Source organism: Lontra canadensis, unplaced genomic scaffold (genome assembly GCF_010015895.1).
Source record: "Lontra canadensis isolate GAN:19392208 unplaced genomic scaffold, GSC_riverotter_1.0 scaffold3, whole genome shotgun sequence".
Classification (NCBI taxonomy): Eukaryota; Metazoa; Chordata; class Mammalia; order Carnivora; family Mustelidae; genus Lontra; species Lontra canadensis.
The window spans coordinates 46,538,920-46,809,680 of NW_022630997.1; the positions used below are offsets into that span (position 1 = coordinate 46,538,920).

General features: G+C 39.7%; 6 protein-coding genes across 24 annotated transcripts; 5 read left to right on the top strand and 1 right to left on the bottom strand.

Annotated features, from left to right (window-relative positions):
- Positions 1–1,175: 1,175 nt before the first annotated feature.
- SLC25A16 (solute carrier family 25 member 16) lies at positions 1,176–50,401 on the top strand. Of its 3 annotated transcripts, XM_032841691.1 has the most exons (9): positions 1,179–1,435; positions 5,784–5,876; positions 15,488–15,621; positions 16,745–16,808; positions 39,771–39,892; positions 40,192–40,258; positions 44,596–44,758; positions 47,876–47,944; positions 49,156–50,401. In XM_032841691.1, the coding sequence occupies exons 1-9, from the start codon at positions 1,306–1,308 to the stop codon at positions 49,310–49,312; spliced, it is 999 nt and encodes a 332-aa protein (XP_032697582.1). In that variant the 5' UTR covers positions 1,179–1,305; the 3' UTR covers positions 49,313–50,401. The 3 variants fall into 3 exon arrangements, with proteins under 3 accessions (XP_032697586.1, XP_032697582.1, XP_032697595.1); XM_032841695.1 differs by lacking the exons at positions 39,771–39,892; positions 40,192–40,258 and having other exon boundaries at positions 1,176–1,435; XM_032841704.1 differs by lacking the exons at positions 1,179–1,435; positions 5,784–5,876; positions 15,488–15,621; positions 16,745–16,808 and adding an exon at positions 28,067–28,247.
- Positions 50,402–60,551: 10,150 nt separating this feature from the next.
- On the top strand, positions 60,552–110,593 carry DNA2 (DNA replication helicase/nuclease 2). 4 transcript variants are annotated; one of them, XM_032841718.1, is made up of 21 exons: positions 60,552–60,685; positions 62,275–62,457; positions 63,323–63,506; positions 66,397–66,542; positions 71,533–71,664; positions 79,123–79,342; positions 81,786–81,903; positions 83,041–83,206; positions 85,703–85,897; positions 87,903–88,133; positions 92,131–92,247; positions 92,332–92,441; positions 93,552–93,661; positions 94,856–95,080; positions 102,478–102,671; positions 102,764–102,853; positions 102,937–103,141; positions 105,684–105,773; positions 106,378–106,560; positions 109,036–109,182; positions 109,816–110,593. In XM_032841718.1, the coding sequence occupies exons 1-21, from the start codon at positions 60,615–60,617 to the stop codon at positions 109,882–109,884; spliced, it is 3,186 nt and encodes a 1,061-aa protein (XP_032697609.1). In that variant the 5' UTR covers positions 60,552–60,614; the 3' UTR covers positions 109,885–110,593. The 4 variants fall into 4 exon arrangements, with proteins under 4 accessions (XP_032697609.1, XP_032697618.1, XP_032697636.1 ...); XM_032841727.1 differs by having other exon boundaries at positions 106,378–106,527; XM_032841736.1 differs by lacking the exon at positions 60,552–60,685 and adding an exon at positions 61,338–61,491.
- A 7,680-nt stretch (positions 110,594–118,273) lies between these two features.
- On the top strand, positions 118,274–173,468 carry RUFY2 (RUN and FYVE domain containing 2). 7 transcript variants are annotated; one of them, XM_032841756.1, is made up of 18 exons: positions 118,287–118,557; positions 120,024–120,197; positions 124,465–124,582; positions 129,142–129,243; positions 131,253–131,376; positions 131,558–131,619; positions 132,552–132,617; positions 135,770–135,839; positions 138,634–138,735; positions 138,878–138,994; positions 141,688–141,855; positions 144,668–144,765; positions 147,182–147,301; positions 154,461–154,590; positions 155,555–155,649; positions 166,095–166,143; positions 171,900–171,977; positions 172,066–173,465. In XM_032841756.1, the coding sequence occupies exons 1-18, from the start codon at positions 118,353–118,355 to the stop codon at positions 172,207–172,209; spliced, it is 2,022 nt and encodes a 673-aa protein (XP_032697647.1). In that variant the 5' UTR covers positions 118,287–118,352; the 3' UTR covers positions 172,210–173,465. The 7 variants fall into 7 exon arrangements, with proteins under 7 accessions (XP_032697700.1, XP_032697683.1, XP_032697656.1 ...); XM_032841765.1 differs by lacking the exon at positions 141,688–141,855 and having other exon boundaries at positions 118,280–118,557; positions 172,066–173,468; XM_032841783.1 differs by lacking the exons at positions 155,555–155,649; positions 172,066–173,465 and having other exon boundaries at positions 118,284–118,557.
- A 1,215-nt stretch (positions 173,469–174,683) lies between these two features.
- On the bottom strand, positions 174,684–186,992 carry HNRNPH3 (heterogeneous nuclear ribonucleoprotein H3). Of its 8 annotated transcripts, none has more exons than XM_032841835.1 (10): positions 186,907–186,992; positions 181,369–181,503; positions 180,698–180,836; positions 179,993–180,177; positions 179,452–179,538; positions 179,017–179,132; positions 177,416–177,551; positions 176,226–176,321; positions 176,061–176,153; positions 174,684–175,922 (listed from the first exon to the last, which is right to left on the bottom strand). In XM_032841835.1, exons 2-10 carry the CDS (start codon positions 181,478–181,480, stop codon positions 175,846–175,848), a joined length of 1,041 nt encoding a protein of 346 aa, XP_032697726.1. In that variant the 5' UTR covers positions 181,481–181,503; positions 186,907–186,992; the 3' UTR covers positions 174,684–175,845. The 8 variants fall into 8 exon arrangements, with proteins under 8 accessions (XP_032697726.1, XP_032697740.1, XP_032697721.1 ...); XM_032841849.1 differs by lacking the exon at positions 186,907–186,992 and adding an exon at positions 186,497–186,693 and having other exon boundaries at positions 180,038–180,177; XM_032841830.1 differs by lacking the exon at positions 186,907–186,992 and adding an exon at positions 186,516–186,692.
- A 22,881-nt stretch (positions 186,993–209,873) lies between these two features.
- Positions 209,874–232,229, top strand: PBLD (phenazine biosynthesis like protein domain containing). Its single transcript, XM_032841884.1, has 9 exons — positions 209,874–210,017; positions 221,167–221,266; positions 221,645–221,743; positions 224,801–224,910; positions 224,996–225,025; positions 227,405–227,493; positions 227,763–227,941; positions 230,829–230,891; positions 231,959–232,229. The coding sequence occupies exons 1-9, from the start codon at positions 209,934–209,936 to the stop codon at positions 232,069–232,071; spliced, it is 867 nt and encodes a 288-aa protein (XP_032697775.1). The 5' UTR covers positions 209,874–209,933; the 3' UTR covers positions 232,072–232,229.
- Positions 232,230–267,519: 35,290 nt separating this feature from the next.
- Positions 267,520–268,460, top strand: ATOH7 (atonal bHLH transcription factor 7). Its single transcript, XM_032841897.1, has one exon. The coding sequence runs from the start codon at positions 267,520–267,522 to the stop codon at positions 267,976–267,978; it is 459 nt and encodes a 152-aa protein (XP_032697788.1). The 3' UTR covers positions 267,979–268,460.
- Positions 268,461–270,761: the final 2,301 nt, after the last annotated feature.

The window sequence follows — 270,761 nt, forward strand, 5'->3', positions numbered from 1 at the left end:
ATACTATTATACAGGTCTGTATTTTCCCGCAGATATCGGAAATTGGGAACATGGGGAAAAATAAAAAAAAAATTTTTAAAAAGATTTGATTTATTTATTTGACAGAGAGATAGAGAGCACAAGTAGGTAGAGCAGCAGGCAGAGAGAGGGAGAGAGAGAAGCAGGCTTTCCTCTGAGCAGAGAGCCAGATGCTGGGCTCAGTCCCAGGACCCAGGGATCATGACCTGAGCCAAGGGCAGCCATTCAACTGACTGAGCCACCCACGGGCCGTGAAAAATAAAATTTAAATCTGGACTCATCATTAGTGACTACATGTGGCTAGAAACACCTTGCAGAAGCATATCCACAGAAAGAGAAAGAGGAGACCAGTGCCAGTGATAAGAAGGGTTGGAGTAAGTATGGAGGAAAATCATAAAAGATAGCTTCTGAAAGAGAGGATATAAGTTCAGAACACCTTTGGTCATAAAGAATAGGGATGATTTCGCCCAGCCTGGAAGTGATGAGGGGCTCCCAGTAAGTGAATGCTGCTCCTAAGGAGTAGTTAAGTAGTTGAGTCTTGGAATACAGCGGAGAAGGGAGAAGGAACTGGGGAGTTTCTAAGAGTTTAGGGCTGAAAGGGGTGGGGAGTAAAGTTCAGTGAAATCTGAGCCAAGCACACAGCGCAGATTCAGAAAGGGCCGACAAGTATCTGTGTAATTTGTAGGGCCCCAAAGAAAGAACAACCTGCTTTAGCAATATTTCTTTGACAGAGGCGATGGGGTGGAGTGGAAACTTAATAGGTAGTTAAGAAGGGCTGAAACTGAGGTTCAGCGAGCAGCTCTGTGAAGGCAGAACTGATTTGGTGGGAGATGGTGCGATCTCAGAGATTCCTGGAAAGAGCGGAAAGGAACCCAAGATTGGTTCTAGAAAGGATTCATCTGAGGTAGTTCAGAAGGTAGCCCGACGGGCGGTTGGTTACAAGTCAGTGGACCGGGCAGAGCTTTCTGAGGTGGTGGGGTTTTGGTGGGTCCTTCCCCGGGGCCACGCTACTACTCCGTTAGAACAGAAGAGGCCTGGAAAGCGAGGCGGGGAGCAGGGTCGTGGGGTGACGCCGGCTGAGGGAGGAGGCGAGCGCGGGCGACTCCTACTTGGGACCCGGGCCCAGGCCCCGCCCCTGGCGTACGCCATCAGCCCGCGCCGCGCTGCGGGTGTTATTCCGTCCCGCCCGCGCGGCGGTCGGTGCTCCGTCACCGCCCGCTGTGGCCATGGCCCCAGCCCGTGGCTTATAAATTGGCGACCGGAGTCCCCGACGCGGCCCTGGTCCTGATGGCGGCGGCGGCGGCGACGGCGGCCCTGGCAGCGGCCGACCCCCCTCCCGCGATGCCGCAGGCGGCAGGAGCTGGAGGGCCCACCGCCCGTCGGGACTTCTACTGGCTGCGCTCCTTTCTGGCCGGAGGTGGGTGTCTAGCCGGGAGGACCCGGTGGTGGTGGGGTCTCAGGGCAGGATCCGGGGCAGATACGGTGCTTGCAGCCGCGGTGACATTCTTGGACTCTGGCTGCTTCAGTGCTCGGCTGGATATTTGCCCTGACCTGTGTACTCTAATAATCACTTGACTAGTGACAGCAGGATCCTGGGGAGGAAGGGCCTCGAGCTGTCAGGGAGCGGCTGGGGAGGTGGACTGGCCGAACCAAGGACCCATTCTTCAGGGTTGGATAGTAGGGAAAAGAGCCGGATCCTTTACAAAGACTCCAGGGTTTCAGTAAAACATTTCTGGGTACCTCTTTCTTTTATAAAGACCATAAATGACCCAGTATAGAATTGGATTTTGTCGTTTGCTTTAAAGAAAACAAATATTGGAGGACAGCTTTTTAAAGTTGAATAGGAAATTGTGCAAAATTGCCTACAACCAAAACTGGTTCCAGTTATTCTGGTAAACTGGTCTATTGCTACATGACAGGTAGCTGGTGCAGCCCTTCTATCCGTGTCACTGTGAGGCCAGAAAGTTCATAATTGTCTCTTAAAAACTTCCTCTGCCTTTCCATAAAGAAGTGTTTTCAGTCTCTACCCTCTCTTAATTGATTGGTTGTCAATACTTAATTACTTGTTAAGACTGGGAATTTTTAAAATTCTACGTTATACGAGCTTTTAGGAGGAGTATCTGTAGGGTGCAGTAGTGTTAAGAATTTATTTTGTTCTAGGGGCGCCTGGGTGGCTCAGTGGGTTAAAGCCTCTGCCTTCAGCTCAGGTGGTGATCCCAGGGATCAGATTCTGAGATCGAGGTCCTGGGATCGAGGCCCGCATCCAGCTCTCTGCTGAGCGGGGAGCCTGCTTCCTCCTCTCTCTCTGCCGGCCTCTCTGCCTACTTGTGATCTCTGTCTGTCAAATAAATAAATAAAATCTAAAAAAAAAAAAAGAATTTATTTTGTTCTGATAAAAACAGCATTATTCATGCATTTATACAAGGAATATGATGAGTGCCCGCTCTGTGCCTGCTATATGTTCAGTGTGTATCAGGGAACAAAACAAAGATCCTGGAGTTTACATTGATTGGAGAGTTGAGAGGAGAACGAGAATGAATAAAATGAGAAAGTAAGTTATATAGGTGATGAATGCAATGGGAAAAAGTAAAAAGGAGAATGGGGCAAGGAAATGCGGAGGCTGCGTGGGTACACTGTTAAATTGGTCATGGTAAGTCTCTTGGAGAGAATGACACTTGAGCAGACTTGAAGTAGTGAAGGAGTTGAGCAAGTTGATAATCTCAAGAGGAGCATTTCAGGCCTTAAGAAAAGCTGTGTAGCTATAACCAAGTGGTATTGATGGCAAAAGGAGGTTAGAGGCCATGGGAGGCTGAATGAAGGGCTTTCCAAACAATTGTAAAGATTCCAGCTTTTATTTGGAATGAAGTAGGAACTGCCCAACTCTTTTCTAAAGTGTCTGTTCCATTTTGTATCCCCACTATCTTGTCAACATTTGCTGTTATCAGAGTTTTTGTCCTCTGTGTTTGTGTAGTTGTGTGTGTTTCTCTTTAAACAGGTGTTTAGAGATATATGATTGTTTTTTAAAAAAGATTTTATTTATTTATTTGACAGAGAGAGAGGCAGGCAGAGAGAGAGGTGGAAGCAGGCTCCCTGCTGAGCAGAGAGCCAGATTCGGGGCTCAATCCCAGGACCCTGAGATCATGACCTGGGCCGAAGGCAGAGGCTTAACCCAATGAGCCACGCAGGTGCCCCTATAATTGTGGTTTTTAACTTGCATTTCCCTGATGACTGTTGGTGAATATCTTTTCATTTTCTTTTTGACCATTTGTGTCTCTTGGTAAAGTGTTGCTTCAGATTTTTAGCAAGTGTGAATACTTTTGAAGAAGTTTCTCGTCCAAGTGATATGAAAAAATACCTTTGGGGGGGCGCCTGGGTGGCTCAGTGGGTTAAAGCCTCTGCCTTTGGCTCAGGTCGTGATCCTGGGGTCCTGGGATCAAGCCCCAAATGGGGCTCTCTGCTCAGCAGGGAGCCTGCTTCCTCCTCTCTCTCTGCCTGCCTCTCTGCCTACTTGTGACCTCTGTCAAATAAATAAAATGTTAAAAAAAAAAGAAAAAGAAAAAGAAAAAATACCTTTGGGCAAGTTACCTTAGCCTCCTTCTGCCTCAGTTTTCATATCCTTTAAATGGGAAAAGATTTCCTACTTTAGAAGGTTGTAATGATTAAATGAGATAGTAGCTGGAAAAGCCTTGGCATAGTGTCCTGAGTTAAATCTCTTAGTCTAGGGGCTCCTGGGTGGCTCAGTCAGTTGGGCATCTGCCCTCAGCTCGGGTCATGATCCCAGGGTCCTGGGATCGAGCCCCACATGGGGCTCCCTGCTTCTTCTCTTCCTCTGCCTGAGAGTCCCTCTTCTTTTGCGTGCGCTCTCCCTCTCTGCGTCAAATAAATAAATAAAACCTTAAAAAAAAATCTCCTAGCCTGGTACATTGTACATGGTAAACACTCATAACTTGCTAACTATTATTGTTGATTAGCCTTGGGCACTCTTAATCTCATTTGCTCAAAAGGAAGATAAAAGTTGGATGACCTAACTCAATGGATTGTTGTAATGATCAATTGAGTTATGAAGTAATGTGACTAAATGAGTTAAGGTACTATCAGAGGAAACTACTTATTGAACACATTCTAAATAATTTCATTATATGGTTAGTTCATAATGACTGGGAAGATAAAGAACATAATATTGTGAAACCAAATATATCCGAATGCACATTATTTTAAGTTCATCCTCAATTTTGGGTAGCCATGACTATGATTTGCTTTAGTTCAGATAAAGGAAGCTTGATTTAGAAACTTACATGTGGATTTAATATTTGAATATGAATAAGCATTTTGTTTTTGGATATCTCAGAATATGGATTTTAATTAACATTAGTTACATGGTAGGCTATTAAATAAATGTGTGTGGACTTTGAGTGATTTTGTCCTACATTTTAAAAAGTTTGTAGGGGCTCCTAGGTCGGTCAATCAGTCAAGGTCTGAGGATTGAGCCCCACATCAGGCTCCCTGCTCAGTAGGGGAGTCTACTTATCCCTCTCCCTCTGCCCCCTGCTTGTGTGCTCTCTTTCTTTTGCTCACTCTCTCCCAAATAAATAAAATATTAAAAAAAAATAAAAAGTTTGTAAAGTAAAACTCTACATTCATTTTTTTTGTTATTGTACATTCATTTATTTTTTAAAGATTTTATTTATTTAATTGACAGAGAGAGAGATCACAAGTAGGCAGAGAGGCAGTCAGAGAGAGAGGAGGAAGCAGGCTCCCCGCTGAGCAGAGAGCCCAATGCGGACCTCGATCCCAGGACCCTGGGACCATGACCTGAGCCGAAGGCAGAGGCTTTAACCCACTGAGCCACCCAGGCGCCCTCTCTGGGCTTTTATATAGGGCATTAACCTTGTTGGTGAGGGCTCCACCCTGCTGACCTCATCAATTCCTAAAAGCCTCACTTCTAAATGCCATCACTTTGGGAATTAGTTTTCAACATATGAATTTGGGAGGACACAGTCTATAGGAAAGAGTCTTCATATATTATTGTCTTAGAAGCATGCCAAGCTAGTGGGGCTGCCCTGGATTCTGACTTGTACTAAAGAAAGCTCATGTACACACATTACTGTCATCCATATGTCTGTATAGTGGCATGTGATAGGGACCAAATACGTAATTGCTGAATAAAAATGGGTATGCTGTATTTTATGGGTAAAAGTTGTTGTTGTTTTTTTTTAAGATTTTATTTATTTATTTGACAGACAGAGATCACAAGTAGGCAGAGAGGCAGGCAGAGGTGGGGGGTAGGGTGGGGAGCAGGCTCCCTGCTGAGCAGACAGGCCGATGTGGGACTCAATCCCAGGACCCTGAGATCATGACCTGAGCCGAAGGCAGAGGCTTTAACCCACTGAACCACCAAGACGCCCCAAAAGTTGGTTGTTTCAATGAAAGAGTCATCCAGAAGAGGAGGTTACTTGAAACAGAGCCTCATGGCTGGGTAAATACCTTCAAGTGTCTGTCTCCATAACTACATTTAGCAAGATTCCTAGTGGTCATCAGGTATTGGGGGAAGATTTACACTCTTCAAATTTATTTTTAAGTCTGACATACTCAGTTATTAAGTTACAGGGAATGGGGGCCAATCATCTACATATCCCTGCAACTGGGCAGTTCTACCCATGGAGACCAAATGAGAAATCAGAAGGTGTGCTGGCTGAATAAATAACAATTTCCACATGGAAAGAAATGGTATGCAATTTCATGCTGACTGTTTAAAAATTTTGTAGGTATTGCTGGATGCTGTGCCAAAACAACGGTTGCTCCTTTGGATCGAGTAAAGGTTTTATTACAAGCTCACAATCACCATTATAAACATTTAGGTGAGTTAATGGATATTAAAGATAAAAGTGAATGAAAACATTATCCATCTGCTGGCTTTGTTTCCCGTTACGAATTAGAGTAGAAAGAGGATGCAAAAGAGAGTTTAAGTTTGTGAACAAATTTTGCAAGAGATTTATCTGTTATCTACGTTAACCTTTTCATTTGTAATAGTGATTAAATATATTATCATTTTAGGGTACTGATATTCTCTAAACCAAAATCTTAGAATCATTGAAGTAAGTACTGTTTATTGGAATTAGAGTCATGCTTTCCAGACACATAAGAGCTCAGCCTGATTTTTTTTTTTTTTAAGATTTTATTTATTTATTTGACAGAGAGAGAGAGATCACAAGTAGGCAGAGAGGCAGGCAGAGAGAGGGGGAAGCAGGCTCCCTGCTAAGCAGAAAGCCCCATGTGGGACTTGATCCCAGAACCCTGAGATAATGACCCGAGCCGAAGGCAGAGGCTTAACCCACTGAGCCACCCAGGTGCCCCTGATTTTTTTTTTTTTTTTTTTTAAGATTTTATTTATTTATTTGTCAGAGAGAAAGAGGGAACACAAGCAGGGGAAGCGGCAGGCAGAGCAGGCAGGCGGAGAAGCAGGCTCCCAGCTAAGCAGGGAGCTGGATGTGGGACTTCATTCCAGGACCCTGGGATCATTACCTGAGCAGAAGGCAGAAGCTTTAATCCACTGAGCCACCCAGGCGCCCCTCAGGCTGATTTTTAAAAAATATCTAATAAGTGATGGAGATAAGGTTTTTTCCTTTATTTATTGAAAGATTTATTTAGATTTCTGTATTTATTTGAGAGAGAGAGCACACCTGTGCGTTAGCAGGGAGAGGCAGAGGGAGAGAGAATCCTCTCCACTGATCGTGGAGCCTGACACAGAGCTTGATCCCATGACCCTGAGATCATGACCTGAGCTGAAATCAGGAGCAGGCTGCTTAACTGACTCAGCCACCCAGGGGCCCCTATTTTTAATTTTTAATGTAATCTTTACACCTTTACACCCAACGTGGGGCTCTTATTGACCCTGAGATCAAAAGTTGCAAGTGCTACTGACTGAGCCAGCCAGGCACCCTATTCCTTTAAACACCTAGTTGAACAAGCCTTCTAGAAATCTAAGTGTAACGAGAATTCTGTGCAATTTGCATATATATGGATGAACTTACATTGTTAATATCAAGCCCTTGTTTGTTCCTTGCAAACATAAATATCAGCCACTTAATTAACATGGATACTCTAATAATATGTCATTTGTAGGAGTAAGACATTTTTATAACCTTTTTGGAGGGGATTTTGGTAATATGCATCAAAAATGTTAAAAAGAGGGGCACCTGGGTGGTTCAGTCATGAAGCGTCTGCCTTTACCTCAGGTCATGATCCCAGAGTCTTGGGATCAAGCCCGCCTCACCGGGCTCCCTGCTCAGCTGGAGGGCTGCTTCTCCTTCTCCCACTCCCCCTGCTTGTGTTCCCTCTCTTGCTGTCTCTCTCTCTGCCAAATAAATAAAATCTTTAAAAAAAAATCTTAAAAAGGTACATATTCTTTGAGTGTGTAATTCTAGTTCTAGGAAGTTATTGTAAGGAGCTAATCAGAAGTGTGCTCAAAGATGTATATACAAGGATCAAATCATTATTTGTATTCGTAAAAAAACCAAAAAAACCAACCAAAACTGTTCAATAGTAGGGAATTGGCTATGTTAAATAATAAGTATAATTGAAATGAATAAATATATCCATAAATAATAAGTATAATTTAAATGAATAAATATATCCATATATATCCATATATCCTTTTTTCCAATCACACAGAAACTGAAAATAATACCGACTGGGGTGCCTGGCTGGCTTAGTTAGTAGAGAAGGCAACTCTCTCAAAAAAAATTTTTTTAAGGTAATCCCTATGCCCAACGTGGGGTAGAACTCACAACCCCAGAATTAAGAGTGGCATGCTGTACAGGCTGAGCCAGCCAGGTGCCATGAGCATGTGACTCCTGATTTTGGGTTAGTGAGTTCAATCTTCTCATTGGGCATAGAGCTTACTTTAAAAAAAAAAAAAAAGAGTATTATTGACTAGGAAAAATGTTCATGATGTATTAGATAACTGAAAACGTATACAATGGTTTAATTATACTGCATTTTATGTAAATAAATGTTCTTAGACAACAGGTTGGAAAGACAAATGTTAAGTGGTTAATTTTCAAAGGTGAAATTCAAGATAATTCTTCCCCCTCAGATAATATTAACACATGTTGAACATATATTACTTTTTCAATTAGAGGGGAAAAGTTTTTTGTTTTTTGTTAGATTTTATTTATTTATTTGTCAGAGACAGAGGGAGAGAGAGTGAGTGAGCACAGGCAGACAGAGAGGCAGGCAGAGGGAGAAGCAGGCTCCCTGCCGAGCAAGGAGCCCAATGTGGGACTCGATCCCAGGACGCTGGGATCATGACCCGAGCCGAAGGCAACTGCTTAACTAACTAAGCCACCCAGGCGTCCCAAGATTTTTTTTTTTTTTTTAAGATTTTATTTATTTATTTGACAGAGATCAAAAGTAGGCAGAGAGGCAGGCAGAGAGTGAGAGGGAAGCAGGCTCCCTGCTGAGCAGAGAGCCCGACTCTGGGCTCAATCCCAGAACCCTGAGATCATGACCTGAGCTGAAGGCAGAGGCTTTAACCCACTGAGCCACCCAGGCGCCCCCGGGGGGAAAAGATTTAAAAGAAAAAAAATTAATGTGGACAGAGGCCAAGAAAGAAATTATGTCAAGGCAACTAACTCATAGTACTCCATTGCTTTATTAGGTTCATGCTTCAAATGATGTGTGCTCTGCATGACCTATGCAACATCACTATGTAAGGAAGATGTTCTACAGAGTGAATAAGAGTCAGCTATTTTTCTATAATGTATAGAGTTGTCAAGTCACTATGTTGTACACCTAAACTAATGTGACATTGTGTCAGCTATCTTCAATTTAAAAAAAATCAATTATTTTTTCCAATGGTGTTTTTAAAATGTAACTTTTCTCAAAAAATGTAATGAATATTTGTTATATATTAACCTTAACTCATTTGCTTGTCTATATTTTTAATACTAAGTAAGTATACTTATAATGGAAAGGAAAAAAATTGCTGCCTTTTCTGTGTCCTGCAGTGAGCTCAGTGTGCTGCTCAGATGTAGAATCAGACCTTTGAACTGATTGAGACAGTGTATAAAAGTGGAAAGGAAGGAAATTGTTTTCTTTCATTGTCCAAATTAAGGATAAAAAGGAGATGAATTATATTAGTGTCTCAGGGTGTTTACCATAACCCAACATATGAATATCTGAGCAGAATTGTTTTATTCCTTTAATCTCCTCCCCATGCTGGTTTATGTTGTTTTGTTTCCTGATTTGTAGTCATTAGATTACATATTCACATTAGATTTCATGCTCTATAGGACTACATGCTATGGGTTACAGTGTTGCCCTACAAGGCATGCAAAATTTGAAATGGAATTCCTGGAGTGAAACAATGAACTGTTGGTATAGTATAATATGGAGTTTCATGTATCTTTAAAATATGTAAGCCAAAAAAAATTTATATATAGGTGTTTTAATTTTTTCTTTTTGAATATTTTTGGCGTTTTATTCTAGATGCCTTTTTATATGCATGCATAAGCATGCATAATTTGTAAAATTTTGCTTTTTTTTTTTTTAATTTATTTGACAGACAGAGATCACAAGCAGGCAGAGAAGCAGACAGAAGGAGAGGAGGAAGCAGGCTCTCCGCTGAGCAGAGAGCCCGAAGCGGGACTCGATCCCAGGACCCTGGGATCTTGACCCGAGCCGAAGGCAGAGGCTTTTAACCCACTGAGCCACCCAGGCGCCCCTGCTTTTTTATTTTTATTTTATTTTATTTTTTAAGATTTTATTTATTTGTTAGATAGAGAGCACAAGCAGGGGGAGCAGGAGGGGAGGAGCAGACTCCCCACTGAGCAAGGAGCCCAAAGTAGGACTTGATCCCAGGACCATGAGATCATGACTTTAGCCAAAGGCAGATGCTTAACCAACTGAGCCACGCAGGCATCCCAAATTTTGCTTTTTTAAACATGAATTTTCACAAAGATGATGAAAATGTGCTATTGAATAAAACTTCTACTTTAGCTTCTTTTAAAAAATGTGTAACTTTACTTCCAAAGCATCAAAACTGTTTTTTATATTGAAGGAAAATTATTCTGGCAAAATGAAAAGCAAGGAGTACAATTGAATTTTTCCATATCCCATTTTGCATAAATAATTTTTCTGTAGGGGTGCTTGGGTGGCTCAGATAGTTAAACATCTGCCTTGCTTGTGCTCTCTCGCTCTCTGTCAAATAAATAAATAAAATCTTTAAAAAAACGTTTTTTTCCACTGTAATATATTGAAAATCTTTGACCTCATTTATCTTTTTACAGTCAAATGTAATGTAAAATTAGGTGAATCATAATAGGATTCTTTAAAAATCATTAACTTTTTAAAAAGATTTTTTATTTATTTTACTTGAGAGAGAGTGGGGAGAGAGCACAAGCTGGGGCAGCAACAAAGGGAGAGGGAGAGCAGACTCCCCACTGAGCAGGGAGCTGATGTGGGACTCAGTCCCAGGACCTTGGGTTCATGACCTGAGTTGAAGGCAGACACTTACCCGACTGAACCACCCAGGCACCCCCGAATGTTATTTCCTTCTAATCCTATTTTGATAAAAGAGGTAAAGATACAGAGGAGGATTTAAATAACACAAAAGCTTAATATAACAGATGCACAGGCAGCTTGCCCACTACAGAGAATATATATTCTTTCCAAACATGCTTGTAACATTTGTAAGAATTGGTCTAGTGTTGGGGCACTTGGCTGGCTTGGTGGAGTATAGGGCTCTTGATCTCATGGTTGTGAGTTTAAGCCTCACACTGGGTGTGGAAACTACTTGAGGAAAAAAAAAAAAAAAGAATTGGTTCAATGTTATGCCACAAAGAACACCTTAATTCATTCATTTCCCACAGTAAAAATAGTAGACTATAGGTTGAAGAAGAAAAACAATAACCTATAATCATCTCAATGGATATTTAAAAGCCATTTGAAAACATTCAACATCCATTCTTGCTTTCTTTTTCTGTTATTCTGTTTTAGGTAAGAATTTTGTAAAAAGCATAGTATATAGTTAGGTATGGACTTCTAACAGAATTTGAGAATCTTTGGCTTTTTTTTTTAAAGATTTTATTTATTTATTTGACAGATCACAAGTAGGCAGAGAGGCAGACAGAGAGAGAGAGAAAGAGGAGGAAGCAGGCTCCCTGCTGAGCAGAGAGCCTGACTCGGGGCTCCATCCCAGGACCCTGGGATCATGACCTGAGCTGAAGGCAGAGGCTTTAACCCACTGATCCACCCAGTCACCCCAATCTTTGGCTTTTATTTTATTTTATTATTATTTTTTTATTTATTTGACAGAGAGAGGGAGATCACAAGTAGGCAGAGAGGCAGGCAGAGCAAGAGGGGGGAAACAGGCTCCCTGCTGAGCAGAGAGCCCGACTCGGGACTCGATCCCAGGACCCTGAGATCATGACCTGAGCCGAAGGCAGAGGCTTAACCCACTGAGCCACTCAGGCGCCCCTACGATTTTTATTTTTATTATTATTATTTTTTTATTTAATTCTTTGGCTTTTAATAGAGGAATTTTTGTCATTCTGATTTGTGTGTGTGTGTGTGTATGGTTATTGATTTTTTTCACTCACTATCATAATGCTTTTTGTTTATTGCGCTGTCTCAGTTCTGTTCTCTCCTGCAACCTCTCCCACTTTGTTTTCTGGATTTCCTTTTTTGAAAGTACTATACCTGTTTCACTTCTACTAGTAATTCCGTTAAAATCCTTCTTTACAAAATATTTGTGATAATTAAAGAGTTTTAAAGGACTAATGTAACATATGTGGGCCCACACAGAGATTCAGAAGTAAACATTACTGGTACAGTTGAAACCTCTACTTCTTTTTTTTTTTTTTTTTAAGATTTTATTTATTTATTTGACAGGCAGAGATTACAAGTAGGCAGAGAGGCAGGCAGAAGGAGAGAGAGGAGGAAGCAGGCTCCCTGCCAAGCAGAGAGCCCGATGCGGGGCTCAATCCCAGGACCCTGGCTGGGATCATGACCTGAGCCGAAGGCAGAGGCCTTAACCCACTGAGCCACCCAGGCGCCCCTCTTAATTCTTTTTTTTTTTTTTTTTAAGATTTTATTTATTTATTTGCTAGGCAGGAAACCTCTACTTCTCTCTGATCATCGGCCTTCCTGTCCCTACTAGGTAGCTATTGTTCTAAATTAGGTTATTCTTAAATTGTTACAGACACTTTTGAATCAAATTAAGCAGAGTTTAACCTTTGCCCCCTCTTTTGGCAATTTTTTTGGGTGTGGGGGAGTATATTTAGTTTCATTATTCATGTGTTTTAGGAGGATTTGTACATATTATATACATAGCTATGTACACATACAGATATTTGTACATATTTATATGTCTATATATAAAATAAAATTCTTTTTTTATTTTTAAAAAAATTTTATTAATTTTTTTGAGAAAGAGAACAGGAGCAGAGGGGAGAGGCAGAGGGAGAGAGAGAAGCAGAATTCCTACTGAGCCTGGAGCTGGAGGTGGGGTTTGGTCCCAGGACCCTGAGATCATGAACTGAGTGGAAGGCAAACACTTAACTGACTGAGCCAGCCAGGAACCCCTCTTTTTTTTTTTAAAGATTTATTTAGGGGCGCTTGGGTGGGCCAGTGGGTTGAAACCTCTGCCTTTGGCTCAGGTCATGATCCCAGGATCCTGGCGGGTCTCTGCTCAGCGGGGAGCCTGCTCCCCCCGCCCCCGCCTGCCTCTCTGCCTACTTGTGACCTCTATCTGTCAAATAAATGAATAAAATCTTTAAAAAAAAGATTTATTTAGTTATTTATTTGCCAAAGACATTGCAAGCGCAAGAGAGAGGACAAGCAGGGGAAGCTGCAGGTGGAGGGAGAAGCAGGCTCCCCACTGAGCTAGGTGTCCAATATGGGACTCCATCTCAGGACCTTGGGATCATGACTTGTGTTGAAGACAGATGCTTAACCAACTGAGCTGCCCAGACATACCCCACCCTTTTTTTTTTTAAGATTGAGGGTAACTGGGGTGCCTGGGTGGCTCAGTCATTAAGCGTCTGCCTTCGACTAGGATCATGATTCCAGGGTCCTGGGATTGAGTCTGGCATCTGTCTCCTTGCTCAGTAGAAAGTCTGCTTCTCCCTCTCCCACTCCCCTCATTTGTATTCTCCCTCTCGCTGTCTCTCTCCTGTCAAATAAATGAATAAAATCTTTAAAGAAAAGTTGAGGTTTTTTTTTTTTAATGTATTTATTTGACAGAGAGAGAGAGATCACAAGTAGGCAGAGGCGGGGGATGGGGTGAGGGGAGCAGGCTCCCTGCTGAACAGAGAGCCCAATGCGGGACTGGATCCCAGGATCCCGAGACCACTACCAAGCCGAAGGCAGAGGCCTAACCCGCTGAGCCCCCCAGGTGCACCAAGGGTGATTTTTTTTTTTTTTTAAAGGTTGGGAGTTATACAGGTGCTTGCTTTATTTATTTATTTACTTACTTATTTTAAGGGAACTGTAACATGAGACTCAAGACCTGGAGATCAAGAGTTGAATGCTCCATTGACTAACCCAGCCAGGTGCTCCAATAGAATTCTTTTTAATAGGCTATTAGTCTATTTAGATATCTGCTTATTAAAAAATGCTTTTAGGAGGAGTACCTGGGTGGTTCCGTCATTAAGCATTTACCTTCTGCCCAGGTCCTGATCCCTGGGTCCTAGGATCTAGACCCATATTCAGCTCCCTGCACTGCAGGAAGTCTGCTTCTCCCTGTTCCAGTTCCCCTGCTTGTGTTCCCTCTCTTGCTGGATCTCTCTCTGTCAAATAAATAAATAAAATCTTTTTTGATCTTTATTTTTTTAATTTTTAAAAAAAGATTTTATTTATTTATTTGACAGAGATCATAAGTATGCAGAAAGGCAGGCAGAGAGAGAGGGGGAAGCAGGCTCCCCTCTGAGCAGAGAGCCTGATGTGGGGCTCAATCCCAGGACCCTGAGATCATGACCTGAGCCGAATGCAGAGGCCTAACCCACTGAGCCACCCAGGCACCCCACTAAATAAAATCTTAAAAAAAGAAAGCTTTTAAGATATCTTGTTTTTGGTGTTAATAAGTACCTACAATTTTAATTTCTGGGAAGAGATCAAAAGGTTACTTCTAAAATTGTAAGTGAGGCTAGTGTTTTACTTTTATATTTGATCAAATTTTTATATGAAAAATTTGGAAATGAGCCCAAATTTGAATAATTTAATAATGGATGTAGTGATTTTTTTTTTAAGATTTTATTTATTTATTTGACAGACAGAGATCACAAGTAGGCCGAGAGGCAGGCAGAGAGAGTAAGAGGGGGAAGCAGGCTCCCTGCTGAGCAGGGAGCCCGATGTGGGACTCGGTCCCAGGACCCTGGGATCATGACCTGAGCCGAAGGCAGAGGCTTTAACCCACTGAGCCACCCAGGTGCCCCTGTTGTTTTTTTTTTTTTAAAGATTTATTTTATGCATTTGATAGACAGAGATCACAATTAGGCAGAGAGGCAGGCAGAGAGAGAGGGAGAAGCAGGCTCCCTACTGAGCAGAGAGCCCCATTTGGGGCTCGATCCCAAGACCCTGAGATCATGACCTGAGCCGAAGGCAGAGGCTTAACCCACTGAGCCACTCAGGCACCCTGTGATTTGTTTATGAGAAGTCTGTGCTGCAAATAAGAGTAGTGACTGACATTAGTAGAATAAATAATATATTAATATGTAAGATTAGAACCCAGGCCTTTATCATCTTCCTTATTAAAGTGTTCTAATGGAAAATTTCCCCCAAATTTAAATAGTTTTAATAATTTTTAAAATTTGTTTCTTTGGGGCAACTGGGTGGCTCAGTTAGTTGGGCATCTACCTTCAGCTCAGGTCATGATCCCAGGGTCTTGGGATCGAGCCCTGTGTCATGCTCCTGCTCAGTGGGGAGACTGCTTCTGCCACTCTCTCTGACCCCCACTCATGCCTACTCTGTCTCTAGTGTGTTTTCTCTCTCAAATAAATAAATACAATCTTTTTAAAAAATAAAAATTGTTTCTTTTATTTAGCAATTCCCTTATGTAAACAAACCACACATGTATCTAGGTCAGTCTGGGAAATCTTCCTTTATCCTTTCAGAGTTAATCACCTACAATGCAGTGTCTGGTCCTTGAATATATTTCTGTTAGTATTTTTTAGATTGCTGTAATTTGTGATAATTGTAATATAATTTACTATAATGTATGGCTGGGGGGTTTTATGTTTTTGCTAAAATATGTTTTATATTTTTACTTGAGATTTTTTTTTATAATTTGGACTTATGTATTTTAAGTAGGTTTAACTGCTAAACATATATTACTGTTCATGTAATTCCTCACACAAAATTATATCATGAATGATGGCATAGTAATCTTTTCTATGATTGTCATGAAAATTTGAATTTAGTTTTCTCTGTTTTAATAGTATTTTTCTTCTAAATGTTTTTCTAAAAATAGGAGTATTTTCTGCATTGCGTGCTGTTCCCCAGAAGGAGGGATACCTTGGATTATATAAAGGGAATGGTGCAATGATGATTCGAATATTTCCCTATGGTGCAATCCAGTTTATGGCATTTGAGCATTATAAAACGGTACTTGAACTTTTATCTTGTTTTCTTTTTGTGTCCTTGAATATCATACTTAGTTGACAAGGCATTTACTTTGGCCTTTAATGTTACTTTGAGTGAATGGGTAAAGTAATGCCTTTTTGAAGGATAAAGACTTATGGTAGTTTAAATTTTTAAATATAACTTGGTTTTGGAGTTATCTATTCTGGAATTGTTAGTCTTTTTTTTTTTTTTTTTTAAGATTTTACTTATTTATTTCTCAGAGTGAGCACAGGCAGACAGAGTGGCAGGCAGAGGCAGAGGGAGAAGCAGGCTCCCCGCTGAGCAAGGAGCCCAATGCGGGACTCGATCCTAGGATGCTGGGATCATGACCTGAGCCGAAGGCAGCCACTTAACCTGAGCCACTCAGGTGTCCCATTTTTGAGCAAATTGTTTATGTACACACTTATGAAGAAGAGCCAGAATATACCCTAAGTTATTAATAAATCCATTAAATATTAATAGCTTTCTAATGTGCCTTTTGTTTCTCGATTGTGGGAAAGGAACATTGTGGCTTTGGATTTTCTTACTAAATAAAATAGTGAAATCCTATGGTGAAAGTCTGTTTTTGAGTAATGCTTATCAGTTAGCATTTCCCATCCTACTCATTGACTTTCACTTCTCTGTTGGACTGAAAGTTTATCTTTTCAAACATCTTAACACAGAAAATGGTGGAGTATGTGAAATTTCATAGAGTATCTTCAAAAGAAATGTAAGCAATAGAATGGGAACAACATTCTAAAGCTCATCAGTCAGAACTGATGTCATCAGTATATCAAGACTTCATTGCCTGTAGTAGCATTTTATTTGTACTACTGCCACTCACTCTTTAAGTATATGTGGTCATCAATGTGCAACATAGTGTATTTGGCAATTGTAAGTTAGGATTTTAAATGTGCAGAACTAGAAGGAGGAAGGCTACGGAGGAAATATCTGACCTGCTCACCAGGTGCTGTAATTCTGCTCACCTTTATACACTTGCACTTGTTTCACTTATGTTTAAGACTAATTTTCTTCTTAGTGGATTTCATAATGGATTTCATTATGAAACAGCAAAATGAGAAGTACTTAAAAATATTCCATTTAATTTGATGTTTTTGATTTCTAGTTAATTACTACAAAGCTGGGAGTTTCCGGTCATGTGCACAGATTAATGGCTGGATCCATGGCAGGTAAGAGGAGGGATGTATTTTCTTTCTTTCTTCTTTTCTCTCTTTCTTTTTATTATTTTTTTAAATAGTTTTTTTATTTGAGAGAGAGAGAGCACAGCAGGGGTTGGGGAGAGTGAGAGGGAGAAGCAGAAGCAGACTTCCCGCTGAGCAGGGAGCCCATGCAGAACTTGATCCCAGGCCTCTGGGATCATGATCTGAGTTGAAGGCAGTTGCTTAACCAACTGAGCCACCCAAATGCCTGGGTGTATTTTATTTCTGACAAATTAATTTTCTACTAAAACGCTTAATTTGGTTTAGGTAATATTTGTGACATTGATTAAGTAGCACACATTTGTCATCTTCCTACACTCAATTATAAAAGAAAGAATTAATATCCAAACTAATAAAAAATTTTTTTACAGGACAAAAAGGAAAGGAGGGGCTGCTAGGTGGCTTGCTCAGTCATTGAGCGTCTGCCTTCAGCTGTAGTCATGATCCCGGGGTCATGGGATTGAGCTCCACATTGGGCTCCCTGCTCTGCGGGAAGGTTGCTTCCAACCCCCAACCCCCACTCCACCTGCTTGTGTTCTCGCTGTCTGTCAAATGAATAAAATTAAAAAAAATAGATAAAGGAAAAGGTAAGGAAATTTAAATGTACAACCACGTGAACAATGTACATTCCCTTTGAGAATTCTACTTCTGGAAATGTTTATTTTTTTTTTTTTCAAACATTGAAAAAAATAATGACTATAATAATAATAATAATAATAATACATGCTCCTATACAAAGAAAATAGTTCCACTTCCTAGAAGCAATCACTATTAGCAGTTTCTTATATATGCTTTTAAAAAAAATTATTTATTTATTTGAGAGAGAGAGAGACAGTGAGAGAGGGAATACATGCTGGGGAAGTGGGAGAAGGAGAAGCAGGCTTCTCACTGAGCAGGGAGCCAAATGTGGGCTTGATTCTAGGACCCTGGGATCATGACCTGAGCCAAAGGTAGATGCTTAATCAACTGAGCAACCCAGGTGTCCCGAACCTTTTTTTTAATAGTAATCTCAAGACTTTTCTATATCAATACGTAGATCTTATTTTTTTTTAAAGACCTGATGATATATTCTAATCTATGAATGTATCTTGATTTATTTAATCCAATCTCCTATTGACTGGCATTTGGAATATTTTCAGTTTTTTCTCACAAGTAATACTTGTGTTATTATTTTTATTAAAAGATTTTATTTATTTGTTTGACAGACAAGAGATCACAAGTAGTCAGAGAAGCAGGCAGAGAGAGAGGAGGAAGCAGGCTCCCTGCAGAGCAGAGAGCTCCATTTGGGGCTCGATCCCAGGACCCCAGGATCACGACCTGAGCCGAAGGCAGAGGCTTAACTCACTGAACCACCCAGGCGCCCCTACTTGTGTTATTTTATTTGTAGAATGTATTTTGGCAAGGGAAATTACTTTATCAAGGAATATGTGCATTTAAAATTTGATAGGCATTGTCAAGCTGATCTTCATAATGCTTTTAATGAAATTTTCCCTTACATACCATACCTATACTGGTCTTACCAAATTTTTAATATTTAGCAACTAATTATGAGTAAGGCTGATCAGCTTTCCAATGTGTATTGACCATATGTGTTTCTTTCATTTTCTGCCTGAGTTGTTTCTATTTTTAAATACTCATTTTTGCTTAAAAATATAAAAAATTATTTTTATGAATTTGGGAATTAGGACATTGCTTTTTTCCTGTCAAATATTACTAATAATTTATATATCAGTTTTAGATTTGTCTTTTAACCTTGTTATTTTTTTTTAGGGAACGTCATCCAAAATTCTCACACACATCCACACACCTGCATCCCTACACCAGTAGAAGTGGGTTATGCTGTGGCCTCAATATTTTGTATTATTATTATTTTTTAAAGATTTTTTAAAAATTTATTTATTTGACAGGCAGAGATCTCACGTAGGCAGAGAGGCAGGCAGAGAGAGAGAGGAGGAGGAGTGGAGAGCAGGATATAGGGCTTGATCCCAGGACCCTGGGACCATGACCTGAGCGGAAGGCAGAGGCTTTAACCCACTAAGCCACCCTGGCACCCCAGAATTTTGTATTATTATTTCTCTCTCTCTCTTTTTAAAGATTTTATTTATTTATTTGATAGAGAGAGATCACAAGTAGGCAGAGAGACAGGTGGCAAGGGGCGGGGGATGGTGGGAAGCAGGCTATCCGCCACACCGAGAGCCCGATGCAGGGCTTGATCCAAGGACCCTGCGATCATGACCCAAGCTGAAGGCAGAGGCTTAACCCACTGAGCCATCCAGGTGCCCTTTTGTATTATTTTTAGAAATGCCTTCTTCATTCTAAGATAAAAACATTTTACGTTTTCTTTCTTATTTTTTTTAAGATTTTATTTATTTATTTGACAGACAGAGATCACAAGTAGGCCGAGAGGCAGGCAGAGAGAGTAAGAGGGGGAAGCAGGCTCCCTGCTGAGCAGGGAGCCCGATGTGGGACTCGGTCCCAGGACCCTGGGGTCATGACCTGAGCCGAAGGCAGAGGCTTTAACCCACTGAGCCACCCAGGTGCCCCAAGTTTATTTATTCTTAGAACTTTTTTTATATTTCTTAGGCCCGATTTAATGTTAAAACCTGTTTAACTATTAGGGCCTGCTTAGCCAGAGCAACTCCATATTGCCTAGGTAGCCATATTGTTGTTTATATCCACGGACTTCATTCCAGGAATAAACGCCCCCGTTGTTCCTGGTATGGTTCCGGGTATGGATTCTGGGAGTAAACGCCTTAACAATAGAAGACATGTACCTTGGGTCTGCGGTTATGCCCTATAAAGCCAGCCTGTGAGATTGGGAGGGGGTCGCTCTCTTCAGAGGCGGCCCTGGCCAGTCAGTCTGACTTCTAATGCTTGGCATAGAATAAGGCTTTGCATAACTTTTACTTTGTCTCAGTTTCACTCCTTTGATAACAGACCCCAACAATATTGATGATTTTTTTTTTAAAGATTTTATTTATTTATTTGAGAGAGAGCATGAGCGAGGAGAAAGTCAGAGGAAGAAGCAGACTCCCCGTGGAGCTGGGAGCCCGATGTGGGACTCGATCCCAGGACTCCGGGATCATGACCTGAGCCGAAGGCAGTTGTCCAACCAACTGAGCCACCCAGGCGTCCCTACTGATGATTTTTTTTATGTTGATCTTTTTAATATTTATTTTTATATAAAGAATGAAGTAGGGATTGAATAAAATTTTTCTCCAAATGACTAGTCACTGATGCCAACAATACTTACTCAATAACTTACCTTTTTTTCTGACTTTAAGTACCACCTCTATCATATACTAAGTTCAGTAATTTTATTTTTATTTACTCTTAAATTTAATTTTAATTTATTTAAATTTAATTAGCATATAGTGAATTATTAGTTTCAGAGGTAGACTTCAGTCATTTACCAGTCATTACATACCCAGTGCTCATTACATCATGTGCCCTCCATAATGCCTATCACCCAGTTACCCCATATCCCCCCTCAGCAATTTTATTTAAGAGAGAAAGTGAAGATGTATACAATGATATTTAGCAACAAAGTTTTTAATTTCAGTTTTGTTTATTATACCAGAAGGTCATTTAAATATGTAGCTATAAAGGACTGGTAAAAAAATTCCATATATCAGAATATCTAAAACCCTTGAGATATGCATGTATGGTGTGGTTAGGGAGAGTAGTAGAGACAGATGTTTTGAGCATGTAGGCCCCAAAAGGAATAGATATTGGACACTGTGGCTATAGATAATCATCTACCTTCCTGGTTATTGGGATGACATTCTTGTTCTTGGATGACAGGTCTTAGAGACTTTCCAGATACAACTTCTGACTCTGAAACCAGTGACTCTTCAGCCTTATCTTTCTACCTATATAGTCCTCATTTATGGTTTTGCCTTATCCAGTGTTTATTTAGCTTTTATTTTTTTTTAAGATTTTATTTATTTATTTGACAGAGATCACAAGTAGGCAGAGAGGCAGGCAGAGAGAGAGAGAGAGGGAAGCAGGCTCCCTGCTGAGCCGAGAGCCCAGGACCTGGGATCATGATCTGAGCTGAAGGCAGAGGCTTAACCGACTGAGCCACCCAGGTGCCCCTTATTTAGCTTTTCTTGACTCCTTGATGGCTGATCCAAGTACAGTAAGTAGTAAAAATAACCAGGAATAATATTCAAAATATTTAGCAATACAACTATAGAGGTCCTAATAATTAGGACTGGTTCTGAAAGCCTACAATTAACTTGCTAGTGATTGATGCATGAGTAGTATGTGGTGGTAGTGGTGGTGGGAGTTTTGGTAGGCCTAGAGGGCTACCAGAGCCATGGTAGGGATATTAGAGTTGGAACAACAGCTGTTGGCCAACTGGTATAGAAATATTTCAGTATGTTATACTGGCATGATAGTGCTAGTGAGGAACATTAGTAACAAGTATTGATTACTTGCTATGAATCATATATAGACCTGAGCACTTGACATGTAATCTTAAGGCACTTGACATGTAGTCCACAGAAAAATACAGTGTGGAAAATGCTATGATTGTCTTCATTTTATGGAAGAGAAATTTTAATAAGATTCTACATTACAAAATTTTTTTAGAGAATTCTATTTAGTCGAGAGGGAGAGAGCACAAGCAAGGAGAGGGGGAAAGGGAGAGGGAGAGAGAGAAGCAGACTTCCCTCTGAACGGGGAGCCCGATGTGGAGCTCTGTACCAGGACCCTGAGATCAAGACCTGAGCTGAAGGCCGACGCTTAACCAACTGAGCCACTCTGGCGTCCCTAAATTACAACATATGATGTATAATATTATACATCACTTTTTAAATTTTCTGTCTTTTAAATTCACCTTTACAAGTGACTGATCAAAAGTTTTTCTTTGAAGCTTGAAAGAAAGATTAAGTTGGATTATGAATATGAGTTAAATCCTGAAGACTTTGTGTTGCTGTCTTTTCATAGCATTTGATTATTGAATAGCATTATTCATTCAAAGGGTATTTCTAGTTTCATTTTTCTGAAATGAAAGACATGTTAACATCACGTTTTCAGTACATATTAGAAAATAATAATAACCAAAAGGAACTTTGATTATAAATTTTAATTTTTAGAGAAAAAAGTTTTTAAAAAGTTTTTTAAAATGCTAGCAATTACACATAAGACTAGTGCTTCCAGGGGCGCCTGGGTGGCTCAGTGGGTTAAGCCGCTGCCTTCGGCTCAGGTCATGATCTCAGAGTCCTGGGATCGAGCCCCGCATCGGGCTCTCTGCTCAGCAGGGAGCCTGCTTCCTCCTCTCTCTCTGCCTGCCTCTCTGCCTGCTTGTGATCTCTCTCTGTCAAATAAATAAATAAAATCTTTAAAAAAAAAAAAAAAAAAGACTAGTGCTTCCATTTGTAATGATTATATTTTTATTACCATGTTTGAGTAATTACAGTTTACATTTTGTTCCTATGATTGTAAATAGTTGGAATGAATGTTCTAGTTTCTTTATATCAGGTATCTTTGCTCCTGTACCTTTGGTGGCCTTTGAATGTAAGTTTGGAAATTTTTATATTTGCCAAAATAAAAAGTGGTGTGTTTTTCACAATCATTTCAACTGAGCTTATTTTAAAGCTTTTTTGAACTTCAGCATGTCCCTCCTCTTACAATTAAAATCCAGTACATGAGGAACCTTAGTCAACCAGAAAAAGGAAAAACTAGGGACTGAGAATCAAGGTTTGTATTTAAGAAGAGTCTTCTTTCCTTCTGTATGTTTCAGTTGTTTGAAGTCAGTCTTGCTCTGCCAGTTCTTATTGAACTAAGAGTGATGGGATAGAGAAAAAAGAGGGACAAGTTAGAAACTAGAAGTGGTAAGCTGAGTTCTGTTCGCTGCCTTCTCTGGGCTATTCCAGTTTGGTGTTTTGGCTCAAGGTTAGGAGGTCAAATGTACAGAACACTTCCAGGATCTTGGCTGGCCTCTATTACATTATATTGACCATGGGCAGATCATTTAAACTTTCCGTAATTCACATTCCATTTGTTAATGTGGAGCTTGTGTTTGTCCAACTCTCTCTTTCTGAATTGTTCTGAAGGTCAAAGAATTGCTTTGAAAATATTCTGAAAGATCTTAGATCCTCCTGGGGCACCTGGATGTCTCAGTCACTTAATCAACTACCTTCGGCCCAGGTCATGATTTCCGGATCCTGGGATCAAATCCTGTATCTGGCTTCCCCGCTCAGGAGGGAGTCTGCTTCTGCTGCTTTCTCTGCCACTCCTCCTACTTGTGCTCTCTCACTCTTGCTCTCTCTCAAATAAATAAAATCTTAAAAAAAAAAAAAAAGATCAGAGGTCCTCCTTAAATATTAGAGGATGTTATTAAATCTCCTATGCCAGTGACTTGTTACATGGTCTTGAGCCAGCCACCTGAATTACTTGTTCCTTTTTCTGTCTCATTTGTAACACAGGGAAAATTTTAGTTTATTTTTTTATTTTTTATTTTTTTATTTATTCGACAGAGAGAGATCACAAGTAGGCAGATAGGCAGGCAGAGAGAGAGAGGAGGAAGCAGGCTCCCCACCAAGGAGAGAGCCCGATGCGGGGCTCGATCCCAGGACCCTGGGATCATGACCTGAGCCGAAGGCAGAGGCTTTAACCCTCTGAGCCACCCAGGCGCCCCTTTAGTTTAAATAAAGGTGATATTCAGAATATTTTTTTTTATATTCAAAATATTTAACAATCAGGATAGCATGTCTAGCAACCAATCAGGACAGAGGCTGGATGTCAGGAGTGAGAATGGATGTATGGTGCTGTTACTAGGTTTTTATTAGAACAGGTTATTATTATTATTAGGACAGATTGCACACTGTAGTTTTGAGAATCTCAAGGAGACTTGGAGGCACTTTCCCCAGACCTTAATATTTAAAAGGGAATGGTATTCCCCCTTGAGCCCTTATCCCAAGTCCAGAAGCAAGAAGCTTCCTATATTTTTGGAGAAATTACTCTTCTGAGCTGGTAGTACAACCCTTGATTTCAGAACTTACTTTCTTGGGGCACCTGGGTGGCTCAGTGAGTTGAAACCTCTGCCTTTGGTTCAGGTCATGATCCCGGGGTCCTGGGATCGAGCCCCACATCGGGCTCTCTGTTCAGCAGGGAGCCTGCTTCCCCCTCTCTCTCTGACTGCCTCTCTGCCTACTTACGCCATCTGTCAAATAAATAAATAAATAAATAGAACTTACTTTCTTTGGTTAATGTATTTGAGGCCTAATCTGTGTATGGGATGGGCATGATGTTCAGACCTCTGCTTTCTACCCCTTTGGCTCTTTGACTTAACATCATGCAGTTACTGAAACATCTGATTTCCACAGGAGACTATTGTACTAAAGGTATCTGCAGTCACACGTGGTTACTCCTTTTGGATAATAATGACCACAGATGTGGCTCCTGAATGTCATAGTTGAATTATTTCTCCCTAGAAGTCTGTCTAAGATTCAGAGTTTGCACATAATGATAGACAGGTTATTAGTTATTTACAATTGAACCTTAATCATCAGGCTTGAAGCAATGATGTAGTTCCAAAATATAGGATACAGTAGAATTAAACTTTCTTGGACATCTACTCTAGACCAATTTCTTTAGCTTCATGGCTTATCTTTTGTAAATATGATGCATAGAGCCCTTTCTTTGTCTACAGTATTCATTTCTAATCCATGCATTTTTTTCATTGAAATCTCTTTGTACATGTGTACATGAAATCTGGATGTTGCTCCTACTGTGGTAGCCTCAGATGGGAAGGAAGTTAGTGAGCTAGGGAGGGAAGCCATCTTTGAAAACTGAAATCTCCTTCCATATTCATTGAGAAGTTGGAGAGGAAGAAGATTAATTGATGAGGGTCTGTATATGCTCCTTTGCTTCAATCCTTTATTATCCAATTTCTAGTATCTTTTCCTCTCTTTGAACTGGGGCAGGGGTTCAAGAGCACCTGGTTCCATGGGTCCCAAACAGACCAGGTTTGGCCACGTGCCACTGATAAAATCCAAAGAACAGAGACTGGGTGGTGGTGAAACAGGAAAGAAATTTATTTCAGTGACCATCAGGAAAGAAATTTATTTCAGTAACCATCACCCAGAAGACAACGGACTAATGTCTCAAAGACCGCTCCAAAGTGGTGAAAATACTTGTAGGTTTATATAAGGAAAATGTGGAACAAAGGTCAGTAAGTACATGCAGGTGGGCAGTAAAGGTCAGGTCAGTAATTGTCTTGGCATCAGTCATGCTGGGTCATGCTGGTGTCAAGGCACTTGTCATTGCTTCAGGGGTGGTTTTCTACCCATCATGGGATGTTTGCTTGCAGTGTCTTTTGCCTGAGTTAAGAGATAAGCTGGAAAGGAGAACTTAAGCAATGAGAAAGCACAAACTGAGGTCAAAATGGAAGTAGCTGAAGTCTTTTCAAATCCCCAGCACCAAAACACCATTCCTTTTCTATGGAAGGAAAAAGGGATGACAGTCATTTCTTCTGTAGCTATTTCTTACTGATGGAGACAGTGTAGGGATTTTGGAATGACTCTGACAGTGTAGGAGAGCTTCTTCTTTTTTTTTTTTTTTAAGGTTTTATTTATTTATTTGACAGACAGAGGTCATAAGTAAGCAGAGAGGCAGGCAGAGAGAGAGGGGAAGCAGGCTCCCCACCGAGCAGAGAACCCGATGTGGGGCTCGATCCCAGGACCCTGGGATCATGACCTGAGCTGCAGGCAGAGGCCCCAACCCACTGAGCCACCCAGGCGCCCTGAGAGCTTCGTTTCTTAAGTCCCTCCTGAAATAGACAATAAGAGCATCTCTAAGCTTGTTCGAATGGCACAGGTTCCTGTTTGACAAATACAAAAAGTCAAATTTTAACAACTAAAAAGAAGAAGAACAAGAAATATAGCAATGCTTAGCAGGGTATATTTCCATTTGGGAGGAATCAAATTTAGCCAGTTGTTAAAAGGATCTAGAGCTAGGGCACCTATAGCAGTGATGTTTTGTTTACATCTTTCCTGGCTTTAGTTACATTATTTCTTTAAAAGGTTTTATTTATTTACTTGTCCGAGACAGAGGAATAGAGAGCCCAAGCAGAGGAGTGGCAGGCAGAGGGAGAAGCAGTCTCCCCGCTAAGCAAGGAGCCCGATGCTGTACTTAATCCCAGGATCTTGGGATCATGACCTGAGCCTAAGGCAGACACTTAACCAACTGAGCCACCTAGGCATCCCAAACTTTAGTTAAAATTTTAAAGTAATTTGGAATATAAACACTTTTTTTTTTAAGATTTTTATATTTATTGACAAATCACAAGTAGGCAGAGAGGCAGGCAGAGAGAGAGGAGGAGGCAGGCTCCCTGCTGAGCAGAGAGCCCGATGTGGGGCTCCATCCCAGGACCCTGGGATCATGACCTGAGCCAAAGGCAGAGGCTTTAACCCACTGAGCCACCCAGGCACCCCAAGGAATATAATCACTTTTAATGAAAGCACAGGTGCCTCCTTGGGCTGCAGTCAAGATATCAAGGGCCATTCAGGTTTTGAGGACTACTTTTTTTTTTTTAATAAGAATTTTTAAAAAAGATTTTATTAGAGAGAGAGCACACACATGCACACAAGTGACACAAGTGGTGGGGAAGGGGCAGAGAGAGAAGTATAAGCAGTCTTCCCACTGCGCAGGGAGCCTAACATGGGGCTTAATCCCAGGACCCTGAGATCACGACCTGAGTTGAAGGCAGACACTTAACTGACTGAGCCGCCCAGGTGCTCCTTGGAGGACCACGTTTTGAATCCATGTGGTTTCATCATTTTGGAAGTTGACTCCATTCCCGTTCTGTTTAAGAGTGGCTGCTATATCCCCAGCTAAAGCTTCTCTTTATAATTCTTCATCAGTAGAGATGACTCGTGGGACAAATATGGCTAAGGGATAAAATCACCAAGAACTCCTCTTTGCCTGATGTCGAGCTTTAACAATATCCTAATTAGGAAGAATTGCTGGCAAGTGGGAGATGACTCATCCCGGGAGATATGGGTGTCCCTCAGTGCACTGTCCAGTCCAGTTATAATGAAGGTGGGGCCATCCACTGTTTCCATAACTCCGTAGCTAACCCCATGGAGTGGGATATGCTCTGGCTTTTATTTTATATTTATTTTTTTTAAAGATTCATTTATATATTTTAGAAAGAGCATGAGTGGCAGAGGGAGAAGGAGAGAGAATCCCAAGCAGACTCCATGCAAAGCACAGAGCCTGATGTAGGGCTCGATCTCATGACTCTGAGATCATGACCTGAGCTGAAACCAGAGTTGGACGCTTAACCTATTGTGCCACCCAGGTGCTCCTGCTCTGGCTTTTAAGGATCAGTTTTGCTATCCCAGCCATACAGAATAGGTCGAGGTGATAGCTGAATTACAAAGTTGTTGGGGAGTTCATCCCATTGTCCAGCTGTTCAAATAAGTCTATGTCCATGGGGTCCTTTTATTACTCTCACAGAGTAATAGGCACGAAGATTGTCTATGCATGGGCTTTTGTGGCAGTTTCTCTGACATTTACCTCAAAATGTCTAGCTTAGGCAAATAATAGCATTCAAGGAAAGTTAATCAGAACTGGAGTCTAACATGCTCAAAGGTGTGTTATTGAAGCATAATTTTTCTCTTTAAAATCACCCTCATTTTCATCAAAGATAACCAAATGAAGACCAATTTGTTTGTAAAACAAGTCCAGTTTTAAACAACTTGGCCTAATTATTTATATAAGCACAGCAAGAACAGTGATTGTGACTATATTAGTCCTTTTAAATCTGCTCTGCTGGAACTTTGTATAAGGAATTTTATTTTACTTGTGTGTGTGTGTGTATGTATCTATATATATAATGTTTACTTATTTATGTGTGTGTGTGCATATATATATATATATATATATATATAATGTTGTTTACTTATTTATGTATTTATTTATGTAATCTCTACATCCAACTGGGAGCTCGAACTCATAACCCTGAGATGAAGAGTTGTATGCTATTCCAACTGAGCCAGCCAGGCACCCCTACAAGGAATTTTTTTTTTTTTAAGATTTTATTTATTTATTTGACAGACAGAGATCACAATTAGGCTGAGAGGCAGGCAGAGAGAGAGAGAGGTGGAAGCAGGCTCCCCGCTGAGCAGAGAGCCCGATGCGGGGCTCGATCCCAGGACCCTGGGATCATGACCTGAGCCGAAGGCAGAGGCCTTAACCCACTGAGCCACCCAGGCACCCCCCTACAAGGAATTTTAGACTGAACTTTTAGTAACCTTGCAAGGCCAGAAGCCAAGCCAAATTCTTGTGATCAGATTTGCCTATAGTACCTGTAAATTTAAGTGAATTCTTCTCAAGTTCCCCAAAATAGCCCGAGGTTCCTGCATCTGCCAGGGAGTGACCTTCTTTACTCACCAGGTAAGATTGCTGGGAACTTTGTTAGCAAGATCAGGTCAGCATTTCCATGGGGCTCCGTTGGCTCCATAAAGTCTACCTTAGTTCTTTAAAACTGTTTGGTCATATTGAGTCTATGCATGTCTTTCTCTAAATATGACCTTCCAGTCAAAGTCTTGACAAAGTAATCAATGTTTCCAATGGTGTCCTGTTACAAGGAGAACAGATTCTTCATTGCCTTAAAAGAAAGAATACTCAATGAAAGCTTATGAATTTTGGAGGGTTCAGGTAGGCAGTAAAGATAAATGTTTCAATTTGTTCACAAAGGAATATTTTATCGTATTTCTATAAGTCAGATATTTTGAGAGAAAATTTTTCCTTAAATCTGGAGAAGCAAACATTAGAAACAGCTATGTTTTGAAGAAGAGTTATAAAGACTATGATCATCTTTCTCAATTCATTTAGTCCCTGTTACTAATTCTTGTTCTGATTGAATGTAGCTTTTCCATTAGTGCTGGAAATTCTTACCCAGTTTAGTTTTATGATTTCAAAGATGTCAAAAACCTGTATTTGCCAGAAAGTCCTTTTCATGAATCTCCTTGAAAATGAAACATGTTTTCAAGAGCATCAGAACAATAATTATAAATAGCAAAAGACTAGGGGTGTCTGGGTAGCTCAATTGGTTCAGCGTCTGCCTTCAGCTCAGATCATGATCCCGGGGTCCTGGGATTGAGCCCCACATCGGGCTCCCTGCTCAAATGGGAGTCTGCTTCTCCCTCTCCCTGCCCCACCCTCTGCTTGTACTCTCTCTCTGTCTCTCTCCCTCAAATAAATAAATGAAATGTTTTATTTAAGACTAAAAGATGGACATGGTGAAATACTGGACGACAGTTCATTATAGTGCAGTTGACAAGGAAATGCAGTTACTTCTGTGACACAACATTTCAGTAACTAGAATGTCAAGTGAAGACCTTATACCAGGACATGTTAAAACTTTAGAGATTTCATATAACTTCTGGAACAGTTATAGCATTTACTCATACAATGTAACCTAAGAAGGCTATCACCATCTGTTTGACAGCGCTTCCCCTGTAACCCAACATGCCGAATAAATAAGCCCAATTAGTCAAAACACCTTCATTTAGAATTTGAATCTTGGGAAGTTTGTTAAAAACCTCAGAAGGTCGTTTGTTTGGGTTTTTAAAAAGTATTTATTTATTTATTTATTTGAGAGAGAGAGTGAGTGTGAGCATGAGTAGGAGGGGCAGAAAGAATGGGAGAGAATCCTAAGCAGACTTTGCTGAGTGCAAAGCCTGATGTGGGGCTCAGTGTCACAACCCTGAGATCATGATCTGAACGAAAACTAAAAGTTGGACGCTTACTGACTGTGTCACCCAGGCATCCCCCCCACCTTTTTTTGAATTTAAGTAATCTCTACATTCAATGTGCGGCTTGAACTCCCAATCCCAGGAACTCCCAATCCTGGGATTAAGTAATCTCTACATTCAGTGTGTGGCTTGAACTCCCAATCCTGCCTCCAACTGAACCAGCCAGACACCCCAAAACCAGAAGGTTTTAAAGTAGTTGCCTTAACAAGATTATAGGTTGTTATAAAACTAAAATTTTAATTATCTGTTTAACTAAGGTGGCAATAAAAGATTGTATAGAAGGTTGTATAGTTATTAGCAAAACTTAACTCCTTTAATATTGAGGAAGTTTTAACTTTGTTAAGTAATCAAAGACCTGATCATGACAAAATATAGAAACTGGTTTTTCTGGGCAGATAAAGGAAAGGAAAACACTTTTTTTTTTTTTTTTTACAATTTCTTATCAATTCCAGACCAACAATCTAAGAAAACTTTGTCTCTTTTTTTTTTTTTTTTTTGAAGATTTTATTTATTTATTTGACAGAGAGACTCTCAGAGAGAGCACAAGCAGGCAGAGCAGCAAGTAGAGGGAGAGGGAGAAGCAGGCTTTCTGCTGAGCAGGGAGCCTGACATGGGGCTCAATCCTAGGACCCTGGGATCATGACCTGAGCTGAAGGCATTTGCTTAACCTACTGAGCCACCCAGGCACCGCAGAACTTTGTGTTTTTAACAGAGAAAAAAGCCAAGTCTCAGTTTTACACCAGTGTATTTTTATTTTTTTAATGAGTACACTTTATTTTTATTTTTATTTATTTACTTTTGTAAAGGAAGCTCTATTCCCAACATGGGGCTTGAGCTCACAACCCTGAGATCAAGAGTCACAGAATTTACTCTCTGAGCCAGGCAGTCACCCCTACCAATATACTTTATTTTTTATTAATTTTTTAAAAGATTTTTATTTATTTATTTGACAGAGATCATTAGTAGGCAGAGAGGCAGGCAGAGAGAGAGGGGCGGAAGCAGGCTTCCCGACAAGCAGAGAGCCCGATGCGGGGCTCGATCCCAGGACCCTGAGATCATGACCTGAGTTGAAGGCAGAGGCTTTAAACCACTGAGCCACCCAGGTGCCACCCAATATACTTTTAAAACTCATTCATAGGGCGCCTTTGGGGTTCAGTTGGTTGAGCTTCCAACTCTTGATTTCAGCTCAGGTAATGATCTCACGGTTGTGAATTTAGCCCTGCATCCAGCTCTGTGTTGGGCGTGAAGCCAGTTTGAGATTCTCTTTCCTTCTCCTGTTGTCTCCTCCCCACCTCACCCTCCTATCCCCCCAACCAAAGAAACAAAGAAACTCATTCATTCCAATCTTAGTTCTGAACATGCTTAAAATTCTTTTCCAAGGATTCTACTTCACATACTTACAGCTTCCTTTATACATTCAGATTTAGTCATAAGCTTTCTTTCTCTAAATAAGAGAAATTTATTGTCTCTTGTAGGACAGTCTCATTGTAGGACAAAATTATGTTCTTTTCCCTCAACAAAAGTGTATTCTCATCCTTGTACCATTTTATTTATTCAGTCTACTTGTCCTTAACAATAACTTATGAAAATTTTGAGATAGACAATATTGATCTTCATTTTAAGTCATCTTTTTGCTGACAAATTGCAACAGAGATAACATGAATTTATTTGACATTTTAGAAAACCTTGATAGAATAAAAGTTTATATTTAATACTGATAACTCTAAAGACACGTTTATTTTAATTAAACCAACTATCTTGAGTTAGCTTTGATACTGAGTATGTTGCACGTCCTCTAAGAAATCAATTTTGTTCTCCACTGTCAGTTTTACCTGGGGCTCCAGTGAGGAAATCTGAACTAGGTGATTTAAGTCCAGGGGAACCTCTGGGCCTCTTCATGTTGGTTGGGGAGGTGCTTCAGTTTGAACCTCATGAGGAAGTAGCCGAACAGCTTGGGGTGCCTTTTGCTCCTTGATAGCAAGGGTAGGAGGAGCAGGAGCCCATGGTGTTGGAGGTGCTGAGGATGGTACAGGAGCTGGCTAGCCAGTGGTAGTGCAGGAGCTGGAGGAGAGGGAGGCCGAGGCAGAGGTGCAGGGGAGCCATTGGCAAGGCCAGAGACAGATTGAAAGTTTGGACTAACATTCCTTTATCTCTGTCTCCTGTCTTTACTTTTGCCAAGCCAGGCTTTTTTTCTCTGGCTGTTTTTCAGCCCTCTGCACCATTTGTTCAAAATATGTCCTAATGGACCTTCTTCAGGAGCAGAAGGCGTATTCCCTATCTTCCTAGGCAAAAGTTCAGAAAGAACACAGAAGAAACAAAATGAAACTAAACGAAACCAAGAGTACCTCCATTAGTATTCATTCTTCCCCAGAAGTCAGGGGTTTCACTGACTGAATGAACCAAATGGCTTCTTAGTTTTTGGTTCTCCCCAAAAGTTAGAGCTTCACCAGCTGAACCAGGTGGCTTCCTAGACAAAGCTAAGAAAACCAAACCAAAACCCCCTATTTGGAGGCAACCAAATGGGAGGAAGGAATTCAAGAGAGCCATTCAGTGGCCATCTTTCCTCTGAGCTTAATATATACATAGGCCAGGTGGTGTTACTAGAATATCATTTTCTTCTCAGTCATAGGTTTATAATTAAAAGTAGACCAGTCAGCCAATATTCTCTCTAGGCGGCTTTGAAAGGGTATAGAAATATTACTTCTCATCTGGTACATACACTCACATAGGTACAAATTCCAACAGAGATCCTGCCAAATATGTACCCTAGCTTCCTGTTTACTTCTCATTGTTCCTCTTTCCATCAGTACCCTCGCAAATTTCAGTGGTCTCTGCCACAACTCCAAGCTATGCAAGCCTGAACAAACAGGTTATGAAAACCTGACAGATGGTTCGAAAGTACCCAATAGTAGGGAACTAAGGAAGTACAGGATCCAATAGGCATTTATTGGGGGGAACTTACCAGGATCCAAATTTCTAGGGCCTGTTACTTCTAATTCATTTCTCTGTTTCACCAAATGCGCTTAAGACAGTTGGTGCCAGTTCTGGGCAACTGAGAAAGAAAGTCCTCAAAATGAAACAGGTTTCAGCAGCAAGTAGCCGCAGGTAGCTGACTCAGACCTATCACAGCCACTGGCTCAGGAAACACAGGGAGGTGAGAGGTACTGTCACAGCTAACTGCTCTCTACTGGGGAGTCCTGAGGGGGCTGGATAAATCCGAAGTATAGCTCCTGACTGGCTCACCAGAACTGTAGCTGGGGCTCAGGGGTACAAGAGCACCTGGCTCCAGGCTTCCCAAACAGACCAGGTTTGGCCACGTGCTGTGGATAAAATCCAGAGGTAGAGGAGGGGATGGCAGTAGAACAAGAAAGGCATTTATTTCTGTGACGCCATTACCCGGAATACAGTGGACTAACATCTCAAAGACTGTCTTGAAGGGTTGAAAATACTTCTAGGTTGATATAAGGAAATTGTGGACAAAGGTCGGTGAATACATGCAGGTGGGCAGTAAAGGTTAGGTCGATCATTGTTGTGATGTCAATCCCACGGGGTCTCGCTGGCTCAGGGCCATTGTTATTGCTTGAGAGATGCTCACAGGATTCTCTGCCCACTTGGTCTTTTGCCTGAGTTAAGAGATAAGCGGGAAAGAACTTAAGCAATTAGAAAGTGCAGACTGAGGTCACAATGGGGGTGGTTGAAGTCCTCTTTCATCTTCCCTCTACTGCCTCTGCCTTATAGTGTTAGTTCCTTTGTTAAGAATCTTTATGCTTCTTGCTGGAGCAGAACAAAAAATTTATATTTAAAAAAAATTCATATTTGTCATATATTCAGAATATAATCTCTGAAGTTTTAATGACCAAGAATTATCTTTCTTTAGTATCATGGTTACAAATAATTTGCAATCATAGGATTTTTGTGTTTTATACAGTGATAATGAGGTAGTGTTGAGCTCTTCAAAGCTTTGCAAATCAACAAAATCTAACTGCTGATTAAAGTATGTTTTTGGTTATCACAATTCCTGGATTCTATACTATGGAGACAATGAGAGGGTGAGAATCTAGGGGAAAAAGCAGTCACAGTCAGTCTAGATTCATCAGTAAGTCCTCAGTTTCTTTTTTTTTTTTTTTTAAGATTTTATTTATTTGACAGAGAGAGAGATCACAAGTAAAGAGAGAGAGAGGAGGAGGCAGGCTCCGAGCCCGATGTGGGACTTGATCCCAGAACCCTGAGATCAGGACCTGAGCTGAAGGCAGAGGCTTAACCCACTGAGCCACCCAGGCAGCCTCAAGTCCTCAGTTTCTTGACTAAGGGAGGGAAAGAGAAGTTTTGCACATACACAGAAATTGCAGGCACATCTCAACTTGATTGAGTCTTGTTGCTTCCTGGTAGGTGAAGATATACTGGTTTCTGTATTGGATTGTGGTTGTAAAATGGGGGAAGAAGAAAAATATCAACACCACTATCAGAGGTAGGTAGTTTCTGATTTCCCTTAATTGTACTTGGAGGACTTTTTTGGCCTCTCTGTAAAGCAGTGCTAGTTAGAATAGTAAGGAAGAGATATGTGAGTATAGAAAAAAGGCCAAAATGGGAGACACTATGTTTATGAATTGAAAAACCCCAGTCACCATGTGGATGACTGATATACATGTCAGTCTGATTACCAGCAGTCAAGCTGACTTCCCACTTTGTTACATATTCTTCTTCAGTAGTCCCTCATTGTTTTTTTTTTCCTTTTATATTATTAAAAAAATTTTTTTTATTTGAATTCTTGATTCAAAAGTGATTGAGAATGAAAGAATTCAGGTAAAAAGAGCAGACAAATGATTTGGTTCACAAAAGAAAGGATCGAAAAAATGAATAGCCTGGGTGGCTCAGTGGGTTAAAGCCTCTGCCTTCGGCTCAGGTCATGATCTCAGGGTCCTGGGATCGAGCCCAGCATCAGGCTCTCTGCTCAGCGGGGAGCCTGCTTCCCCCTCTCTCTCTGCCTGTCTCTCTGCCTACTTGTGATCTCTCTCTGTCAAATAAATAAATAAAATCTTTTAAAAAAATGAATAGCTTGAAAAAGACTGGGAGAATAATAACAGCTAACATTTAAATATAATATTTAGTTTATGTTGGGAATTATATTAAGCATTTATTTACATATATTAACTCATATATTAACTCACTTAAGCTTCATAAAAACCCTCATAGATTCTGAAGTTGACACCCAGGTTAAGTAGTTTGCTCAAGGTCACACAGCTAGTTAGAGGTAGAGTCTAATTTGAACTCAATCAGGCTCACTCTAGAGTCCATACTTATAAGTTCTTTTGATGATTTGATCAATTTTGATCATAAGTAAAAAATAAATAGTTTAAAAATAAAAAATAGATTAGTTGAAATGAGAAAAGTTCAAACCAAGAAAATAATGCTAGTGCTAGATTACTTGACAGGTAGACTATACCCCAGCGTAAGTCCCCAGCAAAGCAGGGAGTTTTGGTATTTTGAAAAAGCATTAATATAGTCATTGTGAGGAAAATCAGAACTTAGTTGGATATCCTCAAACTTATTTTACACTGTAATATTCTTTTTAGTTTGAACAATGTAAGACATCATAATCTTTTTCCATAGTTAGGATTTGTAGAAGTCTACATCTAGCCCTGTAGAGGGCTTCATAGTTTTATACTTAGAGTGAAGGGTAAAATATGATTATCAGAAGAATATTTCTTACCCCCCCTTCATTCCAAAAATAAGTAAACATTTAAAGTCACTAATTAGTTTTCAAGATTTCAGAGTGCAAAATTATTAAGAATTCTCTGCTTACATTCTAGGGCTTAAAATTACACTGAAATCATTAAGTTATTTTCAGGAATATTGAAAAACAATAACAAAACTTGGTGATTTTTATGTCCCTGTGTAACAAAATTCAACTGAGAAAATTTGAAGATCAGGTTGGCTTTTTCAACAACTCATCATTGGGCAGCATCCCATCTAGCAAGTAGAAATGAGGGCTGGAAGACTTTTATAACCAGAAGGGGGAAGAGATAAAGAAAGAGTGGGCACATTCCTGAAGAAGGTTGAAACTGCATTTAGGTTAAGTATTAAGACTTGGTGATACGAGCTTAGCTCAAGTGACTCCATTTTGGGCCTGTTGTTTCTTTTTTCTTTTTCTTTTTTTTTAAACCTGTTGTTTCTTTAAAAAAAAATTTTATTATTATTTGTTATTATTTTTAAATATTTTATTTATTTGACACAGAGAGAGAGCGCATAACCAGGGGGAACCACAGAGAGAGAGGGAGACACAGACTCCCTGCTGAGCAGGGAGCCCGATGCAGGGCTCAATCCCAGGACCCGGAGATAATGACCCGAGCTGAAGGCAGATGCTTAACCAGCTGAGCCACCCAGGCTCCCCAATTTTATTATCTATTTCAGAGATGGAGAGAGAAAAAGAAGCATGAGTGGGCAGAGGGAGAGAGGGAGAAGCAGACTCCTTTCTGAGCAGAGAACCCCATGTGGGGCTCCATCCCAGGATGCTGGGATAATGACCTAAGCTGAAGGCAGACACCTAACCTACTGAACCATCCAGGCACCCCTTGTTGTTGTTTTTTTTAAAGGGTTTTTCTTTTTTGTTTTTAATTTTATTTATTATTTGACAGAAAGTATAAGCAGGGGGAGCAGCAGGGAAAGGGAGAATCACACTCCTACTGAGCAGAGAGCCTGACAGGGGCCTCCAGCTGAGGGCCCTGGGATCATGACCTGAGCTGAAGGTAGACATTTAACTGCTTAATAACTGCTTAACTGGGGCGCCTAGGTGGCTCAGTGGGTTAAGGCCTCTGCCTTCAGCTCGGGTCATGATCCCAGGGTCCTGGGATCGAGCCCCACATCAGGCTCTCTGCTCAGTGGGGAGCCTGCTTCCTCCTCTCTCTCTGCCTGCCTCTCTGCCTCCTTGTGATTTCTGTCTGTCAAATAAATAGATAAATCTTAAAAAAAAAAAATAACTGCTTAACCAACTGAGCCATCCAGGTGCCGCCCCCCCCAATGCCCATTGATTTTTCTTAACAAATGTTAACAGGTTTTGTTTTTCTTTAGGAAGATTCGATTGATTTTTTTTTTAATTTAAAAGAAATATATGAAAACATGGCTAAAATAGGGGCTCCTGGGTCGCTCAGTGGGTTAAGCCTGTGCCTTTGGCTCAGATCATGATCTCAGGGTCCTGGGATTGAGTCCCGCATCGGGCTCTTTGGTCAGCAGGGAGCCTCCTTCCCCCTCTCTCTCTGCCTGTCTCTCTGCCTACTTGTGAACTCTCTCTCTTTGTGAAATAAATAAAAATCTTTAAAAAAAATGGCTAAAATATTGTGAAACTAGATCACAAGTTTAGCATTCCAGTAATCGTTGGCATTATTTTTTGCAATTCTCTGATATACAATTAGGTTATGCCCATTCCTCAGTCTGACTTATGGTCTTGCCAATTACATTCTGACTCATGGTTTTGCAACTTTTAAGCTAATGCCCTGTTTACCATTTCTGATTTCTGAATGCACTCATTTTCTACCAATTTGTCATTTGCCACTTTATGAATTCATTTATTTCATGTTAAGCCACCTGAAGCAAGTAAGAAGACAACTAGAATTTCTGAAATAAAAAATTAAGTTTAGAAATCACTAAGCAAATGTTGAATAATAAAACAAAATTACAAGAAAGCAACATATGTCATGGGATGAGCCAGAAAACTTTGTTTTGAATCCTACTCTTTGATACAGAAAACTATGAATTTGGTCAAGTTACTTAACTGATTTGAACCTCAATATTCTGAATTTGTAAAGCAGTAATAATAATATCCATCTTCGGGTGCCTGGGTGGCTCAGTGGTTTAAAGCATCTATCTTCAGCTCAGGTCATGATCCCAGGGTCCTGGGATCGAGCCGCAAATGGGGTTCTCTGCTCAGGAGGGAGCCTGCTTCCCCCCCGCCCCGCCTCTCTCTGCCTGCCTCTCTGCCTACTTGTGATCTCTGTCTGTCAAATAAATAAATAAAATCTTAAAAAAAAATAATATCCATCTTCTACCTTGTAGGATTGTTGGTGGTGTTTGGCATGTATTAGAGGTGGTATTTGTAAGGTACCTGATGTGGTGTGCTTGGCACATAGTCTTTATTGTTATGGGCAAACTAAAAATGTAAGGTTTAAAATGTCACAGCTATACCAGATACGCTAATCATAAATCAGCCTTTTCTTCCAGAGTCAAACCTGTTCTGACCATCATTAGGCTAATCTTGACCTAAAGTATTGCTCGTATTTAAAATTAAATACATTACTTCACATAAATTCGGGTGCCTGGGTGGCTCAATTGGTTGAGTATCTACCTTCCCCTAGGTCATGATCCCAGGGTCCTGGGATCCAGCCTTGCATGGGGCTCCCTGCTTGGTGGAGAGCCTGCTTCTTCTTCTTCCTCTGCTGCTCCCTCTGCTGTTCACCTTGCTCGTACTGTCTCTCACTCTCTCTCTCTCTCAAATAATAAATAAAATCTTTTAAAAAGTAAAAAAAAAAAAATAATTAAAAAGCTCTGTATAGTAAACTATCAAAAAACTGAAGACAACTTACCGAATGGGTGAAGACATTTGCAAATGATATATCCAATAAAACATTAGTATCCAAAATATATAAAGAACTGATACAACCCAACATAAAAATAACCCCAAATAATCCAATTAAAAAATGGACAAAAGACATGAACAGACATTTCTCCAAAGAAGATATGCAGATGGCCAGTGGACGCTTAAGATCCTCAACATCACTCATCATCAGGGAAATGCAAATCAAAACCACAATGAGATATCACCTCACACTTTGACCAGAATGGCTAAAATAACTCAAGAAACAGGTATTGGCAAGGCTATGGAGATACAGGAGCCCTCGTGCACTGTTGGTGGGAACACAAACTGGTTGAAGACAGTATAGAAGTTCCTCAAATAATTAGAAGTAGAATTACCATATGATCCAGTAATTCCACTACTGCATATTTACCCAAAGAATACAAAAATATTAATTCCAAAGGATGTACGCACTCTTATGATTATTGCAGCATTATTTACAAAAGCCAAATTATGGAAGCAGCCCAAGTATCCATCAATAGATGCATGGATAAAGATGTGAGACATACATACACACACTGGAATATTATTTTAGGCATTAAAAAAAAAAGAAATCTTGTCATTTGCAACAACATAGATAGAGCTAGAGAATAGTCTAGCTCCTAAGAATGTATAGAGTTGTTGAAACTATTATTGTATACCCGAAACTAACACTATGTTAACTGTACTGGAATTAAAATAAAATTTTAAAAAAGTAATACCTATTTTAAAAATACATGCTTTAATTTAAAAATAACCCAGCTGGATAGTTCATGCAATTTGAAAATTATATTTATTGATGAAAATTTAGAACTTAATACTAAATCTGCTTATTGGATTTTTATTCCTAAAACAAATTTTTCTAGGACTATGAGCATTTATATTTTTATTACGTTTCATCAACAACAAATTTACAAAAACACTAAGAAGAAAATAATGATCCTCCTTTGAAGTTTAAAAAAAATGCCTTTAAAATATTTTTATAAGAATTCCAAGGGGCACCTGGGTCGCTCAGTGGGTTAAGTGTCTGCCTTTGGCTCAGGTCATCATCCCAGTTTCCTGGGATTGAGCTATGCTCCCTGCTCAGTACGGAGTCTGCTTCTCCATTTCCCTTTCCCCCTGCCCCTGTGCGTGCGCTCATTCTCTCTCAAATAAATAAATAAAATCTTACAAAAAAATAATTCCTTTGATAAGTAAAACATCTCTTCATTTTAGGATCAGAGATAGTAAATTAAAAGTCAAATATCTTGCCTAGTGCTAGGAGATGGTTTTTTCTTTCTGGTATCTTACCTGGGAATAGACAAGAAATAGAATTTTAAAAAATACTCATAGTACTATTTTCGTGTTAATAATAAAACTTCACAGTGAGAAGAATTTGAAAAGACTTTACAGACTGACCCTTTGCTTACAACGTTGTTTTTCAGCTGATGATATTCTATCAGTAATATTTTTTATTGCATTGGGTTTTCAACATTGCTATAATTTGAGAGCACTCCTAATGCTAGGAAGATACATATATATGATTTTACATTTAAATTTCTACTTTTTTTTCAGGTATGACAGCAGTTATCTGTACTTACCCTCTTGACATGGTGAGAGTACGCCTAGCATTCCAGGTGAAAGGGGAACACACTTACACAGGAATTATTCATGCATTCAAAACGATTTATGCAAAGGTATTTCACATTTACTTTTCTCACCTATATTGTGCCCCCCTCTTTTTTATGTAAGCTCCATGTTCAACATGGGGCTTGAACTCTTGACCCCAAGATCAAGAGTCTCAAGCTCCACTGATAATTTGAATGTTATTTAAACTATTTTGTTTACAGTTATTGATATTAATAATAATTATGACACATCTATGTTTTGGGGGGGTTCCAAAATAATTTTTTCATTGGAATGTATGCTTTTGTTTTTTGGTATTTTCATACTAAGCACAATGTAATCTTACTTCTAATTTTTCTTCATTCAAAAGGAAGGAGGTTTCCTTGGATTTTACAGAGGCCTGATGCCCACTATATTAGGAATGGCTCCATATGCAGGTATTTTCAAATTTGGCAGAATCTTGATCTTTTATTCTTTTCTAAGAATGATTTTTAAATTTTAGCATTTTGTATTCAAGTCCTTATTCACTCTGGATTTATTTTTTTCTTCCTTGAGGATAATCATTTGATCGAGGACCATTTATTAAATTAGCCCCTCCTTTCCCCAGTGATCTGCAGTGGTACTTCTAAACATAATAGGTGCAGTTTTATGAATCTTTATATTTGGTAGGACAAGTCCCTTTACCTTTTTTTTTTTTTTTTAAAGATTTTATTTATTTATTTGACAGACAGAGATCACAAGTAGGCAGAGAGGCAGGCAGAGAGAGAGGAGGAAGCAGGCTCCCTGCTGAGCAGAGAGCCCGATGCGGGGCTCGATCCCAGCACCCTGGGATCATGACCTGAGCCGAAGGCAGAGGCTTTAACCCACTGAGCCACCCAGGCGCCCCACCTTTTTTTTTTTTTTTTTAAGATTTTATTTATTTATTTGACAGAGAGAGAGAGATCACAAGCAGGCAGAGAGGGAGGCAGAGAGAGAGAGGGAAGCAGGCCTCTCGCCCAGCAGAGAGCCTGATGAGGGGCTCGATCCCAGGACCCTGAGACCATGATCTGAGCCGAAAGCAGAGGCTTCAACCCACTGAGCCACCCAGGCACCCCTTTTTTTTCTCTCTCACTCTTTTTTTTTTAAAGATTTTATTTATTTATTTCACAGAGAGAGAGAGATCACAAGCAGGCAGAGAGGGAGGCAGAAAGAGAGAGGGAAACCTTTTTTTTTTTTTTAAGGAAAGTAAGAACTATAGATATTCTGTTATTCTATGCACTTTTAGAATCAGTTTTTGATATGGCACAAAAACCCTTGTTGGGATTTTGAATGAAATTTTATACAGATCTTGCACATTTTTGTTAGATATATTTATAGATACCATATAAGCTGTGTTGTGTCTTTTAGAAAATTGCATTTCCGTTTGTTGTTTGATTTAATTTTATCTGACCTTATAGCTAGCCATTATCCTACTTATTGATATTATAGCCAGCCACTATGTTACTTATAGATGCTTTGGGGTTTCTGTGTGGGAAATTCATATCCTGTACAAATAATACCATTTTTCTTATTTCCATTCTAATCCTTATTTCCTTATTTATTTATGTTTATCTTAACTTACTGTAACAGCTAAGGACTTACAGTACAGCAGTGAACAGAAGTGAAGTTACTGGGCATTTTAGCTCCTTAATGATTTTAAAGGGACTGTTTGTAATACTTCTTTACTTAGCATAATGTTCATATATGGCATAAAGGAAGTTTTGGTAAGAATTTATGTGAATTGATGTTGAATTTTATCAGACACCCTTTCCTACATTTATGGATGTGATCATATAGTTTTTTCCTTTAATCTGTTAATATGATGAATGGTCTTAATAGGTGTTCTAAGATCAACCCAAATTGATTATGACAAAATGACCTTTTTATGTCCTGTTGAATTAAGTTTGCTCATTGTTCTTAGAAGTTTTACATCTGTATTCCTAAATGAGATTAGCTTGTAATTTTCTTTTTGTAATATCCTTTTGTGGTTTGGGTATCAAAGTTATTTAGGTCTTACAAATGAGTTGAAGAGAATTTTCTCATTTTCCATCTTCAGGAATAATCTCTAATAAAATGATTAGAATTGTCTGTTTTTTTGAAAGTTTTCATTGTGGATGATTTTTATTTATTTATTTATTTATTTTAAAAGATTTATTTATTTATTTATTTGACAGGCAGAGATCACAAATAGGCAGAGAGAGAGAAGAAAGGAAGCAGGCTCCCTGCTGAGCAGAAAGCCTGATGTGGGGCTCGATCCCAGGACCCTAGGATCATGACCTGAGTTGAAGGCAGAGGCTTTAACCCACTGAGCCACCCAAGCACCCCTCATTGTAGATGATTTTTAAATACTGGTCTAATTTCTTAAATGGTTGTAGGACCATTCAGATTTTCTATCTTTTGTGGACCATTTTCGGTAATTCATACCTTTCTTTACCATTTTGAACCTGACCCTTTTGTATTAGTTTCCTTTTTTTTTTTTTTTTGACAAAAGATTTCCCTTATTTCATATTTTTTTACATCTGTTCTATTGTCCTTTTTTCATTTTTTTTGTTTAATCATTTATTAGATTTTTGCAAAGAATCAGTTTTGGTTTTTGTTTTCTTCTCTAGTCTACCTTTATTTTCCATTTCATTGATTCTTACTCATTTCTTAATTATCTCCTTCTTCCTCAGGTTTATTCTTCAGCTGGATGCTTACCTCATTCATTTTCATCCTTTGGGGTTTTTTTTTTTTTCCTAATAAAGGCTTTCCCCCCGCTAAATCCTACTTCAGCTGTATCCCATGAGTTTATTTTATTCATTGTTTTTACTTAAAATGTGGAAATTTTCAAACATGTTCAAAAGTAGATAATAGTATACTGAGCTACCATGCACCTAGCACCTACCTTCAACAATGATCAACTCACTACCAATCTTTTTTCACCTATGCCCCTAAATACTCCCTCCACTCTCATCCCAAATTGTTTTAAAGCAAATCCATTTTATTTCATCTACAGTATTTCAGTATTCAGCTCCTATCTATGCTTTTTCTTTTAAAGCATAACCATACACTTTTGGTTTTCAAACAAAATCATGAATATTTGCCTAGTGTATTTTTCAGTTTTTTATTTGCTACTTTTTCATGTCTTTGTGTTTTAGGTATTCCTTTTGCAATCATTATGTAACTGGGTATTTTTAAAAATTTGTACTTGTTTCTATACTTTGCTATTTGATTTCTACCTGTGGGCTTTTCTTTTTATGTTTTTAAAAATTTCTTTCTTGTTTGCTTATTTTCTGAACTCTTACCCACTGTTTTGTATAAATTTACTTGTCCCTTTCTATGGTCGTTGGTCTTTAATTATGATCTTAATCTCCCAAGTTTCAGACCCAGTGATTCCATCTTCTGCAGACCCAGTGGCAAGATCCATCTCAATAGCTTTCTGCTATTGGCTTCATTATTTAGAGTCACTTCATGTCTCTCATGGGCCCACAACTCCCAAGTGGGCTCCAGCTTATATTTTTGGAAGGCTGTGGTGCTGGGGTTCTTGAAGACCTTCTCAGCCTTTTTGGAAGTCCGGTAGCAATGACAGAGTCATTCAGAGTACCTAGATTGCTGTTATGTTGGAAGCAGAACTTCATAATTTTTTGCTCTATTTTCTTCTCTAAGTTTTTTGTTTTTAAAATATTTTTAGCCTAATTATATATATACATAATTTTGTTTCTTCATTTTTCCCCATTTCCCAAACATTTTTCATATGTTTGAATATTCTTTACAAATGTCATTTTTATTAGTTGTGTCATATTTCACTGAATACTATTCCACATCATTTAGATATTTCTAATTTTTTTAACTTACTTTTAACCTGCAATTAATTTCCTCATTATGAGCCTTTTCAGATTTTAGATTGTCTTTAAAATAGACTTCCCAAATATAAAAGTATATGAATATTCTAAAATTATATATCACCAATTCAAAATATTGTAATAAGAATTTTGTATAAAGAATAAATGTATATATTGAGGTATTCGCCTAGACTGAATTTTTGTTAGTGCTCATTTCTTGTTAAGCATCAGGAATATTTTAAATATCTTTTATAATTTAGTAGATATCAAGTTATCTTGAGTAATGTTTAGTTATTAGAATTGCTTGAATTCTATTCTTGATTTTGTTAATATAGACTTTAATGGGTCTATTATAAAATCATGTAAATGTTCAGCAAGCACCAAGTACATGTTATTGATAAATTAATATTTATTAGATTTCACATGTCTTGTGATACAATATGAACATTTCTTTCATGGTTACAACTCTGCCCTGAAGACAAAATTAGATGCTGAGTTAAAATAACAATTCTTTGTCACTCCTGAAGTTTTTTTTATCTTATCACCATCATTGTTAATGTGAATATAAGTTGTCATATTTACTTGTAATTATTAGTCATGAATTTTAACTTTTACCCATGTGAAACCTTGGAAACTATTTAATTCTATTAATATATAAAGTGGCATTTATAACCAACTACTGCCTTTATTCAATAAACTGAAGTATATATTAGTGTATGAAAACCATGGCTATACTTTTTATAGGTGGTTATTTTGTCATCTTTAGGTTACTTATAAATGTTAATTAAACCTTTTTCTTATAGAATAAGCCAAACATCAGAAATCAGGAAATGTATAGTTTGTTCCTTGAGTTAATTGTTTATTATGAAGAATAGTGTCTTTTTATGACTCATGTAATATTAAGCATCATGGTGAATCTATATTTTGTTTTTCAGGTGTTTCATTTTTTACTTTTGGTACCTTAAAGAGTGTTGGGCTTTCCCATGCTCCTACCCTTCTTGGCAGACCTTCATCAGACAATCCTAATGTCTTAGTTTTGAAAACCCACATAAATTTACTTTGTGGTGGTGTTGCTGGAGCAATAGCACAGACAATATCGTAAGTTTCTTCATCAACTTAATTCAATCTAATCGCAGTTTCAGTCTTGATTTTCAGCATTAGTTAATCATTTTATTTTTTCTAATAGATAATTTAAGCACAGGATCCCTTGCAAAATATAAGCTGTAATCTAATACATTTTTCCAGATGTAGCACTTTAAGCATGTTGTAAATAATTAGGTGCCAAATTGACCAAGTTAATTTGAACCCATCCAGATTCCCGTGCATTCATTTAAAAGAAAGAAAGAGGGGCACCTGGATGGTTCAGTCCACATAGCGTGTGATTCTTGATCTTGGACTTGTAAGCTCGAGTTCCACATTGGGTGTAGAGATTACTTAAAAATAAAATCCTTTAAAAAAATAAAATAAAATCCTTAAAATTTTTTTTTAATGAAAGAAAGATAAAAAAAGCAAGATAGAATTTTTAAGTATGGTCATCATACATATTTTCTTATGAATTTGCCTTTATGAGTTTCTGAAATCTGAGCTCTGTGTGTGTGTAAGGAGACACTTCTCTTGCACTAAATCTTGAAGGGTTCTTTTGTGCCAGGCAGTGTACTAGACTATAGGACTTTTGCTGAAGGCAAAACAAAGTTATTGCTTCAAAAAGCCTATATTCTTAAGACAGTGGCAATACAATAGAATTATATCTTAATAGAAGTTGTGGGAATATAGACAAAGGTATTACTATATTGTAATTGGGAAGGTGATTTCCAAGAATTTCCCAGCCCAAGAGAGATTGATCAAAGAGGCTGGCACACTAGGAAGCAGGAACTTTTCAGACACAAGAAGAAAAGCTTTCTGTGACTTGAGGAGTATCGTGAAAAATAGGAAGTAGTGTCACAAAGACAAAAAAGAGTATCCGGGCGCCTTGGTGGCTCAGTGGGTTAAGCCTCTGCCTTCTGCTTGGGCCATGACTCTGCTCAGTGGGGAGCCTGCTACCCCTTTTCTCTCTCTCTCTGCCTGCCTCTCTGCCTACTTGTGATTTCTCTCTCTCTGTCAAATAAATAAATAAAATCTTAAAAAAAAAAAAAGAGTATCCAATGGTAAGGAAAAGTCAAAGTAAAATAAGTACCAAAATGTAAGGTGTTTATTAGATTTTACAATGAAAAGATCACCTTTGCAAAAGCAGATTCAGTGTACCTTTGTGTGGAAGCCAATTGTACGAGGTTGAAGGTCAAGAAGAAAAGGTGTATGATTTATTTTTATAAACCTGACTGTGGAACCTTGCTCATTTTCAGAAACCCTCCAGCTCCCTGATTCTCTTCTTGTTTTTACTGCCTTTTTTCTTTACTACTCACTTCCAATTTAGATCCTTAAAATTTGTCCTTTCTTTCCCACTTCTTTGCTTAAACTGTATTCTGTACCTTTTGACTCTTAGCAAATCCGAAAGCTCCCTTTCAGTTCTTTTGCTTCCTTTCAGTTGTTCTAGTTCTGGGTTTTTGTAACAGTAACCTCTCTCGGTATTTTCTTTGTTCATATCCTCATCTTGCTACCTATTCATGTTGATTTGTCAAGGCCCAGCCTGACTTTAGTCCTCTGCTCTTCCCATGAATACCTAGAATAGCTCATCTATCTTTATGGTTTCAGTGGTCACTTCTGCACAGATAACAAATTCTATTTAAGTCTTTATTACTAACTCTCCATTACTTCTCTAGCAAGCTCTTGGATGTTTCTACTTGGACTTCTGCCATCAGTGCAAACTCCATAGTCCAGGTAGTACTTTCTTCTCTTCCTCTTGGTGACAATCTTCAGCTCCTAGCTTTCTTATTCATTACTGATAACTATTAATCTTCTAGCCCTGGTAATATCTTGAAATCAATTTTCACATTCCCAATTATCACTCTGTCTTATTTTTTACTGTAGAACATTGCCCAATGTGCTTTTTCTTTCTGTTATTTCCCTTGTTCTACTCCCTGTACCTGGTCTTCTTCCATTCCCTCCTTTCTACTAACCAATTCCTGGTACTCACATACGTCTTCCCCTGTTTGGAAACTGAATCCTTCAGGTTGAGGTTTTTGTCCCTTAATTCTCATAAAGTTTCTTCCTCTTACTATCCCCCTTAAAAAAATAATTCCTGGAGATGCTATTGAAATACATATGGAGCTTTAGTGACTGGTAATGTTACTTCTTAAACTGTTCGATTAAAAAACACGGTTTCTTTTCAATTATAACATTTCATTGAAAATAGAAATGTATATAAAAGTATATTATTATTTTTGTTATATATCATTTAGGTATATAGTATGTACCATGGAAATCTTTGAATAGGAAAGTAGAAAACAGCTTTGTCACACTGGAGCATGTCTCTAAGATTCAATTGACTAATGTTGGGATAATAGTACCTACTTCACGTAGTTGTGAAGATACAATGAGATAATTTACATAAATTGTTCAGCATAGGACCTAACACGAGTAGTCAATATTAGCAAAATAGAAGTAATTTTAAAAAACCACTTGTGGTCCCACTCCTATAAGAGATTACTTTTATAAATTTCATTTCAGGTAATTTTTTTTTTTACATAGCATTTTCTCTGTCTTCTAAATGCAATATGTGTATTGTTGGTTTTTGTCCTTAAGGGAAAATTTTTTTGGTCTACTATATACTGGGGGACTTGCTGAATACTCATAGAATAGTGGTTCTCATCTGGGGGTGATTTTGCCCCCAGTGGACATTTATTAATGACTGGAGACAATTTTGACTGTCACAGCTGGCATGTAGTCAGCAGAGGCCAGGGATGCACTTACAGCACAGGATAGACCCCGCACAATTAAGAATTACCCAGTCTAAAATGTCCATAGTGCCAAAGTTGCCAAGCCGTGTCTTAGCTTCCAACAATGAAAAATACTCAGTTTGAATCTTCAGAAAGTAGCATTTAATTTGGCCTTGAGGAACGAATAGAACACTGTGTTGTAATGCTGAGAGAGAAGAATCATCTAAACCAATGGAACCACATAAGCAAAAGCAAGACCTTATGGGCTTATATACGGGCTCCCAAAACAATAAAAACATAGGAACACATTCTTTTCTAAGGAAATAATATATAGGGCTTTGTATTCAATAATTGTTGAGTAGAACACTAAAAATCATTTTTAAGTCCTGCCTTTTTCTTCTAGCTACCCATTTGATGTAACTCGTCGGCGAATGCAATTAGGAACTGTTCTTCCAGAGTTTGAAAAGTGCCTGTAAGTTCTCGTTCTCTGTCATTGTTCATTTTCTTTAGGAAATGTAATGTTTAAAGTGAGTAGGGAAATAGGACTATGGTCTTACTAGTTGTCCAGATATTATTATGAAATAGTGTTGCCAGTAAATATTACAGACATAGTCCAAACAAAATAGATTGGACTAATGAGCCTGGCAGTTCTGTGTATAATGCTTGTACTTGTTTGGAATGAATTGCTGCTTTATTGTGAATTTTCAGGTTGGTGGGTTTTTTTGTTTTGTTTTGTTTTGTTTTTAATATTTTATTTATTTATTTGACAGAGAGAGATCACAAGTAGGCAGAGAGGAAGGTGGCGGGAGTGGGGAAGCAGGCTTCCTGCTGAGCAGAGAGCCTGATGCAGGGGCTCGATCCCAGGACCCTGGGATCATGACCTGAGCCAAAGGCAGAGGCTTTAACCCACTGAGCCACCCAGGTGCTCCTTAAAAAATTTTTATTATGGGACACCTGGGTGGCTCAGTGGGTTAAGCCACTGCCTTCGGCTCGGGTCATGATCTCGGGGTCCTGGGATCGAGTCCCACATCGGGCTCTCTGCTCAGTGGGGAGCCTGCTTCCCTCTCTCTCTCTCTCTGCCTGCCTCTCTGTCTGCTTGTGATCTGTCAAATAAATAAATAAAATCTTTAAAAAAAAATTTTATTATTATATTATTTTCAGCTTATTTTTACACTTATTTTCTAAAAGCTATTTAAGATGGCATTTTGGCTTCTTTTAAAAATGCTGTTATGGGGTACCTGGGTGACTAGGGGGTTAAGCCTCTGCCTTTGGATCAGATCATGATCTCAGGGTCCTGGGATCGAGGCTTGCATAGGGCTCTCTGCTCAGGAGGGAGCCTGCTTCCCCCTCTTTCTCTGCCTGCCTCTCTACCTGCTTGTGATCTCTCACTGTGTCAAATAAAAAAAAAAAATGCTGTTATGGGAGGGTTGGCGCCTGGGTGACTCAGTTGGATAGGTATCTGACTTTGCTCAGGTCATGATGTCAGGGTCCTGGAATTGGGCCCTGTATCCATCCAGGCATGGCGCTCAGCAGGGAGTCTACTTGTTCCTCTGACCCCACTCATGCTGTGTCTCTCTATCAAATAAATAAATAAAATCTTTTTAAAAAATGCTATTATGGATCCTGAAATTGTCTCTTCATGAGTGGGTATAATGGTTTTGTCATTTAATCATTATCTTTCAGTACCATGTGGGAGACTATGAAGTATGTCTATGGACACCATGGAATTCAAAAAGGATTATATCGTGGTTTATCTCTTAATTACATTCGCTGTGTTCCCTCTCAAGCAGTGGCTTTCACAACATATGAACTTATGAAGCAGTTTTTTCACCTCAACTAAAGAAAATCACGTTTTCTTTTTCTTAATAGAATTTCAGAGGGAGAAACAAAATGTTACTTTAATTTTGGAAGGAACATTACTTGAAGGGGGATATTTGCCTTGTCACAGGAACCACTGGTTTTTTAGTACTTGATTTTTTTTTTTATTCGTCACAAATCAGAAGTGCTTACTGTGCTTTTTGATGCCAAATGTTATACCTTAGAACATTGAAAAAAATTCCTAAGCTGATGCTGGCTAATCAGTTAGGTTATTTGAAACTATTTTAAAGTGTTACTTGGAAGTAGAACTAACTTAAAATGGGATTTAAGAGGTTGCCATTAGCTTTATCATGCTTTAATTCCAAGCTTTAATTATAATCATGATTTTCAAAGACTCTACGATTGGTTATTATAATTACAATAAATAGGCTTGGTTATATGCAGCAGAATGGTGAAAACTGAATTTTTAAGTTATGTAAAACATAGCTTGGGGGGTTGGTGCTTGGCTGGCCCATCCAGAAAAGCATGTGACTCTTAATCTCGGGATCATAAGTTTGAGCCCCACTCTGTGTGTAGAGATTACTAAAAATAAGAAAATTAAAAAAAAAACTTACAAACATGTAGTTTAGATGCCAGCATTGAAGATTATTCTTATTATCTCTTTTCTCATAATTCTGCTCCACTGCATAAAGGGACTGACACTTTTCTCTTTGTTTTTAAATAAAATAAATGTTGTATTTAAAAATTAGCCTTGTAGAAACTCAACAATAAATGAAGAATTTTCAGGTATTGCTCAAATATTATCACTAGGTACTAGGTACTATGACTGACTTAAATTTGTTTTTAAAAGTCAATGTATTTCCCAAAGGCAGTAATAATAAATACTGAATATCTTTGCTCTCAAAACAGATTAGCATTATAAATTTGTTTTTGTTAGGTGATTTGGTATACACTAGAAAATTTATTTAAGTGGACTGTGAAATATCCATTAATATAAGATGTGTATGTCAAAAGAATGTAAGGTATTTTGTCATGATATATCAACTAGTTCTTCCATGTAAAATAATTTTAGTGCAATATAACCTTAAGTAGAAATGTAAGACATGATTTAATTCTTTATGTTAAAATGGTTTAAAATATAAGAATTCCATTTACTGTGTTTTGATTACCTTTTATCTTTTATTGTAAGCATGACAGAAATGAGAAGGGAACAATTATGGTTCTGTCCTCAGAAGTAGTGATTTGTAGAATTGATGTGATTCTTTTTGATCAATGCAAACTATTTTAATTGTTCTAACTTTATAATTTTTCTATTGAGGTAAAATTGACATATAGCAATATATTAGTTTCAGGTGCACAATGTAATGATTCAATATTTGTATTTACTGCAAAATAATCACCACAGTAAGTCTAGTTACCATCTAGTTGATGTATTAGAAAACTAAGTTGAAAGTGTTATTTCTGCTTCAGTTTTAATTTTGTTTACATAAAAGATTTTTTGTCATAACTTAGTAAAAATTAGATGAGCTGGTTTCATTTTCAAAGTCTTTATTTTAAAATGAATATGTATCTTTGTATGATTTGTAAGTGTACCCACAAGTAGAAATACATGTGTTCTTAAAACTATTTTGTATATTTTCATTTCTGGGCTACATTGTAGCTAAATATTGTTATCAAATCTCAAGATAATTTAAATGTATGAAATAAGTATCTCAGTTGTGTTATCAATAAAAGAGGACTGCAAATATTTTTTTAAATAAAAATTTGCATTCTATGTCTATTATAGAATACATAGGATATTAAAAATAAATTTTATTTGTATTTTGGCCATTATTTCTCCTTTTTAACTGTTCACATTATTAAAAAAAACTGTTCATTGTTGTGAATAAACAATGAATGTTGGAACACTGAAAAAATAAAATTCAATTAAAAAAAACTATTCACATCATTGAAGCACAAATGCTAAACGTAAGTAGTTAGAATGTAAGAGTATTTAAAATAGTGACTGTATTTATTTGATTTATTTCAGATTGATGACCCAAAGTGTATCTTGCCAGGTTATCTTCCACTGAGGATTGACTGTTTCTGTTTTGATTTCCACTATTACTCTTCCTGCCTTTTGTGGGAATAGCCCTGTGATCTATAGAATGGGACAGACCACTGTCCCATAGGGATTGATAAGTGAGTTACCACTCCTAGCTCACAAGGGTATGGAGTTAGAAAAGTTAATAGGTATATATAATAATATCTTACCCTCTTTCCCCTCTGGGTATTCAACATCCATCTGTTCGGCACCCATTGTGTGTCAGGCATTATGGATAGCTTACCTTAGGAAGTCTGTTAGCTGTACTTTCAGTCCGATTTGGATGTCGAACAGCATCCAACATCAGGTATTTCTCTAATAGAGTATGTCCTACACTTCATGGTAACTGCTTGTTTACCTATGTCCCCCGAGATGGTTCTCTCAAGGATTGAGCTCTGCCTTCATCCCCTATAAGGAGGACAGGGTGAGGCACCATAATGGATGCTAAATGATGTTTATTGAAGAAGGATGGCTCAGTCCATGTTTTTGGAGACTTTATGTTCAGTGGGAAGAAATAAGGCACATGGGAAGAACAATTTGAAAAGACAACCCTGAAATCAAGACCTGAGCTGAAATTTAAAGAGTTCAGTACTGAAAGATACAGAGAGTGTCTTTCAAAAGTAAGGATGGAAAAATTCTTAACAACATAGCAAATCAGGCACCTGGCTACCTCAGCCGGTAGAGCATGCAACTCTTGGTTCTGGGGTCATGAGTTGGGTGTAGACATTACTTTAAAAAAAATTAAATAAATAAAGTAGGCAACATACTAGCAAATTAAACCCAGTGATACATAAAAAGTTTATTATAGTATAATCAAGTTGAATTTATCCTAGGATTACCAAATGGTTTAACAATCTAAAGTCAATAGTGTGATTTCCAGTAATAACAGCATAAAAGAGAAAATCCTTCAATGGATGCAGGAAAAGTACTTGGAAAACTCACTATTGATTCATTATATAAACCAGTAACATTAGAACAGAAGAGACCTTCCTCAATCTGATAGGGGGCATTTTGTCAGATTACATTTTGCAACAATACATTCCATCTCACCTGCTCTTCTCATGTGTCATTAACACTCATCCCATCAAGAGGTAAGGACTATGTGGGGTACCTGGGTGGCTCAGTTGTTAAGTGTCTGCCTTCTGCTCAGGTCATGATCCGGGAGTCCTAGGATCAAGTTCCACATGGGGCTCCCTGCTCAGCGGGAAGTCTGCGTTTCCCTCTCCCACTCCCCCTGCTTGTGTTCCCTCTCTCGCTGTCTCTCTCTCTGTCAAATAAATAAAATCTTTTAAAAAGAGAGAGAGAGAGGGCGCCTGGGTGGCTCAGTGGGTTAAGCCGCTGCCTTCGGCTCAGGTCATGATCCCAGGGTCCTGGGATCGAGTCCCGCATCGGGCTCTCTGCTCAGCAGGGAGCCTGCTTCCCTCCCTCTCTCTGCCTGCCTCTCTGTCTACTTGTGATCTCTCTCTGTCAAATAAATAAATAAAATCTTTAAAAAAAAAGAGAGAGAGAGAGAGAGACTATGTTCACCTCTTAAATTTGGCTTGGTGCACCTAAGACTACAGTGGGAGTAAGGCTATGTGACTTTTGAGGTTATGTCACAGTGCTGAGATGGCTTCTTTTGCAATTCTTGCTCCTGGAATCCAGCCACCATGCTATTAGGAAGCCAAGCAGCCTCTGCAGAGAAACTTACAGTCAGCCTCAACTTACCAGCCATTTGAGTAAGCCATCTTCAAATCGGGTTCTTCAGTCCCAGCTGATGGCTTTGTGGACAGAAACAAGCTTTCCCCACTGAGCTCTGTCCAAATTGAAATTTCACAAGCTAAAAAAAATTATTGTTGTTTTAAGACACTAAGTTTGGGAAGTTTATTTTGTTTTTATGTAGTATTAGATAACTGTAACAGTTACCCATGAAAACCCAACAGCTAGCATCATACTTCATGGTGAAATATTGAATGCTTTCCTCCTAAGAGCAGGTAGAAGGTAAGGATACCAAGTGTCACAACTTCTATTTAACCAATGAACATAGGTAAGAAAATGAAATAAAAAGCATAAAGAGCAGAAAGGAAGAAGTAAAACTCTCTCTATTTGTAGATGACATGATTATTTACATAGAAAGTCTTAATGGACCTATAGCACAATTTCGAGAAATTACAAGTGAATTTATATCTCAGGATATAAAATAAATGTAAAAATATACATTTTTTAAAAAGATTTTATTTTCATTTTTATTTGCAGCCCCTGCTTCCGTCTAAGATTTTATTTTTAAGTGCTCTCTACATCCAATGTGGGGCTTGAACTCACAACTACAAGACCCAAGAGTTGCATGGTCCACCGAGTGAGCCAGCCAGGTGCCCCTAAAAATATATATTTTATTCACTATCAGGAAGCAATTTAAAAGCAATGTTTTAAAAAGATTTATTTATTTGACAGAGAGAGACAATGAGAGAGGGAACATAAGTGGGGGGAGTGGGAGAGAGAAGCAGGCCTCCTGCAGAGCAGGGAGCCTGATGCAGGGCTTGATCCCAGGACCCTGGGATCATGACCTGAGCCGAAGGCAGACGCCCAATGACTGAGCCACCCAGTTGCTCCTGAAAAACAATTTAAAAGCAGTTTCATTTGGAGGTACTTGGCTGGTTCAGTCCGTAGAGCCTGCGACTCTTGATCCCATTGTGGTGAGTTCAAGTCCCACATTGAGCATAGAGCTTACTTAAAAAACAATTCAGGGGGCACCTGTATAGCTCAATGGGTTAAAGCCTCTGCTTTTGGCTCAGGTCATGATCCCAGGGTCCTGGGATCGAGCCCCGCATCGGGCTCTCTGCTTGGCAGGGAGCCTGCTTCCTCCTCTCTCTCTGTCTGCCTCTCTGCCTACTTGTGATCTCTGTCTGTCAAATAAATAAATAAAATATTTTTAAAAAATTCAGGAGTGCCTGGCTCCCTCAGTCAATTGGTGGAGCATTGAAGTCTTGTGTGGGTTGTGAATTTGAGCCCCACATTGGGTATAGACATTACTTAAAAAAAAAAAAATCTTTAGGGGCACCTGGGTGGCGCAGTCAGTTAGGCATCTGACTGTTGGTTTTGGCTCAGGTTGTGATCTCAGGGTCATGAGATCCAGCCCGGCATTGTGCTCCATGCTTAGCTTCGAGTCAGCTTAAGGATTCTCTCTCCCTCTCTCTGCCCCACAAACTCATGCGCTCGCTCTCTCTCTCTCTCTCTCTCTCTCGCAAATAAATAAATAAATCTTAAAATAACAAAACAAACCAAAAACCCTTTAACGTACCTGGGTAGCTCAATCAGTACAGCATGTGACTCTCGATCTTGGGGTTTTAAGTTCAAACCCCATTTGGGGTATAGAGATTACTTTAAAAAAAATCTTCAAAAAATAATAAAATCTGTAAGTTAAAAAAGGAACACAAGAAAAAAACTATTTTTTAAGAGATTTTATTTATTTATTTGACACAGAGATCACAAGTAGGCAGAGAGGCAGACAAAGAGAGAGGAGGAAGCAGGCTCCCTGCTGAGCAGAGAGCCTGATGCGGGGTTAGATCCCAGGACCTCTGGACCATGACCTGAGCAGAAGGCAGAGGCGCCCCAACAATTTAATTTATAATAGCATCAAAAGTATAAAACATTTCAACTTAGAAAAAGATGTGCAAGAGCTCTACACTGACAATTACAAAATGTTGCTAAGAGACATTAAGGATCTGTATAAATGGAGAGATAACCCATGTTTATGAATCAGAAGACTATAGTGTAAAGAAATTAATTTTTCCAAGTTGATATATAGATCAAATGCAATCTCAATCATAATTCTGTAGGCTCTTTCTATTATTATTATTATTTTTTTTTAAGATTTTGTGTATTTATTTGAGAGAGAGTGAGACAGAGATAGAGCATGAGCAGGGAGGAGAGGGAGAAGCAGGCTCTCTGGTGAGTAGGGAGCCCCAGGTGGGACTCAATCCCAGGACCCTAGGATCAAGACCTGAGTGGCAGATGTTTAACTGACTGAGCCACCCAGGTCCCAGTCCCCCAGCCCTCCGAAGGCTCTTTTCTAGAAACTTACAATCTGATTCTAAAATCTGTATAGAAACTCAAATATCTAGAATACCCAAAACAATCTTTTTTAAGATTTTTTAAGATTTAAGAACAAAGGCCTCACCACCTGACCATATGACTTACTATAAAACTGTAGTAATTATAACATTGAGGGACTGGCATAACGATCAACAAACATCAGAAGAACAGAGTAGAGAGCCCAGAAACAGACCTGTACTTAAAGGGTCATTTGACGTTTTAAGGGTGCCAAAGCAATCCAATGGGGAAGGAAAGCCTTTTCAACAAGTGCTGCTGGAAAAACTGGGTATGCGCACAGTGGGTGAGGGAGATTCAATCTCTACCTTGTACCACACACACAAATTAATTTGAGATGGATTATGGACCAAAATGAAAAATAGAGCAATCAAGTTTCAAGAAGAAAACAGGAGAATATCTTCATTGCTTAGGGGTTAGAAAAGACTCCTTAGGCCACAGGCAGCAAAAAGCATGGAAGAAATATGGACAAATTAGACTTCAGAAAGACTTAAACTTCTCTATAAAGATCTTGTTAAGAAGATGAATAAGTGGGGTGCTTGGCTGGCTCAGTCAGAATAGCATGTGACTCTTAATCTGGGGGTTGTAAGTTTGAGCCCCACATTGGGTGTAGAGATTACTTAAAAATAAAATCTTTAAAAAAAATTGATGAATAAGCATGGCACAGACTGGGAGAAAATCCTTGCAAACTTATCCAACATAAGTCTTGTATCTGGAATATAAAGAATCTCTGTAACTTAATAATAAAAGAACAATGCAATTTTATTTTAACTTTTTGAATTTTTAAAAAAGATTTTATTTATTTATTTATTTATGTATTTGACAGAGAAAGAGAGAGAGACTGTGAAAGAGGGAACACAAGCAAGGGGAGCTGGAAAGGGAGAAGCAGGCTTCCAGCTGAGCAGGGAACCCGGTGTGGGGCTGGATCCCAGCACCCTGGGATCATGACCTGGGCTGAAGGCAGAGGCTTAACGACTCAACCACCCAGGCACCCCTATTTTAACTTTTAAAAAAGATTTTATTTTCAAGTAATCTCTCTACCCAACATGAGACTTGAACTCACAACCATGAGATCAAGAGTCCCATGCTCTACTGAGTGAGCTAGCTAGGCACCCCAAGAACAATGCAATTAAAAAAAAAATAGGTAAAGAATTTGAACAGACATATTATATTGAAAGGTATAGAAATGACTAAATGTGCCAGATAGAAAATAGTGTGTATCATATGATTCCATTTATGTGGAGTTCTAGAGTAGACAGTTCTAATCTCTAGTGGAAAACAAAGAACAAAAACAGACTAGTGGTTACCTCTCTAGCAGGGATGGATGTAGGAATTGCTTGAAAAAGGGCATGAGAGAAGTTTCTAGAGTGATGATAACACATTCTTTGTTTAGTAGGGGTTTGAATTAAACTCATTTGTCAAAATTCATCAACTGGTACACCTAAGATCTGTGCATTTTTAAAATGTAAACTTTAAATCTTTACATATAAAACATTAAATTAAAAATTTTTTTTAAATATTGGGAAAAGGGACTGAATTGCAGAGAGACAAGTGTGGAAACACATTTAAGAGTGTGCTGAAATTTTTTAGGATAGAGATAATGATTGGGTAGTGACCTTGGAGACAGAAAGGCATGAAGAGATTTAAGAAAGTTTTAAAGGCTGAATCTATGGGTCTGCCTAGGGATTGAATGTGGGTGGTAACAGAAGGCAATCAGGAGAACTTCTGGGTTTCTGGCCTTATATTCTGGGTAGATAGTGCTATTACTGGGAAGAATAATAGGTCTGTCGAGAAAATTAAAAATTCGATTTTGGCCACGTTATAATGAAAGACTTCCCCTCCACCCCTAAATATTTCAAAGTGTAGCTATCAAGTATGTAGTTGGATTTTTGAATTCAGAGGAAAAGCCCAGTCGATACATATGAATTTGAGAATTGGCAGGATAGAGATGGTATTTAAAGCCATGAGCATAGATGAAATAACCTAGGGAGCTGGTCGATAGAGAAGTTTGTCCAGAACTGACCTCTGAGAATTTTCAGTGTTTAGAGATTGGGCAGAAAATGAAGAGATAGTAAAGGAGACTGAGGAGGGCCTGTGAGGCTGGAGGAAAACCAGCTGAATGTGGCATCACAGAGAGAAAATCTGTATCTATTTCAGGCGAGCTTTTTCCATTTTTTTCAAGAAGTTTCTCATAATTTTTGTATGAATTAACATAAATGTAAAAGACAACTTTTTGTTTATTTATTTATTTAAAAGATTTTATTTATTTATTTGACAGGGATCACAAGTAGGCAGAGAGGTAGGCAGAGAGGGAGGAGGAAGCAGGCTCTCTGCTGAGCAGAGAGCCCGATGCAGGGCTTGATCCTAGGACTCCGGGATCATGGCCTGAGATGAAGGCAGAGGCTTTAACCCACTGAGCCACGCAGGCGCCCCTGTTTACTTATTTTTTAAGAGATTTTTTTTTTTTTTTGTCAGAGAGAGAGACAGACAGAGTTCAACCAGGGGGAGCAGCAGACAGAGGGAGAAGCAAGCTACCAGATGAGCAAGGAGTCCAATTTGTTACTGAATTCCAGGACCCTGGGATCATGACCTGAGCTAAAGGTAGAGGCTTAAGGGCTGAGCCACCCAGGCATCCTTAAACAACTTTTTTTAAAAGTCTTTTTTTTTTTTTTTTTAAGATTTACTTGTTTTAGAGAGAGTGTGAGCACTTGCGCAAGCTGGGGAGGGGGAGAAGGAGAGAAGCAGACTCTTCTTCCCTGAGTGCTGGGTCCCAGGACCCTGAGATCATGATGTGAGCCAAAATCAAGAGTTGGTCACTCAACTGCCTGAGTCACCCAGGCGCCTGCTCCAAAAGATAACTTTTGATAAAGATTATTTTAAAATTGGATGATGGGGGATACCTGGGTGGCTCAGTTGGTTAAGCATCTGCCTTGTGCTTGGGACATAATCCCAGGGTCCTGGGATCAAGTCCCATATCAAGCTCCTTGCTCAGCGGGGAACCTGCTTCTCCCACTGTCTGCTGCTCCCCCTGCTTGTGCGCTCTCTCTCTCTCTGTCAATTAATAAAAATCTTTAAAAATAATAATAAATAAATAAAATTGGATGATGGGGGCACCTGTCTGGCTCAGTCAAACAAGCATGTGAATCTTGACATTGGAGTTATGAGTTTGAGACTCATGCTGGGTTTAGAGATTACTTTAAAAATAAAATCTTCTGGGAAGGGTGTTGGGAGGCATGGGGTGGCTGGGTAGTAGACATTGGAGGGTATGAGAAAAAAATAATTAAACAAAGTCTTCTAAAAATTATTATTACTTTTAGAAGATTTTATTTATTTACTCGAGAGAGAGCAAGAGCCAGAGAGAGAGCATGAGCGGGGTGAAGGGCAGAGGGAGAAGCAGAATCCCTGGTGGCAGGGAGCCCGTTTTAGGGCCTGATTCCGGGACTCCAGGATCATGACTTGAGCTGAAAGCAGACTCTTAACCGACTGAGCCACTGAGGTGCCCCAAAATCTTAAAAAACTGTGATAAAGTAAAATTGGATGATAGCTTTATGAGGTGATTATTTTATTATTTTTAACGCATTTAATTCAGAAATATTCCCTAGTATATTATTTTTTTGAAGATTTTTTTGGGGGGGAAAGCCTGGGTGGCTCAGTAGGTTAAGCCTCTGCAGGGAGAAGCAGGGAGCCAGCTTTTCCCTCTGTCTTCTGTTCCCCCTACTTACACTCTGACAAATAAATAAATAAAACCCTTTAAAAAATTTTTTAAAAAGGATTTTATTTATTTGAGAGAGAGTGAGAGAGAACAAGTAGGCAGAGAGGCAGGCAGAGGGAGAGGAGAAGCAGCTCTGCTGAGCAAGGAGCCCTGATCCAGGGCTCCATCCCAGGACCCCGGGACCATGACCCCAGCCTAAAGCAGAGGCTTAACGGACTGAGCCACCCAAATGCCCCTTAAAAACTTCAAAATTAAACTAATATCTAAACCCAATGATGTCATAGCTGAAGAAGCAATGCCCTTGAGAAGGAGTACAAGTAGGGTGGTTCATTGATCAGTATGGACTTTGTCTACTGTTGAAAAAAGTGGAAATAGGTTATAAGGCAAGTACAGATATTAGTACTTTTATAGATTTAGTTGTGGCTTGATGAGGAAGTTCTTATCTGACAGCTTCTATTTTCTCAATGAGTTTTCCACAAAAAAAAAAAAAAAAAAAAAAAAAAAAAGGAGGAGGGGCTCCTGGGTGGTCTTGAGATTCAGCCCCACCTGGGGTGCCCGTATCTCTTATTCTCTCTCGGCTCCTCCCCCTGCTCATGCTCCGGGTGCGCTCTTTCTCCTTTTAAAATAAATCAATCTTAAAACAAAACAGGGGCGCCTGGGTGGCCGAGTGGGTTAAGCCTCTGCCTTCAGCTCAGGTCATGATCTCAGGGTCCAGGAATGGAGTCCCGCATTGGGCTCTTTGCTAGGCAGGGAGCCTTCTACCCCCCCGCCCCGCCTGCCTCTCTGCCTACTTGTGATCTCTGTCAAATAAATAAATAAATAAATAAAATCTTTAAAAAACAAAACAAAACAAAAACAACAAAGGCAGGGGCACCTGGGTGGCCCACTCAGGTCAAGATCCCAGGCTCCTGAGATCCAGCTTGCCTGGGGCTCCCTACTCAGCCGGGAGTCGGCTTCTCCCTGCCCTCTTCCCCCACTCCCCATCCCCAACCCCCCGCCCCCGTGCTCGCTCTCTCTAAAAACAAAAAAAAAAAAAAAAAAGAGGGGAGGTTGTTTCCCCCCAAATTGGAAAATTTTGCAAGCTAACAAGGGAGGGCAGGGTTTGGGCAATTGATTTTAAGAGTGAGTTGTGCAAGGATTGGCGTGTCTAAGAGAAAGAGCGGGAGCACTTAGTCTGGGCCAGCTTAGGAGACTCCTTGTCTACGAAAGCCGAAAGCAAGGGAGTAAAGACTTTGTTCAGACTACCGCCACCGGGTGGTGGGCTCCGCGTGGAAACGCCAGGCCCGGAGGGGGGCTCTTTCGCGCAGGTCCCTTGGGGGGGGGGGCCCACAGCGGGAAGGCGCATGCGCACGGCGCCTCCCAAACTCGCGCTTCTTTTTGTCTTCGGAGCTGCTGGGTTTTTCTGATTTTACCTGGCGACAGTTTGCATTTTCCGCCCTTGCCATGGCGCAACTGGAAGAACTGGAGCTGCTGAAGAAGAGTCTCCGGGAAGAGGCTGAGCCGCCGGCGGAGCGGTGAGCGGAGCGGAGGGAGGGTCTGGGAGCCCGGCGGGAGATTTGAAAGGAAGGAGCGGGAGAGGCCGCAGCCGCGCCTCGGAGGAGCGGGGCTCGGGGTTAGGGGACCCCACTCGGGGCTCCCGACGAGTTTGCAAAGGTGGGATCCGCTTCGTAGTGTTCTCTTCGGGGCCACGCTCGGGCCAGAGCCCAGAGACGGCTCCCTTAACGGTTCATTTCTTTCTCTAGATATCACTTACCCGAATTCGGGGAGTGCCAGGCACCTTAAACGCCCTCATAAAGGGAAGTTGCAACTGTAGATGCTTTCCTCTATGTTTAAGTCGGGGAAACTTGCTCCAGGAGAGCTCTCTACCCTCAACTTGGACTAGTCAGGACAACTCACCCGTAATCATGGTGTGGAATTATTTTCAGTTAATAATGATACTAATTATTGTTGACGGATCTTTGCATTTTGGGTTTTGATCTGCATTATCCTTTCCGAAATCCTTAAGGCGTCCCAGCTGACCCCGGAAATTCATGGCTTGAGGCGTCTTGTAGGTGAATGAGGCGATTACAGAGTAAGAGAGCCGAGGGTTGGGTGTTATATAGAGGCAATGACGTTGGACTCAGTTGTGCTGTCACTGACAAAGACTGCAGTCAAACTGGAAAGACTAACGAGGGACTTAGTGTTTTCTATAACGATTAGAGAATTCTGCAGTTTTCAGGAGGCTTAAGGATTAATGGATAAAAGTGTTGTGAAGTTGACCTGCCCGTTATAAATAAGAAATGTGTGAGTTACTCCGTGAAGGAATGAGCTAACATGACAGGTATTAAGCTTGCTTTTCTCTGCGAGGTAGGGGCTAGTTGTTTCTCACTGAAATTTTATAGAAGGATTTTCTTCATGAAATAGTAGTTTGGAGTAGTGATTTCTAAGTAGGCCTAAAGGTTAATGGAATACTGTGGCTCACAGTAGGACATCAACAAACCACCCACACTATGCTTTTCCCTGACAAATATCCCTTTCATTTACAAAAAGGATAGTGTCCAAGTCATTTCCTTTTGCTAGTACTTTGGTAAGGTTTGCACCAGTGGTAGGAATTTGTTATTTAATATTTTTCCATTTATCCTTGATTTTCGTGATTATGGATGTCCCAGAGAGCTCCTCCTAAGAACTAAGAGTGTGTTTGGAAAAATCCATATCATAAGCATGTTTTAAGTGGCATTATGTCTGGGAAGTTTTTTAAAATTTTTTTTAAAGTTTTTTTATTTATTTAATGGAGAGAGAGATCACAAGTAGGCAGAGGCAGGCAGAGGTGGGGTGGGAAGCAGGCTCCCTGCTGAGCAGAGAGCCCAGGACCCTGAGATCCTGACCTGAGCTGAAGGCAGAGGCCCAACACTCTGAGCCACCCAGGCGCCCCATGTCTGGGAAGTTTTTTAATAGGAATTCTGCTATGCCCTTAGTCTCTTAATTTTTACCTATTTAGCTAATGATCATTGTGATAAGCTTTCTACAAGAAGCAAACCTAGAAAATTGAGAAGGTTGGTTTGTAGATAAAGGAAATTGGATGACTTATTTCATATTATAGTAGTTTTGTTTGTATATGTTTCAGATTTCAGAAGAAGGTGGAAGCTTCCATTTCTAAAATGGTTCTGAATGGAGGAATGGATAACCGGTACCTGGTGTTAGCAGTCAATATTGTACAGAATGAAGAAGGAACCCATGAAAAACACCTAATCATTACTGCTTCCCAGTCACTAGAAAATAAAGAACTGTGTATCCTTAGGAATGACTGGTAATTTTCGTGTTACTTTGAGCACTGATCTGGCTTAAGGGGACCATCTTAAAACTCATCACATTGGCTTGTGTGGATGTTGCTATAATTTAATCGTTAATAAAGGGAATAGATATGAACCTGAATTAATTTCTTGTAGAAATTGTGCTTGTTACCCCAGCATCTCAAACTCCTTATTCTGAAACTTGGTTTTTATTGTCATTTGAAAATTTATTACAAAGGTCCTTATTAAGCGACTACTTCTAAAATTTCCCAGTACTTTTTGTCTTAAGATTGCAGCTTTTCACTAAGAGCAAAATTAATTACAGTATTAGAACATTCTTAAACCCTAGATTTCTCTACTCAAGCAAAGTATGGTTTGTGAGGGGTGAAGGGGAGATGCAGAGAAAGTGGAGGTCTAATTTTGTCTATTTAGGCTTTTTGTCCAGATAAAAATGATAAATATTTTATGCTTAACACATTGGGTTTGGCTTCATGCCTTAAGACTTACAGAAACTAGTTACGCTAGAAGTTTTAGGAATGAGAGAATTATTATTGAAACAATCTAATCCATAATTGGAGCAATGTATTAACACTATTAAAGATTTGGTAGCTTTTGCGTTGGATGATGCTAACATTAAGCAGTTTTCCTTTTTGGTATTTCAGGAAGACCCCTGAGTATTCTCAGGTATATTTCAAAGGTAGAAAGGAGCAGAGTGACTAGGAGTTGATTCAAAAGACTACATCCTAGTGTTAGATTTTTTTGAAAGACCCAAAAGTTTACAGATACCGTTCCTTTAGATAAAATATTCGTTTACTTTTTGAGGCTTCTTTAATATGTTTAAATGTAGGAATCTAAACTATGTATACTATGCTTTATTTGTAGGTGCTCTGTACCATTGGAGCCAGGGGACATCATTCATTTGGAGGGAGACTGCTTATCTGATACTTGGATAATAGATGAAGATTTTGGATATTTGATTCTATATCCAGACATGCTGATTTCTGGCACAAGCATAGCCAGTAGTATTCGGTGTATGAGAAGAGCTGTCCTGAGTGAAACTTTTAGGGTGAATAATATTAACAGCGGGTGTTTCTATGGGTATTAGAGTTACAGAGCACTTTCACACTTTCAAAAAAAATTCTTTTTTAAATTTATTGACAGAGAGAAAGAGAACACACAAGCAGAGGGAGTGGCATGCAGAGGAAGAGGGAGAAACAGGTTCCCCACTGAGCAGGGAGCCTGATGGGCTCAGTCCCAGGACCCTGGGATCATGACCTAAACCAATGGCAGACGCTTAACTGACTGAGCCAGCCAGGCGCCTGATAACACTTTTTCTTTTTTTTTTAAGTAAACTCCCATGTGTCCATTTTGTTGTTCCCAAACATTCTGTTATTTTGCAAGTAAATGAAAGTTGAAGATCTTTAAAATATAAATATAATATCTTTATCATACATAATATAAAGAATCGTAATTCCTTAAATTAATGCTCAATTTTCTGTAATGTCTTTTTATTATTTTTTATTTTTATTATTATTGTTTAGAGAGAAAGGGAGTGCTTGTGCGGTTCGGGGGGTGGGGAGAAAGGGAGAGAGAATCTCAGGCAGGCTCTGTGCTCAGTGCCAAGCCAGACACACTCCATCTTACAACCCTGAGATCATCATTTGAGCTGAAGTCAAAAGTTGGATGCTTAACCGACTGAGCTACCCAGGCGCTCCTGTAATGTGTTTTATTGAAAATATCTTTTTAGGGGGACCTGGGTGGTTCAGTGGCTTAAGCGTCTGCCTTCAGTTCAGGTCATGATACTGAGGTCTGGGATCGAGCCCTGAATTGGGCTCTCTGCTTGGTGGGGAGTCAGCTTCTCTCTCTCCCTCTGCCCCTCCCCCTTGCTCATACTCTCTCTCTTGCTTGTGCTCTCTCTCTCTCTCAAATAATAAAAGCTTTAAAATTTTTGTCAGAGGGAGAGAGAGAACACAAGCAGGGGGAGTGGCAGGCAGAGGGAGAGGGAGAAGCAGGATCCCTGCTGAGCAGGGAGCCTGATGCAGACCTATCCCAGGAGCCTGGGAGCATGACCAGAGCTGAAGGCAGGTGCTTAACTGACTGAGTCACCCAAGCGCCCCAGGAAAATATCTTTTTATTCAGTTGTTTTCTTAGAATCAGTCAGAATCCAAATAAGATCTTTTTCTTTTTCTTCTTTTTTTTTAAAGATTTTATTTATTTTATTATTTTTTAAAGATTTAATTTATTTGAGAGAGAGAGAGAGCACATGGGAGGGAGAGACAATCTGAAGCAGACTCTGTACTGAGTGCAGAGGGCCCTTTGCAGGGCTTGATCACATGACTGTGAGAGCATGACCTGAGCAGATACCAAGGGTCAGATGCTTAACCCACTGAGCCACCCAGGCGCCCCAAGATTTTATTTTTTTTAAGTAGTCTCTAATCCCAACATGGAGCTTGAAACTACAAACCCAAGATCAAGATTTGCATGCTTCTCTGACTGAGCCAGCCAGGTTCTTCCAAAAAAAATTTTTTTGCATTATGTTTGGTTGGTACGTATCCTAAGTTTCTTTTAATCTATATTAGTTTTACCTTATACTTACCCTCTTTGCTTCAGTGCCATTTGTTAAAGAACCTGGGTTTTATTTGTTAAAGAATTTCTTTTCAGGGTATTTCTTAAATTATACAATTTATATGTATATAGAAATCCAAAAATACAGCTGAGCAAAAAGAAAAAAAAGAGAAGGAAGAATCCCTAAATAGACATTTTCTAATAGTCTTAGTTGTCAATTAATTATAGTTTTAAAAAATCAGCTTTGTATTTTCATTTGTGGGTAGGGGGAACTATCAACTTGTCTTTTAACTACATTTTATAAGTTAGCCCTGAATATTTTTTAATTCTTAAAAACTTTATTTTAAGTACTTTAAGACTCACAAAGAACTTGCATAAATAGTACAGGGAGTCCTCTGTAAATTAATTTTTAAGATTTCTGAAGCATGTCTTGGTGGCTTTATTATATCTTTAAGAGGAAGGTCTAGGCTAAGAATAGAGTTAATTGAGAAATATGCTGTCTTTTTTTAAAATACTGTTTCTTTTTGAGTGGAGGGAACATTTTTGACAAGTTCCCTTGTCAAAAATCTTTGTTGTAAGTTTGAAGTTTATGTTTGTTTGTTTTAAGATTTTATTTATTTGACAGAGAGAGACACAGAGAGAGAGGGAACACAAGCAGGGGGAGTGGGAGAGGGAGAAGCAGACTCCCTGCTGAGCAGAGAGCCTGATGCAGGGCTCAATCCCAGGACCTGGGAATCATGACCCAACCTGAAGGCAGACGCTTAAGGACTGAGACATCGAGGCGCCCTGAAGTTTATGTTTGATAATATCTTTTACTTACATGAATTTACGAGCTATGGCTGCATTGGGTTTTATTTGAGTAGATTATAAAGTAAAATTAGAAAATAAAATGTTAAGCATTTGAGAACACATTGAAATTTTTCATATAGCTTATTTTTAATATTTTCAAAATGGAAATCACTGATTAAAAAAGAACATGCTTGTAAACTCAAGTAATTCTGAATAGGAGAAAGTAAAAGTTGGGTGCCTGGGTGGCTCAGTCAGTTGAGTGTCTGCTTTTGGCTCAGGTCATGATCTCAGGGTCCTGGGATCCAGCCCTGCATTGGGCTCCCTGCTCATGGGGAGCCTGCTTCTCCCTCTCCCTCTCCCCCTGCTTGTGCACTCTCTTCTCTCTCAAATGAATAAATTAAAAAAAAAAACAAAACTTAAAAAAAAAAGAAGTGAAAGTCATCTATAATTTTACTCACTAGAAAAAAGTTATTTAATATTTTGACCTTTGTCTCACCTGTGCACTTTGGCTGTGGTGGTTTAATAGGATAGGTAATAAATATGGGATCGTGTCTGTTAATATGTTTTGAAATAAAATGTATGATTTTTTTTTTTTTAAATAGAGCTCTGATCCAGCCACGCGCCAAATGCTGATTGGTACGGTTCTTCATGAAGTATTTCAAAAAGCAATAAGCAATAGCTTTGCCCCAGAAAAGCTACAAGAATTTGCTTTTCAAACTGTTCAAGAAATAAGGCATCTCAAGGAAATGTAAGTAGTTACAACATGTGCTATAGGTACTATTTTATTATAGAGAATTCTCTCCTGGAATCCATAAGGTATTTCATTATTAGACTATTAAATATAAATCAGAATAATACTAGAATGCAAATTCAGGGTTGTAGTACCCCACTGCAGTTCTGTGAAGAGCTTCTGAAATTGCAGAATAGAAACTCTTGAGCTAAAAATATCTGTACACGTGCACAATAGACTCCAGCTGCTCTCCAAGGGTGTGAAAAACATTTTGCTTTATTTCTAGAAATGTGACATACTATAAATTGTATGGGTTTGGGAGTCAGATGGACCTAGTTTTAAATTTTAGCTTTGCCAGTTTTAGGTTTGAACAGGTTACCTAAAGATTTTGAAAAAGGCGGTAATACCTATTTTGCAAAATTTTTATGACAGTGGAGAGAATATACGTAAACCCACAAATGGCTAATCGTTGACATTTTATGAGTGACTACATGCAGAGAGGTTGGCGTATTCTGCTATTTCTTTGTGACTCTTATGGCAAACCGTGTTTTTTCACAGAATTATTTTTATTAGGGGTAATTTTGATTTCCAGACTAGTTGACGTAAACCTTTTCCCAGATGTAATTCTCTTTCCCAGTTTATTTATTTATTTAAAAAAAGATTTATTTATTTGTTTATTTATTTGACAGAGAAAGAGAGATCACAAGTAGGCAGAGAGGCAGACAGAGAGAGAGGGGGGAAGCAGGCTCCCCGCTGAACAGAGAGCCTGATGCGGGGCTCGATCCCAGGACTCTTGGATCATGACCTGAGCCGAAGGCAGAGGCTTTAACCCATTGAGCCACCCAGGCGTCCCTGGAACTGCGGTCCTTTGAAGGGAGGATCTGCTTTCAAGGTGATAACAGTCATGGCTGTTGTCATGAGGCTTCAGTTTCTTGCCATGTGAGTCTCCTACAGCACAGCAGCTGCTATTTCAGATTAAAGGGTCTAAGAAAGTGTGCAAGCAGGAAGCTGTAGTGACCCCCCTTTTTTAAAGTAAACTCTACCCCACGTGTGGGGTGAAAACTCACCACACCAAGATCAAGAGTTACATGCTCTACTGACTAAGCCAGTCAGCCGTCCCATCAAGAGAAAACTTTTTTTTTTTTTTAAGATTTTGTTTATTTAGGGGCGCCTGGGTGGCTCAGTGGGTTAAAGCCTCTGCCTTCGGCTCAGGTCATGATCCCGGGGTCCTGGGATCGAGCCCCGCGTCTGGCTCTCTGCTCAGCAGGGAGCCTGCCTCCCCCCCCCCCCCGCTGCCTGCCTCTCTGCCTACTTGTGATCTCTGTCTGTCAAATAAATAAATAAAATCTTTAAAAAAAAAAAAAGATTTTGTTTATTTATTTGACAGAGCGAGACGCAACGAGAGAGGGAACACAAGCAGGAGGAGTGGGAGAGGAAGAAGCAGGCTTTCCGCTGAGCAGGGAGCCAGATGCTGTCGGACCCCAGGACTCTGGGATCACAACCTGAGCCAAAGGCAGACATTTACTGACTGAGCCACCCAGGCACCCCAAGAGAAAATTTTTTTAAAATTCCCAGACCCTAAAACAACAGGTTGAAAGTTCTTTTCTACCCTCTCATAGGTCCTTCTACCTTATTATAGATCTTAGAACAGATTTTTAAAGATTTATTTATTTGTCAGAGAGAATGAGCACAAGTAGGGAAGCTACAGGCAGACGTAGAGGAAGAATCAGCTTCTCCGCTTAGCAAGGAGCCTGATGTGGGACTGTGTCCTAGGACCCTGGGATCATGACCTGAGTCAAAGACAGCTGCTTAACCGACTGAGACATTTAGACGTCACTTTTTTTTGTTTTTTTGTTTTTAAATACAGGTTTCAGTGTGGAGCCCAGCATGGGGCTTAAACTCACAGACCTGAGGTCAAGGACTGAGCTGGGATCAAGGGTTGGATGCTTTTTTCTTTTTTTTTTAAGATTTTATTTATCCATTTGATAGAAGGCACAGCGAGCGAGAGAGGGAACACAAGCAGGGGGAGTGGGAGAGGGAGAAGCAGGCTTCCTGCTGAGCAGGGAGCCCGATGCAGGGCTCTATCCCAAGACCTTGGGATCATGACCTGAGCCGAAGGCAGACGCTTAATGACTGAGCCACCCAGGCGCCCCAAGAGTTGGATGCTTAACCCACTTAGCCCTCCAGGTGCCCCCAGATTTTTATCTTCTGTGCTTTACCTTCTTGTTAATACCTATAAAAGTCTAGGCTTGGAGATCCTACCTTAAGTATCTTAATAATTTCAGGAAAGACCAGGCGGTTACATGTTGTTTTGCTGTGACTTGGCTAAAATTAAAAAGGGAGAATTTAAATGCAGAAGATGTTAAATAACCAGTATGGACTGGTTTGGAAATTTTAAAGGGTCTACTCTGTAAAAAATAAAACACTGGGAAGAATTTACCTAAGGACATCATGACAATGAAGAATGGTTCCAAAATGGTTGGAGAAAGTTATTTAGGAAAAGATTACCCAAATGTGTAGATGTTTTTTAAAATAATGAATTATTCCTAAAAAGGTTTTAAATTTGTATATACCCTATTATGGGAGTATAAGAGGCTCTCTGGTACAAAGTAAGTCCTTTTTCCCTGCATCCTCCTCGTCAGGTAGTTCCTCTTCCCAAAGGCAACTACTTTTTTTTTTTTTTTAAAGATTTTATTTATTTATTTGACAGAGATCACAAGCAGGCAGAGAGGCAGACAGAGAGAGAGGAGGAAGGCTCCCTGCTGAGCAGAGAGCCCGATGGGGGACTCGATCCCAGGACCCTGAGATCATGACCCGAGCTGAAGGCAGAGGCTTAACCCACTGAGCCACATAGGCGCCCCATGGTTTTGGTTTTTAAGATTTTGTTTATTTGACAGAGAGCAGAAGCAGGGGGAACAGCAGGCAGAGGGAGAAGCAGGCTCCCTGCTGAGCAGGGAGGCTGATGAGGGATCCAATCCCAGGACCCTGGGATTATGACGTGAGCTGAAGGCAGACACTTAACCGACAGAGCCATCCAGTTGCCCCAGAGGCAACCACTGTTACCAGTTTCTTGTATGTAATTTTACAGAGATTTCAAATGTTTATATGTGTGTCTGTATGTGTACATATATATTTTTTGTTAGGTAAATTGTAGAATACTATGTATATTATTGTGCACTTAAAGGTTAAGTGTGGTGATCATTCCTTGGTAGTACTTACTGAGGTTTTTTTTTTTTTTTTTTTTTTTGAGAGAGATCCTGGGTAGGGGGTGGTAGGGGCAGAGGAAGAGGGAGAGGGAAAAACTTAAACAGGCTCTACACCCAGCCCAGTGCCGAGCCAGCTGTCGGGCTTGTTCTCATGACCCCATGGTCATGACCTGAGCTGAAATCAAGAGTCTGACTCCCAACTGGCTGAGCCACTCAGGCACCCCTGAGCTGTCTCAATTTTAATTAATAATGGTGTAATATTTCATTGTATGGATGTACTATAATTTATTTAAGTATCCCCCTGGCATTTCAGTCTTTGCTTTTATTAGCAATAGTGTAAGAAACAACTTTAGGGGCCCCTCGGTGGCCCAGCTGGTTAAGCTTTCAACTCTTGATTTCGGCTTTAAGTCATGATCTCGGAGTTGTGGGATTGAGCCCTGCCTTGGGCTCCGTGCTTAGCGTGGAGTTTGCTTGAGGTTTTCTCTCCCTCTCCCTCTGCCCCTGTCCTCCCTCTCTCGCTCTCTGTCTCTCCAATAAATAAACAAATCTTTAAAAAAAATACCTTTATATATCCCTTATTTCATACCTTTGAGGCATACATCTGGGTTAAATACTTAGAATTGTGGGGCCAGAGAATATATGCCCTTAAAACATTTAAAAAATCTTTTTATTTGGAAATAATTTCAAATTTAGAGCAAAGTTGCAGGATTAGTGCAGACAGCATCCATATACTTTTTATTGGGATTCACCTATTAGATGTGTGTAGATTCTAAGATTAAATAGTATATGCCATGATACGATGGGCTGTATACCATGATGACAATACCTGTAGAACAGGCTGAGCAGGGCTCTGGACAGTCCAGCGTTCCCCATGGGCTCAGGAGGCCCCACTACATTGGGCAGCGCTGGTCTTGCTCACCTTGCCTTCAGGCCTCTCTTCTCCCCACACAGCCGGGTGACTGGAGCCTGGCAGGTGGTGACATTCGATGGCTGTGTCGGGGGTCTTTGTGCTTGGTGTGGCGTCCAGCAGTTAGCCAAGGACTTGGCCAGATTTTAAGCAGCCTTTTGCAAGGATAACCCTTGCCTCTGGTCGTCTGAATATGTGATCATTTGGAGCTTTCTGGTATCAGCAATTGCTCCCCTGAGGAATTTCAGCTTGTCTTGCAGCTTGAGGTTGCTACTGTGCTCAGGAGAAGCAATTTTGGCAGAACTAGGGTTGCTAATATTGTTTTCTCTGCTGAACCAGTTCTTTTGGATGACCGATAGGCCTCTGCTTTCTTCAGTTTTAAGGCTGAATAATATTCCATTGTATGTATACACCACATTTAAAAAAAAGATTTTATTTACTTAATTAATTTATTTGAAACAGAGAGAGAGAGATCACAAGTATGCAGAGAGGCAGGCATAGAGAGAGAGGAGAAAGCAGGCTCCCCGCTGAGCGGAGAGCCCGATGTGGGCCTCGATCCTAGGACCCTGAGATCATGACCTGAGCAGAAGGCAGAGGCTTAACCCTCTGAGCCACCCAGGTGCCCTATTTACTTAATTTTTAAGTAAACTCTTTTCCCCAATGTGGGGCATGAGCTCACACCCCTGAGATCAAGAGTCGCATGCTCTGTGCTCTACCAACTGAAACAGCCAGGTGGCCCATATATATCACATTATATATCCATTAATTAGTTGGTGGATAACTTGTTTATTTGGATGTTTTGGTTCTTACTTACTTTTTTCATGTTTATGCTTTCTTGCCTAATCTCTTACTTTTTTCATGTTTATGCTTTCTTGCCTAATCTCTTATTTTGCAGGTATCGCTTAAATCTGAATCAAGAAGAGATAAAACAAGAAGTAGAAGAGTATCTTCCTTCATTTTCTAAATGGGCCAGAGATTTCATGCTTAAATACACTTCAGCTGACTTGCCCCAGATGCAGCTCTCTCTGTAAGAAACTCATTTTGTTTATATGGTGTTCATATGTTCAGATCAGGATTTTACTCTGTGTGTTGAATTACAATTGTTTAAAGGTTGAGTTAGTCCAACTAGCTTTTTTGTTTGCTAATTTTATATGTTATGGTCCCGAGTGTCTTTCCAGGACAAAAAATAATCTAATGAATAGAAATTCTACTTTCATTATCATAAAATCTTCTGATTTTTGTATATCAGTTTGTTTTTTTAAGATTTTTTTTTTTTAAGTAATCTCTATACCCAATGTGGTACTTGAACTCATAACCCAAAGATCAAGAGTCGCATTCTCTACTGACTGAGCCAGCCAGGTGACCCTGTCAGTATGTTTTTTAAATAAAATAACCAATTTATAGATCTTCTCGGGATTGTAATTTGTATGTATTTCTATTACTATCCTATATGGACTGTGTCACATGCTGATTGTCCTGTGGATTTGTGCTCTAAGTTTAAATACTGTGTTGAAGCATTTAACTCATTTTGGCATTTGGCAGTTTGTTTTTTTTTCCTTAAAGAAGCATTCATGTAAGTTTAAATCATACATTTTTTTCTCTTTCATTGTTTACTCATTCAGCAAGTGTTTATCTAGTGCCTAATATGTGCCAGGTAATGTTCTAGGTGCTGGGATTATCATGGGTATTGGGGGGAAGCAGCTGACTTCATGATGTTTCTATAGTACTGAACAAATAAACAACAGACTGTGATAAATGCAGGGTAGAACAACATAAGAAGGAATGTGGAGTTGGTGGTAGTGGTGGTGGACATATTATTTCCAGTGAACGGTCGTGAAAGGCCTCTCCAATAAGATGACGTGGAGATGAAGCCTGAAGGAGATGAAGGAGGTAGCTGAACAGCTCTCTGCGGGAAGAGTGTTCCAGGCCGAGCCCCTCGAGTGATGACACCTGCCAGTGTGGTGGGGGCAGAGCAAGGAGGGAAGGAATAGAAATAGCTTTCCTGGGGCCTTGTAAGCCATGTCAGGACTCTGGCTGCTGTTCTGATTAGATAAGAGGCCACTGGAGAGCTCGCTTGCACAGAGGGTTTTGATATCATTTCCTGCCTCCCCCCCCCCCCCCCCCCGCCCCATCAACATTTTCTTTTTCTTTAAAGAGGCACAGCTTCCATTTATATAAATTTTCTTACCTTTTCTCAGTATTCTTACTATTTTATCACAGGACACTTTGTGATCTGAAAAACTTGTTTAAGATTTGTGCATCAGAAACTTAGGAACCGTTAGTTCTTTGGACCAGTTTGTTGTTTAAGGTTCTCTGTGGTTCAGAGAGACCTACACTGAACCTGGATGTGAATCCCAGTTTTGCCGCAATTTAGCTCTGTAACTTAACCTCTCTGTGCGCATTGATCAGATTTACTTTATTTTTTTTAAAAGATTTTATTTATTTATTTGAGAGAGAGAATAAGAGAACACAAGTGGGGAGTGGAGAAAGGGAGAAGCATGCTCCCTGCTGAGCAGGGAGCCTGATGTGGGACTCGATCCCAAGACCCTGAGATCATGACCTGAGCTGAAGGCAGACGCTTAACCAACTGAGCCACCCAGGTGCCCCCAGATTTACTTTATTTTTATGTTTTTTTATTTAAGTGACCTCTCCACCCAGCATGGAGCTTGAACTCATGACCCCGAGATCAAGAGTTGCTCTTCTTACTGAGCCAGCCAGGCGCCCCCATCAGATTTACTTTTTTTTTTTTTTAAGATTTTATTTATTTATTTGAGAGAGAGAGAGCGTGAGAGGAAAGAGGTCAGAGGGAGAAGCAGACTCCCTGCCAAGCCGGGAGCCCGACAGATTTACTTTTAAAAGGATCATTCTGGCTGCTCTTTTGAGACTGCGTTGTAGGATAAGGGCAGAGGTAGAGATACTAAGTTGGAGGCCCTTAAAAGAACCCAAATGAGGATGTTGGTGGCTGAGACAGTGCAAGTGTGGAAGTGATGAGAATCAGTTGGACTTCAGTCAGACTTTAGTGGTAGAACGGATAGTTTTGGATTGGATATGGAGTGTGAGGGAAGGAAAAGTCAGTAGTGATTCCAGGGCAGAAAATGTGATGAGAAGGACGTCAAGAGAGAATGGTAGAGGAGGATTTGGAGACAGGGAGTTAGGCACCTGTAGTGAGGGGCACATAGAAATGAAATGGTAGCCAGAGGCTTATGTGGGGGCTAAGAGAGCTTTGTTGTTTTGAAGATGGGAGCTATAATGTGCTCATGTGCTCATGGGGAGAATTCCACTGAGAGGGCAGAATTCATCATGAGAGATGGGAAAGGTCAGCTATGTGTTGAGCATGGCAGAAGGAATGAGAGTACACAAGTGGAAGGGTTGACCTATGGGACACTTATTTCTTGGTGTTAAAATCTCAAGTGGACTACTTCATCAAAGATATTTAGAAATTTTACAACTTTTTTTTTTTTTAAAGATTTTATTTATTTATTTGACAGAGAGATATCACAGTAGACAGAGGCAGGCATTGAGAGAGAGAGAGGGAAGCAGGCTCCCTGCTGCGCAGAGAGACCCATGCGGGACTCGATCCCAGAACCCTGAGATCATGACCCGAGCCGAAGGCAGCGGCTTAACCCACTGAGCCACCCAGGCGCCCGAAATTTTACAACCTTTTACATAGTGCTAGAGTTCTCTGAGAATTTTGTAATCATTTTAGACGGTTGTTAGCAATGTTTAAATGTCCTGTATCTGGATTTTATTTATTTTTATTTTTATTTTTAAAATTTTTAAAGATTTTATTTATTTATTTGACAGAAATCACAAGTAGGCAGAGAGGCAGGCAGAGAGAGAGAGAGAGAGAGAGAGAGGAGGAAGCAGGCTTCCTGCTTAGCAGAGAGCCTGATGCGGGACTCGATCCCAGGACCCTGAGATCATGACCTGAGCTGAAGGCAGAGGCTTTAACCCACTGAGCCACCCAGGCACCCCTTTTTAATTTTTTTTTTTAAAGATTTTACTTTTTTTTATTTGACAGAGTGAGAGAGATCACAAGTAGGCAGAGAAGCAGGCAGAGAGAAGGGGAAGCAGGCTCCCCGTTGAGCAGAGAGCCCGACGTGGGGCTCGATCTCAGGACCCTGAGATCGTGACCTGAGCCGAAGGCAGAGGCTTGACCCACTGAGCCACCCAGGCGCCCCCTGTATCTGGATTTTAATTGTTTTTATTTCTTTTATTATTATTTACAATTCAGGGACTTTCAGTATATTTGTAGAGTTGTGTAACCATCACCACAATTAGTTTGCCAGGATTTTGATATATATTTTAATAATGGTTATTTTTAAAAAATGAGGCTTATCATGCTGTTAGAATTGGGTTTATTTTTCATATTCCTTTTATCTGAAGTGGTCTTAAATATACCAGTAGCTCCGTTCCTTAAAAAAAAAAAACAAAAAAAAAAATGAAACAAAACTGTAATAAATGGGTTAAATTTATAAACGCTTCATTCTTTGTTATTTCTTTGAAGCAAATTGCCTATGTCTAGAATAGGGGGTGGGTCTCTGTGCATTAGCCTTCACTGTGATAAACAGAGAAGTGTTTATTAAGTAGTCATTCTTATCATAATTTGTTTCGTTGTTTTGTAGTATTTCTGTTATTCTAGTCTCTTGATTTTCTATCATAATTACAAACTTAATTTTTGTTTTCTGTTGTTCCTAATTATTTCTTTATCCTTATTTACCCTCTCTTACTACGCACCTCTCTTTTCCTTCCTTATTTATTTTGGAGTCATTTAAATTTGCTTGAGAATTAGAGTTGTGGTGGATATACCTTTTCTTTGTTGTTTCACATATTAGCTTTTATTTTACTGTTTAATTGTTTTAGCATTTTGTCTGCATGTTTTTTCTTTTGGTTGAAATGTATTCATTGTTTTTGCGGTGGTAAGCTGCCATTTTCTCACTGACCCATGGGCTTAGCTATTTAGCAAACACGTATTCCATGCAGTATCTGCTCAGCATTGTGCGAGGACCTGGTGTTCCAGGGAGACTAAACCCCTCCAGGAACTCTCTACTGGTGGTAGTTGAAAACATAGACCTTCAGGGCATTGCTTAGAGAGAACATGTAGGGCAACAAGAGCCATGGAAGAGTGTGCTATGTAAGGAAAGAGGGAGAGGGTAGTAGAATCCATCAAAGGAGGCTGGGGAGGCTTATGGTGGACCAGTAAGGAATCAGGTAGCCTGGAACAAGCCTTCCTGATAGGAAGCAAGGGAAGGTGTGGGATTCAGATCCCTAAAAGGGATTTTTGAGGTCAACTCCTAGTTTCACATAAGGAAACTGAGATCCAGTGAGTGGTATGACTTTTCCAGGTTTTATGAGAAAAAACAGTGGTGGAGCTGAGTCTACAGTAATAATTCTTGATTCCTAGCCCAGTGTCCTCCTCTCTGTATCTTGGTATAAAACTTTTTTTTGTTTCAGTTACTTCCAGTGGAATCTTCTATGTCTGTGAAGGAAGAGCTCCTCTATATTTTAGCTTATGTCATTTTTGCAGCAGTTTACAGCCACCTTAAAAAAAAAAAATCTTGGGGTGCCTGGGTGGCTCAGTCGTTAAGCTTCTGCCTTCAGCTCAGGTCATGATCTCAGGGTTCGGGGATTGAGTCCCGCATCGGGCTCCCTGCTCAGTGGAAAGCCTGCTTCTCCCTCTCCCACTCCCCCTGCTTGTGTTCCCTCTGTCGCTGTATCTCTCTCTGTTAAATAAATAAATAAAATCTTAAAAAAAAATCCTTTTTAGACTTTAGCACAGAGAATGAGACCTTTAAAGGTCATTTAAGGAGACATGCTTTCTCACCCATTAGGTAGTAAGAGTAAATCTTTACGGTATCATATTCTCCATCGGAGTTTTACAGCATTATTTGGTTAAAAATCATAGTAAAATTGAAATACTGTCATTTATTCCACAGACCTAGATCTAAAATCACATTACTAGGGCGCCTGGGTGGCTCAGTGGGTTAAGCCTCTGCCTTCGGCTCAGGCCTTGATCTCAGGTCCTGGAATCAGGCCCCGAGTTGTACTCTGTGCTCAGCAGGGAGCCTGCTTCTTCCTCTCCTCTGCCTGCCTCTCTGCCTACTTGTGATCTCTCTCTGTCAAATAACTAAATAAAATAAAACACAAAAATCAAAATCACATTACTTCCATTTTCTAGGGGAATGAATTTTAGTAGCAATGTTAAAAGTTTCATTACCTATCTTCTATTAAGTAATCATGTGATATTTTATGAATAATGAAGTTTGCTTTATTCATTGGAGCATATTTAAATATATAACACAATTAGATAACATTTGGTGAAAGAAAACAGAACAATATTTAAGAAATTACGGATAAGTTGTAGCTTCCTTGAATTCCTCTGTTGTCTTCCTCATAGACTGCAGAAGTATACATATATTCCTGGAGACTATATTTTTAACCTGAAACAGTAAAAAAAAATTACTGAAACATCATTTTTTCTCTAGAAAAAAATTTTTTTTCTTTGTTAAGGTGTAGTTGCTGATCTAAATAACATGAAATTAGCAAATCAAAGTCAACTAAATCATGTATTCTGATAGAATTCTTAAGCTTTTTAAATCTCTCTCTTTTTTTTTAAAGATTTTATTTATTTATTTGATAGAGAGACATCACAAGTAGACAGAGAGGCAGGCAGAGAGAGAGAGGGAAGCAGGCTCCCTGCTGAGCAGAGAGCCTGATGCGGGACTCGATCCCAGGACCCTGAGATCATGACCTGAGCTGAAGGCAGAGGCTTAAGCCACTGAGCCACCCAGGTGCCCCTAAATCTCAATTCTTATTTTATTTAATTAACATTTATTTTTAAAGGTTTTATTTATTTATTTGACAGAGAGAGGACACAAGTAGGCAGAGCCGCAGGCAGATCCAAGGACCCTGGGATCATGACCTGAGCTGAAGGCAGAGACTCAACTGACTAAACTACCCAGGCACCCCAAATCTCGATTTTTATGATCTAAAATATATTTTATTACCAGAAAAATTATCCTTTTCGTGTAAGATTTATTTTTTTTTAAATTTTTTAAATAATTTATTTATTTATTTGACAGAGATCACAAGTAGGCAGAGAAGCAGGCAGAGAGAGAGAGAAAGGAGGAATCAGGTTCTCCGCCAAGCAGAGAGCCCAGTGGGGGACTCGATCCCGGGACCCTGAGATCATGACCTGAGCCGAAGGCAGAGGCTTAACCCACTGAGCCACCCAGGCGCCCTTGTGTAAGATTTCTATTAGATTTAGTATCTTATCTGGCTTTGAGTCTAGAATAGGTTTAATAAAAGTTGGTGCTATCTGACTTTTCTCCTGCTGAATAATTTACTGTTCTGAAAATGAGTAAATCTTAGATAAGAGCCTTAGGTAGGAGGCTTTCAAAGTTATTTTCACTTCCTAATTCCTTTGAGGTTTATATATATATTTTTCTCCTTCCTGTGCTCTTGGTTATTTAAGTTAGCATAGTAGACTCAGAACTTCTTTTGTAATATAAAAAACAATGCCAAGGGTTGCTTGGGTGGCTCAGTGGGTTAAGCACCTGCCTTTGGCTCAGGTCATGATCTCAGGGTCTTGGGATCGAGCCCCACATCCGGCTCTTTGCTCAGCAGGGAGCCTGCTTCCCCTTCTCTCTCTGCCTCTCTGCCTACTTGTGATCTCTCTCTCTCTGTCAAATAAATAAATAAAAATCTTAAAAAAAAAACCAATGCTGAGTACTTAGTTTTAAATATTGGTAGTGACAGAAATGGATTCATTTAACATTTAAGTAAGGAAAACGAGGAATTGTAGGTGCGCATGATGTCTTTTGAAGATTGTTATGGGGAGTGCAGGAGCAAAGTGTTTGATAATCAGGCTTCATACCGCATGGATGATGGGAAAAGATAGCTCATTCTTACACAGTTTAATATGGTATCAGTGAAGGAACACAGCCTTTGTTACCTTGGGTGCAACCACATGCAAGCCATTTTATATTAACCTGTGTAATAATTGTATATCAGAATATTCGTACTGGTATTGTGGCTTCATTAGGTCCAAATAGTGATACTTGTAGTAATCTAGGCCTGAGGAGATAAGGGCCTGAGTTAGGAAGATTATAGTAGGAATGAACTCAAAAGTATAGATGGTAAGTATTAAGACTTAAATTATGTGAGTGAGAGGCATTGGACAACGGTTCTCAATCTTGAGCATGCATCAGAATCACTTGCAGAGTTTGTAAAACAAATTGCTGGGGTTTACCTGCAGACTTTCTGATGAGTAGGTCTGGAGTGGAGCCTGAGAATTTGCTTTTATTAGAAGTTCCTAGGTGATGTTGATGATGCTCGTCTAGGCACCACATTTTGAGAATCACTTCTATAAAAGTGTGTGGATGGTCTCCCATCCCCCAATCCTCTGTGTGTCATAGAGTCAGTGCCAGAACGTGAGAAAAGTGCAAAGTGTTCTAAGGATGTATTCTTGTGTTTCGTTTTTTAGGCCGAGTGATGGTAATAACAATAATTCAACATGTAATATTGAAGTCATAAACTCATTGGATATTGAAGAAAGCATTTGGTCCCCTAGGTTTGGATTGAAAGGCAAAATAGATGTCACAGTTGGTGTGAAAATACATCGAGGATGTAAAACGAAATATAAGATAATGCCACTGGAACTTAAAACTGGCAAAGAATTAAATTCTATTGAACACCGTAGTCAGGTAGGTATAAGTCTTAGTAAGAAAATTATCTGAATATTTAGTACACTGAAAAATGTAGATCTGCTTTATATATTTTGGTTCAATTTGGGTAATTTTTATTTAAGTTTCATATAGTACTTTTCAATTTGGGATGTATCCAGAGTACTCAAATTGTTTGTAAATGTATACGCAGCTAGCCGAAAGTTTTCTCTAGTGAAGAAATACAACAGCTGAATTTATAAGATAGTGTTGCCAGGTTTATGTTGCCAAACTACTAGTCTAAACAGATATTCCTAAAGAATTCTTTGGTGATAAAATTTGCTGAAACCAAATATATTTGGAAATTTAATGATGCACGGTAGCCTATTAAAGTTTCTGAGAAATCAAAGTAATACGGATTTGGTTTAGGTATGTTTAAACCTGTTGTTTTCTAAATTAATTTAACATGGGACTATTGTTTTCATGTAACATCTAACATAGGATACTCTTAGAAAACATTAGTCTAGGGTGCCTGGGTGGTTCAATCCTTAAGCACCTGCCTTTGGTTCAGGTCATGATCCCAGGGTCCTGGGATTGAGCCCCGCATCAGGCTCCCTGCTCAGAGGGTAGCCTGCTTTTCCTTCTCTCACTCTCCCTGCTTATGTTCCCTCTCTCGCTGTGTCTCTCTGTCAAATAAATAAATAAAATCTTAAAACACACACACACACACACACACAAATCAGACTAAATCCATTCTTTTATTTTGTCTCTTAATCTGATTTTAATGATTATTATCTAAAATGAAATACAGGGGTGCCTGGGTGGCTCAGTGGGTTAAAGCCTCTGCCTTCGGCTCAGGTCATGATCCCAGGGTCCTGGGATCAGGCTCTCTGCTCAGCTGGGAGCCTGCTTCCTCCTCTCTCTCTGCCTGCCTCTCTGCCTACTTGTGATCTTTGTCTGTAAATAAATAAATAAAATATTTTTAAAAATAAATAAATAAATAAAATGAAATATAGAACCATGTCTTATTACCATTATGTTAAATTCAAGTTCTTATTAATCTTTTCTTCTCTTTGGTAAACATAACAATCTTTTGTTGTCCTTCAAAATTATCTGAAATTTATATTATTTATAGTGATGTAAAGTAATTAACATAAATCTTTCTTTCCTCCTACCGAGGTATGTTAATTATAATGACTGGTCTTGGTGTTTTGGAATTTCATGATTTATGTATTATTTATTTGGGAGAGTGAGACAACATGAGCTGGGGCACTGGGGGAGGGGTGCATCAGGACACTAGGATCATGACCTGAGCTGAAGGCAGATGATTAACAGCTGAGCCACCCACCCTCCCAAGCTTCCAACTCTTGATCCCAGCTCAGGTCGTGATCTCATGGATGAGAGTTCTGGTTCCACACTGGGCTTCAGGCTGGGTGTGGAACCTACTAAAAAATAAACAAACACATAAATCATTCAACATTTTAATCTTGTCCTGGAAAACATACTAGCTTCTTTGCAGGTTGTGTATGACTAAATGACTTGCTATTGTTGCTAAGGTGGTTTCATGAATTGTAAACCAACTGTTTCTAACTTGCCTTAGATGGTTTCTTTGGAGAGTACCGCATAAATTTAAAGCAGCTAATAATGATTAATGCTGTGCAAAAAACAGTGAGCTTTGTAGAGTTAGTCTCGTTTAGTTGTCCTAGTAACTATGACATGAATAATATGCATTTTAGTGTTTAATTCACTTATTTTATTTTTTTATTTTTATTTTTATTTTTATTTTTTTAAGATTTTATTTATTTATATGACAGTCAGAAATCACAAGTAGGCAGACAGGCAGGCAGAGAGAGAAGGGGAAACAGGCTCCCTGCTGAGCAGACAGCCCAATGCGGGGCTTGATCCCAGGACCCTGGGATCATGACCTGAGCTGAAGGCAGAGGCTTTAACCCACTGAGCCACCCAGGCGCCCCTAATTCACTTATTTTAGTGAATTAATTTAGTGAATTAATTTAGTGAATTAATTTAGTGAATTTTAGTGTTTAATTCACTTATTTTTTTAGTTCATTTATTTTAAACAGGGAAAGTAGTGTCTAAAGACTGTTAACTTCAGAATGTAAAATATAATTTGGCTAATTTCCCTCTCTAATTTATTGGAAACCTTAATATTTACTGTCTAAGAAAAATTCCATTTTTTTTAAAGATTTTGTTTATTTATTTGACAGAGAGAGATCATAAGTAGCCAGAGAGGCAGAGAGTGAGAGAGGAGGAAGCAGGCTCCCCGCTAAGCAGAGAGCCTGAGGCAGGGCTCGATCCCAGGACCCTGGGATCATGACCTGAGCCAAAGGCAGCGGCTTAACCCACTGAGCCACCCAGGCGCCCCTGATCTTTTGATTTTAAAGTTACAGTATGTGTTGATTGCTAAACACGCATGGACATATGAAAGTTAAACTTTTATTTGACAAAATGTACAATGTTTTCATAGCTTGTTCTGTACACACTGCTGAGCCAAGAGAGGAGAGCTGATCCAGAGGCCGGCCTGCTCCTTTACCTCAAGACTGGCCACATGTACCCTGTGCCTGCCAACCATCTTGATAAAAGAGGTTGAGTTGTTCTCTCTCCAGTTACTTCTCTGGCTGTTGATTGTTTCTTTTTTTTCCTTTAACCTTTGGTCATCTGTATATATACTTGAAAAATCATTCACTGTACTTGCTAGGCCTAATACAGGTTATCATATATAGTTGTGGTTTTATTTATTTATTTGCTTGCTTCCTTATTTATTTTTAGTTGTAGTATTTTTTAAAAAGGAATTTTAACAATATATTGTATATTTGAAAACAACTTTAATATTTTTTGAAAGGTTTTATTTTTATTATATGAATTTTTATTATACAAAATTTATTTAAACTTCCTGTGTTATTGAGACACTCTAGATAGCTGTATTTATCCTTACCATTTAGCTAAAAAATCAACTTGACAATATTTACTAGTTATGAGATATATATATGACTGTTTAAGAGAACTTATGAAGTGACCCAAAGGGGCACGTGCACCCCGATGTTTCTAGCAGCAATGTCCACAATAGCCAAACTATGAAAAGAGCCTAGGTGTCCATCAACACATGAGTGGATAAAGAAGATGTGATCTGTATATATAATGGAATACTCTGCAGCCATCAAAAAATTTGCATCAACCTGGATGGAAGTAGAGGGTATTATGCTAAGTGAAATAAGTCAATTAGAAAGATATGATCTCATTCATATGCACAATTTAAGAAACAAGGCAGAGGATCATAGGTGAAGAGAGGAAAACATGAAATAAGATGAAACCAGAGAGGAACACAAACCATAAGAGACTTTTAACCTTAGGAAACAAAAAGGGTTGCTGGAGTGATGTGGGGGAGGGATAGGGTGACTGGGTTATGGACACTGGGGAGGGTATGTGTTGTGGTTAGCGCTGTGAATTGTGTAAGACTGATGAATCACATTTCTGTACCCCTGAAACAAATAATACATTATATGTTAATAATAAAAAAAAAGAAGTTACGAAGTGAACAAAAATTTAAGCAAATATATACCAAAAGGTTTTTTTTTTAATATACACCAAAATGTTAACAGTTATTCTAGTGTAATGGGAAATAAGAATGTTCATTTTATGTTTTTAAATCTGAAAGTTTTACAAGAGAAAGATATATAAATAAACTTAATTCTTAAACACACACCTACCTTTTTGTTCCATAGAATTATTAAGGCTAAGAAACCAGATGGCATTCTCTTTGTTTCACCGTATTAGTAAATCTGCTATTGAAAAGGAGAAGACAAAGCTTGCTCCTTTACCACAAATAATTGAGGACCAGCAAACTTGTAAATATTGTTCACAAATTGGCAACTGTGCTCTTTATAGCAGGTAAAAACATTTTCTTCCCAAAGTATTAATTCCAGTTAAGTATTTACTTAGCTCAAAATGATTTAACTTTGTTGTCTGATCTGTAACTGATGATTTCATTTTAGTGATTTTTCTTCATGGGTAGTATTTCTAAAATGAAGGGAATAGAAAAAAACAAACCACAGTTCATGTTTTGTAACCAGCCTATTTCCTTGGGGAATAATAGAATGCTTTTTAAACTTCTTTCAAAAGTGGTTATTTTAATCTTGCTGCAGATAGTTTCTGGGGAAATGAAATACTTTTAGGACTTAATGGAATCTGGTTAAGAAGGGGTAATCTTCTGTTAAGAAGGGGGATCTGGCAGGTTCATTTAGGGGAGCATGTGTTTTGATCCCAGGTTTTTAAGTTTGAACCCCATGTAGAGTGTAGAGATAATTTAAAAAAACTTAAGATTTTTTTTCCTTAATTTGTCAGAGAGAGGAGCACAAGCTGGGGGAGCAGCAGGCAGAGGGAATAGCAGACTCCCCGCTGAGCGTGGAGCCTGATGCGGGACTGATCCGAGGACACTCGGATCATGACCTGGGCGGAAGGCAGATGCTTAATTGACTGAGCCACCCAGGTGCCCCAGGAAATTTTAATGTTATATGACTTTTTTTGTTGTTGTTTTTAAAGATTTTATTTATTTGAGAAAGAGAGTGAGAGCATGAGAGGAGGGAGGGTTAGAGGGAGAAGCAGACTTCCCGCTAAGTAGGGAGCCAAATGTGGGGCTCAATTAGGGCCCCTGGGATCATGACCTGAGCTAAAGGCAGGTGCTTAATGACTGAGCCACCCAGGCGCCCCAGGAATTTTAGATATTATACAAATTTTTTCCCCATTATTTTACTTATTTATTTGACACAGGGTGGGGAGAACATGACCTGGGGAAGTGGCAGAGGGAGAAGGAGAAACAGACTCCTTGTTGAGTAGGGAGCCAACACTGGTCTCGATCCAGGAACCCTGTGATCATGACTTGAACTAAAGACAGATGCTTAACTGACTGAGCTGCCCAGGTGCCCCAATATTTTTTTTTTTTTAAGTGATCTCTACACCCAACATGGGGCTCTAACTTACAATCCCAAGATCAAGAGTTGAATGCTCCACAGACTGAGCCAGCCAGATGCCTATATGTCTATTTTTCTACATATGGGAAGTTTATTAGCTGTCTTAAGACCAGTCATTTGTATTTATACCTTCATCAGCCAGTGAAAGTTTTGAAAGACACAAAAAAGTAGTTAGATGTAAATACAGAGTAGGAAACAAGATCAAATCAAGATTAAAATTTCCAGTTCAGCCTAAAAATTCCCATAAAGGACTTTTCAAAATATTATATCAAATAAATGATTTCTTTAATGCAGAGGACAATGAGCTTTGGGAAGCTTGGGCCTGTAGCACAAGCACATTTTTTTTGAAAATCTTATTCTCTATGTTTTGTATGCTATCTTATAATTGTTTTTATATAAAAATTCAGAAGTTAATATTAAGCACAATTGGTACTCCATATAATTCTTCATTTTTTAAAGACTTTTATTTTTTTATTTTATTTATTTATTTATTTTTTAAGATTTTATTTATTTATTTGACAGAGAGAGATCACAAGCAGGCAGAGAGGCAGGAAGAGAGAGAGGAGGAAGCAGGCTCCCTGCTGAGCAGAGAGCCCGATGCGGGGCTCAATCCCAGGACCCCGAGATCATGATCTGAGCCGAAGGCAGCGGCTTAACCCACTGAGCCACCCAGGTGCCCCTAAAGACTTTTTTTAAAAAAGATTTTATTAATGTATTTGACAGAGATCACAAGTAGCAGAGAGGCAGGCAGAGAGAGAGAGGGAAACAGGCTCCCCGCTGAGCAGAGAGCCCGATGTGGGGCTTGATCCCAGGACCCTGGGATCATGACCTGAGCCGAAGACAGAGGCTTTAACCCACTGAGCCACCCAGGCGCCCCTCTCCATTTTTTTGAAAAAATATTTATCTGTTGGACAGAGAGAGAGAGAGTGAGAGAGGGAGAAGCAGACCTCCCGCTGAGCAGGGAGCCCGATGTAGGGCTCAATCCCAGGACCCTGGGATCCTGACCTGAGCTGAAGGCAGACGCCTAGTGACAGCCACCCAGGTGCCCCAGTTTTCCATGTTTTTCGTGTTGACTTTCTAATGTTATAGAGATGGATGTACACAAATTGTGATTTTGAGAAGTGCAGTTGTACAAAAAGCCGAGACTTGATACTATTATAGTAATGAAAATTAGAGTATACCAAACTTAAGTAGGTATTAGGTTGTAGTCCTTAAGGGCAAAATAATACTATACTGGGTTTCTTAAGCATTTTGCTTTGTAAAAAGCCATTTGGCTTATAAAATGTTGAAATGATTTTAAAGAAAATTAGGACCTGTGGTTATAAGTTATAGTGATCATCATATATGTTGCTTAATTTAGAAATAACCTTATTTTTATAGCCAGCCAGTAAAATGTTTTATGTACATCTCTCTTTAGAGCAGTGGAACAACAGATGGATGACAGTTCAATCCCAATTGGCATGCTGCCCCAAATAAAAGAAGAAACCCAACATTTAAAGCTTACACACTTAGAGTATTTCAGCCTTTGGTGTCTAATGTTAACCCTGGAGTCACAGTCAAAGGATAATAAAAAGAATCACCAACATATTTGGTTAATGCCTGCTTCAGAATTGTAAGTGGTCTATCTAATACAGTAAAACTTCAGTAATTTGGATTACCTAACGGGATGGTATTTGGAATTCATGAAAAATACAGGATACATGATATCATGTTAGAGCTGTGCAATTTCATATATTCATGCCAACTGTAGATGGTTGTCAAGGAATTGTTTCTAAGTAGAGCACTATTCTTATTTTCAGTAGGTTAAATATGTCTTGAGAAATCTTTTTTTTTTTTTAAAGATTTTATTTATTTATTTGATAGAGACACAGTGAGAGAGGCAACACAAACAGGAGTGGGAGAGGGAGAAGCAAGTTCCCCACTGAGCAGGGAACCCGATGCAGGGCTGGATCCCAGGACCCTGGGGTCATGACCTGAGCCGAAGGCAGATGCCTAATGACTGAGCCACCCAGGCACCCCTTGAGAAATCTTATTTTGAAAATTCTTAGTCCTTTTGGGGTGCCTGCGTGGTTCAGTGGGTTAAGCCTCTGCCTTCGGCTCAGGTCATGATCTTGGGGTCCTAGGATCGAGCCCCACCTTGGACTTTCTGCTCAGCAGAGCCTGCTTCCCCCTCTCTCTCTGCCTGCCTCTCTGCCTACTTGTGATCTCTCTCTCTCTCTCTCTCTGTCAAATAAATAAATAAAAAATCTTAAAAAATAAAAATAAAAAAATAAAAAGTTTTACTCCTTTTTCCATCAGTGAAAAAAGCATAAAGTTTAATATAAGGTGAATTTTAACATAATAGTAGTATACAAAGTAATGACATTTTAATATTTAAATACTAGTCTTTAAAAAGTTTATTTTTCAGTAAGTTTTGATACAGATTCAAATTTTCTTTTTTTTTTTTTTTTAGATTTTATTTATTAATTTGACAGAGATCACAAGTAGGCAGAGAGGCAGGCAGAGAGGGGGCAGGGTAAGCAGGCTCCCCGCTGAGCAGAGAAACTGATGTGGGGCTTGATTCCAGGACCCTGGGATCATGACCTGAGCCGAAAGCAGAGGCTCAACCCACTGAGCCACCCAGGTGCTCAGATTCAAATTTTCTAAAGGTGGTCAGATCTATTTTTTATTATAAAAATTTTTTTTAATTTTTTTATTTTTTAGTTTCAGGGGTAGAGTTTAGTGAGTCATTGTGTACAACACCTTATAGTGCCTTCCTTAATGCTCATCACCCAGTTACCCCATCACTCTATCCACCTCCCCTCCAACAGCCCTCAATTTGTTTCCTGTAGAGCTCTATTTTTTACAAGTTGTTTATAAAGAAGTAATTCTGTATATCTTTGCATAGTATTTTTCTTTATGTAGTATTCCATTGTTTTTGATCTACTTATTTATAACTTTTAGAATGAATATCAATTTTAATGTGACTTTAGAAATAATTGGATCATTATTTCCTTAACAGTAAATTTTAACACAAGGAATCATTACAGTGGATAAAATTTACGTTGTTTTTGATAGACCATGTCAGCACAGTGAATATGTCAAGTGTACATGCCAACAAGCTTCCAAAGCTGTGTTTAACAGTTGTACCTGAGAAATTGTAAATGCTTAAAACTTGCTTCTTGGAAGCATTGGAATGATCAGTTTGCTTGCTATTATTTTAATAACAGTGATTATAAATCCTCTTGTAAATACTAAAGAACATCAAGTTCAGGAAAAGTATTACCATTTGTCTTCCTCATTGTTACGTGTATCAGCATAGGAAGTAGGGACATCATTCAGAGTTCAAAGTACTGATACACATGTTGTTCAGAGATCCCAGCCTGTGGCTGCAAGAAGGGATGGGCTACCTAGCACTCGTCAAGAGGTCTTTTGATGAGAGATTATTTTTAAACTAATAGAATGTTAGCTCAGCATTTCTAACACTTTAATGTAGATTGTGGAAAATGTAAAAATGAATGAGTCAGCATTATGGCTTCCAGGGGCCAGATGAACAAGTAAATTGTGGAAAAATGCTAATATAGTATTTATATATATGATGTAAATGGAAGCTTTCTCTCTTTCTTTCTGTTTCATAGGGAGGAGAGTGGTAACTGCATTGGAAACCTGATTAGAATAGAATGTGTGAAAACAGTTTGTGATGGACAGTATTTACATAATTTTCGACGTAAAAATGGTGACATGCCTATCACAAATCTAATGGCAGGTGATAGAATTATTTTAAGTGGAGAAGAGAGAACACTGTTTGCTTTATGTAGGGGATATGTGAAGGAGATTAACGTGACATCAGTAACCTGCTTATTAGACAGGTAATGAAATGTTCCTTTGGTGGGGTGGCAGCTTTATGGATATATAAATTGCATCCTATTCACAGTTTATTCATTTAAACCATTATTCATGGTTTCTAGTATATTATAGTTGTGCAGCCATCACCAAAATCACTTTTAGAATATTTTCATCACCCCAAAAAAGATCCCTTTTACCCTTTGGTATTCATTCCCCCTACTCTAGGCAATCGCCAGTTTCTTTTCTGTCTCCGTAGATACGCCTGTTCTGAACATTTCATAGAAATGGGATCATATATGATCTCCTGTGACTGGCTTTTCTTTACTTAGCATACTGTTTCGTTTTTTTTAATTTGAGAGAGAGAGAGTGACAGAGAGAAGGAGCAGGGGGAAGACCAGCGGGAGAGGAAGAAGCAGGCTCCCCATTGAGCAAGGAGCCTGATGCAGGACTTGATCCCAGGGCTCTGGATCATGACCCAAGCTGAAGGCAGATACTTAACCGACTGAGCCACCAGGTGCCCCTCTTCTTTTTTTAAAAAAGAGATTTCAATTACTTATGTGATGAGAGACAGCGAGAGAGGGACCACAAGCTGGGGGAGTGGGAGAAGAAGCAGACTCCCCAATGAGCAGGGAACCTGATTCGGGGCTCGATCCCACGACCCTGGGATCATGACTTGAGCCAAAGGCAGCTGCTTAACGACTGAGCCACCCAGATGCCCCGGTACCTTCTTTCTTTATGGCTGAATAAGATTCCCTTATGTGGATAGGCCACATTTTGCTCATCCATTCACCAGCTGATGGACATTTGAATTGTTTCTACTTTTTGGGTGTTAAGGCTAGTGTTGCTGTAAATATTCACATAAAAATTTTTACATGAATATACATGTATTTTTAGAGATTTATTATTTTGGAGTGAGGGAGTACAAGTGAGGCGAGGGGGAGAGGAGAGAGAGAAGCAGACTCCCCCTGAGCAGAGAGCCCGATGTGGGGCTCAGTCCTAGGACCCTGAGATCGTGGTTTGAGCTGAAATCAAGAGTTGGACTCTTAACCATCTGAGACCCCACAAGCGTCCTTATGTAAATATATTTTTACTCTTCTTTGTAGATGCCTACTGGTGAAATTGAGTTTAGCATTTTGAGGAACTACCAAACTGCTAAGGTTTGGTTAGTATATTCTGTTTCATGATGCTAATGTGGACATGATCTTACCTAGTTCTCATCACCACATGAATGTCAGGCAGGCTAGATCCCCAGTTAGCCATGAAGCTTACTTGTAGCACTCTGGGCACTCACCATTTCATTTTCTCCTTCTAAAAAGAACCGTTTTGGGGTGCCTGGCTTGCTCAGTCAAGCATGCAATTCTTGATCTCTGGATTATGGATTTGAGCCCCATGTTGACTGTATAGGTTACTTAAAAATAAAATCTTTTACTAAAAAAACATTTTTTTCCTATTTGTAGTTGTGACATAAAGTATATTTATCTCTGTTAAAACAAAGTGAGTTTATTTAAAGAAAAATATTAAGTAAATAGAATAGTTGGTATGAACATTTGTGGTTGAGACCGCTATCCAGGCTCACTAATGTCTACATTCCCCTCTTCCTGCCCTCCCAGCCTTCCTTGCATGAAGTGCAGGCCAGGCCTCCCGTATCTTAATGGATGGAGATCAGGAATTGGGATGCAGTGACTTCTGGGTAACTGCCCTGGATGTGTCCGGGCTTGTCCTCGGCCAGTCAGTAATTCTAGTTTAGCTACAACCAGCCGCAGTCTGGGTTTCATTATATGGGAGTATGAGGCACAGTACTTCTTTTGTCTCTCAGGATTTCTGGCAGTCACTTGCAGTTATTTATTTAGTGAGTATCCTGCTTTGCAAATTGTTGAGGAGTTTATAATCTTGGGGGTAAACAAATAAACATATTTCTGGTCTAATATGACAAGTGTTTGAATTGAAGAGAATACGGATGAGAGGCATTGAACCTAATTTTAGAAGGCTCAGGGAAAGCTTTTGAAAGAGGTCATTCTGGATCTTCACCTGGTGAATTAATTGCCTGGTGTAGCAGTGTGAGAAGAGTGTGCCGGACAGAGGAACGTGATGCATAACAACATGACAGTGTGACGGTACATTCAGCAAAGTGCAGGAATGTAAAAGATGAAGAAGAGAGTGTGATTGGGGAGGTCACTTCATAGAAGATCTTACATAACATGTTAAGTTGTGACTATTCAGATGTATTAAAGAGTTTTAAACAGAAAAGCGATAATAATTGGATTTGCATTTCTCTGTGGATGCATTGTGAAGAACAGTTAATTAATAGAGATGAATCTGAAAGCATGGAAACCAGGAAACTTGTAGTGGCCCAGGCCAGCAGTGATTGAGGGCAAGGTAGCTTTGGCAGAGAGCATGGAGTGATTTTGAGAAGTATTTAGAAAGTAAAATTGGCTAACATTTGGATGCTGATTGGATATGGAGGTTGGGGAGAAGGTGAGGGGAAGGGAGAAGGAAGGACAAGACAGTGGTGTAGAGGCACGTGCTGTTGACTGGAATCAGAGCCACATAATAAGGATCAGGTTCAGCGGGAGTAAAGATTTGTTCAGTTTTGAATGTATTTTTTCATAGCCTGGGTTTTGACCAAGTGGAAAATTCTTGCTGCCTGCCGGATACCCAAACCTGAAGCTCAGGTGAGCAGCCAGGCAGAAGAAGAATGTGAAGTCAGGCCTCAAGATGTAGATTTGGCATTTGGAGCTACATGAGGGGATGGAACCAAGGGAAAATGACAAGAAAGAACAGTATAGAGGACCAGAGGAGGGACTCTAGGGAACCCCAGGGTTTTAGGAGTTGGAAGAGGAGTGGGAGAAGGCATCAGGAAAGAGACCTGTGCTCCAGGCTAGAGGAGCGAGGGGCCCTGTGCTCAGGATCCTTCTCAGTGTGGTGAGTCCAGGCTAGATTGCAAAGCTAGGCCTAGTGAATTGTCAGCAGGTGTTGTAGGTTCCTGATTAATTGATTTGACCTTAGTGTCTTGAACCCTACTTTTCTCCCTTTACCGGCCAGTGCACCATTCTTTTTTTTTTTTTTTAAGAGATCACAGAGAGATCACAAGTAGGCAGGCAGAGAGAGAGGAGAAGCAGACTGCCAGCAAGCAGGGAGCCCGACGTGGGGCTCGATCCCAGGACCCTGAGATCATGACTTGAGCCGAAAGCAGATGCCCAACCCACTGAGCCACCCAGGCGCCCCAGTGCACCATTCTTAAGTTGTCTGATTGGCAAGTATGAATTAGGGCCTGGTAGCCATTTTTTTTTTTTTTAAAGATTTTATTTATTTATTTGACAGAGATCACAAGTAGGCACAGAGGCAGGCAGAGAGGGAGAGGGGAAAGCAGGCTCCCTGCCGAGCAGAGAGCCCAATGTGGGGCTCGATCCCAGGACCCTGGGATCATGACCTGAGCCGAAAGCAGATGCCCAACCCACTGAGCCACCCAGGTGCCCCAGGTAGCCTTTTTTTTTTTTTTTTAAGATTTTATTTATTTGACAGAGAGATCACAAGTAGGCAGTGAGGCACGCCGAGAAGGAAGGGGAAGCGGGCTCCCTCCCTATGCGGGCCTTGATCCCAGGACCCTGAGACCATGACCTGAGCTGAAGGCAGAGGCTTTAACCCACTGAGCCACTCAGGTGCCCCCCCAGGTAGCCATTTTAATAGCTATTCTGGCTCATTTATTCTTTTAGCAAACAGTAATGTTTTCCTTCCTTCCTCCCTCCTTCCCTTCCTTCCTTCCTTCCTTCCTTTTTAAGATTATTAGTCGGAGAGAGAGAGAAACAAGGGGGGGGTGGCAGGCAGAGGGAGAAGCAGAATTTCTGCTGAGCAAGGAACCCAATGCGGCACTTGATCCCAGGACCCTGGGATCATGACTTCTGCTGAAGGCAGAGGCTTAACCAACAGCCACTCAGGCATCCTACAGCAATGTATTTCTTATACAGACCAACTGAATATGTTAAATGAAGAACATTCATGTATATCTGTTTGCTGTTTTAGGAACTTGTCAATACTCCCAGAATCAACTTTGTTCAGATTGGACCAGGAAGAAAAAACTTGTGATATAGACACCCCCTTAGGAAATCTTTCTAAATTGATGGAGAATACTTGTGTCAGGTTTGTTACAATGAGTGACTGAATCTGAAATTTACCCATCTTTCTTAAGGAATGTTTCTAAAAACACTTTTTTTTTCTTTTCAGCCAGAAACTTAGAGATTTGATCATTGACTTTCGTGAACCTCAGTTTACATCCTACCTCAGTTCTGTTCTTCCATATGATGCAAAAGATACAGTTGCCTGCATTCTAAAAGGTATGTGATAATCAGCATGTCTGCTTCCATTGATTGTTCTTGGTTGTATATATAATTCAGTGTCTATTATAGCCTAGCATTTTTGTAACTTAATAAACTTATAATTTTTAGACAGATTTTCTTGGGAAGTAGTTTACCTATATGCTTTAATATCACCATGACATTTTCGTACTTTAAAGACATGTTGAAAAACGGACTTGAAGACCTGCTGCTTTTTTTTTTTTTTTAATTTTTTATTTCTTTTCAGCGTAACAGTATTCATTGTTTTTGCACCACACCCAGTGCTCCATGCAATCCGTGCCCTCTCTAACACCCACCACCTGGTTCCCCCAACCTCCCACCCCCGCCCCTTCAAAACCCTCAGATTATTTTTCAGAGTCCATAGTCTCTCATGGTTCACCTCCCCTTCCAATTTCCCTCAACTCCCTTCTCCTCTCTAACTCCCCTTGTCCTCCATGCTATTTGTTATGCTCCACAAATCAGTGAAACCATATGATCATTGACTCTCTCTGCTTGACTTATTTCACTCAGCATAATCTCTTCCAGTCCCGTCCATGTTGCTACAAAAGTTGGGTATTCATCCTTTCTGATGGAGGCATAATACTCTATAGTGTATATGGACCATATCTTCCTTACCCATTCATCCATTGAAGGGCATCTTGGTTTTTTCCACAGTTTGGCTACTGTGGCCATTGCTGCTATAAACATTGGGGTACAGATGGCCCTTCTTTTCACTACATCTGTATCTTTGTGGTAAATACCCAGTAGTGCAATTGCAGGGTCATAGGGAAGCTCTATTTTTAATTTCTTGAGGAATCTCCACACTGTTTTCCAAAGTGGCTGCACCAACTTGCATTCCCACCAACAGTGTAAGAGGGTTCCCCTTTCTCCACATCCTCTCCAACACATGTTGTTTCCTGTCTTGCTAATGTTGGCCATTCTAACTGGTGTTAGGTGGTATTTCAATGTGGTTTTAATTTGAATCTCCCTGATGGCTAGGGAGGATGAACATTTTTTCATGTGTCTGATAGAGAAGCTGCTTTTCTTACAGTTAATTTGCTCATTGAAATCCAACATTCTTTTTCCTCTTATTTTTAAATTTAAATGTAGGTTTGAATAAACCTCAGAGGCAAGCAATGAAAAAGGTACTTCTTTCAAAAGACTACACACTCATCGTGGGTATGCCTGGAACAGGAAAAACAACTACAATATGTACTCTTGTAAGGTTATTCTTTTGCTTAGAAACTATTTAAATCAGTTTCTCAGTTTGGAGAATGTGATGTTTTCTATCAAAAGGGTTGAATTTTAAATCAAAAGGCTTTATTTCCAATTAACCTTTAAGAATGACATGAGAGGGGTGCCTGGGTGGCTCCGTGGGTTAAACCTCTGCCTTTGGCTCAGATCATGATCGTGGGGTCCTGGGATAGAGCCCCACATCAGGCTCTCTGCTCAGCAGGGAGCCTGCTTCCCCCCACCCCGCCTGCCTTTCTGCCTACGTGTGAACTCTCTATGTCAAATAAATAAATAAAATCTTAAAAAAAAAAAAGAATGACAAGAGAAATATAAAAGCTAAGTCACAAAAAGTTATAATCATATTGTAGGTTTTTTGCATTTAGGATTATCTGAGATGTCTTTTGGTTGGTGGCATGTGTTTCATCGTATGTTTTCTTTGCCTTAAAAAGTTGATAAATTATACAGAGGTGGTTGAAATAGATTTTTCTGGGATTTGTTTTTCCATGTCAGTAGATTTCTTTGCTAATCTTAGAATAATCATAATGATGGCAACAAATATTTGTTGATTGATACTGTGTGCCAGGCACTATTCAAAGTTTGTACTTTGTACTCAATTTTATTATCAATAATAAATAATAAAATATACCTAATTTTATTATCATTAATAGTATGGTATTAATATATCATTAATTAACGAGATAACACCATGTGACTTTCATCAAACATTTTGACTTTATAATTTTTTTAAATACTTAGCTTGAGGGGCGCCTGGGTGGCTAAGTGGGTTAAGCCGCTGCCTTCAGCTCAGGTCATGATCTCAGGGTCCTGGGATCGAGCCCCACATCGGGCTCTCTGCACAGCGGGGAGCCTGCTTCCCCCTCTCTCTGCCTGCTTCTCTGCCTACTTGTGATCTCTCTCTTTCTCTGTTGAATAAATAAAATCTTTAAAAAAAAAATACTTAGCTTGACTCAGCTCTAAGATATGCTTCCTGTTAAGTTTTCTGATTGTATTTGAAAAATGTTGAAATTGAAAAATGTTGAAAAATGTATTTGAAAATTGTATTTGAAAAATGTTGAAATTGAAAATGTTGAAAAATGTATTTGAAAATTGTATTTGAAGCATGTTGAAAATTATTTGGAATTAAAAGTAATGTTATTTTCCTTTCTTTTATTCATTATTAGGTAAGAATTCTCTATGCCTGTGGTTTTAGTGTTTTGTTGACCAGCTATACACATTCTGCTGTTGACAATATTCTTCTGAAGTTAGCGAAGTTTAAAATAGGATTTTTGCGTTTGGGTCAGGCTCAGAAGGTACATCAAGACATCCAGAAATTCACAGAGGAGGAAATTTGCAGATCCAAGTCCATTAAATCCTTAGCTCTTCTGGAAGAACTCTACAACAGCCACGTAAGTACAGTTATTGCATAATAATACCAGCAGGAATTTTTGTAGCCAGACTGAGTGGAGAAACAACATTCTGGGAAATTGAGTCACATTGACCAGTTTTATTAGTTTATAGTTTGCTCTTTGCTTTTGAACTGAAATGAGGATTCTGGTTTATTATTCAGGGCTCCCATCTCCTAGTTTAAACTATCCTAGTTACGGAAAATGCTTGTTTCTCTCCACTCACAGCACTTCTGACACTAGCTAGTGGAGGTAGTGCTGATTCTGCAGCTTAGTGCTCAACCCCTTAATAGGATTGCACCACCCACTTCAGTTCCCTGTTGTAAGTCCCGGCCTCCTGTGCATCTATCTGAGCTAACAGCCATAAATCAGGGTCCCCATGACCCCATCCTAGGGTTCGATAACTTGCTAGAATGGCTTACAGAATTCAAGTAAGTGCTTTACTGACGAAATTACTGGATGTATTCACAGGATGCAATTCAGGAACAGCCAAATGGAAGAGATGCATAGGGTGAGGAATGCGGATAGGGATCTAGAGCTTCTATACCCTCTTCAGATGAACCACCCTCCCAGCACCATGATGTGTTCACCAACCCAGAAGCTCTCTGAACCCCTTTGTGTGGGGGTTTTTGTGGAGATTCCATCATGTAGGCATGATTGATTAAATCATTGGTGTTTGGTGATTAGCTCAATTTCCAGCCCCTCTACCCTTCCCTCAGTAGAGGGGTGGGGTTGGGGATGGGGTTGAAAAATTCTAACCCTTTAATCTCTAGATTGGTTCCTCTGGCTTCCAACTCCCATCCTCTAATTAGCATAATGCAGGTATGGTTGAAAGGGGCTTATTATGAATAACAAGAGATACTCCTCTCTCCCCTAACACTCAGGAAATTCCAAGGGTTTTAGGATCTCTGTGTCAGGAACCCAGAGGAGGACAAACATGTATTATTATATTATAATATCACACCTCGAAAACTACTAATAATTATTTATTATTAGTAAATAATTTACTAAAAAATTAGTAAATAATTAGGATTATTTAGCCTGTTTGAATTCCAAACAATGGTACATGAACAGTCTAATGATAGGTTTTTCTAGACTTAGAGACTTTTGATATAGAGCCTAGTTTTTATTTTATTATTTAATGTCTGTATTTTTGGGGGAAGTTTTTATTTTTTAAAGATTTTATTTTGGGGGGCACCTGGGTGGCTCAGTCATTAAGTGTCTACCTTTGGCTCAGGTCATGATCCCAGGGTCCTGGGATCAAGCCCCGCATTGGGCTCCCTGCTCGGCAGGAAGCCTGCTTCTCTCTCTCCCACTCCTCCTGCCTCTGTTCCCTGTATTGCTGTGTCTCTCTCTGTCAAATATATAAATAAAATCTTAAAAAAAAAAAAAAGATTTTATTTTTGGGGCACCTGGGTGGCTCACTTGGTTAAATGTCTGCCTTCAGCTTAGGTGATGATCCCAGCATCCTTTTGCTCATCAGGGAGTCTGCTTCTCTCTCTCCCTCTGCCTCTCCACCTGCTTGTGCTCTCTCTTTCAAATAAATAATTAAAATCTTAAAAAAAATTTTTTTATTTTTAAGTAATCTCTACATCAACATAGGACTTGAACTCGTGACCCCATGATCAAGAGTTACTTGCTCTACTGACTGAGCCAGCTAGGCACTCCCCACCCTGGGAAGTTTTAACTGATAGTTTTGTCTTTGGAAAAAATCATCTAAAATAAATAAAATAAATTTAATAGGCTGTTTCTTCTATTCCTTTTTCTAATATCTATACCAGTTATTGAAAAATTTTGAAGGGCACGTGGGTGGGTGGCTCATTCAGTTGGGGGTCTGCCTTTGGCTCAGGTTATGGTCCTGGGGTCCTGGGATCAAACCCTACATCTGGGTCCCTGCTCAGCCGGGAGCCTGCTTCTCCCTCTCCCTCTGCTGCTCCCCATGCTTGTTCTCTCTTGTTCTGTCAAATAAATGAATAAAATCTTAAAAAAAAAAAAAAATTTGAAGTGCCTAAAATGTATATCTGATTAACTTCTTAAAAATTAGGGCGCCTGGGTGGCTCAGTGGGTTGAGCCGCTGCCTTCGGCTCGGGTCATGATCTCGGGGTCCTGGGATCGAGTCCCGCATCGGGCTCTCTGCTCAGCGGGGAGCCTGCTTCCCTCTCTCTCTCTGCCTGCCTCTCTGTCTACTTGTGATCTCTGTCTGTCAAATAAATAAATAAAATCTTAAAAAAAAAAAAAATTAAACTTATTGGGGCACCTGGGTGGCTCAGTGAGTTAAAGCCTCTGCCTTTGGCTCAGGTCATGATCCCAGAGTCCTGGGATCGAGCGTCATATCCGGCTCCCTGCTCCGTGGGAAGCCTGCTTCTCCCTCTCTCTCTGTAGCTTCCCCTGCTTGTGTTCCCTCTTTTGCTATGTCTCTGTCAAATAAATAAAAATCTTAAAAAAAAAAAAACACCTTATTGGGGTGCCTGGGTGGCTCAGTGGGTTAAAGCCTCTGCCTTCGGCTCAGGTCATGATCCCGGGGTCATGGGATTGAGCCCCGCATCGGGCTCTCTGCTCAGCAGGGAGCCTGCTTCCCTCTCTCTGCCTGCCTCTCTGCCTGCTTGTGATCTCTCTCTGTCAAATAAATAAATAAAATCCTTAAAAAAAAAACCAAACCTCTTGGTTGTATTTGACATATACAGACATTCTCAACAGTGTATCACAGATCAAATTTAGCAGGGCATTAAAAGGTTTGTACACTGTGAACAAGTGGGATTTATTCTCACGATGGAAGGATTATTCAGCAAGAAAATCTATCAGTGTGATCCTTCATCCTTCAGTTTTTAACATGCCTTCTATCATTAAATTTTAAGTGACTTTCTTGTATAAAGTATATAGCTAAATACTGTTATCTACTCTGCCAATCTTTTTTTTTTTTAAGATTTTATTTATTCATTCATGAGAGAGAGAGAAAGGCAGAGGGAGAAGCAGGCTCCCCACCGAGCAGGGAGCTCGATGTAGGACTCAGTCCCAGGACCTGGGGATCATGACCCGAGCCGAAGGCAGATGCCCAAACATCTGAGCCACCCAGGTGCCCCTGCCAATCTGTTTTTTAATTGTTTTGATTCCTGTCTTTTTTTTTTTTTTTTTTTTAAGATTTTATTTATGTGACAGACAGTGAGAGGGAACACAAGCAGGGGGAGTAGGAGGGGAAGAAGCAGGACTCCCACTGAGCATGGAGCCGAATGTGGGGTTTGATTCCAGCACCCTGGGATAATGACCTGAGCTGAAGGCAGAGGTTTAACAACTGAGCCACCCAGGCATCCCGAATCCCTGTCTTTTAAAATATACATGGCACATATATAAACTGTTTACATTCATCATAAATATTGATAACATGTTGGGTCTTAAGTCTTCCATTTTATTTTTTGTTTTATGTTTCCTATGGTTTTTATTGTTGTTTATTTTGTTTTTATAATCACACCCAACATGGGGCTCAAACTCACAACCCTGAGATCAAAAGTCACATGTTCTAGTGGCTGAGGCAGCCAAGTGCCCCTCTCTTTATTGTTTTCTTTTTCCTGCCTTATGGTTTACTTGAACAGTTTTTATTCCATTTTGATTTCTCTATGGAATTTTCGTGTGATCACTTTGAATATACTAGTGCTTGTGAAGTTAGAGAGCTTAACTCCGTGCTTGCTTCGGCAGCACATATACTAGAGAGCTTAACTCCATTTATGTCCCTTTCTTCTCCTGTTTATGATTGTCTTTTTTTTCTACATAGACTATGTCAGACTATGTTCTAATTTTTGCTTCAACCATCAAATATAATTTGTAGGAAATGAAAAACATATTGTATCCATCCATATATTTGTTTACTCTGTTCTTCCCTCTTGATTTTCCAAATTTCTGCTCTTTTATCATTTCCTTTCTGTTTAAAGATCTTCCTTTATCCATTCTTTCAGGGTAGTAGGTCAACTAAGAACAAATTCCTTTAGTTTTCCTTCATTGTGGGAATGTCTCAATTTCTCCTTCATTTCTGATGTATTGTTTTGTTAGTTATAGGATTCTGGGTAAATAATTTTTTTCTTTTGGTATGGAAAAATATTCTGCCCCTTCTGTAAGGCTTCTGTGATTTCTAAGAGAAATGTGCGGACATTTGAATTAGAAAGTTTTTCCCCTAGAGCAAGGTATTATTTTCTTGGGTTGCTTTCCAGACTTCTTCTTTTCTTTTTTTTTAAGATTTATCTATTTACTTTAGAGAAGGAGAGAGAGAGCACACTCAATTAGGAGGGGCAGAGGAAGAGGGAATCCCTGAGCATGGAGCCTGAGCTGGGACTCAATCCCAGGATCCTGAGACTGTGATCTGAGCCAGAAGCAGATGCTTCACCAACTGAGCCACCCAGGCACCCCTCAGACATTTTTCTTTTAGTTTTTAGAATTTTAATTACTGTGTGTCTCATAGTGTTTTTTTTCTTTTTTTCTTTTTTTTAAATCACGTTTGAAGTTTTCTCAGCTTATTGAATCTGTGTATTTAGTATCTCTTGCCAAGCTTGGGACGTTTTCAGCCATGATTGCTTCTAGTACTGTTTCAGCTCTTCCCTCTTTTTTTCTTTTTTTCTAGGACTTTGAAGACAAATGTTTGATCTTTTGATTATTCCACAGATCTGTCAGGCTCTGTTCATGTATTTTTCTTCAGGCTATTTTCTTTCTGTTATTCAGCCTGTATGATTTCTTTTTTTCTGTGTCTCAGTTCACTGCATCTTTGCCCTGTCCTCTGCTGTGAGTATATTCCATGATTTTAAAGTTTTGGTTATTATGTTTTTAGTTCTAAAATTTCCATTTGCTTTTTCTTTTGTGCTCTGTTTCTTTGTTGAGACTTTCTATTTTTTATTTGATTCAAGTATGTTCGTAGTTCCTCAATGAAACATTTTTATCATGGCTGCTTTAAAATCTTTGTCATACACTATTGATCTTGGGGTCATGAGTTTGGGTGCTACATAGGGTGTAAAGTTTACTAAAAAAAAATAAAAATAAACTTAAAAAAATAAAATCTTTGTCATACAATTCTAACATCTCTGATATCCTTGTGGTTGGCATCTTTTGAGTACCTTTTTTCCATTCAGTACGCGATTTTCCTGGGTATGTTTTTGTGTTTTTTTAATGTATTTTTTAAAATATTTTATTTATTTATTTATTTGACAGAGAGATTGAGAGCACAAGCAAGGGAAGAGGGAGAGGCAGCCTCCCCAGTAAGCATGGAGCTTGATCCCAGGATCCTGGAATCATGACCTGAGCCGAAGGCAGATGCTTAACTGACTGAACCCCCTAGGCTCCCCTTGTTTTTGTTTTTTATGTAACTCTTTCTTCCTTTCTTTCTTCCTCTTTTTCTTTCTTTCTTTCTTTTTTTAAGATTTTGTTTATTTATTTGAGAGAGAGAGAGCCCAAGCAGAGGAGAGGGGTAGAGGGAGAAGCAGGCTCCCTTCTGAGCAGGGAACCTGATGTGGGACTTGATCCAGGGCCCTGGGATCATGATCTGAGCCAAACACAGAGGCTTAACCAACTGAGCCACCCAGGTGCCCCATTTTTTTTTTTTTTTAAAGTAGGCTCCGTGCCCAGTGTGGGGCTTGAATTCAGAACCCTGAGATCAAGACCTGAAGGGAGATCTAGAGTTGGACACTACCAACTGAGCCACCCATGTGCCCCTGGCTATGTATATTTTATGACGAACCTGAACATTTTGCATTATGTTATTTATTTAAGACTTCTGTTTTAGCTGGCTTTCTCCGATTCTACTCTGATAGGGCAAGAGAGTACGTCACTTCATACTGCCAGGTGGGAGTTGAAGTGAGGTTCCCATTTGGCCTCTTAACGTAAAGCAATAGGAGCTCCTCATTACTGATGGATAGGGGTAGAAGTCTGGGTTCCCCACATGGTCTCCACTGACATTATGAGGTGGGGCCTTATTATCATTCAGCAAAGATTAAAGTCCTGGCTGCCTCTTTGCAGGACTCTGTTACTGCCCCAGTAGGACATTGAAGTTCCTTTGCCTGCATCAGTGGGGCATAAGGCTACAGTGTTTTTTGTGGCCTTTGGTTAGAGTAGAGTGGCTATTGTATACAACTTTTCTGTCTGCAAGGCTTTCTCTTTTCCTTTGGCTTTTTTTGAGGGTTTTTTTTTTTTGTTTTGTTTTGTTTTGTTTTGTTTTGTCTGTGCCCATGAGCACAGACAAATTCCTGGGTTAAATTCTTCAGCTCCAAAGTTGAGATAGATGAGGGCCAAAGAAAACCCAGGAAACAAACTACTGTTCCTCAGGTCCCAAGGTCCCTAGATGGTCTACCTTTTCTCCACTTTTCAGAGTCCTTATGTTTGTTTTATATATAATGTTTAGAGTTTTTAGTTGTACTTTGTGCGTGGAGTGAGGAAAAGCACTCCAGTTTACCAAAAGTGAAGTCCTGTTGATATTTAAAAAAAATTATTGGAGGTGCCTGGCAGGTTTAGTCTGTTAAGTGGCTGCTTTTGGCTCGGGTCATGATCCTCAGGTTTTGAGATTGAGCCCTGCATTGGGCTCCACCCTTATCCCCTATACTCTCTCTTGCTCTTTCTCAAGGAAATAAAATCTTTAAAAAAAAAAATTATTGTGACTCTTGATCTCAGGGTCATGGGTTTGAGCCCCACTGGGTGTAGAGATTACTTAAATAAATAAAAACTTAAAAAAATAATTAACTTACTACCTCTTGAGTGTTTCAGATTTCCATTTGGAAATATCAAAATTTGAGCAATGTTAGAGTGTCCAGAAAATTTACTTGATCTTTCTTTCTTTCTTTTCCTTCCTTCCTTCCTTCCTTCCTTCCTTCCTTCTTTCATTCATTCATTTCTTTCTTTCTTTCTTTCTTTCTTTTTTAAGATTTTATTTATTTGACAGAGAGAGACATAGTGAGAGAGGGAACACAAGCAGAGGGAATGGGAGAGGGAGAAGCAGGCTTCCTGCTGAGCAGGGAGCCCAATGTGGGGCTTGATCCCAGGACCCCGGAATCATGACCTGAGCAGAAGCCAGATGCTTAATGACTGAGCCACCCAGGTGCCCCTCGTTTTTAAATTTGTAGTAAAAAGTTAATTTTTTTTGCATACTACAAATGTTTCAGAATTAAATAATATTGGTGGATTCCTGTTGTTTGGGACAAAAATCTTTTTGAACCTTAAATTTAAAAAATGGTGGGGTACCTGGATCCCTCAGTTGGTAGAGCATGCAACTCTTGATCTTGGAGTTGTGAGTTCAAACCCCACATTGGGTGAAGAGATTACTTTAAAATAAAATCTTTTAAAAAAATCATTAAGTAAATCAAAATATGGGAAAAACAAGTTAACGCTTCTTGGATATGTTAGATAACCCATCTATTTTCTTTCTTTGTTTTTAGTGTATAGTTGCAACAACATGTATGGGAATAAACCATCCAATATTTTCTCGTAAAACCTTTGATTTTTGTATTGTGGATGAAGCCTCTCAAATTAGCCAACCAGTCTGTCTAGGGCCACTCTTTTTTTCTCGGAGATTTGTGTTGGTGGGTGATCATCAGCAGCTCCCTCCCCTGGTGCTAAACCGTGAAGCAAGGTAAGCGGACATTGAGGTTTTAATTTTAAATTAGATTCTTCTTCTGGGACAGTGTCTGGGCTCTGATAAGCCTGAATCTGATTTGTTGACAGAGCTCTTGGGATGAGTGAAAGCTTATTCAAGAGACTGGAGCGGAATGAGAATGCTGTTGTACAATTAACGGTGCAGTACAGAATGAACAGGTATTTGTAAGAGTGTCCATAGGATTGTTTTTCGTGTTTATTTTCATCTGCCAAAACTAAAATTATTTTCGTAATTGCCTTAGTCAAATTATGTCCTTAAGTAATAAGCTGACATATGAAGGAAAGCTGGAGTGTGGATCAGACAAAGTGGCCAACGCAGTGATCAGCCTGCCTAACTTTAAAGATGTAAAGCTGGAACTGGAATTTTATGCTGATTATTCTGAAAATCCTTGGATGATTCAAGTATTTGAGCCAAACAATCCTGTTTGTTTTCTTAATACAGACAAGGTAAGAAAAAAACAAACAAACCCTGAATATTTTGTTTTTTCCTCCTTTTGTCCTATTATTTAAATTCTTCAGTTTTTAATAGTGAGTGCTTTAATAGAGTTCAGTTAAAACTAGTGTATTTTTTATACTTCAACACAGAAGAATCTTTTCTTTCTATAGAGCCAGTGTCTTTGGAAGGAGGTTTATTCTGGTAATTAATAGATGTCAAAATCGACTTTTGAAGTAGAAGAGCTAGAAAGTGAACTCAAGTGTATAATTACATTTCTTAAAAAAGAAATTGGCATTGATATTGTTAAAGGGCTGGGTTTACAAATGGAGACTTTATTTTCTAGAGCAGTTTTAGGTTCACAGCAGAATTGAGCTTGACAGTACAGATAATTTATTACCTCCTGCCTCCACATATGCACGTAAAGACCTCTTTACAAACTTATCATTAAACAAAACTTCACAAGGACTTTAAATTGACTTGATTCTTATTTCTAGGAACTAAGAACAAAGTTTTGACCCTGTTATTTCTGTAGTTTGTTTTATGTAGTGCTTCTCAGCATTCATTTGGAAGTCTTTACATGACTCGATAAAAAGTAGCAACCAGGGAGGCCTGGGTGGCTCAGTTGGTTAAGCATCTGTCTTTTGTTCAGGTCATGATCCCACTGTCCTGGGATTGAATCCAGCATTGGGCTCCCAGCTCAGCAGGGAGTCTGCTTCTACCAATTGAGCCAGCCAGGTACCCCTGCAAATAGGGCCCTATTTTTAATAACCACCCATCATAATAACAAATGACATAATTATTTTATGGTAATATGATACATATAATTGGTCACTATTTTTTTTTAACTTTTTTTAAAAAAGATTTATTTATTTTTTTGACGGACAGAGATCACAAGTGGTCAGGGAGGCAGGCAGAGAGAGAGAGAGGAGGAAGCAGGCTCTCTGCTGAGCAGAGAGCCCGATGTGGGGCTTGATCCCAGGACCCTGGGATCATGACCTGAGCCAAAGGCAGAGGCTTTAACACACTGAGCCACCCAGGCACCCCAGGTCACTATTTTTTTTTTAAGATTCTATTTATTCCTTTGCCATAGAGATAGAGTACAAGTAGGGAGAGCCCCAGGCAGAGTAAGAAGGAGAAGCAGGCTCTCCACTGAGCAGGGAGCTGGATCTCCATCCCAGGACCCTGGGATCATGACCTGAGCCAAAGGCAGCTGCTTAACCGACAGCCACCCAGGCATCCCCAGCATTAGGATTCCAAATAAATTTTTTTTTTTTAAGATTTTATTTATTTGGTGCCTGGATGGCTCAGTCAGTTAAGCATCTGCCTTCGGCTCAGGTCATGATCGCAGAATCCCGGGATCAAGTCCCACATTAGGCTCCCTGCTCGGCAGGGAGTCTGTTTCTCCCTCTAACCCTCCTCCCTGCATGTGCTCTCTGTCTCTCTCTCTTTCATGCTCTCTCATGCTCTGTCTCAGATAAATTAAAAAAAAAAAAAGATTTTTTTTATTTATTTGAGAGAGAGCACAAGTAGGTGGAGGAGCAGAGGGAGAGAGAAGGAGACTGTCCATTGAGTGGGGAGTGATGCGGGGCTCAATCTCAGGACCCGAGATCTCAATCCCAGGGCTCTGAGATCAGGACCTGAGCCGAAGGCAGATGCTTAGCTGACTGAGCCACTCAGGCGCCCCTGCCCCCAAATAAAAGGTATTAAAAATAATCAAGATTGGAATACTTGGCTGGTTCAGTCAGTAGAGCGTGCAACTCTTGATCTCAGGGTTCTGAGTTCAAGCCCCATGCTCTGCGTGGGTCTGCTTTAAAAAGTTTAAAGGGACGCCTGGGTGGCTCAGTTGGTTAAGCGGCTGCCTTCGGCTCAGGTCATGATCCCAGGGTCCTGGGATCAAGTCCTGCATCAAGCTCCTTGCTCGGCCTGCTTCTGTCTCTGCCTCTGCCTGCCACTCTGCCTGCTTGTGCTCACTCTCTCTCTCTGACAAATAAATAAATGAAAATTTTTTAAAAGTTAAAAAAATTTAAAAAAATAATCAGGATTACTTAAGGTTATGTAGGAGCAAAGTAGTTCCTGGAAAGTTTTACCAGGTATGGTAGAACCTGGGGAATTTTATCTGCTCCATTATTTGTATGAAAGGCAACAAGAAAATGGAAAGAACACAGATATTAGAACCAGATCTGAGTTTGAATCCTACAGTTGTGATGTACTGTGAGGCCTTGACCAAGTTACTTATCTTTTCTGGCCTTTGATACTTGTAAACTACGGGGTAAAAGTAAAGTATGAGAAGCCCAACGTGTGCTTGGCTCCTAGAAAGATTTTAATCTGAACTGTAGAATGTTTAAGATGCGTTGCTTCTGGGCTTTCTGGAGGTGACTACTATCATTCATTTTTGTTAATTCTTTAACTTTCAACTTTTTATTTATTTGTTTGTTTTCTTGTACCTTCGTCTTTTAAAATGAGGATATTTTTCATTTGTTTCCATAGCTGGAAGTGTACTCCCTATGGCTCTCTGTGTACTGACCATACTCTTAACTCTTTGTTTCTGTTTAGGTTCCGGCACCAGAACAGGCTGAAAAGGGTGGTGTGAGCAATATCACAGAAGCCAAGCTAATAGTTTTCCTGACCTCTGTTTTTATTAAGGTAATTTAGAATTTAATTCTCTGGGCTAGCAAATACTAAGATGAAGTGTAAAATAATGTTAGAATGCAAGGAACTTAAGGCCTAGCGTAATCCTTGTTAATTAAGAGAAGAGGACTGAAGCCTGATTGCTTTTGTTCTATTTTGGGAACATTATCTAAGATGTAGTTTTTTATAATGGCATTTTGGGTTTCCATTTAGGGTAATTTTTTGTAACATCAGATAATTCTGATTGTGTCAACATAAGGTTGCTTCAGTGCGATTGGGGATTGGAAACTTCAGCGTAAGGGATAGCAGAAAGTGTAATGTATTTCTTTGTGCTTTTTTTTTCTCCTATGGCAGCACTGTTCCAGTGGCATGCAAACCTTTATACTGTCATTAATCTACAGAAATCAAGAGAGCAATGTTTGAGGAAATCATTAAGGCTCAGAAAATATGGATATAGATTTAGAGCAAATTTAGAAATTATATTTACTCCTTACAACAAGACGATCTATTATAAAAATTAATTGGGCACATTATGTAAACATTTAATTTAATAAATTTAGTAAAGCTTAAATAACAAAAATCAGGATTTTCATTTTCATTGTGTTTCTTTTCTGTTTAGGCTGGATGTAAACCCTCTGATATTGGTATCATTGCACCCTACAGGCAACAATTAAAGATCATCAATGATTTATTGTTCCGTTCTTCTCTCAGGATGGTTGAAGTTAACACTGTAGACAAATACCAAGGAAGAGACAAAAGTATCATTCTGGTATCTTTTGTTAGAAGTAATAAGGATGGACCTGTGAGTTCATTGTATTTTCTGCTGATTTGTTTGGGACATTTTTTTCTTTGCTTTTTTTTAGGTTGTGGTAAAAACTCCATGTAATATAAAATTTAAAATCATCACTGTTTTTAAGTACACAGTTCAGTGGCATCAAGTATATGCACAGCGTTGTGCAGCAGATCTCTGATATATTTTCATTTTGCAAAACCAAATCTCTATACCTACGAGTAACAACCCTCCAGTTCTGTGTCCCTCCAGGCCTTTGCAATCACCAATCTGCTGTCTCTGAATTTGACTATTATAGTCATCTCATATTAGTGGAATTATACAGTATTTGTCCTTTTGTATTTTTTTTTGTTTGTTTAAGATTTTATTTATTTGAGATGACAGAGAGAGTGTGCTCGAGCACAAGTATTGGGGAGGGGCATAGGGAGAGGGAGAAGCAAACTCCCCACTGAGCAGGGAGCCCAATGTGGGGCTCGATCCCAAGACCCCACGATCATGTCCTGAGCCTAAGGCAGATGCTTAACTGACTGAGCCACCCAGGTGTCCCAGTATTTTTCCTTTTGTGATTGGCTTATTTCATACAGCACATTATATTATGTTATATGGTTATATATGTTGTATTATGTTATATATGTTATGTTATGTATCAGAATTTTGTTATATTATGTATCAGAATTTTGTTCCTTCTTAAGGCTGAATAAGATTCCATTATATGTTTATGGCATAGTTTGTTTATTCATCAGTGGGCATTTGGGTTGCTTCCACCTTTTGGCTGTTGTGTTAGGGACATTTTAAACAGAGAAGCTTTCTTAGATATACTTTTATTTTATTTTTTTATTTTTTTTAAATTTTTTATTTTTTATAAACATATATTTTTATCCCCAGGGGACTTTTATTTTATATATAATTCCAGGGTGGTTTATTTTTGCATGTTTAGCTCTTTTTCATTCATTTTTCTTGATTATGTGATACCTTCATATAGTTCTAAAGATAGAGTAAGAAGTCTTCTTTATACCCAGTAACTCTTCTACTCAATTCTTACCCTCACAGATAATCAGAATTTGTTTTTTGTTTTTTCATTTTAATTCCAGTATAATTAATATACAGTGTTACATTAGTTTCAGGTATAGGATATAATGATTAAAAAATTCTGCACTTTACTCAGTGCTCATCATAAGTGTACTCTAAATCCCCTTGACCAATGTCACCCCCATACACTGTCCCCCACCAACTTCCTCTGGTAACCATCAATTTGTTCTCTATAGTTAGAGTCCATTTTTTGGTTTGTCTTTTTTCTTTGTTCATTTGCTTTGTTTTTTAAATTCCACATGAGTGAAATTATATGGTATTTGTCTTTCTTTGACTTATTTCACCTAGCATTATACCTTTTAGATCCATCCATGTTGTTGCAAATGGCAAGATTTCATTCTTTCTTAAGTCTGAGTATTATCCATATCCATATATATATATATATATATATATATATATATATAAAATATATATATCACATCTTCTTTATCTGTTCCTCTGTGGTTGGACACTTGGGCTGCTTCCATAATTTGGCTATTGTAAATTATGCTGCACTAAACATAGGGGTGTGCACATCCTTTGAATTAATGTTTTTGTATTCCTTGGGTAAATGCCCGGTAGTGGAATTACTGGATCATATGGTAATTCAACTTTTAATTTTTTGAGGAACCTCCATACTGTTTTCCACAGTGGCTGCACCAGTTTGCATTCCCCCCAACAATGCATGGGGGGTCCTTTTTCTCCACATCTTTGTCAACTCTTGTTTCTTGTGTTTTTGATTTTAGCCATTCTAACAGATGTGAGATGATTGATAGCTCATTTTGGCTTTGATTTGCATTTCCTTGATGATTAATGATTTTTCTCATGTATGTCATCTTTGGAGAAATGTCTTTTCATGTCTTCTCCCCATTGTTTAACTGGATTATTTGGGGTTTATTGGTTTTGGGTTGGAGTTGTATACAATTTTTGGGGTTTTTTGGGTAACCTGTAGTTCCTATCCTTTAAGCATATACAAACAGATATGAATCAGTATTCATATTTCCCTTTTTTCTTAATAGCTTGGAGATCTTTCCCTGCCAATATACAGAAAGAGACTTAATTGTATTCTTACAGTTGAATAGTTTTCTGTTGTACATACATGTCATGGTATATTTAACCACTTCCCTGAGCCTAAGGGTATTATAGGTTTTTATTACTGTTACCAATAATGCTACAGTGAGTGGAGATTGCTTCATTTCCTTAAATTATTTTTCAGAAATTGCATCCCAGGTAGAATATTTGGAAGTTGGCATTATGGGCAAGTTTTTCCAACTGTCCAAAGAATTTTAAATGTGGTAATGAATCTTTTTTGGAATATATGCTTAAAGTAGGGAAATAATTCATAACAAACTGTGTTCTTTGACAGAACAAACTTAAATGTATAAGAAAACTCAAATAATTGAAAATTATTTATTTCAGCTTGGTGAACTCCTGAAAGATTGGAGACGTCTTAATGTTGCTATAACCAGAGCCAAACATAAACTGATTCTTCTGGGATGTGTGCCCTCACTGAACCGCTATCCTCCTTTGGAAAAGTTGCTTCATCATCTAAACTCAGAAAAATTAATATCCTTTTTGTTTTGTATATGGTCATATCTGTGCTATTGTGAGTACTTTATTTATGTACTTATATAAATTAAAACTTAATGTTTTGTGTTTTCCATGGGCACATTTCAAAGACCTGATTCTATAAAGGGAAAAGGGAAAATAATTCACGGAAAATAACTTTAAGCAAAAAGTAAAATAATGAAACTGTTGGAAAAGGATAGTTTTTGAAGCAAGAAAGGAGAAGAAAAGAGACTTGATTTGCTGCCCTAGGAGGAGGGTACATGTTTCCTAGAACACATCTAGAAAGTGGTTACCACTTCTGGTTCTTCTCACCCTAATTTATAACCCCCCACCTTTTTTTAAAGCTAAGACAAAGCATTAAAATTTTTTAAAAATTAAGAGAATTTTTAAAATGGAGAATTATTCCTTGTCATAATTGTAGATTATGATTGAAATAAATTATCTTTAAGGAATTATATGAAGGTCTTAGGCAAAGATATATAAGCCTTATTAAGTACATTATTATCCATAGAATGTCACAAAAAATTTTCAGTGGTCCTATAAACCAAATTACAAAATGTTAAATAATATCATAAATGTTTTTGTACAATTCCATTTTTTGTAAAGTATATCTTCCTTAATTTATTTTACATCATGGATCTCCCATCAGAGGAACATGAAAGTCTTTGTCATGTATTGGCTGATTTTCAAAGAAGATAAAGCACTATTTTCCTTGATTTCTTATACTGGCCTATGAGATCTCCTCTAAATATTACCTGTTATCTGCAGTTTGGATATGCTGTGAATGCAGTGCCTGGTTAGATTGTGAAGATCACTTTTATCCTAAGGGTATGAAATGGTGTAAATGTACTTTGTTGAGAGTTCCAGTTTTTTGTTTTATTTATTTATTTATTTTGGGGGGCTATAATCTTGTTAAAGTTTATCACTGTGTAAAACTTAACACACTATTAATTTTTTCACTATAGGTGTACCCAAAACTGAAAAGTCTAAGTTTTGTAGGTACTATCAGTGTGTTTTTGTGTGACCTAGAAAGAGTTTGATAAATTTTTACTAGCTTTAATGATTGATTAACTTTTGGATCCGAGAAATTTAAAGTCTAAAATTTCAACCCTGATTTGATTTTGTAGATTTTTATCGTATTTTCTTTATTTAAGAGATTAGGTAAAAAAAAGAGTTGATTTGTTTTTATCACTTAAGCACAATCTTGTGATGATAACACAGGTGTGATTCTTTTCTATGTTTCGAGGTCTGTGATCCAAAGGCCATTTTACTGTTTTTTTTTTCCCTGACTGTTGCTTTTTGGTAAAACGTACATTTTCACTTTAAACCTAGGCTTTTAAATTATTACTTATAAATGGATTCTTTCCACTTAATTTCTTTTTTTTTTTAAGATTTTATTTATTTATTTGAGAGAGAGCGAGAGAGAGAGAGAGAGCACACGAGCAGAGGAAGAGGGATAAGCAGACTTCCCCACTGAGCAGGGAACCTGATGGGGGGCTTGATTCCAGAACCCTGGGATCATGACCTGAGCTTAAAGGCAGATGCTTAACGAACTGAGCCACTCAGGCGCCCCTTCAATTAATTTCTGATTACCCTTTCTCACTTACTATTTTTAGTATTCGGCTGATTTTTATATAAAAGAAAATAATTCTTTGAGTTTTGTTTGCTGAATTGATGACAAATTAAAAAGGCATATCCCTATTTTCACCTATTGTTCAAATGCCCCCTTTGTTTTGAGATACTACTCAGTTTTCTCAATTTTTGTGAATAAAGATATTTTTGTAGAGCGCCTAGGTGGCTCAGTTGGGTTAAGCCTCTGCCTTCAGCTCAGGTCATGATCTCAGGGTCTTAGGATCAAGTCCCACATTGGGCTCTCTGCTCAGCGGGGAGCCTGCTTTCCCCGCCACCTCTGCCTGCCTCTCTGCCTACTTGTGATCTCTCTCTGTCAAATAAATAAATAAAATCTTAAAAAAAAAAATATTTTTGTAAATCAGAATTACTTCGAAGTGCTTAGTTAAGTGACCAATTTTAACCTCAGTTTATACATCTTTGGTTGGGAGTATGGATATCTCTTTTTCTCAAAGTTGTTTTTTCCTTTTTAAAAATGAGTGTGAAATATGTTAAAATTGTTTCTACCTCATGTTTTAAAAAAATTACTTTGTTTTTTATTAAATAAATTTTCTACTATTAGGTCTTATGTCAGTTATTAATTTTGAATAATTAAGTTCGGGGCTGTCTAGTAGTAAAAAGTCAAATATTGATAATGTTCTAAATCTGTGTTTAAGTAATATTATACTAGCATTGTTAGGGTTCGTGATCAAAGGAATGAGACTGATATAAAGCAAAAATCGAACAAAGCTTTATTTCACGCCAAGCGTCAAAATCAAACTGACCGGTGAGGGCTGTCTCTTACGAAAAGGTGACGACAATGACCCCAGCAAGTCCGCTCCCAACGTGGCTGCTCTGGACAAGGCCTTTCTGTAGATGAGGCCGCTCCCAGGACGAGGCCACAGCTGATGAGGTCGCTCCTCAGACAGGGCTGCTCCTCTGAAAGGCTGTTCCCCGGACAAGGGCTGCTCCAGTGAGGCCGCTCCTCGGACAAGGCTGCTCACAAAAAGAGGCCATTCTGGAGGAAGCCTCTTTCCTGACGATGCTGCCTCCCACAGGGCTGCTCACCGAGGAAGCTTCTTTCCAGACGAAGCCGCTCCCCGGAATGGCGCAGCTCCAGCGAGGCTGCAGCTCAGGGTATCAAGGCCGCTCCTGGCAGCGAGGCTGTTCGCAGTGAGGTTGCTGGCGTCTAGGCCGTTCCCCGCTGTGTGTTGGCAGGGCGCTGGTGTCGGGACCGCTGGCGTGCTGGGACAGCTGGTGTCGGGGCCGCTGGCGTTGGGACCGCTGGCGTCGAGACCGCTGTGGTGCTGGCTGCTGCTGGCGTGCTGGGACCGCTGGCATGCTGGGACCATTCGCGTGCTCGGGGCTGCTGGTGGCTCCGCTGCTCCCTGCAGCGCTGCTGTGGGAAGCTGCGGTGTGGGCGGAGCTGCTGGCGTCGGGGCCGCCGGCAGCTCGCGTCCGCTGGTGGCTCTGCTGCTCCCTGCGCCACTGCTGCCGAAGCTGCGGTGTGGGCAGGGCTGCTGGTCTAGCTCTGACAAGAGCTGTCACAACTCTCACAGCTCTTACAAGAGCTGTTACAGCTCCTACAGCTCTTACAAGAGCTGTCACAGCTCTCTTTCTTCTGCTCCTTCTGACAGCTCTCCTTCTTTTTCTGCTCCCGCCAGCCTCGCAGACCAACCTTTATGGGGGGTGGTTGAGCCCCGCCCCTACACAGTTAGCCAATTGAATCGCAGTTTACCCAGTGGATATTCCCAGGCCCCACCTTTTGGATGTCTCCACCTGGCCTGCCCCGCCCCTACTTCCGGGGTCCACAAGCTAGTTCCCCTGGGAGGGGCAGGACCTTACAGCATAAAAATGAAAATCATTCTTTTGTCAGAAAAAAAACAGGAAAAGCATTTTGGAGAACGTAGCATCTTAAAGTCTGGTAAAGACTGGATACAATTACATAAATTGCATAAATTCTAATGGAGGAATAGATAAGTCTAGACAGAGGGTATAACAAATGGGAAAAGGAAAAGACCTATACAGGGTGTAGCATAGTTATAAGAAATATACAAGGAAGTATTAGAGACCGTGGGTTACAAACCATGGTTCCCGACCTGTTTGTTACTGGCACATGAAAGCAATTTTAATAGGTTGCAACAAGCTTTGTTTTCAGTGGGCTAGAGTGGAAAATAGGAGGGTGTATCACATATAAAAAATACATAAAAGTAGAAGAAAATAAGTGAATTCCTTTATACCCATCACCATACTCAGTAGGTAGAAGATTTTGCTGCAATTGTTTTCAACATCCTTTCTTTTTTTTTCCCTTTGCTGACATGTTTTAAAGCAAATTTTAGATATTATTTAATTTCACCTTTATATTTCAGTATGTGATGAGCTTTTAAAAAATAGTACTTTTGTTACGTGATGATACTAGTAAGTTTAAAAACCTAAAAAAAAAATAAAATAAAAAAATAAAAATAAAAACCTAGATTGTTGGCTTTAGTAAATCCAGGGCTCAGAATAGATTAATATTCTACTTTAACCCTGTTCATTTAGTTTAAACATAGATACTAAATTCCAATTCTAATTCCGAACAGAATTGGAATTTAGTATCCAGCAAATGTATATTTTGGAATTTAAGAATATCCACCTCAACGGTAGAATTTATTTGCTTGCTTGCTTGCTTTATTTATTTATTTAGCTTGCTTGCTTTAAATAAAACTGGTTTATTACTGAATTAAATTTCTTTCCTACCTATTACCTATGAAGGTAATTTCTTCATAGGTATTTCCTATCTATTACCTACCTATTACCTACCTAATTTCTTTCCTTCCTGTTACCTATGAAGTCACTGGGGGAAAAGCAATCTAGGAAATAAAGCTCTTTTCCTCTGTTCTCATGGTTCTATACAGTTAGTATATACTTTATTTACTTTTTTAAATCCTCATAGAAGACAAATACTTCCTTTTTTACCCATCATTTGGAGAGAAGAAAAAGGAATAAGTCAGTCATTTCAATGTTTAATAGTAAGATGGAAGGGGTTAGACTTGCAATGAGTTTTAGACTCCTAAACACTAAAAACCTCCTTTATTTTGAGATTATGAAAATTGGTGCTACTTTTGTATTGGTTCAGATTCTGGTTCTGTCACGTAGTTTTTCTGAAGTTATTTAACCTTTCAGAGGTTAGTTTAACCTGCAAAGTGCAGACAATTCCATCCTCGTGGGGTGGTTTTGCAAAGGAAGACTTTGGCCTAGGAACTGATGTAGACTTACCTGCTCACTGATACCAAAGGGGTATGGAAGATTGGTGAAATGATAATGGGAGGAGCGTCTGGGTGGTTCACTGGGTTGAGCCTCTGCCTTCGGCCTGGGTCATGATCTCAGGGTCCTGGGATAGAAACTGGTGTCGGGCTCTCTGCTTGGCGGAGAGCCTTCTTCCCCCTCTTTCTCTGCCTGCTCCTCTGCCTACTTGTGATCTCTTTCTCTGTCAAATTAATAAATAAAATCTTAAAAAAAAAAAAAGGAAGGATAATGGGATAGTTAGCTATACTTGTAGAAAAAATGATATTTGATCCTGTTCCATACCATTCACTAAAATCAATTCTGGGTGCAATAACAGGCCTAAATATGAAAGATAAATCTTTGTAACTTCTTTTTTTTTTTTTAAGATTTTATTTACTACCCCTGAAATAATATGTGTTAATTAAACAAAAAAATTTTAAAAAAAGATTTTATTATTTTTAGAGAGAGAGAGAGAGAGAGAGCATGATCTGGGGAAGGGGTAGAGGGTGAGGGAAAGGAGAGAATCTCCAGCAGAATTCCTGCTGAGCATGGAACCCAACAACAGGGTGCTCCATCTCATGGAGATCATCACCTGAGCCAAAATCAAGAGTTGGACGCTCAACCCTACTGAGCCACCCAGGAGCCTAGCGCATAAATTTAAAAAAAGGCATACCTTATTTTCAGTTACTCTATTTTTTAAAAAATTTTTTAAAAATTTATTCATTTGAGAGATAGAACAAGCAGGGGGAGAGGCAGAGGGAGAAGCAAGTTCCCTGCTGAGCAGGGAGCCCGACGTGGACTCCATCCCAGGACCCTGAGATCATGACTTGAGCTGAAGGCAGACACTTAACTGACTGAGCCACCCAGGTGCCCCTATTCTTAATTATATGTTCTAGTGACTCTCTTGGACATTGGCATAAGGATATATGTACAGTGGGGCACCTAGGTGGCTCAGTGGGTTAAAGCCTCTGCCTTCGGCTCAGGTCATGATCCCAGGGTCCTGGGATCGGCCTGCATCGGGCTCTCTGCTCAGCGGGGAGCCTGCTTCCTCCCCTCTCCGCCTGCCTCTCCACCTACTTGTAATCTCTGTCAAATAAATAAATAAAATCTTTAAAAAAAAAAAAAAAGGATATATGTACAACTTTGAAATACCCCAACCTGGAACTTCTCTTGGACATGGATAATGTTGAACAAAAGAAGCAAGTAACAAAATTTATAGTGTTATTCCATTTGTGAAAAGTTTATAAACACAAAAATAAATTACATGGTTTAGGGGCACATACTTGCAAGGTAGAAAACAAAAGCAAGGAAATGGGGGCTCCTGGGCGGCTCAGTCGTTAAGCATCTTCCTTCGGCTCAGATCATGATCTTGGGGTCCTGGGATCCAGCCCTGCATCGGGCTCCCTGCTCAGCGGGGAGTCTGCTTCTCCCTCTCCCACTCCCCCTGCTTGTGTTCCCTCTCTCGCTGTGTCTCTCTCTGTCAAATACATACATAAATAAAATCTTAAAAAAAAAAAAAAAAAAGGCAAGGAAACGATTCTCAAAAAAGCCAGAATGGTATTTACCTCAAGGGGGAAAGTGAATGGTGGCTAGGGGCAGTTCCCAGGGAGGATGGCTCTGCCTGTGCTCAGTTGATCTGATGGTGGTTACTTAGTTGTTCACTTTATAATGATTCTTTAAACTGTATGTAGAGAGCAAGATGGAGTCACTTATGTCAAGCAGGGGCCTGTGTCAAGCAATGATGCAAGCACTTAAGGGTACTGCATTAATCAGATTATCTACCAAGACCAACAACAGCTGACGGTCCCCCAGAAATGATAACAAGCAGAAGCAGAGGAGCTCTGTAGAGTCCCGAGACTAATTAATCCTTTTTTAAAAAGGGAAGATCCTTTTTCTTTTAACAGGCCAGCAGGTTTATTCTTTTTTTAAAAATTTTTAAATTTTAATTTTTTTATTATGTTCAGCTAGCCAAAATCATTAGTTAAAAAGGGAGGATTTTTTAGCAAACTGTCAGACTCCTCAACATCCTGTATGTCTGACCCCTTAACAAAAGACAGCTGCTGGGGCTCCTGGGTGGCTCAGTCTGCTAAGTGTCTGCCTTCAGCTCAGGTCATGATCTCAGGGTCCTGGGATCCAGTCCTATATCAGGCTCCCTGCTCAGTGGGGAGTCTGCTTCTCTGCCTCTCCCCTGGCTTGTGTGCATTCTCTCTCTTTTTATCACTCAAATAAGTAAATCTTAAAAAAAAAAAAAAAAAAAGGTAGCTGCTCGGGCGCCTGGCTGGCTCGGCCAGTTTAAGCACGTGCCTTCAGCTTGAGTCATGATCCCAGTGTCCTGGAATCCAGCCCAGAGTGGGGCTCCCTGCTCAGTGGGGAGCCCTTCTCCCTCTCCCTCTGCGTCCCACTCCCCCGTTTGTGTGATTGCTCTCTGTCAAATAAATAAAATCTTAAAAAAAAAAAAAAAAGGCAGCTGCTGCTGACAGGCTTTGCTTGATTGATCTCGGAACAGAACTGAGATCCTTCACTGCTGGAGCTTAATAAGCAGTAAGTGCCTGAAGGTGACCCTGAGGAGACCTAGGCCTTATCTCAACTGTGCACCCACAGACTGACTTCTTGTTTGGTTCCTTAACTTCCTAGTCCCTGTTATCTTTTGTTGTGTGACTTGTGTTCTGCTTTGTGTGTCTAGGAAGAAGCCAAGTTAATCATGTGGTGAAATGTCATTGAGTTTGAAATCCTTAACTTGCTTTATGACTGAATAAAGCCAACATTGAGGAAAGACGCAACTCGTGTGTGAAGCTTCATAGCCTGCTCATTACAGTTTGTTTTATACTTTTCTCTCCATGTGTGATTATCTCACAGTAATGGAAATTGTTAAAACCAAAAGAGGTAAAGAAACAAACTATTCTGGCCAAGGTGATGAGAAAAACAGCCCCATTTTCTTTCTTTTTTTAAAGAGTTTGTTTATTTATTTGACAGAGAGAAATCACAAATAGAGAGGCAGGCAGAGAGAGAGAGAGAGAGAGAGAAGCAGGCTCCCTGCTGAGCAGAGAGCCCAACGCGGGACTCGATCCCAGGACCCCGAGATCACGACCTGAGCCGAAGGCAGCGGCTTAACCCACTGAGCCACCCAAGCGCCCAACAGCCCAATTTTCATGACATCTCTTTCTAGCTCAGCCATTGTCTTAACAATTGCTATTCTAACTACGGAATAGCTTACTCTTCCTAAACTGCTAGAGCTTAACCTAGTATCATCTGACCACGAGAGGTTTTTTTTCCTTCCCTGAATGAGAAAAAATTGTCTTTATTTCTACACGTCTGTCCCTTGATGAGTGCGGCCCTTCCCGAGGCCGTCGTATTTACCGGTTTAAATGTCATGATTGGGGGGCGCCTGGGTGGCTCAGTGGTTAAAGCCTCTGCCTTCGGCTCAGGTCATGATCTCAGGGTCCTGGGATCGAGCCTCACACCCGGCTCTCTGCTCAGCAGGGAGCCTGCCTCCTCCTCTCTCTCTCTCTGCCTGCCTCTCTGCCTGCTTGTGATCTGTCAAATAAATAAAAATCTTAAAAAAAAAAAAAAGTGATCGGTCTGCCTAGTTTCTAAATTCTTTGCTCCTAAGACCTCGTGAGGCAGGGAAGCGGTCAGGTGTCTCAGATGAACCCCAATGCCGCGTCGATGAAAACGTTTGCACGTGGCTCGTACCCCCTGGCAAAGCCGCCAGAGCGCCCCGGCGCAACCCCCTGGTGAGAGGTCCGTGGTCCGACCAGGGCCCGGCCTCCGGCTCCGAACACTCCCGGTCTCCTTCGTGCTCCTCTTCCTCCTTCTTCCGGTCGGGCTGCACGCGAGGAGGCCGGGCGAGGGCGGGTTTGTCTCCTGCCGGTTGCAGGCCCCGTGGCCCCCCGCCCCACTCGCCCCGCCGGGGGATCTCCCGGGCGTCCTCCGGCCGCCGGGAGCGCTGTGGGCCGCCGCGGGCCTGCTGGTAGACGCCGTGGCGGCCGCCGCGCGCCTGAAGGGAGCTGTTGGCGGGGCCCACGGCGTCCTCGCCCGAGACCGCGCCACAGACGCCATGGGTAAGGGGAGCGGACCGAGAGCGGACGCCGGGCTCTTGGTCGGAGGCTGAAGGCCGAGGCCGGGAGAGGAAGACTGGTGGTGGGCACCGAGGCCCCGGGTTGCAACTCGGGCCCCAACCCGGGTCTGGGGCTGGGCGGGGGCAGCCGGGGACTAGGGGGCGCCCGGGGTCGCCATGGCAACGCGCGGCCGCCCCCGGTTCCTTCTGGTTCCCGCCCGGGTTCTAGGGCCTAATGGCCGAGGGCTCGTGGTCTGACGGCTTCCTAGGGGCGAAGACACGGCTGGCTGGGGGGCCGCTCCCGGGTCGGTGGAACAGTCGGGGACGGGCGATGACTTTTCAGGTTTGGGGGTGGCGGAGGGAAGACGCGTCTCAGGTTTTGGCCTGGGTGCCCGACGCCGAGGGCGGGAGAGGTGCAGCGATGTCGCGCAGGACCCCGGGTGAGCCCTCCGCGGGGGTCCTGGGGCGCCCTGAGCCTTTTGGGCAGCCTTGCTGCGGGGAGGAAGGGAGACAGGGAGGGGGACTCCAGGCCCGGGCTAGATGCAGGGACTGGCCCTTGGCCTTGTTTGGGCTGCGACCAGCGGGACATGTCTGCTAGCCCGGGCTGGGCGCGGCCGGCGTGTAAACGCTTCTGGGGCAAGGGTCCCCCAGCACGGACCCGCCTCGGAGTAGCTGCAGATGCGCCCTTTGTCTCCTTGTCGCATCGCAAGTCACGGATCGTAATGGGCACTGTGAAAAATGAGGATTGGTACAGATTATGAAACATCAAGTGGTCCCCCCCCCCTCGAAAAGAAGAGGGAATCATACCACGCTGCAGATTTGAAGTCATGATGTGTGTGCAAATTTTTCACCAGCTAGCTTGGTCATAGCGATTGTGGCTGTTTGCATTTTTAGTTGCTTAGGATGCCGCGTCAGGCTTTGCCCTTAGGTATCAGCTTAGAACTCGAATACTAGATCATTGGGACCGCTGGACTTTTGTTCAGTGAAGGAAAACAAGACACTTGGTTCACTTGGACTAGTAAATTTGCCAGAGATTATGAAACGTTGAACGAAGTGCTTCATTTTTCTGCACTTCATTTTGTCATCTGTGTTTGCTGAAAATATTCCTGCCAGTCACTGTGGGAAAGAAAAAAAATAGCTTTTTGTGATTTGGAAATATCAGTTACAAATCATTTTTTTTAAGTGCATCTATTAACTTAGTTTTTGACTGAATCAGCTCTGTGGAAGGGCAAGGAACTTAAATGTGAAACAGGACTGCTTTTATTTCCTCTGAGAAAATAAAGGAGTTATGCAATACAGAATTACAGTTGCAATGAAGATACAAGATGGAAAGAGGTTAAAATGAGTGAAAGAATCAAATGGCTTTTCCTGTATTCCGTTATTTTTGTGTTTTAACCCATTATGTTTATGGATGATATTGTAATCTTGGAATTGTAACCACCTTTTATTGCCAGTTTATTCTGAACATTTTTTGCCTTGAGATTCATCCTTCGACCATGCCTGCTGTCCACCTTTTGCATGAGATTCTTAAATATGTTGTTTTATTATTCCAATTTTATCTCCTCAAAAAAGTTATTAAAAAAAAAAACTTAAAAAACAAAACAAAAAAACTTGTTCTTTCTGAAGACGTACCACAAAAGTAAAATAAATACTAGAAAATAACCAAGTTGCAAGATCTTGAGAATAATTCATAAACTTTGTCTGGGGTGGGTATGGTAGTATTCTGTGGTATCTGTGAGAGAGAGATGAAGAGAAGTTACCTAGGGGTGTGGATTAGTTAGGGAGACTAATTTGTCAACCAAGGAAAAACAGACCATTGTTGTTTTTGTAGGGGAATGAAAGGGTTTCTGTATTTTTCAATGTCATGTCTTGCAAATGATGTTGGACTCCTTTCTTGTGCTTTCAGCTACAAAAGACCCCACAGCTGTAGAGAGAGCAAACTTGTTAAACATGGCTAAATTGAGTATCAAAGGACTCATTGAATCTGCTCTAAGCTTTGGCCGCACTTTGGATTCTGACTATCCCCCCTTGCAGCAGTTCTTTGTTGTTATGGAACATTGTCTGAAACACGGTCTTAAAGGTATCATGAGATTTTAAAGAACTAATTTAGTTTAGAATCCCACCGCTTCCATCTTAGACATCTTTGAAAATGTGTTAATTGTCAAGGTCCTAATTATTGTTACTTTACATTTAAAAATACTGGGTGGGTTGGCTTGGGGAGAAAAGAGCCTACTGCTTTGTTTTCTAATCAGTTGCCTTCACAAAATGCCTAGTTAGTGTTTTGTAAAAACATTTGATTTTTTTTCCTCAATATACTCTGAACTGATTTCTATTTTCTAGGACAGTTGTAGAGTTATTTAAAAAATTTTAAGCTTAATGATTCCAATATGAAGTCTTATTACTAGTTTGAACCCTACTGAACAAATACATTAAGATAATTGTTGAAATACAAACTTCCTTGGCCCCCTGGAATGTATCTAGAAAAATTGTCTTTTGGATTAGATTATTGTAGAAATGTAAGTTCTCCCTGGAAATGATGATAATATTGATGATAATAATAAATGATAATATTCTACATAGTTGACACTGATTTATCATTACATGTAAAATTAGACTTAGGTATTTAATGTACATTGTATAATTGTTCTTTTACTTATCATAAAAACAGTTGTTGGGGGGCGCCTGGGTGGCTCAGTGGGTTAAGCCGCTGCCTTCGGCTCAGGTCATGATCTCAGAGTCCTGGGATCGAGCCCCGCATCGGGCTCTCTGCTCAGCGGGGAGCCTGCTTCCTCCTCTCTCTCTGCCTGCCTCTCTGTCTGCTTGTGATCTCTCTATCAAATAAATAAATAAAATCTTAAAAAAACAAAACAAAACAAAAAAAAAACAGTTGTTGGTAGTTTGGATCAACTGTGCAGAGGGCTATGTAAGAGTTTATATTAAAGTGACTATTCTAAAGCTAAAAGAAGCTTGTTTCCTTGTGGGTATACTAGGAACCTGGGTAATTGGGAAGGCCTAGAAGTTCTGACTAAGGTACATGGAATTAGGGGTCAATGTAAACAGCACAAAAGGAGATTTACATAAACATGGTTTTATTAAAATGTTCTTCAAATTTTAATAAAATGTACTGCCAAAAGATCCTTGGCATCAAAATTTGAGAAACCGTTTCTATGTGATATTATTAAAGTACTCATTTCTTTTTTATTTAAAAAATTTTGAGATATAATTAACATATTAGTTTCAGGTACACAACATAATTTGATATTTTTATGTATGGTGAAATGATCAGCACAGGAAGTGTAGTTGATATTCATCACCATACATAGTTACAAATTTTTTGGGGGGACGCCTGGGTGGCTCAGTTGGTTAAGCCTCTGCCTTTGCTCGGGTCATGGTCTTGGGGTCCTGGGATCGAACCCTGCATCGGGCTCTCTGCTCAAGGGGGGGCCTGCTTCCCCCTCTCTCTCTGCCTGCCTCTATGTCTACTTGTGATCTGTTTCTCTCTGTCAAATAAATAAAATCTTAACAAAATTTTTTTTCTTATGATGAACTTTTAAGATTTACTCTTAGTAACTCAAATATACAACAGTATTTTTTTTTTTAATTTTTAAAGATTTATTTATTTATTTGGCAGAGAGAGAGAGACACACACACACACACAGAACACAAGCAAGGGGAGTGGAAGAGGGAGAAGCATGCTTCCCGCTGTGCAGGGGGCTCGATGCAGGGCTCGATGCGAGGACCGTGGGATCATGACCTGCAGCTGCTTAACGACTGAGCCACCCAGGCGCCCCCATACAACAGTGTTATCACCTGTAGTCATCATGCTGTACATTACATCCTTACGACTTATTTTATAATTGGAAGTTTATACCTTTTGACCACCTTTACCCATTTCCTCTACCTGCATCCTTTGCCTCTGCTGACCATTAATCTGTTCTCTGTTTTTGAGTTTGGTTTTTGTTTTACTTTTTTAGATTCCACTATTTTTTTAATTGAAGACAAAATAATTTTAAAAATATATATATAAATAGTGAAATCTTTTTGTACATGACTCAAACAACATAGAAGCACCTAGAGCAAAAACCATATCCTTCATTCTCTTCCATTTATCTCCCTAAGGGAATCCTTGTCATTCTTCTGACTCTTTTTTTTTTTCTTTTACTCTGCATAGAATTATGCTATAAGTATTATTATTTTGTGACTTTTTAAAAAAATTATTTATTTATTTATTTGACAGAGATCACAAGTAGGCAGAGAGGCAGGCAGAGAGAGAGGAAGGGAAGCAGGCTCCCTGCAGAGCAGAGAGCCCGATGCGGGGCTCATCCTAGGACCCTGGGATCATGACCTGAGCCGAAGGCAGAGGCTTAACCCACTGAGCCACCCAGGCGCCTCTTGTGACTTTGTTTAAAAAAAAAAAAAAAAAAAAAAAAGATGATATATGGTTTGGAGAGCTTTCCATTTACATAGAGTTCTTTATCACATTTTTATTTTTATTTATTTTTATTTTTTTAAGATTTTTATTTATTTGACAAAGAGACAGCACAAGTAAGCAGAGTGGCAGGCAGAGGGAGAGAGAGAAGCGGCTCTCCGCTGAGCAGGGAGCCTGATGTGGGGCTCCATCCCAGGACCATGGAATCATGACCTGAGCCAGAGGTGGAGGTTCAACCACTGAGCCACCCAGGCACCCCACATTTTTAAATGCTCTATAAAATTTCATAGTATATGTATACCAAAACTTACTTAACTGCTCTCCTCTTAATGTACTCTTAGGTTGTTTCCTATTTTTTACTATTAAAATTGTGCTGTTAGAACATCTCTGTATGTGTTTTGGGGCACCTGGGTGGCTCAGTGGGTTAAAGCCTCTGCCTTCGGCTCAGGTCATGATCCCAGCGTCCTGGGATCGAGCCCCACGTCAGGCTCTCTGCTCAGCAGGGAGCCTGTTCTCCCCTCTCTCTCTCTGCCTGCCTCTCTGCCTACTTGTGATCTCTGTCTGTCAAATAAATAAATAAATAAAATCTTAAAAAAAAAAAAAAAAAAAAAGAACATCTCTGTATGTGTTTCTATAGTTGTTCTTTAGGATAGGGTTCCTAGGAGTAGAATTCCTGGGTCAAAGGATATAGGTAAATGGCTTCTATGAAGGCTTTGTGGATTTATCAGACATCAGTGGATGTTAGTGTTTGTTTCCCCGCATTTTTGCCCACTCTTGATATTACAGGTTTTTGCTTCTTTCAGTACATCAGAAACTCACCAGTCTGATCTAACAATCTTTAGGGGGTTTTTTTGTTTGTTTTGTTTTAGTTTTAGTTTTTTTAATTTTTAATTTTTTTAATTTTAATTTTTTTAACACCTTGAATTTTAATTTGCTTTCCTTTTTTAAAAGATTTTATTTATTTGTTTGACAGAGAGATAGAGAGCACAAGCAGGCAGAGCGGCAGGCCGAGGGAGAGAAAGAAGCAGGCTCTCCACTGAGCAAGGAGCCCAATGCGGGATTTGCGATCCCAGGATTCTGGGATCATGACCTGAGCTGAAGGCAGCTGCTTAATGGACTGAGCTACCCAGGCATCCCAAATTTTAATTTGCTTTTTAAAAAACTTTTAATCTTTGTTTTCTCTTGGGTTGCAGAAACGGAATTTGCTAAATGATGGCCAAATAAAGTTTAAGCTCTTCTCTGAATTTATTTTCCTTTACTTCACAAAATACCATAAGGCATGTCCTAACAGTCCTATCACAGGCTTGTCTTAATGAATCCTTGTGAAGCTACTTTTGTTGATTGATTCCCCTCACCCACCCAGCAAAGAAAAATTGCCTATCTTGGTGATTGTCCTTGGGTGGTACGTATGATAGGGGCCCTTGATCTGCAGGAGATCTGGTCAATATTAAGAAAGAAATATATAGTGATTTATGGTATTATGTTGCCCTATTCTCAAAATAAGTCACAATTTTTCATGTTAAAAATAGCTTTTTATTTGTCCTTGATTTATTTAATAAACTGATAAAGATTAACCTGCTAGGGCTGCCAGCCTTTTTGTTTTGGTACTGGTAAAGAATAAGGCCAGTTGTTTTTTTACTTTAATTAACTGCCTGCATATTTCTGATAAGGAAGAATGGCCAAGATGCATATTTATTTTCTTTCTCTCTTTCTTCTTTGCATATTTCTGATAAGGAAAAATAGCAGGATCCTGATGAACAGGTCCCTGATCAACAGTGCTGTGTAGTGATAAGAGAGGAAAGTCTCTGAGCAATTGTATTTTAAGTTAGAAATGTTGAAACTAAATATTTAAAAATAAATTATTACAGTTTTATATGTTGGAGTTGTATGCATTACATATACTTTTTTTTTTTTCCAGTAAGAAAATCATTTTTGAGTTATAACAAAACTATCTGGGGCCCCTTGGAACTGGTGGAAAAGCTGTACCCGGAAGCAGAGGAAATAGGAGCCAGTGTCCGGGATTTACCTGGTCTTAAGTAAGTAAGCTTATTACTTGTTCATTTTTTTTTAAAGATTTTATTTATTTATTTGACAGACAGAGATCACAAGTAGGCAGAGAGGCAGGCAGAGAGAGGGGGAAACAGGCTCCCTGCTGAGCAGAGAGCCTGATGTGGGGCTTGATCCCAGGACCCTAGCATCATGACCTGAGCCGAAGGCAGAGGCTTTAACCCACTGAGCCACCCAGGCGCCCTTACTTGTTCATTTCTAAACTGCAAAAGTGTATTTACTGTTCCTTAAAAGTACCTCACACTCTATTATAATCTTCTCTCAGCCTTAAGTAGTCTTCCTCCATTCTTTCCTAGTAGAATTCTGATCTTTATGGCTCAATTAATATTTCATTTCCTTTATGAGATTTCTTAGTCCCTTCAGTAAGAATTAACTGCTTTTTCTTTTATACCCTATAGCTATATTCACTCCTTCACTTCAATTCTACATTATATTGCAGGAAACTGCAGGTCCCTTTAAGATAGGATGTATCAATTATGCATTTCTGTTTCCTGAGTGTTAAGCTAGTTTGCAGTAGTAAGCTAGTTGGCAGCCCTGTAACTATTTGCTGAAGACTAATTTAGACTAACTCCAGGGCAAAGGCTCAGGAGATTTGAATTCTCAGGTAAGCCATTTATATATATGGGGCTTGTGCAAATTACTTTTTTTTCTCTGAAAATTGGGACTTATAGTGTCACCTGTCCATTTCACCAGACAAATCTATACAAAATATTGTAAGGGCTGAATAAAGGTATAAAGTGTTGTTAAGCCAGAGTTCTTATGTTTTCCTTTAGTTTATCTTAATTCTTGTGAATGAGATGACCTTTTTTTTTTTCTTAGCATTTTCTGTCAGATTACCAGTTCGCTTTCTCTTAGCTTTATAATTGAGGGTTTTGCATTTTTTTTTTTTTTAAGATTTTTTGTTTTGGTTATAGAGAGAGTGAGCAAGAGAAGCAAGGGAAGGGGCAGAGGGAGAAGCAGACTCCCCCCTGAGCAGGGAGCCCAATATACTGACCACAGAACCCTGGGATCATGACCTGAGCTGAAGGCAAACGTTTAACTGAGCCACCCAGGTGCCTGAGCGTTTTACATGTTGTAAGGAATACCGTAGTGTTTTCTGGCTGTTAACACAACATCCATATAATTGAATGATAAAAGTAAATGGCTACTAGTAAGCACTGTCTCAGGGCAATAAAATAATTGATTTACATGAATTATCTTATTTAGTGTTTACACCAGTCTTACAGGGTAGAGATTATTATAATAATTGCATAGATGTGAAAAATAAAGGTCAGAGGAGTTAACAGTTAATAAGTGGCAGAGCTAGGATTCAAACCCAGTTTTTAAATTTTATTTAATTTATTATTATTATTTTTATAAGTAATCTCTCCGCTTACTGGGGGGCTTAAACTCCTGATGCTGAGATCAAGAATTGCATGCATGACTGAGTGAGCCAACCATGTTCCTCAAATCTAGTTTTTAGAGTTAAATATCAAGTGATGTTCACGGTTGATGTTTCTTATAATAGAATATTGGGTGTAGTGATTTTTAGCAAAGATAGAAGAAAAAGGGAATTATAACTCTCAAAAAGAGAAATATAAGAAGGGACACCTGGCTGACTTGGTCAGTGGAGCATGTGACTTTTTAATCTCTGAGTTGTGAGTTCAAGCCCCACATTGGGTATAGAGATTACTTTAAAAATAAAATCTTTTATTCTCAAATGACATATCAGATAAAGGGCTAGTATCCAAAATCTATAAAGAACTTATCAAACTCAATACCAAAGAACAAAGAATCCAATCAAGAAATGGTCAGAGGACATGAACAGACATTTCTGCAAAGACATCCAAATGGCTAACAGACACATGAAAAAATGCTCCACATCACTCAGCATCAGGGAAATACAATTAAAAACCACAGTGAGATACCACCTCACACCAACCAGAATGGCTAAAATTAACCAGTCAGGAAATGACAGATGTTGATGAGGATGCAAAGAAAGGGGAACCCTCCTACACTGTTCGTGGGAATGCAAGCTGGTGCAGCCACTCTGGAAAACAGTATCGAGGTTCCTCAAAAAGTTCAAAATAGAGCTACCCTCTGACCCAGCAATTGCACTACTGGGTATTTACCCTAAACATACAAATGTAGTGACCCGAAGGGGCACATGCACCTGAATGTTTATAGCAGCAATGTCCACAATAGCCAAACTATGGTAAGAGCCTAGATGTCCATCAACAGATGAATGGATAAAGAAGAGGTGGTACACACACACGCACACACGCACGCACACACTGGAATACTATGCAGCCATCAAAAGAAACGAAATCTTGCCATTTGCAATGACCTGAGTGGAACTAGAGGGTATTATGCTGAGCAAAATGAGTCAATCAGAGAAAGACAATTATCATATGATCTCACTGATATGAGGAATTTGAGAGTCAGGGCTGGAAGTCGTGAGGGGTAGTGAAGGGAAAAATGAAACAAGATGGGATTGGAAGAGAGACAAATCATAAGAGACTCTTAATCTCAGGAAACAAACTGAGGGTTCCGGGGGGCGGGGGCAGGGAGGGATAGGGTGGCTGGGTTATAGACATTGGGGAGGGTATGTGCTGTGGTGAGCGCTGTGAATTGTGTAAGCCTGGCGATTCACAGACCTGTACCCCTGGGGCAAGTAATACATTATATGTTAATAAAAAATAAAAATCTTAAATAGAAATGTAAGATTTGGTCATTTTAATATGAAAAATACACGTTCATATTATTATTATTATTTTAAAGATTTTATTTATTTGTCAGAGAGAGAGAGAGATCACAAGTAGGCAGAGAGGCAGGCAAAGAGAGAGAGGGGAGGAAGCAGGCTCCCTGCGGAGCAGAGAGCCCGAGGCGGGGCTCGATCCCAGGATCCTGGGATCATGACCTGAGCCAAAGGCAGAGGCTTTGACCCACTGAGCCACCCAGGCGCCCTACATTCATATTATTTTTAAAAAGCCTTACTCTTGCTGCGCCTGGGTGGCTCAGTGGGTTAAGCTTTTGCCTTTGGCTCAGGACATGATCTCAGGGTCCTGGGATCAAGCCCCGCCTTGGGCTTTCTGCTCAGCGGGGAGCCTGACACCCCTGTCTCTCTCTCTCCGTACCTCTCTGCCTACTTGTGATCTCTGTTTGTCAAATAAATAAATAAAATCTTAAAAAATAAAAGGCTAACTCTTCAAAAGTAATGTTTTCTGAAGAATGGTATTCATTCAACTGCTAAACCGTAGAAGCTCAGTAGCTGTTAGTGAAGATTAACTTACCTCCCACACTACATGCCAAAACGTTCTTTGTATAAGAAAACATAAAAGTGAGAATGATATCTTTCTCTTTGAAAAACTATACATATTTTGTAAAATCTGATTTTACTTTTACTAAATGATAGCACTTGGTTAAGAAGTATGGGATTGAATTTTTTTTTTTTTAAAGATTTTGTTTATTTATTTATTTGACAGACAGAGATCACAAGTAGGCAGAGAGGCAGGCTGAGAGAGAGGAGGAAGCAGACTCCCCGCTGAGCAGAGAGCCCGATGTGGGGCTCGATCCCAGGACCCTGGGATCATGACCTGAGCCGAAGGCAGAGGCTTTAACCCACTGAGCCACCCAGGCGCCCCTGGATTGAATTTTTTAAGGACAACCTCATAGAGAAACATTTGAAAAATAACACGCAGCCTGGTGATTTCTCTTTTTGATTACCAGCTCGGTGCCCTTCTAGCTTTATAATCTTTTTTTAAAATTTGTTATGATTTTAAAAATTCAGATATAATGTCACTTTTCGAAGGCATTATACTGCCTTATTTGATGCATTTTGCATATCCACATTTAAAATTTTTTTTTTTTTTTTTTTTTTAAGTAACCTCTACTCCCAGTATGGATCTTGAACTCACAACCTGGAGAATAAAAATGACATGCTCTACTGACTGAGCCAGCCAGACACCCACCCCTTGTATATTCATCCTGAGACGGTTAAGCCCATTCAGTCAAAATATTTTTGTAGAGATAATCCCCAGTATTTAGAGAGTCATTTCTTCCAAGGCATAAAATGGTACTTCTATGTCCTGTATGTGCAGATTTACCTTAGAGACCAAAAATAGCTCCCAGGGGTTGGTTTGCATGCTCAAGCAGCTGGCTTAAAACAAACAAACAAACAAACAAACAACACCTGTAGAAACAGACAAAACCATGGTAAATTGCAGTTTTCCTTTATTAATATGAACCTTGACAGAGATAAAATATGTAATCTGTTACAATATATGGACTGGGCTTGTCTTCTTTTCTTTTTCTTTTTTAAGATTTTGTTTATTTATTTATTTATTTGACAGAGCTCACAAGTAGGCAGAGGTAGGCAGAGAGAGAGGAAGGGAAGCAGGCTCCCTGCTGAGCAGAGAGCCCGATGCGGGGCTCGATCCCAGGACCCTGGGATCATGACCTGAGCCGAAAGCAGAGGCTTTAACCCACTGAGTCACCCAGGTAGCCCTGGACTGGGCCTGTCTTCTGACTAATTGGTTTTGCTTTTTAGGACCCCGCTAGGTCGTGCAAGAGCATGGCTTCGATTAGCCCTCATGCAAAAAAAAATGGCTGATTACCTGCGTTGCTTAATTATTCAGAGGGATCTCTTAAGGTTAGTACCATTAAATCATATTCATTTCCATTTAAAAAATTTCATTTTTATCCTGTTTTCCAAAAAGAATTAAAGATGTAGTTTAGAAGGATACATAAAATACAATAAGATGGCATTAAAAGAGCAACATGAGAGAGAAAATCATGTAGGGACATAATATAGATCATGAATTTGCTTAAAAACTGAATACCGTAAGCTTTATATTGACCAGTAAGAGGATTATTTATTTATATGTTATATTTCTAAGGTCTTTTTTTTTTTTTTTTAAATTTTTTTTTTTTGAGAGAGAGAGAGAGACAGTGAGAGAGTGTGTAAGAGGGGAGAAGGTCCGAGGGAGAAGCAGACTCCGTGGAGCAAGTTAATGTTTTCCAATGCGGAACTTGATCCCGGGACTCTGGGATCATGACTTGATCATTGGCTTAACCAACTGAGCCACCCAGGTGCCCTCTAAGCTAGTTTTATTTTTTTTTTCTAAATTACAGTTAATTCTACGAATAAAAATTTCTGTTGGGATTGGGGGCTTTAATTTGATAGGTTTCTTATTTTATATTTTTTAAGAGGGAGATGGGGGAGCTGCTGAGGGAGAGAGAGAGAGAATCCTAAACAAACTCAGTGTCCAGGGCGGAGCTCGCATGGGTCTTAATTTCACGACCCCGAGATCATGATCTGAGTCAAAATCAACATTCGGACACTTAACCAACTGAGCCATCCAGGCTCCCCAACAGGTTTTAGAACCTGAATGTCTAAACTGTTGCTTTGGCCATATTGTGGGCACTTTTTAAACTGTCAGTTTAAATTGAAGGCGAGTGAGTGCTGGCAGTTAAGTGTCATAGTGAAGATGACTGGAAAACATTAACTTGTTAGTTGACATCGTGCTGAAGTTGATGGGAAGTCGAGTTTATAAATAGTCTGGTCTATGCACTGATCTAGAAATCTGCTTGATTACAAGAATAGCTGTCATCATAGGGACCATTCATTGATTACCTTTGAAGCTTTTTATTTAACACAGAATGGATTCATCCTTTTGAAAAATGTAAATGCAATACTGATCATAACTCTGATTAACACCCTCATTGAAACTTTTGTTTTCAGTATTCACTTCTTGAATAAATTATAAATAAATAGATATTGTAAATAAATAGCTAGCCAGATGTTTGAGACAGACTTTCAAAGTATGGTAATCAAGTGTTAGAGGAAGTGGCCCATAGCAGTCTCTCTGTTTACCCTTGTTCTCTTGGAGTGCCTGTCTGATGTTCTGGAGAATCTGGTTATTATGACTGTGGTTGTACATGTTGGTTTTCCCATTGTTAAATGAGAATGACCATACATTAAGCACCAGCAGTTTCTCAGTGATATTTTGAAGCTCAATTAAAGTGACTAAACAGTACATGGGACTTCTTGAGGAAGGCATGAGACAGAGATAATTAGTTCTATGAATACATAATTGTCAAGTCTTCTCTGTTTCTTTCCTAAGTCTCTTGTTTAAACATTTTTTAGAATATAGATATTCATAAGTATCCTTAAGTGATGATTATTAAGAATACTTGGAATATACATATCAAATACACTGATTTGAACATGGGCTTTGGAATGTTTCATATATTCATTCCCTACCTTAGTCTTCATCCCAAGATTCTTAATAAAGCCTAGATTGAAAAAGTCAACGCTAATAAAAAGTTTTATAATCAAATCAGTAACAGTTACTATGTCTTCTGAGAGTCCCAAATAGTCTAGGCTTCAGTGATGTCTTTTTTTCTTTTGATCTATATCTCTTTGCTTCTCTTTTCTTTCTCTCAAAATTCTTTTTCCTCTTTCTTCTCCTTCAGTCCCATTCTTTTACTGTGTTTACATGGACATTAACATTTCAAAATGTTTGAGTTACTCCTGTATAGAAAGGCTAATTTGAAGAGACCAAATTTGAATGGGTTCCATGTTTATATTATGGGGCTGAGATTTTAAAATTTGGTGCTTAAATTTTTATTTTAAGGTTTTTATTTTAATTTCCGTAGTGAATTTTATGAGTATCATGCGCTAATGATGGAAGAAGAAGGAGCAGTAATTGTTGGGCTGCTGGTTGGCCTGAATGTAATAGATGCTAACCTGTGTGTAAAGGGAGAAGATTTAGACTCACAAGTAAGTGAAAGTGACTTGTAAGAAAATGCAGAGTGTTTTTAGTTTGCCCTGTTCCTCTTGGATCTAGTTGTAAACAATGCTGTTAAACACTAAAGAAAAATTAAGAATGAAATTCAGTTGCATGTTAAATATACTTCTAATATTTTCCCCCTTTAACTAAAATAAACATGATCTACTTTAGGTTGGAGTGATTGATTTTTCCATGTATTTAAAGAACGAAGAAGATATCGGAAATAAAGAAAGGTATGTTTTGTAAGTTATTTCTCATGTTGTATTTTTTTTTTTAATATTTTATTTATTTATTTGACAGACAGAGATCACAAGTAGGCAGAGAGGCAGAGAGAGGAGAAAGCAGGCTCCCTGCCAAGCAGAGAGCCCCATGCGGGACTTGATCCCAGGACCCCGAGATCATGACCTGAGCCAAAGGCAGAGGCTTATTAACCCACTGAGCCACCCAGGCGCCCCACTCATGTTGTATTTTTTATGTAGCTCTTTACAAATCACCATGAGGTCCGTCTATTGATAATGTAGTTTTCTGGGTCTCTTCGTTTGTTTTGTTTTGTTTTTTTTGGACAGTGTAGTTTTTATTTCCTTATTCTGTGTGTAGTTCCTGCTTTGTTTAATTTCGCTTCCATATACAAGTTCTACAAAGCAAAAATCTTTGTTTCGTTTTAGACTCACAAATGTTTTGTTTCACTTGTTTTATTTCGCTTACATATACAAGTTTTATAAAACAAAATCACATAGAAGGAGGTGGCTTTAGTATGAAGTATGGCTTGTGGTCAGACTTGTAGTTCCTGAGACCCATTTTAATTGCTGGGGGTTTTTTTTATGATAAAAGAGATGAAAGCTTCTTACGATGCGGGGCTCGATCCCAGAATCCCAAGACCATGACCTGAGCTGAAGGCAGAGGTTTAACCCACTGAGGCACCCCGGCGCCCCAAGAATTCTTAAATATGCTTTTTAATGGTATTACTTGCTAATATTAGACTTAACAAAGGTTATATAATTAGTACACAGCCTACTGCTACATTATTAAAAAGATTCTTGAATTTTATTCTAAAGGCAAGATAATGTTTTTTGTCATTATGGCAATTTTAGGTGATGTAGACATTTTTTTGGTCACCCAGTAAACACCTTTCCATCTGACGCAAGGCTTCCTTTCCTCTCTTTAGGAATGTTCAAATTGCTGCCATATTAGACCAGAAGAATTATGTTGAAGAATTAAATCGACAACTGAAGTAAGTGTTATGGTTACTTGGATATTTGTGACTATTGTTTTAGAGGTTTTCTTCACCATTTTCGGGTCTGCTTTGTCCTGTTCCTACTAAACATCTTTGAGAAAGTGTTGAGGGAGTAGAGAATGGAGATTAAGAATACAGAGAATTATTGGAGATAATTCATTTCCAAAAAATGAGAGTCAGACTTTATATTTTATTTTTTAAGATTTTTTTTATTTATATAAACTGAGAGAGAGAGAGTAGAGAGAGCGCAAGCGTGGGGAAACAGCAGAAAGAGAAGCAGACTCCCCGCTGAGCAGGGAGCCTGATGTGGGGCTTGACCCTGGGGTCATAACCTGGGCAGAAGGCAGCCTCTTAACTGACTGAGCCACCCAGGTATCCCAAGAGTTAGATTTTCAAATAGAACATTTGGAGAATTTAAAAATAGAATTTCTGGGGAGGGGTCAAAAAAATAAATAAATTTTATTTATTTTAAATAAATAATAAATAAATAAATATAAAAATAAAAAAATAAATAATAATAAATAAATAAATAAAATAAATAAACAGAATTTCAAACTTATCTCTTTATCCTTGAGAAAAACAGATTAGGTAGGGTGGAAGTTTATATCATTTTCATAGTTAACAGATTCATTTTTCCTACTTCAGAGAGCTTCATGTGTAAATGTGGCTGTCGCCTCCCACGGTGGGAGTTTTTGCCTTATCATGTTAACTGGCATTGAAGCTGTTAGTGAATACTTGGAAGAATTTCTGAGATCTATGTGTAAAATAGTACGTGCAGCTCTGACTAATAGAAATAAAATGCGAGTCATATAGATAATTTAAAATTTTTAGTAACCACATTAAAAAGGTAAAAAAACATGAAATTAACTTAAAAATACATTTTATTCAATCCAGTATACCCAAAATCTTATCATTTCAACATTAATCAATGTAAAAATTGTTCATGAGGTATTTTGTATTCTTTCTTTGTATTGTCTTTATAATCCAATGTATATTTTACAGTTGTGGTATGTTTTAGTTGGACTAGATAGCACAGGTATAGTGAATAATATTTGCTACATAGTTAGAAATGGACTGTTCCATTAATTAAAATAAATAATTAGCAAAAATGGCTATCTCTGGGTGATGGGATTATGGATAATTTCTCTTTTATTCTTTGTACTTCTCCGATTTTCTAAGCTTAATTCAATAGTCAGAAATACAATTAAACACTTTCCCATTTTAGAGAAACTAAGAAGCTGTAACTCTTGCTTTCTCTGAACTTGGAGAGTTAGGAACTATGTTGTATCATTGTCTTTTTTTAAAAGTAGAGTTTTAATAAAAGATATCATAGGAAATATATGTGTATCTATGTGTATTTTATAATTTGTAATTCTGAGATTGTATTTCCAAATGCAACTTAGTATTGCTTATTTACTTACTGTTAAAGCTTTATTCACTTTTGGCAACAGGAAATATATTCATATAGTTTAAACTTCAAAACTTCAATAGGAACATGAAAAAAAAAATCCTCCCTCTTCCCTGATCCAACCATCTGGTTTCCCTCTTTGGGAATAATTAATAGGTTCTTGTGTATGCCTCCAGAGATACTTCATACAAATAGACAAGAATATATATATATTTTCTTGAAGTTCTCACCTTCCCGTTGGTTTTTTTAAACATAAAGTAGCATAATTTTTATACTCTTCTGTAGTTCACTGTTTTACTCAACAGTTTATCTTAGAATCTGTTCAATTTGGTTCAAGGAGTTTTCTCATTCTCTTTTAAATTATGTGTATTAACTCATTTATAGCAGTACGAGTGCCTTACTTTTGTACATTCTACGAATTTAAAAATGTTCCATTGTTTTTCCAGTTGGAATGTTTTTGTATATTTAGAGTATTTAAAAAAATATAGAAAACAGATGAAGAAAAAATTGGAACTCACATATTAGCCCTCATTCAAAGAAAACTCTTGAGGGTTTATTTTCAAAAGTACTTTTTTGATTAATGTTTTATTGATTCTCACATAAAGGCAGGACAGATATTATTGTCTGATTTAAAGATAAGGAAACTGAAGCTCAGAAATGTCTTAAAGCTTTCAAGGTGACACAGAAAGTAGGAAAGCAGGAATTCTTAACTTTGGTCCTCTGTCTCTTAGTCCCACATCTGTTAATGTCTCACCATCCAGATACCCTGTTGCTGTTTGTGGAAAAACTCAAGTTGTTTCCCTAAGAATGATTGTATTTAAAAATGATTTAATATGACTGAAAAAATATTTTTCTTGTTTAACCAGTTAAACTAAAATGCCAATATTTATTTCTGAGGCTGGCATAAAATTTGTTTAAATCTATTAAATTGTAATGTAAAGAGCATATTATATTATTAAAGCTTGAGATGGTAGAAACAAGGCCTTGAAAAACAAGTTAAATAAAACATACAGTAATGTCCAGTCTCGGAGATGCCGAGTGAAGTGTGTGCATTTTTGATAACTGTGTACTTCCGGTGACTATACAGTTTGAAATACAGTTTTTTATTAAGATTTATAAAAATGCAGAAAAAAATGTACAGTAATGTCCAGTCTTGATCAGTTTAAGTAACTATGCAAAAAACCAAGTTGTTCATTTGGCTTAACCTGACTTTTAACTATATCTTTGAAAGTTAGGGTGTTTGCTTAGCTGCAGGCTGACCAAGTACCCGATAGGAATTTCATATTCACATTGTCCCAAACTATGGTGACTTTAGAGGCTTTAAGTGATTATGAAAGTAGCAAGTGGAAACCGAATGGGGCTTGTGTTGAAGACTGCTGTAAATGCTAATTAAGCCACTTAATTATAGAGTGGATATTTAAAGTTCATCCTTTAAAAGATAATTTTAAATTAAGTTTTAACAATATTTGGTAGTGTTTGTGTGGAATCCATTCCTCAGTATTACAATTTAAATGTAAGAAGGACCCTAAGAAGACTGCAGAAAATAGTGAACAGCAAAAAGCTTCAGTCTCCTTTGCTTTCCTAGCCAAATCTGGTTATTCAACTTAATGAAATTGCCCACACTCAAAAATTCAGGGTAGTTGGTGCCTATTAGGTACCATGGTAAGTCCAAGATAATATACCTTTTCTGACTTTTGTGAATTTGTGTGATTTGAATGAGTTTTTTCTTTGTTAATTTCAGCAGCACAGTCAGCAGTCTCCATTCAAGAGTTGACTCATTAGAAAAGTCAAATACTAAGCTGATTGAAGAGGTATTGTAACCTGGCCATGGATAATTGTCTGACACAGACCGAGTATTTGTGATCCTTTTCCATTTTAAGTATGAATACGCTAAGTATGTGTGTGCGCACACACATTTTCATCATTATGATGGAATGCTTGCGATGTAGTTATAATTGATGATTGTAAGCTCTAGAAAAACCTCATTTTCTCAGGTAAAGTCTCAGGTAAATCTGTGAATTGTATGAAATACTCCTAGAAATGAGCCCCAAAGATGACACTCACAGAAGCTCTTCTATAAATAAGTTGTGATTCTCTTTTTAAAATCTGGGTGACCTCTATTTAGATAGTGAATCATCTACAGTTAGAAATTCCTGTTAAAATGATACTGTTCGTCTTGTTCCACTATTTGATTACTTTTCTTTACCAGCAGCACTGTACGATCGTGGCCATCCTTCTCCACACAACTACATATCAACCTCATCTCGAGTGCTCTGGTTTCTTGCATTGTCCGAGCAGCTATCTGGTGGTCCCAGACCAGAAATTGATCTCCGTAATACTGTCTATAAAGTTGCTTTAGATAAGTTTGTTGTTGTTTTTTTTAATCTTATCAAGTCACAGAGTTACTGCTTTCTGTTTTCAGAATTATTTAGGCTAGAGGAAGAAATCTGTCATGAGTGCTCTAAACCCTACTTTCTGTGTTAATTAAAATTCTTATTTCTTTTAGAACTGGCCTAATTTTTTCGAACCAGGGAGCACATCATTATTTGCATGACTGCAAATGCATCTTTATTTTGATAAAATAAAGTTTGGGACCATTTGATAGTGTTTCTGTTTTGTTTTTTATTTTTATTTTTATTATTTTTTAAAGATTTTATTTATTTATTTGACAGAGATCACAAGTAGGCAGAGAGGCAGGCAGAGAGTGAGAGGGAGAAGCAAGCTCCCCGATGAGCAGAGAGCCCGATGTGGGGCTCGATCCCAGGACCCCGAGATCATGACCTGAGCTGAAGGCAGAGGCTTAACCACTGAGCCACCCAGCACTGTCCGTTGTTTTGTGTTTTAATCATGATAAGTGTATTCTTTCATCCCCGTCACCTATTTCATCCATCCCCCACCCATTTCCCCTCTGGTGACCATAAGTTTGTTCTTTACAGTTAAGAATCTGTTTCTTGGGACGCCTGGGTGGCTCAGTTGGTTGGACGACTGCCTTCGGCTCCGGTCATGATCCTGGGGTCCCGGGATCAAGTCCCACATCGGGCTCCCAGCTCCATGGGGAGTCTGCTTCTCCCTCTGACCTTCTCCTCGCTCATGCTCTCTCTCACTGTCTCGCTCTCAAATAAATAAATAAAATCTTAAAAAAAAAAAAAAAGAATCTGTTTCTTGGTTTCTCTCTCTTTTTTTTTTTTTTTTTTTTCTTTTACTTTTTTTTTTTTTTTTTAAGATTTTATTTATTCACAAGAGGGAGGCAGAGGGAGAGGCAGGCTCCCCGTGGAGCGGGGAGCCTGGTGTGGTGCCCGATCTCAAGACCCTGGGATCATGACCTGAGCCGAAGGCAGACGCTCAACTGACTGAGCCACCCAGGCGCCTCTGCTCATTTGTTTCTTAAATTCCACATATGAGTGAGATCATATGGTATTTGTCTTTCTCAGGCTGACTGACTTCACCTAGCAGTAAACTCTGTAGCACTATACATGTTGTTCCAAATGGCAAGATTTCATTCTTTTTCATTGCTGAATAACATTCCATCCACATGCCACATCTTCTTTATCCATTCATTTATCGATAGACACTTGGGCCACTGCCATAATTTGGCTGTTGTAAATAATGCTGCAGTAGACAGGGATGCATGTATCTCTTTGAATTAGTGCTTTTGTATTTTGGGTTAAATACAGTAGTGCAATTACTGGATTGTAGGGTAGTTCTGTTTTTAATTTTTTGAGGAAACTCTATACTGTTTTCCACAGTGACTGCACCAGATTGTATTTCCACCAATCGTGCACTGAGAGTTCCTTCCCCCCCCACACATCCTCGCCAATACTTGTTGTTTCTTGTGCTTTTGATTTTCGCTATTCTGATGGGTGGTCTTTCATTATAGTTCTAACTTGCGTTTCCCTAATGATGAGCGATGTTGAGCATCTTGTCATGTGTCTGTTGGTCATTGGGACCATTAGAGTTGCTTTCAAGTTTGTACCTCTTTTTGGCCCTAGGTGCACTGCGAAGTTCAAGTTATATCCCTGATGAAATGTTCAGAAACTTATTTACAAGACAACATTGGGGGTGGTGCTTGCTTTCCTTTCTTAGAATCCCTCTTTTCACTGTAGGCCTCAGAACCAGGCCACTTAGTTTAACTCTGATGGTGAGAAATGTCTCATAGTTGTGATGGTCCCTCTGTGTTCTCTGTTTCAGAGGGTGTTCCAATTTGATTATCATGAAGGTCTGTGTCACATTTGCGATGATACATAGCCTTCTTACAGATCTTTTTATCCTTATACAGGACTTTACAGTCTTACCATTTCATGACACTTTGTATTCAGAACATATTTAAATCAGATACGCATGATATATTTTAACATATATTTTGACTAATAAGAGGAAATGCTAAAAAAAATAGAGGAAATGCTAGAAATAAGAGTTCAGTTTTTTTTATTAGTATCTTAGGATAATAGCACTTTTCTTATGAAAGCTTCTGTAGATGTGAGACATTTGACTAGTTTTAAGCTTTTATATTCTATTGTTTATAGCAATGAACATAACCAAACATAAAGCAAGTATAAGTAAAGATGTTTAAAATCTTTTTTCTTGTCCCTGTTTCATAAACTTTAGTTAGCAATAGCAAAAAATAATATCATTAAACTCCAAGAAGAAAATCATCAATTACGAAGTGAAAATAAATTGATTTTAATGAAAACACAGCAGCACCTGGAGGTACGTATGGACTAATTACAAACAGATTGTCTTGTGTCAGAAATTGCTGCTTTTGGGAACTTTTGCATATACGGGATATTTATTTCTGTGCTGTATTGATAGTAGTGATTATACAGTAAAAAGCTTGTTGTTTTCTTCCTAGGTTACCAAAGTGGATGTGGAAACTGAGCTTCAGACATATAAGCATTCTCGGCAGGGGCTGGATGAAATGTACAACGAAGCCAGAAGGCAGCTTCGAGATGAATCTCAGTTAAGACAGGTAGTTTACATTAGCAAAATAATCATCATCATCATAATTTACCCTTAAGTATCACTTAAAATCTTTTAAAAAATTTTTTTTAAGACTTTTTTTTTTTTTTATGTGATAGAGACAGAGTGAAAGAGCACAAGTTGGGTGAGGGGCAGAGGAAGAAGCAGACTCTCTACGGAGCAGGGAGCCCTATGTGGACCTTGATCCTAGGACTCTGGGATCATGACCTGAGCCAAAGCAGACAAACTGACTGAGCCACCCAGGCACCCCTAAAAATCTCTTTTTCAGCCTTATCTTCCTTGCTGTGGGATAGAAATCTCACCCCCTTACAACCCCTTCAAATTCTTTACGTTCCCATTTTATCAAGTGTTTTTAAAGTGGTTTTAAACTCTGAAATGAATGATTGTGACCAGCATTAGAAAACCAGAATTGAATAGAATGATCGATTCAAATAGGACTAAAATGGTATTAAAACAATTTTTTTAAGATTTTACTTATTTGAGAGAGAGTGAAAGCGAGAGATCACAGAGGGAGAGGGAGAAACAGACTTGTCACTGGGCAGAGAGCCTGACGAGGACCCTGAGATCATGACCTGAGCTGAAGGCAGAGGCTCAACTGACTGAGCCCCCCACGTGCTCCAGATCATATTTAAAATTAACTTATTTTTGGGGTGCCTGGCTGGCTCAGTTGGTAGAGCACGCGACTCTTGATCTTGGGGTAATTTCCAGCCCCATGTTGGGCATAGAAGTTACTTCTAAAAAAATGAATGGGGTACCTGGGTGACTCAGTCAGTTGAGCGTCAGACTCTCGATTTTAGAGCAGGTTGTGATCTCAGGGTGGTGTGATGGAGCCCTGCAGTGATCTGTGTGCTCAGTGCAGAGTCTGCTTGGGATTCTCTCTCCCCCTTCCTGACCCCTTCCCAGCTCATCCTCGCTCACTCGCTTTCTCTCGCTCTGAAATAAATTAATAAATAAATAAAATCTTTTTAAAAATTAACGAATTTTTAAACTCAAATTGATCTAATGCCTACAGCAAAATACAAATGTACAGCATAATGGGTTATAACATAAATACCTGTGTAATCACCACCCAGATCAAGAAGAGACTTTCCATCTTGCCAGCCTTTCCATCCCTTTTTCTGTTTGTTTTTAATATTAGGAAACTTCTTTTTGTTTTGATGTAAAAAATTAATTTAGTTCTATTTAAATTCGATTGAGGGGCTCCTGGGTGGCTCAGTAGTTAAGCATTTGCCTTCGGCTCAGGTCCTGATCCCAGAGTCCTGGGATCGAGCCCCACATTGGGCTCCCTGCTTGGCAGTCAGCCTGCTTCTCCTCCTCCTTCTCCCACTCCCCCTGGTTTTGTTCCCTTTCTTGCTGTGTCTCTCTCTGTCATATAAAATCTTTTTTAAAAAAATGTCAGTTGAACATATAGTTTATTATTTGCTTCAGAGGTAGAGGTCAGTGATTCATCAGGAGCATATAACACCCAGTGCTCAGCACATCACGTGCCCCCCTTCATGCCCATCATCAGGTCACTTCATTGCCCCACCCCCAATGTAAAATTCTTTAAGAGAAGAAATTAAAACTGTGAAGTGGGGTTTTTGAGTTCTCTTTGGCCTTCACTTGTATGGACTACTTTATTTCTGTGTGGGTTTTTTTTTTAAGTTTTATTTATTTAGGTAATATCTATACCAGTGTGGGGGCTGGAGCTCATGACCCCAAGATCAAGAGTTGCGTGTTCTTCCAACTGAGCCAGCAAGGCACCCCCAGACTACTTTATTTCTTTGATTAAGGAAAATTAATACGTTATGAGGCATAAAAATATTTAATTTTTTAAAAAATTTATTTATTTAGGGGCGCCTGGGTGGCTCAGTGGGTTAAGCCGCTGCCTTCGGCTCAGGTCATGATCTCGGAGTCCTGGGATCGAGCCCCGCATCGGGCTTTCTGCTCAGCGGGGAGCCTGCTTCCTCCTCTCTCTCTGCCTGCCTCTCTGCCTGCTTGTGATCTATCAAATAAATAAATAAAATCTTTAAAAAAAAATTTATTTATTTGACAGAGATCATAAGCAGGCAGGGAGGCAGTCAGAGAGTGAGAGGGGGAGCCACCCAGGTGCCCCTAATTTTTGAACCAGTAGAATAGTGATAATTAACAGTATCTAGAAAATGCTTTCATTTTCACAAAATACACAGTTGAAAATATTTAGTGTTATATTGTTATACGACCTGGTTGATTCCCTCTAGTGGGGCTTAAATCTCAAAAGAGTAGTCTATGTATCTTTTAAAAAAATTTTTTAATTAATAAACTGTATCTTTTCAAGTAGGTTCATAGCAAAATTGAGTGGAACTTTTTTATTTTTTTAAGAGTGGTCTATGGGGACTCTTGGGTGGCTCTTTGGTTAAGTATCTGCCTTTGGGTCAGGTCATGATCCCAGGGTCCTGGGTCGAGTCTCTCTTCTGGTTCCTTGCTCAGGAGGAAGCCTACTTTTTCCTCTGCCTGCTGCTGTCCTTGCTTGTGCTCTCTGACAAATAAAATAAAATCCTTAAAAAATAAAAAGATATATATCTAATGACATGAAACCATTAAAAAAAAAAAGAGTAGTCTACATAGTGATTAGAAAACTCTTTGTGTTCTCATTAACTGTCGTGTGTCTGACTTTTGACATCCTGAAGTGGTATGTGAATTGAGGATGTGTTGAAATTTCAGGATGTGGAAAACGAGCTAGCGGTACAAGTTAGTATGAAACATGAAATTGAACTTGCTATGAAGTTGTTGGAGAAAGATATCCATGAGAAGCAGGATACTCTGATAGGCCTTCGGCAACAACTAGAGGAAGTTAAAGCAATTAACATAGAAATGTATCAAAAGTTGCAGGTAAGGATCATTCTTTTTTTTTTTTTTTTGTAATTTTTATTTAAATTCTAGTTCCGTTAACCTGCAGTGGAGAAGAAATCAGTGATTCATCACTTATATACAACCTCCAGTGCTCAAGTGCCCTCCTTAATACCCATCACCCTTCTAGCCCATCCCGCACCCACCTCCCTCCAGCAACCCTCCATTTGTTCTCTGTCATTAAGAGTGTCTTATGGTTTCTCTCTTTTTTTCTTACCCCCTCCCATATGTTTATCTGTTTTGTTTCTTAAATTACACATATGAATGAAATGATGCAGTATTTGTCTTTCTCTAACTTATTTCACTTAGTATAATACACTGTAGCTCCATCCATGTCCTTGCAAATGTTAAGATGTCTTTTTTGATGGCTGAGTCATATATTCCATTATATATATACACACGCATACATGCATATACATACACCACATCTTTATTCACTCATCGGTCAGTGGACATTTGGGCTCTTTCCATAGTTTGATACATTGTTGATAATGCTGTTATAAACATCAGGGTGCATGTACCCCTTTCAACTCTATATTTTTGTATTCTTTGTGTAAATACCTAGTAGTGCAATTGCAGGATCATAGGGTATTCTATTTTTTTTTAAAAAGTTCTATTTTTAACTTTTTGAAGAACCTCCGTACTGTTTTCCAGAGTGGCTGTACCAGTTTGCGTTCCCACCAACAGTGCAAGGGGTTCCCATTTCTCTGCATCCTGGCCAACACCTGTTGTTTCTTGTGTTGTTAGTTTTAGCCGTTCTGACAGATGTGAGGTGGTATCTTATTGTGGTTTTGATTTGTATTTTCTGATGATGAGTGATATTCAGCATCTTTTTATGTGTCTGTTAGCCATCTGGATATCTTCTTTAGAAGTGTCTATTTGTGTTTTCTGTTCATTTTGTAACTGGATTATTTTGGGGGGGCGTTAAGTTTGATAAGTTCTTCATAGGTTTTGGAGGTGGATCATTCTTAAATTCTTAGAATTTCTTGAGTTTAATGTAAATTGGAAGTGACTTGGGGCACCTGAGTGGCTTAGTTGTTAAGCATCTGCCTTCAGCTCAGGTCATGATTCTGGGGTCCTGGGATCGAGCCCCGCATCGGGCTCTCTGCTCAGCGGGGATCCTGCTTCTCCCTCTCCCACTCCCCTGCTTCTGTTTCCTCTCTTGCTGTGTCTCTGTCAAATAAATAAAATCTTAAAAAAAAAAAAAAGAAAAGAAAAAGAAAATGACTTTTTCTATGAAGGTTTGGTTTTTAACTGTGCCATACTAGTAATAAAAACCAGCAGCTTCTTTTTCTATATGGAAGCTTAAGAAGTGTAGCAATGGAATAGGTATCAAAGAATAAACAAATCACTTATATGAATTTCTTTTTTAATACCAAAAGGTGTTAAGTATGAAGATTAAATCTTTTGGGAAAACTCAGTCTAAATATGCAGGACATTTTTGTGAATTCTTTTATATACTACAGTCCTGAGAAAGATTTATTTTTTCTTAAAAAGCTATTATTTATTTGAGAGAAAGAGAGCATGAGCTCGAGGGAGGGGTAGAGGCAGAGGCAGAAGGAGAAGCACACTCCCTGCTGACTGTGGAGACCAGCACAGGCCCTGACTCCAGGACTCCAAGATCATGACCTGAGCTGAAGTCAGACACTTAACTGACTGAGCCACCCAGGTGCTCCTTTAATTTTTTTTTTTAAGATTTTATTTTATTTTATTTATTTTTTAAAAGATTTTATTTATTTATTTGACAGAGATCACAAGTAGGCAGAGAGGCAGGCAGAGAAAGAAGGGGAAGCAGGCTCCCTGCTGAGCAGAGAGCCCGATGCGGGGCTCGATCCCAGGACCCTGAGATCATGACCCAAGCCGAAGGCAGAGGCTTAACCCACTGGGCCACCCAGGTGCCCCAAAGATTTTATTTTTTTAAGTAATCCCTGCATGCAACATGGGCTCAGATCTACAACCCCAAGATCAGGAGTCACATGCTTTACCTACTGAGCCAGCCAAGCGCCCTGAGAAAGATTTAATTTTGATTGAAATGCTTTACTATAGGGGTACCTGGGTGGCTCAGTCAGTTAAGTGTTTGCCTTCCACTCAGGTCATGATCTCAGAGTCCTGGGATCCAGCCCCGCATTGGGCTCCCTGCTCAATGGAGGGAGCTTCTCTCTCTGCTTCTCTCTCTCCCTCTGCCCTTCCCCCCTGTTCATGCTCTCTCTCTCAAATAAAAAAATCTTGGGAGGAAAAAAAAGCATTACTATAATAATTGTTATGAATTCTCTCATAAAGTGACATCATTGTTTAAGTAGATTTATTGCCAAAAGTTTTTTATTTAATTTGAAAAATAGCATAGTTTACAAGAGTTTATTCTGCTGTCTTCCAGAAATACTGAAGGCAGTATTTTTTTTAATTCCATTTTAATTGAAGACTGATGGTTCTACTGCTTTATATCATAGGAGTATTTTATTTTATTTTATTTTTAAGATTTTTTTAAATTTATTTGACAGATCACAAGTAGGCAGAGAGGCAGGCAGAGAGAGACAGGAGGAGGCAGGCTCCTTGCTGAGCAGAGAGCCTGATGCGGGACTCGATCCCAGGACCCTGAGATCATGACCTGAGCCGAAGGCAGAGGCTTCAACCACTGAACCACCCAGGTGCCCCTATCATAGGAGAATTTTAATCTACAAATTAGCTGTGCTCATTTCAAAGTAAAAATTCCATAGTAAAATGGTATACAAAACTTGGAAATATTTAGGTTTAAAAATCAAAGCCACTATAGTGGTTCTTTTTCCTTTCTAAATAGGGTTCTGAAGATGGCTTGAAAGAAAAAAATGAAATAATTGCCCGACTAGAAGAAAAAACCAATAAAATCACTGCAGCCATGAGGCAGCTGGAGCAAAGGTACAGCATTTTCAGTCTTAGTTTCTCTTTTTCCTTTTTTTCTTCCTTTTCTTTATTCAACTCTGACACCTGCCACAAAAACCATTAGGAAAATTTAGATTAGGACTTTTTTTTAAGCCCAGCAGAATTTTGCCTTTTTTGTTTTGGTTGTTGCATGGAATCAAGTTGCTTTATATTAGGCTGATTTCATTTGTATTTGCCATTTTGTGGATTTTTTAAAAAGATTTAATATTGGCAATTTCATGTGGTTCAATCTATTACATAAAACAAATACACAAACAAATACTTTAAAAAAGTAAAAAACGAACAGAATCTATGGTGGAATTATCCCTGATTGATTTCCATGCATATTGATTGTCATATTCTTTGTCATTCACCATCTCTTTATCTGAAATCAAGCTTTGAGTTGGCAGTTTAGTTGTGTTTCTTTGAGCTAGGACTTCAACCCAAACCAAGAAATAATTTTATTTAAATTGAATTGTTTTATATTGGCATTTTTCACTTTTATTGTTGGAAAATGTAATGTATTTCCATTGACCTGTCATGTTGGTGTCAACATATGTCTTATCATTGCTTTCTTTGAATCTACTTATGAAAAACATAACTATTAATGCTTTATTGACATGAATATTCTTTTATTGACATCCTCTTTCTTCTTTTTTCTTTTTTGTTTTCTTTATCCCCATTTTTACATTTTGGACATCTTTATTACCTTTTTCTGTCTTTGATTTCTGTCCATTCCATTATGAAGTGACAATGATTTGTTAACTCAAACTAGGACAATTGCAATGTCATTGGTGAAATATGCCAGCAGTGACACTCAGGACCAGTATAAGCTGGTCAAAGATATATCTTTCTGAAAACCACTTGTATTTAAACAGACTAAAAGAGACTCAACAATTTTATAATATATTAAATAGAAAATAATTTATGCTATTAAGTATTTGAAAAGGGTATTAGGAACCCTCTCCACTTCTTGATCTGCTGCTGTGGTAATGCACTGCCATAGAGCAGAGTGGGTGCACTTGGATTTCCAAAAACATACTCCTCAAACCTTGTGCACAAAGGCTGATTTGAGTATTGGCCTTTTGGAGGTCAGGATTTTCAAGTGCAGTTTTATCTTTTTAGCTACTTTTTGATGGAAAATATAAACATTGTTTAAAAATAAGTTCACCCTTTGATTTCACAGTGTGTTGGCACATTTTTTTTTCCCCGTTGGCCCACTCCTTGCCTAATGGCTTCTTTACTGATTTTTTACTGATGTCTTAAAATAGTTTATAATGCAGATTGGCCATTCTCTTGTGCTCTAGCACCTCAGTTTTCCAATTCCCTTAGCCCTCTTCTATGATAGCACAACTTCAAGCCCTACCTCACTCTGAGTTTTATTTTAGTTCCTGTAATCTTAGAGAAATGCTTGGGTCCCCTGTCCCTCCACGTTAATATTTTAAAATTAAATTTTGATTTAGAGATAACTTGAATGTTACTCTCTTTTGCTCAGAAGTGGCATTTATACTTCTGAAATGTGTCAGGTTGCCCCACTGGCATGTTTTTAGGAAGAAAAGAAGAGGCCGTGTTTTCAGCTAGTTGAACAGATGATTTTGCCTGAGATTCCCTACAAGGAGTTAATGTCTCTTTAATTAAGTGGGAAATGTTTTCTTATAAAAATATTGAAGTTAAATCGAAGGAATCCTAGATGGGAGGCAGGGAGTGGAGCTAAGCAGAGGGAGAATCAATGACTTACAAACAAAAACAGAACAAATGAAAATCACATTTTTAGGTAATATTTAAACATCAGCGATGAACAAAAATGATCTTTAGAGAATGTTGCCAACTAGTACTATATTCTTTTGAATCTTACACACACACACACACACACACACAGAGCTTTTGGCATAAATTAGTAAATGCATAAAGATCCTATAGGGAGACTTGGCTGTTCAAAATAATTGCAGGTCTTTGCTCTTGGCCTTGTAGCACACTTGATTCCTGGCATACACATCCTAACATAATAAATAACAGTGTGGCTTCTTCACTTAGTGTAGTCATAAAGACTGTGCTTTACATGGTTTTGTAAAAAAGGCAGTAACGCACCCATTATACTTTCAAAGTTAATCCATCTGCTCTACGTAAGTGGTAAAGACTGTATTGCTTTGCATTGTTAATTATGAATAAGAAATAAAACAAATTTGAAGATAGTATTCTGGGCATATTATATGTTATATTGAAAAAAAAATCACAAAACAATTTCTAGACATTGTGTGGCTCTTTCACGTTTGAGTTTGTGAGTTTCCCCCCAAACTTTGTTTTCATTTAGAAATGTTTCTATTTCCCCATTTTTCTTTTATTTGTCTTCTTCACCCTTTTACACCCTAGTTCTAGCCTCAGTTTTACCCAAAGTTGATTTGAATTACACCAGATTGCAGCAAGCAGAGAAGGCGCAAATGGAAGCTGAAGATGAAGACAAGAAGTATCTACAAGAGTGTCAGAGTAAATCCGACAATCTGCAGAAACAAGTCTCCCAAAAGGAGAAACAGCTGTGAGTATTTCACTCTTGGAAACAAATGCTTGTATTAACATAATCCCCTCCCCAGCCCCTCCCCTTTTTTTAGATTTTATTTATTTATTTGAAAGAGATCACAAGTAGGCAGAGAGGCAGAGAGAGAGAGAGAGAGAGAGAGAGAGGGGAAAGCAGGCTCCCTGCTGAGCAAAGAGTGTGATGTGATGTGGTTCTCGATCCCAGGACCCTGAGATCATGACCTGAACCGAAGGCAGAGGCTTAACCCACTGAGCCACACAGGCGCCCCCACCCCTTCTTTTTTGCCCATAATGGTAGGATACCTATATTTTCCTTTAGTTAATGATGCCAGGTAGATGATGGAGTTCTCTTTGAGAAATTAAAAAAAAAATTAGGAAACATGATTGATAAACTTGAGTTTTTTGTCCCTTTATTGTTTTCAGAGCTTTTCAACTCTCTTGTTATCTTGCTCAAGGAGAATTTTATTCTTTCTGCTGGTGCATAACAGCAGATGGCCATTATACTTCTAGATATTGAGTGTAATAGACCTTTGTAACTCAAAGGAACTTGTATTATCAAAAAACGAGATTTTCTGAGAACGTTTTTATTAATACTTTAGATATTTCTTACAAGCTAAGAATGATGTCCATATATGTCACTGGACTGAAAAAAGCAAGTTGCAGACAGTATGTGAGGTATCCCAATTTTTATAAAATTAAAACTGTGCATATATGCATAGTTATGTGTATAATAACTATGCACATATGCATATATATTTAAATAAGCACATATGCGTGTGTGTGTGTGTGCATGTGCTTAAAGAATATAGATTCTGGGGACTGATTATCTCAGGGGAGTGATGGCAGATTGACAGGGGTATTTTAGTTTTTACTTTATAAACATCAGTATTTTCTCCTAGTAAACATGTTACTTCTTTTGTTATTAAAGCAACAATAGCAAATAGTTACGTATTATGTTTAACAGATCATAAACAAGACTACATGCCATTTATGATATATAACTTGCTAAGCTGTCTTGAGACCCATTGGTTGAGGTGGCATTAAACTCCTCTCTGTTCGTGCGAATTTCCTAATAGTTCTGTCAATTATTGAGAGGGGATATGTTGAATATCCCATCTGTAACTGTGGATTTGTGTGTTTCTACTTTCAGTTCTAACGGTTTTTGCTTCTTGTATTCTGAAGCTTCTTGTATTCTGTTGTTTGGTGCCGACACATTTAGGATTGCTATGTCTTTTTGGCGAATTGACCTTTTTATCAAAACAATATATGCCTTTTATGAGCCTTTTATAAGCCATGATATGATATGTTTATCTCTGGTAATTTTCTTTATCAGATGTTAATAGAGCTGCTTCTGCTTTCTTTTGATTAGTATTGTCATATAATAAAACATGACTGCTTGCATTTTTCAGTATTTAAACTATCAGCCTAATCTTTATTATTATCATCAGTATATTTGAAGTAAGTTTCTTATAGTTCATGTTTTTTTATCTGTTCTGACAATCTCTTAATGATATATTTAGTTCATTTACATTTAGTGTAATTGTTGGTATGAGAGCATAAGTCTGCTCTTTTATTGTTTTTTTGTTGTTTTGTTTTTCCTTCCTTTATTTCTTTTTTCCTGCCTCCCCCAGGGATTACTTGAATATTATTTATAATTCCTTTTTGATTTATCTATAGTGTTTTTGAGTGTATCTCTTCATATAGATTTTCTCATGATTGCTGTAGATACTGTCTTATATATTTGCAGATTTTCAGTCTACTGGTACCAGTATTTTACTACTTTGAATGAAGTGTGGAAGTCTTACTTCCACTTAGATCTTTTTACTCTTTTTCTTTTATAACATAATTGACTTAAATATTTTCTCTGCATAATATTGAGAACCACATCAGACAATATTAGAAAGGTTTTTTTTTTTTTTTTTTAAGATGTAAACTCTAAGCCCAGTGTTGGGTTTGAACTCATGACTGAGATCAAGAGTCTCATGCTTTATGGCTGAGCTAGCTATGTGCTCCCACATCAGACAATTTTATAGTTTGTGCTTCAAACATTATATATAATTTAGGAAACTTTGCTTATTGTTCTTTCTTCATTCCTGATATAAGTTTTCTTCTGTATCTGAAGAACTTCTTTTGTGTTTCTTTTAGGGTGGGTCTCTTGGCAACAAATTCTCTTACTTATTTTTTTTCATATGAGATCTTGATTTCATCTTCATTTCTGAAAGATCTTTTCAGACTTTCCTTAGAATTCTGAATTGACAGTTCCTTTCTTTCAGCACTTGAAAACTGTGGTACCATTTTCTTTTGGTTTTTGTAGTTTCTGATGAAAAATACTGTCATTTGAATGACTGTTACTCTATCCAAGATTATTTCTTTGGATTTATCTTTTTTAAGCTTTGGTCGGCTTCTTCAATCTTTCTGTTTATCTTTACCAAATTTGGATATTTTTCAGCTCTCTTTTTTCTAGATATTTTTCCAGTCCAATTGCTTCCTTTCTACTGGAATTCTTTCGTTTGTTTGTTTGATTTACTCACTTTAGCGCTCAGTCGGTGAAGCATTTGCTTTGACTTGGGTTATGATCCCAGGGTTCCTTGGGTTGAGACCTACATGAGGCTTCCTTCTCAATGGAGAGCCTGCTTCTTCCTCTCCCTCTGCCCCTCCTCCCCACTCATGTTCTTTCTCTCTCAAATAAATAAATTAAAATCTTTAAAAAAAAAGATTTATTTAGACAGGGAGAAAGGGAGTGGGGAGGGCCAGAGACAGAGGGAGAGGGAGAATTCTAAGCAGACTCCTTGCTGAGCGTGGAGTCTGACATGGTGCTTGATCTCACGACCCTGAAATCATAACTGGAGCCAAAATCAAGAGTCGGATGCTTAACCAACTGAGCCACCCAGACTCAGCCTCCCCTCTCTTCTCTGGAATTCTGATGACCTTGAATATTAGATTTTTTGTTTTAAATAATCCTATAGGTCTCAGACAGTTTTTTCCCCCAGTTTATTTTCTCCTCTCTTGTTCAGATTGGGTGATTTCTATTGTAGTGTTGTTGTTGTTTTTTTAAGTAGGTTCTGTGCCCAATGTGAGGCTTGAACTCACAATTCTGAGATCAAGAGTTGCGTGCTCTACTGACTGAGCCAGCCAGGTGCCCTTACGGTTGTAGTGTTTTGAAATCCATTCTTTCCTCCTCATCATCATTCTCCTACTGAGCCCATTTAGTGAGGTTATTGTATATATCCATTTGACTATGTTTCCTTCCTCTCTCTCTTTTTTAATAGTCTACAGCCATTCCATCCTGAACGTGCCCAATTTCATCTGATCTTTTATGCTTAAACTTACTGTTTTGTTTCAGGTGTGTTCTTAATTGGTCATAGGAGCATTTTCATGATGACTGCTTTAAAATTCTTATCTCTTCAGAATTATCTGACATGTTGGCATCTTTTTTTTCCTCATCCACGTTATTTCTTGGGTCTTGATATAACAAGTGTTTTTCAGTGCATTCTGGACATACTGAGAATTATGTTACGAGACTACATCTTATTTAAATTTTAGCAGTTCTCCACTGAAGCTACACGAGCAGGGGAATACAGATGCTGACTCTCTCTCCCTCTTTCTCTCTCTCTTTAAGATGTATTTATTTATTTTAGGTGCAAGCAGGAGGTGCAAGGGCAGAGGGAGGGGGAGAGAGGATCTCAAACAAACACTACACTGAGCGTGGAGCCTGAATTAGGGCTCAATTTCATGACCCCTAAGATCGTGACCTGAGCCAAACCAAGAGTCAGACACTTACGGCGTCTGACTGAGCCACCAAGGTGCCCTGAAACTCACTCTTTATACCAAGTAGGGATAGTAGAATCCTAGAACCATTCTGGATGGAATGGAGAAGGGTGCCTAACTACTGGGCAGGGATTGAAATCCGTGCTTTCCAATCAGTCTCTACTGACATTGTGGAAAAGAAGAGTGGTGCCTTGTTTCTCTCAAGTAGGGGTGGAAGTCTAGGCTTCTGTCTGTGGACACCATTCTGGAGGAGAGAGGTAGAGGTGCCTCATTTCACTGGGCAGGAATAGAAATCTAGGCTTCTCACTTGGCTTTCACTGACCTGGGGAGGGTGAGAAATACCTTGTTATTGATGTGGGTTAAAAGTCCGGGTTCCCAATGTGGTCTCCATAAGAGAGGGTGCTGGGCAGTATTCAAAATCCCAGCTTGCCCCTTGACCTTTTCTGATATTACCATGTTGGGGGGTGGGAGAGACACTTTATTATTGCCAGGTGAGGATGGAAATCTAAATTCCCCACTTGGCCTTTGCTGACAGTGGTTGGGGCCCTATGGTTTTTTCCTCTGGGTTTTTTTGTTTTTTGTTTTGCTATAATAGGGCCTTTACTGTCAAAATGCTTTTTTTTTTTTTTTTTCAATTAACATATAATGTATTATTTGCTTCAGGGGTACAGGTCTGTGAATCACCAGTCTTACATAATTCACAGCAATCACCATAGCACATACCCTCCCCAGTGTCCATAATCCAGCCACCCCATCCCTCCTCCCCCACCTCCCAGCAACCCTCAGTTTGTTTCCTGAGATTAAGAGTCTCTTATAGTTTGTCTCCCTCCCCAGTCCCATCTTGTTTCTATCAATGCTAGGCTACTTTTTCTCAGTTATTTAGCAAGAGAGAGCAGACTTTTCTTGGGACTTTTTTCTTTTCTTTTCTCTCTCTCTTTTTTTTTTTTTTTGTCTATATCCATTACAGGTAGTGGCTTCTTCAACACCCACTCTGAGCTATATAGGAGGCAAAAAGAAGCCTCAGGGAACTCATCACCATGTTATTCTGTGCCTTCTGGGGTTCCTACTGCTATGGGGCTAACCTGGTCACTAAATCTTGGATACTGCTATAGAGAGAAGAGGTTTCTTTCTGCTAAAACCGTGTAATAAGCCAAGTAATTTTGTCTGTCAGTTGGTGTCCTGTTGGTAAAGCATGACCATGTGAACAATTTGGAGATCAGGGGAATCCCTGATGGTTCAGAAAAACTGGAACTGTTTCTGTAGAAGGGGGCAGCTGAACGAATTCCATTTTTTTCCCCCTAAAATGGAAATAAATGATTTCTGACTACAGAAGTATTACATGTTGTTGGAAAGTGTAGGAAAATGTGAAGAAAATAAAAATTAGAGACAGTTTTTTTTTAACATTTTGATGAATACCCTTTTTTTGCCATGCAGAGATGCTTTTATGTATTTCAGAAAGAGGGTCACACAACATGTTCTTTAGTGCCATCTTTATTGCATGTGTTGTGTCATGGGCAGTGTGTCGTATCAATTAGTATAGGTCTGTACCATCGTATCAGTTAACGTAGAGGAATCCTTTAGCCTGAAAAATTGTGCTTTGTCATTGGAGTTTGCATATCTTTGATTATTGGTGAGATCCATTTGTATTTATTTTGTGAATTGCCAGTTCATATCATTTACTTTTTTCCTTGGAGTGTTCAGCTTATTAATATTTGTTTATAAGAGTTCTTTACTCTGGGCATTTCACATGCCGTGAAATAGTTTCTAAATTTACTGCTTTTATTTTTTTCTATAAAGATTTTTATTTATTTATTTGACAGACAGAGATCACAAGTAGGCAGAGAGGCAGGCAGAGAGAGAGAGAGGAAGGGAAACAGGCTCCCCGCTGAGCAGAGAGCCCGATGCATGGCTCGATCCCAGGACCCTGGGATCATGACCCGGCTGAAGGCAGAAGCTTTAACCCACTGAGCCAGGTACCCCAAAATTTACTGTTTTTAAACTTTGTTCATTTAGACATTTTAAATTTTCAGTAGTTGTATTTTTCCTTTTTCTCTTTTTGGTTTCTGCCTTTGGTGGTCAATGTGTATTTTGACAATATATTTATAATAACTTAAAAATACTTTTCCTTTGCTTTTTCACTCAGTTTTTTTCTGGTTCTGGATGATAAGGCCACTCAAGGCACTCCATACTTTCGTTCCTTCAGTGTTAGTAACATGTACCTGTCTCTGTATTCCTTTTGAATTTGTAGTGAAATAGTATTAATCAACAATCTGTAAATTCCATTTAGGGGGATCTTTTCTCTGCAACCTGAATTATAAAGTCTGAAATTCACTTCACAGAGAAATAATGTGGCCATAGATGGAAATGCTAACATTATGAGGAAAAAAAGTAATTAGGATATTAACAGAAGAGTATTAAAATGTTATATTGTGATAGTCTCAATATTACATATTGCTATTAAAATTTATTAGAGGGTGCCTGGGTGTCTCAGTCGGTTGAGCATCTGCCTTTAGCTTGGGTCATGATCCTGCGGTCTTGGGATCCAGCCCTGCATGGCAGAGAGCCTGCTTCTCCCTCTGCCTCTGCCTGCTGCCTCCCCTGCTTTTGGCTCTGTCTCTCTCTCTCTGTGTCATATAAATAAATAAAATCTTAAAAAAATAAATAAATGAAATTTAATGTATTAGAAATTGTAGCATTGTTTATGCCTCATCTGTTATACCTACCTGTGAGCAATAATTTTCAAAATGATTTCTTCTTGGTATCTTAAAGTGTAGGAATTTGACTACTTTTGTTTTGCCAGATAGCACCTGTTAGAATGATGAGGTAGCACTTTGAAATGTGAATTGGCATTTCTGAGCAGTATGGGTTTTCCTCAGGTGTCTCTTTGGGCTTAGCTCTGTCCTGTAAGCAATCTGTAAAGTAGCACTCTGTACCAGGTTTGATTTTTCTGTGACTATGTTTAACTGGTTTAGTGATTGCTGTAATTCTTAGAACAATAGTTCGTTGTAAAATTTTGCACATGGCACAGAAATGTAAATAATTAAAACTTCAGATTTTTCTCCTTTGTTTCATTCCCCCAAGATACAACCAGTATTAATAGTGTGGTATATACTTCCAGGCATTTTCTCTGCTCATATAGCATTTATGTACACAGAAATAAAAAGTGACAAGTTATTGTTTAGCCAGGAATTTTTGTGGTTGGCAAATATATTGATAAGTTGGGATCAGAAAATCCTGTGCTGCTGAACTTGTTTACAAAAAAACATTTTTGAAAGAAAATACTTGAAGAAATGTACAAAAGTGAAAATAATAAAAAAGATGGTGTTATTAAAGAAAGCAGACGGCTGTTCTGTGAGAAATAGCACTAAATTTCTGTGTGTTTGTCCTTTAAGGGTGCAGCTGGAAACTGATTTGAAGATTGAGAAGGAATGGAGGCAGACTTTGCAGGAAGATCTTCAAAAGGAGAAAGATGCCTTATCTCATCTTCGAAATGAGACCCAACAAATCATTGATCTTAAAAAAGTAAATGGTGGTAAAACTTTAAAAATTGTATCTTTGAAAACTAAGTTACTCAAAAAGAGAGGGGCACCTGGGTGGCTCAGTGGGTTAAAGCCTCTGCCTTCGGCTCAGGTCATGATCTCAGGGTCCTGGGATTGAGCTTCCACATCAGGCTCTCTGCTCAGCAGCCTGCTTCCCCTTCTCTCTCTCCCTGCCTCTCCACCTATTTGTGATCTCCACCTATGTGTCAAATAAATAAACAAAATCTTTAATAAAAAAAGAAATCATAATTTATATTTATACTAAAGAGGCAGAATATACTGGTTGTATTTAAAAATACCAATAAGAAGGGGTGCCTGGCTGGATTCATGAGTTCAAGCCCCATGTTGGGTCGAGAGTTTACTTTAAAAAAAAAAAAAATCATGGGACACCTGGGTGGCTCAGTCAGCTGAGCATCTGACTTTTGGTTTCAGCTCAAGTCATGATCTCAGGGTCGTGGAATTGAGCCCTGAGCCCTCTACTAGGCTCCGGCTTGAGATTCCTTCTGTCCTTCCCTCCTCCCAAAATAAGTTTTTTAAAAAAAGAAAACTAGTAGAGTTTAAATGAATGGAAAATAGGTGATAGTTGATGGTATAGCTATGAGAGAGCTTGGACATAGAGTTCTATTTTTTATAAAAAGCTAAAGGAGGGGCGCCTGGGTGGCTCAGTGGGTTAAAGCCTCTGCCTTCGGCTCAGGTCATGATCCCAGGGTCCTGGGATCGAGCCCCGAATCGGGCTCTCTGCTCAGCAGGGAGCCTGCTTCCTCCTCTCTCTCTGCCTGCCTCTCTGCCTACTTGTGATCTCTGTCAAATAAATAAATAAACAAAATCTTAAAAAAAAAAAAAAAAGCTAAAGGATATATATGTTCCTAATTATTAGTATGTATACGGTGGGGAGTTTCTTGTTTATTTCTTTTAAATTGCATTTTCTGTCTTTTATTGTTTTGAAGGAGTTCCTTAACATCCAGGATGAAAATCAGCAGTTGAAAAAAATATATCATGAACAGGAGCAAGCTCTTCAAGAACTTGGCAACAAACTTAGCGAGTAATTTCTCTTTTTTTCCTTCATCTATGTAGTCATTGACTTTTTTAAAGGTAGGAGTGTGCCAAACCAAGTAGGCAGAAGAGTTTAAATATAGAAAGAAAGATATGAACTATTAAAATAAAAAACCTTAGGGTACCTGGGTGGCTCAGTGGGTTAAGCCTCTGCCTTTGGCTCAGGTTCTGATCTCAGGGTCCTGGGATTGAGCCCCACATCGGGTTCTCTGCTCAGCAGGGAGTCTGCTTCCCTCTCTCCCTCTGCCTGCCCCTCTGCCTACTTGTGATCTCTCTCTCTGTGTCAAATAAGTAAATAAAATCTTAAAAATAAATAAATAAAAAAAACCTTAAAGATAAACGAAAGTTAGGTTCAGTTTAATACATTGTAGCTTTAAACGCTTAAGACTCTTATTTAATGTATTCAAATTAGATAATTCAGAAGTTCATTTAGTATATTTTCCCCAGAACAAGAGAAATCAAATTTCCAAAATATCTGTGGAGAGATCGTTTTCAGACTGTTTTGAGAAGGAGCTAACATTGTGAGAAGTGGAAAGTTTTATGCTAGAGTTGGGGCTTAACTTCCTGCAATGTGGTTGGATCTGCTGCATTCAGGTGTTGCCGGGTTGCTAGAAAGACAGGCAGGAGCAACAGTGTTCTGTCTTTCTCCCTTCCTCCTTGTTCTACAGTCTGTGCTTGGGGCTAGGAGCTTCGTCCTTGTGCCCTGATTGAACATATTCCCAAGTACCTGCGATGAGCCCCGGAAGGTTTAGTTTAGATTGAAAGTATCACTGACATGTTAAAAAAACAAAAACACACTACAGAAAAGCAAAAGAAAGCTGTAGTGCCCGTAATCTGAACACCTGTATAACCCCCTTTGATGTTTTATGTGATTAAAAATTCAAATAGCACAATTTCCTCCCTCTCCCAAGTATCAGTCCTCAGAGTTAGTAAACCTTAGTGAACCTCATAGCAAATTCATATGTGAATATCTCATCATATATATTAGTCATATACATGTACGTATATATCATTTGTAACAAACTCAATAGAAATCCTAACTGGAATGGAGACTTCACTGCTAAAGATGAGATTAAGAAATCTCGAGACCGGGGCCCCTCGGTGGCCCAGTGGGTTAAGCCTCTGCCTTCCACTCAGGTCATGATCTCAGGGTCCTGGGATCAAGCCCTGCGTCAGGCTTTCTGCTCAGCAGGGAGCCTGCTTCCCCCTACCCCTCTGCCTGCCTCTCTGCCTACTTGTGGTCTCTCTCTCTGTCAAATAAATAAATAAAATCTTAAAAATCTCGATAGCAATTTCCAAGGCCATAGAAAAGAGTAGTTCACTAAAACCACAAAGGAAATACAGGTTCTCAAAAAGATAAAGCTATTGGGGTGCCAGGCTGGCCCAGTCAGTAGAACATGTGACTCTTGATCTCAGGGTCGAGTTGTGAGTTTGAATTTCACATTGGGGATAGAGTTGGCTTTAAAAAAGAAAAGATAAAGCTATTTTTGTTTCTATAAATTCAAAGAACAATTTATATTACGAGTCTAATAAGCAAGATTTCAATTCTAATGTGGCATTCACCTAGTGAGCACTTTGACCTAGACCTTATTATGCTAAGCGCTTATTACTTTATTTCTCATTTATTCATTTGACAAATTCTAAGGTTGTATTACATTTCGGGTACTATTCCAAGTGCCAAGGACTCAGCAATGTACAATCACACAATAAAAATAATACTTACATTTAAGATCATAAAGGGTAAATATTAAAACAGATTAGAGTAAAAGGGGAATGTGTATTATTTTCCGCCCATCTCCCATGTGATGCTAAAGACTGTATGGTTGTTCTTTTTTTAAAGAACTTATTTATTTATTTGACAGAGATCACAAGTAGGCAGAGAGGCAGGGAGAGAGAGAGGGGGAAGCAGGCTCCCTGCTGAGCAGAGAGCCCGATGCGGGGCTCGATCCCAGGACCCTGGGATCATGACCTGAGCCGAAGGCAGAGGCTTTAACCCACTGAGCCACCCAGGCGCCCCAACTGTATGGTTTATTAAAGGCATGATCATTTTTTATTAATTTATTTTTTAAGGCATGATCATTTTATTGTTCAGATAGCTAAATTCACTTTTAAATTTTATTTAAGTTCAAGTTAACATATAATGTAGTATTGGTTTCAGGAGTTGAACTTAGTGATTCATCACTTAACATATAACCCCCAGTGCTCATCCAAGTAAGTGCCCTCCTTACTACCCATCACCCATTTAGCCCATCCCCCACCCACCACCCCTCCAGCAACCCTCGGTTTGCTGTCTTAACTAGAAAGTCTTTTATGGTTTGCCTCCCTCTCTGTTCTTATTTTTTCTTCCCCTTCCCCTTTGCACATCTGTTTTGTTTCTTAAATTCCACATATGAGTGAATCATATGGTATTTGTCTTTCTCTGACTGAGTGACTTCAATTAGCATGATACACTCTAGTTCCTCATTTTTTTTAAATTTAAGATTTTAAGTAATCTCTATACCCAATGTACTGAACCTATAACCCTGAGATCAAGAGTTGCATGCTCTGGGGCCTGGGTGGCTTGGTCAGTTGAGTGTCCAACTCTTGATCCTGGCTCAGGTTTTGATCTCAGAATTGTGAGTTCAAGTCCTGCACTGAGTAGGCCCCGCATGGAGCCTACTTAAAAAAGAACCACATGCTCTACCAACTGAGCCAACTGGGCACCTCTGAATTCACTTTTTTCCCCCTTTTTCCTTTAGTCTAGTTCATTGTTTATCAAATTTGGGTTTGCATGAAAATTACTGCTTAAGGTTGGATATGTTCAAAATCTATACTGAACTTTATGGGCTATTTTTTTTTTATTAACATATAATGTATTACTTATTTCAGGGATACAGGTCTGTGAATCATCAGTCTTACACAATTCACAGTGCTCACCATAGCACATACCCTCCCCAGTGTCTATCATCCAGCCACCCCATCGCTCCCACCTCCCTCCACTCCAGCAGCCCTCAGTTTGTTTCCTGAGATTAAGAGTCTCTTACGGTTTGTCTCCCTCTCTGGTTTCATCTTGTTTCATTTTTTCCCCCTCCCTTCCTCTATGATCCTCGGTCTTGTTTCTCAAAGTCCTCATATCAGTGAGATCCTAAGATAATTGTCTCTCTCTGACTGACTTATTTCGCTTAGGATAATACTCTCTAATTCCATCCATGTTGTTGCAAATGGCAAGATTTCAGTTTTTTTGAAGACTGCATAGTATTCCTGTGTGTGTGTGTGTGTGTGTGTGTGTGTGTGTGTGTGTATCTCACCTCTTCTTTACCCATTCGTCTGTTGATGGACATCTAGGTTCTTTCCATAGTTTGGCTATTGTGGACATTGCTGCTATAAACATTCGGGTGCATGTGCCCCTTTGGGTCACTACATTTGTATCTTTGGGGTAAAATACCCAATAGTGCAATATGCTGGGTAGCTCTGTTTTCAACTTTTTGAGGAACCTCCATGCTGTTTTCCAGAGTGGCTGCACCAGCCTGCATTCCCACCAACAGTGTAGGAGGGTTCCCCTTTCTCTTCATCCTTGCCAACATCTCTCGTTTCCTGACTTGTTAGTTTTAGCCATTCTGACCGGTGAAAGGTGGTATCTTACTGTGGTTTTGATTTGTATTTCCCTGATGCCAAGTGATGTGGAGCACTTTTTCATGGGTCTGTTGGCCATTTGGATGTCTTCTTTGCAGAAATGTCTGTTCATGTCCTCTGACCATTTCTTGATTGGATTCTTTGTTCTTTGGGTGTTGAGTTTGAGAAGTTCTTTATAGATTTTGGATACTAGCCCATTATCTGATATGTCATTTGCAGATATTTTCTCCCATTCTGTTGGTTATCTTTCGGTTTTGTTGACTATTTTTTTTCTTTGCTGTTTGTAAAAGCTTTTTATCTTTTTTTTTTAAAGATTTTTTTTTTAAGATTTTTTTTTTTAAAATTTATTTGACAGACAGATCACAAATAGGCAGAGAGGCAGGCAGAGAGAGAGAGGAGGAGGAGGCAGGCTCCCCACTGAGCAGAGAGCCCGATGCAGGACTCGATCCCAGGACCCTGAGATCATGACCTGAGCCGAAGGCAGAGGATTTAACCACTGAGCCACACAGGCACCCCTAAAAGCTTTTTATCTTGATGAAGACCCAGTAGTTCATTTTTGCCCTTGCTTCCCTTGCCTTTGGCAATATGTCTAGGAAAGAGTTGCTGTGGCTGAGGTTGAAGAGCTTGCTGCCTGTGTTCTCCTCAAGGATTTTGAGGGATTCCTGTTTCACATTTAGGTCTTTCATCCATTTTGAGTCTATTTTTGTGTGTGGTGGAAGGTGAAGGTCCGGTTTCATTTTCCCCACACCATTTGTTGAAGAGACTTTTTTTCCATTGGACATTCTTTCCTGCTTTGTTGAAGATTAGTTGAACATAGAGTTGAGGATCTATTTATGGGCTATTTAAGGAATTTTCAAGGGTTATTTTGACTAAGTTTTTTTTTTTTTTTTTTTGACCAAGTTTTTTTTTTTTTTTACACATGCCTAACGCCTCCGTTACTGCTATCTGCATGGTCTTCTGAAGTTCGTGAATTTCTTTTTTACTTTAGAATATATTAGAGGTTTTTCCATATCAGTACATCAAGATGTTCCATAGGATGGGTGTGCTATTATTTAAACTTCCTAATTTTTTTTTCTTTTATAAACGATATTGCTGTGAAATCTTGTATGTGTGTGGATATATCTTGATATACTTCAGTGAGTATATCTAAAGAGTACGTTCCTAGAGGTGATTGCTGGGCCAAAAAGAATGTGCTCTATAGGGCGCCTGGGTGGCTCAGTGGGTTAAGCCTCTGCCTTCGGCTCAGGTCATGATCTCAGGGTCCTGGGATGGAGGCCTGCATCGGGCTCTCTGCTCAGCAGGGAGCCTTCTTCCCCCTACCCACCACTCTCTCTGCCTGCCTCTCTGCCTACTTGTGATCCCTCTCTGTCAAATAAACAAATAAAATCTTTAAAAAAAAAAAAAGGAATATGCTCTGTAAAATTCTATAGTGCTAAATCATCCTCTATTTCCAGTATTAGACCCCTTCAATATAGCTAAAATTAGTAGAAGAAAATGCTTTTGCCAGTCCGATAGTTGGAAATCTTGTTTTGTATTTTTTTAACCATAACCACAGTTGAGCATCTGTATTTATCTACTTAAGTAATCTCTACGCTCAATGAGGGGCTTAAACCCGTGACCCTGAGATCAAGTGTTGCATGCTCCAGGGGTGAAGCCAGCCAGGTGCGCCTGAACATCTGTATCTATCTGTGTCCCATTTGTATTCATAGCTTACTGCCTGTTCATATCCTGTGCATATTTTTGGTTGCTCTTTTTCTTAGGGGATCTTTTTTTAAAAAGATTTATTTATTTACTTGACAGTCAGAGATCACAAGTAGGCAGAGAGGCCGGCAGAGAGAGAGGAGGAAGCAGGCTCCCTGCTGGGCAGAGAGGCCAATGTGGGGCTCGATCCCTGGACCCTGAGATCATGACCTGAGCCAAAGGCAGAGGCTTAACCCACCGAGCCACCCAGGCGCCCCTTTTTTAGGGGATTTAAAAAATTGTACACATTGTACATCTTCCATTTGTGTTTTTACTTCATTTATGAGTTTTTTTTCCTTGTTAATCTTTGAATTGTTATGGCAGAGATTTGTTCGTTTTCCTCTGCTGTTTCTGGGTCCATAGTCCCTAAGACCTGTGTAGGGTGAGCTTTGAGTCCGAACTCCTTTTACTCTTTGCTTTGGTTCCCCCGCCCCGTTTTATCCTTTCTTAACCATAGTCCTCTTAAGTGGTGAGAATAATTTTATCAAAGCTGGAGGACGACCACTGGCCCCCATGCGGTCTCCTATACCGCCGCAGATTATCTGTGAAACGCTCTTATTCTTCCTCTTCATTCTCCTGCTCCTGTGATTATAAGATCTCAAATTCTTCCCTAATACGCGGGGTGATGAATGAGTATCTTTTTAAAAACTTGTTGAGGAGGGACTGAGATTGGATCAGTACTTTTTAATCTTTGCTTCTAATTTACCAGGAGCCTTTAGGCTTTCTATAGACATTTGAGTATTATTTAAAATGTGGAGTGGGAGGATAAAGGTTATTTGAACCATAATATGAACCATATTTAATTGTATTAAAAGGGAAAATTTAGGTTTTGGAAAGAACCACTCAAAACTTTTTTTTTAAGAGATTTTTATTTCCTTGACAGAGAGACACAGCGAGAAAGGGAACACAAGTATGGGGAGTGGGAGAGGGAGAAGCAGGCGTCCCCACCGAGCAGGGAGCCTGATGCAGGGCTCGATCCCAGGACCCTGGGATCATGACCTGAGCCAAAGGCAGACACTTAACGACAGAGCCACCCAGGCGCCCCAAGACTGTGTTTTCAAGTTATGATTAAACTTAAAAATTAGTATTCATTCGTGTCACTCACAGGAATAAGGATTCCTCTACCATTTACTAGTTTTGTGACTTAGGGTTATTTAATACCTCTAAGCCCACTCCCACATTTGTAAAATGGAGAGTTATAAAATCCCCAAAGAGTGCTTTTTCTAATTAACTGAGAATAAGCATGTGAAAGCCTCTAGCACAGTACCTTTGCATTATCACAACCAGAATATCTGTTTTCATGTCAGATGAGGTTGGATATGAAAATTACTTTCTACTGCTCCAGTTTCTGAACCTGTGATTTTAAATGTAAATGGTTAATTTTAACTAGAAAAATACTTTCACTAATGAAGTATTTACTCTTATTTCTTAGTAAAGGATTTTTAAAAAGAATTTTTGATAAATTTTGAAAGGTTTTAAGTGTTATTCTAAATCAGTTATGTTATAGAGAGACTAATTTGAGGATTAAACAAAATGAAAATGAGCTGTTCATATTTGAAGAAAATGTGGAACACGAAATATTAGGATGGAATATTCAAGGAAGAGAACCCAAACTACTGTGTCTGTGTTAGAGTGACTGAGTTAAAAATATATGAAGGATGATAATCAGCTTTTCTCTTATGCTCATCAAAGCTTAAATTCCAACAAGAATTTTTAGTTTGGAAAAACAAATTTCCAGGACTCTTGCAAACATAGTATTCAGTAAAAGAGATTCTTTCCACATAAAGAAAATGACAGATTTTTTTTTTTTTTCCCTCAAAGCAGAGGTTTCAGGATTATCAGGTTTTATCATTTATGGATTTTTTTTTTCCTGTAGTGTCATCATCAATTGTGTCACATTTATTACAGCCTCATGTTTTATCTTGGCCTTTCTCTCTGCTATTTTCATTCCACGGCTGAATATTTTTGCACAATTAAATATTTCTAAATAAAAACTAAAATGAATAATATGGACCTCTGTTTCCTCCTTACAGAGAGGAGATGTTCTTGTATATTTTGTTTACTGGAACTGTGGCTGCTACTCCTTTCTTTAGGGTAGTTTGGCAGTTCATATTGGAGGGGTCAATATTAGCTGTATCCCTATTTGTAATTAAAGGCATTTTACCCAGAAATATATCAATGCCAGTGAATTTTCATAACAATTTCTGTAGCAAATGTCATTAAGCTACTTTCATTCCATATTCTGGTTTTCTGTGTAGCACAGTTACTGTTTTGACCATTATTCTCTCCAGCATCCATTTTTTTCAGCTACATTTTGTAGATGTGAATTTAGCCAAGAAAATTTTGTGTTGTATTTTTAATCTCTGTAGTTTAACATTGATTTTTCCCACTGTAGAAGTATGAACTAGATTAAAAAAAAACTACATTTTGGGGTGCCTGGGTGGCTCAGTCATTAAGTGTCTGCCTTTGGCTCAGGTCATGTTCCCAGGGTCCCAGGATCGAGCCCCGCATCGGGCTCCCTGCTTATTGGGAAGCCTGCTTCTCCCTCTCCCACTCCCCCTGCTTGTGTTCCCACTCTCTCTCTCTCTGTCAAATAAATAAAATCTTTAAAAAATTAAAAATTTAAGAATAACTTAAAAAAAAAACTACATTTTGTTTTTATGTCTTGGAACAAGGAACACTAGTAATATGAAGCCATTTCCTACTGTTCTGCCTCAGGAGCAGAGACTTTATATATCTTTTGATCCAGTAATTTCATTTTTAAGTAGTTTTCCTATGAAAAAGAATACAAATATTTTGGTCATTCCAATTTTAATGAACAAGTTTTGTGGTGAGAAATTTGAAATAAGTTGGAAGTTCCACAGTAGATGATTATATAAACTGTATTTTTCATTGTCTACCATGTAACCATTTTACCATAATGATGTGGCAGATGCTTAACGACAAGCCAATAGCTCTCAGCCTTTCAAGATCTATTATTATCTGAAAAGAGCTGTTTATGGAAAACTATATAAATGATGATTCCATTTAAAATATACACATACTCGGGGGGATGGGGTTACTGGGTGATGGGCATTAAGGAGGCAGATGATGTAATGAGTACTAGAGGTTACATAAGACTGATGAATCACTGACCTCTACCTCTGAAACCAAAAATACACTATATGTTAAGTAAATGAATTTAAATACATTTTTAAAATATACACATACTCGGGGCACCTGGGTGGCTCAGTGGGTTAATGCCTATGCCTTCAGCTCGGGTCATGATCCCAGGGTCCTGGGATCGAGCCCCACATCGGGCTCTCTGCTTAGCGGGGAGCCTGCTTCCCCCTCTCTCTCTCTGCCTGCCTCTCTGCCTACTTGTGATCTCTGTCTGTCAAATAAATAAATAAAATCTTTTAAAATAAATAAATAAAAATAAAATAAACACCAACATGCAGATTATCCTCTCTGGGTAGTAGGATCACAGATAAATAGTGCTATTTATAATTTGCAAGTTCACTGATATGTATTTTCAAAAGGTGAAAAGTATCACAATTGTATTTTCCTTAATATTCCCACTCTTACCGTTCTTTTGCATCTGGTAGAGAAATAGTGTGTATAATGGCTAGCGTGGGCTTTAGCGTCACAAAGAACAGAGTTTGAATCCTGGCTTCCCCAGTTACTGCCTCTGTGACCTGTTATGAGTGATGAAACCTCATCAGGTTTCACTTTATCGATACTGATTAATCTTTTTTTTTTTCTTAAGACTTTATTTATTTGACAAAGAGAGATAGCCAGAGAGGGAACACAAGCAAGGGCAGTGGGAGAGGGAGAAGCAGGTTCCCTTAAGAGCAGGGAACCAGATGCTGGACTCGATCCCAGGACCCCAGGATCATGACCTGTGCTGAAGGCAGACGCTTAACGACTGAGCCACCTAGCTGCCTCTGGTTGATCTTTAAAATAGGTGGGCTTTGGGGGCGCCTGGGTGGCTCAGTTGGTTAAGCCTCTGTCTTTGACTCAGGTCATGATCCCTGGGTCCTGGGATCAAGTCCCAGGGAGCCTGCTTTTCCTTCTGTCTCTGCCTCCCTCTCTGTCTCTCATGAATAAATGAATAAAATCTTAAAAAAAAAAACCAAAAAACTGGTTAGGGCTTTTTTTGAAGATTAAATGAGCATATACATGCAAAGGTCATATAACATGTCTGGTGCACTGTGAGCTTACAGTAAATGCTATTACTAATATTGTCACAACCACATGAAAATGCCGATATTCTTTTGCTAAAGCAATTTTTTAAATTTAAAAAGGACATTTTTGCTTTTAGAAAATACAGGAAAATATAAAATATAATCCCACTAGTCAAAGAAGATCATTAGAATCATTTAGTATAATGACCCAGCAATTGCACTGCTGGGTATTTACCCTAAAGATACAAACGTAGTGATCCGAAGGGGCACTTGCTCCTGAATGTTTATAGCAGCAATGTCTACAATAGCCAAACTATGGAAAGAACCTAGATGTCCATCAACAGACGAATGGATAAAGAAGATGTGGTATATATATGCAATGGAATACTATGCAGCCATCAAAAGAAATGAAATCTTGCCATTTGCGACAACGTGGATGGAACTAGAGGGTATCATGCTTAGCGAAATAAGTCAATCAGAGAAAGACAATATCATATGATCTTCCTGATATGAGGGAGAGGAGATGCAACATGGGGGGTTAATGGGGTAGGAGAAGAGTAAATGAAACAAGTTGTGATTGGGGGGGAGACAAACCATAAGTGACTCTTAATCTCACAAAACAAACTGAGGGTTGCTGGGGGGAGGGGGGTTGGGAGAGGGGGGGTGGGGTTATGGACTTTGGGGAGGGTATGTGCTATGGTGAGTGCTGTGAAGTGTGTAAACCTGGAGATTCACAGACCTGTACCCCTGGGGGGAAAAAAATATATGTTTATAAAAAATAAAATTAAAAAAAGAAAAAGAATCATTTAGTATATACAATTTTATATCCTATGAAAAACCAATACCTGAATGAATTGCTAGATGTTCTGTGTTTAATATATTTACTGACACATGGACCCATTTGTAATCTTTTCAGATCAAAACTTAAAATAGAAGATATAAAAGAAGCCAACAAAGCATTGCAGGTGAGTAGAAACTCTTTCTCAAGTAGGAAAGTAGGGATATATGTGTGTCTCCAATAGAAGGTAAAGCCCTGTATCAAGGTAAGGTACTGTTCCTGAATCCCAGGATTATAGAGGCAGACGCCCCAGACAGGTGTCCAGGATGATGGGGATCCACCCCTTCCCTGTTACATCTCTAGAATCAGTCAGTAATCATGTTGGAAATGACCTTGGAAAGAATTTTTTCTATCTTCCTATGAAGCATGTCCTGATAATGAATCTTGTCTTTGAGAGTCCTTGAGTTCCTGTGCTGGTCTGTTACTAGTTTTGACTGGCAACAAGTCATACCTTCATGGAGTTTGTTTCCTCTTCTGAATGGCTTCTGAAATGGGCATATGATTTTGCAGGTTGCTTTGAATATTGCGGTTAATATGTGAGAAAAGTGATTAGTACAGTGTTTGAGTATACGGTTCTGAATGCATCTGGACACAGAGTCCCTTCTACAATATAAAATAGTCTCTTTGTGAATAGTTCAGTGAGATTGCCTCCTACCACACAGCTTCGCATCCTGTTTTTTTAGCAAAGTGTTACGTGAAAATAATTTAAAAAGTCCATTAGTGCTAGAAAGAATTTAAAAAAAAGAATGGTAGCAGTCTTCTGTTCTTCACCCCCCGTCCCTTGTCCAACCTAGCTCCTGCCACCTGAAGGGAGCTACTCCAGTTCTTTTAGTTGTTTCTTCCGGCTTTGCCCCCTATTTCTAAATAATAGGCATATATTATTCACTCACTTATTTAAGAGCTATTTTAGACTATCTATAGCCTAGTTAAGATGGTGGATGAGGAATTTTGCTTTCACCCTGGTCTGTTTGCTCTTCATTGTCCTCCCAGTGTAATTGAGTTTTCATATAATTCATTTCCTATACATTCTTTGACTATTTAAATGTTCTTTGCTGGGCCATGTAGTATATTGTGATTATGCTTTCTTTCTTGAACTATTTCTTTTTCCCTCTGGAGTTAATAATTGCCTTTCCCCTGAAACTCATATTATACTGTATGTTAACTAAATTGAGTTTTAAAAAATAAAGTTTTGTATTAGAGCATTTGAGATTTCTTATACAAATGCTTTTTATAATATGCTTTTTTTTTTTTTTTTAAGATTTTATTTATTTAGGGATGCCTGGGTGGCTCAGACGATTAAGCATCTGCCTTCAGCTCAGGTCATGATCCCAGTTCCTGGGATCAAGTCCTGCATGAAGCTACTTGCTCAGTGGGTAGCCTGCTTCTCCTTCTGCCTGTCGTTCCCCCTGCCCATGCTCTGACAAATAAAATCTAAAAAAAAAAAAAAAAAAAAAATTTATTGAGAGGGTGTGGTAGTGGGGGAGGGTATGGGCAGGAGAGAGACAAACAGACTCTACACTGAACATAGAGCCCCAACACGGGGCTCAGTAAGGGGCTCAGTCATGACTTAAGCGGAAACCCAAAAGTCAAATGCTCCACCGACTGAGCCACCCAGGCAGGCCCTTAACATGCTTCTTTTTTTAAAAATGTTTTTATTTATTTGACAGAGATCACAAGTAGGCAGAGAGAGAGTGAAGCAGGCTCCCTGCTGAGCAGAGAGCACCATGTGGGGCTTGATCCCAGGACTCCGGGATCATGACCTGAGCCCAGGTGCCTCCCTAACATGCTTCTTGATTAAAGCTTTTCCCATGTTGGGGCACCTGGGTGGCTCAGTCAGTTAAGCATCTGCCTTCGGCTCAGGTCATGATCCCGGAGTCCTGGGATTGAGTTCCGTATCAGGCATCCCTGCTCAGTGGGGAGTCTGCCTCTCCCTCTGCCCTTCACGCTGCTTATGTTCTCTCTCATTCATGCTCTCTCAAATAAATAAAATATTAAAAAAAAAAAGTTTTTCCTATGGCAAAATGAATCACGTTCTTTTTTCCTTGGAGTCACCCCTCGTGGAGTTCTTCGCTCTTCTGCTTCAGCCAGGTTTGGTCACCCCCGTCTTGGTATTTTCCTTTGCTGCCATTTTTAGAATTCGCTTATATGTTAGAGTTCCTGTTACCTGAACCCTTTAATGTCTTTCTTGGCTTACTCCCTTGTTTTGGAAATGTGTCCTTCTGTAGCTTCCTAGAAAATGCAGAGTTGAAAAGACAAAGGTTTTAAGAATTTGTGCATCTGCGTATAGGCGTTTTATTTTGCTCTCACATTTTTTTGGATGGGTAGGGATGTCTGCCCTTCTGTCATTTAAGTTCTGTAAAATCTTTTTCATTATGAAACATACCATATTTATAACTGTATAAATATAACTTAAAAACCCTAGCATAGGGCATCTGGGTGGTTCAGTGGGTTAAAGCCTCTGCCTTCAGCCCAGGTCATGATCTCAGGGTCTTGGGATTGAGCCATGTGTCAGGCTCCCTGCTCAGTGGGAAGTCTGCTTCTCCCTCTCCCTGTGCCCCTTCCCTCCTCTCTCTCTCTCTCTCAAATAAAATCTTAAAAAAAAAAAAAACCAAAACCCACTTATTTAAAAAAAACATAACACTGGCGTACTCTGATTAGCTTATAATAGAATATTTGCTCCCTGATTACATTCTCTTCCTTATACTAATAATTCTCTATATTGTGTTCATCATTATGTTGTTTTTCTTTGTAGTTTAATCATTTATGTCTGCCTGCAACAAAATATTATGTGTTCTCTGTTTTGATCCGTATGAAAATTGATTTATATTTGACTGGATTTTTTTCGTCCTTGCTGTTGACCAGTTGATGGTCTAGGATAGCTGTCCTACAGAGTTTCTTACATTCTGGATTTTATCTGCTGGCCCACAGTAATTTTAAACTTGTTCCTCTGTTCTCTTATTGCCTGTAAACTGGAAGTTAAATGTAAAGGTTTGGTTAGATTCAGGTGCAGCTTTCTAGGAGAATTTTTAATCTCTGCTACCATATTTTTAATATCCAGGCCCTTATTTACTCATTTTTCCTTTTAAAAATGGCATCCTGCATTTTATCTCTGAGGATATTCGTTATAGTTTTTCTTTTGCTACCACCTTTCTTCTGAATTCCCTTCCTGGGTTTGTTTGGCTCAAGCACCTCATGCCTGTTATTCCTTAAATGTTGGAAAATTCCACTTCAGTAAAGGCACAAAAAATCTTGAAAAGGCCTGTGTGTGGTGGTTGGGTAGATGGGAATGGGTTTTTGTAGACTGGTAGGCCTCACCAGAGAGAATCTGCTAATAGCAAACTGCTGGGTACCTTCTCTAAATTGTTAGTTATCTACAGGAATTTTCTCTGTGGCAGGTGAGTTTCTCCAGAGAAGGATCCTCTAATATCCTTTTGGCACAGTGTGGTTGGGTCGCTAACATTCTGGAATTAGGCAGAGAGTAATAGCCATGTTTACAGAGGAATAGCTTGCTCCCTTCTAGTTTTGACTCTGCTTGAAAACAGCGGTTTCCTTGAGGAAGCAACTTTAGCTTTCTGGACAGGTTTAGCCTTCTGGACAGGTTTTCCTATCTGTAAAATGGGAGTTGAAGGTACTGATCTCTGAGGTCTCTTCCAGCTGACACACTAGGCCTACCCTGCACCGTATAGCTTTTCTCCTTGGGAGACGGGAAGGGTAAGTTTAATCAAATGAAAAAAAAAAAAGACTAGGGGTGCTTGGGTGGCTCAGTTAAGCATCAAACTTTCACTGAATTTGGCTTGAGTCGTGATCTCGGGGTTGTGAGATCAAGCCCCGCACTGGGCTGTGAGCTCAGTGGAGCCTGCTTCTTTCCTTCTACCACTGTTCCTCTCCCCATTCACACACACTCTTCCAAATAAATAATTCTAAAAGAAAGAAAAAAAAAAAAAGTAAACATTCTGGAAGGGGCACCTGGGTGGCTCAATGGGTTAAAACCTCTGCCTTCAGCTCAGGTCATGATCTCAGGGTCCTGGGATTGAGCTCCACATTGGGTTCTTTGCTCAGCAGGGAGCTTGCTTTACCTCTCCTTCCTCTGCCTGTCTCTCTGCCTACTTGCGAACTCTGTCAAATAAAATCTTATAAAAAAAATAATTCTCAAGACCAAGCCCTGATGTCAGAAAGATTACTTTTGCTTGGAAATTTGCTTCATAGCAGGCTCTCCATCCTTTAAGGTATAGCTTGGCAGGGAGCAAAGCTGCTTCCACTGGGTGGCTTTTGGACATTTGGGAAATTACCTTCCTTTTTAATAGCATTCAACAAGTTGCGTTGGATTACCGTTAAGGTCCCATCTTAGTTTTAAAAAAATTCTACAATTCATTTTATTATTTACTAGTGTGTCTGGTATGAGCTAACCAGGCCCTGCCCCCCGCCCCCCCAGCTTGATTTTAAGACTACAATAGTATATGTATACATGTAATACATATACAGTATGTAATATACATACATAATATACATACTGTATATATAATATACATATAATACATATATAGTATGTTAACGGTTAATGGTAAGGCTTCTGGTCAGCAAGTTATTAAATGAAAAGTTTTGGGGGGAGTCAAGAGTTACATGCAGATTTTTGTTGATGTGGAAGCTGCCACCCCTTATCCCCATTTGTTCAAGGGTCAGCTGTACTTGGTTCTTTGGCAGCAGCAACATGGCTTAGTCTGTTTTAAAATGGAACATGTGATGGCTTTTAAACAGAAGCACTGAAGACTTCCTTTACCTGGGTCTTCTATACAGAATTGCTTTTGTAGGGAAAAAATGTTCCTAGCCAGGATCTTAGATGGGTTAAGTATGGGTCAATTTAGAAATTTCAGGTGTCATGTTCTCGCTCACCTGTTAATGACTTATAATACATATATTTTCTATTCATCTACACAGTAGCCATTACATTTGTTATAGAATTTAAGGGAAATTAATAGCCATGTAAAACTTAAGGTGAAGTCTCCTCTAATGAATTCTAACGTGATTTCCAAATTCTCTTCAGATTTTAAGGACTTACTGTGGTATATGGAATACATATTGCCAAACTCCTATGCATTTCATAGTGAAAATGTATCCTTACTGTTGGACTAGATAATCTCTAGGGCTCTTTTTCCTTAAAGAATATTCCCATTAATAAATTTTAAGATTTTATTTGACAGAGATCACAGGTAGGCAGAGAGGCAGGAATTGAGAGGAAGGGAAGCAGGCTCCCCGCTGAGCAGAAAGCCAGATGTGGGGCTCATCTCAGGACCCTGGGATCACGACCTGAGCCAAAGGCAGAGGCTTTAACCCACTGAGCCATCCAGGCGCCCCCCCCCAATTAATTAAATTTTTAAACATTTGATAATGGAAATGTCCAAACAGTTGTACAGAGAAAAACTAGCCCATTAGCCAGTTTCAATATTTCACAGTATATGGCCTTTCTTGTATTTATATTCAACTATCCTTCTCCCTCACCCGATTATTTTGAAGCAAACCCCACACGTACTTAATTCTCCCAACTATTTCAGTATTTCTCAAAGAAAAGGACTCATTTCCAAGTCATCTCTATATTCTTAGATGGTTTTTGGTTGAAAATGTTCACATGTATAATTTTTTTTTAAGATTTTATTTATTTATTTGAGAGAGAGACAGTGAGAGAGAGCATGAGCGAGGAGAAGGTCAGAGGGAGAAGCAGACTCCCCGTGGAGCTGGGAGCCCAATGTGGGACTCGATCCCAGGACCCCGGGATCATGACCTGAGCCGAAGGCAGTCGTCCAACCAACTGAGCCACCCAGGCGTCCCACATGTGTAATTTTTAATGTTAACAACTTTAGCATTAATTTTCATGCTTCTTCCTTCTAGGGACTGGTTTGGTTGAAAGACAAGGAAGCAACACATTGTAAACTTTGTGAAACGGAATTCTCACTTTCTAAGAGAAAGGTAAGGGAGATAGGAAGTGAGTCTGAAGGACTTGATGCAAACAGGACTTCTAATTTAACTTTTTTTTTTAAATTTTTCCATTTAATAGCACCACTGTAGAAATTGTGGGGAAATTTTCTGTAATGCTTGCTCTGACAACGAACTGCCTTTGCCTTCTTCACCAAAGCCAGTACGGGTTTGTGATTCCTGTCACGCGCTGCTGATCCAGAGATGCTCATCTAATTTGCCGTAAGACTCCAGACTAAGTCCTTTTGTATGAAAGTACCTACAATGAATGGTTAATGTATGAACCATGTACATGATGTATTTAGCCAGCCCTTCTTAAGCAGCTTTCAGACCGTACTGGTACCAGTTTTATCTTCCACGTATTCAGCACATGGGAATTAGAAGCTGTAGAATAGCTCATTGTTATTCAAAAAGAACATTCAACAGGGCATGCTTTAAATTAACTTTTGTTAATTCCTAATTGATGTAACAGTCATATAACTTATAACACCACTAAAAAAAGGCCAGATAGCAGAGCTAACACACATTTGCCTTATTTTGTAAAGGCCTTCTTAAAAATAGGGGTTCAGATTCTTTTACTCTGCAACTTGTCAAGTCGGTATCTGATGGTGCCTGTAATTTTCTTAATGCACTTTAAAGTTATCACAGTTCTCAGAAAGATCAGACATACATTGAACTATTTGCAAGTATTAATATTCCAGTTCAACAGTCTTTCATTAGCTTGCTAAGGTTTCATCCTTAATAACTTGTCCTTTCTGCCCCACTTCCTTTGCCCATTTTGCATTAGAAGAGGCCAATATTTTATCCTGTAAAAATTTCCTTTTGGTCTTCCTCTAATCAATGTATTTATTGGTATTTTCAGATATAGGTTAAAGAGGTATTTTTTACCTGAACTTTTTCCTTATTTTGAAAGGAAGTTGAACTAGTCTTTTAAATTATTACTTACACATCTTTCCATGTTATACCTGACTCACCGAACTTTAGGGAGGGCTCAACACCTCTTAAGAAGAAAAAAATCCATCCCGGGAAGAAAATGTTTATTAATAGTAAGGGGTTACAGGCTGATTGATTCTCCTCTAAGCATCAAAGGAGAAATCTAAAATAGTTTGCCTTTGATGGAATTTGAGTAATTAAAAATTTTATTCTATTTACATTCCAGTAGCTTTTAGGAAGCATTACAGTGTAGTGATCCACTACTGCAGTTCTGTATAGCGTGAAATATCCACCCTATACTGAGCACCTCCAAGCCAGGATCCTGAGCAGATGAAGATGTGGTCTCAGCCCTGCCATGAAATACATGGTCTGTTTCCAGCATGAAAGAGTCAAACACTAATCCCATTTTACCATTCTTGTAGCACACAAGAATATGTAAAAGGTTACCGTCTCATTAATCCTTTGAATAGCATCACCACTTGGGAGATCCGTTTTCCCCGCTTTGGTGTTAACTTCAGCCATGCACTTTAACTCTGTGAATCTTTCAAACAGGTCAGATAGGAATTTTTGATTACTCCTAGGAGCATTACATTTTTGATTACTCCTAGGAGCATTACATTTAGTAAATTAATCATGCCCCCCACCCACCTAAGATGGGGTTACTTATTCTGTAGGATCCTTTCCTCAGAGTATATATACTTTCACTAGGGCTTAAAATTAATTTTCTAAATTGCCAAAGTATGAAATCAGTATTTTACTTGAGGACTTATTTTCTCCAAATCCCGTTAAGCTTTTGAGGTCTTCAGTTCGAACTGCTGTACAGATTTTTAGGTGGTCTTTCTTGAAAGCCGACAGAAATACTGTCAAGAGAATTATATTCTTGAACTGTTTTGTACTGATGGGATGATTAACATTTTTATGATTGTTAAAAATGAGAATAAGCAACTATGAAGTTTCAAATACTGTGTTTTTTATTACTGTGCTTATTAATACAAATTTTAAAATGTGATTTTGCTTAAATTCCAAAGCTGGGTTTCATTCAACAAATAAACCATGATTTTCAGTCCCCCGTTAAATTCTTTGTTATTCAAAACTCCTGTTTATCACCACTGATTTTGGGCTTTTTGTAGTCAAGCTTTTATGATAGCAATACAATTTGCTTCATTTAGTTTGGGTTCTTATTTAAGAGCCATGTATACTAAATGTTGGATTTTGTTATAAAAACTCAATTTGTATTGTGAACCTACACTTTCTAATCTTCAAGATTTGCCCTCATTGAAAGTATTTATCTTCATGAATTTCACATACCATTCCTTCATCTAGCCAGTACTACCCACAGTAATGCTATCATAGTGCCAAGGAATTGTGACTGTAATTCTTCTACTCTGCAGTGTTTTAAAATGTGAATTTTATAAACCAAATAAAACATATGAAAAATTAGCCCTTCAAAGGGCAACTTGCACTTATAACTTTTTATACCTTTACTACTTAAAGATTTTAATAGAGCAGGTCCTGGGAAATCACATACAATCTTTAAAAAAAAAAAAAAAGGTAAGTGGTATTAGTCTAATATGTAAGTGGGTAACTTAGGAGGGGTACAAACATTAAGATGTATCTCTGCTTTAGCAGATAGCTGTGTTAGCTTAAGTGGAACCTCTTCTTTCTGCAACAGTAGAAATCACTCCTTAGGTGTCACTTTGTCTAATGTTCCCTTAGAATATACAATCAGTAACCGACACAAATCATTCTAGGACAGAGGCCACACTATTATCTCCCACGTTGATATTTATTACATTAATAACATTTCTAGCAAAAACAAGTAACAAGGTCAATAACCGAATTCACATTGACAGGTTTCATTTTGATCCATTAGCCAATTTGGGGGGGAAAAGCCGTACTGATCAAAGGGATTAAAAGTAAAAAGCACCTTTTCTTTGCTACTCATAGTATTTTTTAATACAATGGCTCTAAAACTCCAGAGATCAAATGCAAAATCCAACTTCCAGGACTCTCATTTTAATTAAAACTATCACATGGACTTGTCTCTTACATTTGTTTAATCATTTATACAGTTATTGAGAAACCATATGCTATATTGGGCAGAAAAACTGAAAATACAGCTGTGAGAATTATACTCCACAGTAAATACTTTTGTACTTATACTGGATTCTCATGTCACTGAGAATCTTAACCTAGTCTAAGACATTTTGAGATAACTTACAACTATCAATTTTTTGGAAACATTTTTTGGTACTTCAGTCAAGTGCTGAGTGAATTTACTCTAAAATCTAGGGCTAGAATTTAAACTTCCAACATTCTCATCCCCAGGTTAACACAATTATGAATATTCAGAAATCCAAATACCTCAAGATCTTCAACATTTCATAGCTATGCCTGATAAATGACATTTGAAAAGAATGACTAAAATAGAAATTAGCTGAATTTACACTCCTGAAGCCACCTACACTCATCTTTAGGTTTTTATATTTACAGTATTGTCCAGGAGAAAAAAAAGTTACACTATTTTCCAAACTCTATTCCAGACGTCTGCTTATTAATAAGACTTGTAGTTTATGCAAAGGTGAACCATTGTCCTCTACAATTACACTATACTACTACTTGTAGAGCTAATAGTAAAATACATCAACCCAAATCTTAGGAAAGCAGCACATCCTTAAGAGTAGTATATAAAAAGTATCAACATCAGTGGTTTGAATATAAAAATTTATTTTTAAGTCAAAGTATGCAACAAATAAAACCTACAGAAAACAGATTTTTCCATCACAATCTGTTGCTTTACCAAATAATATTTTGAAAACACATTCCTTCAGTCATTATAAAGTTCTTAAAATACAAAAGAAATTAAATCTGTAAGAAAGTCTAGTAGACCAGACGCTACTGTCAGGACTTTTATGTTGGTGGTTATGCTTTAATACATGCCACGCCATCCACCTCCACTCATGCCCCCTTGCCCATAGTAACCGCCACTGCCTCCACCACCACGGCCTTAAAAAACAAAAACAAAACAAAAAAAACTTGTTAGGAACTGTCAGTACATACTTCATTGATGATAATACATGAACTTAAAAGTGTCTGCACACATGGGGACTAACATATCAAACCACAGTAACCAATGACACTTACCATAACCACCCAAGCCATCAGGAGTACCATATCCTCCACTGTAATTGTTACCCATTCCCATTCTTCCAACAGATCCATAACCTCCCTGATTATCTTTAAAAAGAAAAAAAAAGTGAGATTGACTGCTACATGTGTAACTCTGCTCATTTAAAAAACTTTACCTACCCATTCCATCTCTGCCGTAGCCTCCCATTCCAGAACCTCCCATTCCAGAACCGCCTCCAGGAGTAGAATTCAAGAAGAGTTCAATGTACCGATGTTCTTTAAGACAAAGAGAGTAACAAGGAAGGAATGATGGATCAAAATTTATCAATAAAATGAGAATTAGCTAATATTAACCTGGGCATATATTTACATACTTCCTAGTGCAGTAATAATATGAACGCCAGAGGCTAAAACCTAACCTACCATGTTTCGTTCAAATTGTACAATGCTAAAAACATAAAATGTGGTTGGGGCCTCCATTTCCTTATCTATATAAAAATAGATATTTTTATATAGATAAAATATACAGAATATATTTTTATATATTTATATAAAATATATAAATCTAATATATATAATATACATATTAGATATATTTTCTATATATCTATATTTTTATATAGAAAAAAATAGATTCCTTATTTCGGAACCAGTTACTGTGCTGCTTAAAATACATTGCATGTCCAAAAAGATGAATTCAAATCATGTCATGAAAATAATGTCCATGAAAGATTACTACAAAGTGATTTGTGTGTAGCCAGATTTACGAATCACTGGTCCGGGTAAAATTTAATGGTTTAAAACCAGTTTGATGGCATACAGAAATAACAGCCAACTAATTTGATGGATGGGTTCAAAAGTCCTCTGATTTGCAAATGGCATGGGAACTCAAGCACATGCTAGTAATATACCTATTTTCCCTCTTTAATAACTTAAGCTTGGATAACCTGTCAAGTACTGAGACTGAATTAACTCTTCAAACACCCCACCCCACCCCCCGTCCCCCCCGCCCCAAATGGTCTTAACTTCTTAGAGGCCATGGTTTCAGGTCCCAATAACTACCAAGAGTTACTTACCTACAAACCTTGTAGCATATCACATTTGAGAAATTACAAATTTTTTTTTTAAAGATTTTATTTATTTATTTGACAGAGATCACAAGTAGACACAGAGGCAGGCAGAGAGAGAGAGAGAAGCAGGCTCCCTGCTGAGCAGAGAGCCCGATGCGGGACTCGATCCCAGGACCCTGAGATCATGACCTGAGCCGAAGGCAGCGGCTTAACCCACTGAGCCACCCAGGCGCCCTACAAATGTTATTTTATAAACAAGTTCACACCTAAGAAACTAGATAGCAAGCCAAGAATACTTACGCATGTTATTCTTATCTTTAGACATGGCAGCTACAGCATCTTCATGTGTCACAAATTCTACATCTGCCTCTCCTGTTGCTCTGCCATCAGCTCCAATATCAATATGCACTCGTATTGGATTCAGTGGTGAGAAGAACTAAATAAGAGAAAACACTTATTAAATCGCCACATACCTTAGTTTTCCCTCATCCATTAAAACAAACCTTTTTACTGCCCTGTATTGCAAAGCTAACAAGTCAGCTACGAACATTCTAGGACCATAAACATAGAGGAAAATGCAAAAAAATTATTTCTTTAAAATAAGCTCAGTCGGGGGGTGCCTGGGTGGCTCACTCGATTGAGCGTCTGCCTTCAGCTCAGGGTCCTTGGACGGAGCCCTGCATCAGGCTCCCTGCTCATGAGGTAGCCTGTTTCTCCCTCTGCTTGCTAAATGAAACATAAATAAATATAATCTTTTCTTTTAAGATAGCGAGCACAGGCAGGCAGAGTGACAGGCAGAGGGAGAAGCAGGCTTCCAGTCAAGCAAGAAGCCGGACGTGGGACTAGATCCTAGGACGCTGGGACCACGACCTGAGCCAAAGGCAGCTGCCCAATTGACTAAGCCACCCAGGCATCCTTATAATCTTAAAAATAAATAAATAAATAAATAAAATAAATAAAATAAGCTAAATGAAAGGGGCGGGGAAGCTAAGTGATAATGGGGGAGGAGATCTAACCCAGAGCACAGTTTACTCTAAACAAATGAAAACATCTCATACCCTACCACTGAGAGGGAGAAGAATTAAGTCCTCCGTTCCTACTCCTCCCAAGGAAGTATTTCAGAATTATCGTTTGAAGGATAAATAGGTAACCAGAGACTTAGAAACATGTGCAGAGAATTTAGGTGTTATGATTCAGACCAGTGGAATTTGACAAATTGACACAAATACCCCCAAAATGTATCACTTAGTTGTAAATCACAAGTTATCAGGTTAAAGCAATCCTAACAGGTACCTGGAACTTAGGACCAATGAGTTCCCTGTAAGATCTACAGGTACATTTCTTTTAGAGCCAGGTAAATAGTCCTGGCTTTGCAGGTCCCTAGATCTCTACTGCAACTACTCAATAGGTAAATGAATGGGTGTGACCAGATGTACGCACATGGGCTGAAGTTTGCAGATACTCTAACCAACTTGAAACCAACCAGTTTTAAGTAAGCAGTAGCATCTATTCCCATTATTTTCACAGCTCGTAATTGTAATCATTCTGTAGCTACAAAGCTGAACCAAACAACTAAACCTTTTTCACTTTGTACGTTTTCCACTTTCAAAACTTGATACAAGGGCAACACTCTAAGCTGGTAAATCTTTTCCCTAAATTCTTAACTGGATTTTATGAATCTACTTCCTTGAATCCTAGTTAAGTCAGCATACAATGGACGAAAAAAAAATTAACCAGTACAGGTAAGAGTATGTATATTTTTTCCTATTAAAGGCATCTGACGTAAAACTATAAAGAAAAAAAAACTACAAAGAAAAAGAAGAGAACATTAAGAACACTTCAAGATTAGATACCAGGATAAAAATTAAAAAATTACTGATAAAATTACAAAAATCACTCACATTAGCAATGTCATTTTCAGTTGCACGAAAAGGTAATCCTCTCATATGTACAAAATGACCACCATGAAAACCTGAACTTGCATCACCAGCTCCACCATAGCCATGTCCTCCCATACCTAAGAGAATAAAATTTCCAATTATAATCCATTGATACATGTAGTAAAGCATTTCAACTTACTCATTTCAAACTTACTCCTGATACATACCTTTTCTTATTTATACCTTTTTTCTTTGACCAATTAATCTTAGAAGTTGATATGAACATCAAAATCAAGAATTTACCTTTAAGTATACCTCTATATAAAGCCCCACACAGGTATGCACTGAAATGCTCAATCCGTCAATTTCATAGAAATCACCAATTATCACCACTGTTTTGTAAAACAAATATTTAACATTCACCTAAAAACGAGTATGTCTTTAATATTTGTTTACCTCTTCCATCTCTCATTCTGTCATCAAAGCCATCATTTCCGTAGCCATAGTTATTATAGCCACCATAGTCATCAAAACCTCCATAACCTGTGTAATTTAATGAGAAAATACATGAATACACTTTTAAGAGATAAATTTTATAAACCATTTTATAAGATCATTTTGTGGTAAGTAGTCTGGTTATATTATTATTACAAGTTTACAACTCCCAACTCGGTGCATGTAAAAAAAGCAGCAGTTAGTAACAATCAGTGGAAATAAAAAGAATCCTAGAATATATTTAAGACATCAAAATTAACTTTCATCCTGATGTCAAATAAAAAAAAGCGTCAAAATATGCCAATATCTTAAATTTTACTTTCTGTATAACTTATATAGGTGCCAATATGTGCATCAATCAAGTCCCATAGCTGGCTATTTTCATGAACAGGTTTTAAAACCTAGTAGGTACTGAAATTACTGCCATTTCTGTATTTCTTGACAAAGTGTCAGGAACATTAAGAAAATGACAACAGAACCTTTGTTCATTAGATACACATACCACCATCATATCCATCACCTCCTCGTCGCATTCTGTCATACATACTTCCACGCCCAGCTCCATAATAACCCCCTCTTCCTCCTATCGGTCTATCATATGGTCCCGGTCGCTGGCCCAGCAATCTTCTTGGTGGATCATAAAATCCTTTGATTTCACTCCTGCTACTTCTGAAGATCTCAATATACCTATTTAAAAATGGTTTAAGGTACAGGTTTCAGCATAAATGTATTAGAGTAAGTAAGATATTGGGCAAAAATTCAGTAAGTTTTTCTACATCTAGATACATAACCCAATTTAAATTGCCTAAATACACCATAAATTAACATTTTTATACCTACAAACTTAAATAATTAATATTTAAGTTTTACATAGACAAATTAGTCACTTGAAAACAATTCATGTAATATAAATATATTTTTAGCTTGTTTCCTTTAGTACATGATAGGTGTTTAGAGAAAACAGCTGATTATACAAAAGCATTTATCAACATCCTACAGAGAAATGGAAACAATCTAATTTTAATTTAAGCAAACTATTAGCATTAATTCCCCACCCAAATCTGTAGTTTTCAAGTTAAATTTAGATAATTATCAATTCTTTTAAACTACCCCAGAAAAATGTTATTGTAACCCCCCCATTAAGCAATAGTGACCCACAACCCCCAAAAATAAAAATTTAACACCATCCCAAACTCTCCATCCCCACCTGTGCCCTATTCTTTCCTTGTGTTTCCCCAGAGCATTTTCTGCTATCTCCTTTGAAGCAAACTGCACGAAGGCCTCCCCTGTGCTTCTCCCCTGGTAGTCCATCGTCAATGTTATCCCATTTGGCACGATTTCCAACCCTTTAACCCAAGGACAAATAACCCCATCAAGGGGAACAGTGTTAAAGGCTGAAACATTCCCATCTGAATCAAATATTTAAAACAAGTCTAAACAAAACAAAACAAAAACAAAACAAAAAAGCTTAAGTTTCCCATCACCCCATAATACAAGCGGAAGATTTTTTTTTTCAAATATTATTGGATTACATTTTTTTTTGCAACCAGTCTTTTTAAATTACACACTAAAAGCTCACCTATATTACATTAAAAAAGCTAAATTAAATTTAACTATGCTCCATATGCTAATTCATGGTTCATTTCATCATACATAATTACTCTCAATTAAGTTTACTGCACATTAGTTAGGTTTTACATATTCTACACATTCTGTATTCAGTATTAACTGGAGCATATTTCATAACTCAATATATTAACCAAGATATCATACTCAAAAAGTCCCCAAAACAAATGGGTTTTACAAATTAAAAACTGAGTATTACAATAAAAATACAAAATTAAAATACTACTAAACTTTGACTAATACTAGAGGTACCTTGAAAGAACTGAACTATTTCCTCTTTGCTGCAACCAAATGGCAGTCCACGAAGTCGTACTGTCCCATCACTAGCGTCATTTGGACCATTATGTTTCATAACCCAATCCATCTCAATAACGTTTGATTTAAATGCTATAAAAAATAAACAAGCACATAAAGCAGTCAATCAAAATATACTCTTGCTACAGGTACTGAAGAAACACCACTCAGTGGTGCACAACAGGAAATATAACATATGGCTTGTTGACAATGCCACGGTTCAGTGGCATGACCCCTTCCCACTCCGGGGTAGGCAAAAAGACTGGGAAAAGTAAGTGATACCTGACCCTTCTCTCCAAAAAGTACCCAACTTCAAAGGACCAAATTTTATGTAATGCCCAATCTTAAGAAAATTTACACAATTACAATATCAATCTTCAGATTCTCCCTATTTCCGAACTCTGTCATCTATATCAACTGTAGCTTTTCCCTCATCTAATTTTCATTCGCATTTCTCCAGGTTTTACTTATTATTCATTTGAATTATGTAAATTCTAAAAAAACTTAATCACTCCAAAGCTGCACATTGCACCAATGTCCATTCACAGAAAGAGCCTAAGTCAGAAGTTCAAAGAGTACTTTTTTGAGGATAGAAAAATGGCATTATAAAAAGTCTTTTTAGATGCACTTTTAGTTCTGAACACATCAAATTGTTTTTGAAGGAGGAAAAATTCTCAACTCTGTTTTAACTAAATCTCAACACTCCTCAAAAGCCAGTTTTAAAATGAGTTAATTAGGTGAGTTTTAAAATTGAGGTAAAATTCCACCCAAAAGTGAATGCTTTCCAACAGTATGGGTGTTTTTTGAAGCCACCTATTGGGAAGTTATTGGAGATAGTACATTCAAAACCAGTTCACTCACTGCTTTACATTTAAACACAAATTTTAAAATACGTAATACATTCACATTCAAGAAGTATTTTAGGGTACAGTGCAAAGCCCTCCTAGCCCTCCAGAAAGAACCCATCCACACCCAGTTCCCTTCCCAAAAGACAACAATCCTTTCTTTTAGAATTCCAGAACACTTCAAAAAGGCTAATGCAGAAGTCCTTCAGCTGCAAAAACTTACCAGACCTTACAAATTTCACTAAGCAGCTGTAGGAATCCTACTCACCTGAGTATTTCAAACCTTTCCCTCACCACCTCCTCCCCTGTAAACAAAACAATTTGTTCACTTGATTCCTTTATGCTTCAAGATAATTTCATAACAGTGTTCACTAATATTTGATTTCACACCATCTAATTTTATCGGTCCAACTGTTAGAGGGAGCATCTGCAAAGAGTAAAAATTTTTTTTCCTAGAATACGTGCATTCAAAATAACCTAAGGTTGAAATTTTCTAAATGTGTTTATTAATCAAATACCTCTGCATTTAAATCAACTTTCATACTTGTTTTGCTTTTTAGAAGTCCTGAGAGTCACTCTAGACATAGAAATCCAAAGTGGGACAACTATGATTTTTGTTACCAGACGTTACAACTGATTTTCAGGCACCTAAACAACATACTAATTTTTTTGAGAAAGGGAGAAAGAGAACCTGATTTTGAATCCCTATTCTGCCACTCACTGGCTGATTAAAGCAAACTTAACCTCTATGTTCAGCTCTAAAATACAGCAGTGGTGCCCGTACCTCTCCAGACTGTTTTTAAGACCTAAAATGCTCAGCCTGCAACATGGTAATCAGTCAGTAATAGCCATTGCTACTGGATTTTAAGGGCCCCTCCTGTAAAATTACTGCAACAGACCACAAAACAAATAAATAAATGAACCTTAAAAGGATGGAAAACCATCCTGAGTCTTGAAAGCAAGTAAGGATAGGTACAAGTGGTTTCCAAAGTCAACACAGGCTTAAGGATTCAAGATTCCTTAGGACTTGGGTGGGGCAGGGGGCAATGTTTACTGTAACACGTGTTAGCTAGATAAAAAAATACTGTTCTGGAGTAGTTTCGAAACAAGTAGACCCTCAATCAGTTTGGGAAAGAAGTTGAGATACATTGAAGATCTCTACCATTTTCTTAAAAACAAAACAAAACAAAACAAAACAAAACATACCCCAAACTTAAAAAAAAAAAAAAAGCCAAACAAAAAAATCTTTAAAACAAAACAAAAACTTTCCTATTAAGGATAATTCAAGAATAGAACAGTAAGTGGAGAGGAGATAACATCACATGTTACTTCCTCATGGAAAACATTCAGGAAAACGTTAAGTATTTAGCAAAACCAATCTCATCTGTTGTGAAAAGACCTTAATGTGATACTTTTTATCATTTAGCCCATTTCTTTCTAAAATACAAAGACACTGGGGGAAAAAAACACAAAAAAGGATGGAAATTAACTTTACTAAAACAAAATTTAGCCCTTTCCAAGAAACACTAAGCAAGCAAACTAGTTTTGATTTTTGGATCAGTCCATACCAAAGACACTTATAAACCAAGTATTAAGTCTATATTAAAAAAAAAAAATCACACTATACTGTTAACACAATTTTAAGTTGATGAGAAATTAACCAGATTCAGAAGACAAACTATTTATAGGATGACTCTCCACCCCACATACATTTAAGAGCACAAAATTTAAAGCCACACTAGACTTCTTCAAAACTCAAAATTTGATTCTAGAATTCTACTTCAACATAACCAAGACAAACTCTGAAGGCATACAAAAAGACCATCTGCACTAATACATTAATAAAGCTGTCTCGGAACTACCCAGAGTTTACTAATTACTCAGGATAATCCATCTCAAACTTTCTTTTCAACGTCATGACTATCTCAATTGTTTTAAGACTGCCAAGTGTTAGCACCAATTAAAAACACCAGCAGTTGAACTAGGATAACTGTAGTCAGTTTTGAACAGAACTTTAATTTCCTAAAAGTTATGCTAAGTGAAGAAGCCAATCACAAAAGTACACATATGTAGGATTTTAAATGGGTAAGTTTACGGTATGTGAACTCTATCTCAAAGCTGCTAAGCACCTCTTAACAGATCAAATGAAACATCGAATTCCTTTGTAACACAGAGGCACAGACTATCTTCTGAAGCATAATATGTAGTTAGGGTGTGATGCACCAATAAATAACTTAATAAATGGTACCCCAATGGTCCTAAAAAAATGAAAATGAACTTCAGCATTTGGCAAAAAGTGGTGTTATGTCTAGCTAAAATGAAAAATTTACATAATTTTCTTTTCAGTGTGCTTGCTCCTTAATTTTCAGTAGAAAAAGTAGACACACCACTAATACCTAAAATTAGGTGAAGTCTAAAATTATAAAGGAGTTCTCTTCTAAAAGTTACCATCACCTACTGCAACTCAGCCACTTATTTACCAAAATAAGAACACCAAAAAAAGAACACGATTATTAAAAATATAAAGGCAATCAGCAATCAGATGGATTTCCAGATTCCAGATGATGATGCAGAAGAGGGCAGAAAAAAAGGTTTCTAGGGTAATCCAATTAGGAAAGCGGTTTTATCATGTACTATTTTACAGGAAACTGGGCTTTTCCAAATGCTACCACAAACCAGACCGTCTTAAATACTAGGAAGGTTTTTTTGTTTTTTTAAGGCTGAAAAAATAAGAGTTCCTGTAGGGATTCAGCTATTATTGGAAGCTTATTCTCAGGCTGCCTGTCACTTTGTACCTACTCAAGGAAAATTACAGACCCAGTTCTCTTATGTTCTAAGGACCCAAAATAATCACACAACATGACTGGACTTTCTTTTTGTTAGGTAGGCTTATTTTCTGGGTCAGAATATTACCACAGTCCTATAGTAAATAAAAAAACATGCTTAGCTACCCAAAGTAAAATAAACGCTAACTGTATCTGGTATCTTTTACTTCCACCGCCTCTTTGCACAATATGTAACCTTTGGAGATTTAATATTGGAAAGTCAGTAACTCAACTGCTACACAAATTTATGCCATCGCTGATTGTGTTTTAACAACTGTTTCCCAAAGGTTAAACTCCTAAATTATAACCGAGTATGTGGCAAACTACACAAAACCATTGCTAAACCACCCACCCCCACCCAAAAGTTCAGAAAGCTCTAACACAGTTAACTAGTCCTAAACGACGTATTTGAAATAGGCCCATTTCACATTCCTATTTGATAGGTCACCCGCTTTACTGCTTACAAACAATCACCCATCAAGTGGTTAAGATAAACGTGAGAAGGAAAAAAAAAAAAACAAAACAACCCTTTGGAAAAGGAGTACGTACTCTTTTTCGAAGTTCCAAATCTGGAATATAAGGGCCGGCTAAGCGTCCTTTATTCCTCCCCGGAGACTTTTCGTTTATCTAGCGGCCCTAGAGACCAGAGAGCTAAGGAGAGTACGCCCCTTCCCCCCCTCATCCCCACCTCTCCGTCCGGCAGCCAAGCCTGGCTTTAAAACCTTCGCCGCCGGGCGGCGGAATTACAAAGGAGGCCGTCTGCCTCCTTTGTCCTGGATTTGGGAGTTGAGCGCCTTCGTCGCCATTGGCTTTCCTCCCCCAGCTCCAGCCTCTCTCATCTTGGGAATCTGCGTCAGAAGTCACTCGCAGTCCCGCCAGCCCCGGGAGCCCAGCAGAGACTGCGGAGGAAGGGAGGCCGCGGTGGGCGGCCAGGCCCATCCGGCGCCATTTCCATCCGGAGCGCGCCCGCCAGCCCAGGCCCTCCCCCACCCAAGTGCCCAGCCTTTCCCTGCTCGCTTCGTTCCCCACCCTCATCCCTTCCGGGGTGCTCTGACCTCCCCCCGGCCTTCTAAATCAGTTCTCGGAAGCTGAGGGGCAAAAAGTATTAAGAGAGGGGAAGGGCGGGAAGCCGAGGTGGCCGCGCCACCGTACCCAAAATGGCGGCTGCCAAACCAGCAGGGAAGGAGGGGAAATGCTGGATGACCCCCACTCCGGTCCTCAGTTTCGTTCACTGAATTTCACCCGAGCAAGTCCACCCCACGGCAGGCCGCCCTCCCTGAAGTGGGAGATCGCCTGGGAGGCGCAGTCTGGCCGACTCCGAGAGGCGACCTCCACACTTCCCCCCACCCCACCCCCTCCCAGTCTCTCTTTCGTCCTTCTCCCGACTCCGCTCTCGACACTACCAGCCCAACCTACCCCCTTTTACTTCAGATACCCTGTCGAGCGACAGTAACGCCGACTCCGGTACTCGCGGGGTCGGTCGGGAAGAGGAAGAAGTCGCTCGCCTCGTGTAGCGCTCGCCACAACGGTTCTTCCAACCGTCTCCAGCAGCGGCAACAGCTAAGGGAGCTGCGCAGCAGAGAGACTGGCTTGGGGGGATGGGAGAGAGCGAGCGAGAAGGAGGGGGTGGGGCGAGAGCAACGAAGACTGGCCGGCCCACTCTCGCGAGATAAGAGATCCGATCCCGCGTTGGCGCTACGGCAAGAAATGCGCTTGCGTGCTAATGGATTGTCCAGTTTGTTGGGGAAGGAGTGGAAAATAGTCGAGCTCGTCCAGTTAGAAAAAGACGCGGATAACTGTAAGACTGTTAAATGCTCGGAGCTTAACTTTCTGCCCACTCTGGAAGGATGTGAAGTGGCAGCAATTGTGTGCGTGTGTTGAAGCGGTTTGGAGAAGTTCGATTCTCTGTCCGCACCAAGAACAAATTCCGTAGAGGCCCCACCCTTACCCCAGCTTCACGGGTAGAGAAGGGATGCCACGTGGTTCGGCGGCCAAATGCGAAGGAGGGCTTTTCTTGTCAGGTTTGCGTTATGCAGTAAAAATAAGTGTTTTACCCCTGCGAAGATAAAGTGTCCACCAGACCCCCCTTTTGGCTCTTGGCCTGGGGCTCCTCCTCTGCCCTGACACTAAGGCAACCGGCCTCACCCCACTCCCCACCAGCGGGTCTCCTTCCCTGAGTCCTCTTGATTTCAGATTTCTTCTGATAGTCCCAGGAGAAAGTACTCGCTTTCTCCTTGTGCCTTCCTTTTTCATCTCTCCTCCTGATTTTAATGAAGTATGATTAACATACAGTGTTAGATTAGTTTTAGGCAGACAACATTGATTGGACGATTCTCAGTGCTCATTAAGAAAAGTGTAGTCACCATCTGTTACCATATAACATTATTATTGACTATATTCCCAATTCTGGGCTTTTCATCTCTGTGACTTATTTACTTTATAACCAAGTTTGTACCTCCTAATCCCTTACATCTATTTCACCCATTCCCTCTGCAGCCACCAGTTTGTTCTCCCTACTGAACTCATTTGTTCATTTTTGTTTGTTAGTTTCATCTCTTTATAAGCTCAGTGACAAATCAGGCACTCATGACTGAGGAATTCGGGTTGTTTTCTAAATAGGGCTTTGCATTCTTGACAATTGCATGTACAAGTGACACCTAATACTTTGGGGTTATGCTGGCCTACCACCAGGGTCTTTAGGGACACCTATGACTTTTTTTTAATTAAAAAAAAAATTCAAGCCAAATTTCTGTGGGGAGGATGCAGGGTGGTCCTGGTAAAGAGAACAATGCAAGGTGAAGTGCTAATGTAGGAACCATTATGAAGTGCAAGGGAGGGAAAGAAATGAATTTGAACACAGGGATGTTCCTTGTAGGCTGGAAATGTGGACCAAACTATGTTGCAGGCCTTTAATATCCAGCCAAAGACCTGGTACTTTGTACTACAGATGTTGGGAAGCCCTTGGGGTGAAGTGAGGGGGGTATAAGCGGTGTTAGCAGTGGAGAACCTTGAATAATTTTTTACCCCATGAGATCTCAAATGTGTATGGTGGAGGCAGTTACCTCCACCATACACATGGTTGTATGTCATGACATATGGTTCCATGTCATGGTTTAATTCACCTTCAAATCTGCTTTAGACAAGTGTGGGACAGTAAGAATTGGCTAGGTCATAGTGCCCTATGCTTTTCTTCACCCCACTCCCTCAAAATACTTCTTAGATAAAGGGGGATGGGACAGTATGGTCATCATTACAAGACACAGAAAAACAAAACCTGATAATGTAACATTATGGTCCATATTTATTAAGAGTTTGCTTGTGGGGTGCCTGGGTGGATCAGTGGGTTAAAGCCTCTGCCTTCTGCTCAGGTCATGATCCCAGGGTTCTGGGATGGAGCCCTGTATTGGCTCTCTGCTCAGAGGGGAGACTGTTTCCCCCGCCCCTTTGCTTCCCTCTCTGCCTGCTTGTGATCTCTGTCAAATAAATAAATAAAATCTTAAAAAAAAAAAAACAAAAGAGTTTACTTGAGCTAGTGCTGTGCTCAATCCACTGATTCCTTATAATCCTAAAGGATAATCATTATTATTGTCCCAATTTTACAGTGAGATGCCTGAGTTTGAGAAGTACGAAAACTTATTTAAGGTCACACACCTAGTGGGTGACTCAGTGGGTTAAGCATGTGCCTTTGGCTGAGGTCATGATCCCAGGGTCCTGGGATTGAGTCCTGCAGCCAGTGGGCTTCCTACTCAGTAGGGAGTCTTTCTCTCCCTCTGCCCCTTTCCCCTTCTGCTTGCTCTCTCTCTCTGTCTCTCTCAAATAAGTACATAAAATATTTTTTTTTTTTAAGGGTCACTCACCTAGTGAAGAAGCTAGAATTTGCATCTAAATGGTTTTACTCAAGGGCCTAATGTCTTAAAGCACTCTGGACCTTCTTGGTGTTGCAAGGAACTTAACTATCCATTCAAGAACAAGCATCATTTCAGGCAAATTGAAGTTACTTCCCCTAACAAACATTATCAACTCAGGGGAACTGCAGTTAATGGTTCATTGGCTGGAGACTTTTGAACAGGTCTGAAACTTGATGTTCTGGTATCACTGACACCTTGAGCCCCTCTCCACAGTTAAAAAATTTTGCTATATTAGTAAGAGTCCAGGCTACCACACCTTAGATGGAGTTCTTCCCTGGGTACAAGTTACATCACTATTTTACTCTTTTAGTCTTTCAACCTGATTTAGTAGATGGAATTCTGTAATCCCTTTCACCCCTTGCCTGAATTCAAACAATGTATTTAGTGCCTGATTGAGTTTGGCATTCTTTCCACATAATTTGTATGATTACAGGCCACAATCCTAGAATCATTCTATGTTTTCTTTGCGTTTTGGCCACAATTCCCTAATATCAGGCACTCTGCTGTTTGCCAGTGTGAATGCTTAGGAAGGACTTGAAATTAGTACATTCATTCCTTTGCTTTTTTATTATTACAGCAAGTAAAAAGCTTTGAATTTGAAAAAAAAATGTACACTAATTTTGGGGCAAACCTAGTCTTTTTTTAAAAATGATTTTTGTTTTTATTTATTTGTTTTAAGTAATCTCTATACCCAATGTGGGCTTGAACCCACACCCCAGAGATGAAGAGTCTCATGCTCTACCAACGGAGCCAGCCAGGCACCCTAGGGGCAAATCTAATTTTTATTTGGCTTCTTATTTTACTGCTTTTATAAAAAAAAAAAAAAAGTCTATCAACTATTCCCATTTGCAAATTGTATTCTGTAAGTCTTGGTGAGATTGGTTCACCACTGCTCCAGTGATCCCTACAGAATTGTTTCCAGATTGATCTCTGTGGAATTGTTTCCATAGAGATAGTTAGAACGGAGGGCTCCCAGCTGCTTTCAGGATTTTGTTTTCTCTTTGTCTTCCTTTCTGTCATTTCAGTGCTTCAGTGCTTTCCTGTTAGCATAGAGATCAGAGGGTCTGTGGAGAGGATCTTGTTAGAGGCCATAATGAGAGAAAAGATGAAAAAGGAGAAGGAAATGAAAGTACCCACAACACTAAGAGGAAAACAAGACAACGAACATGTGATTATGTATTACACCATCAGGATGAAGAGGAGAGGAAAATTCCATGCAGAGCCCAGAGAAAGAGAAAGAAAGAGAAATTGAAAGACCATGCACCCTTCTGGGAGAGAGAAGGCATATTCACTAAAAATTAAGATAATTGTTTGCATGACCCCAATGGCATTCTAAAATGAAAAAAACTGGATTAACATAATCTTTTGCCATTATGGAATGCAAATAAGCTAAAAAAGGTAGCAAAACCCACAAATAAGTTTCTAGGAGTATGTTTAATTAGTTGATGCCTTTTTAACACTAAATCTGCCTTACTAAGTAGTTTGTGAAATGCTTTTTCATATTTTTCTACTGTCTTTAGACAGGAGTGATCTTCCTTGTCATGATTCAAAATTTCTCAAGGCTAGGCTTAATTACACAGCTTACATTCTTGATACTGTTTTGTTTCAGTCATCAAAGTGTTCATTCTGGAATTAGGGAAACCAAAAGGTCTCTTCCAATTTTAATTATTATACAATAAGTAAACAAATGGAAACTTAAAAGGAAGGAAACACCTAACATACTTTCTCTAATTTTTAAAAATAATCAGAAGTATTGAGCATTCTTTTTGTTATAGTGGATTGTTGTGAAGAACAGGGACAACAGCTGCAAAAGATAGCTACTTAGGATTTTAACTTTTTTTTTTTTTTTTTTTTTTTTTTTTTGGTTAGAGAGAGTGAGCACAGGCAGACAGAGTGGCAGGCAGAGGCAGAGGGAGAAGCAGGCTTCCTGCTGAGCAAGGAGCCCAATGTGGGACTCGATCCCAGGATGCTGGGATCATGACCTGAGCTGAAGGCAGCCGCTTAACCAACTGAGCCACTCAGGCGTCCCTGCTACTTAGGATTTTAAATCAAATTATTGTACAGCTTTTCATGTGTCAGAAGCACATTAATAACTTAGAAGCAGCACAGGTAATAAGAGTATCAGACTGTTTCCCATTGATCTTAAGTTTCTGAGAGGTAAATGAAAATTTTCATTTTATATATATACCTATGTCTCTCAGTGTACAAACAATGATGGTTATATTGTGGCTAGAGCATTTTAAGTAACTTTTTTTTTTTAAAAGATTTTATTTATTTATTTGACAGAGAGAGACTTAGAGAGAAAGGGAACACAAGCAGGGGGAGTGGGAGAGGGAGAGGCAGGCTTCCTGCTGAGCAGGAAGCCCAATGTGGGGCTCGATCCCAGGACCCTGGGATCATGACCTGAGCCAAAGGCAGATGCTTAAGGACTGAGCCACCCAGGCGCCCCCCCCCCTTTTTTTTTAAGTAGGAGCTTGAACTCATGACCCTTCTATGGAAACCTGAGCTGAGATCAAGAGTCAGATGCTTAATTGCCGGAGCCACCCAGGCACTAATTTTCAATACAGTCTAGGAACATTATTATTTTATGGACCAAGAAATAGAAGAACCGAAAGATAAATTAATGCTTCCAAGTTTACAAAGAAAATCAATGGCAAAACAGAGTTATTTTCATAATCAAAGATTCAGACATGTCTTGGTTCCAATCCCAGCTTTGACACTTCCCTACCAGCTGCTTGATTCTGAGGCATTTAACTTTTCTGAACCTGTTTTTAAATCTCTAAAATGGGTGGTTAGGTTGTTGTGTAAGGTAGAGATTAGTAATTGAAATAATAATTCTAGTCCCATCCTCTTTCATGCATATGTATCATGTTAGTAAATGTGGCTCATTATTGATAAATTCAACAGTGAATTTAGTAAATTGTTAGTAAATGTGGCTCATTATTGATAAATTCATTTCAACAGTGAATTTAATAGAATTTTTTGGTAAGTATGGTGTCCTAAGCACTGTGTTGGGGGGCAGCAAATTATTTCAGGGAAATCTGTGAACTCATATGAATACCAAGTATCACCTCTGGATAGAATAAGTAATATGTCACATGTAATGTACTGCTGTTTTTCTAGTATAGGCAGATACAGTTGCTGTTAATGGAAATTGGGGGGGGTATGGGTAACTGGGAAACGGACTTTTTTAAAAAAGATTTTATTAACTTATTTCACAGAGCACAAGCAGGGGAAGCAGCAAGAAGAAAATCAACATGACTTATCAGTGATAATGTTAGCCTTGGTCACCTGGCTGAAGTAGTATTTGCCAGGTTTCTGCCAGGTTAACAAATTCTATTGTTACTTTTTAAAATCTTCCTACGTTCTACTCTTTGGAAACAAGTCACTGAGTGCAGCCCACACTCAAGGGGGCGGAGGCATATAATCTCCATCTCCTGGAAAGGAGAGTAGCTAGATAAATTATTTGGAATTATTCTATAAGGGAGATTTAGCTCTTCTTCCTCCTTTCCTTCCTTTCTTCCAATTTTTATGTCAGTACAGACTCTTGGATATTAACTTTATTTATTATTTATTAAAATTTTATTAATTTTATACTTTGAGTATAATCCAATACTACCTTATTATTATTTGTATTTATAGTTTGTTTGATCAAATTTTTCTTCCTTAGGCTACTGAGACTTCTTCAGGTTGGCTCCTGTATCCCTTTGACATCCCTTATCCTTTATATTTTCTGAGTATGCCTTATTTTCTGGTACTAGAAGATGCTCCAGGCTCATCTGGTATTTCTTTGTCCTGGCTGTAGAATCAGCGATTTCTCCATAAAGCCTCAGTTCCTTTTATTATCAGGGAATATTGTTTAATTTCCACATTTCCCCAAATTTCCTTTTCTTTTTGTTGTTGATATGTAATTTCATCCATTGTTCTTAGAGGACATACTTTTTATGATTCCAAGTATTTAAATTTACTGGGACTTAATAAACCTAAAAAATATTTACAGGGACTTGTTTTATGGCCTAACATATAATCTATTTTGGAGACTGTTCCATGTGCACTTGAGAAGAACATAATGTTTACTTCTATTGGGAGATGTTGTACAGATGTCTGTTAGGGCTAGTTGCTTACAGTGTTATTAAAGTCTTCTGTTTCTTTCCTGATCTTCTGTCTAGTTGTTCTATTACTGAAAGTAGGCTATGGAATCTCCAAGTCTTATTATTAAATTGTCTATTTCTCTGATTCTGCCAGATTTTGCTTCAAAAGTTTTGGGGTTCTATTGTTAGGTGCATATATGTTTGTAATTATATAGTCCTAATGAATTGATCCTTTTATCATTATAAAATGTCTTTGTTTCTAGCAACAAATTTTGTCTTTAATGTCTATTTTGTCAGAGCACCTGAGTGGGTCAGTCATCAAGTGTCTGCTTCAGCTTGGGTCATGATCCCAGGGTCCTGGCTTCTAGCCCCACATCAGGCTCCCTGGTCAGTGGGGAGCCTGCTTCTCCCTCTCCCACTCCCCCTGCCTGTGTTCCCTGTCTCGCTGTGTCTCTCTCTGTCAAATAAATAAAATATTTTAAAAAAATAAAGTCTATTTTGTCTGGTATTAGTAGTCACTTCAGCTCCATTTTGGTTACCTTTTATATGGCATATATTTCCCATTTTTTAACTTTCAACCTATTTATGTCTACTAATTTAAAGTGTGTCTCTCAGAGAAAGCATAGTTAGATCATTTTAAAAAAATCAATTCTGCTGATCTCTGCCTTTTGGTTAGAGAGTTTATTCCATTTACATTTGATATAGTTACTGATAAAGTAGGTTTTAAGTCTGCCATTTCCTATTTGTTTTCAACATGTCTTATGTCTTTATTGTTTCTGTATTCCTTCATTACTGTTTTTTTTTGTGTTAACTACATATTTTATATCTACTATACTACATATATGAATTTGCACATGTATGCTATATCATATATATTAATATATATAAAGAACATATGTATATTTCTTTTTTTAGAGAAAATTCTTCTCTAAAAGTTTTTTTTTTTTTTTTAAGATTTTATTTATTTATTTCACAGACAAGAGATCACAAGTAGGCAGAGAGGCAGGCAGAGAGAGAGGAGGAAGCAGGCTCCCTGCCAAGCAAAAAGCCCAATGCGGGACTGGATCCCAGGACTCCGAGATCATGACCTGAGCTGAAGGCAGAGGCTTAACCCACTGAGCCACCCAGGCGCCCTATATGTATATTTCTTGTAAGCATGCACTGGTTTGTTTGGTGCCAAAACCTGGGACCGAATGTAAGCATGCATTTGCAAGTATACGTAAAAAGAACAGAAGGATATATATAAATAAAGAAGGCTACAAGTTTTTAAGAATTATTATTTTGTTTGCTTATCCCTAAGACCCATAACATTAAAAAACTCACTATTTTCCACCATTGCTCAAGTTAAACCCAAGTAGTACATATATAGTATTTTTTCTTTAAAGACTGTAGACTCACTTTTACCCATTAATTTCAAGATAGAGCAAAACTTCACCTGTGCTTTACAAAAAGATTGATAAATCTTTAACTATGAGACTACTCAAAAATTCACAATTCAAAATATAAATATGCAATATAGTTGAGTAGTCAAATATAGCTTCTTTATAGAGCAATAGAAAGAGCCTAAGCAATTTTGGCATATGTTGAGAGTTTTATTACCGCAAACAAAATACTGAATCATGTTTTTATTACTTAGAATCATAACATCAGGTCATAATTTATTCTCTGCAGTCCATTCTAACTCCTTGAACTTCTTAGGGGGCAAGAATGTGAGTCTTAATTTCAAGTAGTCAAAGTATTTTTTTAAATTAACTAAGTTTTTTAAAAGACTTTATTAATTTTTATTTGTCAAATAGAGAGAGAGAGTGAATGGGCAGGGAGAGCAGCAGGCAGAGGGAGAAGCAGGCTCCCTGCTGAGCAGGGTGCCTGATGTGGGACTCGATCCTAGAATCCTGGGATCACTACCTGAGCTGAAGGCAGACACTTAACAGACTGAGCCACCCAGAGGTCCAGTATTTTTTTTTTTTTTTTTGACAGAGAGAGAGAGAGCGAGGGAGCGAGAGCGCAAGCATGGGGAGCGACAGGCAGAGGCAGAAGCAGGGAGCCTAGTGAGGGACTTGATCCCAGGACTCTGGGATCATGACCTGAGCCAAAGTCAGACACTTAATAACCAACTGAGCCATCCAGACACCACAAATAGTCAAAGTATTTTTTAAAATTTTGGTTGATAGGGCACCTGGGTGGTCAGTCAGTTAAGCATCAGACTCTTGGTTTCAGCTCAGGTCATGATCTCAGGGTTCTGAGGTTGAGCACTGTGTCAGGGGTCCCCACTCAGCTGGGAGTCTGCTTGAGATTCTCTCCCTCTTCCTCTGCCCCTTCCCCTCCTCACACACACTCTCTTTCTCTAAAATAAATCTATGTATATTTATTTATTTATTTATTTTTAACAGATTTTATTTGACAGAGAGACACACAGTGAGAGAGGGAGCACAAGCAGGGGCAGTGGGAGAGGGAGAAGCAGGCTTCCTGCTGAGCAGAGATACCAATGTGTGCAGGGCTCCATCCCAGGTCCCTGAGGCATGACCTGAGCTGAAGGCAGATACCTAATGACTAAGCCACCCAGGTGCCCCTAAAATAAATCTAAAAAAAAAAAAAATATATATATATATATATATATACACACACACACACACACACATATATATATGTGTGTATATATATATGTCTGATAAATAGTAAGTCATGATTATGAGAACCATAAATCAACAGAAAAGTGAAAAATTCCAAAATAAGTGGGTGTTTGAACATAAAAGTAGTTGAGGAATTCCAAACCAGGCTATTATTTTAACAAAACCAAGCTAATATTTTAAGAAAGGCAGTGTTCCTGAGCTCCACCAAGTCTAGAAAATATGCATAAGAGTAAGCACAAAGTGGGTGCCTGGGTGGCTCAGTGGGTTAGGCCGCTGCCTTTGGCTCAGGTCATGATCTCAGGGTCCTGGGATCGAGTCCCGCATAGGGCTCTTTGCTCAGCAGGGAGCCTGCTTCCCTCCTTCTCTCTCTCTGCCTGCCTCTCCATCTACTTGTGATCTCTCTCTGTCAGATAAATAAATAAAATCTTTATAAAAAAAAAAGAGTAAACACAAAGTAACAGAGTGCCAGAGAGAGAGAGAGAGAGAGATTCCGCATAGCTAGATGAAACTAATTTAAACATACATTTCTTCCAAATTTTGACGTAAAACTTATTTTACTTATCATTGTAATTCTTTTTTTATAGTTATTTCCTTTTTACCAGCTAGTAAAGTAGACGGAGTTCATGTACACGTTGAATGCTATACTCTACTTTTAAGTATTTATATTTTCAAAAAATGAAACTGGTATTTACTAATGAGTAGCCTAGTTTTGAGGCAGCAGTCATAGCAGAAGCTAAGTAGGTTCTTTTGTACAAACAGCTGGGGAATAACAGGAATCAACTTTCTGTTGTCTGTAGCCACAGGAGACTGTAAACAAACTAAGAGTATTACAGAGGGATGAATAAGCATTAGTGTTCCCAGACACACCCATGGTAAGGTTTAATGACTAAGCTATTTGAACAAGGGAGGTTTAGGATTTATCTACATTTACATGATAGATTAGAATTCAGGAAAGTGTCCAGGGTGTTCTCAGAAACACACCTGATAGAGCTCTGGGGAAGGTGGTGGGACAGGGAATTGTCAAGTGGGATTTTTGTTTTTTCTGTACTTTTTTTTTTTTTTTAAGATTTTATTCATTTAAATAAATAAGAAAGAGAGAGAGGGAATACAAGCAGGGGGAGAGGAAGAGGGAGAAGCAGGCTTCCTGTGGAGCAAGGAGCCTGATGCGGGGCTCAATTCCAGGACCCTGGGATCATGACCTGAGCCAAAGGCAGATGCTTAACCTGACTGAGCCACCCCAGCGCCCCTAACTTATTTTTTATAAGGAGATCATATTCATATACTAAATTGATGACCAAAAACTAACTTTAAAAAATAAGAGATACAAGTAGTTGAGAAATCATATAAATTTAGATTTATGAACTTATACCATCTGGCGGTGATTGATTTCTATTAAAGAGCAGATTTGTTTTAATGAAGGATAGTTGGAAGAAAGCAGGCAGAGATGGGGGGGGCCTCCCGCCCTAAGAGGAAACCACCCTTTTTTTTTAGTACATGTGCTGCCGAAGCGAGCACAGAGGAAACCACCCTTAAAAGGATGTTACACCACCCTGAAAGGACCCTTTCACCCTTTCCCACGCGATAGGCAAATGACAAAAACCTGACTTGGTGACAGGCTCTTGGAGGGTTAACATATTAAAATAGCCCGCCAGCAAACTTATAAAAACCCTTAGACTTAGAAACGACAGTGGCAACCCTCTCGGGTCCTCTCCCTCTTTGGGAGCTCTGTGTGTTCACCCAGTAAACTTTGTTTTGCTGCCTACCGATCTGTCTGGTCTACCTATTCATTCTTCAAAGCAATGTGACCAAAAACCGCGGGCACCAAAGGAAAAGAAATCTTGTAACAGTTTAGGGGTCTAATGGAACGTGAGTAAAACTGGAGAAGAAAAACTTTAATTATTTTGGTCATTTGAAAAACACCCTGCCTGATAGCTGCACCTCAGGCACAGTCATTTAGGTTACCCAGGATGCCAGAATTTGTGCAAGCCCATTTACTGGGGAAAGAAAGGCAAGCTGCTTAAACTTCATCTGCCTCACATTTTCTCTCAGTAATTTAGTGGGAGGTTATGCTGCTTTTTCCTTACAGAAAATAAATAAAAATTAATTGTGGTGGGTGGGAAGTAGAAAAGAGACATCTTCAGAAAAAAGAAGTTTGGGATAGAGGGCTCTACATCACTCATGAGCCTCTCTCCTCTCCCTGGGTGCCTGGCACTGGAGCCTGACACATAGTGCTGTTGAACTGAACTTTGGATTTCTGAACCTACAAAGATGAAGATCAAATTGTAGACATTGGGTCCAGGAGATCTTTAAAGTATCATCTCATAGTTCTCTCCTATCCTCTTTCCTCTCTATTTCTTTTCTTTTCTTTTAAATTTATTTATTTGACAGAGAGAGACACAGCGAGAGAGGGAACACAAGTGGGAAGAATGGGAGAGAGAGAAGCAGGCTTCCCGAGGAGCCGGGAGCCTGATGCGAGGCTCGATCCAGGTCCCTGGGATCATGACCTGAGCCGAAGGCAGATGCTTAATGACTGAGCCACTCAGGTGCCCCTTACCCTCTCTTATTTCTGTATCAAATTTGTTTGCTCTGCCATCAATCCATGTACTGTGCCTAAGATGCCTGTTCCTACCTTCTGGAACTGCTGAACACTTTTTGTGTGTGTTTTTGGACTAACTCAAATGTTACCTCATCTCTGGAGATCCCTCTCACTGTTTCCTGGGCAGAGTTATTGCTCTCTTATTGTGTTCCTAAGCATTTTATCTATATTACTTTCACATTATAATTTTTATGTTGGTCTCCCCACTGGTTGAGAATTCTTTGAAAGACAGTGACTTATTTATCATTTTATCCCCAAAGTCTAGCATACACCTGGCATTTAAGAAATACAAAGTATTTAAAAAAATTTTTTTTAAAAAGATTTTATTTATTTATTTGACAGACAGATCACAAGTAGGCAGAGAAGCAGGCAGAGAGAGAGGAGGAAGCAGGGTTCCTGCTGAGCAGAGAGCCCGATGAGGGGCTCGATCCCAGGACCTTGAGATCATGACCTGAGCTGAAGGCAGAGGCTTTAACCCACTGAGCCACCCAGGCGCCCCCAAAGTATTTTTTAAAAGATTTTGTTTATTTATTTGAGATAGAGCAGGGAGCAGGAGAAGGGCAAGCAGACTCCCTGCTGATCAGGGAGCTTGCGGGACTTGATCCCAGGATCCTGGGATCATGACCTGAGATGAAGGCAGATGCTTAACTGACTGAGCCATCCAGGTGCCCCATGGAAATGCAAAGTAATTTTTTTCTTTTTAATTAATTAATTAATTTATTTTTAATAAACATATAATGTATTTTTATTCCCAGGGGTACAGGTCTGTGAATCACCAGGTTTACATACTTCACAGCACTCACCATTCCACATACCCTCCCCAGTGTCCATAACCCCCCCTCCCAACCCCCCTCCCCCCCGGCAAAGTAATTTTTGAAAAATAAATTGTTAATGTGAGAACTACCTTAAGCATACTCTGTCACCATAGCATAGAAACAGGGACATCAATTGGTTAAACTGAACAAATAAAAAAAAACCCTTCCTTTCTCTACTTTTTGACCAAGAATAAAAATTAAAATCAAATTATATAATACATTTTAGAAAAATATTTTTATGCACTTAAGGTGTTAGAAACTTCATGCACTTTCTATGGTTATTCTCCAAGGACAGCATCAGCATCACTTGCTGCTATAACAAATTACCACAAACTTAGTGGCTAACAACAATACAAATTTATTGCTTTATAGTTCTGGAGGTCAGAAGTCCAAAATGGATCTCGCTGGGCTAAAATCAAGAGGTTGGCAGGAGTGGTGCTGTGGACTGACTTGTGTCCCCTACCCCCCACCCCAAATTCATATGTTAGAGCTATACCCCCAAACTCATGGCATTTGGAGATGAAGGTCTTTAGGAAGTAATTAGGTTTAGATGAGGTTATGAGGATGGGGAACTCATGATGGGATTAATGCTCCTATAAGAAGAGGGCTTGCTCCCCCCTCTTTCTGTCACGTGAAGACACAGCGAGAAGGTAGCTGTCTATAAACGAGACAGAGTCCTCACCAGGAACCAAATTTGTTGGCATCTTGATCTTAATATTTCCCAGCCTCTAAATTGTAAGAAAAAAAATTTCTCTTTTTAAGCCACTCAGTCTATGGTATTTTATTATGGCATCCTAAACTGACTATAACCTTCTAGTGGGTCTAGGGGATAATTTGTTTTCTTGCTTTTTCCAATTTCTAAAGGCCACCTACATTCCTTGGTTTGTGGTTCCTCCTTCCTTTTTCAAGCCAGCAGTCCCACATGTTCCAGTCTCTCTCACTTGGACTTTTCTGCCTCCCTCTTCCACTTTTAAAGACCCCTGAAATATTGGGTCCCCTGGATAATCCAAAAGAATCTACCTTTAAGGTCAGTTGACTAGCAACCTTAATCCTATCAGTAACCTTAATTTCCCACTGCCATAACATGTATATAAAAAACATATTCACAGTTCTTGGAATCAGGATGTGGACATCTTTGGGGAGCTATTATTTTGGCTACCACATGGACTAATAATGGTTTGAACCTTAAAAACATCTGCTGTTTAAGATGTTTGGAAGTAGGAGCTTCTAACATTTATTTAGCAGCTTAACTATGTTATTCAGAATGCCTGCTCTCTTTCTTTCTCATCTAGTTTGTTAGCTTCTCATCCTCATATTAGTCACTTCATGGTCAAATGATGACTGTCACATCTCCAGGCATCAGAAGCATGTTCAAGATGGGAAAAGGAGAAGGGGCAGTGACAGTCCATTCTCCTTTCTCAGGTCTTCCCCTTTTATCAGAAAGCAAATGATTTTTCCCAGAATCCCTCCAGCAGTCTTTCTCTAATGAGATCATATTGCCATCTCTAGCTGCAAGATAATCTGGAAGAATGAGCATCTGGCAAAGGAGAATGAGATTATCCTGATTGGCTTAGGTCATTTATGATTCATTGATGGGGCTGGGTACATTACCTTCCCAAACAAAATCAAAGTTCTTTTAGGAAAAGTGAAATGCAACTGTGCTGTGGGTAAGGAATGGGGTGGGGCTGAAGGAAGTGGCTGTTAAATAAGCGAATGACATTTGCAGTTAGCAAAAGAAAAATCTTTTCCCTTTAAAGAAATGGTTGCCATTTGAGAACCAATGCAATCTAGAAGCCTCATAAAGTACTCAGTTACAGAACTTACTCTTCTAAACTAGGTAAGAAAACTTCAGAGGAGTATTTAAACAAACACTGTATTTTAAAAACTTGTGCATCATTAAAAATTAGACAATCTTTTCAATATACATTTTCTCATCCAATTAAACATGTAGCTGATAGCTAGGACCAATAAGGCTAAAGTTCAATGAGGTTAGAAATATGCTCCTTTTGGCATACCTGACTTCCAAAATAGTATTAATTCTATTAAACTGATGAAAACTATGCTTCATTATCAGAAAATTTTAATTTGTTCTCTATTTGTTTTCTAAAATAACAAAGGTAATCTATAATAAAATTTCCATGTAATTGCATAAATGAACTGCAATGTACTAATAACAGTGATGCTCCTGAAACAGAAATGTTGGCTGGTAGGTGATTCTGTGTTGAGAACTCCTAAGTATTTGTCAGCAATGCATCAAAGTCCAGTTTTGGCATATGTTCAGTGTATTATTTACTTACTTAATTACTTCAATAAATAATTATTGCATGCCAGGCACTGTCCTAGGAACTGAGATCATTGCAGTGAGGAAAAACAAAAAAAGTTTCCAACTTTCTGTTCTATACAGTCTGGTTAGAATAATTCAAGAAACAAATAAAAATTCAAGAATTGTTAGCAACATATATGACTAAAGATAGTTGGAAAAAAGGCAGGCAGGGACAAGGCACCCCCTTCCAAAGAGGAAACCACCCTTAAAAGGATTTTATAGGAGAGATAATCCAAGATGGTGGAGGAGGAGTAGACTTTAGTTTCTTCTGGTCCAAGAATTCAGCTATATAGCTATCAAATTATTCTGTATATGTGCTGCCAAAGCAAGCACTATCAAATTATTCTGAATACCTTCAAAAACTTCCATGACAAACAAATTAAAAGAATTTGTGATCACTAAACTAGCCCTGTGAGAAATATTAAAAGGGATCTTTTAAGTGAAGAGAGAGCCCAAAAGTATGTTACTAGATAGACCAGAAAGGAACAAAGACAATATACAGAACACTGACTTTACAAGTAACACAATGGTACTAAATTCATATCTTCCAATAGTTACTCTTAATGCAATGGGCTAAATGTCCCAATCAAAAAATACAGGTATCAGATTGAATAAAAAAGCAGGATCCATCAATATACCGTCTGCAAGGGACTCCTTTTAGACCCAAAGACATCTTCAGATTGAAAGTGAGGGGTGGAAAAACCATTTATCATGCTAATGGACATCAAAAGAAAGCTGAGGTGGCAATCCTTATATCAGACAAATTAGATTTTTTAAACAAATTTTTAAAAATTTATTTATTTGACACAGAGAGAGAGAGAGAGAGAGAACAAGCAGGGGGAGTGGCAGGCAGAGGGAGAGGGAGAAACAAATTCCCCATTGAGCAGGGAGTCCTAAAGGGGCTCAATCCTAGGACCCTGGGATCATAACCTGAGTCGAAGGCAGACACTTAACTGACTGAGCCACCGAGGCACCACCAGACAAATTAGATTTTAAATCAAAAACTGTAATGAGAGATACAGTTGGACACGATATCATAATTAAAGGGTCTATACAGCAAGATCTAACAATTGTAAATATTTATGCCCCTAACATGGGAGCAGCCAATAAATAAACCAATTAATAACAAAATTAAAGATGTAACACATTGATAATAATACAATAATAGTAGGGGACTTTAACACTCCCCTCATTGAAATGGACAAATCATCTAAGCAAAAGATCAGTAAGGAAATAAAGGCTTTAAATGATACACTGGACCAGATGGACTTCACAGATGTATTCAGAACATTCCACCCTAAAGCAACAGAATACACATTATTCAAGTGCATATGGAACATTCTCCAGAATAGATCACATACTGGGTCACAAATCAAGTCTCAACCAGTACTAAAAGACTAGGATCATTCCTTGCATATTTTCAGATCACAAAGCTTTGACACTAGAACTCAACCACAAGAACAACGTTGGAAAGAACTCAAATATATGGAGGCTAAAGAGCATCCTACTAAAGAATGAATGGGTCAACCGGGAAATTAAAGAAGAACTAAAAAAATTCATGAAACAAATGAAAATGAAAACACAACTGTTCAAAACCTTTGGGATGCAGCAAAGGGGTCCTAAGAGGGAATTATATAGCAATACTAGCCTTTCTCAAGGAACAAGAAAGGTCTCAAATACACAACCTAAACTTATGCCTATAGGAGCTGGAGAAAGAACAGCAAATAAAGCCTAAACTCAGCAGGAGAAGAGAATAAAGGTTAGAGCAGAAATCAATGAAATAGAAACTGAAGGAACTGTAGAACAGATCAGCAAAACTAGGAGCTGGTTCTTTGAAAGAACCATATGATCCTTTCAATAGATGCAGAAAAAGAATTTGACAAAGTAGAGCATCCTTTCTCAATGAAAACTCTTCACAGGGTAGGCATAGGGGCTACATACCTCAATATCATAAAAGCCATCCATGAAAAGCTCACAACAAATATTATTCTAAAAAAACCGAAAGTTTTCCCCCTAAGGTCAGGAACACAGCAGGGACATCCACTATCATCACTATTATTCAACACAGTACTAGAAGTCTTAGCCTCAGCAATCAGACAACAAAAAGAAATGAAAGGCATCTGAATCAGAAAAGAAGTGACATTCTCATTCTTCGCATATGACATGGTACTCTATTTGGAAAACCCAAAAGACTCCACCCCAAAGTTGCTAGAACTCGTATAGGAACTTCAACAAAGTGGCAGGTTATAAAATCAATGCATAGAAATCAGTCGCATTTCTATACAATGAGAAAGAAGAAAGAGAAATTAAGGAGTCCATCCTATTTACAATTGCACCCAAACCCATAAGATACCTAGGAATAAATTTAACCAAAGAGGCAAAGGACCTGTACTTAGAAAACTATAGAACACTCATGAAAGAAACTGAGGAAGACACAAAGTAATGGAAAAACATTTCATGCTCATGGATTGGAAGAACAAATACTGTTAAAATGTCTATGCTACCAAGAGCAGTCTCCACATTCAATGCAAACCCTATCAAAATACCATCAACCTTTTTCACAGAGCTGGAATAAATAATCCTAAAATTTGTATGGAACCAGAAAAGACCCCAAATAGCCAGAGGAATGTTGAAAAGGAAAACCAAAGGTGGTGGCCTCACAATTCTGGACTTCATGCTCTTTTACAAAGCTGTGATCGTTAAGACAGCATGGTACAGGCAGAAAAACAGACACATAGATTAATGGGACAGAATAGAGAGCCCAGAAATGGACCCTCAACTCAATGGTCAACTAATCTTTGACTAAGCAGGAAAGAATGTCCAATGGAAAAAAGATGGTTTCTTCAACAAATGGTGTTGGGAAAACTGGCCAGCCTGCCGCTTCCCAACAGTGCACAGAAGAATGAGGCACAAACAAGTCAGCTGCAAGAGAAGGGACCAGGGGTTGGCAGTTGAGAAGACTGCCACCCTGAACAACTCCTCAGTCCTGTATTTATTAGATACAAGACAACAATCAAAAAAGGAGTTGAAGATTATAGATAAGCAAGATTTCTGGTACATATTGATATCCCAAGGTAAAATTAATATGTGTCCTCTTCTTGGAGCAATAATGGTAATCTAGGATCCAATATTCCAGGTACCCATTTTGAGGCATTCAAATAAATTGGTATTATATCTTCTCCCTATTCTATTGGATGGGGCAGGGGAGGATTGGGTATATACACCCAATAAGTAAAGTTATCTATTTGTGCATAACATCTCAGAAAACTTACAGCTCCCATGATGAGGGTCATCATAGTTCCTGCCATGTTGCTAGGGGTGAAAGGATGCTGTTCATTTTCCAGAACTTCTTTTGCTTTCTTGGTCAGTTTCTTTATCTGACCCATGTTGGGATCTTCACTCTATTTGTCCCAAAGGTTAATAGGCAAGTCTACAATATGTGGCTGCAGATAGCCCTTGTGACCTTCAGCTCCTTCACAGAAAAGAATATTGGAGCCCTGACGCACATTGCTAGCCTGTTTCAAGTACTTGTCAGTGGGCTCTAGACAGTAAGGAAATTTAATAACTTTTCTTCTGCCTCTGTTTCCCACATCATTCCCCCCCTGAATAATTTTGACTCTTAAATCTTTAAGGTTGCTGAGGGTGGAAGGTCTTATCTTCTGTAACTTCTTGCTGAAGAGGGGCGTAGAGCTTCCCTACCTATGGGTCCACATGGGTCAGTTGGGGAATGTACACGGGAGTTATGAAAGAATGAGGTGCTGAATCCAACGCTGACAGTAAAGAAGTATATCTCTGAGTGGTAAGGATCATTTTGCCCAGTGGTTTCCTTTTTTACATTTAGGACAGAGACCTGGTGACTTATTTCTTGCATTTCAAGGAGGGAGTTTTCCTTTTTGCCTACACTGAACCTTAGTATGCCCTGTCTGCCCACAGTTAAAACATTGTCCTTTAAATTTTTCTGTGGTCAGAGCAGCCATTGCTTGAGCTAACAAGTCAGCTTTATAGGTCTCTGTTCCCACTCCTTGGCATAGCTTAATATAATCTGTTAGTGCTCCCTTGCCTTTAAAGGGTGCATCAATTTCCTACAATCAGCATTGGCATTTTCATATGCCAACAGCTGAAGAATGGTATCAGCAGCCTCGAGACTATCTACCCGTCTTTTTATGCCTTCTTGTAATCTCACGATAAAATCAGTATAGGGTTCTTTTGGACCCTGTACCACCATTTTAAAAGAGGAGCAGTTCTCTCCTTGGGATTCTATTCTCTCCCTGGCTCTCAAACAACAACGCCAGAGCTGCTCAATAGCTTGATCATTTGTACCTGATCTTGCACCCAGGCCCATGGCCCAACGCCCATGAGCAGCTCCACGGAAATAGTAACATTATTAGCTCTATTATGGGCAGCTGCGGTTTCTGCATGATCTTGCCACCATGTTTTAAATTGTAAAAACTCACTCAAAGATAGAACTGTTATTGCTAATAATGACCAACCAATCGGAGTAAGTCGGTTGCCTTCTGTGATACCTTGAATGATTCCCATTGTAAGTGGGGGATTAACTCCATACTTTTGTACTGCCTGTTTGAATTCCTTCAATAATTTTGAAGGGAAATGACTCATGTACGGCCTCATAAATACCATTAGGGTTGTTGGGATCATGCCCTGGAGAGACACGTTCTCTAATAATAACCGGGAAATTCAAATGTAAGGCATCTAGGTCTCATGCTCGCTTTGCTTCCGTGAGGCCTTTTTGAATAGCTGATAGCATGGATTCTCATCCTTTTCCCTGGCTCCCATGGTGGAGCCGATGACAACAGTGCCGCTTGCTATGGCACATTAGCAACTGTTTCCTCCTTTTGTTGTGTTACTGGAGGAGGGGGAAGGAGATTCCTCCCTTATATATTCCTTTACGATGACTTTCACAATTTCTTTTCCCTCTGGAATGGCATGTTCAGGTTCCTCTTTAGTTTCTCCTGAACACTCATTATTGCTCTCCGAATCAGAGGATTGTCAAGGTTCCAGAATGGAGGGAATGAGAGTCCAAGTAGGCCATAGAGTAATTGGAATTGGTTTTCCTTTAACATGCAGAAGTTTTAACTCATGACCTACTTTCGCCCATGTCTGTAAGTCTAAAGTCCCTAATGTAGGGAACCAGGAGCAACGTTCTTTAATTACGTTTTTTAAAAGCTCTGAAAGTTTGTCCTCGCTGACTTTTGCTCCTCCCACCTTTAGGAGCCATCTCAATAAACATACATCAGGGGGATATTCTTTTGTGCTGTTTATATTACCCATATTCTGCGATAAGTACCCACAACTCACCAGCAGGAAAAAGGCACGGCCATGCAAAAACTCACGTTGGGGGACACCTGGGTGGCTCAGTGGGTTAAGCCTCTGCCTTCGGCTCAGGTCATGATCCTAGGTCCTGGGATCGAGTCCCACATCAGGCTCCTTGCTTGGCCGGGAGCCTGCTTCTCTCTCTCTGCCTCTGCCTGCCACTCTGCCTGCTTGTGGGTACTCTCTCTCTCTCTCTGACAAATAAATAAATAAATAATCTTTAAAAAAACAACAACAACAACTCACGTTGGGGCTTTTTCTCCTGTTTCGTTTCTTATCCCTTTGGACGCTACTTGCCACTTCCTGACAGCGCAAGGGAGAACAATGAGGCACAAACAGGTCAGCAGCAAGAGAAAGGGACCAGAGGTCGGCAGTTGAGGAGACTGTTGCCCAGAACAACTCCTCAGTCCTGTATTTATTAGATACAAGACAACAATCAACAAAGGAGTTGAAGGAGATTATAGATAAGCAAGATATGCCTGATCAAGTAGTATAGGATTTGTGGTTGAGTAAACACATCTAAAGGGACCATCTAATTAACTATGGGTGATCTCTGGAGAAGGGAAGAAAACAGAAAAAAAGAAGCAGGAGGAGTTCCACCCTGAGTGGGTGGGTGTTCCCAGCTGCTGGCTTCAAGGAGGTATACCATCCTCTCCCCAAGAGGCCTGTTGCCAGTACATGCTTAAGCATGTCTGGTCAGTACATCGTTCTGAGGGAGGGTTACACAGCCACATGCAGAAGAATGAAATTGGGCCATTTCCTTACAAAGTAGACTCAAAATGGATGAAGGACTTAAAGGTAAGACTGGAATCCATTAAAATCCTAGAGGAGAACGCAGGCAGCAACCTCTTCGACTTCAGCCACAGCAACTTCTTGCTAGACAGGTCTCCAAAGGGAAGGGAAACTAAGGCAAATATGAACTATTGAGACTTCACCAAGATAAACAGCTTTTACACAGCAAAGGAAATAGTCCACAAAACCAAAAGACAACCAACAGAATGGGAGACAATATTTGCAAATGACATATCAGATAAAGGGCTAGTATCCAAAATGCATAAAGAACTTCTCAAACTCAACACCCAAAGAATAAAGAATCCAATGGCCAACAGACACATGAAAAAATGCCTAACATCACTCAGCATCAGGGAAATACAAAGCGAAACCACAATGAGATACCACCTCACACCAGTCAGAATGGCTAAAATTAACAAGTCAGAAATGACAGATATTGGCAAAGATGCAGAGAAAGGGAACACTCCTACACTGTTGGTGGGAATGCAAGCTGGTGTGGTCACTCTGGAAAGCAGTATAGAGGTTCCTCAAAAAGTTGAAAATGGAGCTACCCTACGACCCTGTGTAGGGGCCTACTTAGCCAGAGCGACTCCATCTCGGTTAAACAGCCATTTTGTTGTTTATGTAGTAAAACTTAAACTGACCCTGCACTCCCCCAGGGGAACTTACTTAAAAGCAAGTCTGGGAAACCAGTAAAATATGGTCGACCAGTCCCTGATAACAGAACCCAAATACAAGGACGGGTCAGGTCAGGTGGAGATAACAGAGCCCCGAATGCAAGGACAAGTCAGGCCAGGTGGAGACATCCAATCAGTAAAGCACACATACTATCTCCCTAACCACCAAAGAATGTAAACCCTGCCAATTCAGAGTGATAGGCAAGTTCAAACAGCTACTATAGGGTAAATTGTAATTCAATTGGCCACCTGTGTGTGACCTAGCATGACTATGCAACTTTCTCTGTGTATTACAATCTCATTGGCCAGGCTCAATCACATGGCCTTTGCTCTATAAAAGCTAGTCTGTGAGGCTGGGGGTGGTCGCTCTCTCCATAAGAGACGGCCCTGACCGGTCGGTTTGATTCTCGGTGCTGGCGCGAAATAAAGCTTTGCTTGACCTTCGTTTTGTATCAGTCTCGCTCCTTTGATCACGGACCTCATCACCAGCAATCGCACTACTGGGAAAAATACAAATGTAGTGATCCAAAGGGGCACGTGCACCCCCAAAGATTATAGCAGCAATGTCCACAATAAACAAACTGTGGAAAGAGCTCAGATATCCATCGATCGTTGAAGGTAAAAAAGATGTGGTATATATATACAATGGAATATCATGCAGCCATCAAAAAATGAAATCTTACCATTTGCAATGACGTGGATGGCACTAGAGGATATTATGCTAAGCAAAATAAGTCAATCAGAGAAAGATAATCATATGATCTCACTTATATGTGGAATTCAAGAAACAAAACAGAGGATCATAGGGGAAGAGAGGAAAAAAATAAAACAAGACAAAATCAGAGGGAGACCAACCATAAGAGACTCAATCATAGGAAAAAAACTGAGGGTTCCTGCGGGGGAGGAGGCTGCGAAGATAGAGTAACTGGGTGACAGGCGTTAAGGACGGCACGAGATGTTATCAGCACTGGGTGTTACATAAGACTAATGAATCACTGACTTCTACCTCTGAAACTACTAATACACTATATATTATTTAATTGAATTAAAAAAATAAAAATAAAGGATGTTACACTGCCCTGGAAGAAGCCCTCCACCCTTTCCCATGTGATAGGTAGATGACAAAAACCTGATTGGGTGACAGGTGCTTGGAAGGTTAAACAGATTAAAACAGAGCCAACAGGCCCCTAAAATCCCTAGACTTAGAAACTCTAGATGCAACCCTCTTAGGTCCCCTCCCTCTTCAGGAGCTCTGTATTATCGTTCAATAAACTTTGCTTTGTTGCCCACCACTCTCCATCTGGTCTACCTCTTCATTCTTCGTGTGGTGTGACCAAGATTCACAGGAACCGAAGGAAAAGAAATCTTGCAGCATGTCCCCTCTGACATTTCAAGAACTTCATTAAAAACATAACCTAAGCTAGTTTGGCTATCCTAAAAAATGATATGATTATGTTCTTAAGTATACATTCAGTATAAATATCAATATGAAATTCCAGTATTTTAAAACAAATTCAATTTAGGGACTTAAATATTAGGGGATCTCCTATCTTTTAATGCAGGTGTATTGGAGTCATTGCTTGACTTGGGTTGTTGGCTGTTTCTGTATACGAAGTAAAACATTAACTTCCTGAATTTTTGCAACAAGTAGAAGTAGTGCAGGCTACCAGCAATTTTGAGAGCAAGAAAAATGAAGCTCCCTGTTTTTGTAGTAGATGCATTTACAGCAAAAGCGTTTGGTGGGAATCCTGCTGCTGTTTGCCTCCTAGAAAATGTAAGTACTTGGTTTTGAGGTGCAGTACCTGAAATTCTAGATTCATATTGAGCCAAATATTTCCTACAAAAAAAAAAAAATCAGACCCACATGTTTGTCTTTGGTTCGTGTTCTTTGTCAAATGATATCAGCAACGTTCATGTCTGAGAGTTGATTTTGACCAAACTGATGAGAGTGCTTGCGCACAGACGCTGTAAGTCTGGAAAAAGAAAGATTTATGTAAGGAAGAACTAAAGCCAATTAAAGAAAACAAAAACAAAAACAGAGGACTCTTTGTTAGCCATCAGGTTTTCACCTAGTGAGCACCAAATGTGAAGGCGAATGAAATTAGGTGAGTTTTATGTGACTGGACATAGCTGATATTATATTTAACATAAAAATTTTAGCTGAGTATCTTTAACCTTACCTATTTCAGACAATTAGAAATTCTTTTCAGGACCAAGCAAAAAACATTTTTTTTTAAAGATTTTATTTATTTATTTGATAGAGACCACAAGTGGGCAGAGAGGCAGGCAGAGACAGAGAGAGGGGGAAGCAGGCTCCCCGTTAAGCAGAGAGCCCAATGTGGGGCTCAATCCCAGGACCCTGGGATCATGACCTGAGCCGAAGGCAGAGGCTTTAACCCACTGAGCCACCCAGGTGCCCCGCAAAAAACATTTTGCAAGGAATTAAGTTATTAAGTAGAAGGAAGTACTTAAGCTCTAATACAGAGAGAATTCTGTTTCCTGAAAGTCACATTTTAAAAATGGCTTTTGAGGGGCACCTGAGTGGCTCACTTGGTTAAGTGTCTGACTCTTGATCTCAGCTCAGGTCTTGATCTCAGGGTCATGAGTTCAAGCCCCGGTGGGGTTCCATGAAAAAAAAAAAAAGGCTTTTGATTAGGATAAGTATTAACAGAATAGTTAAATATTCATTGACCTTCAGTGCTTTGTGTTTCTACCTGGCTATTAGGAAACAAGCTAAGGAGCCCTTCCGCTCACAGAAGTTAGTTCAAGAGTAGATTATCTGAGAATTATTCCAGAAACACAGTAAGCAATTGATGATTTTAAGTAAGTTTTACTAATTTGGGCAAAGTAGGTGTTGGGGACTTCAAATGGAGTGAATGTCAACCTGCACATGAAAATCACCCAAGGTGGGGTGCCTGGGTGGCTCAGTGAGTTAAGGCTTCTGTCTTCAGCTCAGGTCATGGTCCCAGGGTCCCAGGGTCCTGGGATCGAGCCCTGCATCCGCTCTCTGCCCAGCAGGGAGCCTGCTTCCCCCTCTTTCTCTCTCTGCCTGCCTCTCTGCCTAATTGTGATCTCTGTCAAGTAAATAAATAGAATCTTTAAAAAGAAAAAGAAAATCACCCAAGGAGGGGCGCCTGGGTGGCTCATTTGTTAAGCCTCTGTCTTTGGCTCAGGTCATAACCCCAGGGTCCTGGAATTGAACCCCCGCATTGGGCTCCCTGCTTGGTGGGAAGCCTGCTTCTCCCTCTCCCACTCCCCCTGCTTGTGTTCCCTCTCTTGCGATGTCTCTCTCTGTCAAATAAATAAATAAAATCTTAAAAAAAAAAAAAAAGAAAAAAGAAAAAGAAAATCATCCAAGGAGCTTTCAAATTCCTACGCCAGAATCTCTGGAGGTGGGGCCCAGGCAGCACTGTTTTTTAAGGTTCCCCAAGTGATTGTAGTGTGCTCTCAAGATGATGAATGTATGGGGTTTTACTGAGATGGGTGAGTATTGTTGGTTGAGTCCTTGTACACTTATTTTGTCCCTTCAGCGGAGCAGCAAAATGGTGATGAAGAGTCCTCATCTCACCTTAAGAATGCATTCATTATGCAACTTTGCAGCTGGCATTTTCCTACCCTAAAATGCGGAAAGTAATAAAGTTAATAGGCTTTATCAAGTAACACAAGAGCTTGGGAGGATTAGTGAGAGAATGATTAACAAGCAGATTTTAAATCATGAACGTTCTTTAGAAACAATCTGGCAAACGACTTCATGTCAAGGAATTGTGGAAGTGACTGAAATTGCTTGTCAAGAGTCTTAGTATCTTTGTTGCATGTCTCCATGTAGTATTCTTGAAGAGTTCTGAAAATAGCTTCAAGGGATTTACAGACTCAGTTTTCACCAGATGACAAGAATTAGCATCATTCTTCAACTTGTTCCTCTTACTTCCAGTACACTCACTGCACACCAGAGCCTTTTTCTCTCTCTCTTCAAATATATTTTATACGTTATTTATGTATTTGGAAAAGCTAGGATGCAAAAATTTAAGCAAAGAACTTAGCATAGTTCAAAGTGATCTAGCTCAGTAAGAATGGAAGAAAGAAAAAGAAAATAAGGAAGTCCATGATTCAGGGCTGCTCTCTAAAAAGTATTCCAATTCACTTCTGGGCTTTGGATCTATGATACCAGGTTAATTTGGTGGCCTGTCAGGGACAACTGAATAGATAATCAAAAGAATAATTTGCTAGTTTTAGATTCTGTGGATGTGAGAATCCTGTTCTCCTGGAGGCGAATTTGGCACTTTCCCTAATTCATAATCAATAAAAATTCTAGTGGAAGCATAAACTCGTGGTTTATGCCCTTAGATTCTTTGACCCATGGCTGGACACACCTAGAGAGAACACAAGTAAACTCAGGAAAATATCAGAGACAAATAAGTGCTAAACCTTATAATGGTGCCCACAGTTCAGCAGGCGTTAGCCTATCTTTACCGTACTCTACAAATATTTATCGACATCTACCACAAACCACACTTTGGGGTAGGGATAGGAAGTACAAAGATTAGTAAGTTGGCCTGCCCCTGAGGTGCTCAAAGTCTAGTGAGAGAAAAAGACATGTAAATCTAATCATTATCAAATAGTTAACCACAGAGGCTAAAAGATCTAATGGACATCTGGGTTCTTTCCATAGTTTGGTTATTGTGGACATTGCTGCTATAAACATTTGGGTGCACATGTCCCTAGATGTCTATCAACAGATGAGTGGATAAAGAAGATGTGGGGTATATATACAATGGAAAACTATGCAGCCATCAAAAGAAATGAAATCTTGCCATTTGAAACGACGTGGATGGAACTAGAGGGTATTATGCTAAGCGAAATAAGTCAATCAGAGAAAGACAATTATCATATGATCTCTCTGATATGAGGAATTTAGGAGGTAGGACACGGGAGTTGTCGGGGGGTAGGGAAGGAAACAATGAAACAAGATGGGATCAGGAGGGAGACAAATCTTAAGAGACTCTTAATCTCACAAAACAAACAGGGTGGCTGGGGGGTGGGGGGTAGGAATAGGGTGGCTGGGTTATGGACATTGGGGAGGTTATGGTGAGAGCTGTGAAATGTGTAAGCTTGATGATTTACAGACCTGTACCCCTGGGGCAAATAATTCATTATATGTTAATAAATAAAATAAATACATTAATTAAAAAATAAATTAAAAAAAAGATCTAATGGAACCAGGTACAATAGGGACTCAGAGAACAGAACACTGTTGGATTTTACAAAAGAGAAACTACTTCAGATTTTAAGTTAAGGGCTTCAAAGAAGTATTCTTTTTTTGTTTTGTTTTGTTTCAAATTATTTAAAAATTTGACTGAGTTGAGGTTAATCACCAACCAACCAACCAACAAACAAACCCCAAAACAAAAACAACAACAAAAAACTTGATGGGCAGACTAAAGACAAGGCAATTGCACTTTGCACTGTTTGAATACTTGCAAAAAAGACCTTCCTACTTCTTCTTCTCCTTCTTCTTTGATAAAAAGACTTCCGGAAGGAAAGGAAAGGAAAAAATTCTGGGTGGCAATATTCCAAGAGCTTCTAGAATATTCTAAAGTTTGTTTTGTTTTCTTTTCTAGACAAGTCCATTTTAAAAATTTTCACATGAGTAACTTATAACACTGTACATTAGCTGAAAATAAAAACAGATTAAGAGCTAAATGGAACATGGAACAGATATTTGAAAAAAATATTTAAAACCTTATAAAATTGATGGTGTCCTCAAGTGCCTGACAATCAATTTGACAATAAAGATCATGTCAAGGCACGGAAAGTGTATAGAAACAATGTTTTTAAAAAGATTTTTTAGGGGTGCCTGGGTGGCTCAGTCTTTAAGCATCTGACCTTTGGCTCAGGTCATGGTCCTGGGATCCTCGGATCGAGCCCCGCATCGGGCTCCCTGCTCGGCGGGAAGCCTACTTTCCCTCTCCCAGTCCCCTTGCTTGTGTTCCCTCTCTTGCTGTCTCTCTCTCTGTCAAATAAATAAATAAAATCTTAAAAAAAAAAAAGATTTTTTAGGGGAGGAGGGGCAGTGGGGGAGAGAGAGAATCTTAAGCAGGCTCCATGCCCAGCACAGAGCCCAATGCAGGGCTCGATCTCACAATCCTGAGATCATGACCTGAGCTGAAATCAAGAGATGGACGCTTAACCGACTGAGCCAACTGGGTGCTCCTAGGAACAACATTTAAAAGAAAAACATTTTATTTATTTATTTGAGAGAGAGAGAGAGAAAGCAGGAGCGAGAGGGAGAGAAGATCTGAAGCAAATACCACACTGAGCACAGAGCCTGATGTGGGGCTCTGTCCCACAACTGTGACATCATGACCTGAGCGGATATCAAGAGCTGGATGCTGAACTAACTGAGTCACAAGGCATCCCCAGAAACAATATTTTAAAGAATGAAATAGATATATTACTTTGACAGCTGTGTAGAAACTGCAGCAACTCATGACTAACTACTTGAATAGGTCAGAGGGCTGGGGAGGTGCTAAGGGGTGATAGGTTGTTTATAATTCTGTCAATCAGCTTTATTGTTTTATTTTATTTTTTAAAAGATTTTATTTATTTATCTGAGAGAGAGAGAGAGAGAGAGAGCACACAAGCAGGGGGAGGGGCAGAGGGAGAAGCAGCTTCCCTGGTGAGCAGGGAGCCTGATGTGGGGCTCAATCCTGGGACTCTGGGATCATGACCTGAGCCGAAGGCAAACACCCAACGACTGAGCCACCCAGGTACCCCAACCAGCTTCAATCAGTGAAAATAACATAACAATGGGGTAGAGAGCCCATATTTTATTCTTCATATTCTTTTTTCTTTTTTTTAAGATTATTTATTTGACAGACAGAGATCACAAGTAGGCAGAGAGGCAGTCAGAGAGAAAGGAGAAGCAGGCTCCCAGGAGCAGAGAGCCTGATGTGGGGCTTGATCCCAGGACCCGGCGATCATGACCTGAGCTGAAGGCAGAGGCTTTAATCCCCTGAGCCACCCAGGTGCCCCTATTCTTCATATTCTAACAAAGCCTCAAGTTGTTTTGTTTTGCTATTCTTGCTGCTGTGTGTATGTGTTTATGTATATGTAGGTCTATGTTTAGGGTGGGGTTTCTCAACAGCGGCAGTGTTGATATTCTGGACTGGGTAGTTCTTTGCTGTGTGAGGCGGTCATGGGCAATGTTGGTAACCTTGGGCTCTGTCCACTAGATGGCAGCAGTCTTCCCTTCTCCCCCTGTTAGGAAAATTAAAAACCTCCCCACAGTTGAGAACCACTGTGTCAGAGGATCTTTCCTAAAGATTGTATGTATGTATGTATGTATGTATGTATATGTATTTAGCATGAGCAAGGCAAGGGGCAGAGGGAGAGAGAGAATCTTCAAGCAGACTCAGTACTGGGCGTGAAACCTGATGCGTGGCTTGATCCCAGGACCTGAGATCATGACCTGACCGGAAACCAAGGGATGGACGCTTAACCAACTGAGCCACTCAGGCACCCCTCAAGGGATCCTTTCCAAACACCAGTTTATTCTTGGGTTTTCCTGTTACAATTATCCATAAAAACAACTTTGCCATGTGCCTAGTATATGCATTTATTCCAATTCAGCTGGCATTTACTGACCATGTACCATGTGCTGGACACTACACCAGGATCAAATATAATATTCACATCTATGCATTTTTATTCTTTGAAACACTAACCCAATCATTTCCAGAGATAGCAAGGAGGACTGGCTTTGCAGTTTTAGAGGAATGCCTAGTTTTATTTTCTAAACTACTTGCTGTTCCAGTTTTCCTGGTTAAATTTAGAGGGTAACAAGAGCCTTTTTCAAAAAAAAAAAAAAAGGTTCTTTGCAGCTTGGTGTGTTATGCATTTAAGGAAAAATGAGTATATAGAAGTACTGTGTTTAGTTTGTGCTTTAACTCATTTGGGAAAGCTTATGATGCAGTGACCATTTCCAAACTTGGTGCCCTTCCTCAGAGGATCATTGGCTCTGTGTGCCTACACTGAGTCAGAGGCTTCTGCGGTTTCTAAGGGGTTCCAAAGTAATATCTCATTTTTATCCCCAGAGAAGGCATGGTGAAGAGTGCAGAGATTTTTCCAGGGCATTGAAATGTTTTCTCTTGTCTAGTATTTGAGGGAAAAGAGCAATGCAAGGGAGGAGGAGATTCTGATGTAGGAATTTCTGCTTCACTGGCTTCTAGAACATAACCCTCAGCTTTGGGAGTATTAACTTCAGGTAAGTTCAGCCAGATACTGTGCTAAATTGATTTTTATATGTTATCTCATTTTACCCTTATATCTATTCTAAGAGAAGGTCTTTTTTTTTTTTTTAATTTTTTTTAGACTAAGCTCCACACCCAGCATGGAGCCCAAGGTAGAGCTTGAACTCATGATCCTGAGATTAAGAGTCAGGTGCTCAACCGACTAAGCCACTCAGGCATCCCTAAGATTAGGTCTTACTATTATCATCACCCCCATTTTACAGATGAGAAGACAGAGGCAGAGGAGGGTTAAGTAATTACCCAAGTGGCTGACTTCAGGATCCTACCACAGGTCTGCGTGACTGCAGATCCCAAGCTTTTAACCCATCATGCTTACTACCAGACTAGCTGTCCTCCCCTTTTAATCTCCCATGGCACCCCTTATTTCCCAGTTGGTAGCATGCGTTGCTCTTGTTGTAATTCATTCAATGCCTGTCTTCCTCACTAGACTGCACATTCTTTGACATCTTAACCTATTCTAACTTATTCCATGACACATGGCTTAGCACACGAGAGGCACTAAATAGCTATCTTTTGAGCGAAAGTAAATCTGTTAATTGAATTATAGCAAGATCTCTTTCTAAGAGTTCTAGCTGATTAACAACTACTGATCTTTTATTTCATTGGTGAGTTGGGCTGGGCAGGATGTGCAAAGAGAGTATGAGCTTTAGATTCTATGATGGGGCTGGAGATACGAGACACCCAGAAGAATCATCAGGAACAACTGAAGACAGCCTACAGTTTGAGTGCTGCATTGTACAGACGTCACTTCAAAATAGGAAATCCAAGTGCTTCAGAAGGAATCTTCCCTTTCTTCCTGGATCATTTAGAACTTTCCATACTAAGTGCTTTTCCTCTGTTGGGATCTACCTACAGAAGAGGGACAAATGAACAAGGACAGATAACAGGACAGTCATGTTTAGGCTGTCATATTTCCAAGCTGCCACAAGATGGGAGTATTTTAAAACTTTGCTCTGATTTTATGATCATTAATGTTTGCGGGCCATATGGTGATGAAACCTCAGTGTCCCTAGGCAGCACACTGGAACTAAAAAAAACAAACATGGCTCTGTCTTTGTTGTCGGAAATTTGATTCATGAGCTTGCCAAAGGGAAATGGATATTAAAGCAAGATGAAAAAATTATTGGAATAAAAATTCAGTTTTTTTGCATGAATGCAGTCTCCTGTTTCTCCAGCTCTCAAAGTTGAAGCAACTTTAGTCTTCTGATGATTCACTATTATCTTGACCTTTGGTTTCAGTGTAGAAATTTGGCTGCCTGTCATGCATATCGAGGACGGCTACCATCAAACTTTCTGCAGCGTCTCTGTCCCTCAGGCAAATAGCAAGTGAATTTTAGGTGTCCTGGGGCAGAAAATACAGTTACAGAAATTCAAACTGTAATTGGTACAATACGCCAAGGTAGAGAAGACAGAAGAGCTGATGGTCAGCGAAGTGTGTATTCTAGCCGATGTGCCAAAAAGCCCATTTGCAAAGAAATCCATTAACAACAGACAGTGAGCTTGGCTACAATGTGGGATGCTTTAATGCTTTTTGAGACTCTTGTCCTAAAGGTGGAGGGAAGCAAAAGACAAGAAAAGGAAGGACGAGGATAGGGAGTGTGGCCAGATCAGAGGAAGGCCTGGCAGGCACTGCAGGTTCTCACAACCACGGCAGCAAATCCAGAAAGACCAACACAAGCTTTTGTTTATCACCCCTTCCATCCCCACCGAGGCCTGTAATTGCACACTCTGCAGTAGGGACTTAGATGGCTCCCAGTTTCTCTCATGGGTTGTTAGCCCAGGCACGTGGACCAGTTTCCACACAGAAAATTCAATGAGCCAGGAGGAGTGCTTCTGAACATCCTTGCCTTGTTGGCTGGGATGCCCAGCAGACCCAGCCCATCTACTCGGCGGGGACGACTCACGCCCCAGGCGTGACAGGTGTTCATGCCACTTTATTCCCACCATCCTGGTTCTCCTTACCTCGGCTCACAGAACCTTAGAGTGTCAAAGATTTAACAGAAGGAGATCAGAAGAGAGGTCAAGTGACTTGCCCAAGAAGCATCCCCAACACAAAACTCTTTGCCCATATTTTCCTGTCCAACTCACCCAAATATGCTCTTTTTCTAAGTCCACATCTAAAGTCCTAGAGTGTGTGTGTGTGTGTGTGTGTATGTGTGTGTTTTAAGATTTTATTTATTTATTTGACAGAAAGAGACAGCATGAGAGGGAACACAAACAGGGGAACTAAGGGAGAGAAAGCGGGCTTCCCGACGAGCAGGGAGCCCAATGCAGGGCTCTCAATGCGGAGCTCAATCCCAGGGCCCTGAGATCATGACCTGAGCCAAAGGCAGACACTTAACAACTGAGCCACTCAGGTGCCCCTAAAGTCCTAGAGTATTTATTGTCAAAAATCTATGTGTCTCAATTACACACTCTCTAATGTTGCTCCCTGTTGCTTTCTGATTCCCTACAAGATGCTAAGCCCCTTGAAAATGGGGTTGTATTGTATCCAAGAGGGCTGCTCAAACTTTAACCACCTAGAAATCTAGTTTAAAAAAAAAAAAGAAATTCTAATTTAGAAGGTGGAGGGGGGGAGCTGAAACTCTGTATTTCTAACATTCCCTCGGTAGTGGTGCTGGTCTAGCACAGCACTTGTTAATTGACTGATTGCAGCTTTCTTTTAGAAACGCTGTGGGAACCAGTCTCATCTGATAGACATTGGTTTTCTGGTCTGCAGTGTGCTAAAGGGATAATAATAGTTTGTCTTTGTTATGAGGAGGCAGAGTGGTGTGGCTGCTTAAAGCATGGGTTTTGAGCTACTCGAAATAAAAGCTAACATTTTCCAAGTACTTGCTGTGTGTTGGGCACTGTGATGAGCACTTTATTCGCATTATTAGATTTAATCTTTTGAAAGAAAAATGTTAAGTAAAACAGAAATCATTGTGTTTGAATTGCAGACAATACATATCAATTTCTTAAGTCATTTCTCTCTCTCTAGAACCTCACAGCAACTATAGATTTTGAAGACAGTGCCCCTTTAAGAAAAGCTTAGTAAGTCTGCTAGGATCTTTATATCAGCTGATAGTTTAAAAAATGACTGATTTGTCACAATAACCACCGTTTTGTGCCTTATATGAGTACGTGGAACGTGTTTCAAAAGAATTTGAATCAACTAAAAGATAATGGGTGCTTAACTTGCATAAGTCAGTTAAGTGAATTTTGAATTTATCAGTATAAAGTTATAAATCTTATTTCTGGGTTTTGGGGGCTCAAGAATAGTAAATTTGGCCAAAGCAAAAATACATTTGTCTTGAGACTTCTTTAGAATTCAAAATCTAACTAGCGAGTGTTTATTGATTAAAAATTTGATTTTCATTCTCTAAAGGAAAACTCATGTTTCTGACCCTTTTTTTTTTTAGTTAAGAAGAATGTGTGTGCATGTATATATACGTATTTGTGTGTCTTCACAGGAACTTTTCCACCTAAGTACTGTTGTCCTCGTTTTAAAGGTGTGGAACTGAGACTCCATGAGCTTAAATGACTTGCCCGCTTTTGCACTGTTACTAGGACCTGACCCAGGATATAAATTCACATTATTTTCTTAACCATTTATTTTGAAAAATTTAGAACTTAAAGAAAAGTTTTGAGAATGGTACAATGAACATCCATATACCTTTCCTCTAGATTCACTGGCTGTTACCATTTACAAAGCCCACATTCTTAACCATTCTTCCGTTTATTTGGCATATTGTGACTTTAGGATTTATACAACCTCTCTGTGTTTGATTTCTTTATATGTATGTGGACAAAAATATTTATTTTGAGAGTTTTAAAGATGAAGATGAAGTGGGGCGCCTGGCTGGCTCAGTTGGTAGAACATATTACTCTTGATCTCAGGGTCCTGAGTTCAAGCCCCATTTTGAGCATAGAGCTTACACATACAAAACAAGTAAAAATGAAGATGTAGTGAATAATATATTCTTCCAGCAAATGTTTATTGAGCTCCTACCATTCTGGGATGAGTATAAGGTATAAGTAAAAAACAAACAAACAAGATAGTACATTGTATGCCCTCATAAACTCAGATGTTGGGGGACAGACAGTGAAGGGACACAGTGGGTAAATTCAGGTGGTTTAACCATTGTGAGGAGACAAAGCCTTTAGACAGAGCACTCCGGAAGGCTTCCTGGAGGAGGTGAACTCTAGCCTGAGGCCTGACTCATAAAAGGGAGTGAACCCTGTATTGATGGGAGCAGAATGGGCCAGCCTACCCAGAGTGGATACTGAAGATCTTTTTATTCAACAAGAAAGGGAGATTGTGGTGTTTCCTTTGTGGAGATTGTTTAGAAGAGAACATAATCTCTCAGGTAGACTAGATAAAAGACAGGGCTGGCCAGTAGGTTTTTGAGTCTTTCCTAGCTTTGAGATCTACAGGTCTTCATAGAGTGCTATAAGCATAGATTTCCGAGAAACAATCTTTATAAAAGTGTCTTGACTTCCTTGGCAATTATTTTCTTTTAGGCAAGTAACTTTTAACATTCATAAGCTGTGTTATTAACTAATGGCAGTTGCTGTCCAAGGAAGTCTCATTTGTGTTTCTGGAGTCTCAATAAATTTTTGTTTCCAATTTAGAAATTGGATGAAGACATGCATCAAAAAATTGCAAGAGAAATGAACCTCTCTGAAACCGCTTTTATCCGAAAACTGCACCCCACTGACAACTTTACACAAAGTAAATATGCCTTTTTTTTTTTTTTTTTCTTAAGCCATTCTTGCACAGTACCAGAAGCTGCTTTTCCAGTGGGGGAATGGTATTGCAGAGAGATGCCCATTAACTATTTGCATGCAGACAGGAAAGAAGGTGGGGAGATTCTGATTTGGTTTTCAGCTCATCCGGGGGAGGAGGTGTGGGGTAATTTGAATGTTTCAGCTCTAGATCTGGCACCGGGGAGCCTTAGGATGCTGGCCTAGACTTTACTCCTCCTTCACAATGCGTTTCAGCTATTAATCATGCTAGGGAAATATTTAGAAAAGAATAAGAAAAATGAAATTTTGTGACCCACTTGTATGAGAATGATCTTGCCTCTCTTTGGCTTTTCCTCCTTCAAAGGTTCCTGCTTCGGATTAAGGTGGTTTACGCCAGAGAGTGAGGTTCCCCTATGCGGCCACGCCACCCTGGCTTCTGCGGCTGTGCTGTTCAACAAAATAAGTAACATGATTTTCTTTTATGAACCTATCACTGAGCAAATAGCAAGTATTTTTTTTTTTTTAATTCTCACTCTTTGTGATGAATCAAAGTCACTGGTATCAAGACATTACAGAGTCCTATTCATGCCATTCAGGACGCTGAAACAGATACAGCTTCCTGAAACTCTGGACTTTCTGATTATGTGACAGGCCTATTGGAGAGCTCTGGTCGTTGTTCCCTAGAATGCCATTTCGTTTTGAACAGGAGCTCTCTGGTCTCTGACCAGCACAGGAGGGGAGCTTGCAAGACACAATAGGTGTCTCACATGATGTGGTATCAGAGAACCATAAGGCACATTTTGCTCCAAGTATGTCCCCACCCACACTGAGATTCATTTCACAAGAGCTGTTTCTTCTTCTTTTTCTCTTTCTTCTTCTGCTTCTTCTTTTAAAGTAAACTCTATGCTCAACATGGGGTTTGAACACGCGACCCTAGAGTCACATGCTCTGTGGGCCGAACCAGCCAAATGCCCCTCACAGGATCTTCTTGACTCTGATGTTTAAAGAACCATGAACTGCAGCTAGATACACTTCCCTTGTGAAGAGACGATGCTGTACCTCAGTCCTACCAGTTTTCATCTTTGTTACATTTAGTGTAATAAAGATCAGGGCTCTGTGGGAATGAGGCAGAGAAGAGATGCATAGAAATGCCCTAGAATTGGGGATGGAAACAGCCATGAATGGGTGTAGACAACAAACAGAGGCTTAAGTGAGGAAATAAACAGGATGATATGACAGAGGGTAACAGTGGGGAGAGGGGTTGGAAAAGGAGGGTCTCTGGTCAGTTACATAGATGGGGAGGGTAGGGGGAGGTGTTACAGGGCAAGTTCCCCTGGGAAGCACACTGCATGCTGGGAGAAGTGCAGGCAGTATTCTTGGGGTCAGTATCGGCAGAGGAGTAAGGGAAAGCAGAATAGAACAGAAGGACATGTTGAACTGCAAAGTGGTAGCAACAAAGAAAGGCCTAGGCCAAATCCACAGGGAGAGGTGAAGCTGTGAAGATCCTTCAAGTACTATAGTTCCAAATAGAAACAAAGGTATAGGCCTTTATACCCTCCATTGACCTGCATCCAATGCCCACAAAAGCAGCCTGACTTTGGGGAATGTAGCTCTGCTCACCCAAGGGTGATTCACAGAGTGGGACTCAGCTGAGCTGTCAGTCCTCAATACCCCTGGCAGCTGGGGCAGGGCTGTGTGAAGGCGGAGACAATCCCCTCTTCAGGCTGCATCTGAGAGCAGGTGCCTCCCTCAATGCATGCGTCCTCTGTCTTTCCTTGCCTCACCTAGTCCTGGCCTTCAGAGGGGAAGGTTGAGATGCAGGACAGCAGCATCCACTAGAGAAGGAGATCTTCAGGCTGAAGAATATCAAGCCATGTGTGCAAAGAATTCAAGTGGGAGGAGGACTATTGGGGCAGAGGCAGCAGCAAATGCAAGGGTGTAGTTGGTAAACCTGGAGTGGCTGGAGTTTCCAGGGTGGGGGGTACTGGCAGGAGGTAACATGAGGCCATGCTACCATGTAGCCCATTATATGTCTTAACAAGATAATTTTCGTTTCTGTGGATAAGGGACAAAAATGAGAGCAGGACGGGGCGCCTGGGTGGCTCAGTGGGTTAAGCCGCTGCCTTCAGCTCAGGTCATGATCTCGGAGTCCTGGGATCGAGTCCCGCATCGGGTTCTCTGCTCAGCGGGGAGCCTGCTTCCTCCTCTCTCTCTGCCTGCCTCTCTGCCTGCTTGTGATCTCTCTGTCAAATAAATAAATAAATAAAATCTTTAAAAAAAAAATGAGAGCAGGAAAATACCCTGAAATATTGCTTAGGAACTCAGTCTTGAAAAAGATTTTACTGGGGCGCCTGGGTGGCTAAGTGGGTTAAAGCCTCTGCCTTCGGCTCAGGTCATGATCCCAGGGTCCTGGGATCGAGCCCCACATTGGGCTCTCTGCTCAGTGGGGAGCCTGCTTCCCCCTCTCTCTCTGCCTGCCTCTCTGCCTACTTGTGATCTGTCTGTCAAATAAAGAAAACAAATCTTGAAAAAGATTTTACTGAAGTTGGATTGCGTGCCTTTTGAAAACCCTACAGTGTTTGGTGTGAGGCAGAGATTTGGAATAATAGCCTTCAAATCGACGCCCCCATGGAATGTCTTAAGTTCCGATAAGATAAACTAAGAAAAAAATGCTTTGCAAATCATGATGTCTTCCACCAATTATAATGAGAAAAATTAAACTTTGGACTTTAAAGTATACATTTTATAGTCAGTCAAAGTTAACCAACAATGCCAAATTTCCTTACCTTTTAGATATGGTTACGTTTTACAGAAATATGAAGGAGGAGAAAAGAATTAGGTCACAGATCTTTGTTTTCACTAAAAATGTCACCCACCCTGAGGTAGATAAGTGGGCCAAGTTGTATCAGTAACATGAAGAGCTAGTATATCAGCATTTGTGGTCCAATCTTTAAATGAAAAATTTATGTGTAGCTTGGTTTATTAAGGGTAAACTTGATTTGTTTCTAGTAGCCTGTCATTCATAATTTGTATGTTCAATTTATCATCCCCTCGGCATATTTTAGACTAGTATTATTAGTAACAATCTAGTATTGTAGATGGGTACTTAAAAATCTGCTTTAGAAAACACTATTACATCCCTTATGAAGTAGGTTTAATTATTACCCCATTTTATTGATGAGGAAATTGAGGCTTAAGGAGGTTAAATAATTTTCTCAAGGACACAGTTAGCATAAAGGAACTGGCATTTGAAGGCTTGCAAGTCCAATCAGATACATTCTGGGTTCTCAAGTGAGAATCTGGTGGGGGCTCTCTCTACGCTGGACCCCAGTAACCCAAACCCGAACCTCTCCTTACAGGAAAAGGCAGCACTGCCAGGGAATCTAAGACAATGCAATAGTGATCAAAACAGATGTGCAAATCTAGGACAAAGTTTATTTCCCTATTTCTTGTTTTCCTTTTAGAGAGTTTTCTAATTGACCAAGTAAGACTCTTTTTTTTTTTTTTTTTTTTGGTCCAGAAAACGTGAATAACGTTCTAACCTTTGTCACTCTGAGTGGGGAACTGAAGGCCAGAAGAGCAGAGAACAGTATTATCTTGGATCTACCTCTTTATCCTGCCCACCCCCAGGTCAGCTCTTTCTAACTACTGCCATGAGCTGTGTTGACCGATAGCTCGTGTACCTTACATGGTCTTGTCTTTTTTCCCCATCTAGGACTTCCATGAAGTGGAGGACTTGATAAAGGTTGGTGAAAAGAATTAAACCTAAGCTCTTGTGATTTGGTCATTTGTTGTTTGAACACAAAGATTCAGTACCATTTGGGGGCACCTGGGTGGCTCGGTCAGTTAAGTGTCTACCTTCGGCTCAGGTCATGATCCCGGAGTCCTGGAATCGAGTCCCGCATTGGGCTCCCTGCTCTGTGGGGGAGCCTGTTTCTCCTTCTGCCTCTTTCTCTCTCTCTCTCTCTGTCTCTCATGAATAAATAAATAAAATATTTAAAAAAGTGTTCAGTACCATATGACCCCCAAAATAGGCCTTCTATTGGTATAAGCAGTCGAGCCTAAGCCTGGATGAAAAGTGCACGGTACATTTGAAGAGTGAATTTTAATGTTGAATCTGTTTGGTGAGAAGCTTGAGCAGTTATCCCTGGCTTTTCATTGCCAGCATTACCCTTCATGAAGGAAGGGGAGGGGAGAGACTGCTGTGCAGTGGGTTGAGCACAAAGGCACAAAGGAAGTGGAAACTGCTAGGCAGGGCAGCCACGATTTCTGTGGTGGAGAAGGAGGCTGAGGTGAGGGGCTGTGGTTTGATGGAGGCAGGCAGGAGAGTGTGGGCAACTTGACAGAGAAGGCAAGATTCATAGCCTGGCTTCCTCAAGAGGTCTAGGAAGGGGTGGGACTTCATAACTTTCATAATGATCCTGCTAATGAACATTTTTGAGAGCTGCCCTGGACAGTACCAGGTGCTAAGGTTTTCATATGCACTATCTCACTTAACACGGTCTCCAGGTGAGGTTGGCACTACTACCGTCCCATGGAGATTCCAGGGGACTCGAGCAGCCCTGCATGACCCTGTTCTTAGTCTGTAGAGAAGGAAGGGCCCGGTTAGGGCCAGGGCAAGGGCTGCAGTGAGAAAACCAGTTCTCACTAAATAGCCTGTTGTGGGTACCACTGGGGTGTTTCTCAGTGAATGTTCAACTACAGCATTTATGATCTCTTTAGGGTCTTGCATTATCTATGTCTTCCAAGAGTAGAAGCAAGCATTACAGATTCTGATTTTACACTCAGTCCCATCTATGGCCTGGGGTTTGAAAGACAAGCCAAATTCATAAATAAACTGCTTTAAGCATGTTGACAAGAAAATGGAAAATATTCACAGTATAGATGTTCATGGTAGAAAGAACTTAACGCGGTGTCTCTAAGCCTCAGGGTCAGCATTTGTAAAGTGGGGATGCTAAAGGGTTGTTTCTCCTGAGTATTGTTATTTTGTGTTCCTAGAAATTGGCCATAAGATTCTCAGCTGAGAATCGGACTTTCAGATTGACATCAGAACTCATGCAGAGGAGGGCTGAATGACCCCCTGCAGAAGCTAAAAGGCCCCAAGAACAGATGGGATCTGGCCGCAAGAGTTTCCATTTCCAGAGGGAGGGAACTTGTTCATCTGTGGTCACAGGGGCAGCCAGCCAAGTCACCACCCAAAGCAGAGGGAGTCTTGGCTTTGGGACCCCGAACATCTCAGTTCCTGAAGAAGGTTCGAGAACCTGAAGCGACCTAGTGATAGCCAGACAAGTACTGTGTAATTCTCATCTGCTCTGAGTATAGCCAGTGGTGGTGCCAAATGAGTTGGAGGGACTTCCCTCCTCAACAGCTCCCTCAGCTCTCCAAGTCAATAGGCAAACAGACAAACAATGTTCTAGGATGTGAGCATGATTATACGCAGTCTCAGGTAAAGTGTGGATGCAGGAATCTTTAGGAAATGTTGCCACGTTACTGATATGCAGCCTACCATCAAAATGAAAACACTGGTTGCCAAGCAGAGCAGTGTTTAGATGAGTGTGCTAGTCCCCAGTTCCATTCAGACTGCTGGCCCTGAGTCCTTGCCTTGTAGAATCTTCTAGTTACTGCTGCTGGGACTCCACATGTATTATTTCATTTAATCCTTGCAGCAATGCTAAGAGGTGGGCCCGAGGCCCCCATTTCAGTAGACTGCCCCCAGACAGTAGACACTAGTGATTCAGAGCTTTGACTCCAGGGCCCCTCAGATCTGGGTCAAGGCGTGTGGGTGTGTGTGTGTGTGTCCCTGTCCCTGCGCCTCTCTAAGTCTTCTTCCCTACTTGTGAGGAAAATGTCCATTTGAAGGATTAGCATGTTGAGGCCCATAGTAATACTTGTGAACAATGCCTGTCTTCAGTTCTCAGAGGGTGAGCTCAGCCCCCTTAAAGGTCTTTGGTCTCCAGAAAACTGGCCTTCCCTGGGCAACACCTTGAGTCCTGAAACTGAACTAAAACTCTTGGGATCAGGGATATTGGGTGTGCCTGGCACTCAGAAGATGCTCATGAGAGATTGTTCCCCATACAGAAGATCAATGATTTGACCCTGAGGAGTTTTTGGTCTGTCTCCACAGACTGCCATAGGTGATACACGGGTCCAAGACATCCGCTATTCTCCAGATACCCGAAAACTCCTTGTCCGACTCAGTGATACTTACAAGAGGTAAACAAAGTTTTTGGCTTTGGTAGCACTTTGGGGAGGGCTGAGAACCCAGACTTATAGCGCTGTCTTTGTCTGGCTGTGCTAGGTCCAGTCAAACCATGGTTTATGCAGAGACTTTTGTTCTCAGAGAGGAAGATAATTCTACTTGCTCTCTCTCCTCCCATCCTGCGGAGCCATTTGGGCAAAAGCTGCACCCTCGGTGGCTTTACAGAGTCTGTGTCGTGGTCTGTGAGATGGGTTTGTCCTAATTCATCCCATTTATGAACCAGATCATTCCTGGAGAACCTGAAGGTGAACACCCAGGATCTGCCGCAAGTGGAAAACACAGGGAAGGTGAAAGGACTCATTCTCACCCTTAAAGGAGAGCCTGGAGGGCAGACCCAAGCATTTGACTTTTACTCCAGATATTTTGCACCGTGGGTTGGTCTGGCTGAAGACCCCGTAACAGGTACTTTTTGACTTGGGTCCTGGGGAGGGTTCAACAGTGGAGGAAGGTAAAAAATAGCTCTTTAAGTGCCCTTCTCAAGACCTTTCAGGTTGTTTGGGTTTTGAGCTGTTTTTGTTTCCCTTTCTGCCCCTGCCCTATTCCTTCACCAAAGTCTCCTGTGAAAACTACAGAACAAAGGAGGCAGTGTAGCAGGGTTAAACCTTCACATCCCACAGCCTGGGTTTGCAGCCTTGCTGCCTAGTTGTTGAGCTTGGGCCAATCACTTAATTTTTTAAAGTTTCTATTCCCCTTGTTGTGATGAATCACTGAATTCTACTCCTGAAACCAATATTACACTGCATGTTAACTAACTAGAATTTAAATAAAAACTAAAAAAAAAAAAGTTTCTATTCCCTCTTCTATAAAGTATGAGTAATACTTCATAGGGTTATGTAAAAACAATGCATGGTAAATGCTTAGCACAGTACTTGGCACATGATAAATGCCCAATAACTATTAGCTATTTTAATAATAATGACAGAACTTTTTCCCTGAACCAACACTTCCAGATATGCCATTTGCACAAGTCAGGGGCCAATGTCCTCTATAGTCACAAAGCCTTTTGTTTTTTCCAATGACCAGCCTGCGTGATCATTGAAACATAAATAAGATTTATTTTTCTGAAGGATAAATTCCTGGGTTATCAGTGGGAAACACAGGCAGGACTAGCTTTCCCAGACCTGCCTGCAAAGTGGGTGGGATGGGTTTGGGAACATGGTTATTCAAGATCTACCTGCCAGAAGCAGAGGGATGAAATCAAAGATGGGCAAGAAGGGGAAGCTTCCTCCTTTCATCCTCTTAGAAAAGAGTGGGCTGAACAGAAAAAAGGGGGGGATGCTTGATAGAGGAGGTTGGCGGATGTGACAATGGCCAGGGCAAAAGGAGGCTGGGAGGAACCTTTGAAGCTCCTGCTCTGAACAGAAGACAGAGGCTGGGATGGTTTCAGGACTTTGACCTAGTTCACTCTCTAAGAAACAAAACACATGAAATTCAAAGCTCAGAAAAGCACTTTTCTTAAAGACTCAGGAAAATGCCCAATGACATCCAAATAGTACACCTTGACCCTTCCCCAAAGAAAAGAAGTTTCTAGTGGATTTACACATGCATAGCTGCTTCACAAAGACTTTAACTGGTACAGAGAGCAAGTGTTTTCCCCTGTAATAATGCTTTTCTAAAGTGGGAAGGTCTTTGGGCTGTCATGATCAATAATCTCAGCTTGCTTGAGACTGAGGGATTTCTCAGCATATAGGACCTTTGGTGCTAAAACCAGGATAGTTTTGGGTGAACTGGGATGATTGGTCACCCTAGGTGGACCTCCCTTGATCTTTGGTAAGTTTTCCTGAATAAAACCCATCCTTGTCTCTCCCAAAGACTCTTCTGTCAGTTATTACTTTGAATTTTATTTCTTCATTTTAATATCTATTCACTGATTTAAACAAGGGCACAGTCGAATAAAAAAAAAAGAACACCTCACTAAAAGAAAGTATTTTTGGTACTAAAAGCCTAAAAATGTTGGCTTGGGGGGCGCCTGGGTGGCTCAGTGGGTTAAAGCCTCTGCCTTCAGCTCGGGTCATGATCCCAGGGTCCTGGGATCGAGCCCCGCATCAGGCTCCCTGCTCAGCAGGGAGACTGCTTCCTCCTCTCTCTTTCTGCCTGCCTCTCTGGCTACTTGTAATCTCTGTCTGTCAAATAAAATAAATAAAATCTTAAAAAAAATGTTGGCTTGGTGGAAATTTTAACCTATTGTCAGAGTTCCCAGTATTCCTTGCATATTCATCCTAGGAGGAAGGAGATAATTCCCTTCATAGGGTTATGTAAAAACAATGCATGGTAAATGCTTAGCACAGTACTTGGCACATGATAAATGCCCAAATTCCCTTGAAAGATTAGAGAAAGATTTAGGTGAAGCCCTTGGTCGTCCTACCATGGGCTGACAATGAGCTGATAGGACAAGAATTAAAACCTCCATTTAACTAATTCAAAAGATATATGCACCACTGTGTACCTCCAAGATGTGGAGGCAACATCTTGTGGAGGCAACCCAAATGTCCATCAACAGATAAATGGATAAAGAAGATGTGATGTGTGTATATACACATAGCCACACAAACACTAGAATATTATGCAGCCATAAAAAAAATGAGATTTTTGCGATTTGTGACAACATGGATGGACCTAGAGGTATTATGCTAGGTGAAATGTCAGACTGAGGAAGACAAATACCATATGATTTCACTCATGTGTGGGATCTAAAAAGCAAAACAAACGAATAAACAAAAACCAGGATCAGACCTATAAATACAGAGAACAAACTGATGATTCCAAGAGGGAAGGGGGTGTAGGGGATGGGTGGGATAGGTGAAGGGGAGTGGGAAGTGTACCTACAGGCTTCCAGTTATGGAATGAATAAGCCACAGGAATTAAAGGCACAACACAGGGAATATAGTCAATGATATTGTAATAGCATTGTATGGTGAGGAAGGGTAGCTATACTTGAGGTGAGCAAAGCGTAACATAGTTTAATCACTCTGTTGTACACTTGAAACTAATGTAACATTGTGTGTCAACTAGACTCAAATGAAAACATTAGGAAAAAAGACCCTGCAGTTTAATTCGACCTTCAGAAAGTGTAAAACATGACAGATACACTATTTGGAGAAACTTCTCTATAAATTCTGTGTTTTCCTTTCTATGTCCATTCATAATCCCACACTCTACTGTGGCCATGGCCAACATCATGACCAAGTCATCTAAGGTTTAGTCAGACTGGATAGTTGGTTGTAACTGCTTATAAATTTACCACAATGTCACCCCTGTTTTTGTATCATAACTTTTCACTTCTTTTAAGGGTCGGCACATTCTGTTCTCAGCAGCTACTGGTCTGAGCAACTGGGGAAGAAAGACATGCACGGTAGGGCGGGTTTTTGTGGTTTTTTTTTTTTCATTTTAAAAAATATTTGCTAACTTTAGCTAGCATTCCTTCTCATATGTATTATTGATTTGAAGACGTAATAAAATGTCCTATATCACCCATATGAAAACAAAAGATTTACATTCCTTCACTCTGAATCCTCTACTCGGAACATCTTCCACCCCGTCCCTCCCAACCCACAGACACACTTCTAATACAGTAAGTGCCCAAGAAATGTTTGTTGAATGAAATTAACTAGCTGTATAACTTTGGCCCAGTGAGGTTGCTTAGACTGTGACAAATTGAGATGGGATGATCACCAAAGTTCCTTATTGCCATTGCTAGTCAAGGGATTGAATCAAACAAATTGCTTTTGAACCAAGTCCCCTAATGACTTGGGGTGGGGGGAGAGGAAATAGATTGCAGCCAATGGAGGCCCAATAGTCAAAGTAGGAATCTGACCCTCCAGGAAGGAGGTCTTACGCAGTGGGAGGGTCAGGCCTCTGTGACTCTCATTTGGGGATACCAGGTTGGCCGGTCTTTCTTTGGTGAGCCTAGTTACTCTCCTACACACCAGGAAGGCAGAGGCTGTGCCTCTTGTTTGCCTGACGTGTGTGGCTGCTTGATTAAAGCACAGGGGTGAACAAGCTCCCTTTGTCCTTCAGATCTGGAAAGATGGGGCTCTCTGTGGAGGGCCAAGATCACCTCTCTTTATCTTTTTAGATTTCTATTCCATGCCTCTCCTAGACAGAAGTGGGGAGGAAGCTATAGGCGGGATGTGTCTGGGACATTACAGGAAGTGACAGAGGAGAGGACTCAGGAAGAGAAGATGTGGAACTGTGTGTTTTGTGGCTCAAATTGCATTTACGGTCCCTCAGTCCTCAGAAAAACAGGCCAGGCTGGACAGTGCTATGGACAGAGGAAGGAATACATTCTTTCCACTGAGCTGGGAGGGTTCTGGAGCTTATAAGAAGAGGTCTTTAACTAGGTCTTTAACTATGCCCTGTGAATTAGAAAGGGTGAAAGTGAACAATATTAATTTATGACTTGTTTTATGTTTCCTTTAGCCTTTCAGTGTTCCCGCCGAGGAGGAGAACTGGAGATTTCACTGCGTTCTGATGGACGGGTTGACATTAGGGGAGGCACTGCTGTTGTTTTAGAGGGCACTTTGACAGCCTAGAAATGGTTGTGGTTTGATGCTGTGATTTTTGAATAACTAAGTATTTTCTGCATAAAAAGAAATGTAGGGGCGCCTGGGTGGCTTACTCGTTAAGCCTTGAGTGTCTGCTTTCGGCCTGGGTCACAATCCCAGAGTTCTGGGTTGGAGCAGGGCACAGGGCTCCCTGCTCAGTGGGAAGCCTGCTTCTCCCTCTCCCACTCCCCCTACTTGTGTTCCCTCTCTGGCTGTCTGTCTCTCTCTCTGGCAAATAAATAAAATCTTAAAAAAATAAAATAAAAAGAAATGTAAGCGGCTGCCTTTACCAAATTTGCACAGCTGTTCAGTTCACTCACAGGTTAGAAACAGAAAAACTAAGACATATTATTATTATTTTTTTAATTTATTTATTGGACACAGAGAGATCACAAGTAGGCAGAGAGGCAGGCAGAGAGAGAGAGAGGAAGAAGCAGGCTCCCTGCTGAGCAGGGAGCCCGACGCAGGGCTCGATCCCAGGACCCTGAGACCATGACCCGAGCTGAAGGCAAAGGCTTAACCCACTGAGCCACCCAGGCACCCAAAACTAAGACATATTAATGGAAGTTTCATCATGCTTCCTGACTAATTACTTAATGGAGTTTTGGCTCTGTCTGTGAGTGTATTTGACACAGAAGTAACCAGTAACAAAGAATAATGTTGTCACCTTCGATTGTGACTACCAATCACAGAATGAAGAACACGTTTATGAGGAATAAGATCAAACCATTTAAGCTTAGGTGTGAATATCTGATAGACTATTTTGTAGCCATTAAAAAGACCCAATAACTATGTGGAAATATTGAAAAAATATCTCATGACATAATACTAAGAAAGGGAATTGGACTACAAATGTTAGCAAAGTTATGTCTACGGAAAATATGAAAGTATATGGACAAAGATGGGGCATGGAGATAGAAAGGTGACAGCTGTATATATGTGTGTCTGTGTGTGGGGGGGTAAAATTGGGAGTCATTTTAATGCACCTAAAAAATTATTTTCCTTATCAGAAAATACTCATGTTCGTTAACTAAAAATCAGGACATACCACAGAATAACCAAAAACCCAGAAATTTCAAAAAAGTGTATGTTTATTACTGTAATACACATTTTATCAGTGATAAAATTAAACACTAAAAGCAATATAATATCTTTATCTCAATACATAGTTTTGGAGTGATGTCTTAAAAAACATTCTTCTCTTTTTTTTTTTTTTAAGATTTTATTTATTTATTTGACAGACAGAGATCACAAGTGGGCAGAGAGGCAGGCAGAGAGAGAGAGAGGAGGAAGCAGGCTCCCTGCTGAGCAGAAAGCCTGACTCGGGGCTCGATCCCACGACCTGGGATCACAACCCAAGCCTAAGGCAGAGGCCCTAACCCACTGAGCCACCCAGGCGCCCCAAGACATTCTTCTCTTAATCTTAATAAATATTAAGGTTAATAAAATTGGTTCTAACATATTTTCAATTCAGTTAAATGTATAATGTTGAATATCTACAACTGACTTCGGGATGGGGACTTTTTCAAGACATTAACAGGGTTTAAGGTGATCTCATTGATAGCAATTCTCAGCCATCTCAAAAAACTACAAGCTAATCAGTTAGAAATTCCAGTACTGTCCCAATTTTTTGTGACCTTACTGCTACCACATTTTCTATTTTTATTTATTTTTGCTAAGGCATGTGACAATGAATTTATTCTAGCAGTAATCTTGTGTTTCTGCTGATTTGCAATGAAGTAAACGATTCACTGGCTTCAGATTTTAGCTTAATGAGTAACCAGTGACCTGGTGCATACCTCATGGCTTCTCCCAACTCATCAGTGGGTCATGACACCATGGGTGAGAATCACTGGAGGGTTTTCACAAACTACAAGGTTTTTCTCCACCTTGAACTGAATTGTTTGAGTGATTTTATATAAATGCATAGTTGTACGTTTCTGAATTTTATCTCCACAATGTATGGCAAGTTCTTTTTAAACTTATTTATTTTAAAAATTCAAGTATAATTAATATACAGTGTTATATTAGTTTCAGGTATGCAATATAGTGATTCAACAATTCTATATGCCTAGGGCTCATCATGTTGGAGCATACTCTTAATTTCCTTTTAAGTTTTTAATAGATATTTTTGGGATACAAGTCCCTGAGGTTATTTGGAAATCTTTTTTTTTTGCATGAAAGTTGCTAGTTGAAACATCTGAGTTGACTTTGCATCCTATATTTTTTTTTAAAGATTTTATTTTTTTTATTATTTATTTGACAGAGAGAGATCACAAGTAGACAGAGAAGCAGGCAGAGAGAGAGAGGGAAGCAGGCTCCCTGCTGAGCAGAAAGCCTGAGGCGGGACTCGATCCCAGGACCCTGAGATCATGACCTGAGCCGAAGGCAGTGGCTTAACCCACTGAGCCACCCAGGCGCCCTGCATCCTATATTTTTAAAGATTTTTATTTATTTATTTGGTATAGAGAGAAGGAGAGCATAAGCAGGGTGTGAGGTGGGGAGGGGCAGAGGGAGAGGGAAAAGCACACTCCCCACTGAGTCGGGAGCCCGACTCAGGGCTCAATCCTAGGACCCTAAGACCTGAGCTGAAGGCAGATGCTTAACCAACTGAGACACCCAGGTGCCCCTTTGTCTTATATTTTTTAACTCTGTATTCACTTTTGTAAGTGATTTTTAAAGAACTGCCCATTTAGAAATGAGCAGTTGAGTCAGAATAGTCAGGGCAACTGATCATACTTACTGGGTTTACTGCGTCAACCTGGTCAAAGGTTGAGTGGCTGGAGGGGCCATAGTGCTCCAGAAGTAGCCACCAAGGGAGCAGGGGTACGGATGGGAGAGGCATACCTAAATAGATAAAAAGAAGAAATGAAATGACCTCTGTGGGTAGCAGGAGCAAAGAGCTTCTGGAATTAGCATACTGTGCAGAGTGAGTTATTTGCTGATATGAATACAGCGGGTTTCTTTTGCTTCTGCCCATTTCTTACCTACCTGATCTTACTAAGAGTGGGCATAGGGGAATGTGTAGGGAGATTGTTAGAGATGTGTCCCAGCACTCAAGTATAACGTTACCATTGCTTGAAAAGCACTCTCCTCAAAGTCGGCATCCCCTGGCATATTGAGTTAGACTGGGTTATCTTAATGTAGGAAATACCTACAAAATCACAGAGGCTTAATATAACAAACTTTTATTTTTACTCCTATCACTGTCTAGTACAAGTCAGGAGGGGTTCTGTTCCATGGTCCTGCAGGGGCCCCAGCTGATTTTGCCTTCAGCTATTTCAACACGTGGCCTCCTTGGTTGCTGCAGCAGGAGGAAAGAGTGGAAGGAAGTCTCACTCTGTTTGCCTCAGAAGTGAAAGGTGTCAAATCTGCTCATAGCTTCTTGGCCGGAACTGGTCATATACCCCCATCTAAGAGCAAGGGAACTGAGAAATGCGGGGGAGCTCATGGATATATACTGCATATGGTAAATAGAGTTGCCACACCTGGGGGAAATTTTTAGGCTACTCAGACAGTTCCCCTAGGGTGGTATTACTTGAGTAAATTCATCACAGTCCAAGGGTTCAGGGGTACAGGCTCAGAAGCCTATTACGTAAACGTATCAAGAGCAAATCGATTTTTCAGATGTAGAGTCACATTTAACTAGAGTGTAGAGACTGATGTATAGAACCAGAATACCAATTTTTTATTTAACAGTGAGAAGTATAATCACATAATGGATTAGATCAGAGCATTTTTCTCCATTTGCATATCTGTTTGGGAAGCCAAATTATAATAAAAAAGCGGCTTCATGACTGTGAAGCTGATAAGAGGAAAGTCAGTCAAATGGACTTAAATGGCAGATGTCATCAAGACATAAGTTTTTCCACTTTAACAATGCGTTAGAATCCCATCATAATGCATTTGATTTACTTGAATTTAACTATATATGCTCATGGCATGGCCAAATGTGATTTCAGTTTTAAATACATTTATTTTTGGAACGACCATGGTCCCTAATGCAAGCCAACAACTTTATCTGGCACTCGACAAAACAGTGAAGTGTTCTAGCACTAGAGAAAAACCTGGCAGTATTGGGCTTGTGCACTGGGATATCAGTCTACTATGATTTCTAGGTTATTTACATGATTTTCAAGGATAATTTGGATAGCACTCAGTTTTTGCTTCATGCACCATGTATGGCAGCTTGCCTCAAAAATGGCTCTCAACAATCCCACCTTCTGCTGCTCAGACCCTTGTGCTGTCCACTCCCACGTTTCATCAGGGTTGGTCTATGTGACCAATAGAATATTCAGCAGTGACAGCATGTTACTTTTGAGATTAAGCTATAAAAAACCTCAGTTTTTGTTTTGGTAGGTGTGTGTGTGTGTCTTTCTCATCACTTGCTCTGTGGGAAGTCAGCTGCCCCTTGTGAATTGCCTTAAGGAGAGTCTGGTCAACAGCACCATGAATGGGCTTGGAAGCAGACCTGCTAGCCCCATCAAGACTCCGATGCCTGAAGTCTGGCTGACACCTTGATTCAGCCTCCTGAGACCCTGAACCAGAGGCCCCAGCCTAAGTTGTGTCAAATTCCTGACCTACAGAAACCGAGATAATAAATGTTTGTTTTAAATGACTAGGTTGTGAGGTAATTCGCTTTGAAGCAATAGATAACTAATACACATGCTGTCTATTTATTAATTTTTAATTTTATTCTGAAAATTTCATTTATTTGACAGAGAGAGATCACAAGTAGGCAGAGAGACAGGCAGAGAGAGAGGAGGAAGCAGGCTCCCCGCCGAGCAGAGAGCCCGATTTATTCTGAAAATTTCAAACATATACAGAAGTATAGAGAATATGTGATGAGCTCCCATGAACATATCATCCAGGCTCAACAATTTCTCACTCATGGCCAATTATTTATGCCTCCACCTACTTCTCTTCCACCTCAGGATTACAATGAAGAAAACCCATTGTTTTGAAGCAAACCCATTGACAGACATCATACACTTTTGTTGGCAAATATTTCAGGATTTAGCCCTAAAACACAAGGGTTCTTAGAGAAATTATGTCAACTATACTTCAATTAAAACAAACAAAATTACTTTAATACCAGTATCATACCTATGGTACACAGACTCTTAAGCTGATCCCATCATTCCTGCCTCCTTGCATTCATGCCTTTGTATAACCACTTCCCTTTGAGTGTGACCTGCCTCTAACCAAGGTCTATGACTTGCCTCTAACCAAGTATCTATGACAAAGATACTTCAGGATACATGTGATTACATGTACATGATTCCACGATTGTGCTACTTATATAAGGCTGTCACGCTGGTCTTGCTGGAATCTCTCACTCACTCAGAGGAAGCAAAGTACCATGTTGGGGAAGCCCCTGGAAGCTGAAGGCAGCCTCTAGCCAACAGCCAGGACCAGAGGGAAGCTCTCAGTCCTACAACAACAAGAAACTGAATTCTGCCCACAACCTGAGTGGCCTGAAAGCAGACCTTTCCACTCAGTTGTAGAGAACTCAGCCCCACCTAACACCTCGATTTAGCCTTGCAGAGGACCCAGCTAAACCATGCCTGGATTCATGACCCACAGAACCAGTGAAAGGACAAATGTGTGTATGTGTTTGAGATTTTATTTATTTATTTGACAGAGAGGCTATGTGAGGGAGCACACATGCTGGGGGAGAGGCAGAGGGAGAGAAAGAAGCAGGCTCCCTGATGAGCAGGGAAGCCCTATTAGAGGCTTGATCCCAGGATCCTGACTTTCAACTAGAGTCGAAGGCAGATGCTTAACCACTGAGCCACCCAGGCGCCTTAAATGTTGTTTTACACCATTAAATTTGTGATAATGGTTACACAGCAATAGAAAACCATTACATCATTAAAAAATTAGAAATAGTTACTCAATATTTTTGAAAGTCCAGTTAATGTATCTATTTCCCTATCTTACAAAATTTTTTTTTTAATAGGAGATCTCTCCAAGATCCAACTTAACTGGGACTTGCTGTTGCTTATCTCCCTGAGCAACCTTTCCCAGGGCCTTCATTGCTGACCAGCTCTGTCTTTCCACTTTGATGGGATCAGATTACCGTCAAGCTATTCCATTCCTTTAATGTTGTCAGACACTGCCCAATACTGTCGAGATAGGAGCAGGGGGCAATTTCAATCACCCTGGTTGAGAACCACAGTTTTAAGTTGACCTTGTTTTTTCCTTCTCTGATTTGCTTTTAAATTTTTTTTATTATATATATATATATATATATATATAGTTTTTTTTTGTTTGTTTGTTTGTTTTTTACAGATTTTATTTATTTTGTTGAGAGAGAGAGAGAGAGCATGAGCTGGGGAGAGGCAGAAGGAAAGGGAGAAACAGACTCCCTGCTGAGCAGTGAGCTGATGCAGGGCTCCAGGCAGGGTTCGATCTGGGGCTTCATCTCAGGATCCAGAGATCATGACCTGAGCCACCCAGGCACCCCTTATTTCATATATATATATATACATATATATATATGTATATATATATACTTATTTTTACGGCTTAATTTTTTTATGGCTTAATTCTCAGAGGGTATATTATTTGTCTCTTTGCAAGTTCAGGGTGGAAATCCCCCTTGCTGTAGCTCCTATGTATTCTGCAAGTTAGAGGCCTAACTGGGATCTGAATTTGCAGCCTGTGGGTCAGATCTGCTGTTCAGCAATCTGACATGGTTGGTAAAAAGCAATTTACTGTCTCCTGTGTATAAGACAACCGTGCTAGAAGCTGGCGGGGTGGAGAGCTGAGGGGCAAGCTGCAAAGGAGATTAGAGAGGGAGTTTACGGACCTCTCTGGTGACTATAACTGGGGAGATCAGGCTCATCCTTTCATGACAAGATAATGAGGCTTTGTGCTGGTCTGTGATTCAGACCTACATATGGCACAGACACTAAGTGCTATGGCAGAGACGGGAGTATTGAAGAGCAGGGCGTAGAAAGACGAGGGCATGAGCAAAGATTCAGAGATGAATATAAAAAGCATGTCCAGATTTTGTCGAGAAGTTTCCCCATCTAAAAAGTAGTTGTTAGGATTTGTGGGGGCAGAGAGAGAAATAGAAGAAATAGAACAAAATAGAGAGAAATAGAAGAAAGTAATTCTTACATTGTCAATCCACTTGAAGAGATAGCGCGTAAGAGCAAGGACAGATAAATAATATGGAGAGCTATTCTTATTGTTGTTGTTGTTTTAAACTATTAAAATCTGTAGAAAGGACTTGGGAATTGTGGCCATTGTGAGTCAGAGCCTGTGTATGAGAAAGGGTAGAACTGTGGTTCTCCACGTATGGTCCCTGGACAAGCAGGAGCTGGGAGCTTGTTAGAAAAGCAAATTCCCAGCCTCCTTCCCAGACCTACTAAATCAGGTCTGGAGCTGGGAACCAGAAATCTGGTTTTAAACAGGCTCTCCAGGCGCATCCTGAAGGTTGAGAATCACTGGCCTTCCAGACGTAGACAGAGCTTTCTTCCTTCCAAAGCAGTAACTGTCTATGAAGCCCTACCACATCCCTTGCAAATGTACATTGCTTTAACATCTCCCTGACCAGGCTAATATACTTGCTACTCAGTGCAGTTTTGGAGGAGCTGTTACGGTGGTGGTGGTGGTTTTATTAGCTTCCAGTTCTGTTCAGCATGGAAAAATTAGCTGTGCTCAGGTGGGAGCTGTTCAGTAATGTGTTGGTAATAAACAGATTAGTTAATCAGCCATGATTTATTAATGATGAATTAATTATACCTGATTGTGCAGTTCTGCTAGCTAAGTGGAGCTTTAAAGGAGTTATTTTATTAATCATCACAGTGCTAATTGCAGACACTTACAGAAGGACTGCTAATTAAACATGCAACCATATGCAAAACAAGTTGGGCTGCTGAGACCTGCAAGGATAAGAAACACCGAGTTTTAGGGGATCCAAAACAAACCTCGTTTTATGCAATACTGGGGGTTGGTTTGGCAAAGTTAATCATTCCCTGCAAATAAATATTGTAATCTTTTCCAGCAGGAATTGATCCCCATATCAGAAAGTGTATAGCACTCTAGTGAGATTCTGTTAAAGGGGAAGACTATTCAATCCTCTTTCCTGTTTTACACACATGCAAACTGCTATACTGAGTCTTTGCTAAACAGAGGCCACTGATTGACAGGATGGGACTTAAAGCAGAGAGAATCAAAATAACACACCAGTCCTCTGTGCCAGAGAACATCAGGTGAGTGAGGGGAGGTTCTGAAATCTTAGAGACCAGGAACACCCTGTGTATTAAATCACAGTAAGCAGATTCACAGCCTTGTGTTATTGGAGCAGAGAAAGAAATGAGACTGTCCACTTAAAGGGTCATCAGGGAAACTTAAGGATAGATAAATAAGGGGAAATGGTTTTAAAATTTTAGCTCAAGATTGATTAAAACCATTTCATGACTTTTTGTTGTTATGCGGCATCTGAATGCCATTCTCCTTGGATGGGAAACTGTCATCATGAGTGGTCAAGGAGGTAGTGTCCAAATTTCACCGAGGAAGCCAAAGTGGCCAGGCTGTGGGCATGCTACTCAGGCTCAGCGAAATCAGGAATGCTCTCCTGGGAATTTGGATCCTGAACAAAGGCAGCAGTGCTGTGGAGGTGGCTGCAAGCCCTGGTCCCTGCAGTGGCTGCTCCGTGAGCTCACCTAGAACTCCGACAGTTGGGAGAAGGTGCTTGGAGTAATGGCTGAAGGTATACTTGTATAATTTTGGCCCAATAGGTAATACAGCCAAGTCTGTATGGTAGGATGATAATGAGGATGATGATGACACCATCAGGTTGTCCTGATTTCTTGGGCGCCTCCCTCCTCGCCTCCCCCAGCTTCCTGCACATTCCCTAGTCTGTTCATTAGATTAGGATTGAGCATGTGATACAACTCTGGCTAAAGAGACATAAAGATAAGTTTTCAGTTCATAGGAACATAGGAAAAGAACCTGGATTGGGGTGAACCAGCATTTGGCACGCATAGGTTTACTTAATCTCCCAGTTTTTGGCATGGCATCCTCCCTCATCTGTGCTTAGTGCCCCTGAGTACAGAGATCTTCTGTTTTATATTCTCCAAAGGAAAAAAAATCACCAGGTCTTTGAAGAATGGGGAGAAGGAACTGCCCAATGTGTGAAATTGGGCACATACATATTACATGTATTTTATTTATTTCTTATTTTATTATTTTTTAAAATATTTTATTTACTTATTTGATATATAGAGAGGGAGAGCACAAGCAGAGGGAACAGGAGAGGGAGAAGCAGTCTCCCTGGTGAGCTGGGAGCCCAATGTAGGAATCCATTCCAGGACCCTGGGATCATGACCTGAGCCAAAGACAGGGGCTTAACTAACTGAGCTCCCCAGGTGCCCCTCTTATTTTATTATTATTATTGCATGCACTTTGATATATCTATATAACATATATCTACCATCTAGATCATGACATAAAATATTTCCATCACACCAGAAGATTTCTTCATTCCCCTTCTCAGTTAAAAAAAAAAAAAAGGAGATTGGGAGTGTGTGCACCTGTGAGTGGGGAGGGGCAGAGAGAGAAAGAGAGAATCTTAAGGAGGCCGCATACTCTACAAGGAACCCACCTCGGGGCGGATCTCAGGACCTTGAGATCATGACCTGAGCCAAAATCAAGAGACTGACACTTAACCCACGGAGCCACCAAAGCGCCCCTCTATAATCATTTCTTAAATATCTTTCAACCAGTCCTGGTCTTTCAGCACCCTCATCTTATCTTACTTATAGCACTCCCACCTTCAAACTTCTGGAGTACTTAGTGCTGCTGATTTCCGAGCCTTTCGAGGATCCAGTCATGGTTCTTTTCTTTCCCTACCGCCAGTGTAGAATCTGATCCTCAGTTCATGTAAGCTGATAAACCATTTGTTCATTTTTAGCTTCGAAAACTGTACTGTTGTTACTCCTCACTATTCTCTTGATCCTTGTGGACTACGCCTTTAAAACAAGTATCTTTCCCATATGACCCAGTAATCTGATTCCTAGGTAAGTACCCAAAAGAACTGAAAACAGTGACTCAGCACATACCTGTACAGCAATGCTCATAGCAGTATTGTTGACCCTAACCAAAAAGTAGAAACAACCCAATTGTGCATTAGCAGATGAATAGACAAACCAAACTGGCATATAGAGAAAATGCAATGTCGTTCAGCCATAGGAAAGGACTGAAGTTCTGATATGGGCTACAACAGGGGTGAGCCTTGAAAATATTGTTAAGTGAAATCAGCCAGACACAAAAGGACAAATATCGTGTCACTCTACTTATATGAATTATCTAGAATAGGTTCATTCATAAGTGACAGAGAGTAAGGTAGGTTACCAAGATCCAGGGGAAGGGGAGAATGGAGTTAATATTTAATGGTAACAGAGTTTCTGTTTCAGGGTAATGCAAGAGTTAGGGAGATACATAGTAGTAAAGGATTGCTGTCTTAGTCATCTGGGGCTGCTATAACAAAATATCATAGAATGGACAGCTTCAAGAACAGAGGTTTATTTCTTCCAGTTCTGGAGGCTGGGAATTCCAAGATCAAGATGTTGGCAGATTTGGTTCCTGATGAGAATTCTCTTCCTGGCTTGTGGACAGCTGCTTTCTTGCTGTGTGCCTGACGTGCCGTTCTTCCATCCTTGCACATGGAGACAGAGATCTCTCTTCTTCTTGTAAGGGTATGAATCTCATCATGAGGGCCCCCGACTCAAGACCTAATCTGATGCTAATTACCTCCCACCCCAAATACCATCATGTCGCTGATTAGGACTTCAACTTATTAATTTGGAGGGACACAAACATTCAGTCCTTAACAGTTACACAACATTGTGAATGAATTCAATGCCACTGAGTTGCACAATTTAAAAGGGTTAAATGGGAGAGTGCCAAGGAAGTGTGCAAAATAAACATTCTTTAAAAAAGAAAAAATGGGAGTGCCTGGGTGGCTCAGTGGGTTAAAGCCTCTGCCTTCAGCTCAGGTCATGATCCCAGGATGCTGGGATTGAGCCCGTATGGGGCTCTGCTCAGCAGGGAACCTGCTTCCTCCTCCCTCTCTGCCTGCTTCTGCCTACTTGTGATCTTTGTCTGTAAAATAAATAAATAAAATCTTAAAAAAAATAAAAAATGGGGTAAAAGGCAAGCTTTATATCACATTTAGGTTACTGCAACAAAATATTTTTTTAAAGAATTTTTATTTATTTATTTGACAGAGAGAAACATAGCGAGAGAGGGAACACAAGCAGGGGGAGTGGGAGAAGGAGAAGCAGGCTTCTTGCTGATCGTGGATCCTGATGTGAGGCTCTATCCCAGGACCCTGAGATCATGACCTGAGCTGAAGGCAGACGCTTACAACAAAATATTTTTAAAAATACATTTATTCTAGGGGTGCCTGGGTGGCTCAGGGGGTTGAGCCTCTGCCTTAGGCTCAGGTCATGATCTCAGGGACCTGGGATCAACCGGAGTCCAGTCGGGCTCTCCGCTCAGCGGGGAGTCTGCTTCCCCCTCTCTGCCTGCCTCTCTGCTTACTTGTGATCTCTGTCAAGTACATAGATAAAATCTTTAAAAAAATACATTTATTCTAATTTAGTGGAGATTGGAATTGAACTAAATTAGAGGCCTGTGTTTATTTGTTATTTTTCTCTTTGGCATTACCCTTTTTTTCCTGTCAAAATAAACTTACAGAAATATTTGTAGTACAGCAGAAATGTTCCCCTGAACTATTCAAGAATTAATTTGCTAATCTGATACTCCATTATTCCAAATACTTTAGTATGTATTTCTTGAGAACAAGCACATTTTTTTCTCTTTTTTAAAAAAGATTTTATTTATTTATTTGAGAGAGACAGAGAAAGCACGAGGAGGGGGGAGGGGCAAAGGGTAAGGGATAAGCAGACTCCTTGTTGAGTATGAGCCCATGTGGGGCTTGATCCTAGAACTCTGAGATCTTGACCTGAGTGGAAGTCAGACATTTAACTGACTGAGTCACCCAGGTGCCCCCAAAAGGACATTTTCTTAAATACATACAATAAAATCGTCAAAATCTGGAAGCTAACTTGGATACCTTACTACTCATTCATCCTCAGACCTGATTCACATTTCAACAACAGTCCTTTATAAAAATATGCCCTTTATAGCAAAAAGGATCCAGTCCTAAATCACACGTTCCATCAGTTTTTCAAGTCTCTTCAGTCTTCAGTCTGAATATTGCTTAGTCTTTCCGTGACGTTCATGACATTTACACTTTTAGGAGTATAGACTAGTTTTTGTGTGGAATGTCCCTCAATTTGGGTTTGTGTGAGGCCTTTTTGTGGTTAGATCCAGGATGGGCATCTACAGCAGCAATACTGCAGAGGGGACACTGTGTCCTTGCAGCAATCCTTTTGGGTGGCACATGATTTCGATCAGCCCTGGGAGTGATGACCTTAACTCTGATTATTTGATTAAGGTGATGTCTGCCAGATTACTTCACTGTATAGTTACTCTTTTCCCCTTTGTGATTAATAAGCATTTTGTGGGGGAATACTTTAAAACCACTTAAATACCCTGTTTCTCAACAAACTTTCAACTTATTCATTCATTTTTAAAATATTTCTACAGATTCATGTTTTTCTACATTATATAATGGACTATAATTTATTACTGTTGGTATTTGTGTTGTTGCTCAAACATCCCAAGACTGGAATTTGGGAGAGAGTCCACTCGAGCTGGCTTTTGTCCATATCACTCTTTGAGCATTTCCTTGCTTTTTGGCACAATAAGATATTTCAGTTCATTTTGTACTTTCTATGCCCCAGATTTGGAATCAGCCATTTCTCCAAGGAGCCCTGGTTCCTTCTAGTGCAAAATTACATTTAGAAGCCAGGATCTAGTTGTTAGGCCTACTGGGTATTGCTGTTCTAGCCTCTCTCAGTAGACAGAGTTAGGGGATAAATGTTTTTTTCTCCCAGTTTTATTGAGAAATAATTTACATAAATCACTATAAATTTTAAGTGTATAGCTTGATGATTTGATTTACACATATTGTGAAATGATTAAGGAATATATGCTTATACACACATATTTATTTCTGTATCTATATATGTTGAAAATCATGCAGTCAAATGAATACCTCCAATTCTAGTCTAACATCACCAGTCCCTTCTGTATTTGTAACTCCCTTCACCAGCTGAAAAGTTGCCTTCATTATCCTCATTATGTTTACTTATTTGATCAGTGCCCCTGTTTGTAACCATTCCTACCTCTCCACCCCGGACCCTGCAGGGAAGTCCTGTTCTCCCTGCTTGGACTTTGACTCCCGTTTCAGGTTACCACTGTTATTACATGGATACTCTCCTTCCCTTGCTTGGATTCTGAACCCTGGTTCCCATCAGTGTCTGTGTGCCCTACATTAGGTATATGTCACCCCTTCGTATAAATTTACCTCTTTCTTACCTCAGGGCTTTTACTGAGTGCTGAGTGCTTAGTTTTGTTCTCATGTACTTGTTCATTGTTCTGATAAATACTGAGTTGTTAGAAGGTGGAGGAAGGTCAAAATGGATCCTCCAGACTGAGAAGTCATTTTAATACTGAAAAATGAAGGAAGCCACTCCATACCATAGACACAGAGTTTTATTCAGGATAACTTAGTGACAAGGCAATAGAGGGGGCAGATGGACGACTGAGGGCACTCTGAAGCTATTCTCTGTTGCTATCTGGACCTTAATCCCCAGCTTTTATGGAGTGAGAGGTTTGGTGGTAAGGTCACAGGGTAGTTATCTAAAGTGGCGCCCATCTGTGACCCAGAGGGGATCTCTACTAGTTAGCTAAAGTGGTGCCATCTGTGCACCAGAGGGAGCCCAACTTGGAGGGCCAAAGATGGAGTCAGTGCTGTCAGCACTCTCAGCTGAGTCTTCTTCCTTTTCTCTCCAACTGTCACTCCTTCCTTCCCCATTCCCCACCACAGGAAATTGTTATTGATAACCTGGTATATTCTTCCATGCTTTTCTCCATGATGATATAATCCATCAGCTTATACACACGGAGATATATAATTTTGGTTTTGTATGTTTGTTTCAAAATAATAGTGTCTATACCTCTCTACGTCTTTTTTCATGCAACAGTCAACCTCTTTAGATCTTTTAGCTCATTCTCCAGCTTATTCTAATGGTTGAACATTTTTCCACATAATAACTGTTCCACAATTTATTTGATCAGTCCTCTCAATCTCCTATTGAAGACCTTTACTTTATTTCCAGATTTTTACCATTACAAGCTGTATTACAGAAAGAAAATTTATTTTATTTTTTAATGTTCTGGTACTTTTATTTCTTGAGGGTAGGATGAGAGAGGCAATTCTGGTTTGAGGAATGTATGTATTTTTCATTTTAGTAGATATTGTCGGATAGCTTTCCAAAAAAATGTAGCTGTTCACATTGCCACCAACACTGCATCCTTTTTTACCACAAGCCCATTGGCAGAATTTTGCTAATCTAATAAGTGATAGCTCATTGTTACTTAATTTGCATTTACCTGATTAGGGAGGTTAAGCATCTTTTGATATATACTTGCCATTTGTACTTTCTCTTCTCTGAACTCTCTATTAATATATTTTGCCTATTTTCAATTGCATTTTGTTATGAGTTTGTAAAAACACTTCATATATTATGATTTTACCTGTCATAGGTATTTTATCTATGTGATTTTATCTGAGTGATTTTCATCAGACAATTTTTTAAAAGATTTTATTTATTTATTTGCGGGGCGGGGGGGTGGGGGAGAAGGAGCAGGAGTAGCAGCAGGCAGAGGGAGAAGGGGAGCCCGATGTGAGACTCAATCCCAGGCCTCCAGAATCATGAACTGAGCTGAAGGCAGATGCTTAACTGACGAAGCCACCCAGGCATCCCCCCTGTATATGTATTCTTCCAAAATAGTTTATTTTCAGGCTTTGCACAAATGAAATCATTCTGTATGTGTTCTTTTGTATCTTCTTTGCTTCATAATATGTTTGTGAGAATCTTCTACATTTTTGTGTGCAGCCAAAATTTGTTCATTTGTCTTGCTGTATAGCATGCCATTGAAAGAACATATCACAACCTACGTATTTAGTTGTTCCTTGCTTTAGTTTTTGTCAAAAATGCTGCTATGAATTCTTCTTTATGTGTTACAATGTACACATGCAAAATTTTCTCTATGGTATATACCCAGTGGCAGGCTTGCTGGGTCACAGGCTCTGCCTATCTTCAGCTTTTGTAGATACTTACTAATTGGCTTCCAAAGCAGTTGTACCAATTTACAGACAATCCTCTCTCCCATACAACAGTTCCCATTGTGTCACATCCTCACCAATCCCTAGTATGGTCAGATTTTTAACATTTTTTGCCAATCTTGTTGGTAGGTGGGTTACAAATATCTCATTGAGGTTTTAATTTCCATTTCTAGTTTATTAGTGAAGTTGAACATATTTTAGTTTATTGACAATTTCTACTTCCTTTATTGTGAAACATCTTTTCAAATTCATTCTCCATTTTTCTATTGGGCATTTTGCTTATTGATCTGTAGGAGTTCTGAATAATAAATTTTCCTTCCACCTCTGATCCTTACTAGTTTACCCTTCCCCTCCTCAGGGATAGCTGGACTTTCTCCATCCCAGCTTGCTCCCCTCAAGAGAGTCAAGGCCTCAAGAGAGTCAAGTGGAACCTGCATTCCCTTTTATGACCATATTAGTCACATAGTTTTACTTTTGCTCCTGGGGCAGGAACACAAATCCCACCCCTTGATGGAGGATTATTAATGTCACATTATAATAAAAGCCTATGAGGCTACAGCCATCCTTGGAAAAATACAATCTACCACATGGGTGTTTTGGAAAATTTCCCATATTCTTGGGGAAATTGGGACATAAATGGTTAGCAGGAACAAGGAATACCTTCATTTAAAAGAATGAAGTTTAGGGGGCACCTGGGTAGTTCATTGGGTTAAGCCTCTGCCTTTGGCTCAGGTCATAGTCCCAGGGTCCTGGGATGGAGCCCCGTATCAGGCTCTCTGCTCAGTGGGGAGCCTGCTTCCTCCTCTCTCTCTGCCTTCCTCTGCCTACTTGTGACCTCTCTCTGTCAAGTAAATAAAAAAATCTTAAAAAAAGGAAAAAAGAATGAAGTTTGGTGTAAATCCTGAGTCTTAAAAAATTTTTTTTTATATAGAGGAAGGGCAACTCCAGTTACTGGACTGTCATCAACTAACATATGGATGTGCTTATAGATCACCATCAAAAGCTTTCGAAAATGTTCTTAGCCTACTGAACAAGAAGAGACTTTGTAAGAACCAGAAAGAAACATTAAAGTGTCAGCTTTTAAAGACATTGGGGCTCACAAGCATACTTTGCAAAGTGGATGGGCCACTGAATTTGTACCACACTTACAGAGCAAAGCAGTGTTCCTTGGCTTAGCTCTTTGTTTTCATTTGTTTGGACTGCTGCAACAAAATGCCATAGATTAGGAGGCTTACAACAGCAAACATTTATTTCTCATAGTTCTGGAGTCTAAGATGAAGGTAGATTTGATATCTGCTAAGAGCCTGCTTCCTGGTTCATGGATGGCAGTCTTCTCACTGTGTCCTCACATGGTGGGAGGAGCAAGGGAGATCTTTAACGTCTCTTTTATAAAGGCACTAATCTCATTCATGAGGGCTCTGTCCTCATGGTTTAATTATCTCCCAAAGTCCTCATCTCCAAATACTATCATATTTGAGATTAAGTTTCAACATATAAATTTTGGGGAGACACAAATATTCAGTCTATAGCAGCCCTTTTAAAAAATTAACATATAATGTATTATTTGTTTCAGGGGTACAGGTCTGTGATTCATCAGTCTTACACAATTCCCAGCACTCACCATAGCACTCCCCAATGTCCATCACCCAGCCATCTCATCCCTCCCACCCCCTTCCACTCCAGCAACGGTCAGCTTGTTTCCTGAGATTAAGAGTCTCTTATGGCTTGTCTCCCTCTCTGGTTTCATCTTGTTTGAGTTTTCCTTCCCTTCCTTTATGATCCTCTGTCTTGTTTCTCAAATTCCTCATATCAGTGAGATCATATGATAATTGTCTTTCTCTGATTGACTTATTTCGCTTAGCATAATACCCTCTAGTTCTATCCATGTCGTTGCAAATGGCAAGATTTTGTTTTTTTGATGGCTGCATAATATTCCATTGTATATATGCACCACATCTTCTTAATCCATTCATCTGTTGATAGACATCTGGGCTATTTCCATCATTTGGCTATTGTGGACATTACTGCTATAAATATTGGGGTGCACATGCCCCTTCGGATAACTACAGTTGTATCTTTGGAGTAAATATCCAGTAGTGCAATTGCTGGGTCATAGGGTAGCTCTATTTTCAACTTTCTGAGGAAGATCCATACTGTTTTCCAGAGTGGCTATAGCAGTCCTTTTAAGGCAATACCTTGAAGTCACTGTTTCTTGATACTCTCAAATGCTTTTAGAGAGGCCAGAGCAGCTACTGTCAGAGTTGAGTGGTTTATGACTTTGTGTAAGAGGCATTTGAGGTTATCACAATACCTTTGGGCCAGGTTATTTTAAGTTACAATAGACAGTTTCACTAACCAACTGGAGGCTCTTTCTAGCTAAAATCATGATTTCAGCATAAAAGAAAAGAAGAGGTAAGTTAAATGTGAACACCTGTTCTTCTAAAATTGCTCTACTGCAGGTACCAGCCCTAGAGAGTTGGCAGATGGTTTTGTGTTTCTAAGCCTGACCTTAGCAGCCCTTCATCAATCTTTCCCTGATTGATTTTCAGGCAAGAGGAGACTCCGGCTTCCCAGGGTACCCAAGACACCTTTGATTTAGTTACTACCTGAAGACCAATTAATTAGCCCACACTGGTTCTCTCCAGTTTTCCTAACAAAGCTGGTTCTCTCCAGTTTTCCTAACAAAGCTAGGAAACACTGGCTGGGGCAACTTTTTACTAGCTCATTAATTACTGTCACCCCAGACGTGGATACTTTCAAAAGATAAAGAAAAGAGCATCATTTTGTATAGGGGAAGATGGGGGATCTCCAAAGCCTGTAGCTATCCTGCACTGTAATTCCTGTAGCCAAGGGGCTCTTGTCTTTCAGAAACCTCCACTGTTAGGACTGAAGCTATCAACTGCTTTTCCCATTGCATCTTAAGTCATGGAAGCCAAGGCAGGCTTGTTAATCATGAGAGAATTTGCCCTTGACTATGAGGCACTTTTTATTTTTTAAATTTCCTTATTTTCCTTTTCTTTCTTTCTTTCTTTCTTTCTTTTTTTTTTTTTTTTAGATTTATTCATCTATTTGGGGGGAGGAGAGGCAGAGGAAAAGGGACAGAGAGAATCCCAAGCAGACTCTTGGTAAGTGCAGAGCCCTTTGTGGGACTCAATCTCACAACCCTGAGATCATGACCTGAGCCAAAACCAAGAGTCAGATGCTCAACTGACTGAGCCACCCAGGCACTCCAAGTTTTTTTTTGTTTTTGTTTTTGTTTTTTTTTTTAAGTCAAATGGGATTTTTTTTTTTTAATGACACAGAATTAATTCATAATCAACTCTCAATTCTCCTTTGGGTAGATTATCTGGGGATCTCACTTCCCCCCACCCCTTTTTAAAAAGATTTGACAGAGAGAGAGAGAGAGACAGCAAGAGAGGGAACACAAGCAGGGGGAGCGGGAGAAGAAGCAGCAGGCTTCCCACTAAGCAGGGAGCGATATGGGATTGGATCCCAGGACCCTGGGATCATGACCTTAGCTGAAGGCAGATGCTTAATGAGCCACCCAGGCGCCCCTCCCTTTCTTTCTTTCTTTTTTAAAGGGAGAGGATCTTAAGCAGAGCATATAGACTGAAGCGGAGCTCAATCTCATGACCCTGAGACTATGACCCGAGCCAAAATCAAGAGCAAGACACCTAACCTACTGTGCCACCCAGGCTCCCCTGGGGATCTCACTCTTGACACCCACTCAGCCAGTTTCCCCTTGTCTATCTCTCACCTGGCCCCATTTCGCTCCTAGTCCTTCCTCAGTCTTTGCTCTTCATGCCCAGCTAAGGCAAAGCTAGGAAGAGTCAGGGCTGGATGTAGAGATGTGCGGGATTTGATAAGAAATACCAGAACAGGGGCATCTGGGTGGCAGCTCATGTCATGACCTCAGGGTCATGAGATTGAGCCCTGAGTCTGCCTGAGATTCTCTCTTTCCCCTCTTTCTCCGGTCCTCCCCCCACTCTCCCTCTCTGTCTCTTAATAAATAAGTAAAATCTTGAAAAAAAAAAGTACTAGAACAGCATACCCATTTTTAGGAATCATTACTTTGACTCTTCTCCTTTAAGAGTAAAACCAGAAGTTGATTTTGGCTACCAAGAACTTCCTCCTCATGATGGCATTTACACATGATATTTAAAAGATAAACTGAGGCATATTAAAAATTTCAAGAGTTTGAGCAAAAATCAATTCCAATCTGGCAGTGCTAAACCAGAAAGTGATTAGAAATGCTCCACCAACAGGAGCTATGGGCCAAATGTTTAATGAAAAGACTTGGAAACAGAGCAAGTAAATTATTTGATTGGCTATAGCTTAAGGAGCTGCATTATTTGTGAAAGCCTAGTTGGCTGTTTATGACTGGTTGTCCTTAGGTTTTGGTTTCTTAACCTCCAGGCATTTACAGGCTTAGGTCTTGGTTTGCTTATAAAGGGGCTAAGGCATTAGAACCACCTCAGTCTTGTAGCCTCCTTGTTTAAGTAACTTAAAAGTAGTGTATGCATTAAATTTTTTGTATTATGGAAAATTTAAAAAGTGCACAAAAGCAAAGAAATACCATAATTATTCCTCCCAGTCCCTTCCACTCTATATTCATTATGCAGCTTTGATGTTTATCAAGTCATGACCAATTTTGTTTCATATACACTCCTAACCCCAAGTGTTTTGTGTTCTGTGTTTGGATTCACCTGAAACCCTGTTTCCCCAGTTGAACCTATCCAGGAGGTGACCCTGGGTGCTGCAGACTCCTGTTGGTCTGTCTTCCACTCCGTCTTGTGGACCAAGGCTTGAGAACACCTCGAGTGTCACATTCTATTATACTTGATGGGGAAACTCGAGGCGTCCTGGTGGCGGGCAGGACAAAAGGACAGCTGTGCCGGGCTGATCACAAATTAGGGCATCTTTGGAGGTTGTCCTCCAATTCCCAATTAATTTTTAGGAGAGCTTTAATTATGCCATCAACAGTCCTCACTTAAACAATCACAGGCACTCTGGCTAGAGGGGACATGAGTGACAGACTAGATTTGCATAACCATTTACCCTAATTAGAATGTCAAAAGTTGGTGGCTAAGAGGCCAAGTTGTGCTGTGACTTAGTATCATTTTAATTTAGACCAATTTTCTATTATCACAACTGTCTTCCTCTTTGCCTCTCAGGTCCTCTTTCCTTTTAACTGATTTGTAGCAAAAACAGAATGGAAAACAGAGCAACTAACAACTCACTTGTAGGCTGAACTCCCGAGAAACTCTAAAAGGTTTCTTTCCTTAATCCAAGACATGATTTTAGCTTCTAAATAAACATAATTGCATGGACATTTAGATGTAGCACTAGTAATTTAGGTAGTTCACTTTGAACCCAGAAGCCTGCTCTTTGCATACGTGTGTGTGCACGCACGCGTGTGTGTGGGTATGAAGTGGAAGAATCATCTTCAGGTTGTCCCAGGAGAAAAAAATAGTGTCTTTGTATAGTCACTTTTATTCCAGTGCTTTAACACAAGGATTAGTGTGTAATATCAATTGTAAGATACACTCATTAATAGATAATTTTGTTTTTAATAACGTGGAAAGCTTCTGTAATCAACGTTTTGGACTATGAGATTTGAAAACTACAAAGCAGGCTGAGAATAAACAGAACTCCAGGTCTCAGGCATAGGAACCACCCTAACCCATTAGAGACAGTTTAGGCACGCATGGGTGATTTCTGGGTCCAGCGGCTGAGCTACTTACCCAGGTCGTAGTTAAATCAGGCATCCTCTGTCTTTCCGCCCTCATTCCCTTTCAGCAGCAGGAGGCCACCTATTTAATTAGTTGGGGGTGGGAGCGTCTGTAATCTCCTGGGGGCAGCTTTAGTCCCAGGGTTGGATAAGAGGGTGACTCCAAACCCGGGTGTGGCTGGCCTCTCCCAGGCAACATATGGGGAACCCACCATGCCTTCAGCCCAAGTTCCAGTGGCAAGCATTAGTGGAGAGGCCTTCCCTGCTGGGAACACACCCTGTAAAGCCAAGGGCAGGTGGCGTCACTAGTAGAGGTCAAGCAGTTCTTAGACCAAACAGCATCTGGCGAACTATGCCAATTGGAAATCAATGTCCCTCCTGGGTGGGTTTAATTTTATGGTTGTTTGCACAAACTTACAGCCCCTAATGGGAAGGGCAGAGCTCAGAGCAGCCTCCCAGGATTGTTCCAATGGAGTCTGATGTCTTCACAGCCTGTCGATAAATTGAATTAAAGAGTTTTGTTTAGTAGAGGCTAGGGTTGGAGCCTGGTTTCAGGCTAAGCCAGACTATAGTAATGGTGGGGTTAGCCACTATTTATCCAAGGCCTGGAGGTCTGACCACAAATGCAATACATCTAAGTTCCCAAAGACTACCACATCATCTCCAGCCTGAGGGAGACATGTGGGCTCCGCTGCATGTGGCAAAATTGGATCATTATGTTCGATGTTCTGATGCCATGTTAAGCAGGCCAGTATTCTCTGGACTGACATAGATTTTATTTTATTTTATTTTTTTAAAGATCTTATTTTTATTTATTTATTTGACAGACAGAGATCACAAGTAGGCAGAGAGGCAAGCAGAGAGAGAGAGAGAGAGAGAGAGAGAGAGGAGGAAGCAAGCTCCCTGCAGAGGAGAGAGCCCGATGCAGGGCTCGATCCCAGGACCCTGGGATCATGACCCGAGCCAAAGGCAGAGGCTTTAACCCACTGAGCCACCCATGCGCCCCGGGCTGACATAGGTTTTAGAGTGGTTAAGACGCTATGTTCTGCAGGCAGACAAATTCAGGTTCCATCACTCACCAGCAGAAGGAACTTGGGACAAGTTTCTAACCCCTCTAAGCCTCATTTTCCTCATAAATCTCAGGTACTAAAAATGGCAAAAAAGACAATAATGAAAATTCTAGCCAAATATGAGTAAGATAGACAGTTAAATATGCAGGAACCAAGTGAGTAGTGCTGGTTTTAAAATATTGAATGTTAACATTTTTACAATGGAAGTCCATAGTCTTAAAGCTGTATGGGAAGTCTTCAAGTTGCTCATTTCTCCCCGTTTGGACTCACTAGTTTTTCTTGTTTTTCAACAAAGAGATGAAGATCCAGGCACTTATTTTGATTTACCCTGTAATGAATGGGTTCTTGTGTTAGGAGGACTTCATGCCAGTCTCTGGTCCAAATAGAACCAGAACTCCAGGGAACCCAGCAGTAGTCATGTAACAGCTTCTGTCACATTCCTTAGGTAGGTCACTCCCCCGAGAGAGCTGGGTAATCAGGATCTAGTGATGACTTAAGGGAGAAAAACTTTTGTGTACCTGGGGATGGGGTTGCTTTCTTCAGGGCCAAAACTCTGCTGGAGGTGGGCCTGCCTAGCCATATGTACCCCAAGGCTTCCTTTCCCCCACCAAAGACTGTTTTATTGCAATGGACACCAAGGGAACAGGGGCAAGGAGCCCCGCTTCTGGGTGCGGCGGGGGGAAGAGGACAGGGGAAGAAGGGCCAGTTCTCCCAGATGAACAGAGAGCAGCGGCGGTCAAAGAAACTGTGCTACAGCCCAAACTGCAGCTTCCCTGAGACGCTTGGTTTCTTTCTCCTTTATCTGCAGCTTCAGGTGAATCCCCGTCACTGGGGCAGGATGAAAGGGTACCCCTTTCTCTAACAGACACAAACTGCAGTGGCTTCTGGTCACAACCAAGCCCCTGATGACTCCATTGTTGTTCCCTAGCCACAGCTAGAGACACTTGACCGGCTGATCAGTCCAATTCTCTCTCCCGGGTATTTGAAAACTTGACTGGAATAGACAAGTGGGCTGGGCAGTCATCTCATGATAGTGGTCTAGGACCAAGAGCAAGGGCTCCTCAGGTCCCAGGTCACCTTCATTCATTCACCTGCCAGGGAATACATTAAGCTTCCTTTGATTTGGTCAGCTACTCCTCATATCATTTCTTGTCTCCATTTTGCTTAAAGACTGGTTCTGTTTTCCTTTTTTCTTCTGCAATAACTTTAAGTGATACTGTTTCCTACTGAAAACTTTTTAAAAAGAGGTAGAGAGAGGTGAATTTTATACAGTAGGCTTATGATGTTTGCAAGTGGTTTAATGTAAAACTTTTGGGTTTTCCAACCTTGAGAATATAATTCTTAACTTAAAATTTCCCTCATAAAAGGCATCTTCAACCATGAGACCTATAAGACTACCTGGAGATGCATGTACCAGGTGGCTAGCCAGCTGGACTTGTTCCTTGGCTAAGTGATTTACATCTATGTCTGGAAGTCTAGGCCTCCACAAAATGACCAAGTTGGCTTCCTCAAGAATAGGTGACATTGGAGTGCTATTCCTTCAAATGTCAAAGGTCTCTGAAAAAGGGTCTTGGGCTCATCTAAGCCACACAAATGCATGAAGCCAAGTACACTAAAAATTTTTTTAAATTTTATTTACTTCACAGAGAGAGAGAGAGAGAGAGAGAGAGCAAGAGAGGGAACACAAACAAGGGGAATGGGAGAAGGAGAAGCAGACTGCCCGCCAAGCAGGGGCCCAATGTGGAGCTTGATCCCAGGACCCTGGTATCATGACCTAAGCTGAAGGCAGATGCTTAACAACTAAGCCACCCAGGCATCCCTACAATTTTTTAAAAAGTTTTATTTAAGTAATCTCTATACCCCACATGGGACCCAAACTCACGACCCTGAGCTCAAGAGTTGCATGCTCTTCTGACTGAGCCAGCTAGGTGCCCCCATTTTATTCTTTATGAACTACAATATTACCTTCAGTGATTAATTGGAACAGCCTCAGCTATGCCAATCATCTAGTGAGCAGGCCAAGGGTTTCCTTCCATTACTACTAGAAATGGCTTCTTCCAAAGGATCCATACTTCTAGTCCATGTTTGGATGCTGATTCAGACTGGGAAGACTCTAGCCCCATCTTCTCCAAAAAGCTTCCTCTGAGGATCCAAATGTGAGGTTGGTTCCTTTTATCAATGATAACTCTGAAGATAGGTAATATCCCAGAGCAAGAGATCAAAGTCTCCCAGCTCCCTCAAATAGGGAGACTTTCCATATGGTATCACCAAGGGTTGGTTAACTCCGCAGCACAGCTAAAGACACAAGTCCCCTTCAATTTCTTCTCTTTTCTGGCAATGGAGTTCATCCTCGCCCCATGGCCATGATCAGGTTGCTTCCAGATGGCTACCTTTGGCACAATCCATCTTCACTTCTATAAGAGCCACTCAGAATATCAGCGGCACTATTTTAGCTTCCCATAGACCACCTGATTCACCGAAACTTTCTCCACGCTTCCTGGAGTTTTCATGTTTCCATGTCATGAGTTAGCAGTTAAAGCCCTCTTATGGAACTCCCCACCTGATGACTCTTGAGCCTTCCATTTGTTTCTCTGTCTCCCACCCTCCCTTTCCTACCCACATGGTAAATAAAAGGACTTGGAACAGACCAGGGGGAAGCAACTAGGTGCATCACCAGGCAGGTCTTGGGTAAAATCAGAAAAGAGTTGGATTAACTTCTGGGAATCCAGAAGCAGACTCTGTGGTTTGACTGAAGTACAAAGAGGGTCACCTCCTTGACCCCAAAGCACTGATGCTGACCACTAGCACCTAAAGACACACACTGCTCCTGTTCTGTCTCCATTTCCGAAGCATTACCCAATAGAACTCTGAAATGGAAATTTTCTACTGACTAATTTCTTTCTAATTTCAGGAGCTCATATTGTGTGATCAACTTGTGGCAGCCCCCTTCTTTTTTACTTTGTATTTTGCAGAATTTCAGACAGGAAGAATAGTATAATGAGCCACAATATGCCCATCACCCAGCTTCAACAATTATTAAGTCATAGGCAATCTTGTTTTACCTATACTTCTACCTATTTCTCTCTGTCCCAGATTATTTTGAAATAAACTCCACATATTTTATAATTTCATTTGTGAATATTTCAGTATATATCTCTAAAATATAAGGGCTTAATATAACCATGATATCTATTTATCTAAAATAACTTGCCAACAATTAATAAATTATTATTATTAATTCCTTACTATTAAGTACGCAATCAGTGTCCAAATTTCCCCGATTGCCTCATACATATTTATAATATTGGTTTATTAGATTCAGGATCCAGACAAGATCCATACATTGCATATGGCTAATATGGTTCTAGTCTCTTATTATAATTCCATAGGTTCCCACTTCAATTTTTCCTTTTTCTCAGGCAGTATATTTGTTGACAAACGATTTTTTGTCCTATTGAGATTTTCAGTTCTGGATTCTGCTGATTGCCTCCCTACAGTATCTCTTAACATGTTTATCTTCTACATGTTAGGCAAATTGTTAGATATAGAGGACTAATAACATTCAGGTACAAATTTGTAGTAGGTATACTAGTAATGTTGTGTTTTTCCATCAGGAGGTACAGTATCTGCTTCTGTCTCTTAACTCTTTCTAGTGGGTTAACTGAACAATAATTAGAAGCACTCAAATAACAGAGGTGGGTTATTCGCAGGCACACGTCCACCAGCAGGCCTTGGGCAATAAACTGTGGGTTGGGACAGTTTGAATCTGACCCTGCCACCAATGCCTTTCTCTCTACTGGCACTTCCTTCCTTCCTGGGTCCCTTTATATTCATTCAAATTCTGTCCTGACTGAGCAGCGAACCTCTGATCATCCTCCTTGACAGCTAGATTTTTGCCCTGAAAATTTTCCCAGCCTCAACCTCTCCCAGCACATCCATCGAACCATTGGAATTACCAGAGAATTTGCATGCTTCAAATAACTTTGTAAGAGATATCTTCAGGACTCAAAAGAATGACTAGAATGCAGTGGAGAAGGAATTAGTTCATTAATTTCAGAACTGCAAGTTAGACTTTTGAGTGTAAAGATATACATATTTTTAAAAGACTTTTGTTTATTTGAGAGAGATGGAGAAAGCATATGAATATACAAGCTGGGGGAGAACCAGAGGGAGAGGGAGAAGCAGACTTCCCACTGAGCAGGGACTCTGAGATCATGACCTGAGCTGAAGGCAGATGCTTAACTGACTGAGCCACCCAGGTACCCCAAAATATACAGATATTTAAAAAAAAATCAAATGCTAAAATATTTTAAGATAGTCTCTTCCTGAAATGTAAGATTATGGATTCAGCTTGCATTTTCCAAAATTTTTGTGCTTGGATACTGCTCTCTGGATATCCTCCAAGATGAAGAGTTTCTATGGCCACATAATTTGGGAAACTCCATATATCTCATCCTGAGAAGGACCATGATCATAGTAAAAGGTCTGAAAAGTCCTACAGTAAAAAGCCTGTATAGCTTTGTTAAAACCAGAATTTTCTTTTCTTTGTTGAAGGGTAACAGTTTCAGAATACTCTTTGGGAAACCAATAAAGCTGATCTTCTGGGTAAAGTGAGGTATGAGAGAAAGAGGGCACTGGGGGCTAGAATCAGCACTTTGGAATTTCTTTGACCCACTCGAGTCTGGGGATATTGAGGAGATTGAATTGATAAGAGGTTCTCATAATGGGCTTCTGCAGAAAAGTTGTGTTCTAGTATTTCTTGGCCTAAAGTCATCAAGTATTAAAGTAAACTTTTGGCTTCCATCTGAGATGACTTACCTGTTTCCTGCATACCATCATGGGGCATGGAGGCACAAACCTATGTTTCATGGGCCCCAAATCAACATTCATCAGTTAGTAGCAAAGCAAATCTGCTTAGTGATTCATGTGACTTAGAGTGACAGATTATATGGAAAGTGGGCTTTAGCTCCTGGGGAATAGGATGGATGTGCTGGAGGAAGGGGGCTATGGGCATCACTTGGCATCAGAGCAATGCAGCCGGCAGTGGTTGCATAACTGGTAAAGCACAAGGTGCTCAGCTGTCTGGGTCCCTGAAGCCTCAAGAAGAGGCAGTGGTGAGAGGTAAACAGCAAGCAATGGAAGACCAGGGTTGGAAGAACTGACTCTGGTGAACTTGGCTTATGAGGGGGATGGTCAGAAGCCCAGGGTCAGAGGGATATTGAAAACTTAGGCTCTCTCTCTTTTGGTATTGACATCCAAGAATCTGATATGTGAGGAGATGCAGAAGCAAGAAGCCATAGGTATGGTGAGATGTGGAGATGACAAGTCCTGGGGCTAGGGAGGTGTATATGGGTTGAAGCAGGCCATGAGTCCTCTGCTGTGAGAACAGCAAGTGTCCAGGTCCTGGGAAGAGAGAGCTCGTGGTAAATGAGGGATCTCCTTAACCACACTGAGGGTCAGGACAGGCCTTTAGGAATCTAAGGAGGAGGGCATACTGTGTGTGTGTGTATGTGAAAACATGTAATTGCAGGAGGGTCTGAAGAGGAAGGTTAAACTTAGTAAGTCCTCAGGAACCTTTGATTCTCTCCCAGGTACATCAGATACCAAGCTCAGGGCTAGGTACTAATTCTAAATTTTAGTAGGAGATGGAGCTCCAAGGAAACCTAAGATTTGGTTCACAGAAATAGGCTAATCTGTGCCTGCAAGCTACCAGTCCCACTGCCTACTGTTAAGCAGGGCTAAGACAGGTTGGAACGGATACAGTGGTGCACATAAATTTCAGCACCTTTAATGAACATCTGCTATGTGCCGGCCATAATACTAGGCACTGGAGGTACCCTAAGGCCCTGTCCCTAACATCACAAGACCTAGTGCAGCACAGAGCATGCGCTCTAGGGAGAAAGGGAACTGGGTTTCAGATCTACTCACCGGCTATGCAGTTTGGTTTAATCAGGGCTTTGAATTGTCTTGGTCACAAAATGAAGATTCTAACAACCCCTACGCAAAGGGTATTGTGAAGGTAGGAATTAATGCCTGCTAACCATTTAGTGTTTCCTGAAGGCATTACTTTATTTATGGTGATGACATTGGTTTCTTTAGCTTAAGGTCAGCCTGAATAAAAACTTCAGTCAACCAAGCAGCTAACACATATTTATCAAACACTCTAGCAAGACCCAGGTATCCGAAATTTGCCTCTTCCTTCAAAGAACTTATAACTTATTTGGAGAAATAGGAAATGAATTCATAAGAGGATACCAACAATACCAGTTTGAGGGTAGAGATTTTTGCACTGTGGTCAACTCTATTTCTAGCACCTGGCACATAGTAATTTCACTAAATATTTGAATAAATGAAAGTTTGAAACAATGAAACAAATTGGTATATGGTTGCCAAAGGAATAGGAAAGCACATATACTCCTATGGCTACCAATGCTGGATACCACTTGGAGACAGCCAGGAATCTGACTGGTATAGATATCTAGTGAGCTAGGCATGACCTCTTTTTGCTCCCTGCTCAGTGAAGGTCAGTAGGAGGCTGGGGCACAGACAGGAAAGTAAGACTCAAACATGATGGCGAGGCGGAACAGGAACACAGGAATTAAAAGACCCAAATCTTTGGACATTTAGAAAAACTTGTTCAGCCAAGCTGCTGAAATTGCACAAAGAAACTAAAAAGCAACATCAACTAAAATAGAGAGAAAACCACTTCCCCCTGGGGCAGGGAGTGGGTATCAGCGGCTGGCCTGGGCCAGCAAGGCCTCTGGGCTTTAACTCTGAGCTGACTCAGGTACTGCCTGAAACCTGGATTGTAATGAGAGCCACCCTTTGGGGAAGTAAGCCACCTGCTCACTGTGAAACAGCAAATACCACAATTTCAGAGCAGAAACAAAAGCAGCAAGTCTGCTGCCACTGCTTTGGAGGGCACAATTTCCCCCAAAAGAGTCCATTTGAGCAGGAAGAAAAAGAGCTGTGTTCCTAGTGGAACAGTGTCTACTCTCCCTTTGTGTGTGGGGTCCCTTCATTTACCTTTTCCTCCTCCTTTCTTTTTTTTTTCCTACCAAATTTCTTTTCTTTTTTTTTTTTTAAGATTTTATTTATTTATTTGTCAGAGAGAGAGAGAGAGAGAGAGGGAGGGAGAACACAAGCAGGCAGAGTGGCAGGCAGAGGCAGAGAGAGAAGCAGGCTCCCCGCTGAGCAAGGAGCCCGATGCGGGACTCGATCCCAGGACCCTGGGATCGTGACCTGAGCCGAAGGCAGCGGCTTAACCAACTGAGCCACCCAGGCATCCCTCAACCAAATTTCTTGAGCATTTTATGAGCTAGACACAATTCTATGTACTAAAGATACAGCTAGGAATAGTACAGATGAAACCCCTGAATTCCTGGATTTGCCAAAGAGCGAAGGACATAAAGCATCAGATAGAACAGGAGTAGAATGACACAATGAAGCCACCTGGGAGTGGGGAGAGATCTGGGGGAGATCTGGGGAAACTGTATTTGAGGCCAAGGGAGCAACCAGGGAAGAAGCTCCAAGGTGGGGGAAAGCATGGGATGTGGAGGAAGAGCAGCCTTTTGAGAGGGCAGCAGTAAGAGATGATGTCAGAGGGTTGGGGTCACCAGCCAAAATTCTTCTTCCTCCAGAGCACAGTAAAATCTCTCCACTCTGAGCCCCTAATGGTACTAATCACATACTGTTTCATGCGTAGGACAGTGGTCCCAGCTTTTCTGATCATACGCTCCTATCAGAGAAAAAAAACAACAACACTGGTATATACTCATATATAAATATACGTTTTTATATTTTGTGTGCCATAAATACACCCCAAGATAGAAATTTAAAAAATGAGATAAAATAAATATCAGCAGAATTTCTTTTTCTTTCTTTCTTTCTTTCTTTTTTTTTTTTTTTAAAGATTTTATGTATTTATTTGAGAGAGGGAGTAAAAGAGCACAAGCAGGGGGAGAGGGAGAGGGAGAAACAGGCTCCCCACGGAGCAGGGAGCCCGATGCGGGACTCGATCCCAGGACCCTGGGATCATGACCTGAGCCTAAGGCAGACGCCTAACCATCTGAGCCACCCAGGCACCCTATCAGCAGAATTTCTAATCTTCTCACATACTCTAATGGACTGTCTTGTGTGCTGTATGGGGACTATAACACTGGTTTACGACTCAGGGTTAGTTTTTTGATGGGTGTTGGGTCTTATCTCCACAACTGGATTGTGAATTCCATTAGGCTAAAGGCTGTCATCCCTGATGTTGTCTGGCACAGGGTTGAACAGATGGAAACAGTAATTACTGGTGGACACACAGACAAGGAGACACCTTTGTATAGGGTCTTCGCTGGGAGGCAGGGATGGGTCCTGTGATTTTGCTGTTGCCTGGAGAAAAGATTCCTTGTACCAGTCCAGGGTTCAACCAGTAAAATGGGGCCACTGTGTGGACTATGGAAGAAGGAATTTATTATAAGGATGATGACTTACACAATAGGGCAAGGGGCTAAGAGTGCAAGGGTCTTGAAGGGGTTGTTGAAGCATCAAGGAATAGTCACTAAGCAACCCTGGCTTGGGTGAATGAGGAAGAGCTTGGAGTTGGGTCCAGGAGGCATGTATTTCCAGGGGCTGAAATAAGACTAGGTGGGGAGGTGTTGTGCGGTAGAGCTGGCAGTCGGGAGGGAGGAGTAGAAACACAGTGAAAAAGTTCAAGAACAAATGGGAATCTAGGTGCACCCTTGTCTGTTTTTCATGGCCTCTAACCTGAAATAATGTTCAGAACATGTTGACTTCACTTCTGCTTCCCAAAGCTCATGTAACTTCCTTTTGCCCACTTCAAATCCAGAATGACACAGGGAAAGGCATTCTGAAAAACATAGCTTCTGGTCCAAATTTACCATAGAACAGTGCAGCCCATCCCTTGGATTGATTCCCTTTGTTCTGCTTCTAGACTCATGAAAAGAAATCATAACTGATTTGTCTTCTCAAAAAGACCTCAGTACCAGGAAGGGAAGGCCTGGATGGTGAATGCAAATATTCCAGTCACTGGAAAAATAGAGCATCTCCTGAAAATTAACACTTTAAAATATGTGTCTGTAACTACAAAATTAAACCTCAAACTATAATACAATCCCCAAATTTACTAGCCAGTAAGTCCCTGAGCAGCAAAAGGGAAAAGGAACTCCTTTCAATTTACTCTTCTCTCCCTGTTCCTGCTCCTATGGAAGAGAAGAAAAATAAAGCAAAAATGAGCAGAAAGGAGGGGAGGCTAATCTACATCTTGAACAATTGCCACAGATCATTTTATTTACCCAAATAAGCACTTGTGCCGCGTTTAACTGTATGCCAAACACAGACCAAAGTGTTTACAAAGATTAACTATCTAATCCTCATACCAAATCTATAAATTGGTTCTATTATTACCCCTCTCTTTAACAGATTAAGTTAAGAGGCATAGAGAAGTTAAGTAAGTTGCCTAAGATTGCACAGCTGGGATTCACATCATGACTAACCGTAGCTTTATGTATAAAAGATTCAAACAATGATTCATTAAGTTCATTTTCATTATCATTTGTAAAATCTACTCACAACATGAAGTATTAGTTGTCATTTAAAGAGTGACTTCTTTAGGGACCAGGCAGGTTCTTTACAGCTACAGTCTCATCTAATGCTCTCTACTGCCCTTTGAGGTAGGTATTATGATTCCGCTTTGCAGATGGAAAAATAGAAGTGATCTGTGTAAGGGCACACAGCTAGCTGACAGGAGATACTGGACTCAAAACTGACTCCAAAGATGGTGCTTAACCCAGACACTAAGAGGAGGCTAAGATCCACTATGGAGAAGAGTGAATGCAGAGTCTAAACCATGCAAGTCAGTCTGGCTCATGGTGAGGAGAAACTAAATCAGACTGTCAAGTCAGAATTTTCAAGCAGTGTATGAAGCGATGGGGGTTGGAGAATCACCTGGGGCACTGTGGTAAGCCCATACTTTCTGGAGATAAGTGATCACTTCTGGGGCCTGGGATGGGAACCCCTGCATCCTTGTCAACTATCTTTAAAATAATATTGCTCCTATTTTTCTACTCCTACAGATGTAAACTCCTTCTATGTCTCCCTCTCCCCCCATTTCCATCTGGTAGTTTTGATTTCTGGCCAACCCTGCGATATAAAGTAACTGCCAGTTCCCTTGGTAAGATCATACCTTCAGTATAGAAACAAAGTGGGAATTTCTGAGATGCATGTTCTTCTGGCTCAAATGGTGGTATTTTCTGGTAAGAATTAATTTTGCATTCAAAATGTGGAGCTAATGTGTATGTTCTTTATGAGGTGAAGGAATGCAAATCATTCATATGGGTTATTCACTAGGAATGCACTCATTCTGTAGCATCTATCTCTCATTTACCTAATTTATTTTTCTAGCCATTCAGTTTGTGTATTACCCTTCATTGTCTAAGTGCTCTGCTAGACATTAGAGTTATAAAATAAGTTAACACTGTCCTTTAAGTACACAATTTCTAACTTTATTTTTGAAACCTTCACTAGTGACTTGTCTGACTTTGGGAAGTCACTGGTGGATCTCAGTTGCCTACCATAAACTGAGTGGCTCATATTAAGTGATCTTATAATTTGAAAGCCTCTAAAATCAAAGGACACAGGATATTTTAATACAGTCATAAAGTTGCTCAATACCTCTGAGCATACTGTTTAGCTTCTATGACACACCTTCTCCTCTATAAAATAAATGGGAGGTACTAGAGCAGACTTGAAAATGTGTATTCCAAGGATCTTTGTGAACAGGCTTTTCTAGGAAAAAAAGGTCTGTGTTCAAAAAGGTCTAAGAAATGCTGGAGTCAGGAGGTTTCTTTATCTTAGGACTTCTCAGAAACTTTACTGTACTAATTTTGCTTCATGTCTCTCCAAGCAGGAGATAGCAAATATGTTTCCCAAACTTGCTTGACAATGAAATCCTTTTCCCTTAAGGCCTCTCTGTAGTACTAATAAATTGTCCTTCAGAATACATTTAGGAAATGTCTTACTTCACACACTGTATACTCCTAAGGCCCTTTATTATAGCAATGTTCTCTATGTATCTCTATCTTAGATCAATTTCATGTCATAGATATCTGCTAGTTTATGTTCTTATGTGCTGTGTGCATACTGCTATTTTTCCTTTTTGGAAAAGTTGTGCTTTTGCTTCTCTTAGTACACAGGCTATAATCTCTCCAAACGTGAATATATGGCCTGCAAAATCACACATCTTATTAGCACTTTGATCAGTAGAGTCCAGAAGAAGCACACAGTATGTTTTGTGGGGCAACATTCCCAAGAGTGTCACAGAGGAGACTTTTTGGGGAAAGGGATGAGATATGTGAATATGACAAATAATAGGATTAATAGGGCAGATTTCCATAAGAATTCAAAAAATATATTTGACATTTTGATGATGAAATACTGTGGTCTTTCCTGTCACAGAATTACCATTCCTGACCAAGACTATTAGGACTCAGAGTAACAGAGCTGAGTGGCTCTGTGCAAAAGTCTGTGTTCAACATCTGTCACGCTGGAGATCATTAAAGTTCAATTGCATCCTATTGTCCTCCTGCTACTCAACTTCATTTCACTGTCATTGCTTCAGCTGGGGATTAATCAACTATTTATGGGAAGACTGGACTTGGGGAGTCAGGACATTCACAATGGGGTTTCAGTCTGAGGCTACCGTGGGGGAAGAAAGTTATAGTAAAAAGACTCCTGCTTTGTTAGAGTTTGTTGAAAACTGAATTAAACAAAAATATCTGAGAATAATGCTGACATCATTCATATTTCAAAAGAAGAAAGAACGTACTTGGTATTCCTGAAGAATCCAGAAATGATCCTGGCTTGAATCTATTCAGAGCTGGTTTCTTTGCCACTTTACTCTTCCTTAAGAGCTAGAAAAAAGCTGTGATGAGAGAATCAAATTAACGGGTTCTCTGTATAAATCATATCATTATCAATAGTGGAAATGGTGCTTCGTTATTGTTCCTGAGGATAGCTGATACAACTGAAACATCCACGTAGTATGAAATATTTATGGCTTTATGAGATGGGGGAAAAAACTTCCATTAGGAATTATTTTTAAAAATCTCACAAATTACTTAGATGTTTCCATTTTGCACATATATGTGCATTATGATTAGTTTTATTAGATTTAAATGTCAAATTAAATAATTATCATCTCGATATATGTTCCCAAAACATTTATGAACCTTTTTCAGGGGAAATAGAGTATAAATTCTGAGTTAATTTGCCTAAGTATCCAAACTCATGCAATCCAGCTATGTAGCTAGAATATTTTTGATATACCATTAATATCTTTTGATATGTTACAATAAATTATTTGCAGAAAACAGCCAAATTATTTGGACAGTAGAATTTCAGGTCTGTAATATTAGGACCTACTAATTTGTCCCAACTTACTTAATAGCTAAGATAAAAATGTCAGTATGTCAGATCGGCATTAACCAAAAATGTCATACATCTTGACAAAGCTAAATCTCCTTAAACTTCTAACATATCTCTTAATTCCAAGACCAACATGTTCACACAAATAATTTCTAATAAATGTAAAACCTCAGTTAAGTTTTTGATACGTAAGCTGCTACTTGATATGGGAAAAGATGGACCAAGCTCTTTCCCCACCCCCACCCTGTTATTCTTTTGGGGACAGCCAGGCCACTCCAGATGGTGTGTTACTGTTGGACATAGCTTTGGAGAAACTTCAACAGACGAAGACTGTAATGTCAGGATTTTGCTGTGCGTCGTCCCCCTTCCCCCCTGCAGTTCCCAGGGTAGGAAGGTGCTGAGATGGAAGCTGAGGGACGCCCGCCCACCTGCCACCACCTGTTCACTCCCTCAGCCCTCTGCTATAAATTCTCCTCCTTCAAAGATTCATCCAGCACTCTCCGACAGCTACTGCGGAAAAAGCGCTCCTTCTCTCTCTGAGCATCTGGAAAGATTTCGTCTTCCTGAAAAAGAAGTCTCGGGCTTTCCCGGAGGATTTGAAAGATCTTCCCCAAACCAGCCACACCAAACTCTGCAGCAAGGAGGTTCCCTTCTCTTTTCCAACCTCACGTTGGGAAAATGACTTTCTCTTCAGCACCTCAGTTTCCCCTAAATTTGAGCAAGTGAAGAGACAGCAGTCTGGTTATCCAGTAGGACAGAAGGCGGGATCCCGTACTCCCCACTGTAATCTCTGATTCCACGCGAGTTGCTTTGTGTATGACTTACTCGCTCAGAAGAGCCACGTTGGGGAGCCGCTCGATAGACCGGCTCGCGCGCAGGTCCTGAGCGGGCGAGTGAGGTCAGAGCCTCACTCCTTCCGGCCTGGGATGAAGTCCTGCAAGCCCAGCAACCCCGCGGCGGGAGCGCGCGCCGAGTCCGCGTGCGCAGGCGGCGCGGAGTGCGCGGGTGCGTGCGCCGGGACTGGGCGGCTGGAGAGCGCGGCGCGCAGGCGCCTGGCGGCTAACGCGCGCGAGCGCCGGCGAATGCAGGGGCTCAACACCGCGTTCGACCGCCTGCGTAGGGTGGTCCCCCAGTGGGGCCAGGATAAAAAGCTGTCCAAGTATGAGACCCTGCAGATGGCACTGAGCTACATCATGGCGCTGACCCGTATCCTGGCCGAGGCCGAGCGATTCGGCTCGGAGCGGGACTGGGTCAGTCTCCATTGTGAGCACTTTGGCCGCGACCACTACCTTCCGTTTGCGAGCGCGAAGCTGCCTGGTGAGAGCGAGCCCTACGGCCAGAGGCTCTTCGGCTTCCAGCCGGAGCCCTTCCAGATGGCCAGTTAGGGCGCGCCCCCTGCCAGGGGGAGATGCCCAGTGATCGAGTTCCGGAGCCGTAGCCCTTTCCCCAGGAGGTGGCCAAGGATGCGTTCTTAGATTAAAACAGCAAACCTTCAGGTCACTTTTATTCGCGTCACCGGTTTTATGGACACGATTTTATTGCCTTTCTCTTCCTCCTTATCAGTATTTTGTAGACTACATTAATGGAACTTGTGAATGGTTTTGATTCCTGTGAAAATAATGCCCCCTCTCCCTTTTGAGGGACGACTTTAAGGGAAAACAATCTTAAGGAAAAATAGGATTAGGCTATACTGCAGTTTTAGTCCTCAGAGAAACAATCACTTTCTTAAACTTTGTAAGTTTGACCTGTTCGGGTGAAGTTACAGTATTCATTACGTGTGTATGCTTAAAACAGCTACCTACCCGTCGTGTAAATATACATTTATGCTTACTGCATTGTGTGTGTATGCATGAAGTAGTCATACTTTTTTTTTTTTTGCTAGAGTAAATGGCGTGAGTGCTCTGTATTTTTAAATGTATACATTATTAAAATATAGATTTTGTAATATAGAAATAAAAATGTGAGTTTGTTTTTTATGCTAAGTGCCCTGCTAGTTTCCTGATGGCAATAAAGGCCTATTTGGGGGCGATGATATTGAGTGCTTCCCTGAGTGAAGATGTGAAATGTTTAAATCTAATTGCACCAATTGGTAGATGTGCTCTTTTCTAATACTAAAAAAGGCAAGCTGATGAGAATACAAATAATTAATCTGAAAGCTTTCTCTGTAACTTGGAACTATAGATGTATTATTTTTTGTGTTTTTTTTAAAGGTTAAATTAATCGAAATAACATTTAGCTTTTAAATAGATATACAATTCCTCATTATTTTATTGAGGCCAATTACTACTAATTCTTACAAGTACCCAAATATATATATTTGTTCCTATATAGGAATATATATATCTTAATATTACATATATAAATATAACTAGCACTGAGAAATTTTAAAATGTTGCTTTTGTAAGTTATTTCCTTTTAATCAGTACAAGCAAGCAAAAAGGGCATCACTACCATCAAGGCTAATCAAGATTAGAGCAAAATCATATGCATGGTATTTGTTTGAATTACTTTCATAAATTTGCTTAACCACTGGATGCGTAAACCAAACCCTTAATGTAAATAGTGACTTGGTGATCAACAGCACTGCATGCATTATTAGAAATAGCAATTAGAAATAATAACTAGAAAAAGCAGGACTCTAAGTTATGTGTGCATTTGGCATTTTTCACAAGTCAACAGAAACAATGACATCCCCCAAACATATTATGGATTCCAACGCCTAACATCAGATGCAGCCACCTACTTGCAATTTATATTATTTCTATAGAAAGTCTCCATAGAATTTTTACTTTCTTAATTACCCCTAATTAGCAAAATCCATTTGGTATATAAGGAATGAAAGTGTCTTCCCCAGGGCATAAACTTAAACTTACAAAATCGCAAGTTAATCTCTAGAAAGCTTGGAGAAACAATTGCTGAATTTCTCTTTCCTTCTGATACCCGTTAATAAGAAACTGAGGAGGGCTCAGGACTTTGCTTCCTCACTGCAAATTAGAGGGTAGAATGTTTAGGCTTAGAAGATACTACAGTTTACACTACACAACTCTAGAAGAGATGATACCATGTCCTCTTTCTGGCCACACTCCACACTGCAGTGTGTACTTGAACTAATGACAAGGCTCTGGGCCTCTGTCTTTCTTACTATTTGGGCACGATAGTTTATTATTTAGACTCAGAAACCTTCATTAATAACCCCAGTAAGTTTGTAGAGTTTAAGAATGAATAAAACCAGTACTAAAAAATGTGTTAATTAAGGAAGGTCTCAAAAATGTGTTAAGATGGAGTCCTTCTCCCAGTAGGCTTCATATCCCACTCTCTAGACTGTAAATTACCTCGTAAAAGAGAGCTGTGCTTTTCATTTTATCTCTAATGGCTTTTAGTATAGAGGGATAGGCAGAATAAACTCTCAATAAATATTTCTTTTTTTATTGTAAACAGTAGTTTCTTAATGAGATTGAATAAATTAATTAAATAGATAAGATCCTAATCCCATGTCTCTTCTTCCCCATCCCATTCTCTGAAAAGAATGGTAATCTGTCTGTTAAATATTTTGCCTATAGCTTCCTTTTCTGTGTTTTTGAAATCTCTGGGAGCAATTTAGCTCTTACCAAATCCCTAAGCTATCCACCCCACTTGATGTACTATTTTTTCCTGGGAGACATTTGAGGGAAAAGTAAATGGGTCTTAGTGATCAAATCCAGTCTTGGATAAAACTCCAAAAACTGTACATTGGGAAATCCGTTATGATTTATGGATTAGGAGCTTGGATAGCACAAGTATAATATCTTTTTGAAGTTAAGATTCATATATTATTATACATAATAGATTGTAGATTATCAAAACACTTAAGAGTTGCTACAGTATTCTATACTGTACACATTTGAAAAATCTGTGTTCTTTCTAGTTTGACAATAAGGCATATTGAAATTCAAAAATATTCTTTTACCTGGGCTCCCTTTTTAAAAAAATAAAATATTATCAAGCACCTACCCACACCCAGGCTTACTCGACACCACCCTTGTCCTTGGATATGCAGCCAAGATGAACACACGTACTAATGAATAAGCAGTCCTAAACAGAGTATTGCTGAATACTTCAGTGGTGTAGCTCCAGTAACATATGCAAAAGAACCCTTTAAGAGGGAGCATTAAAATAAAAGAAGACTCCC

Coding starts and splice junctions, on each gene's coding strand:
- SLC25A16 (XM_032841691.1), top strand. CDS start 1,306: ATGGCGGCGGCGGCGGCGACGGCGGCCCTGGCAGCGGCCGACCCCCCT. Junction 1,436..5,783: donor GCGCTCCTTTCTGGCCGGAG/GTGGGTGTCTAG, acceptor AAAATTTTGTAG/GTATTGCTGGATGCTGTGCC. Junction 39,893..40,191: donor TCAAAACGATTTATGCAAAG/GTATTTCACATT, acceptor TTCATTCAAAAG/GAAGGAGGTTTCCTTGGATT.
- DNA2 (XM_032841718.1), top strand. CDS start 60,615: ATGGCGCAACTGGAAGAACTGGAGCTGCTGAAGAAGAGTCTCCGGGAA. Junction 66,543..71,532: donor ATAAGGCATCTCAAGGAAAT/GTAAGTAGTTAC, acceptor CTTATTTTGCAG/GTATCGCTTAAATCTGAATC. Junction 105,774..106,377: donor TGACCTCTGTTTTTATTAAG/GTAATTTAGAAT, acceptor TTTTCTGTTTAG/GCTGGATGTAAACCCTCTGA.
- RUFY2 (XM_032841756.1), top strand. CDS start 118,353: ATGGCCGAGGGCTCGTGGTCTGACGGCTTCCTAGGGGCGAAGACACGG. Junction 124,583..129,141: donor CGGGATTTACCTGGTCTTAA/GTAAGTAAGCTT, acceptor TTTGCTTTTTAG/GACCCCGCTAGGTCGTGCAA. Junction 141,856..144,667: donor AAATGTATCAAAAGTTGCAG/GTAAGGATCATT, acceptor CTTTCTAAATAG/GGTTCTGAAGATGGCTTGAA.
- HNRNPH3 (XM_032841835.1), bottom strand. CDS start 181,480: ATGGATTGGGTTATGAAACATAATGGTCCAAATGACGCTAGTGATGGG. Junction 180,178..180,697: donor AAGGAAAGAATAGGGCACAG/GTGGGGATGGAG, acceptor ATTTTTAAATAG/GTATATTGAGATCTTCAGAA. Junction 176,322..177,415: donor TAAAGATAAGAATAACATGC/GTAAGTATTCTT, acceptor TTTGTCTTAAAG/AACATCGGTACATTGAACTC.
- PBLD (XM_032841884.1), top strand. CDS start 209,934: ATGAAGCTCCCTGTTTTTGTAGTAGATGCATTTACAGCAAAAGCGTTT. Junction 225,026..227,404: donor AAGTGGAGGACTTGATAAAG/GTTGGTGAAAAG, acceptor CTGTCTCCACAG/ACTGCCATAGGTGATACACG. Junction 230,892..231,958: donor GGGGAAGAAAGACATGCACG/GTAGGGCGGGTT, acceptor TGTTTCCTTTAG/CCTTTCAGTGTTCCCGCCGA.
- ATOH7 (XM_032841897.1), top strand. CDS start 267,520: ATGAAGTCCTGCAAGCCCAGCAACCCCGCGGCGGGAGCGCGCGCCGAG.